This window comes from Python bivittatus, unplaced genomic scaffold (genome assembly GCF_059951505.1).
Source record: "Python bivittatus isolate LINGU-HERP-01145 unplaced genomic scaffold, Pbiv_v1 ctg000080_np1212, whole genome shotgun sequence".
In the NCBI taxonomy this organism is placed as follows: Eukaryota; Metazoa; Chordata; class Lepidosauria; order Squamata; family Pythonidae; genus Python; species Python bivittatus.
Genome location: NW_028277035.1, coordinates 3,533,325 through 3,797,400, shown reverse-complemented (window position 1 = coordinate 3,797,400; position 264,076 = coordinate 3,533,325). Strand labels below are relative to the sequence as shown.

Below are 264,076 nucleotides of genomic sequence, written 5' to 3'. Positions count from 1 at the left end.
ATACTGGACATTTTGCAGAGAGGAAAAACCAACAGGTGTTAGACTAGATGGCTATCTTCGGATAGCCAAAGGGCTATCTGAAGCCACAGAAGAGAACAGGTGCAAGAGAACTCCTGCATCTTGTCACAATGCCCTACCTCTTCCTGGATCTCAAAGAAATAATATACATAAAACAATACTTTCCCAGGAACCTGATTGTTAAAGATGGCAAACATTTGGTCATCACTGTAGGCTGTTCAGCTGCCTGAATACAATCACAGCCGGGTGACAATGGTTGTTTCAACATAAGAAAGGCTGAAACTCCTTGCTGGCTGTTTTTCTAATAACCTACATGCTCTGCCCCCGCCCCCAGCCTAAAAGAGCAGAAATAGGGAAATACCTTGACAGCTACTTTTCCTCATCACCTTGCCTTAAGCTTCTGCAAAGTCTCAGAAGGTAATTTAGGTCTTGGGCAGGCTGATACCCCCTCTTTCCTTTCAGCTTTTGCATTATTTGTCCCCAAAAGAGAGCCAGTTATAATTGACTGCCCAAAGGACAAGAATACTGGAGGAAGTGGTGGAAAACCAGGGGTTGGGGTGGTCAGGAAAGCTGTATTGTTAAAATCATGTTGCCTTTCATCCAGGTAACACAATTCCCTTATAAATTAGCAAGGTTCCAGAGGGCAGGTGCTGAGATAGAAAAGGCCTATCTTCCAAGGTCACACAAAATGACATTCTTTAATTGAAGGGACCTGGAACATGCCCTTCCTGTTGGACCTAGTGGGACAAGTAGAAACAACGAGGGAGAGGCACTCCTGCAAATCACCCTATGAAGAACAATTAAAAGAACAGGGTGGGTTTACCCTAAAGAGTAGGCTAAGGAGTAGCATGATAACAGACTTCCAATCCATGAAAGCTTGTACACAGGGAACAGGGGATGGATTTTTTCTCTCTGTAGTGCCCAAGGGTAGGACAAGAACCAATGTCCAATCCGCCAATGTATTTACAAAGAAAAATCCAAACTAACCAGTGGAACAGTCTCCCTCCTGGAGCTGAGGGTGCTCCATTACTGGAGGTTTTCAAGCAAAAGCCGGAGAGTCATCAGTCTGAGGTGGTCTGAGGATTGCCACCCTGGGCAGGCAGTGGGTCCAGAAGATCTCCAAGATCCCTTTCAACCCTATGATCACCAAAAGGACTCTGGGAGGAACAGCACAAGCTGGGTGTAAATATACTAACTTATGGCATAGGAGCAGAATGTTGGTATGGGGAAGGTGATCCTGAGTTGCGTGAGACTTCATGAGTATGACTTCATGGATGTGTTCATGAACACATCCATGCAGCTTTATCGATAACAGCCCAGACATGTTTTGCCTTTGCCTTTATAATTGGGATGCTTTCCGAATCATAGCCCTGGTATTCCCTGATGACATCTCATCCAAGGAGACCTGATTCTGCTCAGCTTCCATACCAAGAGCAGGTGCTGCCACCTGCTGAGACACAATGTTGGTCAAAGTATGATCAAATATTTAAATACCAACATTTAAGAGCTGGTGAAAAAATGGATAAAGAAAACGACTCTATTTTCTGTTTTCCTCACCCAAGCTGCTGCCCTGACTTTTCATGGCATATCTACCCTTTTTATTTACTAATTTACTGGATTTATTATTTTACTAAATTTATTTCATTTACTAATTCTGTAGTAAATTCTTAAGTATAGTTTGCCAGTTAGATGGTGAGCATGGATCATTTCCAACCAATGGTCATTCTTTGTGCCATGGCTGCATTTGCCAGGTCGAGTTCTCCAGTCCCTTCTTACTGATCCAGGAGAACCTGGCAAGATAATGAAAAGTGTTTTCTCCCTGCTTTCCCACCCTCCCATTTTCTTACTGTCTCACCTTCCATTGGAAGACGTCAGGGTTACCTGACTTCTTTCACATCCTCATCGGTCTCAGTAATCTGAAAGCTGATGTTCCCATTAGCTACAAAGCACCTCAAACTGGGGGAGGTTAAATAGCTTTCTGCTCTCGCAAAACATAAGCTTCTTCTGTGGTGATGTCCGATTGTCCATCATCTAACCAGGAAATAAATCCAGGTGATATCCTTGTGTATAGCCCTGCATGCCTTATATGTAACTGGGCAGTGGGAGGAGGGAAAGGCCAGTCCTGAACTCATCTTAATCCACACAGTTCTCAGATTTGTGGACCATCTCTTCAGTTTCTTCACAGACATCTTGAGAGGTGCTGAATGCAAGTTCTAGCCCAGATCTTTTCACAGTGCATGAAAATTGCCACCATTTGATCCCAAAGATGCACCATACTAAACAAAGAAATATCACCTTTTGGTATTACCATGCCTATCACAACTAACAGCTGCAAGTAGACACGGCTATTATTTTAAGAAAATAACTTCTAGCCCTTTAAAACAAGTCATGTAAGTAAACAGACACTGCAATATACCTTGGTGTCGCTAATTCTAAAGTACAAGGATGTTTATTACAATAGCAATATTTGCTTTTCCTTACCCTGTACATATTGCTAATAGGAAAAGAAATTATATCAACTTTCTCATCAATATCACAACATGAATAGAAAACTTATAAATATTTTTCTCTTCTTTTATAAGTATAGTATATGTCCCCTATATTATTCCAATGGGGTTTCTATCTGAATTGAGAGAGAAAGTCATAGGTTGGGAATGGTTAAGCTTTTCCTTCCCAGGGACTTGGATTCTTGAACCCCTCCCCCAGAAATAGATGTAAAACAAAAGAGGTTAATTTGAGGTCATCTTTCCTTTAAACTCAAGAGGGAGCTTGATATTTTTGGCTTAAATTCCCATTGTACCGGAAACCCTCAATATCCCTTCCCCAGACTGAGATCCTTTCCACTGTGAGATTTGCCCCGTTCGACAGAGAAACTCTCGTGACACGTGTGGTTCACAAAGAAGGTTTACTCATGCGTAACGTAGTAGTCACAAGCAAAGCCAGGACTGGCTTGGTACAATTGCATCACTTGTTATATTCCCCCCTTCCCGCGCTTTTTCCCGCCTCGTGATCGCGTTGCGGCTGTGGGCTATTAGGCCCCCCAATGTCCCCCCTGATCGTTCATGATGGCAGGGTCGGTCAGAGTCCATTGTCCTTGATTGCCAGTCCCCCTCCGGCTGGGTTGGTCCCTCCCTGCTACGTGCAGACCCGCGGGTTCTGTGCTGCGTTGCGATCTTGTTTCGCTGCCCTGCGGCCCCGTTCCTTGCTTGCTCGCGCCGTTATCAGTTCATAGTTAAAAGCTTCCGCTGCGGTTTTCCTGTTTAGCTGGCCGCAGGTGGCTCGTTAATTAGCGGCGCTTTCGGTTCCTCTTTTCCCCGCTAGCTACCGCCGGTGGATTCCGCGTGGTCTGGTTGCGAGCTTCCCTGCAACCCCGTGCTTCCCTGAAGCCTCGTGCTGACCGAACCTGACATCCACATCATCATTATTTTCACTCCCCTAGTTCTTTGCTTCTGTTTCAGTCATTCTCACTATGCATTATCTCAAAACAAAAAATCCACATGAAGCAATCAGCCCCTCCCCCCTGCAAGTCACCGATAAGATGGTGCAGAAAATGACATCTAACTAGCACCCTGCCTCCCCTGTTGACATTTAAAATATCTGAACATTTGCAATCAGGAGGGACTGCAAAGCCATCAAGGTGCCATGCCACCAAGGCATTATTTCACTGTTTAAGTTGATTCAAAGCACAGAAAAATGATAGCAATAAGCAACAGTGGCTATCCCAGGAGCTGGGAGGCAGGATGAAATAAGAATTTTTATCAATGGAGAAATTGCCTGGTCTCCCCAGTTTCCCATTGGATATTTATGGATCCAGTACATTTCCAGTTGAACTACAGCTGAGCTTCCCAATCAAAGATGCTGTTATGGGAACAATGCAAACACCATGTATGACAGTACCCCAAGAACACAAACCAGTCTGTTTTCTTAAAAAGAATCTCCAATACTTTTGTTTTCTTGGGTGAAAAATAGGTGTGTTTTTAAAAGGAGGGGAAATAAACACTGGGAAAAGGAGCAACCCCAGAATATAATCCACTTTCTCTAGCAACCGTTCCTCCAGTGGTGCTTCCCAATGCATTCTCTTCACTTCCCTTAAACCGTGCAACTGTTCAATTTCTCAAGTGATCGTAGTAAGAAAAATGACAGGTAAGTGGTGGAAACAGAGGGGAGGAATACAAGATATCTGGACACCCTATCACATTTCTATGAATGAGGGACTCTTCTTCCAAAACAAAGGCCTCATTTAGGAAATTCTGTTTCTTGCAAGATAGCAGGAACAGAAAGACATGCAAGGAATCAAACTCTGGGTGACTAGTTGCAAAAAAAAAAAAAAAAATGGCCAGTACAGTTGTTATATAACGGCAAAAAACCCTGCACCAACCAAAATTCTCTCATCTATCTATTAAAGTTATAGATCTCCCCACCCTAATCATATCTTTAGTTCTACACTAGGGCCAAACTTTGCTGGTGCTTGTTGGGGAGGAAAAACTTGATATTGGGGGAGTGGGGGGGCTCTTCTATTTACAAATTGTTTCCTTTTGAGTGATAATTTTGATTAAATATATCTCCAATTCTTACAAAATAATAATAACAACAACAAAATAACACTAGAAGAGGCAAGATGGTGGGAAGAGGGCCTGGATCAAGAACGTGATGTTTGGGAGAAGAAGGACCAAAGAGAAAACAGCAACACCTCCAAGAAAGTTGTGGTAGGAAGGCAACCAACTGCCTTGTCCTTATGTTGACACCAACAGATATAGTGTTGAAACTGCTGTTATCTCAAGGATTTGGCAAACCCCTGGCTGGATCTGGAATCACATGGGAATAAACTTTCAAAGGCAGCAAGAAGCTTGATAGAGCATTCATTGCAAGGGAAGCCAGACCTCAACATGTGCTCCTAGCTCTCTGTCTTGCTAGATTGGAGATCTGAGATTTTTTTCTTTTCTAGTACACCAACAATGATCCTATTTGCTCAGCCTGAGCAATCAGGCAGCCCATTTCTGAGCTCCAGAACATGAGCATGGCTTCTTCCTGCTTTTACTATGATTTTGGGAAGAGAAATAAGGTTTAACAATGTTAATGGGACCATAACATATACTGTATACTCAAAACTTGGAATTTATGGATTTATGAAGCACTTTGGACTTAGCCAGCTTGGGGTGCAGATAAAAAGGTAATTTTGCATTGTGGGAAAGAAATTACCACTTCAGACTTAAAATCCTGAAATGAAGAAATACGTTCATGCTCAGCCTTTGAGTTGGCACTCTGTGGGCACAATAAAAAGGCTGATCAATTAATTCTGAGCGGGCAAGGATTAATTCATTGTTTTAAAAACTAAGTCACTTTTCAGATCTATCACGTACATCTATGTTTTGCTTTGTTGGGATTTTCTTTTGTGCCTTTGCTTTTTCATTTGGGGTTTCGTGTGTGTGTGCGCGCAAGCATGCATGTTGTTTTGTATGCTGCGGTAGTTTTTATTTCTTTAGGGTATATTCCAGCAATAAAGCAATTTTAGAATGCCTTCTTCCTGCATGCCTCTCTGAATCTGAAGGAGTGAGCTCTGCGTGCCTCTGACTACAGTATTTCCATTACCACCTTTGATTACAATGTTTATCTACAACTATCTGTCAGGCAAAATTAGATTTCTCCTTTGAAGAAAGGCAGCAAGGGAAATGAACTGGCAAAGAAACTTGTGCCTGTGGTGCAATTATTTACCTAATGGTTCTGCATCGTCCCTGTTTCCTGCCTCTTTGGCCCTGCAGCCTGGTTCCGGCAGAGAACTTCCTCTGTCCGGAGGAATCAAGAAATCCAGAGAAGGAGGGGAACCCAATGACACTGTCATGTGGGTACCTCCTGGCTAAGCTTGTCACTCTTGCAAATGATGGGGAAGAGGCCCAGATGTTCCCACTGCCTCTCTTGTGTTTTTTCACCATCTCTCCCATCTCTTTTTCCAGTGAGCATTGGCAAGCCCCTTTTGTTACTGATAATGCTAGGAATAATCCAGGATTTACAACCAGTCTTGTGATGTTATGGGTGGAGAAGAACAAAATTATAAAATAGGGAAGGCAATGAAATGCTTTGGACCTGCCATGCAAAAGAGCCAAGACTGTATCAGTTGTTCCAGTCAGAACTGACGTGGCCTTTCAAGTGAAACAGCTGCCTTGCTTCTGGTGAGAGTGTTGGAAAAGCGATAGCATCAAACCGTGCACGGGCCCAGAAGGAATGCGTCAACTACAAACCAAAGCAGAACCAGTGGTGTCCCACAATACTGCATGATCAGATGCTGTTTTGAGCTATACCTGTTTTTGCTCACTGCCACAAGGCTCCACCCCTACCAGCAAACTCCTCTCTATTTAGTCAGGCACTACCAGTTCTCCCCCAGGTCATCATCTCAGAATTTCATAAAATGAGGTGCCATATCTTGCTTCTAAGATACAGTTTCATTTGGTCCCTGAACTGATACTTTGAGCAGAAGTTCTCTCTAGAAAGGCCTGCCTTTGTGGGGAAACCAGTGTTTTTTTCCCTTGCCTTTGGTCTTACAAGTAGGGCAACAGATTCCTAACAGATATTGGAACCTTAATACGTGCAGGAAGCTACTATCGGATAATGATACATAAGAAGAGATCCTCTCCCCACCTGCAACTTTGCATAATCAAAACTGTGAATAAAATTCTTAGGTTCCTGATAATTAGAGATGCTTCTTTAAATGGCACAACTGGCTACTGCAAGTGTCTACATTGCCTTTTGCTGGCTGGTACTGCAATTTTTGTCCGGGTGCTTGCCTGCTGCTCCACCCTACCCCCCACCCCAGTATTAACCATGAGGTTCCTACTGCTATCTCTGTCTTGATTAGGAAGCCTTATGCATCTTCCTTGCTCCTGCAACCAGCTCTCTCCCTATCCTGTTTTCCCCTACTCACTCACTCTCTTTTCTCTATGAAGAGTTTTCAGGCAATTCGATCAGTTACTGTGCTGAATGTAAATACTATTGTAATCTATAAGGACAAAACACAGCTGAGGGTTTGGCTGTGCACCAGAGCTGAGTAAACATCTAAACAGTCTAGGCAGGCATGGGGAACACCTTCAAAATGATTCCCTTTTCTTTGATCCTGAAAGATAATTTTCACAGCAGGCTCACTTGGGAATAAAAGGCAGCAGTCATCTCCTCTCTGCTACTTAAGCACAGTCTGCCCAAGCTGGTATTCCCCAGTGGGCCTGTTGGCAGGGAATAATGGAATTGTAATCCAGCCCACCTGTGGGCCCTGGGGTAGGGGAAATGGCCTTGTCACTGAGGCTGTGAGGTGTCTTTCCCTTGGAGCATTTCCCCCTCAAAAATGGGGACGGTGGACCAGATGGTCTATAAAGCCTTTTCAAACATCAGAGTAGGGCCTGCAGAATTAGGAGATATGAGACTCTGCCGGCTCTCTGCTTTCTCATTCATATTTATTTATAGAAAAAGTAGTATGTTTTGCCTTTCAGTCCACATAAGGATTTCAGTAAACCACCATTTTTATCCAGGAAATCAAACTTCTTTCAATTCTGGTTTTACAGCTTACTCTTCTCTCTCCTTCCCCCTTCCTCACTCTTAAATGAGCTTATTTTGTTGAAATAAAATGATCTTGAATGTAAAACCCATTTATAAAGAGGCCAGAGGTTGAATCTTTTTTTGTGTACCTCCTGAAAAGGCCCTCTCCTTTGTTATCACCAAATTACCAGATAGTAGGTCTTCCCTTCCCCAAGAGACAATCCATCTAGTTGTAAAAGCATCACTGTTGTCATCATCATCACCATCATCATCACCAAATGCTCCTTTGTATAATTCAGACACAACAGAAGGAATTCCAAGGGGATTGATCTTTGATTCATAAACATGATCACTTTGTAGGCTATAAGGTTGAGCATACTAGAAAGTGGCACGTTATTTATAACAACAAACCCTGTTGAGCTCAGAGAGACTTGATTCCTAGCAAGCATATTGCATGCACATGACCGGAGATGCAAAATCCATTTCCGGAGCCATTTCACAATTTATATGGTAGATTAGTTTCCATGATATCCATTTATGGAACACTCACATCGTTGTTGTTGCCTTTCTTTGCTGCCAACTATCAAAATTTCTAATATGACTTTGCAGAACACACTATGGAGAGTCAACAAACAAGCCTTCCTGCATATGTTTCTGGATAGACATCTCCTTTTCAAATGTTGTAATATATTGTGACAAGAGTGAAAGGCTTGTCTGGAAAATCAATCTGCCTTCTGAAATCCAGAGGGGCTTTTGGCTTGGTAGAGGGCAAGCTGTTCAGTCCTCCTTCGCACTGGGCTGTCAGGCTTTCTTTGACATGGGCACATCTCCTTGCTTTTCTGTTTAAAGTCAAATGGGCATGAATTCTCTAATTGCTCTTCCTGTCTTTTGCCATCTCCTCCTGGTCCAACCTACTGGAAAAGCTCTAAAAACTCCCAAGGCTTCAAAGCTATTTCACGCCATCCCTCTTTAACATCCTAGGGAATTTGCTTCTTCCATTTAGCACAACGGGCTGTGGGGCCTTTTAAAAATAGCCCATCTGTTTGTCCCTCCTGGGGACCATCTGCCCAAGTTCTTCTCCACTTCTCGGTGCAACCCTGATCTTGCAGAACAGGTCTCTAACTTCTGCAGTCCCTATGGGGCTTCAGGCTGCTTTCTGGGACCATACCAGAGAGCTCTATTTATAGCCATAATGTTTCACCAGGCTGACATTTATGTGGGAATAAAGATCAGCAACCCTAAACCATGATCCAGGAAAAGGGAGCTAGGGGAAATGGGTTTCTTAGCTTGGCTGGGCTGCCTCCCTGTTTAATGAAATCCTGCACTCCCAACATGCCTGGCACATGTTTATGCTTTGGGAAAGCAATAAAACAAAAATATCCCACTGGCTAGCCAAATGTAAGCAGAAATGCTTCCTTGCTGCATACTGTATACTATGGAAAGACAAATGACCGAGGGATGTTCTTCCCTGGGCTCCTCTGGTGTTGGGAGAGAAAAAGAAACAATGGCTAAATGCCAGCGGGGGGATTGTGAAGGGATCTCTCAGAGTTCAGCCTAAAGGAAGGGGTGGCCTCCCTCCCTCCTGCCTGCCTGCCTGCCTGCCCGCCCAGCTTTTAAGTTGGAGACAAGGGGAAAACAGTCCCTAAAACTTGGTTTGGATACAGAACGTCTCTAGCTGAGTCCTTGGCACATTCAGCTGAACTGTAACGGAAAAGATGCATCTCTGCCCAAGACCCCGGAGAGCTGTCGCCATGGGCCGGATGGACATATAGCCAAGGCTTGCTTGACAAGCGAAGCTAAAAAAATGAAACAGCTTGTGCTTGTCACTTTAATATACTTTTCCAAACAAGGATGCAAACATCAACAAGAGCTGCTTTTGCACCATATCATTCATCAATCCAAAGGACAAAGCCCCAGCCATAAAGTAAGGATAGCCGTGGGATCTGAACCCATGCCATTGGAATGACGGGACATCCTGTGGCTACCAGATGACAACTCTTTGGTGCCATCTGGTGGTTATCTGGAGTTTTACCACTCAAATCTGGTAGCCCTACCCAAGACTCCAGGCACTGCTGTTCTTCAGATCCCAGCAGCTGTATCCAGCATGGCTAGTGAGGAGCAAGGCTGGCTGGGATTGGTAGTTTGATAACATCAGGAGGGCCACAGATTGCTCACTGCAGTGTTACAGTCTAGTTCACACATCATACTTTGGTTAACTGAATAAAGTACATTGGCAGTTTTAGGTGGTCAGGGGCCACACTTATATTTTAAGGAAGCCTGGTGCAAACTGGGCAGGGCATACCACTGCATAAGCAGGGCAGAGATTTTTATTTCTTTCCACTGGTTTGTGGGATTTGGGGAATCAGGTTTATTTGTATCTAAACCATGTGAAACCTCTTTGTAGGGTTGATATGACAGTAATTGAATTTCCTGTCTCCAATGGCTGAAATCTTGCAGCCTTCAGCTCATGGTCAGAGGGGCTCAAGTGTAGTCCTGTGATGGAAGTTGCCCACTCCTGTACTAAATCATGACCGTGAGCTTCCAAACTTCAGTGACGAAGACCAGATACACTGAGCCAAAAGTAAACAAGCTATCTTTTTACTTAGTACAATGTCTGAACCAGATCATATGTTCCTCAACCCAAGTTTACTGGGCTGCTGAAAACCCTGCTTTGACAGCAGTGTGATAGTGCTGACTGGCAGGCGGATGAAACAATCCTGCTTCCTCTCTCTCCCTTCCCACCTCCACTGAGCTCCCCTTAGTGAACGGGCCATCTTGGGGTTGTGGAGCAACTCTTCCTGTTGAGAAAAGGTCTCGTAACAGCAGGGGGGGGGCTACTTGCATTCTAGAATTCCAGGCAAGCCATGCTACTCAACTGGGCGTTAAGTGGCTCAGATTTCCCAGAATGCCTTGGACAAGAAAAATGCCAAGGTCTGTAGATCAACATGCCCTTAGCCCACAATGGCTTTCCCCAGTTAGGTTGTGGATGATGAGTGTTCATAGTCCAACACGTCTCAAGAGAGCATCGTGGCTTATGATGATGTGTTAGTACTTCTATTCTTTTGCTGAACACAGAGAAATGAAAACTCTCTCTCTTTCACACTCTCTCTCACACACACTCTGGTATTTAGAATCTCCAGAAATCTCTTGGATTTAAGAAATAGCCACAACATACATGCACCAGGTACAGTACAGTTCTCCTGTGATGCTCTGCCTTAACTCATCTTGCTACCACATGACAACCTTCACTCTCAAAGCTCAGCCTCCCCACCATTCCCTACAAGAGATTCAAGTAAATAAAACATTTTCTCCCCTTCTAGAGCAAGTACAAAATCCACAAAATAAATCAATGCCCACCTATCTCATGCCCAAGATGCCTTCCACTTGAAGGATCAAACCTCTTTCTCCTCTGTTTTGTGGAGGGATTGGCTGGGTTTGCAAGGCACTGCAGCAACTGAGCCCTGAATTCTTCTACGTTGTCTCTGATGTGCAGTGGCACTGCTTCTTAAAGGCAGGGTAGAAGAAAGAGAGCCACAAGGAGATCAGAAATAAACAGAAGTCCGCTTTGCAAACCAAGGACTAGCTCCTATCCTCTGGGGCTAGATATTCTGCAAGCATGGACTCAAAGAAAGGCAGACTTTTTTTTCCCTTTGGAGAAACCCATCTCAGAGCCACAAAGACTGCAGGCCAGCCAATTCAATCAACGATGCAACCAGTACAACATTGTGGACATGAGTGCTCTGGCCATTGACAGCTAGCTAGCTGGAACAGAGGTTTTTTTGCCCTGGCTTAGAAAAGTCAAAATCTAGAAACCCACAAGTAGTTGGAACACTGACTGTTTCAGTTCTTAAATACAAGGGAATCAATTCCCTTTTCACATTATCCTGACTAGTTCTATATGCTTTTTAAATTGAGTGAGCAGGATGTCTTCCCTGCTCCCTCTCCCCACACAGTGTAAAAACAAATTCAGTGAGGCAAGAAGAAGTGGGGGAGGGGGGAGACATTTTGGCTGAATGCAAGATTTTGTGCCTCCCATTGGTCAGCTGCAAGGACCATTAGTGGCCTACTTGGGCATTCTCAGTATTGCAAGAATGGCAGCAGCGAGGTCCCTTGCAAGGCAGAGCCAAAATGTTTGAGAGTTTGTAAGGTGAAACTGATGGCTGTGTAGAAGTGTCCTCACAGTATTCCCGGGAAGGGAAAAAAGAAGGCTTAGACTAGTGTTTCTCAGCCTTGACAACTTTATGATGTGTGGACTTCAACTCCCAGAATTCCCCAGCCAGCCATGGTTGAGAAATGCTGGCTGAGCCCCTCATGGGAAGCAGCTGTTCTGCAGGTCCTCCCCTACCAGCTCTGCCTTCATTTTTATGGGAGTTCTGAGCAGAAGGAAGGGTGGCTGTGCTCCTCTGCCTGGTGCCCAAGGACGTTTGAGGGACGCTGCTACAAGCCCCCTCCAACACGTTGGTAACAAAAGAAGGTCACCCAATTCTCCCATTGCCCTAAGAGTTCCTCTAGAGGCCTGTTGTTGTGATACTGTAAAATTTCTATTTTTCTTATCTGGAGAGAGTTGGGTAAATGTAAATCGATCTGAGTTGGAAAGCACGCTTTCTACTAGTGAGAATGGACTTATTTAGAAAACATTTTAAGAAAATATTCTGGGAAAAGATGAGCATTCGTTTCTATATCAAACCCTGGCTAGAAAAGGTCTATCTACAGGGCATTTATGTAACATGTCATTATAGCAAGAGAAGAGAGCCTAGAAAAACAACACTCTGAGTCTCTGAAGATGGAATCACAGCAGAGTCACACTGCTCTCTACTGTTCAGAGAAGGAAGAACTGAAACGTAAGAAGATTGTATGCTGGATATGAAAATATATAGGGCATTCTGCCAGCTGGGGAAATCAGAAACAAAAATGGAAGGAACTGGGCTCCTACTCTCCAAGGAGGTGATGCAGAACCACCACTGAAACACCCTTTCCTGCATGTGCAGTGTGTTGTGAACGGACAATGAGGTTTTATTGAATGCATTGTTCTATGGCAAGCACCACAACCCTCTGATTTTTTATTTTTATTTTTGTATACATGATGCGGTTCCTGTGCCTTTCCTTCTTCGGACAGTTGAAGCAAATTGCATTTTCTCATTTTGCTTCATTCTGCTTCTTCTGTGACTACTGTGCTAAGCATATGGAGCCTTACACAATTATACAAAAAACATGGAGAGGTCTCTGTTCAAGTTTCAAGTAAACAACGAGAAAAACGTCATGAGAGGAACTTAAGAGGACAGAGGGGAAGCACCTGCAGAACAATCCTTTGCATTGGCTAGATGATCTGACTTCTCTATGCTTGCCTGGGTGCTCAGTACACCTTAACTGCAGGCTACAGAGATGGGAGGGTGGGGTGCCCACACTCTTAGGTGTTTCTTCAACCTGCCAAGAGACCCTTCCGCTCTGGTGTAGGACCTCAGGCCTGCTGTTTGGTGCTTGACCATAGAGATAGAATGATAATTCTCCTGGCATATTGTTCATCACACAACCTAGTAATCTCCTTACCTGTAAAAGGAATGCAGAGTTGATCTCAGGGAAGGTATGAGAGAGCTGTGAAGGGAGAAAGGAAGAAGTGAGCTTTTAAGGGGACTTGCAGAAAAGATTGCCCAGTCCAGAGATAGAAGAAAGCATGAGAAAGAAACTCAAAGTAACCCCACCTTGATTTTGTTTAGTATAAGATGGGATAGAGAGAAACTTTACTTTGTTTAGTATAAGATGGGATAGGGAGAGGCTTTCAAGATTCTGTTATTTTATCCTGCTACAATAAAAAGACATTTCTGGAATCCCTGCCATGCCTGTTTCTTGACCTGGCCTACCTTAAAGGGCTGATATCAATCTTGAACTGTTAGGTTCTCTACTTTGATCTTAATGCAACCTCTTTTTTTTCTTTCCCTTTTATTGTACCATTGTTGCTTTGATACTGTAGTGGTTAAGGCAAAGGAAACGCTCTTCCATTCCTAGCTCCACTGGAGATCCATGGAAACTTTGTAACAAGAAACAACGGATGATTCAGCTTCATAGAAGCAAAGTAGCAATCTGTCAATTTAAAGATTTAGAAATTTAAAAAAAAAAGGGGGGGGAAGAGAAACTTTGCAGTACTGTGGGCAGAGGTAGGAAAGCAAGGAGAGTATTCTTCACTCCGACCAAGCTGAAACTCAAATGTGCCCACTGAGAAATGTAAGGGTTGAATGCAGCAATGAGTTTCTGAGGGGATGGGAAAACATAGATGAAGACTTAATTGACTTAACAGGCCATTGTTGGCATAATCACAAGATAATTTAAAATTTGGCAGCTGCTGACCCATTATCAGCCCCAAGATGTAGATCATACAAGGAAATCAACTCCACAGAAAGACTAAACTACTTTTATTAAGACTGGCTAATCTTCCAAGTTTGATTATGCTTTACCTCCTCCCTTTCTTATACTCAGGTAAATTAGGGGGTTGTCTGTCTGAGACATTTTTACATTCCTCCTTCATTGTTTCGCTCCTCGTTGCTTTGGTAATGGATCTCTCCTCTCTCTGTCAAGGTCATTTTCTGTACTCTCTACACAAGTGGAGAAAACAGGAACCTGGCAGCCCAGGGCAGTGACCAGCTGCTGCATGGCTGGCTGGGGAATTCTGGGAGTTGAAGTCCACACATCTTCAAGTTGCCCAGGTTGAGAAACGCTGCCCTAGAGGTTCATACTGCTCCCACCCTTCTGACATTCCACAAGCTGCTTAAGACCTGGTTGTTTTCCCAGGCCCTGGGCTAGGCTGGGGGTTGAGCCCTTTTGGTTGGTTATTGGCTGCTTGCTTTTTGGGTTTTGGTCTGGTCAGTTGTCTTTTTTCTTGATATATATTCTTTTGATTATTATCTGTAAGTTGCCCAAAGTTGCTATAGAATTCAGAATTGAAGCTGAATAAATAAATAAATAAATAAATAAATAGGGTGTGCTAAGTGCTGTGGCCACTCAGAGCTAGGGCTGTTACTACCTTGGAGGGCAGTGCTGTAGACCATCACCTAGAAAGGGCTTAAGACACTTTAGGATAGAAAATAGGAGCTTCAAAACATGGGCAGAAGGCACATTTGCTATGGGCTGAGAGGAGATGGAGGGTGATGTCATCTGTTCCTGCATTCAAGAAGCAGTGAGTGGTTCATATTGGTGATAGGCAATGCAACTCTGCCTTAGAATCAATATATATGCAAACCAGTGACAAAAATAAAGGTAAAATGTGAGACCAACCCCAGACTCTTGTACTTGCATCATAGCACTGAACACAAGTACATAAGTCACATCATGATATACAGTACTGTGCAAAAGTTTTAGGCAGGTGTGAAAAAATGCTGTAAAGTAAGAATGCTTTCAAAAATATATATTGTAATTGTTTATGTTTATCAATTTACAAAATGCAAAGTGAGCGAACAGAAGAAAAATCCAAATCAAATCAATATTTGGGGTGACTACCCTTTGGCTTCAAACCAGCATCAATTCTTACACTTGCACACTTTGTACACTTGCACAAAGTCAGGGATCTTGTAGGATTAGAGTCAGGTGTATGATTAATCAATTATACCAAGTAGGTGCTAATGATCATTAATTTCATATGTAGGTTGAAACAGAGTCATTAACTGAAATAGAAACAGCTGTGTAGGGGGCTTGGTGAGGAACAGCCAAACTCTGCTCCTAAGGTGAGGTTGTGGAAGACAGTTTCATGTCACAGGTCATATACCATGGCAAGTCTGAGTACAGCAACAAGATACAAGGTAGTTCTACTGCATCAGCAAGGTCTCTCCCAAACATTTCAAAGCAGACTGGGGTTTCAAGATGTGCTGTTCAAGCTCTTTTGAAGAAGCACAAAGAAATGGGCAATGCTGAGGACTGTAGATGCAGTGGTCAGCCAAGGAAACGTAATGCAGCAGATGGAAGACACATCATGCTTACTTCCTTTTGACATCGGAAGATGTCCAGCAGCGCCAACAGCACAGAACTGGAGGAAACAAGTGGGGCCCGGGTATGCCCATCTACTGTCCGGAGAAGTCTGGCCAGAAGTGGTCTTCATGGAAGAATTGTGGCCAAAAAGCCATACCTCCGACATGGAAACAAGGCTAAGTAACTCAACTATGCACGAGAACATAGGAACTGGGGTGCAGAAAAATGGCAGCAGGTGCTCTGGACTGATGAGTCAAAATTTGAAATATTTGGCTGTAGCAGGAGGCAGTTTGTTCACCGAAGGGCTAGAGAGCGGTACAAGAATGAGTGTCTGCAGGCAACAGTGAAGCATGGTGGAGGTTCCTTGCATGTTTGGGGCTGGATTTCTGCCAATGCAGTTGAAGATTTGGTCAGGATCAATGGTGTCCTCAATGCTGAGAAATACAGGCAGATACTTATCCATCATGCCATACCATCAGGGAGGCGTGTGATTGGCCCCAAATTTATTCTGCAGCAGGACAACGACCCCAAACATACAGCCAATGTCATTAAGAATGATCTTCAGCATAAAGAAGAACAAGGAGTCCTGGAAGTGATGGTTTGGCCCCCACAGAGCCCTGATCTCAACATCATTGAGTCTGTCTGGGATTACATGAAGAGACAGAAGGATTTGAGGCAGCCTACGTCCACAGGAGAACTCTGGTTAGTTCTCCAAGATGTTTGGAACAACCTACCTGCCGAGTTCCTTCAAAAACTGTGTGCAAGTGTCCCTAGAAGAATTGATGCTGTTTTGAAGGCAAAGGGTGGTCACACCAAATATTGATTTGATTTGGGTTTTTCTTCTGTTCACTCACCTTGCATTTTGTAAATTGATAAACAATTACAATATATATCTTTGAAAGCATTCTTACTTTACAGCATTTTTTCACACCTGCCTAAAACTTTTGCAAAGTAGCGTATGTTTTATCATTTGTCTCCCTTGCTCCGTCTATGGACACAAATCTGTTATGGGGGATCTGGAAGATGTACCATCAGGACTCCAGGTCTGTTTTTTCCTTCTTTAAGGCAGCTGTAGATGTGGGTGCAGGGATGTGCACGTGTGCGCATAGAACTGGGATAGTGATGTTATTGAGAGTTCTTTTTCATTCCATGTTTTTCCCCCAATTTTAATCATGCACAGCCCCCTCCTTTCCATTTGCTATTTGCTGATTCTGGAAAACCTAAGGTGTGATAAACTCTTACATCCTGAAGGAGTTCAACAACGCCTCCTAGTGACTTTTCAGATAAATGTTTTACCCCACCAGCAGAATGCCTCATCTAATAGCAGTGTTGATGAGCTCAAAGCTAACTCAGACCCAACCTGGTATTTGTGTGTCTTTCACCTATCTTCCCCATCAAAGAAAATACATTTACCCCTTAGAAATCTGCCACATTACTACCATAATTCTAACCCAGGAAATTTCAACAGCACTCCATGTGTGCAGTCTTGCTGCAATGTTTTTTCAAAGGAGGGATTTCCTGCAAGTCCTCTATTCCTGGCTTTTCTGCATCTCTGCAGAACTTCAGCATTTCATGTTGGTCTGAAAACAGAGCCCTGCAGCATAAAGGCTTAGCTTGTCTCTCCATGTACCTGGAACTACCGCATCCTGGTATTTGTGTATGCATTGCTTATAGCTGATCTTTCATTCTTCCTCCCCAGTGCCACTCAAAATAACTTTTTGCATGCAAATTTAGCACATATGCACATTACATTTGCAGCCACTGAGAAGGCACTTGAAAAAATGCAAATGACTGAGTCCTAGGTAGTATTAACCAGAAAAAGCTTCCTGATTTTTTTTTCCCGTCAGTTCTTACTTCATTTGATGAAAGCAAATTTGCTTCTGAAATTTCCATTGAAAGATAAAGGAATGTTAGTGAAATGCTTACAGAAGAACTGTGGTGCTCTTGCACTTTTTAGTTATGAGGTCACTAAAGATTGTTTTTCCTTATGCAATTCTCTCTCTAGCTGTCTGCAGCCTCCCTGGCTTCCCTCACATCAGTTAAATCTAAGGGAAAACATCACTAAGAACTGCTCTCCTTTCTCAGGTGGGGGAAACTGGACAGCCAGGGAGGCTGCAGAATGATAGAAAGATGTCTAGCCAAAAACAGCCACCAGAATGGTAGCACCCTCCAGCACCTTCAGCAGTTAAGTAAGTGCAAAAAATATCACCCAGATAATTCAAAATAATTTATCAAGCATCCTGAGAATAAGGGAGGAAAACAGGAGAAAAATATTTCTAGGAATGTACAAGATGGATTTTGGCACAGTCTTAGTTCTACATCTATGTAAGTCTATATCTTAAAAGGAATTGGTACATTCATAAATACTTCCAGCAGATGGCAATAAAGTCAGTTCAAAGAAAAATGCAAAAAATGTGTCACACCTAACTACTGTCTTGTTTGTGGTTGCTATCACTTGGATATTCTTGTTCTCACCTCTCCTTTTGCAATTTCCCTTCCCTAAGTCTCTGCTTCTGACAACAGCTATGTGCACAGATAATGCTCCTTTCTCCATATTTCATGTTTCTGATGAGGCTGGCTGTGATCCATAAAAACTTATCCAATAATAACTGGGGTAGTCTTCAAGGAGTACAATTTCATTGTCATTTTCAGTTGAAAAGTAGGTATGTCAATTCACTTTTCCGCTTTTACCTTTTACAGAGGAAAAATAATTCAAGTACACTTTTTTTTCACAGAAATTATGTTCAATGTAGTTATTAAATTTCCTCCATTTTAAAAGATTAGTTAGTTTAGATTAGTTTTCTCCAGTTTGAACTTAGTCTTCAATATCTATAATAGACCAGTAGCTGATCTGAACAAGGAAAGGTTCTATTAAAAAAATAAATTCACATTTCTTACATATATGTAATCCCATCTGTTTCTCTAAGGGTTCACAGATACACACACACATATACATATATGATTTCCAAACCCATTTTTATCTTCAGAATAACTGTGAGATAAAATATGCTGGAAAATTATTAAAGGTAATCCTTTGTTGTTGTTGTTTAGTCGTTAAGTCGTGTCCGACTCTCCATGACCCCATGAACCATACTGCGCCAGGCCTACCGGTCCTTCACTGCCTCCCTGAGTTTGCTCACTTTCATGCTCATTGCTTCAGTGATGCTATCTAACCATCTCATCCTCTGCCGTCCTCTTCTCCTTTTGCCTTCAATCTTTCCCAGCATCAGGGTCTTTTCCAAAGAGTCCTCTCTTCGCATTAGGTGACCAAAGTATCTGAGCTTGAGCTTCATTATCGATCCTTCCAATGAGCAATCAGGGTTGATTTCCTTTAAGATTGACTGGTTTGACCTCCTAGCAGTCCAGGGGACTCTCAAGAGTCTTCTCCAGCACCACAGTTCAAAGGCATCAATTCTTCGGCGCTCCGCCTTCTTTATGGTCCAGCTCTCACAGCCATACATTACTACTGGAAAAACCATAGCTTTGACTATGCGGATCTTTGTCGGTAAGGTGACGTCTCTGCTTTTTAATATGCTATCTAGGCTTGCCATAGCTTTCCTCCCAAGGAGCAAGCGTCTTTTAATTTCATGGCTGCAGTCTCCATCTGCGGTGATCTTGGAGCCCAAATAAATGAAGTCTGTTACTGCTTCCATTTCTACCCCTTCTATTTGCCAGGAATTGATGGGTCCAGATGCCATGATCTTAGTTTTTTTAATGTTGAGTTTCAAACCAGCTTTCGCACTCTCCTCTTTCACCCTCATCAAGAGGCTCTTTAGTTCTTCTTCACTTTCTGCCATTAGGGTGGTATCATCTGCATATCTGAGGTTGTTGATGATTCTCCCTGCAATCTTAATTCCGGCTTGTGATTCTTCCAGCCTGGCATTTCTCATGATGTACTCTGCATATAGGTTAAATAAGCAGGGTGACAGTATACAGCCTTGTTGTACACCTTTCCCTATTTTGAACCAATCGGTTGTTCCGTGACTGGTTCTAACTATTGCTTCTTGGCCTGCATACAGATTTCTCAGGAGACAGGTAAGGTGGTCTGGTACTCCCATCTCTTTAAGAATTTGCCACAGTTTGTTGTGATCCACACAATCAAAGGCTTTTGCATAGTCAATGAAGCAGAAGTAGATATTTTTCTGGAACTCTCATGCTTTCTCCATGATCCAGCGAATGTTGGCGATTTGATCTCTAGTTCCTCTCCCTCTTCGAAACCCAGCTTGTACATCCGGTAGTTCTCGGTTCATGTATTGCTGAAGCCTAGCTTGTAGGATTTTGAGCATAACCTTGCTAGCATGTGAAATGAGTGCAATTGTGCGATAGTTTGAGCATTCTTTGGCATTGCCCTTCTTTGGAATTGGAACGTAAACTGACCTTTTCCAATCCCGTGGCCACTGTTGCGTTTTCCAAACTTGCTGGCATATTGAGTGCAGCACTTTAACACCATCGTCTTTTAGTATTTTAAATAACTCAGCTGGAATACTGTCATCTCCACTAGCTTTGTTGTTAGCAATGCTTCCTAAGGCCCACTTGACTTCACTCTCTAGGATGTCTGGCTCAAGGTCAGCGATCACACCAGCGTGGACATCAGGGACATTAAGATCTTTCTTGTATAGTTCTTCTGTGTATTCTTGCCACCTCTTCTTAATCTCTTCTGCTTCTGTTAGGTCCCTGCCTTTTTTGTCCTTTATCATGCCCATCTTTGCACTAAACGTTCCTTTCATATCTCCAATTTTCTTGAAGAGATCTCTAGTCTTCCCCATTCTATTGTTTTCCTCAATTTCTTTGCATTGTTCATTTAAGAAGGCTTTCTTATCTCTCCTTGCTATTCTCTGGAAATCTGCATTCAGTTGCTTATATCTTTCCCTTTCACCCTTGCTTTTCGCATTCCTTCTTTCCACAGCTATTTGTAAAGCCTCATCAGACAGCCATTTTGCTTTCTTGCATTTCTTTTTCTTTGGGATGGTTTTAGTTGCTGCCTCCTGTACAATGTTACGGACCTCCGTCCATAGTTCTTCAGGCACTCTGTCTACCAAATCTAATCCTCTAAACCCCTTCATGGATCACTGCCTTGTCGTGGCGAAGGGGCTTGCGTAACTCAGTGAAGCCATGAGCTATACCGTGCAGGGCCACCCAAGACGGACAGGTCATGACAGAGAGTTCTGACAAAATGTGGTCCACTGGAGAAGGAAATGGCAACCCACTCCAGTATCCTTGCCAAGAAAACCCCATGGACAATGTTAAAAGGTAATCCTTAACTTACAACAATTGGGACTGGAACTTCCATCACTAAGCAATGCAGTTGTTAAGTGAGTCACGCCCAATTTTACAACCGTTTTTGCTGAGGTCATTAAGCGAATCACATGGTTGTTAAGTGAATCCGGCTTCTCCCATTGACTTTGCTTGTCAGAAGCCCTCTGAGAAGGTCACAAATAGTGATCAGGTGACCCCAGGATGCTGCAACCATCATGAATACATGCTGGTCATCAAGCACCCGAATACTGATCACATGACTGTGTGGACAATGCAATGATTGTAAGTGCAAGGACCGGTCATAAGTCACTTTTTTCAGTGCTGTTGTAACTTCAAACAGTTATTAAATGAATGGTCATAAGTTGAGGACTACTTGTAACCCACAAAGCCTAATGAGCTACATAGTCAAATGGAGATTTGAACCCACCCTGCCCTAATCCAGCATTTTAATCACTATGCCATATACAGGAGCATCCAAAGCAGCAGTCACTGACTTTAAAGTGGCAGATGTGACTGGGTAATCAAACCCACGTCCCTTTCTAACATGCATCGCACACATTGCATGCACATAAAAAGGAGTAGGGCTTAGATCATCCAGTCATACCCGCCATTTTGAAGCCAGTGACTGTTGCAGTGAACATTGCTGACCACATATGTTCATAATCATAAGTGATAGGGCTGACAAATCTTCTAAATATGTCTGGCTCCTTTAATAAATAGCAGAGCGATGCTGTACTCACTAAAGGTCCACAGCATACAGAGTCTTAATAACGGTTGGATTGCTGGACTGGCACCGGATAAGGGCAACATGGGCTATATCTTACAGTGTAATGAAAGTGTGGGCCAAGGAAGAGGGCCAAATTAACAGAGAGGTTACTCTGAACCCTATATGAAAGCCTGTGATTAAAGCAGAATGATTGCATAGTAAAACCCTTCTTCTGGAGGCACCCACTAGCTGGGTTCATACAACACACACGCCTGAAAAGCTGAGTTAATGAGCAGAGTTTGTCTTGGTGACAAGTTCCAGCTTCAGGAAATCCAAAATGGAAGCTATTTGGGGTTTGGATGAGACAGTACACCACAAAGCTTTCTTCAACAGCTGCACATAATGGGAAAAACTGGTGGTGAACATGCACTCATTAATGGAGCTTTTTAAGTTTAATATGCCCAGCATACTTCACAGGGTTATTGCAAGCATGGTAGAGTAGCTGGTGGAGCCTCTTATGCATCACCATGACCTGTGTGTGAGAGAGAAGAAATACCCAGTTCTAATAAAACAAGGAAAGCTAAATCTAATCAATGGGATCTTTGTTAATCTAAAGTATTTATTTCCTAATAAGATTTATCTCTTTTTTGTAATCAATGGCCTGCCAGCCACTTGACTAGAATTCCCTCTTGCTCTCTTTGCTACAGAAGTAATCCTGAAGCTTGTGTTTCTGTAGGAAATCCATTTTTTTTTAATTGAACATTTCAATTGGGTGGCTTGAGAATGAATTATCCTGGAAATTTTTAAACAAACCTTAATATTGTAGTTATAAGAAGCAGAGTTTCAGTGGCCTCTTTTTCTGTCAACGAAATTAAATAGATTGCCTGAGAGATATGGGTTGGGTTAATATTCTGCATTAATCCAGCTTGGTTTCAACCATGATTTGAACAAGCCACAATTACCTGGGCTGATGCAACACTGTGACTTAGCATGATGTGCAAACACAGCCAGGAGTTGCATTTTCAGGTCACATTAAACCAAGGTTGGGCAACCTTTGGGTGGTTGGTAGCCACGCTTAATACTTTTTAAGACCATACAAATTGCAATGAGGAAAGAGATGATGATAAGACAACAGGCCATGTCATGCACATGGGTGGAGCCAGATCTTTTTGCTTCTCCTGGATTGTGGGGGAAGTGGGTGGCATTATCTTTTTCTCTATGATAAAGCTACAGCTTTTGCCATTCAAAACGGTGGAAACCAAAACATGCTGATTTTTAACAACTTTGATTGAAGGGGATGCTGTGAGTCACACACAGAAATAAAAAAAAATAAAAAAATTAAGGATTGCATGCAACCCTGGGGTTTTACGGTGACATCATTGCCTATATCTGTGTGAAGCCTTAAGGCTGGTTTCATGGCAAAGCACCTGCTAGCCCTGCTCACAAGTGGTAATGCCAAGGAGCCATCCATGGCATGATTCCCCAAGCTTACCCCAACACGTGTCTCTGGTTTCCTCCAGCTCAAGAAAACCACAGATCAAAGACATGGCTTGTTTTATTTGTTAACAGTGCCAGACTCTTTTCTCTCTTTTTTTGGTAGATGAAGTCAGGATCTGATGTTTGTACATCATGCTAAATTTGGCTAGCTAAGCCTAGCTTGTTCCTGACCACATTTGCAGCTATGTTTGTAAAAAGTTATTTTCCTTGTCAGTTACTTTCCTCTGAAACAATTCTCTGCTTTTAACCCAGGCTGCTGCTTAGGCACCACAAAGAAAAGAGGGCACTGTTTGGCATAAACTTGTATATTCTCATGTACATGTAAATATAACAGTGCAGACTTAGAAATAACTAATATATTTTAAAGGCATACTGTATATAATACACAGTGGCAGATGAAAGTTTCATAAGCAGATGGCAGGAGGAATCTATGCAGAAAAAAAGTAGACACTTCAAGTTGTGCTGTTTCCATGCTGTTTTCCTGGCAGTGTTATGGAAGTGGTTTGTTCAGGATGTTTTTTCCACTTTCCAGTCTAGCCAAGAGAGCCACTTTGGAGCAGTGATTATGGCTCCAGGCTAGAAACCAGGAGACTGTGAGTCCTAGGCTTGCCTTAGGCACAAAGCCACTTGGCCAGTTGCTCTCTCTCAGCCCTAGGAAGGAGGCAATGGCAAAATCCTTGCCAAGGAAACTGCAGGGGCTTGTCCAGGCAGTCACCAGAAGTCAAGACTGACTCGAAGGCGCGCGCGCACACACACACACACACACACACACACAAGTCTAGCCAATAGCCCTGGAGTTCCCAGGCAATCCCCCATCCAAATGCTAACCAGGAATAACCTTGTTTAGGTTCAGAACCCACATGAGGTTGATTGCAGAAGACAGGAATAGACCTTATTTTGCCTGGTATCACAAGTTCTGCAAAAGAGAAGAAAAAACCTTGAGCTACTTGGGTCAGAAGTTTGTTTCTGAATCAGAAGATTAGCAAAGTCTGTAACTTTTCACCAACTAGTGGAAGCATGATTTCAAAAGGAGATAAACTTCAAGGGTTTTCATTCCCCCCCCCCTACACATGATGAGTGAGACAACCCACATACAGTAAGTGCATTTTTCATTTACATAATATTTGAGGAGAAGAGAAATGCATGGTTTCTGAGAGTGCATGGTAGTGAGATGTGCTATGAAAGCAGTATCTTTAAGATGAATTGAGCTCTTTAATTTTGATTCTGCAAATGAATGGAAGACAACAATTATCCTGATTAAGCCAGGACGTCTAAGAGAAATGGCACCTCCATATGTGGCACTTGCCATCTGTAGGACCAACTCTATGCTATGGAAACACTGGAGCTCTGTGGAGCTTTGGAGCACACCATTTCTCATTTGTAGGAACATCTGCCTCACCCCCTCCTGGCTCTCCCCAGAAGTCATTTCACAGTAGTTTTAGATTGCACCTTGGCAGTACCCACCCCCAAACTGCAATGTTGAGACTTTATGTAAAGCCCCAAATGTCAAATAATATATGCTAAGGACATGGCTGGATATTTCTGGGTTCTCTTTGGTCATCTGGATGGTGAATTCATGACCTTAGGCAGCATTCAAGGTCGACAACAGTGGGACCAGTTTGAAATGGCCTCCGAAACTTTGGGGGAAGAAGGTAGCAATGGTATGGAAGAATCAGGAGTTGTCTGACTTTTAAAGATATTATGTGAGTCTGGACTGTATGACCAGACACATTTTTTTCCTCCTTGACAAGGTGGTTGGAAATGTTAAGATATCTAGTGCTGGATGAGTAGTAAGGCTACAGAAAATGGCAAATATGATTTAGTGTACGCAAGTTAAAGTGATGCATAAAAATGGTTCATCCTAAATTTATGGAAACATGGGTAGTCTAGACATACAGTGACTAAGTAGGAAGTGATTTGGGGATTGTGGTATAATCATCAGGATCACTATGAAAGGAACAGTAAATAAAACTGCCTAGTCTGTAATCTAGATTTCCTAGTTGGGGAAATCAAAGGTTTGCCTTCACATTCAGAATCCTATGTTCAGCCCTGGTCATTATACTTCAAAAGGTTTTCTCAGCTTTCCCCTATGTAGAGAGTTACAACATTTGGGGCATTTTTAAAAACTTTCTTTCTTTAAAAAATAAAATTACAATAACATTTGTAGCGAACATGTCTCTGATAAGAAACCAGCAAAAGAAATAGTGGGAGAACCCTGGGAGTTATAAGAAGGTAGACATCTAGACCCCTCTAAAATTCAGCCAGTGAAACAAATCAATTGGGCAATACAAGTCTCATCTTGAAGCACTATAGTCTACTACTACTTACACTGAAAATAAAATCTTCCCCTGCAATGAATGGGAGCAAATATACTAATAATCTAGTTTGAAGTTCATCTTGGCATGAGTGATTCACATTCAGTAGTAATGATCCAACTTGAGGGTTGCAATGTGTGTGCGCCTTTCAGTCAGTCTTGACTCCTGCGAGGCTGCAGATTACGTCCCTGCAGTTTTCTCGGCTAGATTTCAGAAGTGGTTTGCCCTTGCCTCCTTCCTGGGGCTGAGAGGGACTGGCCCAAGGTCACCCAGCTGGTTTTGTGCCTCAGGCGGAACTAGAACTCCTGGTCTCCCGGTTTCTAGGCTGGTGCCTTAACCACTACACCAAACTGGCTAATGCATGCCTCCCCAGGTTCATTCAGAAATAAAACTTATCCTATATACTGAAAGAAAGATTGCAGTCTAAATCTCTATCGCCACCATTATCCTAGGTCAACCTTTCCTAACGTGACGGTCTCCAGAGAAATATGAACTACACAGCTCGTAATTCCCAGCCCATGTCCCAACGGATGTAATGGCTTGGAATTACGGCGCAGTAGTCCCTTCGCGTCAGGAGGGCCACAGGTTGGGGAAGACTGACCTAGGTAACCCGGTTAATTGTCCGTACTGGGTCGCAGCTGTGCCGAAGCCGGCGCGCGGAAGCGCAGCGACACCCCGGAACGGCGTCCTTCGAGCAGAATCCTTTGCGTGTCTATCTAAGGAGCCCGGTCGGAGCGACTCCCTTCCGCCCAACAGCGCGCGGCCGAAGATGCCACCCGACGCCTCCGCGGTCGAGAAAAGGAAGTCACCCCCCGCGGCCGCGTGGGTCTTCCACCTGCCTTACTCCAGCGAGCGGCGCCCCGCCTTCCCTCCCTCCGCCTATGGGCGCGAGACTCCACCCCTTGTTACTTTCCCAGGTAGAGCGAAAAAAGGAAGGCGGGCTGCGCTCGCCTCTTCCTGTTTAGTTGCCGCGGTCTGGCGGCGCTTTTGGCTGCGGGTGGGAGATAAGGAAAGGAGAGGCGGGAGGGGCATTCTGGAGTCCGGAGCGGACGATGGCTCTGACCTCGTGCGTAGGTCTTCGTGACTCCTTCTTCTCTCGCTCGGTTGCTTCCTTATTTGACAGTTAATCGCTGCCGGGTTGGCTTCGTCCGATCCTGCTTCTGGGTCCTTCGCCAGCACGTTCACGCCCTCTTCTACCGGCGACACGCTGGTGCCAGGGCTGCTGCGAGCTGAGGATCTGGAGCGGGCAAGCCAGGGGTGGATCGAAGACCGCGAGCGAGGACAACTTTGCCCTGCGCCACCGTCCCGGCGTAACGTTCGCCGCCAGAAGGGAAATTCACTTCTCCCGGGCGTCGGAAAGTGTCCGTAAGTGCGGGAACTCTCTGCTCTGTGAGTGATGCCTCTCCAGTTTGGCTGTCTTCTCCCTGCCTACGATGCTGGTTACTGCATTCGCGTGCTTTCTCACACTTAGGTTCGCGAGTGAGACTCCGCTCTGCCTCGCCCACTGTCTTTCGTTTGTTCTTTTCCTTGACCCTCAAGCCTGGCACCCTCTCGCCATGTAAACTGCAACTCCCATAATCCTCACCCAGAGCGTGGGTCGAGGCTGCTCTGCGCGCCCTCCTTCCCCCTCACAAGCCTTCTGCCCATGCGTCTGGAGCTAGTTTTCGCCGCCTTTCTGGGAGAACCCGCTATTGCGTTAAGACTTACAGTATTTCAACATAGGCTTTTGCTGCCTTTCTCTTCCTTGTAACTTCAGTTCTTTCGTTTTTCTATTCCCCCACCCCGTTTTTCATCCCAGTGATTCATCCATGGATTTTGCCTACCGTTCTTTGTTTTCTTTCTTCTAAGTTCTGCTGAGAATGCAGCTGCTTCCAGTTGATGAAAATAGTTTGTAATGAGCTGTAAATGCTACAGTATCTACTCATCATTAAGTAATGTTTATTTCAATGGAGTTTAATTCTGTGCCAGAGTGCAAAGGACTGCAGACTCCTTATGGGTTCAGTTCGTTGTGTACACATTTGACCCAAAAATGTGTGAGGTGCTTTGATGGTGATTACCAAATCAGATATACTTTCCTCCTCAATATTTATCTCTAGTGAAACTGTGTGTGATTTAATATGAGGAACTATGAGTGTCTTTAGGATGATTCCCATCAAACCAAGCAAGATGGTTGTGGTATTAAAGACTAACACATTTATTTATGCATTTGATAATCTTGGGTACCACAAGTCATGCTGTTTTAGGTACAGCAGCCAACATAGTTAACTTTTGGAAGTTGCTACAAGTGAAAGAAGATACTACTCTAGGTTGTCTGGCATTTTCTTTTCAAGAGAACATGCAACAAGGTCTCCACTGTATAGAGGGAACAGTATTTTATGACTGCTATCCCATTGTTAAACTGCCTATTGTTACTTCATACAGCTGTTATGAAGTTTTTGTATTTCCAAATTTTATTTAAGTTATAGTTTAGCCCTGTCTTTCAAAGGGAAAGAATGCAAAAAAGTGTTACTGAAACTTTAACTGTAATGGAGGACCTTAGCTCAGCTAAGGTTAACCCAACCTGAAATACAGAGGACTTCTAGAATCATTTGTACGATACCATACAACAGGATTTATAAACCATAATTGTAAGGCCAAAATTACACAACCCACACGATACCTCATGAAGTCATAATATAGTCTGTTTTGTCATAGCATGCTGTGTGAAAGTACAGTGCTGGTTTGTTACCCTTGGTTTATAGTGTGTTGTACAAACACAGCTTTAGAGAAGAAAATATGGCATAGGACTATGATAAGCAGAAGCTTATGAATCATAAACAGTGTGAACTGATGCCACTTAACCACTGAAACACAAAGCCGTTTGATGAAATTATCTGTGATTTATTTAGGGCAGAGAAAAGGAAACAATTCAAGAAGATCCATATCTAAAGTAAGACTGTAATTTATTCATGATTTTAATTAGCAGGGTTCTTGTAGAAATGCTGTCTCTGTAATTACAGATGTGTTAGTTGATGGCCAGTTACAAATGTGGTAGTTGGATGTCCTGGTACAAGCAAAGGATTATATTTTTTCCTAATACCCATTTTGAGAATGTCTCCAACAGCACTTGCTCCATATGTTAAGCTACATTCTGGTTTAGCATGATGTTATAAATGGTATTGATGTTTTCCACTGATTTAAGGGACTGAGCTGAATTCAAGAAAGTGAGGCATTATTATTGTACCCTAGAGGAGTTTGAAATATAAAAGATGAGATGATAGAAGGGCTGTAACAAGAGAGGAACATATTGCCAAAATGACAGGATTCCTGTCTTCCAGTGGAAGCTTTTTGGTGTTGGAAAAACAAATACCAATAATGAACTAATAAAAAGAGGGAATGTGGATTCAGGCAGTTCAAACTTTTGGAGGAGAAAAGAGGAAAAAATAGAGTGAACTAGTTCTGTGAGAGGTTCATGGCCCAAAGAAAGTTGGTTTTTTGGTGGCTTATGAGCACCACTGCACACAGAAATTATGAACTTGCTTTGTTCATGCAGATTTCATAAATTCATTTTAAACCTGCTTCTTTGGGTATGAAGTGGATAATATGTATGGGATATGCATATAGATTTTTTTTTGATGTCACACCACTTGAAATTCCAGTACACACTTGCAGCAGTGAGACTTTAGCATCAGAGTAAGGCAGCTTTAAAGCCATACGGAAGGAACTGCTATTTGGCAGTCAAAGTCAAAATTCTCTGGTCAGTATAAGCTGCCTCCCCCCCCCTTTTTTTTTTTTTTCCTTTAGAAAGAAAAATTGTAGACAGTTGCATAGCCATGGAGAGGCCTTATTAAGAAATGAACTCCTGGAATAGAAGAAAGAGAAGAGGAAGCTACTGTGCTAAAACATAGATTGCGGGAATGAGTTGCTGATTATGATGACTTTTGAGGCGTCATGTTTCTTCTCCTCTTGTGATGCATTGCTGCTTCAAAATGGCTTGCTGGTCAGTTTAATAGCTGATTCTAATAAGTTCCAAACAGTTCTAAAATGATGGATATCGAAAGCATAATGTGACATTAGCATTCACTAACTTCTGAAATCTAGATAATATGAATTGCTGTTGTATCCTGGTATTTCCCCGAATACATATGAGGTACAGGGAGAAGCCAGGGCTGGGCTTGCTGGCCGCATTCCCTAATGCCAATGTCAGGGCATGATAAAGAGTCCCTGGTATAGAGATTGACTACTCAGCAAGAATACAGCACTGATTTTCCATTGTCTTCTGGTTTTAAATGGTCCAAAAAGTCCATGTTCTTTGGGTGTATCAGCCCAGAGTTTCCTATCATGCCCAAACTTCAGTGTTTCATTCTGACCACATCTACCGCGACAGCAATAGACTCCCACTGGATCTTGTTCTCAGGGAAGAGTAAATAATGTGTGTTTGTGCTTGAGCACTAGGAGTAATCACCCTTAATCAAATGTGTCATAATTACTTAATATTAAAATCTTATGTGAAACTAGGAAGAGATGATATAAGACTTACCTACATATCAAGTTGAATGGGTACACGATGTGTAGCCCTCCAGATATTATTAAACCACAAGTTCCAATAGTTCTAGCTACCATGGTCAATAGTAAAGAATGCTGGAGATATAGGCAAGCAACATCTAGAAGACAAAATGATGTGATCCATCAATTCCATGTGACCAAATCTGCTTCCCTTTGGGGGAATGGGGCAGCAACAGACTTATTTATTTATATATTTATCCATTTACTGGTGGGATGAGAGTCACCAGGGGTAAGGAGATAATGAAAGTAGGGGCTTCCAGGGAAGAAATGGCGAACTGAAGATGGCTCTGCAAGAAGTGGAGCATGCAGAATGAAGAGCCGGCAAGTAGACCAGCTCTTCATAATTCTTCTCTGGACAAGGAGAGGATTTCAGATTGCCCGTAAGTGCTCCAGGCAGTTGTGCTTCATGAGGAGACTGCAAGACAGTGGTCTCTGGCAGGTTTAGAGCTCTGGGAGACAAGGAAATAGCCATCTTGCTCAAACCACAGTCAGTGCCTTTAAAAGGACACTGGGTTTGCATATAAAGTTGGTTTATTTGATGAAGGCTAAAATAGATATGTTGTTATCTCTAGTAATCCTTAATGGACTTTTGCTGACATTAGGACTAAAATGAGGTTTTATGGATTTGTTTATAGATAAGAGATAGATATGGGGAGAAGAGATCATTTGCTGTATTTTAAAAGAAGGTAAGTTACTAAAATTGTTTAAACTCATTGTGATGAAGGTATATCACTTCTTTATATATTTTTCTTTACTATATTCAATTTTTTTCCCTTTCCTTTCCTCTTCCCATTTTTCTATTTTTCTATTTTTTTTAGTTTGTATTAGTTTGTATTAGTTTTTATAGTTGTAAATTGTAATTTTAAATAAAATTACTATAAAAAAGGGAGACAATGAAAAGTAGGCAGATTCATGTCATACAAACAGGCAGACCAATATTTTCTGGGAGGTTTTTTCCCCTTGCATTTTGTGGGGATCTTTTTCTTTAAATAATAAGCTGATTTTAGGTTATATACAGTAAAACTTTGATTTAATGGACTAATTGGGATGGTGGTAGAAGGGGATGTCCATTATTCATGCTTGTTCATTCAATAGGAACTTTATTCATTCATTCATTCATTCATTCATTCATTCAATTTATAAGCCGTCCATCTCAGATCAGTGGCTCTGGGCGGCTAACAACAATAAAAACAAATACATAGTTTCTTTTAAAGTCCATCATATAAATTATGCAAATACCATGATTTGCATCAATTTGTATACTGAGGTTATTAAACAAATGCTGTAACTTGCTAGGAGTGTTGTAAAATTAAAGAAAAGCTAATTTAAATGCCTCATCCAGACTACTCCAGATGCAACAGACTCATCCGTTATTTTAGGGCACAGTCAGGATGGAAATTGAGTCTGTTGTTGCATCTGAGGTTTGCAACATGGGGCTCTGCTAAACTGAGGTTTTACTCTATTACAGATGTTGCCCATTTCCCATCTCAAAGTGTCAGGAAACTGCCTTTTGGGGAATTATCGTCATGGGGATTTAGGATTGCAAACAAAAAAAAGTTGTGGGCTGGTACCTGATCTGATCCTCAAGCTGCCCAGTCCTGCTTAAAACTCTTACTACTTTTAGCAGTAATAGGTGAGAAGAAGGATACAGGTAATCCAGCTGATCAATTCTTATAGTCTTTACTGAAACAGAGTTGGCAGTTAGAAAAGACATAGCAGAAAACAGGGCTATGCATGTCATATTCAACTACACAAAACATCTTAGTTATGTAAAAAGTAGGAAGCATACAAATGGAGGCAGAGTAGGACAGCCTTTTAGTCAGAAAAGGTTCAGGAAGGAATGAACTGAAACATCCTTGTGATTTAGCAGCTCTCCACGCTAGCTGTTAAGGAAATGTTTTGTACTTCACGAGGTCCTTCTGCTAAGTCAGATCTTTTGCACCAAAGTCCATACAGTTAGCAACTGACTCCATGATGAACTCTGGTATAGTCTCCTGCCATTGCTCTTCTGAAAGAACAGCTTTGCCATTGTGTGAAAAACCTGCTGACTTTAGAATAATTGCAGCGATGATACCTAGTGAAAGCAGTTTGCTTTGGTGTGAGTCTTGTTGAGCTCTATATTTTGCCTAGGAAGAAAAGTGATTGCAGTATGCCATCTTAAAAAAAAAAAAAAACTGGAGAAAGCAGGACCCAACCCGAAGAAGGAGTTTCATCCTGGTCACTCCCTCAGTATAAAAGTCTGTATAATAAATGGCTTTTTACAACACTAAGATACCTTATTCAGAGCTAAACTCACTTTCTGTGCAGCACTTGACCTTTGCCTACTGCTCTCACAGCAGGGATTGGTGCTAGATGATGGTCATACATAGCCTATCTTCTGCAGTAATGACTTAATAACTTGTGATTGTGAATTGAAAGTCAAAAAGCTTTATGAATTCTGGATTAATAACAAATGTTTGATATCGTCTGGCACCAATTATCTAAACACATCTTTGGATCAAAACATGGAAATTTCCTGAACAGAAGGTGTTCGTTCATATATCTCTATCTCTATGATCTCTGTCTCTATCTCTCCAGTAGGTAGGGCTACCAGATCTGGGCTACCAAAATCCAGACAATCACTCTATCTCTTTGCTGTCATGTAGTGGTGGTCTGGGGTTTGGTACCCCAGATCTGGTATTGTCAGTAGAGCTCCTCCCCCCACGTATGTACCTTGGAGAAAGGGAAGGGAAAGCAACTGGTCATTCCTCCAATGTCACCTGTCAAGGTGCTTTGGAGGGTTTTTGATCTATCCAAGTGTAGTTCTCTGGCAATGTAGGGAACCCCAGGGGCAAGCCTGCTTTCCAAGGTTTTCCTTCTTACCCCCTTCTTCCAATGCTGTTTGGGAGGTACTCAGTTTGGCATGCCAAAGAATTATCATTCGCCTTGGCTGCAGATATGGGCAAGATATGTCAAGGGGACTTTTTTTTTTTTTTTGGCTACTTTTTATTTGTTTGGCAGCTGAAGAACTTTTTTTATAGCTAAAGCAAATTAGAAAAAGCTAAAGCAGTTGCTGAATTTCATCAAAGAAGTTGCTCCCAACTCTTTCTAATGAGCACATGTTTTCCACTTTCCATGTGTAAGGATTTCCTGTTTGTTTCTTTTTGTGTGCTAGGGAATCTGGTACTTTTGGTTGTTACAACCAACACAGTTGACTCAAGCTCTTTAGTGGAATGGCTGACTATTGATCAGATTAGTTTGTTTTGGTGGTAGAAAGGGTCTATCAAAGAGATGGCGTAAAAAGATGAGATCGATTTTCTTTACAATATTTTTAGCTAGCTCCTCTCAGTCTTTTAGGGAGAGTTTTACTACTGTGATGTTGAAAATCTTGTAGACAGTACCTTATATGAAACAAAGGCCATATTCTTTGCCATACTTTCCTCCCATTGCAGAGCTGGCAGGAAATCATGCTGTCCTCAAACTTGCTACTCCCACAACATTCCCTTATCTGCTGTCCATATCACTTTAATGCTCAATATTCTAAGGCACAATTTCCCAACCGTGACAATTTCCAGCTGTGTGAACTTCAAATTCCAGAATTCCACAGCCAGCATGGCTATTGATGAAAATTCTGGGAGATGAAGTCCACAAGTTGGGAAACACTGTAAGGGGTCTGACTGTTGATTCCACCTGAAATTCCCACTCCACCCAATGTCATCTACCTTGTGAAAAGCCTCCTCCAGTTGGCATTCACAATGCACTGGTTACTCTCTGTATGGCACTGTAGTTTTTTTCATTATCATAACAGGTTGATATTTGTATGTTTGGGCTGCTATTTAGTGGTTATACCGCAGAGATGCAGCCATTTCTGAGGAAATGAAATTTGCAAAAAATGTTTTACTGTAGGGTTTGGTGTGGGAGCTTTAAGCCACTCCAAGAACGTTATGGTAGGAAAGGAAATAAGGGTCCAGTGCTTCCTGGAGAGCAGCAGCCACTGGGAAGGGAGTCCTCCCATCCCTGCAGGCTATGGAAGGATACGCTCCAAGTCCTTTCAATGACATTTGCAAATACATATGATAAATTAGAGATGGGCTAGTCAGTTTCAGGTCTTCATACTCTCTGACTGGTCATCCAGTCTGTTTGAAAAAAGAAGTGGCTGTGGAAGCTGGGCTTCTGATCTCAGTGCTGTAGAACAGGTGCTCAACCCATGGACCAGATGGAAGGGGGCAGTGCCACAGCACACCTGCCAGACCAATTGAGATCAAGCGGATGACCATCCTTGACACGTCACCTCAAGTCTCCGCCTCCATATGCCATGGATTGCCCAAAAGCCCATATGGAAAATTTTGAGCCAGGATAAGAAAGAACACACCATTTGGAGCACCTGAAGTCATCTTTGTGTGGTCTTAGTGGCAGGCTGATGATGAGATACAGGAACTGGGATAAGGACATGTTGTCAGCCCTTTGAGGTAGGCCGGGCCAAGAAACAGATTCCACAAGGATTATGGAGCTATATTGTTGCAGATACAGTTATCTGCAGTAACAGAATCTTGAATGCCTGACAGAGATTCTTTGTCCCCTCTCTTACACTAAAGAGAATCAAGGCATGGCAATCTTGAGTTTCTTCCCTATTTCTTCCTCTTTCGTGGCTAAGCTGCTGTTTACCTAAAAGCTATTGAATACCTTCTTCAGGGCCATCTCTGTACTTTTCTACACTCTGTGCTCCTCAGGAAACATAGTGGCAAAGTCCTTAATCTGAGGCAAGGTAGCAGTGTAGATATGGCCAAAGGGATGTCAGGAATAAGAACAGCAGGGCTGGTTCCATCCCAGACATGTTCTTGGTAACTGATGTACGCTGGGAAGTGGATGGGGAAAGTCTGACCCTGTTGTTTTCCTGAATCTCACTGCAGCTTTCAGAGCTATTAGTTCTAGTAACCTTCTAGGTGATTTTTTTTTTCAGGGGTTGAGGCATAGTTTTACAGTGGCTTCAGTCCTATCTGGAGGAGTTCCAAAACTGAGGAATATCCATTTCATGGTTTGTTAGCATTTGAAGTCCTCTGTCTTGCCTTCTATATTTTGAGTGTCTACATGGAACCACTGAGTGAAATAATCAGAAATTTGTTATCAAGATATGGATAAAATGTTATCAGTGTGGGGATAACTTATAGCTCCTTCTCTAATTCCACAGAGGTAGTAGAAACCCTGGATAGGGATTTAGGAGCAGCTTGGGGGGGGGCGGTGGGAGGAGAGACAAACAAGCTGGAATGTAATCTGGAGAATAGGAGAGTTGATGGAAAAACCTGCTGATCTGGAGGGAGGTGTGCAGATTTCTCTGGATTGAGTAGCACTCTCTCCCAAGAGTCTGATACACCTGGAAAACTCTCACGAGCTCTGCGTTTTTTATAGAAGCCACGCGGCCAAAAATGCCTCTTAACAGCTTCATCTGATCTCTTAGCTTAAGCCTTACATAGAGAAATCTGATGCTGTACCTATAACATATGTCATAATTAAAGATTTGACTCCTATAATAAATATTACGATCGTCCAGAATTATATTTAGAGCAGAATGCTCCCACAAAGACACTTGTTGGAGACAGACATTTTTAATGTATTCTGGACCAAATATACTGGCTACCCAATTTAAGGTGCTGGTATTATCCTCCAAACTCTTAGATGATTTTGAGCTGTATATCTCAAGGATAGTCTAATCTGTAGGTCTGAGCTTTAGGATCAATATCTGAGTGCTGTAACATTTGTATACCATATCTGGTTTCCCATAATTAGGAGAAGTTTGAAGACTTGCTTATTTCAGACCACATTTGATTCGGTTTCCTGCAGGGAAAGGCTAATGTATTATTTAAAATAGAAACTGCATTTTAGCAAATAGTATAAGTCAGTCAACTTTGATTATACTTTAGTATAACCTTCACTGTAATCAGCACAACAGCTAAATTCTTGATCTTAGAATGGTCTTTGGGAATGGTTGTAAATAAGTGGCAGAGCAAATGCTTTGCATGAAGTAAATCCTGAGATTCAGGGTCCCTGCTATCTCTTAGGTGGAGATAACAAAGCTACTGTCTGAAACCCAGAGAGCTGTAGTCAATCAATATGGAATATGGAAGAAGCAGTTCAGAGCTGCTTGGATTGCTCATGGGAGGATGCCTTACACATGGAGTTTTTTGGAGTCCAGATGCCATCAGGGCTGACCTACCTGTATTCTGTATCTTTTTTTTCCTTACCAAAGAAAATCCAGTAAGGAATGGAAGCTGGCACCACTGACCACTGCTTTTGACTGGCAGCAATAGGAGCCCTCCATTTGAAAACACTGCTTCACTCACCCCCTCCGATCCCATGATGCAGTTGATTCCTATTTTCTTTTTCTTTTTCTTTTTTACTAATTTTTAATATTCCCCATAAATTAAAAACATGGTAATACTATGCGTATCTTCATAATACCTGAAAAAAAAATCTGTCCAATCCTATACCTAAAGAAATCCACCATTAGAATTTTTCCTAACATTCAGCTGGAATCTACCACCCTGAAATGTAAGACTGTAGTTCCATGTTGTTCATTCTGGGGTGATAGAGAACAATTCATGGCCACTTTCTGTGTTACATCCCTTCAAGTATTTGAATGCTGAAGTCACCTAATATACTAAATGAGTGAATACAAGTAAGCACAGGTGTGAACCCACGTTTGGGTCTATATTATGGTCTGAAGGCAGCAGAAGTCAATATTTCTCTGCCCTCACCAAGTCAGTGGAATGCCATCTGGTGGCACTGTTTCAGGTAACTCATACTCTTTTGGGGAAGGTTCAGGCAAAAGAGCTTCCTTCAGGCTGCCGTGACAGGTGTGCAAGGCATTTTGCTTATAAAAGCACTCATGTTTGCTCAGATCTGGACTCTAAGAATAGAGATGCATCATCATGCAGTCATCTGGGGTACTTTAGAGTTTGTGGATTTGGAGGATGTGGGCAGGACTCTTTGCTGTATGCGTTTGGCCATATGTGGGCTGGATTCATGCTTTGGGCAGCTAGGGGAGTGAAGTGCTGGATTCAGGAGATGGTTCATGTCTTTTGGAGGAAGGAAATAGTTCCTTTGGTTTTGAAGAAAGGGTGGTACACTTGATGTCTGATTTATAGGCAACTTCTACCCAGTCTTCAACCTGCTGTCTTAGAAAAGGTGGCTGGACAACAGCTGCAAAGGATCCTGGGATGTGAATTATCATGGTTCCTTTTAGGTGGGATTTAGACTAGGTGTGGGATATAATTTGACATTATTCATTCTTGTGGGTGACTTCCTTGGAGACTTGGATAGCAGGAATATGACGCTCCTGGTGGTTTTCAGTCTCTCATTGTCATTTGAAACCGTTGACCACCGTATCTTCCTGGACTACCTGCAAAGGCTGTGGCTTGGGGGTACTGAGTTACAGTAGTTATGCTCCTCCCTAATCAGATGGTTCCAGGCAGTAGTGATAGAGGAGGAATATTCAAGTTCTAGATAACTCCAAAATGGGGTACTGCAGAGCTCTGCTCTGTCCCCATGTTATTTAGCACCTGTATGAACCTATTGGAGGAGATAACCATTCAGTTAAGGATGAAATATCATCCATAGATTGATGAAACCTAGCAATATATCTCACCAAGGGCCAGGTATGAGATGCAGTGCAAATCCTGATCAGATGTCTGGAGGAGCCAAAAAGAATTGGATGGAATGAAACAAATTACAGCTGAGTCCCAAAAAGGTGAAATTGTTTTTCATGCAAAAATCATCAGGTTTGCTTATTGTCCCCATCCTCATTCTGGATGGAGCTGCGCTTTCCTTCTGGTCTCTGGCTCCTCTGGAGGTGCGGGCAGAGTCCATTCTTAAGGTAGCCCTTGCCTAGGTTTGGCTGTCTGTCTTTTAGCCTCTAGGTTAGATTGCTGTAACACACAATATGGTACCAAATGTTGCAGCAATCCATAAGCTGGTGGGTAAGAGCTACTTCAGGTACATTATGCCAATACTGGAGACCTTGCATTGGGTACCAGTAACTTTCTGAGTACAGTTCGAAGAGCTGATGATGATCTATCAAGTGCTTCAGGACTTGGGCCAGATTTATCTTAGGAACCATCTCCATCCAATGAAATCTTCCCATTGTTTCAATAGAAGAGAATATGCGTAGCTCAGGGTTGAACTGTGGAGTCCTTGGTGGTCTCTGAGCTTGGTGGTTTGCTTGCAGACATTTCCTTACCCAGCTAGGTAACATCATCAGCGTGAGTGAGTGTGGGGTTCTTCCAATTGTGTTAGATCACCCCGGGAAGGAATGTTGCAGGACCCTTTCTCTGAGAGTTTAGATAGATGGGAGCCCAGACACCAGGTTTTTCAGCGGCAGCCCCATTCTTATAGAATAATTTGCCTCCAGAGATTTGGGAGCTGCTAATCTTAAGAGAGCTTTTAAGACCTGGTTTTGGATTCTAAATAACTGCAGCATTTTGTTATGTTTTAACTATAGGATTTTTAAGATGGTTTTAGATTTTCCTCGTATGGTTTTAAATTTTATTGTATGTAAGCTGCCTGGCGTTTCTATAAAGCTGGTTGGATATAAATGTGGTAAAACAAATCTAAACCTGGATTAACAAAACATATTACATTCCTATAACATACTGTCTTCAGTAAATGCCCCATGTTATGAATTAACACGATGACCTTGTTAACACAACAAGCTAAGACAATGGCTGGGTTTCCCCAACATACTGAATCATACATTCTACCCACCCCCTTTTAGCCTATTCTAACACGATGTGTGAACTCAGCTGAGGAGTGTTATTGTACTCTCTCAGCTCCCGCCCCCCCCACCTCAACTTCTCGGAAAACTGAACAAACTCAGTTCACTCAATTATTCTTTATAGGATTTCCAATAAAGCAGAGAATGCCAGCTAACATAAAGAAGATTTCTGTTTAAATGATTATACTTAAGCAGTGAAGGCTTTATTGTAATGTCTCACTATCAATCCAAAACTCATACTTGGATTTTTGTTCTGCAGTTAAAAAAAGGAGGGGGGCTTTAATGAGGTTCAGCTGAGGACTGTATCTGACAATGACGCTGAAGAAGAACTTGCATTGGGAAGTCTAAATCTGTACAACTTCATAGCTTGAGGACTGTTTTACAATTACACAGTTTTAAGCACAAGGATGACACAAATGTAGCATGTATTGTAATTGTTTTTCCTTGTTTTTTCCCACTAAAAATGGTGGGCCAGGCTTGAAAAAAATAGAAAATGAAGGCTTCTGTCATACAGGGAATGCATCACAACCTCAATAGTTTTTCTCCCTTTGCATCCCCCAAGATGCTTGTTTATTGTGACCAAATTGTGGTTTCTGGAGGATGAGCAGTTTCCATTTGATCATGTAGAAATAAGGAGTTAGAATGAAAAATTAATCTCTTAGCTGTTAATTATGCTGAAGTGCCTGTGCTTAGCAAGCCTTTGACCTACTTATCAACCGAGGCTGTTTTGCCCCTCCTAGGCTGTGAAAGTAACCAAGTAATGGTTTACTGTTGGGCATTTTGTGAACATGACAGAAGAAGCATCTTTTTAGTCTTTGCCCTGAGTGTAAAATGAAGCCTATTTTATTTTTTCCCCTTTTAAGAAAAAAAGTCACCTGACTTGTAACCCACCTTTATAATATGGGTATTATTGTTCTGTTTCATATATAAATAAGATTTTCAACCAGCAAAAACTTCTAGAAAAATGTTTTGCAGAGCAATGCATTTGTTAGCCAGTAATGTGCAGCAAGAGCTTTGCATTCTGCAGACTGTTCTGGTCAGTAGGCCATGAATGAAAGGAAGATTCTAGTAAATGTTTCTGACTCCACAGCATTCACGAGGAAGAACAAACTTTCTTCTCCTTTGCTGTATATAAAGTTCCTTTGCTGTATATAAATTGTAATTTGCTTTCCCACTGGAAACACCCCAACCAACCAGAATTACCTATGGCTGCTATTTGCAGCCATTACCTTCTCTTCTTCCTCTCAACTAGGGTTATAGATGGAAGGTCAAAATAAAGAAAATGCCTTCTACTTTCTGTAATGTCAGAAACATCAGGGCACTTTAAATCCACTGTCTAGTAGTCAATCTGGAGAGGTCTAGGCCTTCCAAGACACGAATTGGCACCAAAAATATCTTTCTAAAATAATGAGTTTATTTAGAACATACAACAGTGAAAAAATATGTGAGTGAATGAATGAATGGGTTAAAGAAAATAATTAGGCTTCAAAGGAGGAAGTGTGACCAGAAAAATAATCGGTAGGCTCATCTAAAGCAGAGATTAGATGCCAGAGAAAATAAAACCAAATCATCGGTCCTAGTTGTGTCTAGCTGCTATCTACTTACGCACTACACCTAGAACGCTATGTGGGTTAGATTCCTTCCTGTGTCCTGCAAAGGAGGTGGGGTGGCTTTCTTTCCTTCACCATAGCCAATAGTTGCTTCTGGGAAAAATTCAGAGGAACAAACAGCTCCAGAAAACTCCTTCAGAATTTAACCTCTGGGTGAAAACTTCAACCAGCTTCCCTAGAGTTACTAGAAATGGAAGGATTTAGTCTATATGTCAATTACATGTACATTCCAACCTAACCTCTAGAAGTTTGTGTTGCTGGAAGTACCTGATAACTAGTACCTGAACATACTAGTTAGTGTGGGAGGGGCTTTGCTTAGTTTTAGGATTCACATGACTCCTTGTGGCAACCACGAGAAAGCTATCTGCTTGCTTGTGTATTTTCAAGAAACCAGTTTTGGTGGTGCCGTTACATCTTTTTAGTTGCTGTTGGGCTTCCTTCCCCTTCTTCAAATGACGTTTCTCATTAGCATGAGGGCTCTTATCCAGTCAGAAACCAGCTCTATTTTGGCTGTTCCAGGGCTTTCAAAGAGAGCAATTAAAATGCCAGGAGCCTGTGGAGAATTGACTATTGTCAGATGTCCATTGGCAACTTCAGTAGACCATGTTGGTAGCTAGTTGTTGCCAAATGGCATATAAATTTAATAAGTAAGTAAATAAATAAATATGCATGCAGTGGACCCAAGCTGAATAGACTTTATAATGGTGAAGTCACCTACCACAATGGGTGAACTGTGGCAATGACCTGAGGATGCCCAGTCCTAGTGCTGACCCTTTGTGGTCCCTTCCCCCCACATGAACAGAGAAGTTTAGAAATTTCTGTTCCTGATTTGCAATGTACTGAATTCTAATGGGTTCAGGTAAAACTATGATTTGCTATTAATTAGAAATGCCATCCAGCCTGGTGCTCTGTAGTTCTTCCTTTCACATTCAGAGGAAGGGAAAAACCAAATGTAAAACTCAAGGCTCTTGAGTTTGTATTTGCAGACCATGATACAACTAGTGATTTACCAAGCCTATCCTGTGATTAAGAAAAATGCACAGGGAAATCTGTTCACACCTAATGTGGATCTCTGGAGGGCCAGCAAGTCCATGTAAGAGGTTGGGGTTGGACTTTGGTGTCTGGGATCAAAAACCAGTTCATAATCTAAATGATTTGTCCATGTGTATCATGATTATTTTAAAAGAATTCAGTTACCAGTTGAGGTTCAGATTCAAAATCAAAGTTAGCCAGGAGATCAAAAAATAAATACTGTCAGCTGAATTTAAGGCTGTCCAGGTGGCCTTACTATTTGTGGCTCCTTTATTCTTTTTTCTGTTTTGAATCACTGTAAATATTACAAACTTCCTTGACGAATAGCACTTCCTGTGTGAAAATTGGCAGGTGGTCTCTGGAGAATAAGGGGATAGGACTCTTTCTCTTCTGAGGCTACTTTCCCTTGGCAGATTGCATGGCTGAATGGTGGCTAAAGTGGAAACCACAACCCCTGATAAAGATGGCCACCTTCTTGTTCTGGCCACTCCTTTTCCCCCATCAGCCTGGGCTTTGAATTTATCCTTTGCAGGGAGCTGCATGAAATTAGTCATTAGAATTGCAGGTTGGCTACACACCCCATAAGCTGTTGTTCAGCATTCTGCATGGATTCTGTATGCTTGTGGGTTCTGTATGTGACCTCTATGCCAGTTGCACACTATTTCCATAGCAATCCTGATTGTGCTTCAGTTGTTGTAGGAGATAGTAAAAAGGACATGTAAAGCAGATACAACTTGCACTCCCAAGCCTCTCCAAAGTCCCTAGAGCAAATAAATATTTAAAGTGTTAGAAAGTGTGTGTGTAGGCCTTTGAGTCAATTTTGAGTCAGTTGACTGCCTGAGCTAGTCCCTGCAGTTTTCTTGGCAAGGTTTTTTGGAAGTGGTTTGCCCCTTGCCTGCTTCCTAGGGCTGAGAGAGAGGGACTGGCCCAAGGCCACCCAGCTGGCTTTGTGCCCAAGGCAGGACTAGAACTCCAGGTCTCCCCATTTCTAGCCTTTGCCTTAACCACTACAGCAACTGGCTCTAATGTGTTAGAAAGCGGGAATTATTAAATATGTGAAGAATGAATATGTTACCTATATATTTTCATTTCAATTCAATATAGATTAAATTAATCCAGATTAAGTTTTTGTCTGGAAAGTGCAGGCCCCAGCACCAAGTGCCACCTTCCCTGAAAGACAGAGTACATGCTTCTCCTAAAGCCACAAACCAGCATTGGGGCATGCTTTTGTGATTGGTTTAGAAATAGTTATGGTTAACAAAGACTGTAAATTGAGATCATCTCAGTTTGGAAGGTTACTTACTTGAAGGGAACATCTTGGAAGAAAGGACTGTGAAGACGATGGAGTTAGCTGAGATGGCAAAATTGACAGCTTTGCTTAGAGAAAAAACATTGACTAACTAATGCCAATTGGAAGCCCCTTTTGGACTTTTTGCAGGAGGCAGAAAAAAATGAAATTATGATTTATGGATTTGATGATTAGTTAAAATAATAGATTATACAAAATATGTATGTTAAGATGTAATTTTAGAGTAAGAGGTCACTATATGATTTATCTATATCTCCTGTATAAGAAGTCGGAAGTCATTCTTGTAATTTTTCCTTTTCTCCCTTTTCTTTAATTTTTATCACTTTTGTATTCTTTATTTCTAACTCTCTTGTTTTCTACTTCTCTCTTTGTATATGAGTTCTTGTTTGCTTTTATCTGTATGCTTTTTATAACTTCTTATAAAAAAAGGGCAACATCTTGGCACGTGTGTTAAAACAGAACATTAGTATTTTTGTAAGGAAAAGGTAAGGTGGGTTTGGAAAACCATTTCGGAAGGGTTGAGTGGAACATGATTTCAAATGAAACTGTTACTTCCCAAGCGTTCTTGTCTTTGAAAGGATTCCTTTCATCCATTGGGCCTTATCGACAAAACTGCTCTTTGCTGGGTACACAGACTAGCAATCTATGCAGCCAAGAAGGGGCTCTGCTTTAGGTTTTGGAGAAAAGATGAAGAGACTGGACCTGGCCATGTTTGTCTTTTGTAGCCTTTTCATGAACCGACAGCCGCCTCTTCCTCCCTTGGCTTCTCTGTGAGCAAACAGTTCCCTAATGCTGGGTAGGGAAATGCCTGGGTGAGGCAGCCCTTAGAATGGGGGAAAAGCCTGCTCATTTTAGACCTCTCTTGCATAGCGTGCAGGACAGACGCTATTTCTTAAAGGTTTGCTGACGCATTATAATAGTGCCAGGGTTAGCCATTATTTCAGAGAAAGGTCAACGGCATATGTGCGTGTTACTTTTGATAGAGTAGTTCAAGGCCTTCGAGCTACGCAGAGGCAATTTATAGCTGCCCAGAGAAAATGCATTGTGTTAGAGTCTGTGGGCCATATGATGCTTTCAGCTTCCTGTTGTGGGGATGGGATCAATATCCGGCAGAGGAAAACTCACAGCTGGAACAAAGTTAACAAGGTTGCTATTTGTACAGTTGTTTCCTGCTCAGAGATGAGGATCGCCATTCCCTTTCTTTCCAGTGTTTGGGCAATGTGGGGCTATATTTCTCTCCCACCTATCTTCAAAGGAGCTTAAGGCAACGTGCGTGGGCTCACCCTCCTTTTTATTCTCATGGCAACCTTATCAGGTAGGTTGGTCTGAGAGATTGTAACTGACCCAGGTCATCCTTAAACTACCCCCTCCGTTTTAGTGTCAGAACTCCCTTGGGTGGAGCATTAGGGCTGAGAGATCATCCATGTGTGAAGGGGAATTTCAAACTGGGCCTCGCCCAACACCAGCAGCAGGTGCACCATGATGACTCCCTGGCCGTAGCCCATCTCTTTTGGTAAACCATAGCATGTTTAAAACAAAGTGGAAAGAACAAAGAGAACCACTGTGGCAAAATGGTGAAGGTCCTCAACCAAACAAACCATAAGCTGCCTAATGAAAGCCGGGGAGCTAGCCAAATGCAGTGGTCTGTTTCTGTGATAGGGTCAGATCTGGAAACAGTAACTAAGTGCTGGCTGGATTGTAATCCTGATTTCCAACTGGTTTTGCAGCATTACTGACAACCTGTGCTGTGCCAACACATAAGTTCCTCCCTTTCTAGTAAATGAGAACATGTGCTCGAAGCCTTCCCTTGATTAACAACAGGAAGCAGACTTGACAGAGACAGATCATTGTGCAAACTTGAATATCCTGGGAGCTGGGTCAGGCAGCATCAAATGCCTGTTGCCTGCAAGATTGTGCACATCTGCAACTCCCCAGTCCTTTCTGAAAGTATTGTTATCTACTAAAAAAAGTCAATAAACTCAGTACTGTACTTATCTGCTGATTACATCTTTAACTCTAGGGCAGCAATTCATGAGAGAGCTTCTGGGAGATAAGAGAGAAGTCTATGCCCTATGGACCAGTTTCAACCTTACCTGTTTTCCTACATGGAGAATGGCTTATAAAAACTGAAATATATAGTATACTGGTCCTTCTGAACGAAGGCAATGGCAGCAAGGATCTGCTACTCATTTCCTACAATGCACAATTCAGAGTAATGTCTTCTGTGTATATTCTTCCATGATTTTTTTTTTTTGGAAAGTCATACAAATATTGGCCAATTCATCTTGTGCATTCCTTTTGTATGCCTCCTTCATGAGTTTTTACAGTTGAGTGGCTTGCCACTCCTTTAAAAACACACACGGTCACATTTGTTTTCAATACCTGAGAGCTGAGGGGGGCATAGTAATACTGTAATGCCGTCAGAAGAAGAAAGCTGGAATTTTGCTTCATTGTTTTGCAGTTTTTAGAAATAGGGATGGGCAGGTGAATAAAATAGATGAAATCCACTGAAGGCTTTATGTTCCTATTTTTACTGCTTATTCTTTAAAAAAGAGCAGAAAATCTTTTTACTTTGTTAATGTACATACAGTGGTACCTCGGGTCACGAACTTAATTCATTCCACGACTCTGGTCGCAACCCAAATTGGTCGCAACCCGAATCAAATTTTCCCATAAGGTTCAATGTAAATATGGTTAATCCGTTCTGACCCCTACGAATTTGGTCGCCAACTGATTTTGGTCGCGACCCGAATCAAATTTTCCCATAAGGTTCAATGTAAATACGGTTAATCCGTTCTGAACCATATGTATTTTTTTTAAAAAACCACAAAAATATGAAACAAAGTAAAGTACAGTGCAGTACGAAGAGAGAGAACACTAACCTTGCTCAAGGCGACTTCTGGCATGGAGAACAAGAAGGCGGGTGGGGAGGTGGTTATTATTTGGAGGGAGAGTCCCCCTCCCTACAGGAAGCCACGACCACGTGTCACAGCAGGGAAAATGTCCGCGGATCCAGTTCATCACCTGATGCGGAGTTGGCGAACGGAAGCAAAATTTTGCGAACAGTGCTGGTCGCGAACCGAATTGTTTGTGAACAGAAGCGTTCGTGACCCAAGGTACCACTGTACTTCCAAATCTTGGTATCTCTAGGCATCTTAGAATTTTTGAGTGGGTGGTTTGGCTGCAAAAAAGGAATCTGGGGAGTAAATGCACATTGCTCACCTCTACCCAGAGAATAGGATAGGATTAATATTGCCATCCCCTCAGTCTTCAGTATCTTCTTGAATTATAGGGGAAGAAATAGGGTGATCTCTGCAAACCTGATCTGCAGTCTTCAGTTTAAGCCAGATCCTAAATATTCCCCCCCAAATGTTTTTTTTGTTTTTTTCTACTCAGTTAATAAAAACAAAGAAAAAGAATACACAAAATTATAAAAGGCTTAAAAAGGCACAAAAATATAATATATTTGTGTGTGTGTGTGTGTGTGTGTGTGTGTGTATCAATAAACTGATGCCATGATTCATTAAAGTCACCCATAGCTGATCTGTATTAATCAGTTCTGTGAAAAGTTGGAGCCATATCTTTGTGATTATAAGTCCATTTTCTTTGTCCAAAAGTCAAAAATAAAGTGTTAACTTCACTGCATCTCCAACAACATAAATGCAAGATCATTTCTAAAATATTATTTCTTGTTGAAAAGGAAACAATCTAAAATCAGCTGAAATTTTTGGGTTTTTTTAAATAATGTCTTTTTTATTGATTATATAAGACATGAAAGAAAAAAAAACTGCCAAAAAGATACATATACATATTCAAAGAATTGTTTAAAAAGTTAAAAAGCAAAACAAAAAGAATTAAAAAAAATTAAAAGGGCATTCTGGTAGTTCCCCCTTTCTCCCTCCCCCCCTTTTCTTTCCCCCCAGCTACTAATTGTTACTTGAATATTTTTATACTTTACTTTGGACATTATTCTTATCTGTTTGGATCATTGTAATTGTTGTTATTATTAAACAGTTTTTCTTCATGAAGTTTCAAGAACTTCAAGAAACCCTATTAGCTCCAAGTGTTGTTTTGTCTAATAAAACTTTGTCCGAATGGTCCACTACAACATTCTGCGAGGCCTGGGGACTTGGATCATCCTCTCGTTATACTTTAGGTCATGGGAATTTCCTTGGTGTGCATCATTGCCACTGCTTTTCAGCCTTGTAATTCTGTAAACAAGATGTTGGCTGCCCCCTCTACTTTTTCCAGAGCTTCTGCAGCAGCTGCTTGACACCCACAAGTGAGTTCCCAGCAGGCTTCTACAGCTGCCTCTCACTTTCCAAAGAGTGGGTGATGTTTCACATTCCCCTCTCAGATCAAGAACTCTTTTACTGCCCATCTCACCATCTGTGTTTTATCCCGTCAGTGTCCATGGCGTCAGTGGACCGTGGAGAACCCTCTCAACATTGTAAGCAGTGATGGAGGGGTATGGTGTGCTGACTCAATACTTCAAAAACTCTGCCGGCTTCCTCCCCTTGTCCCCATTTAGTGCTGCAGTGGAAACATTTTTAGTGGCTTCTTTACAGTGTGTGGTTGGTTTGCTTTCTCAAAAGCAAAAGATCCAAAGCACAGTCTGACACTCAAACACCGTAAGAAAAAGTATATTAGCTTTCTGGAACTGTAATTGATAGCAAAAAGAAGCAGTTCCATTGTGTGTATGTGCATGTAGGTGTGCGCATAGTGGAAATGTTCCAGCTCAGATTCTTATACAGATTCCTAATTATGGATGCTGTTGGACTCCAGTGATATGATGTAAAATACTGAATCATGCAAGAATTTCGTATCCCTCCAAATGCAGTTTCTGAGCATTACAAGCAAGGTTAAAGGCTTGTAATGAATAAGCAATTTGTTTCTTTAAGCTGAAAAGCATCCACTCATTTTTTTTTCTTTTTAAAGAAAGCCTAAAGGATACAGACTGATGAGAATTATGTTTTTAAAAAGTATGGCTTTCTGCTTTCAAAATGTTTGCCTGTTTTCCCCCTCCCCTGACCCATTTATAACATGTGTCTTTGACATATGTAGTTGTACTGTATGTCTGAGTATGAAAATCTTTGAATGGGGTGAGGGCGGGATCTTGCTTCTACCCATGCTCACACCTCTGCGTTGATCATGTGAACAAAGGCATAGGTTTCTCTGTCTTCATTGGTTCAGCAGGGAGCCCCAACTTTTAAAGGAAAACATAAAGTCCTTAGCTTGCATCTGGTAATGGCCCACAACATAACCAGTATGTGGTTGTAGGGGCTATGGGACCCCTGACATCATGTAGCATATTCTTCCATTTTTGTTTGTGGTGGGCCGGTTGTTTTCCGTCTATTGGACTGAGTCTTGAGTTTTGCTAGATTTTCTTCCACCTGCTTCAGCCAAGTTTTATTTGGAGCTGATTGCTAAACTTTCCAACCCAAGGGGTAGAATCAGTAAGAAAGTCAGCATGAGGCCACGCCGCAGATGTGTCCAAACCGCTACACTGAATCTTTCTGAATGTCAAAGAAAGCATTGATGGAGTGTGCATAGATCCATCGTGATAGAGACAGATATCTCTAGATGCAATAGACTTATTGGATGAGTGCATGACATGATCCCTGATTAAATTCTGTAGAACTTTCCTAATCGATAGAAACATGTGGAATCACATGTTTGAATCACATAATTGAATCAGTCCTAAAATGCTACATAATGGTGCCGTTGAAACTAAATTATATATTTTTGCTAGTAAAGCAGGAGATGCTTTTCAGACTCTTGATTCTGTAGCTCCAGTTCTGCAATACTGCTTTGAACCTTAGGAGGAGGATATATTTTAGATGTTTTGTAAAGTTTCCCCCTTGCTCTAACAATCCGGAGTTTGGAAAGTTTTGTTTTAACTAAAAATAGAATTGTAGCTATCAGGGCCTCACCTTGCTCTGGGTTTCTTGCCCTGGGTTTGTTTGTTTGTTTATTATTAAATTTCTATGCCGTCCATCTCCCCGCAACGGGTGACTTAGCCCCAGCAGAGGGAATGGAGAGAGCTACTTCAGGTGGCTGCATTCTAGAACATTTTAGTACCTTCTCATGGACTTTTTTTTTTCTTTTTGCAAGTGTCTAGCAAACCCTTCTCAACTGGGTGACTTCCTCTCAGACCTTCAAGGTAGGCCAGGTCAGGAAACAGACACCAAAAGAAATTCTAGAACTCTACTTTATTGGCTATAATAATAGAATATTGAAAGCCTAATAGTGTTTCCCTCTTATATCAATGGGAGTCAAAGGGGAGCAAGTTTAGATTTCTTTCTCATGCTGTCTTATTTTCCCAGACTGAGCTCATGTTTTGCTAATGATCTCTGCATATCTTCTCCAAGGTCATCTCTGTGTTCCTCTACACCTCCAGACATGTTGGACTGCAACCCCCTTAATTCCCAGCCAACAGCATAGGCTTCAGTCATACTGATCAAGAATTATGGGAGTTCTAGTCCAAAATGTCTGGAGCCCCCAGGTTGGGGAAGGTTGGGCTAGCTATCTAAAGTGGTTCAAGTGAATATACGAGATTAAAACTCAAATATTTCTGCATCAAAAATGTGTTAATTCTGTAACTTTTTCTCAGGCCACATAGCACCAAGAGGAAAAGACATGAGCAAAACGTAATTGTCAAACCACAAGGTTTGGCAGGTGGATGACAAATTAGGATAGCATTTTTAGTGGATTAGTTTTCTGCTGGAGTTCAGGTGTAGCAGGAAAACAAAGGGGTTGCTGGAGATGGACTTTGCAGTTACAAAATTTGCACAAATGTTCCGGTATTTGCTTTTCTTCTTGTTCTTTTTACTGTGCATCAGTGAAAATGTATATTTTGAAGATCAGAAGAAAGAGGCTCCAGAGATTATGTGATCCCATTGAAAAAGTAGCCAATTTGTCCATCAGGCTGGGTTGTTTAAGAATATATTGCTCAGATTGCTCCATGTCAGCATCTAGGAGAAGATGGGGGCTGTCAAGTGTCTGTTGAATCAGTAGTGTAGAGTGCTTCCAAATGAGACTCTTAAATTGTGCAATTGCCTTGCTTTGTTTATGGAATTGTTGGGGGTGAGAGCAGATGCTTCCACGCATTCCTGATGTTCTTCCATCACTACTTTTTAAGAGGAAATGTGAATTGCAGCCAATGATTGTTTTGATTGTTACTACTAAAACCCTCCATCCAAAGGTACCGTAGGACCAAGGAATTGCAGTACAGTATTTGGAAACATGGAAGAGGCTGCTGTCTGTTCCATAAAGCTGGTGAGAAGATCTCTGCCAGCTAAGGGGCCTTTGTTTTTCTGATTCTGTTTCAAGCTGTTGTATGGAAATAAAAAATTTAAAAGGGCTGCTTCCTTTTGATGTATAGCTCTGTGTATATATATATACACACACATACACAAACACGTGTGTGTGTGTGTATTTATTCATTCATTGCCTGGCATTAGGGTAGATGATGCAGTGGTGAATTTGCTGCAGCTTCGTATGTGCATGGTTAGCCCTTCTTGAACCAGAAATCCTTCACAATGGAATTGTTTCTTGATCAGGTTGCTGCCCGCCTGATGCATTTCTGATGAAGTTCTGTGCAGTACTGTAGTTAAGTATTGATGATTCTGCTGTTTTTTTCACCAGCTGAGAATCATGATGGATCAGTTATATTCTTTTGAAAGCACCTAAGGAGGAGAATGCTTCTGGAAATGTGGGCTCACTTTTTTTTTTTTTTTTAAAAGAGGCCATTTCAAGCTCTGTAGCCTTCAGGTTCCTGTAAAAGAGTTAAAAGCTACATAAATACTAGGTGGATCCTTGTGTTTTTACATGGGAGGCTTAAAGTAGTTGACTTTTTAAATGAATCTGTAACTATTTTAGGTTCCCAACCATAAATCTTATGGTTGTTAATTTTGTTTCTGTACAATCTCTTCTCTATCTTTCATGGACACACCATCAGAGTTGTTTTGGTCTCTTAGAAGTTTTAATGTTGTAGAGAAGTGGTGAGATCAGTGTTCCCTGTCCTCTGAGTAAATCTGGCACAAATCACAACCTAAAGACAGACAAAGTGGAATTCAAAAGTGAATAAATAATTTAACTCAGATTTTCCCCAGTTGGCTGGGCCATGCCACCTATGGGTGATGAGAGATGTATTCCAACACATCTGAAAGGCACTTGGGTGAACAAGGCTGGATAATGTAACTTGGTTAGAGGGACTCTGAAACTGAATGCTTTTATTGCTTGGACAGGAGAATATAGGTTACAAGTCATGACTTGCTTGTACATTGCCACTAACAGGTGGCATATGCAGGTTGCCAATTCACATTTTTGCTGCCAAAAGGATCACCATATCATTGTTTCCTGCAATTCTCATGCCAGCACTATTGGATCCTGGAGGATTTTTGTTTTGGTGAGGGAAATTCTATGTGGTGGGGAAAATAATAGGATGGGCCATGCCCAGGCGTAATCTAGCTAATTCACTCTGGGTCCTGAAAGTTGGTTGCTAGCAAAATTAGATAACATTTAACAGCAAGGGCAGAGGAAGTGAGCTGGAAAAGACAGGCCTGAGGGCATAATCAGAGAGAGGATCAGAATTTCAGGTGGAACTTGGAGAGGGAGAATAGGCAGTTCTAGATGTAAGGTCATGCAGAAAAGGATAGTGTGGGGGAGAGGTCTGGGTACCCAGACGTTAGGTGGCAGAGAAACTGAGCACCCTGTGCTTGAACAGGAATCACCTCTGGTCTGCAATTCTGCATATGTTTTCCTGGGAACACATTCTGCAGCCTCTCATGGGTCCCTTCTCCTGAGGAGACTTGTGCAGGTGTGAAGTATTGTCAGAAACAATTACTGCCTAATTTAGCTAATACCCCTGGCCATGTTCCTGTTCCAGAAAGCCTTTACATGATGAGAATTTTACAAAATGCTCTTTTTAATTATGAAAATGTGATCTCTCTCTCCTTTCTTCTCTTGTTCCAGCACATATACAGTATCTTATTTCCAGTGAAGAGCCAATTTGGTGTAGTGGTTAAGGCATCAGGCTAAAAACCAGGAGACTGTGAATTCTACTCCTGCCTTAGTCACGAAGTCAGCTGGGTGACCTTGGGCCAGTCACCCTCTCTCAGCCTTAGGAAGGAAGCAATGACAAACCACTTCTGAAATCTTGCCAAGAAAACTGCAGTGACCTGCCCAGGCAGTCGCCAGGAGTCAAGACTGACTCAAAGGCACCAAAAAAAAAAAAAAAACGGTGAAGGTAATGTGGCAATTTCAAATTAAATCAATGCATAAATAATTTAGGAAATAGGATTTCAACATTCAATTTCAAATTAAATCAATGCATAAATAATTTAGGAAACAGGATTTCAACATTCAACATTCACATATTTCTTTGTGTAATATGAACATTCCAGAAACTGCTTATTTTACAAGTGTGTCTTTCATGAGGAGATCAGCAAGTGACAAATGGTTGGCTTGCAACACTTCTCCTTCTAATATGACTTGTTCCTTCCTGTACCATTACCCTTTCCAGTAAAACTGCCTTTCTTTTCTCACTGTTACAGCTTTCATGCTCTAAGACAGAATACTCTCTGACATCCCTTTGTCTCTCCCAACTTTTCTGATTTAAGAAGTAGCACACTGGATAGTACATCTTTCTTTCTCCAGCAGTGAGGATTCACTAGGAAAATGACCGCAACATCAGACTCCAGCCAAAATGGAGATTTGATGGCTCACTAGTGGCTCCTCTTCTTCATACAAAGACATGTTGTTTCACATCCACATAGATGGCTCACCCTACTTCTTTGTTCTACTGTCCAGACCTAGGTAGTGATATTCTTGACCCTTTATAGTAAAGCTAATTGGGTGATATTTAAAAGACAGGCTTTATTTTACCCCCAGTTACACAGAGAGCATCTTGAGAATGCCATGTATTGGCTTAACATTGTAGTAGTCATTATATGTGAACCTGTGTTGATAGTCTGCTTGCTATGAAAATCAATTTCCATGTAATGAATTTCCTAGTCACCACAGACACCACCGACAGAGATTTGCTATGCCAGGGGTCCTTAATCTTTTTGAACCAGTGGGCAAATTCCAGATTTTGAGAACATATGGTCACTCTCACAACAGTTGCCCTGGATAGCATGGCTAGTCACAAAATATCCATTTAGCAGGAGACTAATGAGTGAAACTGCTTTATCCTTCAAGATCCTTTCTATCATTTCAGTTAACCTTTATATTTTCTCTGGGCAGGTAGGAATTTCCAAACAAATCATTGGTGTGCAGCCACCCTCTTCTTTTCTAACTATGCCTTTGAACCTCTTCTGGGGGTTCAGAGCTGATGCTTTGCTTTGTAATATGCGAGCTTCCCATTTCTTATTAGAATAATTAGAGTAGAAAATTAGGTGGACCCTGATGACACTAAGGGAAATATATGAAATAAACTGCCTCCCAAAGATATTCTTGTTGGAGGCTCAGTCAGTACAACATGAAAATGAATGGGAAATCCAGAAGCCGATGAACTATAATCCTAGTGCTCCTCTGCATAGGCCATGTGGAACTCAATTGTGTGGACAAGGATGAAACGTTTAGCTTCTCCTGGGTATGTGTGACATGCAGATAGTTACAAAAGGCCAGTCTTTGGGCCAATGTGCATCTACTCTGGGAATTCTCCATTCCAGGTCCTTAGCTTAAACCATGAGTAGTGATTAAGGTATTGGACTAGGGCTGAGAAGACCCAAGTTAGTGGAAACTCACTAGATGATTTTGGGGCCAGTCATTATCTGACATCCCAAGCCATTCTCATAGATACTGTTGAGGGAATAAATGGAAGAGATAGTGTAGGATATACAGTAATCAGTGAAATACATAAAGCAATAGGTTGGGATAAGGCATTGTGCAGAGAACATTTCCAGTGAATGTTAAATAAAGCACATGGGGACACAAAACTTCTTGGATCAAGGATTTGAGGAATAGGTTATGGGCCACGTCATGGCAGGGTACAAATGTGTCCAAAATAGAAAGAGACTGGCTCAGAGTGGAAGCTACATTTTCTTAAACTTTATCCATTTTTCTCCTGTGTCACTTCCCACTCTCACCCACTCTATCTTTTATCTTCCATGTTCTTCAATGTTACCAGTGGCAATTGGCAAGGTGATTACAGTGGCACTAAAAGCATTGGAGGACTCTGTGTAGTCCTTGAGCCATAGTAATGTCTCTGTGATTCAGCAGAGTCCTCATGGTTTTTGGTCTAGGAACCACAAAAGCTGGGTTTTCTTGAACTCAAGGCTTCCCCCTATCAGGAGGTATAGTTCCTGAACAGTGTAATCTTTCCTGGTTTTCTTTTTTGCATCCCATGCTCATCTCTCAATACTCCACATCAAAAGAAGTTGAAATTGGTAAGATTGTTTCCATTCCCCTTTCTACCACCAGCTGTGCTTCCCTGGAGTTAAAGCTTTCCATAGATGGAAGAAGCTGTTCTATCCACAGGAGACAGATTTTGAATCCCAGTCAATGAACTGAAGCCAATTAGCTTGCAAGTAATTATATTTATTCATGTGGCCCATGTGGAAAAATCCTTTCTTACTATTTTAGAAAAGGTTAAGTAACTCTCCTTTGAGTTAAGCTTGACTCGTGCTCACTTTGTGAACATGTCTGTGTAGTCTTCCTGGGCACAATGTGGAAGTGGTTTACCACTGGCATTTTCCAGGATGTTTTTTCAACTTCCCATTTTAAAATAATAATTATATTAAACATTACACTTAGAAAGATAAAAACTAATACAAACTTGTGGTACAGCATGTGAGGATGGGCCTGCAAATTTTGCTTTATGGTATTAAAAAATAACGTGCATTCCTAGTTTGGGTAGAGGAGCACGTAGACTAGAGGAGCGTGTGCTGGAATGCTCCCACTGACATCACCACCACTAAGCTTCACTCCGCTGGGTCTTGAAAAAGACTCTCTCTGTAGTCCCTTGAGAGGAGGAAGAAAGCTCCTTTGAACAGCCAGTCTTGCTGCCACTCGGTTATCAGGAGCGGATTTCGTAGCTGAGGCATGTGTGACAAAGGGGCCCTTGATGGCAGTAGAGACAGGGCAGCAAGCCGCTTCTGAGAGCAGCTGACAATACAAGGATGACTAATGCACTTGAGTTCACTTCCTACATCACTTCTACCAAAGTTGCTGCTGCCTGTGATATTTTTAAAAGCTTTGTTCAGATAAATGCAATTAATGGGGCTTTGCTCTGGGCAGGGAAAGGGCTTTGATGGGGCAAACTAGAGACTCTCTCAATTCAGCATCATTTTCTTCCCTTTGCAACTGCAGTGTGACAAAGCTCAAACTGCCGCAAACTTTAAATCGGCTGGCTTCCCATGGGTAATGCAGTGAAGACAAGATTGTCCTTTTGTTCCAGATAATCCCAATTAAGTTGTAAGCATGCAAATATGATGCAGTTGTAACAACTGCTACCAATACTGCTGATGCTATTCATCATACTAGAGAGACTCTTTTGATTTATATTACTTACTATTGTCATCTTAAGCCGCAAACAATGGCTGTTGATAAGCCATAAAGAAGCATCTCTGAAAACAACAAGGTTCTACATTGTTTTTAATATGTAATTGTATTTGTCGACATTTGAACAGGCACCAGTGAGTGCTTATTTAGCATAATAGAATTATATGCTTTTTTGTCTGGGTAAATCATGGGGAGCCATACTTGAATTACACTGGTATATAAAAATGATTTCAAAAATTATAAGTTTAACTCCTGTAGGCCACTTAAAAATTCATACCTTGCATGTACAGTGGGGCAAATAAATAAATAAATTCTTTAAAAATCAGACAATGTGATTTTCTGGATTTTTTCCCCCATTTTGTCTCTCATAGTTGAGGTATACCTATGATGAAAATTACAGGCCTCTCTCATCTTTTTAAGTGGGAGAACTTGCACAATTGGTGGCTGACTAAATACTTTTTTGCCCCACTGTATGTTCCTGCCTGTTCCCACATTCATGCAAACAATTGAGACAGGTACAGATTATAAGCAAAACAAATGTCAGTACAGTAACAGAAAGATTGAGGCTTTGTACATGTTTCCCTGGGACTGGGAGCAGGGGAACAAATAGTGAAGGAAGGGGGGACAATTGCCCTGGGACCTACAGGCACAGGGGACCTGGGCTCCCTGTTATCCCATGCCTCTTTTTTTCTTAAATGACCTGGTTGCATGGGGCCTGGATAGGGGCCATAGTGGCATGGAAAAAAGGGAACCCGTGCTGCTCCCGAGGCATCTGTTGTTTTGGAAACTCTAGCAGGGCTCAGCTGTGCTGCTTCAATGTTAGCACGTTTCTTACTCTAACCCTAGTTCCTGGCACTGAAACCCACTAAAAAAAAAAAAAGCCTGTGTGAATCTTGCTGCTTTGATTATGCTCTGCAGTTTAGAGGCTTGACATTTACTCTTGGCAAGTAACAGTTAAGCACATAGTACAAGTTCACATTATGACTAAAATGTTCATGGAAAAAAATAAGATTAAAGCTAACAAGATATAAATAACAAACATTCCAAACAACACAGTTTTAACATAAGTTTATAATCAGCCAACACAGAAATAACTCCTGTAATTCACGTAAGCTCTCCCAGAGAGTTCCATCTTTAAACACTTCCAGAAGGATAACCACATGGGTGCAAGTCTACAGTAATCTCTAGAGGGAGGCTGTTGCATACGTTGGGCACAAATACTGGAAAAAAAACGCCTAGGGGACTCAGGTCACTTCACCTTCCAGACATGGAGAATCAGCAGCAGTTTCACCCAGGATACATGGAACATATGGGTTTGATTCTGGTTGGAGAATACAGTCCTGAAATCAAGCCGTAATGGGCTTTCTAGGTTAACATCAGCACTTTGAAATGCACCCAGAAGCAACAGAAACACAATGCAGGTCCTTCAGCCCTGATGTATTGACCTCATGGCAATGTGTACCTCACAACTAGGCTTCTGCATGCAGTACAAACAAGCTTCTGGGTGGTTTTCAAAGGCAGCCCCATGAGGAACACATTAGAGTAGTCCAAGCAAGTCATGAAGTTGGTGTATCAGTTACCATTGCTAAGCCTTCCTGCCTAGTATGGCAATGTCATGGTGTTGCTGGGGCATGTGTGTGCTGCAGTGAGATGCAAGTGATAAAAGGCTGTCAGGAAATGTGCATTTGCTGTATAACCTTAAACAATGATGTTAGATCTTATCATAAAATGACAATTTTAAAATGTTGGACTGACACTAATCAATGTTTGATTGTGCTGCATGAAACCATGACTCTTTACTTCTCTGTGACTTTTCTAATATTTTATTCCTTGTTTAAGCAATGGTTCCCAGAGAAGTTACGTCAAATTTTGTATTTCTTTTCTTGAATATGGCTTCAGAGGAGTAACCATGTTTGTCTTGTGCAGCCAAACAAAGAGCATTATAGCGCCTTAACGACTAACAATTTTTAATTGTGTAAACTGACCTGCTTTATTATGTATAATAATAAAGGCACTGGTAGTATGTCTATTTGTAGCTTGTTGTTTCTGAATCTCTCCTACTATAAAGCCATGGTTGGCTGCCAGCTCATATGGATAGCTTGATTGATAGCTTGATAGCTAGATAGCTTAATCTGTGGCTTGATTATGTCTAAAAATAAATTAATCTCAATTTTGTTTCTTCACACTGCTCAAGGCACCCACCAAGAAGCATTCATGGGTTGAAAAATGAGAGCCAGATGTCATTCAGACAGCTCAAAGTTCATGGGAGATACTATTTCAAACATTGGAGTTATTGCTAAAATGTCATGTCATTTGAAGTTCCTCTTTGCTGGGCCTTTGTAGCAACTTGTGATGTGGTGGGTCACTGCTGTGTGCAGCCAGGGTGATGTAGCACTGAAGGTTTTGAACTTGAGTTGGGAAGCCAGCCCTCAGCCATAGAAGTCCCTTGGGTGACTTTGGGACAGTCCTTCTCTCTCAGCCCAGCAAACCTCACAGGGAATTGGAGGAGGGTGTTCCATACAGGCTGCTTTGAATTCCTGGAGAAAAGGCAGGCTATAAATCTATCAGTAAAAAATAACGGCATTGCTTTTCTTGTTTTATGGATTGAGAACGGGAAGCATTTGACCAGAGCTACTTGGTGAGCTCATGCCTAAGACAGACCCAGACCTCAGTCAGTTGGGAGGATGTTAACACACTCCTGTGGGAATATGGAGGTTGGCTGCCATTTATTCCCACTTCTAGTGTTGCATGCAGCTTTCTCATAAACATACTTAATTGAGAATTGAGGTGGCACACTCTTAAAATAGCTGGAAGTTAATCGCTTGAAACTTCCCTATCCTCTGGCTAACGTGTGAGGAATGCTTTCCCTTCATTGTCCTTAAACTTTCATTCGGCAGAATAATTCAGACAGGTGTAGCCGCTGTCGTAGGCTTCTGATGGAGCCACACTGTGGTTTGCTGAATGAAACCTCTCCGATAGGCCGAGGTTTCCACTGCATTCCCTGGTGAGATGACAATGGGCAGGCCTCCTCCTCTTTACTTCTTAAAAACAAAAACTGCTTCCTCTCTGCTCATATGACTGACCTTTGCCCTGTTTTAAATCTGAGAGTCATCTATCTTAGCTTGAGAATATTTGAAATGGGCAGAAAGTGGCTTGAAGCTGTAGTTGCAAGTCTGAAGGTTGTTGATTGAGGAGGTGGGTGGAAGTAAACCTAGGGAGAGGAAGGCAACAGCCAGAGATTTATATGGCAATAAAAAACATAGGATAAGGCAGCGTTTGCCAGTCTGACACTTGCAGATGTGTTGAGGCCACAGAAGGCCATAATTCCTGGGAACTGCAGTCCCAGTGTTGCCCTTTTATTATTTTTAGTGTTTTAATTTATGATAGATTCCTTTGTCACAGATTCCTTTATTGAATTTTTAAAATTGAAGATTAATTTATTATTATCTTTCTGTGTACTGCTCTTGGCACCATTGGGAAGAAGAGCAGAATACAAATTATTTCACCAACCAAATTAGTAATAATACATCTGGAAGGTACCAGCCTGGGAAAGTCTGGTATAGGATGAAGTGATGGAATATGATTATTCCCTTTGGAGCTGGGTGGCCAATAAATAATAATAATTAATAATAATAATAATAGGAAGTCAATTGCTGTGTTCATTCACTTATTTACTTCGGTGGAGAGAATAGTGGGCTGGTGCTTAGTCCGAGGCTCATTTTTTAAGGCCTCTTTTTCAGCAGCCATCTTCACATGATAAGCCATGACTCTTGGCTTATTTTTGAAAAAGCAACATAGCCACTTACAGTCTGGCTTTTAAGTGGGCCTGAATGTCCACAAATATTGCAGATTAGCAAATGTATAAAAAAGGGGGAGTCAGAAACCAGTAGTTATTTTTTATTATTAATATTAGCATTAGTATTAGTATTATCTTCCTTTTTCTTTCTTTTTTAAAAACTTTTTAGGTATTTTAACTTTTGTTAAATTTGCTTCGTCTTTCTTTTCTTTTTCTTTTATCAACTTATATATTTATAATACAATGGAGATTTTATTAAGTAATTAGTTTAATGAGCTAACATTATCATATAATCAGTTTGATGTGAGTTGCAGTGGTTCTTATTTTAATGTTATATTTAACGTTGGATGGAAAAGCCAAATAATTTTATGCTTATAATACTGACATCCTAAATTGTAGTTGATATTGATAGATTTTTTCTTTCTTTTCTCTATTTTTAATACAGTACTTCATTAACATTCTATTGCTTAGATACCTTAATCTCTAATCATATCCAATAAACATCACTTATTGAAACAATACAATGGATCAAGATTTATAACAATATAAATAAAAAAGAAAAGAGAAAAAGCATCATGCTGGGGACAGCAGCCCATTTGGACTTGCTGTAGGCAGAATGAGATTTGGGAAGCAACCTGCTAGCCATTTAATTGGGCAACGTTCTATTTTTACTTCATGGGAAGAGGAGAGGACCTCCCTCCGGTGTCAAAATGTCCTGGCAGCCTTGGGTGTTATGCATTTTGGCTTAGTGGGTTAAAGGGAAACAATGTACAGTACTGCTTTGCCTCAGGCACAAACATCTTGGCCAAGCCTACAAGCTTCTTCACTGTCTCTTTCGCATGAATAGAACTGCAACCCAAAATGAGGCTGATGAAAGGGATCTCCTTTGCCCTTTCTGGAGTGGATCTTCCATGCTTTTTCTCTGCTGGTCCTAAGCCACCTTAGCTATCTTTACCCCTTAGCAGGACAGGCCGCCATGAGCTGGTCCTTCTGCTGTTTGGGCCACAAAGCACTAATTGTTTTTGTTAATCAGTTGCTGCTGTACTTCCTGACTATCTTAATCAACTACCAGCCCAAGGAGTCTTCATCTTGACTGATATTGCCAGCCTGTGGCTGCAGAAGAGCTGATGGTGGCAACCAGAGGCCAGTGAGCTCCATTTGAGAAAGGAAGGAAGAGGAGCAGGACCCCTTTTGAGCATGTTCCTTTTTCAGGAGCTGGCTCGGGCAAAGACAGGGGGCTCCTCCTTCAGAAGCCTGGTCTTTCTAATAGCAGCAGGAGCATTTGAGTATGATTGTTCTTCTACCTCTCAATGTGAGCTCCAAGTATTTTCTCTGTAGATCAGCATTACAGCATCATACATCAACACCCACCCACATGAAAACAGAGCAACTTCTACCCTGTAACACAACAGTTACTTTGTGTAGAATGAGTAAGGTGACCTTGACAGAAATAGCAGGATCCATTACCTAGGCAAAAGGGTTGAAACATTTTTTAAAATCCATAACAATGAGATAACTTTAGGAAGTGGCTCAGGCAGATGCCTCCCTAATTCACTGGAGGAGGAGGAGGAGGAGGAAGTTTAGCACAACCAGACTTGCAAGATTCTGTTGTTATAGCCAATCTCAAGAAAGGTAGTTGTAGCCTTCCTGTGGAGTTGATTTCCTGGTCTGGTCTACTAGTGGGGCTGACATTTCTTAATCAGGGTTACTAACCAGCTTCAAATGATGAAGTCAGATAGAATATATACAGAATGTGACTAGTGTTATCCCTGTATTATCTGAATAGAGGCTAAGGTGTTCGGTTGTACAAATCTACCACCAGCCATGGAAACTCACTCAGTTACTTTGGGCCAATTATTCTCTTTCACCCCAATCTACTTCACAGGACTATTGTTTGGGGAATAACATTAAGGCCGACTTGATCTCCATGCAGGAAAAGTATGATATCAGTACAAAGTAGTAGGCACATTTGATTAGCAGCCTTCTCCACAGCCAGACTGGTTGGAAAATCTGGTGGTTTTAATCCCAGTGCCTCTGAGGCTACCATGCTAGGAAGGCTGGAGGGAGGGTGAGGGTTGTAAGAGTTGGTCTTGAGTCCCAATTACTTGGGAATGATTGTTAATTGCTATGCTGCCCCTGTGACAGCATGGACCTTACTTGTATTTTGGTTCCAGGCACCGCCACTGGCTGCCCTCATCTGGCTAAAAGCTTAAGTGTCATCTAGCTGAAACGGCTTTCTCTTTATTTGTTCCTTCAGCAGTCACCAGCTGGGTTGTTAAGTAAATGTTTATTTCTCTTCCATGAGCTCAGTCTTTTGATTATAGGATCCTTCTATAACTGAGGAAGTCTGAATGGATTCAGCAACAGCAGCAGCAGCAGCATACTGACTAAATAAATAAAATCAAAGCAAGCAGGATTGTTGCATTGCATTGTTAGGAAAGCCAACTGAACTATATTAGCCAGGGGGCAACATGGGGGAAAGCACTGGAGATACCTGTTCTTCTGTGAACAACCTCACTCTGGCAAACCACTACATGGTTTTGACCTTGTCTGGCTTGGAACATCTCTTTCTCTCTCCCTTCCCCTTGTGCCCCATCAAATTCTCCTGTTCCAAAGTGATAGAGATTACAGCTGGCCTATCTAGATGGTTCACTCTCTTCCTTGCTAACGGAGAGTAAGTCTCTTTTCTGGCTGTCTGCAGGGCCTTGGAAGGGAAATTTTCCACCCCGACTGAGACTCTCTTTTGTATGTTGAACCTATCCCAAGGCAGTTGTGAGGTAGTTGTTAAGCATGTGAGCAAACAGGGAAAAAAAACAACCTGTGGGTTATGTGGCTGTGTGTGTTACTGAGTGGATTATGCAACTTTGGAGAGGGCTTTTTTTCTTTTCTTTTTGGTGCTTTCAAGTCAATCTTTGACTCCTGGCGACTGTCTGGAGGTTTTCCTGGCTACATTTTTGGAAGTGATTTACCACTACTTTCTTCCTAGGGCTGAGAGTCTGAATGGCCCAAAGCCACTTAATTGGTTTTATGACTAGGGCAGGCCTAGAAGTCACAGTTTCCTGGTTTTTAGCCTGGTGCCTTAACCTCTGTCCCAGACTGGCTCTCTTTGAAGAATCAGTACCACCCAAAAATTACCAGTGAGCTAAACTTTCTGTGATGGAGCCAAATAAACTATCCTTGCTTGACTTTTACAGCTGATTGATACTCTAATGGCTACAAAACCTTGGGAATAAGCTTGAGAAATGATTATTTTTCAAAAAACATAGGACAGTTAATTCTATTCTAGAAATAACTTGAAATAAATACTGCTTCCCGAATGATTGATTGATTTGCAATGACTATGTTGCAGCATTATTTAATCTACACTAGTTTATAACTAAACTTTATTTGGGACTTTGTTTATGCATGACTGCTAAGTTCATATCCAAATGAAGCCTTCTCAATCCTGTGCACTAATGTATTTGGAACACAGTCCTCATCATGTCCAGCCAGTACCTATTGTGCGTGCTGGCAGGGGATGATGGAAGATGTCATTCATCATATATTGGATGGGAATAGCTGGCCTTCTTGGTCTGGTGTTCTCCAAGTGTGTTGGACCACAACTCCTGATGACTGAGAATAATGGGAGTTGTAGTCCAATATTTCTAAAAGGTATCAAATTGCGGAAGACTGAAATAACTGATAGGGATTAAATGTGGTCCTTTGCATACATGTATATCTAATGAGACAGTCTAATCATTATATGGTACAGTATAAAAAATAAATCCTCAAAACAGTTTGCTTTAGCAACGAAATGTAAATTGCAGCATATATTTGATTTGTAAGAGAAGATTCTCTCATCTACTGTGGCTGCAAACTGAGGCTTTGTTTATATACCCTAACTTTCTCCAGCCTAGTGCCCCACAAATGAATTAGATTTTCAACCTCCATAACTCCCCAGCTAACATGGCCTCCAAGATGATTTCACTGCCTTCTGGTAGTTCATTCCTGTGGAGATAAACATTTGTTTTCCTGTTAAGAGAAGAGTTTCTGTTTCTGCTATGCCAGTTCATTTATTCAATATGTGTTGAAGAATTACTTCGATGGTCCAAGATGGGCTGATTCTCATAATGTGGCAAGTCTTGCGTTTAAGCCCACTTGGACACAATAGCTCTTGTTTTGGTTGCAGTCACCCTCGTGAAGAATGGAGGTTAAAGAAGCTAAGTGTAATGGTATGTGGGAAAGACCTTGGGAGACTGGGCAAAGAGATGCTGCCAAGGGAGCAGTCAGATAAGAGACAAGAAAACCTGCAATTAGATAATGGGTGGGGCAAGAGGCTCAGAAGAGACCCTCCCTAGTTTCTTAAGCTATAAAGGAGACTGGGGCGGGGGGGAGAATTGTACTTTCAGACTTGCACATTTTTGTCAATATAGCTTTACAATAAAGTAGAATTAGCTCAACTGGTTGTGATTCTTATCTGGTTTACCCTGGGAGGCTGACATCAATCTTGCAAGTCTGAAAGTACAATCCTCTCCTTACCCCCAGTCTCCTTTACAGCCCAAGAAACCAGGGAGGATCTCTTCTGAGCCTCTTGCCCCGCCCACTATCCAGTTGTGGGCTATGCTGTCTCTTATCTGATCATTCCCTTGGCAGCATCTCTTTGCCCAGTCTCCCAAGGTCTTTCCCACATACCATCACACTAAGCCACAACTTCTAATGGTCCTCCTTTCATTCTATAAGTATGGTAAACCACTCATTGTTAAATGCTCCTCCTTGGCAAGTTGCCTGTCATGGAAAAACAAGTCATCTAGGGCCCAGATATGACTTTCTGCCAACTGATGAGGCATGTTATTATGCTGGTGGAGTGAGAGCTCCTGCTCTTTGCTGTAGTGCTAGCTAGATGATTAAATTAAAAAAACAAACCAACTCTTAAGGGCAGTGCTGGCAGCTGGGTTTGGTGGCCATTCTTGTATAATTAGTCATTCTCTCTATGAATGGGGTACTCTCTTGCCAAAGGAACATAATCCCTGTTTTCTCTTCAAACAGATGATTTATTTGTTAGAAGTTTATTCTGCTTTTTATACAGGAGCTTAAGGTAGCGTACATAGCGCTCTCTCTTCCTATTTTGCCTTACAATAACAACCTGGTTGGGCGGTGTGGGCTGAGAGAGAGTAACTGGTTCAAAGTCATGCATGGAACATTTATGGCTGAGAGTAGACTAGAACCTGGAACTTTCCAGACCTATTCCAACACCTTAACTGTATTATGCATATAGTTCAAGCCTGATCTTCATGTGTAAGATAAGTTGAAAAGAACTTCCCCAGCTACAGCCTGAGCAAAGTGCTATATAGGAAAATGGGGATGGGGGACTTCTATTTTGGGCTTCCAAAGTAGATGATGGCCCCTTGATAAAGCTTCCAATTTGTTTGATAGCATAGAGATTTCAGGCAGGCTAAATAATCTTACCAATGCATAACTTCCCACTGGAAACAGAACAGTACTTTACTTTTAGGCCAGATTTGGCGTAGGAAGTTGCATGTTCTTTGTGGTGCATTTAGTATGTCAAGCACTCCAAATGGAGAAGTTCAAGGCCCTACTTGGTTATGAAATGATTTGTTTCAGGCAACCAGCTGTAGGATCCCCAAGAGCAAGAAACATCCATAGGAAATGCGGGAGTCAATATGGGACCTCTCAGTAATCACAGGAATCTAATCAGATATATGGATGAGTCCTTCAATCCACTGTATCTGCCAAGGAGGTGCAGATGAAGAAACACAGTACAGGAGTTTGTCCAGTCCTCAAAAATACCAGTCCCTGAAGAAGTGGCTGTTTTGGGGTCACCAGAAACACCCTTGCCCGGTTGTATTTCTGCACTATTATTCCTGCTTAACCTGCTGGTGTTGCTTTCCTATTTGTGGGTTGTATTGACCTGTATAAATATTTCCCCCCCTCAACATTCAGATGGCAATGGTCCTAAAATGTATAATGGATGAGACAAACTACTAATGCACCAGCCCCTCATTCTCTGTTGACATGAGCTCTATTTTCTTGCCCGCTCAAGCACTTTGAGAATTGCTGTATAAGATGCTTGTTCTCCTGAGATGCTTGAGAGCCTGGATTATTTATTACATTGCTCCCTTCCTGACAGAGGCCTCTGAAACATTTATGGCTTCCTTTCCCATGCACTATATTCTTGCTGGGATGCTGGACTAAAGCCTGCTGCTCTTCTCCAAAAGAGGGGATCTCACTTTAAGGTTGCTATAAAGCTAGTACAGTAGCAAGAGCCGGCTCATCTGCTGGGCACAATGGACACAGGTGCTCTCAACTTTTAGTGCATGTACACACACAGACACAAACATGGTATCTCATATGTCTCAGAAATGACAAAACTACTAAACCAACTATAATAATATGCTTTAATTGAATTATGTTATATAGTTGTTTTATCCTAATAATATCTCTATAAATGTTGAAGTGTATACAGTGAAAATATGTGTCTACTAATCTAGTTTAGGGATGTCTCAGCAGATAGCTGCTCTTGTCTGACCACTGAAGCTAAGCAGGATCAGACCTGGTTAGTCCTTGCAAGGGAGATTTCCAGGGCTGTTGTAGATAAGACTAGGAAACTGAAAAAGAATTTCAAAGGGCCAGGGCATCCACTTCCACAGGATACATGGATATCTCCTTAAAGTATCCATGAGTCAAGCTTATCTTGAAGGAGACTTTTCTATTTTAGTCCCCTACAATTATGAGAGTGTCCAGAGCCTACCCCATGTTACCTTTTTTAAATCTGTGTAGTTCTTTAAGTGTATATTCAATACCTTTGAATATATTATGGGGCAGCTTACAATAATATATCTAAAACACCATGTTTTATATGAAAGTTAATGTAGCCTTCCCCAAGGCATGGCTCTCCTATATTGGACCACAGCTCATGCTGGCTGGGATTTCTGATTATTTTACCTGGAGAGCGGCAGATTGGTAAGGACGGAATATGTTAAAGCAAGCTAAATTTGACACTCTTTAACAGCAGCATCCATCTGCAAAACAGATCAGCAGGTGATTAAAAGTTAGAAAGCTGAAAAAACTAGTAAAAAAAGAGGCCTTGGCAAGCGCTAGGAAGGATCAGAGTGGGTGCAAGGCAGGACTCTTGGGAAGAACATGGCAAAGCAAAAGAGCCACTGCTGGAAAGGCCCTTTCCTGAAAACCACGTGCCCCCTGGGATGTAGGTGACTGAATCTGCAGAGCCTTAGCAGGAGCTTCTGAAGGAAAGTGTAAATTGCAAGTATAAATTACAAACACATGAAATGCAAGAGGGGTTGTCCTGGCTCCTACATGGAGTTCGGCGCTGTACAATATATGCTCAATGGGTATTCCTAACAAAAGGAATTCTTAACAGTCCCTCTGCTTATCTTGAATGCACTTGAACCTGCCTAATAAAAACATTGCAGTCTGTTGGGCCTCCTTGTTTACCATTTTTCTCCTCTAAACCCTCACAGTAAGACTTGGAGGTGCCACAGTAAGGCTCTTGTTTATATGAGGCTAGCGGAGAAAGCTTGAACAGCGTGGGGCTGCTGCCTTCTGATGGCCATTTGTGTCATTACAGTGAGTTTTTAAAAATGCATTTGCAGGAACTTTGTATGTCTGAAGAATAGGAAAAGACACACTTTTGCCGGGGAGTATGGAAAAACATTTCCAACTGCATTTTGTTATTGCTTAAGCCTCTCCTGCAACAGTAAAACAGGAGGGACGTGTTTTACCACAATGGCACATCCACATTGCTAACAGAAAAGACTACCTCATGCTGGGAATGAAATATCCTTTAAAAGAAGCATCACTCTATCCATATTCTTCTATATTGCAGAAATGGGTGGGGCCAGTCTGAAAGCTTATGGGATCTGCTTCGGTTTTTACTAGATCCCAAGATTCAGACAAAACCACGCACAATACAGGGATATGTTTGAGTGAGAAGACACACTTAGAACTAAGGAATAGTTGTCTCTAAACACATCTTTAGACCAAAACTTGTTTTACTCTATGAATTTAACTTGATCTGTTCACACAAAACCCCATACCTATTTCTTGCTCTCAAGCTTGCTTTGTCTCAGGAGCCTAATTTAGGACACATCCCCCTCCCCCGCAGAAAATATTTCCTGGTTTTGCTGCTGTTAACAGAAAGAAAACTGGAGGACCTTGGCTGACTTATCTTTTTTTTCTTATTTCTGGAATTTGTAGCTCATTGTTCTATCAGTCAGTGTTCCTCAAGGTGGAGAAACAAAAAAATAACAGTTTAAGACAATTCAAATCATACATCATAATGTTACATCATAAAGCCTACATAAGAACTAGGGGGATCCCAATTTCAGAAGCCCCAACCTGCTTACAGGTCAAAATATTTCTTAAAGTAAGAAGGTTTTGCTTGTGTGTATGGTAACAGAAGTAGGCTAGCCTAACTTCCTTATTGGAAAGTTCCAAAGTCCGGGCAAAGAAAATATCCCCTGTTTATATGTAATGGATTGTTCTGGGGTTTGCTGGGAATCCTCAGTCTGTTTGCTGCCCATCCCTGCAGCGAGCTCTTCCTTCCTTGTAGGAGACATTTGAAACTGCTGAATCTGTCACCTTTGAAGTAGGTGAGATTGATACTCTTATCAAGCATTTGGACTGAACTGTGGTTTTATAGTCAAGAGTTGTTTGTTCGTTTGTTGGACTTATATGGCCACCTATCTCATATCACTCTAGGTGGCTCACAACAATCCATAAAAAACATAGTTAAAAACAAAAGTACTCTTCCCCCCAGGGGCCAAACCAATCATCCTTGCAGCTCAACCCCCATTCTAGCCCAGTGCTCGGGGGAGGAACCAAGTCTTTACAGCCCTCCAGAAGGCTAAAAGGGTAGGGATCGCTTGGATCACAGGTGGGAGGTTGTTCCAAAGGGCTAGGGTGGCCACCGAGAAGGCATGCCTCCGAGGTCCCATCAGATGACAATATTTAAGGGAGGGGACCTGGAGTGAGCCCACCCTATCTAGCCTAGTAGGATGGCAGATACCTTCAGGGAGAGGTGGTCCTGCAGGTAACCTGGCCCTGTGCCACATAGGGCTTTAAAGGTGATAACCAGCACCTTGAATTGCATCCGGAAAGCAACTGGAAGCCAGTGTAGCTCACGCAGCAGTGGTATTACCTGGGTGAGCCACAGGGCACCCATAACTGCATGCCACTGCATTCCAAACTAGTTGCAACTTCTGGATAGTCTTCAAGGGCAGCCCCATGTAGAGCCCCATGTAGAGTTACTTGGGTTATTGCAATCGATCTTAGGATTCAGCACAAGTTGGCATTGGACTATTTTCTGAACATTAGCACAGCATTGGTTAAGCACCTTATGAACCTTCTAGCACCTTCTAACATGTAGGCTTTCCCAGCTGCTAGAACTGAATGGAGAAGCTGTTTCAAACTGGCGTCCTCCAAGTATGCTGGAACTGCAGGTTTCTTGATCGCCAGCCAACAGAGCTGCACTGGGAATTCTGAGCATTGCAATCCCAACTTACTGCAGGTCCCTTTAAAGAAGGCTGGAGTAGGGAGATCCCCATTTCATTTCTGATGGTTTGACCACAGTTTAAAATATGGAAATAAAATATGTTTTATTTGGAGGAAAGGAATGGAGGAAAGGAAATAAAGTCTGTGGGAAAGAGTTAAGGTTTTATGTGAGGATGGGAACAAACTTCCATGTTTTTGTTTTGTGGCTGCGGGACTGAGTTTTCCATTCTTAGAGTTTATTAGATTAGGTCCAGCATCCAGGTTTCTGTGAAAGTCAGTTGGATTTCTGTGAATTCCCCAAGCAGGGCATAATTGCAAGGTCTTGCTTCCTCTTCATGTTCTGGAATGCTTGGTCTTCTGATGCTTCTGATGTAGAGAGAGTATATGTTGACCTTCATGATTGTCAACTCTTTTAAATTTATGGCCATCATTATACCTTCCGGAAGTGGATTCCATAGTTGATTTATGACGGGTACCCATATTCCTTTGATGTAAAAACCCTGAATGATTATTGAGACACTGTACTTTCTCAAAAGACAGACTTGTTTAAATGATCATTTTATCTTTAATAATGCTTTCCAGTAAATTACCTAGAATAGATGTTAAACAAATTATGCAATTTACTAGATCTTTCCAAGTCCCTTTTTAAAAATTGTTGTTACAGAGGACACTTTGAAACCTCTAGTATAGAAGGCAGTTTTGGTGACCTTTTGCATATCTTTTTCTGAAGACCAGCAATTTCATATGAGAGATCTTTAAGACTCCTCAGATGAATGCCATCTGGTGATTGGTTAACTATCAATTTGTTGTCAGTAAGGCCCAGTAAGGCTCACCACTATTTGTCTCAGCTTTTCAGAATCTTAATTAATTATTTTTTAAAAACTTAAGAATGAATTCAGAATTTCTGCAGATTCATTCATTCATTCATTCATTCATTCATTCATTCATTGATCTATCAAACTTGTATGCTGCCCAAATTCTGACAACTCTGGGGGGTTCACAACAATCAAAACAAGGAAATTACGAAGTTATTTAACTAATTACGAAGAAGGAAAAAAGAAGACACAATATGGCAAGAATGACAGACTGGATAGATAATCTTCATGGCTCTTCCAAACAAAAGCAGAGTGGGGGCCATCCAGATCTCAGGGGAACCTCATTCCAGAAGGCAGGTGCTGCTACAGAGAAGACACACTTCCAGGCTCCTGATAGATGACATTAATAGAAGGAACCCAGAGCATGCCAACCCTGCAAGATCGAATTGGCTGGGTAGATTCTTCTTTTCTATTAGTTCCACTGTCATCCTTTGTCTCTTTAGCAGATTGGTGCTGTGCTGTTCATATGAATCATAGCAACTTGACCTCAGCCACTGGCTGACCTTTGTTGGGCTTGGAAAATGAGCAGGGTTGAGCTGGTTAGTACTTGAATGGGAGACCTTTAGCAAATCCCAGAGGTGTAAATGAGATTAGGAAATTTAAAAAAAAAAACATCCTGGAACAAGGCAGTCACAAACTATTTCCATAACATTGCCCAGGAATGTAACACCTTGAAGAAAGTTGCATGAAGGTGTCTGTGAGGTCACCAGTGAAGCTTGTCTTGAAGGAGACCTTTTATTTTTATCCCAACTTGCTGAAATATAATTATTATTGCCACTGCAACTCTGGTAAGCACATGGCTCTTTAATGCTGTTAATGGCATTGGTGCACCAGTATCTTTCTTAGAGCTCTTGTAACATATAATTTTTATCATATTAGAATGTGAGTAGTTGGTTGTAAAGATAAGGTGGGGAATCTTCTTTCCTCTGGATATAAAGTACAGCATTGTCCACATTAAGGACTGAGTGAACAAAAGTAGGTATGATTTTTAGTGGAGCCTTTGAGACTCCTGTTGTGATCTGATGTATATAATAACTGGTCACCATCTGCATGCTACATATGTATAAGATATTATTTGACCATTGTGTAAGCTGTTAGGAGCAGTTAGCTTTTCCCATGCTAGTATTAATAGGTCACAAGGCTTAGACAGCCTAACCTAAATAGCTTCAGTAGTAGAGCTGGTGAGGTCACTTAAGTGGCACTATAAACCCTAGCTGACCCAATCAGTAATTGCAAATCCCATCCAGAGCCTTTCCATCCTGTTCCTTATAGCATGGCTCTTATTCTCCGAAGGTTCCTTCTTCCTGCAGAGAATAATACAACTACTGGTCAACGTGAATAAGCCAGGATTATTAATTTTCATTCTTGAAGGTCCCTTGTGTAAACAGGTTAGGATGACTGAAGGAAAGTTTCAATTCTGAAATAAGTGCAAATTCTGGTAAGGTGTATAAACTAACCACTGATCCTGCTTTGGCAGGTTGAAAGAAGCCTACTTGGGGGATGTACTGTTTCAGAAGCCACCAGCTTTGATTCAAACCTGAATCCAAATCTCACTATAGAAAAACTGCAACTTCATTTCTGTGACTCCTTCTGGAAATCAGTGAACAACTGAAGTGTTTTTTTTTTAAACTTTGTAAAAGGATTGGTATAGATATGTAGGATGAATGGCATAGTCCCTTGAGGGGATGGTGTTTGCCAGGCTTCAAGCAAACATGGGATTTCTGTACAAGAACACCCTTAGAAAGGGAGAGGCTTTACACTCCCTTGGGGATGTGTGTGTGTGTGCGTGTGTGTGTGTGGGTGTAGGGGCAATTTATATAAAAAGAAACAGGACTGCGGGGTCCCTGGGGAAAAAACTTGCAGATTTAAGGAGAGTAATGCCTTAAAGTTACTTAAATTTAAAGTTGATTTGAAGAAATGTAAAAAAAGACATTGTTTTTATTGAAATCCTCTTTACAGGCTTAGTAAACTTAGGAAGGCAGGATACAAATGAATTAAACAGAAATAAATATTGACTAGACAACCCGTGACCTGTTGGGTCATCGTTTCAGAGATATTTCCTTACCTAAACAGAGAAACAGAATGACCAGGGGCAAAAAAGCAGTGGGAATGTGAGTGACTTGTGACTTGCTGCTGGCTTCCCTATTGACTTTGCTTGTGGGAAGCTGGCAGAAATCTCCCTCCCTCCTTCCTTCCTTCCCTCCCTCCCTCCCTCCTTTCCACATTATAGGTTCGCGCCATTTGCCCTCCCCTCACAACGCTCAGGAGAGCCCCTGTGAAGCCGCCTCCTCCTCGACTGCCCTGTGGAACTGCCTGCCAGTTTGCTGGGGGGAGGTGGAACAAAGGGAGCTGCGGATCGTGAGGAAAACTGCATCCCCCACTTCCACCATGTTCCCAAGGGCCCCTTCCCTCGAGGGAGTAGGAGGGCTCACCCATTGACCACTGGCACCCCCCAGCCAACCCTACCTCGCCAGCAGGCATCCAAGTTGCTCCCTCATCCTTCCCTGTTAAGAGATTTCAAGTTTCAGCCTCGTTTCCAAAGCAGTCAATCACCGCTCACCCATCAGGCCTTGCCGCCAGCCAGTTGGGCACAGGGTCCAGAGGAAGGTGGGAAAGAAGTCAGGGATCCCTCCCTCCCTCTTCCTTCCTTCCACCCTCCCTCCCTTCATTTCCACATCTAATATAGTCTTGCACCATTTGCCCTCCCTTGATGACCCTCAGAAGAGCCCAGTGAAGCCGCCGCCGCCGCCTTCTCCTCCTCCTCCTCAACTGACCAGCGGAACTGCCTGCCACTTTGTTGGGGGGAGGTGGAACAAAAGGAGCTGTGGACTCTGAGGAAAACTGCACCCCCACTCCCCATTCCAGCATGTCCCCAAGGGCTCCCTCCCTTGAGGGAGGAAGAGGGCTCACCCGTCTATCACCAGTGCCCCCCAGCCAGCCCTACCTCGCCAGCAGGCACCCAAGTCACTCCCTCATCCTTCCCTCAATGCCCACTGCTGTTAAGAGATTTCAAATTTCTGCCTTGTTTCCAAAGCAGCCAATCGCCACTCGCCCATCAGGCCTTGCCACCAGCTGATTGGGTGCCCAGGACAGAGGGAGGCAGGAAAGAGATTGGGGATACACCCATGATGATCACATGACCTGGGCTGACCGCAATGGCGTGGCAGCACAGGAGTGCTGAAGCAGCCACAAATTCCCCAAATTTCAATCCCACAGGAGTCATGGGTCCTGAATTTTGGACGCATTGTGTAAGTTAGTCCATTTGAGGTACCTTGGTTCAAAAATTGTTGCCCTGTGATGCACTGTTTTGCCCAGTTGAAGGTTACAGACATGAGAGTTTTAGTAGTATATAGATATGCCAATTAGCTAAAGCCTTCTGGTTCATGCATGTCTAAATTGTGTGTTCCTGAGCTGGGGGCTGAATAGTTAGTTGAAATCCATTTAGTTGTGGTTTTGCATTATTGTTAATCGGTTTTTTTACCTGAGCTATCCTTAGGATTTTTATGTTGTTTCAATGCTGTTTTATCTATTGTTAGCCACCTAGAGTTGCTGTGGTAAGAAACGCAGCCCTGCAAATCAAAACTAATTAATTAAACTAATTAATTAATCCTTTGCACATGCTGCTCTGCCTCTCTGAAAACAGCTATAGTTGTTGCCCAAAGGATGTCTAGTATGTTATTCTACTGATCCATCACACTCCCTAAGTCACCTTTCTCCAATCTGGAGCTTTCCAAGTATGTTGGACCTGCCACTCCTCTGCTGGCTGGGGCAGGGGGAGTTAGACGTTACAAGCTTAACATCTGGAGGATGCCTTTAAATGCGGGGAAGGTTGTCTTTAATAAATGAACATGAGGGAGTGCTCAGTTGTAAATTCTTTGTTTCTTTCCTCATTACAGGTAGGCTAATACTAATAATCCAAGATGGCAGACAGCAACAAGAATGGAAGCAGCCGTTCTAGCACCAGCGGTAGTCGACTTCAGAGCAAGAAGCCCCCCAACCTTTCTATCACAATCCCACCAGTGAAGACAGAAGAGGAAAGTAGCCAAAAGGTGGTATGAATTACTGAGATTCTTAAATGTCTATTAACTGTGAGATTTCCAGTGTTACTTGCTGTGTGGAAAAATGACTCTTATTATTGTGCATTAAAGTGGTGCAAAAACTGTTTCAAAATCAAAACATCCTGTTTCAAGTGTGAGTCAGGCTGTTTCAAGCACAAAGCAGTGTTTTGTCCTTCAAAGCAAGTTGCTCTAAGTTAAAACACTTCCCAAATATTCCATATAATGTTTCACTCTTGAAAGTGATCTGATATTAGGCTATGGTTTGTGACTCTCCAAGAATTGGCTTTCACACCCCATGTGGGAGTGACCGTGGGCTGAACTGTTCAATCCCACCATCATAGACTGGTGTTAACATATTGGCACTTAAAAGGGAGTAGAACCACTCTAATTCAGTGCTCCTAACTCCCAGTCCTTGTGCAGAAGGATACAATGCTCCATAGCGTCAAACATTGCTAAGAGATCTAATAGGAAAACAGGAGCTGCACACCCATCAATCAAGTTTCAATCCTGGTCATCCACAAGAATGATGGTGCAATTTCCATCCAATGTCCTGGACCCAGACTGAAAGGATTCTAGTAATCTGCTTCAGTCAGGATCTTTTGCATCTACCACCTTCTCCAGAATCTTCCCTGATATTGCTACAGTTAATTACCTGGGTCCTGTTCAATGTGGCGTCCAGCTCCAAGCCAATACAAGTGACTTGGTCAGCAAAATGTCTAGCAATTCTGTCAAGACGGCAACCCAAAGGAAGATCTGCCAACTTACCTTGCCCGGACCAGGTGTGTGTTACCTTAAACAGAACTGCCACATGATATTCTGCTGACTCAGCAAGGATGAAGAACATTGATAATTCACTCTTTATAGGGTGGTTGTCAGAGGCTGAAGCTAAATTGGATCCCAGTGATCAGAATTAAGCATTATGTTTCATTAAACCGTCCCTGGATGCAGGCAATCTGTCCTGAGATAGAACTTCTTCCAAAAAGTCACTATAATAATCTTTCAAAGATAATCAGCCAATTAGGTTACCTTAGCTTTTATTGCATTGACTTGCTGTCTTGCACCATTTAAAAGTGTTGTGTGTTCTACTGTGCATACTGTGTGAGTGCTCACTAGCTAGTGACCAGGGAGAAGGGATAATATAAATGCAGTACAAGGTAAAATCTTTTGTACGCTCCAGCCAGTTCTTTGGTATTCTACAGAGCCTTTTTCTGAATGTCACCCAGTAGTAGAATGTCGCACAGTAGTAGAAAATTCCATCCCACCCCATCCCTTATTCCATTACATTTTTTGCCTTCTTCACTGGTCCCTAAGGTTATAAACTGCTTCAGAGGCAAGGGTGTAATTTGATCTAGGTACCATTTTGCCCTCACAAATATCTATGTCTGTCCAATTAGCTTGTCCAGCTTATCTAGCCAAGAACTGGAGAAAGGTCCTGATTCCTCCTTGATCAGGGAGCATGACTTCTTGAGTATTCATAATTTGTGTGGTTAGTTGAGTGGTCTCTGGATCAGTCCTTCTTCCCCGTCTTTCTTGCTAATGACCTCAATGTCTCTTTTTAGCTTCTGAAAAAAACCCCAGCTCTTCAAAAGAGTGTGAGCCTCCAAGAGTCGAGACTGAAGAGGCAGGACAGCAGCTCTGACAGACCCCCTGCCTTGCATAGGCAAACCTCATTGTCCCAGAGTATTCGCAAGTAAGGAGAACGTTATCCTACCATGTTAGTTTATTTTTATTTGATTGATTGATTTCTTCGATTTATACAGCTGCCCATCTTCTAATAGTGACTCTGGGCAGCTTATGACATTTAAAAGCAAATAACAGCATAATATGAAACATAAACAACAGCTGAGGATAATTTGTGTTTCTCTGTGTGTTTGATTTTTTGTGGTTGCTGTGCTGTTAGTAGCGTTAAAAAGACTTGCTTGTTATTTTTGAAACCCACTTTCTGGGCCTTGTAGATGGACTCAGACTCACTGAATTCATTTGTACACTTTCGCACCTTAAAAGCACCCTTTGCTTGTTGAGAATGAACAGGCTCCAAGTTTTACTGATAGTCATTATGTTGGCAATCAGTGCTTTAAAAGATTAGCAACTGCTTGAGCCTAGACTTGCTCCAAACTGAGAGCTGTGTCAAACAAGGGGAAAGAAAGCAGATACATATCAGCTATTTATTGTGAGCTGTTTAACACTATGTGAGATAGTTGTGTCATTGATCCCTCTCCATCTCAGCTGCTAAGCCTGGCCATGGCTTTCCATAGAACAGAGCCATAGTCATTTACAGAGCTTCAGATGATGCAGAAAAGGGAGATAAAGGAAGAAAGTACAGTGGTACCTCGGTTCGCGAACTTAATTTGTTCCACGACTCTGGTCGCGAACCGAATCAAATTTTCCCATAAGGTTCAATGTAAATATGGTTAATCCGTTCTGACCCCTACAAATTTGGTTGCCAACCGATTTTGGTCGCCAACTGAATCAAATTTTCCCATAAGGTTCAATGTAAATACGGTTAATCCGTTCTGAACCATATGTATTTTTTTTTAAACCACAAAAATATGAAAGAAGTACAGTACAGTACAGTATGAAGAGAGAGAACACTAACCTTGCTTGAGGCGACTTCTGGCGTGGAGGACAGGAAGGCGGGTGGAGAGGCGGTTATTGTTTGGAGGGAGAGTCCCCCTCCCTACGGGAAGCCACGACCGTGTGTCACAGCAGGGAAAATGGCCGCGGGTCATGTTCGTCACCTGATGCGGAGTTCATGAGTGGAAACAAAATTTTGCGAACGGTACTGTTCGTGAACCGAATTGTTCGTGAACAGAAGCGTTCGTGAACCGAGGTATTACTGTATTATCCATAAAAAGTGGCTCACTCCCACCATCAAATTGCTATGTTTTCATCCTTGCTCATACCACAGGCCAGATACACTTTTTTCCCCCCTTAAACACATTTTGAAGCCTTAATGAGAAATTGAATATTTATGTCCATGATCATGTTTATTCTGTCAGCTTTAAAGGTGTCCCCTACACCCACCCTTCTACCTGTGGAAGCACATCCACAGATCAGTCATTCCTGGAAGCAAAGCTGGATATATGTTCAGGCCTGGGTGGATTAGATGCCCCCAGTTAATTTCCTAAAATCCTGAAGTTGCTTGTGAGGCCACAGATGTCTTATGACTTTTGTCTCCCGCTTACTACGCTCAGAGGGACTGCTCAGTGGTTTGGCATCAGCAATGACTGGGACGGAAAGCAGCAGAACTGGCAGCGCAAGAGCCTTCAGCACTGCAGCCTGCGGTATGGAAAACTCAAACCTGCCTACCGGGAAGTAGAATTAACCAGCCAGGAGGTGCCTTCTTTCCAAGGTACAGAATCTCCAAAGCCAACAAAAATGCCCAAGGTAGGTGTCATTGCACAAGAGAGTCTGTGAGGCAGAGAAACAGCCATGCTGGATATGGCTATAGAGAAGAGGTTGGAGTCCCTCTTAGATGTAAAGGTTGTTGGAAAAGGGCTGTCAGGAAGTCAGGGCTTCATCTCCTGAAGGTCTCCAAGTTCAGCTCACTGCCACGTGAAAAGGTCTAGGATCAGGCAACAGGAAAGTCCCATTTCCACCTCAAGATCTGGGAAGCCACAGTCAGCCAGAGGAAATCCTACCAGATTGGGCTGGCCCAAAACATTTTGTTAGCTGAGGTGAAGAACAAGATGGCACCCCTCCATGCACAGAAATCATCTAGCTGTCCGGAGGCTAGCTTATGGCTGTGAAGGAAACTATCTGACATTCTCCCACCTCATTTGCCACTGAGGTGATGGCCTCCCTCTGCTTAATGAAAGGGCTGATCCTAATTCTCCCTTCCTGTAAGGAAATGTAAAGGGTAGTGGGTGGCCACAGTCTCAGGGAGAAACCTAACATCACCTGCTTAATAGGACTGTATATCATCAGGCGATGGGAAAAATCATGGTTAAAGGGCTCAAGGAGATGTCGGTCAGAAGAGATCATATGAGGGGAGGTGAACCAATCGTTCACCTTAGTCTAAGGCACCATCCTAGGTCTATATTATTATCATTTAAAGCAACATTCCTGTTCCATTTCACCAGGCTAGGTGTGTGACTAATTGCTTCAGTTGTCTTATCCTTTCAGATTGTAGATCCTTTGGCCCGAGGCCGTCCCTTCAGGCACCCAGATGAACTGGATCGTCCACGCACCCCACATCCTGTCCTTCCCCCTCTGACTCCTGGCGTTGTGTCCTTGGCATCATTAGGTAGTGTACGGTCTGGCTACACCCGCCTGCCCCGCAGGAAGAGGGAATCCGTGGCCCACATGAGCTTTAAGGCAGCTGCAGCAATTATCAGAGTGAGTTCTTCTAGTTTTATGGTAAAGCTCTGAGCTTCAATTCCTTACTTCTTTCGATGATGGTGTCAAGTATGCACTGCTTCCTTATCTTTCTGTTCAACAACAGCACAACCAAAACTCTGGAGAGAAAACAAAGTTGTGGATATATAGGGATTCAGTTTAAATTTCAACTGGAATACAGGTTAAATCCCAGTCTGCAATTAGTTCTCCATGTAGTTTACCTCTTTCTGAGATGGTCATGTGTGTCTGCGGTCATATTGGATGGAGGGTATTTAGGTATTTTGCTGCAACATAATGTTTGATAGTTAAGGAATATATATCTATGCAGACCTTCCAAACACACATGTGCCTTTTTCATGGCTGAATAATATCACTGTAGTAGCTGTAATAGAAATGTGTTTTGTAAGAATGAACCAGATATTTGAAGCACTCAGAGTCATTGAGAGGTGGGCAGCACACAAGTTTAATATATTATTATTATTATTATTATTATTATTATTATTATTATTCTACTTCACAGTTTTTGTGAATGACTTTTCTAAAACTTCACATTAAATCCTAATTTCAATGAGATTAGAGAATCAGTTATTTGATTTTTGGAAAAAAAACTGTTATATTTTGTTATGCTGTTATTTCTAAGCTCGTATCTGAACTTTGGAATGTAATTAATCCATGAACGTATAGTTTGTTTGTTTGTTTATTCAATTTATATAGCCCCCCCCCCCCCCGCCAATCTCAGACCAGTTAGTTGCCTTAACAGATTTTGATGATTTTCGTATTCCAAGCTTCCTAATGCTAAGGGCTATGAAGTGGGTTGTCCTAAGAAAGATCAATCTCAAAAGGAAACAGTGTTTGGTGGGAACACAAATAGGCATACAATGACAGCATAGTCCCCATATATGACGGGAACCCGAATAGGTGCAGAATTGAGGTAAAAGCATATTCTTAACTCAGAACGTCTGAATAGAAGTATCACCAGAGGGAGCTGTTGTATGGCACAAAAAAAAGGGTGGAGAAGTAGACTTAGCAACATTTGGCTGGAAGGTGGATACTATGTAAAACTATCTACCTCATAGCTGGAACCAGTATTAATATTATTGGCTTATATCCAACAGACCATGCTGCAAAGCAGATTTACTGAAGAGAACACTGTAACTATCTTGGCTTAAAGTCACTGTACCTCAAACCTGCTTGGATATAGCTCCAGAGTGTTCAATCATGTGCAGAGCCCCACGCCCTCCTCTTTTTCAGACATCTTCCTTTTTGGAAGGCAACTTCAGCGCTGATCATATCCCCATAACTCCAGCTGGAGTTGAAGCTGTTGATAATAGGTTGAACCACTGATGGTGCACTTTTTGAACCTGACCATTTACTATTCCATTTTGTTTCTTACAATAGGGACGTTCAGTTCTGGATCCTTCAGTGCCAAAGCGCAGGGGCAACAAACGGAGTTTTATCTATCCTAGCTTCATGGACGATGACGTGGTGGATGGCATGGATACATTTGACTCTTCCTTCTTCAGTAAGGCAAGCATGGTTCCATGGCCTCTCTGTTCCATTCTCTTCCTCTGCTCTGACAGCTCTGTTTCATGCTTCCATGACTGCTTCCATGACCCGTGTTATATTTGCAAAGGGAAGGAATTGCAACAGCGCAGCAAATCGCTTTATTCACTTTGAGAGATTTCTCATTTCTTCTTTACTGAATCTCCCTTCTTTCCCTCCTTTCCAGTTTGTGATGCTGCACTATTATAATTAAAAAACTTGGTGCCATTTCAAAGCAAGCCTTTGTTTCAAGCAAGTGATCGTGCTTTTGAAAAATCTGGTCATTACACGGTGTCTTCTGATCATCCTGGGAGAGTCTGCACCTCCAGCCCTGTGACGTGGAACAGGCTGCCCAGCCTCCTTGCTTAGATTGGTCAGATTTGGTCTGCAAAAAAGCAGATAACCATCAGATGACAACAAAGAGATATAGAAAGTTCCTAAGTCTTTGATGCCACTTTGTGGCCACCTAGATCTTTGCAGTCCAGATCTGGCAGTTCTGCCCTTGCTTATATATTTTTAAGGTGGATATGCTAGCATGATTATTAAACTTCAGCCATTCATGAGAATCCAGCCCCAAGGACTGCCCTTCTAGAAAAGGATTGGGATGTTTTCAGAGATTCCTTTTTTTCATGTAAGAAGTAAGTAGGCGCATATACCCAGCAGTCTCACATGTGGGTAAGATCCTTCCTGAGGCTAGGCAAAAAGACTAATTCAGCTCCAGTTCCCAATTCAATACAATTATTAAAGAAGTCAGGAGAAAGGAATCAGTAAAGATCAGTTACATTTCAGAATAAAGTAAAGCATAGACTCTGCTAATTAAAACATATCATACTTAGCTACATAAACTTTTTAGGAATGTTAGTATTTTATTATTATTAAAATGTTCTATATAAACTTTTAAGGAACATTAATGTTTTATTATTTTTTAAATATCCCTAACTGTAAGATATGGCCTTTTCACCATCATTTTAAAGAAGGCAAAAAAGGCTCACCAACAGGGTTCTTCTAGGTAGGTGGGAGTAGCTTCCAAGGCGGGTAATTCAAACTGACCCATGCTTGCCTTGAATTCCTGTTGATTTGTACTTGATCTGTACTGTATCTGTAGCATAAGGACAAGTCATAAGGAAAACAGCTGGGATATAAATATTTGGGTTGCTTTTGATCTAGGCATGCCTGGGCATGTCCTTTGCCCAGAGGAAGGTCTAGCAAGTGGGGAGGGGAGACTGGATCCATCATATCCTGCAACTAGCATTGTCCCACTTTTAAGAACTGATCACAATCTGATGTTTCTGATACTACATGAATGGTGCAGGAAAGGGCTATCCTGCAGAGTCTCTCACCATGTGAAGGTAAGGCACCTTCAACGCATTGGATGAGGGGACTAGTTTTGCCTGGCCTTGTTCCTAATAATTGCACTCTCTCTGGTTTGAAATGTTGTTTGTTTGACAAGGATACTATTGATGTGTAATATTTCTTGCTCAGAAAATATTACAACTGACTACTGTGCTACTGTCTGATTGATTTTTACATGTTCCTTTTATATTGCACCATTCACACACCTTGCTAAACTTCATTAAAGCTTAATGGTGAACATGCATGATCACATCTGCTGGTTCTTCCTGTAAATGAGCGTGGCTAGCAATTTATGGATGGTGCTGCGGGGAACAAGCCAGAGCCCTGGTTCAAACAAAATGCTAAATGATGGGTTCACGGCCTTTTAAGTTGAGGGTTGCATGTGGGTCTTGTGGAGTGTGTGCATGTGGGGCAAAGGGAAGAGTGGGTGTGGATGAAGGAAGATACATACATGTCCATGGTATAAAATACATTTTGCTTAATCATGAATTTGAATTTTAACTTACATTTTTGCAAACTAAGCTTCTACAGATTGTCAGTGATACTTAACCTGGGAGTAGCTAGTGAGTGCAGTTTGCTTATTGGTAGCTGAGCAATATGATGGCTTGATGTGTCAGGCAAACATAAGCATGACATTGATTGTGTATTTAAGTGCAAAGTAAATTGTCTACATTAAACTCCTTGTTTGATGATGTGAATTTTCGGTATTTTATTTGATTAAAAACTCAACCTGCCATTATAAAAAAAAACAAGCTAACCCTTCTCCTTTATTGGTATCTCTGGTTAGCCTTTGGCTGTAATGATAAAATGTCTTTGTTCCTTGCTATCTTAATTTGTCATATGTGTATCTAGATACTGGTTTTTGAGCTAAATTAGTTCTCCCCAGGTTTCTGCCCTCCTGATGTGTCTGAACTGGGACTCAGAGACTTCCTTGCATGATTCATAGGTTGTCTGATTAAAATCCATCTGCCTGGGAATATCTGGAGGGCACTGGGTTAGGGAAGGCTGAGCTGAGCAACATTTATTCCTTCATAAAATAAGATATTGGGCAGTAATTCGTAATCCAGAAACCTCTTTGTGTTTGCTGGTTTTTCCATCAGATGTTACGAAGGTGTGTATTAGATACATAGATAACAGTGATATTTGCCAGAATGACTGGACTCTGGACCCCTCACTGAACAAGGTATACAGTTCTCATCTTAAATGGGGCCATGATGAACAATTTCCCTTTCTTACAGGTTGACGCACATGAGGAGATGTGCTCCATGCCAGATGATGTATTTGAATCCCCACCCCTCTCTGCCACTTACTACCGTGGACTTCCTCAGCAAGGAGACAGCAAGTCACCTGAAGCTGACCAGCCTTTCCAGTGAGTCTTGGAGACCCCTTTGAACTGGTGCAACAGGGAGATGGCACCCGGCATCCTGTTTGTAGGAAATGTATCCAGATTCATGTTACCAAATCTGAGCTATTGTTGCCACAATTACCTGGAAACAAAGCTAGATGTTTGTCTTTCCTATTCAAGAAGCAGTGGGTGGCTACTGAGAAAAAGCCTTTTCAACTGTGGCATTCCTGTTTTGGAATCTTCTTTCTGAAAAGGCTACTTTGTCACTGCAGCAGCAAGACTTAAGGAAAAAAAAAATCTTAAAACAAAGAGCTTCCATTTGTCAATGGGATTTTATCTGCCAATGAACTGTAAATTCTACTCATGGTTTTTGCTGCTTTTGGACTGGGTTTTAGATACATTTCTTGCACTTTTAACATTTATATACAATAAGTCATCCTGAGAAGTATTTGAAGGATGGAGAAGACATTATGAGTATAAGTATTACGTTCCCTGCATAGACAATTTTAAGTAGCTTTCCAGTAATGGGGTATCAACGTCTCTTCTCTCAGAAAATGGAAGCTTCCACTGAGTAGGGCATTGGAGCAGGGGGACTGGATGCAAGACAGGGCATATAGAAGAGAAGAAGCAAGGAAGCCTTTGAAACAAGAATGGCCACTTGAAGACAGTTACATCTAAAAGTTGTAAGGAAGGGGACTGATGCAAATACACACATAGTGGAGGAGATGAATGATTATAACAAAAATCAGGCAAGATTTTTAGTAACATTGATGCACTGAAGAATCAAACAAGTAAGACACTTGACTGAAATAGAATTTTGGTCATCTGATCTATTCCCAGAAAGAATTATCTGTTCAAGAATGCAACATAATTCAAACAACTCCTATTAATCTTATTATCTTTCTCTGCATAAAGTAGTAATTGCAAAAGAAAATGTGTTGGGATGGGAGCAGCCAAAAAGAGAACCAGTCGTTGCATGTGCTCATGATACTTCAAAGAAATACACATTTAGTGGGGGTAAATAACATTTGCAGAACACAATTAATTCTTAGAATCCTGGAATAATTCCCTATGCATCTCTGCTGCTGTCGTGCTGAGTTTTCAAATATGTCCTTTCTCATTCTGCAGGCGTGTAGGACCTGTTGCCTTCAGAAGCCTCCAACAAACAGCTTCCGCTCCTAAGAGGGGCACTCGGATTGCTTCCAGGGTGAAGCACTTTGCCTTTGACCGCAAGAAGCGCTACTATGGGTTGGGAGTGGTGGGCAACTGGCTGAATAGAACATATCGTCGGAGCATCAGCAGTGTGGTACGGTCACAGCTGGAGATCACAGACAGCCACAGGTAGCATCAGAACACCAAACTTCCTGGGTGACTCTGGGTCAGTCATTTTCTTGCAGCCCAACTGGATTGTTACAAGGATGAAATTAAAGAAGCCCCCTATAAATACCTCTTTGAACTCAGGAAAGAGTAGGATAGAAATGTAATGAATAAGTAATTAAATAACTCTAAGGTGCTGTTCACCCTACACCAGAAACAAATGATCTGTTTGTGGGTGGGCAAGGGAGAGGTATTTCAAATAGTTTGGAAAGCTGCAATGGTTCCAAAATTGGGGAAGGGGATACTTTGGTCTGCAAAAGAAGTTATCTGCCATTTTGTGTTCTGTTCCATGTTATGTCCCAGCTGCTGCACATCCATTCCGTTTTGTGCATCAAATAGTTACTGAATTAGCCATGCTTTCTAAATGTCTAGGCATAGAGTCTTTCCTAACAAAAGATACCAGACTGAGATTTATCTACAAAATCCCTTCTGATCTCTGACACTTTCCTCCACTCCTTCTTTCTTCCTTGTCTGAAACAGGCCTTACTTTACTTACTGGATCACATTTGTCCACATCATCGTCACTCTACTTATCATTTGCACTTACGGATTTGCTCCAATTGGCTTTGCTCAGCATGTGAAGACAGAATTAGTGAGTCTAATTATATTCCAGTACTGTTTACTTTGTGTATTTCCATGAAATATGAAAACATGAACGTCCTTTCCACCCCATCTTTTAAAAAACCTCTGGGTGGCCAGCTACAGTTTAAAAAGATATGTTTGTATATGTGCTTGTTTAGTGACTGCCTCGTTTAGCAACTGTTTGCAGTTACGACAGTGATGAAAAAGTAACTTGGTGACCAGTGCCCACATTTACGACCTTCGCAGGTCTGTAAAGCAAAGGAAAGCTGAAGTAAGATCATAAGCACAGTTGTGGTTTCACTTAGCAACCGCTTTGCTTAATGACTGAGTTGCTGGTCCCAATTGTGATTGCTAAAGAAGGACTACCTGTACAATGCAAACCATTAAAAATGAACCCTGCTTAACTAAGAATTAAAGATTAATTACAAATGGAGATTTCTGAAGTAAAATTCAATCTTTCTCCAAATGTTCAGTGGAACAATATGGTTCTTAACTAATATTTTAAGAATTAAAAATAATCAAATCTACTGAACTAGCCATGCACTGATCTTTGTATCAACCAGTTGAGTTTAGGCAATGCTGACACTGGAAGCGGGATTCTGTCTGCTGTTCTAAACCAGCCTTTCTTAATCAGTTGCCCTGCAAATATGTTGGAACTATTACTCTCAGAATTCTCAGCCAGAATGGACAACAGCTGGATCAGCTGGGAATTTTAGCCCCAGTAGATCCAGAGGGCTCCAACTTGGGGAGGCTGGCCTGAGCATCTGAGGACATACCCTGGATTTAAACTCTTTTGAAAGTTTGAAAGTTCAAAATGGCAGGTCAAACTGGACCTGGAAACTAACTCCCTCCCAATGTAGATCTTACGAGAAATCTTCCATACATCTAGTAGACCCAAACAGATATGGTACAACATTCTGTGGCAGCTGGAACTTCCAGAAAATCTTCAGAGTCCTTCAGAGTCCACAGATAATATTCTGTGTTGAATGATACTAGTTGGCCTAGTGCCAAAATCTAAAATCTGCAGCCAGAGAAACTAAGATTTGCATACCTTTCTTCTAGCAATATAAAAAAGGCAATAATTGAGCTAAGATTATTTGATGCAATCTATCCAGAAGGAATGCAAGATTATAGATTCAAATACAGATTAGCAAGAACAAATTGAGTTGAAATAGTTTCTCTCGAGTAAGTCTTCTTCAGTTTGCTATGAAACCTTGTCTATCTTTTTGTGAGAGATTTTGAAATTGTGACACACTTAGAAAGTCACTCCCTCTGGCATCTAACATTTGCAGCTGTGGGGGGAAAGTCCTATCTAATCTGTCTGTGCTTTAGAGTACTTATCATTTCTCTTATTTTGGAACTTTACCATTACTTTGCAGATACTACGAAACAAAGGCGTGTATGAGAGTGTGAAGTATATCCAGCAGGAGAACTTCTGGATTGGCCCAAGTTCGGTAAAGGCTGTCCTTCCTTTTTTCATTGCTTTCTTCTTCTTAAAGGAAATTTGTGCCATATGTTACTCCAAGTGACTTGTGGCATAAGAAGTCTGTAACTTCCTGGTCTGAATTGATTGTACCAGCTATAACAGAGGTAGAGAACCTATCACTCTTCAAATGTTGCTAAATTACAATTAAGCAGCTTCCCTCATCATCAACCAAGCTGTACAAGTAGTCCTCGACTTATGACCACAATAGGGACCAGAAAATTCATTGTAAAGTGGTATGGTCATTAAATGAGATATCATGTGACTGCACCCAATTTTATCACAATTTTTGCAACAGTCATTAAGCAAATCACTGAGATTGTTAAGTGAACCACGTGGTCATTAAGTAAATCATATGGTTCCCCATTTATTTTGCTTGTTGGAAGCCGGCTGGGATGGTCGCAAATGGTGATCATGTGACCCCGGGACACTGCAACCATTGTAAATATATGCTGGTTGCCAAGGTCCCGAATTTTGATCTGTGACCATGGGAATGCTGCAACCGTCATAAGTGCAAGGACAATCGCAAGTCACTTTTTCAGCACCATCGTAACTTCAAACAGTTGCTAAATGAATGGTCATAAGTCAAGGACTACCTGTAATTCAGTAGCTTGTCATCAGATTTCAGTAGCATGATTTCGCAGGCTCTGCAGATTCAAAAAATGGATGAGAGCGACATGGTGCTCACAGGTTGCCTATTCTTGCCATTGGAGACGCATACTCCAGTTTCTCATATGATCGCCAGCTACACCACATGAAAATTAAACTGCTCCCCATCAATGGGTATGTTCTCCATCTCCATTTCTCTCATATTTTTTTCAACCCTAATTGGAAAAATATGCCAGGAAAAGAAGTATTTGGATGCCAACTGAGAATTTTAACTCTTCCATGGAATTACCAAGAAGAGTGAATTATTTTACATTTACATGTAAGAGTTGAAAAGAAGGGACATATGCAAATTCTTCTGGAATGCACAACACATATTTCTACTTAATCCAGCCTTTCCATGAGAACCAGAAGAGGAAGAATCTGTTAGTTGCGCTTTTATGTTTATTACTGTTATGGAACATGCATAGCAATCTATCCACCCTCCATAACAGTAACAAAAGGGAAAATGCAGCTTAGCACTTTTAGTCACCTCAATGTGCATAGCTTTTGCTAAAGTCCTCCACTACTCACTGCAATGTAACCTGGGGAGAGGTTACATTGGCATAAATCCTTGTTTGTTCAGTGCTTTTTACACTATCACTTTCTATTTCAGATTGACTTGATCCATCTGGGAGCCAAGTTCTCCCCCTGTATCCGGCAGGACCAACAGATTGAGAAGCTGATCCAGAAAGAAAGGGAACAAGAGCGCCATTCTGGCTGCTGTGTCCAGAATGATAACTCTGGTTGTGTTCAGACTCTGCGTGCAGATTGCTCAGTAAGAGCAGTATTCTGACAGTTGTTCTTTGGTGATAGCTAACTCCTTTGAAATTGGATAATGACCTCCTTCAAATTGGGATTTGAAATGAGTTGGGACTGCAACTCCCAGAATTCCCAGCCAGCAGGTTTCAAGTTAAAGAAGGCTTTCATATGACTTTCATGAACTTTAAGAATCATGGTTTAATTCTGCCATTTTTGCTGTGAGGTTAGTGGTCACAGTTTTCTGGAAATAAGGCAGAGAAAACTACTAAAATGAGCACTTAAATTTTATTGAAGCAATCTCCTTTCAAATATTGTAAACATTTGCATAATTCTCAATTTTTTATGGGCTACGCCTGGCATATAATTAATATAATTACTGTAAATTTTAGTAATAATTGAAGCCCCCCAAACTCCTAGATCTTTTTCTTTTTTTAGTTTTCTTGTACTATACTTAGTACTTTGTACCAGGGTAGTCTCCTTAAATAACAGATTCTTAGTGGTGATGACAATAATCATAAGAGAGATCACATATGTGGGAGAAAAATTTATGATCAGGCTTCTGGTGGGATGTTTATTCCTTTAAAAAAATGTGAATATATATTACAGAAATATTACTTGTGGATGCTGTGATATGTCCTTTACAAAGTCATTGTTTCTCTATAGGAAACATTGGCCACATTTGTAAAGTGGCCAGATTGTAATCCTCCAGCTGTTGACCCCAGCAGTTCAAGTCTGAGAAGGATATCAGGAGCAGTGTGTTCTCAGGACCCCAGGTGAACTTATGGCATGCACATCTCCCCCTCAACAAAGGTCTTGTGCATTCTGAATAAGACAAGAGTGGGAGGCATGGAATGTAAGAATAAGAGCATTTCTAACTCTTCACTGCTGTCTGTCTGTCTTCCAACAGGACCTGTGAGGAACCAGCTTCAAATCCACCTCACATCTGGCCAGATGACATCACCAAGTGGCCAGTAAAGATTCCTTCCTTTCTACCTATCTTCCTTCCTTCCTTCCTTTGAAAGAACTGAGTCTCCCTGAAATTAACAGGGCTTAAATGAGTCATCATTGTCAATTGTCTCACTAATTTCTGCATTGACTGAAAACCATCTTTATGTGCAGATAAGAAAGAAGGAAGCTGTTTGAGCTGCTTGCTTGCCTGGTTACCTGGTGCAGCACAGGCTGCTTCATAAGACAAGTCTGTCTTATGAGGGAAGGAACTGGGATTTCCTGCATGCATGCATGCATGGTTTTTCTGAGTAATACCCATTTACCAAGTTCAAACAGGGAAGACTAACACCCTGGCTTCTTACATGGAATGAAAGATTGAATCGTGGCAAAAGGGTTTCTAGAACCACATAAATTAGGATAAAATGGAAGGAAAGCTGCAGCTGTGTAGAGGAAAAAATTGCAGTGTAGGAACTGTGGAGTCCTTGGGGCTCTCTGAGCTTGGTTGTTCGCTTGTAGATGTTTCATTACCCAACTACATAATGTCATCAGTGCTAGTGAATGTGGGTTTTGCTTCCTGTTTATATATAGCAGCTTGTCCTGCTAATGTTGGTGGGGGTGTGATTTTCTCCTTGGTAGTTCCTTGATTAGGGTATTGCTTTCTGCTTGATTTGGTGTTAATCCCTGCTTATCTGGGTGTTGGCTGCTGAAGAGGATGTGCTCTGGTCTTTTTGTTTCCTTACCTTTTTTTTATTGTCTCTATTGAAAGGTGTATAAATATGGTTTATCACTATGTGTTTATTGATGGCTGATTTGTCTGAATGCCAAGCTTCCAGGAATTCCCTAGTGTTTTTGGATTTAGCTTGGTCTAGGATGCTCACAGGTTCCTAGTTGAAACTATGGTTGAATCTGTCCATGTGTTGTGAGATTAAGGAGTTTTCATCATGTCTTCTGACTGCTAGTTGGTGTTCATGGATGTGCTCTGCTAGTCTTCTGCCTGTCTTTCCTACATAGTGGCTGTTACAGTCCTTACACTGTATGTTGTAAATGACTCCTGTTTTTTCTTTTTGGGCTACTGGGTCTTTTGGTTTGCTTAAGATGTTTTGGAGGGCTTTAGTTGGTTTGTGTGCTACAGTGATGCCATGTGTTTGTAATAGTCTGTTGGTTGTTTCTGAGATGTTTTTGATGTATGGCAGTGTTATCCTTTTTGTAGCTTGTATTGGTTGTGTTGTAGCGGATTGAGTGGTCAGGGACTTTTTGATGAAGTTGCACGGGTATCCATTTTGTTGGAAGATGTTGTATAGGCAGTCTGTTTCTTTTTTCTGGTGTTCTGGGTTGCTGCAGTGTGTTTGTACTCTGAATAATGTTCTTACACAGCTCCTCTTGTGGGAGGTTAGGTTGTTACTCTGGTAATGGAGCAGTTGGTTAGTGTGGGTTGTTTTTCGATAGACTTGCGTTTCTAATTTGCCAGGATTAACACCAAACAATCAAGCAGAAAACAATACCCTAATCAAGGAACTACCAAGGAGAAAACCACACCCCCACCTACACTGGCAGGGCAAGCTACTGCACATAGACAGGGAGCAAACCCCACACTCACTAGCACCGATGATGTTACCTAGTCAGGTAATGAAACATCTACAAGCAAACGACCAAGCTCAGAGAGCACCAAGGACTCCACAGTTCAACCCTGAGCTATAGAAATTCTGTTCTGTTGGAATGTAGGAACTTCAGATGTATGCTTCTATATAGCAGGTACATTCAGAAGTATCCACACATATAGCCACACCCTAGTCTCTTTTCTATGCGGACAAACCATAAAGATACAAGTTAGGAATCTTTGATTTCTGAGCCGAAGTTTCAACAAGAGGTGCAAATTGTCTGCTATCTTGGGATGTTGTCTTGGTGGTGATGTTCCTACCTCTCCGTAGCCTAGAATGTAACTGTTTACAGTAGCAGCTGTGCAAAATTAATGTGACGTTGGGTATATTTCCCCCATCCCTTTTTCCTGCTTAATTGTATACTTCTTTTATATACAGATATGTACTTATCAGCCCAAAAATAATCGCACTGGTCTCCCCCATATGGACTGTGACATTAAAGGAAGGCCATGCTGTATTGGAACCAAAGGCAGGTAAATGCTTGTGATTATGAGATGTCAGGGGAAAACCTCGTCGAGCACGAGAGACATACACACCAAAACACTGATCACTTCAAGATTCCAAGGGTTTTATTAAATTTTAGCCCAATAACCAAGGACATAACATACTTACATAAATTCCCATTGCAATGAGGACCAGCACGGACAAGCGGTCGAATGGACAGCTTGAGGCCGAGTGGCCCTGACCCCCTCTCAGCAATCCCTTTTATTCCTTAAAACCGCAAACCACAAACATGACTCCCAGGATTTGCAACCGTTTTTCGTACTAATTTTACAACACTTCCCTGTTCTTTTCTCTTGCCACATTCCTTCCATCAGCATTTTACTTGTCCCATCTGTTTTCCGACTTCCTGTTCAATATAACTGCTAATAAGCAAAAACTTCAGTTCACATAGTAATTTTACTTATTGCTCTGTAAGCCAATTTTATTATAGCATTAACATTTATTGCTCTAAAGGTTAGTTTCATTAATATATTTCAATTAGTCAAAAAAGCCTTAAGGATCATTAGTCATATTCTCCTCACAGGGAGCATCCCAGAGATGTTTTTAGCAACTGTGAAAATGTTTCTGTTCCATTTTGGGATACATTTTAAAGCCTGCCCATATAGAAAAGTTTAGATCTTATAAATTCTCTAAGCAATGCTATTGAGATAAAGTATTCTTGATTAGCATGCGGATTTAAAGCCAAGAAACACAGCTTAGTATTTTTCAAGTTTTGTTATTCAGAACTGCTGTTTAATGCAGCCTTTGAGCCTGTTACTATTGTTTTAAACTATATTGTTCATTAGAAACATCACTGAAATCATTGAGACAATCATCAAGCTACTTTAAGCTCCATTAATTTCAATGACACTTTGTTGTATCTAACTCAATCTGTATGCTACCCATGAATTCTAAAAACAATAGAAATGCAGAAAATAAATATGTAAGTAAATTTATTAAAATCTGGTATATTCTAATAAAGCGCTGCTCATTAAACAAATGTGATTATGTCATTTTATTAAAATCTCACAAAAGGCTCCTTATGTAGCAGCTCTTCAACTAACAGTTCACTCTGTGTGATCTTAATGCATCTGATTAAGAGAGTTTATGCCCTAATAAATTTGTTAGTCTTTAAAGTGCTTAGATCACTCTGACAAATTCTGGAGCAGAATTCATCTGCAGGCAGTTAAGAAGCTATCTGAGAATTCAGTCAGATTCATTGAACTTGGAATAAAGTCATGTCGTATGAAGTATAATTTAGGCTTAATGAACATAAGGCAAGGACAAACAATGGAGTTTCCTATATTTGGCCAAGATGTTTGAAGTGGGTTATGGGTTTTGTTTTTGTTGGCTTATTTTCAGTGTCCAGTACTTAGCAGAAATGTACTTGAGAGATGTCACTGCTATGTTATGTGAAGTTCTGTGAATATGATGATGGGACCGTCTTTCTTAGATAGGTGGAGGAATCTTCAGTCCTTCAGATGTTGCACTCACATGCCATCAGGCTTTAACAACATGGACAATAGCTATTTTGTGATCATCAATACAAATCTTGATTGTGCAAGGCAAGAGCTTAATGGAGAATTGAAATTTAGTTAGACGAATTATTATTAAGCAGTGAAGTGCAAAATGATTTGAAATTGAATTGTTCCTGGCTCAAGCATGAAACTAAATGCTTTGACCACCTTGGAAGCCTTTCAAGTTCAAAACAACCTTTTGTGTGCTTTCAAGCTAAAAGGATTTCCAAAATGTTTAAAACTGCTGTTTTGAATTTGAATGAGTGTTTTGAATTCAAAACATTTTGCACATTGCTATTTTTAAATGTGTCTTCCTGCTTATATAAGCAACCAAAGTGGCTTACAAGAATGAAATTAAATACAACTATAAAATGCAATAGTAAAGTCAGTGCAATTAAAATCAATAAAATCAAGATGAAGGAAGGGATGATGAATTAGACTGACTCTATCACTTTCTTTATATTAGCTGTGAGATCACAACTCGGGAGTACTGTGAATTCATGCATGGCTACTTCCATGAAGAAGCAACTCTTTGTTCACAGGCAAGTAATATCCTGAGGCAGCTTTCCTTACTTTGATACCTTCAAGATGAGTTGAAATTCAGGTCCCAGCAACTGGGTCATTCAGTGGGAGCCAGATTTGAGAAAAGCTATCCCAAGATGTGTTGGTGTCAAATGTTTGCCCTATACTTATAGATTAAGACTAGGAGAATATTAGTTCATTTTGGGGGAAAGGGCTAAAGGGCTTCAGAGTAGGGACAGCATCAGAAGTTGGCATTTAGGCAGTTGCCAGGCCCCACTGTCTCAGCAAGGTTCACAGATGCTGCCTTGGCTTCCTGTTAATAAAATATCCATAAGTCAACATAAGCCAAGTGTGCAAGTAGTTCAGTGCAGGTTTTGAAAAATGCCTTGGGACCACACTGCTAGAAAGCATTTGGTGAATTGAAAAGAGGGCTAGGGTACTCACCAATAACCCTCAGGAATCCTTAAGTCTTACTGGGTCAAGAAGCGAGATCAGTTGTTTTTCCTTTTTTTCAGTATCTGCTTATCTATACCACATTCCTCTAGAACCTAGTGTGGTCATCATATACAGCTTTTGCCATTTCCTGCCATGATCGCTGGGGATTCTGGAAGCTGTAGTCCATGACTGGGCAGCAGCAGATTGGAGAAGAGCTTATCTACATACTTTAAAGCCTTTTTTTTTTTTTCCCTGTTCCCAGGTTCATTGCATGGGGGAGGTGTGTGGCCTTTTACCATTTCTCAACCCAGAGATTCCAGATCAGTTCTACAGGCTCTGGTTGTCCTTATTCCTTCATGCAGGGTAAGAAGAAGAAAAAGATGTGAGGGGCAATGCCTTGACATTGTCTTTTGTGTTTTTCATTGCCCTATGGCTATCCCATGCTTCCTCCAAGGAACTCAGAACAGTCAGTGTGGTTGTTCCCACCTTTATGCTTCTGTAGCTGCAACAACTATGTGAGATTAGTTAGCAAGCACCCAGAGGTGGCAGCTGGCCAAAGGAAACCTTGTGAGTGGAGATGGATTTTATTCCTGGTCTGACACTCTAATCACAATTTTCAGCCTTCCTTCCACAATCCTGTTCTCTCTGAATAGGTAGGACTTCAATTCCTGCAATTTCTAGCTAGCATTGTACAATATTGCCTCCCTGTTAGTATTTTCAGCCCTGTCTCTTAATCTTTTGGGGTCCATAAACACTGTCTCTGGATTTCCTGTACTTTTGCACTGGGAATCTCAGCATCTCATCTCTTGTTGTTTGTTCAGTTTTCCTTCTGCCTGTTGCCTGCTTGTCTGATTTTCTGACTGGGGTGGGGGGTTCTGTTGGTCAGACCCCAAAAGCTAGAATGAAGCCTAACTGATTCAGGCCTGGTCTTTGCTGGGATGCCCAGGGCTTTGTCCTGCAAGCACTCTTAAGTTACTTCCAGAAAGAAGTTCTTCAGCATCAGCAGTCAAAAGACACTTTGCAACTATTCTGCACTTTAATACATTGGGGGGGGGGGAGGATTAATGGAAAGAGGAAAAGATAGAGGAAGCAATAGAAATGGGATAGTCCCAGCCAGGAGATGACACCCAGCCGCCATCTAAAATATCATTAATGAAGTAGAGTGATTATACAATTAAACATTTTTTTAAATAAAATACCTTAGAATTTAGCCCTTGATCCTCTCTGATAATTGGCTTGAGCAAATGTAGTCCTTGAAACATGTCTTGATTGTTTCTTCTGAATGAATTAAATGGAGCTCATGGTCCTTCCGCACACCAATTGATTCTCATTTCTCAATTTTTCCTCCCATTTCAGCTGTACGAATGATGGGAATGGTTGTGCAGGTTCATGTTGTGCTGTTCCTATTAAGTAGTGGGAGTCAAAAATTCATCCCAAAGTGCTTCAGATCAAACAAGTATCTGAAGAGACCACAATCTATCTTCTAGCTGCTTCTGTTTTAATTGATTTCAGGATCCCTTTTACCAATCCAGGCTATTTATCAAATTTGCAAATGTTTAACACAACAGTTGTAACCTGTAAAATTGTCCAGGCTGGTATTGTGTGCAGAAGTGAAGGAGACAGACTATTTTTTGAGGTAGTGAGGAACTTAGATCTGATTTAGTTGTCTATCTCCCATAGGATTATCCACTGTATGGTGTCTGTGATCTTCCAGATGACAGTGCTCAGAGATTTGGAAAAGCTGGCAGGCTGGCTTCGTATCACTATCATTTTCATCCTCAGTGGCATCACAGGCAATCTGGCTAGTGCCATCTTCCTACCTTACAGGGCAGAGGTAAGGGCATTGCTTGGCTTTTCTGTTGAAGGAGAGTCTTCTTACAGTTGTATGAATTAGCTTAAATTCAATGCTCTTCAGGTGTGTTTGAAGCTGATCGTGTTCTGCAGCCCCAACATTTGAAAATGCTGCTAAATCTTCAAAAACAGTGGCAAAAGGAGAGCTTGATCACTGTCAATAACCAACAAGAATGCTTTACATCCAGTACTAAATTCTTATAGCAAAGGAATATAGAAATACAATTAGTAGTGAAGAACATATTGGCATGACCCAAGGTGTTGTCTCCTGGGTAGCTGGCAGCATGTAGCTGACCTAGGCTGATCTCAAATAGCTAAACCAGATCAGTCCAGGCTACTACAAGTATGGGAGACCAGAAAATGTGAAGGCTGTAAGCTAGATTGGGAATGCAGACCACTTCGGCATCTGCCAGTAAAACTGCATATATGTGCCATGATGTCACTTGGAGTTGATCTCCTTTTGCCACTGTGATGTCAATACAAGATTTTCAGATTCTGAAATATTTGAGGTTGAAAAGGAGAGTCCTGTTTTGTTTACACCCCACTGATATAAAGACTAGGAGCAACATTCACTCTACTTGGGCAAAAGGCAGCATATGAACAATAAGAAGGAAGGGCTTTTAAAATCTTCCTGCACTGCTGAGTTTTTTTCTTCTTCTCATACTTATCCCCTTCTTTCTCTGTTTCCATGCTGGCTTTGTTCAGACAATCATATGTTACCCTAATCTGAGATATGAACAAGTGTTCAGGTTTGGTATGCAGTCACTTCACGTAAGCTAACAAACAAATCAGCAAACTTCAGTTAGCTATAGCTTTCCCTTACTTCCAAAGTGTGATATAATGGTTAAAGACTTTTGATCACATCTGAAAGTGAAGTCATGGTTTTGAAGTGAGTGTCACATACCGAAATCATTAATAATAGTTTTCCTGTTTGGACATAAAGGGAAAGTATTCTTAACCCAAAACTTCCTGTCTTGTTAGCATGCAGAAAGGAGTGGATGAGCTTTGGCAGGGCCATAACTGTTGCTGGCATCTCAGTTTAGTAAACAGAGATAAATGACTGCTTGAATATGAGATTTCTTTAATATTTCTTGCCATCTAGCACCCGCAGTGCCAAAGAAACTGGTTACCTATTGGAATCATTGAGAAGCTTGTGGTGGTCCTCACTTCCGGGAGGTCAGGGGGCCAAAGCCCGGAAGTGTTGTCTTTCAGCCATGGGGCCAGCCCTCTGGAATGTTCTCCTGTTGGAGATTTATCTGCCTCCAACGTTTTCTGTCTTCCAGAAAAAAGCTGAACCAGAGCTTATCCAGAGGACTTTTGAGGCCTAATGCCATACACTGTGTTTGGGCTTTATTTCTCTTATACTTGTGTTTTTATATTTTATTGTACTTTCTGACTTTGTGAGCCACTAAGAATCCTGTGGTTGTGGCAGGATACAAATACGCTTAATAAATAAACTGTAAAGTATGTTGTGTTGTTGGAAGACTGGATCTGATTGTGTTATTGAGTAGGGTGTGTGTCTTTGTTTCCAGCTTTCAGGTTGTCATGACTTCAGGAATGAGAGGACTTGTCTACCATATAGGTTGGTGTTCTTCACAAAACTGGCCCAAATCTAGCTTATTAAAGATGGATTATTCTAAAATCTAATGTTTATTTGAATACTGCTTCTTAAAATTGCAAATCCACTTGTAAAACTAGTGGTGCCTACTTGATTTGACCTTGCAGCTGATGGTGCATCCTCCCACCCCCACTCCCCAATTCTTTTCCTTTAGCTTCATGTATGTTTGCCTTTTGTCATAATCTAACATAGGATTTAGTAACTCCAACGCTAAATGTTGTTGCTTCATAGTACTAGCATGAAAAATCTAGGGCAACAGTTCCCCTGGTGGTCAGAAATCATGGAATAGGAATGCTACCTGTGAATCACATACATAGCAAGTTCTAATAGGTTCAGAAAGTTAATTTGACACATGAAGTCTAAGATAATATTATTTCAGTCTTCAAGAAGGCCCAAATGTTTGAGTTCTCCTTGATGCAAATCTGCATATGGAAAGCTAGCATACCAAGGAGAACGGTATAATCTGCTAGTTTTCTGTGGGCAGGGATCTGTTTGCACTTAAAACTTGAGGATCATTCAGATGTGATCCCCAGTTGCAGTTCTGGGGGAGCAGTATCATTTGTCAGTGACACTGTATTTTAATAAGCCTCCAGAACCCAAATTGCCCTATTGATACTTTTGATGCTTTTGCCTTTCTTTTCTGTCAGTTGGAATCCCTTTGGTTTTCTGTTCTAAAAATATCTGGACCTCTTTGAAAGCGTTATGGAGAAATAAATGGATTAAGGGAGGTTTCCAAAAGGAGCACTGAGCAGTTTTTGGCCCACCAGTTCTATGCGAAACTCTCTTGCCCAGGAGCAGTTTTCCCTTTGCCTCATCCCCCTGCTTCTTACGTTTTCTTGGCACGTGGCTGGTGAGCAAGCTGGCCTGACCAGCTGCCACCTGATTTCTGGCCCAGCGCAAGACTGGGAAGCTGGAGGGCATTTGATGAGGTCACTGTTGACGTGTGGCAGCTTCTTTGACTGCTGATTTGAAAGGGGGTGGAAAAGACTGGAAGGTTTGCTGAAGGGCTGCACCAGCAGATGGAAACAACCTCTCCCTTGGGTTTTCCATTTCCCTTCCTAGCAACCTAGGCAATCAAGCAATATACAATATGAGGTACGTAGCTGCTCTGGACCACTTACATACTAGTTGTAAGCCTGTAATTGGAGCGATCTGTCTTTATGGACTGTAGTTAAAACAGCAGCCTCCACGGAAATGAGGGAGACTGCAGCAGCCTTTCCAACCCAATGCAATGTTGGCCTAGGAGTCTGCCGGCCTGCAAGATAAACAGAATGGAACAGGACCAAATTTCCTGGGCAGAAGAAAGATCAAGTCAAAAAATGGACTGACTCTGGCTGGAGAAAAAAATCCAGAAAAATCCCCAGTGCATCCTTCTGGGAGAAGCAGTTTGGGGTGCCACAAACTACTCCATTCTAAGTAGCTCCTTCCTGACCAGGAATGGGCAATGTGCAGCCCAGAGCACACAGGGGTAGCAGAAACACACAGAGCAGCACCTGCTCTGATTAGGCTCCCTCATGCGTGCGCACACACAGGGAATCCGAAGGGAGAGCAAACACAGACACACACACAGAGGCAGCACATATGCGCATACCCTGGGGAGAAAGCACACATACATTTCTGCACACACACACGCACCACATGATAATTAGTTACACAGAAAAATATGTCTCTTATGGCCACTGCTGCTAAAGCAGTTGAAAAGAATTCCAGAAGAATTGTGAATTTCAGCATTCTGCACATGCTTTCTCTATCTTGTCTTTCAAGCAGAATTGTTAGAATTGGTTTAAAATGAAAACTCTAGCATAGCAAAGGATGGAGTGTAATTCAGATAAAAGACAGTAGTGTAGGTAAAGTGCTAAATGATTTTGTTGTCGGGAGACAAAGGGTGATAGACTCTGTAGTGTTAGTATCTGGTGTGCTAGAGTGGCACCTGGACACCTCCATTTCATCTGTTCTTAACTTAAAAATGAAAAATTGCTTTGCCAAATTCCAGTCAGAATCATTAGAAGGGTTTTGTGTTAAGGAAAGGACTGTCATAAGGAATTACGATGCCTGTTCATAACTGGGAAGCATATAAGGGCTTGAAGCAGAAGTATAAGGGATCAGTGATGTTCTCTATTAAATAAATCAAATTCTGGGGCTGTGCAATGCTTTAGATTTGTCTTTGAAAAAGTGCTTTAGAGTAAGAAGGTGGCACCTGTTGGCAACTCGTTGAAGTAGCCATCTTTGTTTCTAGAATCATGGCAACTCGCTAACATAGCTGCCTGTGTTTTCTGATCCTGAAAAAGGTGCAGTTGTTTCAGCGAGAAGAGAGTGACAAATACTTTGTGTATATAGTTAGATTTCCTCTTACTGATCTATGTACATGGGTGGTCTGCCTTACTTTATACCTGAGGCAGAATTGAGACAAGACAATGTTCTCCTAAAAGTAGTTTTCTAGCCTCCATGTGCCAGGCCAGCACATGTTGGGTCTGTCTTTGTCCTCACATGACAGTACCCATGCCTTTTGATTGATGTAAGAGATTATTGGCTAATCTGAAGTTCTAACAGGCTGTAAAGGAGATCACTTCTCTAATCCCTTCAACAGTATCAGCAGTTTCTCAACATGCTGCTTTGTTGGGAACATGCTGTGGCAAAGTGCAAGTCATGGATAACCCCTGCATATCCTTTCTCCAGCAATACTTTAGCATTATGACTACGTCCCCATCCTTTAAAGCAGCGTTTCTCAACCTTGGCATCTTTAAGATGTGTGGACTTCAATTCCCATGGCTGGCTGGGGAATTCTGGGAGTTGAAGTCCTCACATCTTAAAGTTGTCAAGGTTGAGAAACGCTGCTTTAAACTTATGAATTTGGATGTCCTACCTTGATTTACTTGGAAACTGGCATAAATTAAGGTAGAATTCCTTCAGCTGTCACTCTGTCTCCTATGCAATGAGGGTACAGCTTTCATCTTTTAGTTATCTAATTCATTGGGGCATGACAATGTATTGCATTCTATAATACCCGTAGAATCATATAATACTCCTAGAATCATAAAGGTTGGAAGGTCACTTGGAGCTCAACCCCCTGCCCACTGCAGAAATATAGTACCACAGCATTAGTGACAGGTGGCCTCTGTTTAAACCTGCAGCAAAGAACAAGCTAAACATACCCAACTGCTCCTCATGAGTTTTTTCCTCCAGGCCCCTTGGTCACTTTATTCTGGACATGCTGTAGGTTAATGCCCTTTCTAAAATGTGCTGCTCGGAGCTGGACTCAGTAGACTAGGTATAATCTGACCAACACAGAATAGAGAGGAACCGTGACTCATCTTGATCTGGATAGTTTACTTCTGTTAATGCAGGCCAGGATTTTTTGGGGGGGGGCAGTTGCATCACATGTTGATTCATGTTCAGTTTATGATCTGCCAAGATACCCATATCCTTTCACATGAATTGCTGTTTCATGGTCCTTTCGTCCTATACTCTGGCGTTTGATTTTTCTTTTGCAAATGTAGGAATTTAGGACGGGAGTATAATACCTTCCCACTACAATAGTTGCAGTGATGCTTGTGTCCTCCAAACTTGCAGCAAGAGCCTATAAGCCTCTTTACTCAACCTTTCCCTTAAATCAAGTAAAATTTCATAATCGCAATCAGTGTGCAATATGACTGGGATTTCTGGTACAGATTTAAGAACTAAACTTTTTCTTGAAAGGAAAGTGCCCCATGGGTCAAATTCAACTCCAGATGACTACATGTCCATTTTGTTTTCTTGTCAGTAACATGGAAGTGGTTATTTCCCATCCATTTAAATGTTAACCAGGGTCATCTCTGCTTAGGTTTTTTTTTTTTTTTTTTTTTTTTGTAGATCAGCCAATGTAATAGGAGGTTGGCTTATGCAGATGAGCAAAACATGTTTGGGAATGTATGAGTGAAAATTCTTTTGTTTATTAACTGGTTCTTTTATCCTGTTCAGTGAATGTCCTTTTCTGGAACTTTAAATGCTGCAAAAACTCACAGGCAAAGGAAACATTTATACTGAACAAACATGTTCCATGCCTTTAAAACATGATAAGGAAAACCTGCAGAGCATGGCTTCTGGAATTCTTTCCAAAGCTTTTACTGCAGTGGCCATAAGAGGCATCTGTATATTGTACTATAATATCTTGTACCTCTTTGTGTATACATGTGTACTAATCAGAATGCATGCATGCATTGCTGTTTGTCTGTGTGGGTCTAATCAAGGTGGATGCAGATCTGTGTCCTGTGGATGTGTGTGAGAAAGAGGTTCTAATCAGAGCAAGTGACTATGCATTGTTTCTTTGGGTTTCTACTCTCCCCTTGTATCATTTGTGTATATTTGCATGTGTGCACTGGGAAGCACAGGATAGGTTACATATGCTTTGCTCTTGGTCATGTGACCAAGAGGGGTTCTTAGAGTGGAAGAGTTGGCAACATTCTGAGCCACTGACTCTCCCATGCTAAGTACTGGGGAAATCTTTTTGGGATTTATTTTCTGTACAATCCCCAGGTATATCTGACCCATTTCAAACTCAGATTTTCTTTTGTCCTGTGGATGGACAAAGTCCTGAGCCCCTTTACATAATTTCTTTCTAATATGTTTTATTTAGAAGTGTGTGTGTGTGTATTTCCCTTGACTTTGTATGATGTTTTGATCTTTTAAATGGTTGTGGGCCTTTTTTTAGTTTCTTTTTTTGGAATGTAGTTCCTTGTTTTGAAACTATTATTCTTTTTCATGCATTTTGTAAGCCACCCAGAACTGTGACAGATTAGGGCAGCCCATAAATTCCATAAATAAATAGAGCCAAGCATCCTTTACAAGACCTAGACAAAGCCTACAATCCTACATTCATTTAATGAAGAATATATCCACATGGACTTAGAGACTTAATTCTGAGTATTGCTTTATTCTGTTTGTTTGAATGTGAATGTCACCCAGTTTGCACTACACAAAACAGAAACAGTTATTCACAAGAATATAATTTTTTTCATATTAAGCAATACACATTTCAGTGTAAAAACTGTACAAAAATCCAGAATGCAAGAGAAGCTTGCTTGCAAGTAGCAGGTACCTTAGAAGTACTGTAAATAAAGAAGTTAATATTTATAGAAACATGTAAAAATGTCTATGAATTCATATGGCCTTTAAAATTGCAAACTAGTGTGGGAATGGAATGAACTGAAGACTGAAAAAATGAACTGAAGACACAAAATAGAACTCAGCTTGACCATTTCATTCATCTCTGTTTATGATTAAACATATTTAGACTTTGCATGGATGAAATGAAATTTAAAAAAAGCAAAATTATATGCTTCCCAGCCTCCTTATTTTTTTCCACAATTGCATTTTAAAACTCTTTTTATTTTGAATCAACCCATTAATTCATTTATCCTGTTTCCTGACTGGTATAATGTATGTTATATCTACTCCTACTTCCCAAAGAGTGAAATCCATAACTGGCTCTCAGCACTGTGGATGGAAGATTTGAACTTACCATTTCAGAGGTATATTGTTATTAAAAACTGCCTGCCTTGTTGACCTCTTCTAGATCAGAGAGATTTATTTCAGGAAAAAGTTGGTTGTTCAAGATTTGAATCATGCTCATGCCCCTTAATTAACAAACTATTTGTTATGGTTCTGACGGAAGCAATAGTAGGATAAGAATTTTCAGCATTTTTCTGGTGAATACTATCCAAATTGTCAAAATTTCAGAGCTACAATGCTTGGTAGCTTGAGGGGAGGGGAGTGTCTCTTTGTGGTAGTGGTAGAATGTATCCTGCTATAATTAACTTTTTTTTTTCTCCTTCTCCCCTAGGTGGGCCCAGCAGGATCCCAGTTCGGCTTGTTAGCCTGCCTTTTTGTGGAGCTCTTCCAGAGCTGGCAGGTCCTAGAGAATCCCTGGAAGGCTTTTTTTAATCTTTCTGGAATTGTCCTTTTTCTCTTTGCCTGTGGCCTCCTGCCATGGATCGACAATATTGCACACATATTTGGTTTCCTCAGTGGTCTATTACTTTCTTTTGCCTTCCTGCCCTATATCACTTTTGGTACCGCAGACAAATATCGCAAGCGGGTGATGATCATTGTCTCACTACTGATCTTCGTTGGTTTGTTTGCATCTCTTGTGATCTGGCTGTACGTGTATCCCATTAATTGGCACTGGACTGAGTATTTAACCTGCTTGCCTTTCACGACCAAGTTTTGTGAGAAGTATGATTTGGACCAGACCTTGCATTGATGAAGCATTTAAGTGGGTTTAGTAGAAAGGATTTTGAGGAACAAGGGAAGGACACAGGTAGCTGTGGCTGTATAGAGCAGAGCCTCTTCATTTCCAGTTTCTATGTGGAATTCCCAGGTACCCTTCATGAAACAGCATGCACCAAGTGCTAAAGCAGAGCAAGTGGGTAGCCCCTGCCAACTTTTGTAAGGTGTTTACTCTTCTGGATATACAGAGTAAAATATAACCAGGTATAACTCTGTGGCAATCCTAAACCTCAATTAATCATTACTAGGAGAGTTATGAGTATCTTCAACCCAAATAAACCAGAGGTTGTGTTATCAGAACAATTCCCACTCAGGTGCCTTGCATCAGAAGTCAGTCTCTGTAAAGCTTTGACCCTGAAATCCTTCTCAGACATGAGCTCAGCCTTCGAGGTCAAGTTTCTTTTTGATGAACTGGCAAAGAATCCAGACATCCTTCATCTGTGGGACTGATTGGTCATTTGTGAGATGGAGGTCAGGCAGACAATGACTTTCAAAGACTGTATGAGTGATTAGACATCCTGTTGAACTGCTTCCATTGACTATCTGCCTGTCTCTGTGTTCTCCTACTTGAAGTCCCTGCTTTTTATGCAAATTATGGTTTGGGGGTTCCTTTCCAATGCCTTTTGGCACAATATGGTGCTTGGACCTTGTGGCAGTCCTCCCTGCCTTAGTGCCTTTTTGTGGTACTAGGAAGTGTACTGTGAAAAGAAACCCCATCTTTTTGTACAAGGGGCATTTTTATATGCAAATTCTTGTTTTATGTTCACAATCTCTATATGTCACTAGAGTCAAATACTTTCTGGCCAAGAATATTGCTTTTAAAGGCAGCTTGTCCTCAGTAAGAAATGCGGGTAGTTTTTCCAATATTTACATTGGGTTGATAATGCAGCAACCTGGAATTTCTTTAAAAGTACACTTGAAGTATAATTCCCTTCTAAAAAGGAGGGAAGGCAAGCAGACTCTCTAGTGACAACATGAGAAGTGTAAAAAATATATATTTTTGGTCTAAATAAATGAGTTTAAATTCTATGAGGGGTATGTGTGTATTTCTAACTTTTTCCAAATTAGAAGTATTGAAGTTGGAGGCACATCATCCCAGGGAACATGATGTAGCTACATAGCAGTGTTAATTTAGGATTCTGACTCACCATTTTGCCTAGAGCAACAAAGCATTCTAAAATCTTCCTGTACTATTACTGGTAATTTATTAGAACCTTTGGCTGAGAAAGTTTTTTTCTATAACTTTGTCACTAATGTGTAAATATTAGACTGTTCCTTTGATGAAAGTGAACAATGTGTCCCAATTAACACCCTTTATCCACTTTTCATTAGAGATGGGTTTGATAATCATTTCTTCACGCCCAAAGAATATTAATGGTTAATTCCTGTATTCCACTTGGTCTCAAAACTGGTTAAAGCTTGTCATTTCCCTCTGAATTCATTAAACTGCATTGCACTATTGTTCCTTGCAAATCTTAGACTGACAATTATGTTCACAAAAGTGCCATTATGATACAATACATGCATTTTCACAAAGCTCTGTGGCTGTCATTCAGGTGTCTAGTGTATCTACTGTCTCACTAGTAATTTTTTCAAGCATTCCTGTTCCTTGCTCTTGGAACTTTGTTAATTATCGGTACCATGTACCTGTGGAGTGACTGAGTAATGGAAGTTAATTGTTACCATCACCTCCACAATCTCAACCTGCCTGTACTGTATAAAATAACTTCCCAATAAATGTCATGGTCTGATTTGATTACATCATGATATAAGGAGGGGGAAAAAAAGCAAGAACACATTAGGAAAAAAAGACATTTATTTGCTGACCTGGCAAGTGGTAAATGGCACACACAATAGCATTTGGGGAATGCTTCCTTGTTCAATGGCAAGAACCTTATTTTCCTATGCACAAGACTGACCAAGTAATGTATTCAAACATGCAACTACTTTATAATTAGTCATTAATTATAGACGATGTGTTATAAATTTGAACTGCTACACGTTTTCCTTGGAGCGAATCTCATTGAATTTAGCAGTGCTTGTTTGAGTAGATATGTTTATACTGCGTTAATAAGGAGCCTCTTCCTAGTCCCACACTATTAAAAGAAAAATAGGCATCTGCTCTGTTCATAAGGAAGGCAGAATGTATAGCTTCCTCCTTGGTTCAGCTTTTATTTCTACTGCAGTTGTAACCAGTAGATCAGCTTGCACCAGAAAATACCCATACCTACATCTGATTATAGTGAAAACTGAAAATTAAAAATTCGAACAATGGTACAAAGCAATCTGACTTGTTTTGAATTCAAAATATGGCTACTTCAAGTTTGGAACCCTCCCTTTTGAACTCAAAATGTTTTGCAAACCTCTGATTGACTAGTTTTTGCTACATTTCTAAAAGAATACTTTTCCAATACTTTTCCAGCTTTCTATCATTGTGGAGGCCGTCATGTACTATGACTTATATCATGCAAATTAAAAGTATTACGGCTGAATAGATGGCATAACACACTGGCCCTTGCTTTACTCCACTGCCTGATCTCTGGACCTCAGGTTCATTATCAACCTCATTTTTAGAGACAGAAAATTACTACTGGTTTTCTAAAGTCAACAGAATGGCGGGCAAGTAGATGACCTGGCTTTAAATGAAAAAGTTATACACACAAGCGTGTCCTTTTACTCACAACTAATGGTCTGAACAATGAGGTATATACACACACACATACTGTATAACTATTTTCTCTTCTATCCAGTGTCATAGGGATGTTCACAGGTAGAACTCAGTGCACATCAAAGCATATGCAATAAGGGACAATTAAATGATGAAGTATTGGCAGGAATTCTGCTAAGAAGGAAGTCTCATGGCTTTATCACTGAGGCAGCATATATTTATAAAATATATGAAATCACATACCTTTAATTACATAAAACCAATCAGCATAACAAAGCATAGAATTGCTCTCCAATGAACAAAAAACAGTAACTTACAGTAATATTTGTGTAAATACACTTAGTTGATTGAATACTATAAAAGTGAAGGTAACCAATGAGATCACACTGCAATTGAACCCCTCTTGTAAATAGAGCTGTTATTTATGAATGAAACATGAATTGCAAAATGCATAATTTATAATGAATCTCTCCAGTACTCATGACTATTAGTACTAAATCTTAGTAGCTAGAACTACAAGCAGCTACCATGTTTTGCTGCTTTCATAGTTTAAATTTTGAGAAAAATAGATGGATTAGGGCATTATTCCTTATTGCATTTACAGTCATTATATTCACACAGTGCTAACCTAAGACCTTTTTCCCATGGTTTGCTGAATGCAGTGCACAATGGCCTAGTTCTCACATCAAGCTAAGGCACAAAACACCAAACTCCATTACCCTTATGTGAGAACCAGACCAACAGTGCTTCACACAAGTAAGAGAAATGTCTGAGGCTTAGCGATAATTTTTAAAGGCAGCCTTGCTGGTAATCTTAACATTTTTGTTATAATGCAATGATTGCAGTAATGATAGCAGCCTACAGTGCATGATCAGTTGTAGATCTCTTAATCGTCATAGAGTAATTATGGTGAAAGTTCCAAAGGGTGGGATCTATCAGTTCCTCCTTTTCAGTCTGTGTAGGTTCACTTGCTTGATACTGCTGAATTAGAAGGCTCTTATATTCATGTACAACCAGGGCCTTACCTTTCAGGACTTCCTTGATTCACTAGACTTCAGCCCCATCTGAAGGGCTAAGAATCTCAGGAAATATTTTGTTTTCTAGCCAGATTGCTGGAAATGAATAGGAAGGGGAGATGTCATTTCAGCAGCCACTATTTCTGCGCATGAAGGCATGAGCCTGAATAGCATAGTTCATCTCAATGAAATTTAGTGAACCAACAGTGATCTCGCAGGGACCTAGCACTTTAAAGCCACACTTAGAATAAAAGGAAATGAGAAAATCCTCGCACATCAGTGTGGCTCGACGCACATAGGGCAGGGAGCATAGGTACTGTAGGTAGCGCCACATCAAGATGGACCCTTTGCCTTGCTGGCGGAAAGTGCAGTGTACTGCCAGAACATGTATGTGGACTGTAGTGCCATGGGGCTTGTGTAGGGTCAGCGCATCCTGTCATGGGAGAAGAGAGAAGAAACCGCTTTTTAGAAATTGGTTTTTGAATCTCCTCCTGTTGACCACTCTATGCAAGCATACGTTTGCCTAACAGCTAAGCTTACCATCACTCTAAGCTGTAGTGTGTTTTAATCATGATTTGTTAAATATGGAACAGTCTAGTTTGTGCTAAGCCATTAATCCATGATTAACAAACCATGAAGGCTAGTTTCATACAAAACGTTAAAAGCAAACAAACCCCATTATGACTTCATGTGACATATAAACCTAGCCAAAGAGTCAGTTTGTAGACAGCATAAGTCTCAAGAGTCACCTGTATGCATCTTAAGTAATGAGACTCAGAAGAAAAGAGATGGAATGCCAGTATTTAGAACACTATGCAATCCTTCCAGTATCTTTATAATATTAATAAACAAGATATTTGACATAATACATCCTATATCCATCTCAAAACAGTTTCCTTACCAGATTCTTGGACCATAAGTCTCTCAAGTAAGAATTGTACCTTTATTTATGCACACAATGTATTTTTCTTCTGCAGACATGAGCCATGACTTTAAGGAATCCAATAATGTCAGAATAGGAATTCTGCATTCTCATTCTATCTTGTTCAATTTCTATAAACTTACTGAGCAAATTAAAGCTTCATTGCAGATGACCTTGACATCTTGTGATTTCCTTGACAGCAATAGGCCAGTAGTTTGCCACTGTCTTCTTCCAACTTCTCATTCTAGTCTATAGCTCTGGGAGTCCCTGATTCCACCCAAGTACTAATCCTGCTTACCTTTTTGAACCCAGAAAAAGTTGGCCAGAAGCTGGCCCTGATGAAATATAACTCTATTGCATTTCAAAAAATCTAATTATTCTTCCATAGGCCATTCTGGATAATTTGAAATTATGTCCAAATTCTGCAAAACTCTTTTGACTGCTAATTTCTAAGTAAATGTGATCTAACCCAATGTGATTACTGTGTTGCAACTTTATGAAAACAAGCCACCTTATTAGCTTCATATGTGCATTAATATATATTTGGGAAGGGGAGGTATGCAAGGAATGAGCAGTTCTACAGTTTGCTTATAAGCGCAAAAGTGTGAAGTACTGTTCTTCAGATTAAATGAGGTGATTTTGCTTATTTAACAACAAAATAGTGCCTGGAACTTTACAAAAATGGAATTTTATATAAATAGAAGCATAATTTCTAAGTGTTTGGTGCATAGATGGCTGTGTACATATGTGTGTATGCATCTATCTACCTACCTACCATTCCTCCCCCATTAGTAGTGACAGGTACTGAAGATTTTTTTTTTTTTAACTGGGTTCAGTTCTCATTCATCCTAATATAAAATAACAAAGACATATTTGGCTTACCTGGCTGAGTCTTTCCTGGTCCCAGAGGGAGCCAATAATGAAAGCAACTAGTTGGCCTTCTTCAAACCAGCCAAGTGACAACTCAGGACACAGGTTAAGAAAATGGTGAATCTCATCCAGATGGAGGGGGCAGTCTCCCGACACTGAAGTAAAGGCTTGAGAGAACAAGAGAGAGAGGCATTAATCTTGTCCTGCTGATTACAGTAAGACTCAACTTCCAGGAAGCTAGGAAGATATTGGCTCTACCCAAGAACAAAATTAAACTAGGTGAGAGGATGAACCTGACAAATTCTTGAGTCTTGTAAACTGAGGTTTTCAGGATTCCAGTCTGGTTTCTTCTTATTACTGGTTTTCTATGAGGGAATTTAACTCATGCTTTTCATTGCAATGGGTTTTCTTTTATCAGCTATGTCAGGATTCAGTTACCAGGCAAAGCTAGCAGATAAGCATTCAAATCATAAAATAATACATTTGGGGGAACAAATTACAGTAGTTAATATTTAGCCTAATTACAATTACTGAAATTATTACATTTCAGATGCAAATGTGCACCACATTTATGCTGGAGCATAGTCTAAAACACACAGTAATATTCAAGTTTAGCTGAAAATCTCAGACTCTGGAAAAATCAGTTTCATCATACATCTCTCTCTGTGTGTATATAGGAAATACAAGCAGGTGGGGGGGTTGTTGGTAAAATATGGAACATACATGGATGAATGGCAGAGCTGTTGCCATCTGCAGAGATTAGAAATGGGAAAATGAATGCTCTCTTTGTAGTTAGCCAGCAGAATTCTTCCATCCTGTCCCCAACCCAACTGCAACTTCTAGTTGAAAGAGATACTGTTCTAATATTTTTTATAATTTGGTTATTGTTTAGGGATGAGAAAGGGGATGAAGAGGGTTTTTTTTAGTATTATTAGAGAAGGTGTTAAATTACTGTTAATACATATATTTGTTTGGAGGGAGGGGAAAGTCATCTTTCTTTCTCTTCTCTTTCTTTTCTTTTTGTTTGTAGGTTTTTTAGTTTTGTATTAGTATATATATATATATATATCTTCAATAAAAATATTTAAAAAGAGATTTTGTTCTCTTCAGTTGCTGCTTACTATTTAGACAATAAACAATTTGATTTTAATCTTTTTGCATAGAATGATATTTAATTATGTCAAATAAACCTTATACATAAGGCATGACACAATTTGTATTGGTGCACTGCCAATTTAACTGTCAATATCAGATCTTATGTCTGAAATTCTGATGAAAATCTGAACATACAGTACATGTTACCTGCGTTAAAGCTTTACAAACCTTGGCTTTTCTAATGCTTCAGATTAATCTTTAGAGTGGTATTGTTTTTCTAGTTCCCCATTAGTTCCCTATTTATTATTCTTTCTTTACCTGATTTTTGGGGGGAGGGGGTACCTTCAAATCTGTTTTGACTCCTGGCGACTGACTGGGCAAGTCCCTGCAGTTTTCTTGGTAAGATTTCAGAACTGGTTTGCCATTGCCTCCTTGCTATGGCTAAGAGTGAGTGACTGGCCCAAAGCCACCCAACTGGCTTCATGCCTAAGGCAGGACTAATCTCACAGTTTCTAGCCTGGTACCTTTAACCACTACACCAAACTAGTTCTATTTTTTAATTTAGGCATACTGTATATTATTTTGTCTTCCCTACTAACTAGACTTCTCAGCATTTGGGACCATGGGAGATATCTATAAAATGTTCATAACGTGTCATGCTTGAAATATTTGGAGAAAAGGTGCAAGAAAGATGAAATTCTGCTTTTTAATTATACTGACTGCAGTTTACGATATACAATATGATACTGCTGCTTTCTTTCTTTACTTCATACCATACACTCACTCATACATCAACATGTATCCATCCTATTCTGTACTCCATAAAAAAAAAAAAAAAAGTAAAAAAGGTATGGTTCTTCCATACCATGAAGATGTCTTTCTTAAGATTAAACACAGGAAATGAATTTTACCTTCTCTCTCAATTTCAAACACCCCAATGGCATCTTCAGGTGTGAGGCACCTGAATTCACTTGCAGGAAGAGTGTGTCGGCGCTGGCGCCCAAGGGAGTTCTGTGGAGGTCTGAGATAAAGGGTTTTGAAAAATGGCAAGGCATTGATCATAGACATCCTCCAAGTATTTCTGCCTCTTCTGTAAATGTTTTTCCTCCTCCTTTTGGGATAGCTACTTCATTCAGTTGCCTCACACACAATTAGCCAGCAGATGAAGATACCTGCAGAGAAGATAAATATTACTTGCAATTTCTTTATAGACATATGTCAAGAAACTGGCATGATTGCTACCTTTTTATCATTGCTATCATCTCCACTGTGAAACAAAATGTCCATCAAGTTCTTTATTCCTGTCCAGCTCACAAAATCAAAGCCTATCAAATATTCCAATGGTTGCCCTGCAACAGTAATGTTAAGAAACAATTTCATAGCTTTAACAGCCTGAAATTTGCTTATAGGGTTGAGTGAAAACAGAGACAAAGTTAATCCACTAATGTGAACTGTGAAGGACTGGTTATGCCAAGATCACCCAAAAGCTGACTCAGATAACTCTAAAGCAATTTAGGACCGAATTCTTACAGATATGGGTCTATCTGGGTAGCAATGTGCTTGGACCCCAAAGAGAATCAGATTCTTAATACTGTTAGCTAAGCTGAAAAGTATCAGAGACATTTTCATTTGTAAAAGGTAAGAAGAGACAAATGTGATCAAAGATAACTTCCAATAAACTCTTGATGATCTTCATTAAAGAGGATGCCCATTTTGAAAAGGTAAATTAATTAATTAAGCTGCAGAAATAATGCTTTAGCAAGAAACTATCTTTCTTAAAACCAACTACTCCTGCAGGAAAAACAGCCAGTTCAAAGTTCAGGTCTCCCTCACTATTACTATCCAAACTTCATCATTCTTTTGTGAATGCCCTCAATTTCTTTATACATGCACACAAAATACCTTCATTTTGGGTTGGTCTCATACTGATATTATAAACTGCTTGGTGCAAGCTCAGTTAATATGCTAGAAATCAACCACACAGCAAGACACATCCAAATAAAGTATATGAAGAAAGCTACAAAGAATTTCCCTAAGTCAAAATGAGCTATATATGAGAGCTTTATTATAATTTACAAATATACAGCTCATTTATCAGTTGCTATATTTCCAACCTTACCTCATCATTTTAGAGAAGTTTAGGGCTGTTTGAAGGACTAATAAACCATTGCATGTATAACAGAAATAAAAGGTCTTGTTCTGCAGAAGCTGTAACTGATGACCACTGAACCCCTCCACGTAAGAACAGGATATAAATATAATAAATGCTCTGAACATGTGTGAACTAGGTTACCACCACTTACTACCTTGGAAAAACACCACTTACTATTATAACATCATTATTAAATTGTATAAATGCCAGCCTTCTCTCATTAAGCTTTATTTATGATATTTCCATTTATTTCTTTACAATCCAACTGATTAGTGGAGGTCACTGGCAAAATAAACAAAGTGCATACACATTTTAAGCAAGGGAGTAGACATACTCCTAGTTCCAAAGGACACTACAAATAATTATCCAAAGTAAACCCAACCAACTAACTTTGAACTTGAGATGGTGAGGAAATTGATAATTGCACATATGGATCTTCCAAATGAACTGCCAACTCTAATGCTTTAGATTTTTCAAAAAACATAGAAAGATCTGAGGCAGATGGGGGAAAAAAACTTAGTATGGGATACTGGACATCCTATGTGGCTCTTCATAATTTATAAATCAGATATTTTCAAGCACACGTGTTGAGTTTCCTTCAGTCACAAGCAAGTCAGACCTTCACATATACATGGAAACCAGAGAAACATAATTATTCTAATGAGACTTAATTGTTATCAATGGCAGAATCATCATATATTGTTCTGGCATGCTGTATGCCTTCAGTTTCATAATGAAGCACAGAGTTTATGCAAATTATAGGTTCTTCTCCCAAGTCGACATTTTACCTCCTGGCATACTTATAGGAAAGGAGGTTTAAGACTGAACAGTTAACTAACTCTCTACAAGTTAATTCTGCCTCATCACCAGAATGATCCAAACATTTAAACTTTCTTCCTCATAATGCATGGAACTAGACACATTCTTAAACAGGGCTTTTAAAAATATATATTATTATCCTTATTTTAGCCCGTTGTCTTATTTTCTTTTAAGCATGACATTGCTACAAATAATTTGCAGCACCCCTTATTTCACTACAGCCCAAAGAAGTCCTATGTCTCTAACACTTTCATCTAGTAAGCCTATGCCTTTCCTAAACTTGAATCTTGGGACCTTACAATATAGACTTACATCTTGTTTCATCTTCTGAGCAATTAAATTAATAACTGGTCTTAGACATATTAGCATACATTTTCATACATATATCTATATTTTCCATGTAGGATGGTCTATGTGGGGTTTGAGCAGATGTCTGTTGAACTATTCAATCTACAAAAAAGTAACAGCCAAACCAGACTTTGAGTTTTGATTTATTCATATTGTCTATTTTGGGCAATCATTACAGACTCGATGTTTCTTGAGCAGTCAACTGAGTTGAATTATTCACAATCAGTCTATTTTGGGCCAAAGCTATTAGATTTTGGGCTGCAGTTTGAAAATGATACAGACCCAGCTCAAGTTCCTTCATGGAATTTTGTATAAATGTGGATATGCATACCAAAATCTGAATCTTGTGAATAACCATCAGAAGCAAAATCAGAGATAATGAAAAAAAGAGAAAGCCAAAAACACTGCATCAATGTTATTACTGATGCTTGTTTAGCTGGTACATGGTCTACTAAGTATAGGCTAGCTCTGGTTAATGGGAACCAAAGAACAAGACAAGCAAAATACTCATAAATGCAATACTATGTTAGAAAAAGTGGGTTGTATCATTTGATTACCAAAATTACAGATTACTGTAACTGCAAGGGTTTGTGCTGTTTAATCCATGTGAATATCCATATAAGACTGATCTGAATGGGATTTTATGCAATCACCTTCTAAACATTGTGAGAACAGGGGGGATATAATAAACATGCATATGCTCTAAGTATCATTTCTAACTATGCTGTTTCTCAATGGGGTTTCTGGTGTGAAAAGGAACTGAAGGACAAATCAGGTGAGGGAAATTAGTAAATCTGCTATAAAGTTAGCGGTTAAACTTGACAAGTGATCATTACATGGATTTCTTAGGTGGCATCATCCCAACTGCATTTCTAGGAGCTTGCCATTTTATTTCTATTACTCATGTGCATCATTGTGTGTCTTAGCATAGGATCTAAAAAGGTGGTCAATAGGAATTAACAGCAGAGATAGAGGTGGCATCAAGTCTGCTTATATCTATGGCTCAAGCCTGCTCAATTTGGGCATGTGTCAGATTTTCCCTACAATACATGCAGCTTTATTGTACACTCCATGAGTTGTCTAGTTTTTGATCTGTGAACTGATTTGGAGCAGGGAATATCATGGCACATGTATTCTCAGCAGCTACTCAGTTTTCCTCAAAGCTGCTATGCTTGTGGCTTGCAACAGAAAATAATAGAATAGGCAGACTATGTTTATATATTATAGATTCATTTTAGTTTCCACAAAACATTTTGCACAATCTTGAATTTAGGTAGCACGTTAAAGTTTGAGAAAAAGGCTTAAAACACAAAAGTTCAATGGGGATTTATTTTATCACTAATTACAGTATTTCTGAACTTCTAAAATTTCCAAAACTAAATAAAAGAATAAAGGGTTTACATTTAGCAATAATTTATAAACAATCTGAATGGATTGTCTTCTATGTTGATGTTTGTACAACTATGTCAGTGAAATTGTTACCCAGCTTACTGATCTATGGTAGGATCTATCAATCATATTCCCGGAGATTAATTACTATGCAGTCCCCCCTGCCCCACCCCCACAATAAAGGATGTGCTACTGGGTACAAAATTCTTTATGCAGCATTCATAAGAAGAAATAAATGGTAATAGAAGGACTGACTGCTACAGTACAGATTCCAGGATACCATATTCCCTAGCCAATGGGCCTAAATATTTTTTTATGTCCAAAGGTTTTGGTTTTTCTGGGAAATGCAAGGATATTTCTGACTGTAGGCCACAATTTGGGTTCCAGAAAATTGTTCATATTTTCTTTTCTACAAAGCTGAAAGCATTAAAAATTATTCAATATAATTCATTTATTAATCACTGTTTAAAGACACAGAATTTAATCAGACCAATTGGTGCATAAGATTCTTATTGTTAATTACACAATTCTGAAAAAAATTCTCTTGGACCAGAAACTAGATTGCCTATCACATTACTTGTCTGTGTTAGAAAAACTATAGCTTTAACTCTTACCTATTTTTGTTTTGTATTTATGTAATATATGTATTAATTAACCTGACAATAAATAATTTAAAAATAAGTTATTTAAATCATATTCCAATCCTGAATCTACTTTCTTAGAAGTGCCATTTTTCCCCCCAGAGCTTATTCTCTAAGAATTATGCTTAGGATTGTAAGCTTTAATTCTCTGCATAGTTAACTGTCAAGCTGCTCTCACATTAGCTTTAATTTTCTTGTATACTGAATGTGTAACTACAAAAAAGTATTGTGTAGTTACATACAAGCACTATATGTAAAGTGTGATTGCATTTAATGTTTAACAAATTGATGTTACAATTAAAATAAACAGAAAATTAGGATGGAAGATACTACTATTTTCTAGATTAGCAATATAAGCAAGGTGTGGAATGAGGAATGAATCTTACCTTCAAATTATTATAATTTTCTGCTCAGATGATCTGATTATTTAACATATTACAATTTAACATTTTGTAATGAACAAACACCCTCTGCTATAAGAGAAAGAGTTCAAATTAATTTCTTAATGAAGCTTTTTTTGACCTTGGAAAACAACTTCAAAATGCAGAGTCTTTCTTACCTGTGTGTTGAGTTTTCTTTTAGTAGTCTGACTGTTAATCTCTCCAGAATAACACTCTGCAGAATTACTGCTAGAGAGAAGGACAAAGCATACTGGAGTGAATGCTGATGGGGTCCCAGCTTTTATTTTCCAGAGACTTAGGGAACTCCAGCTTATACATTTGTTATTTATGTAGCACGTGATGATTCTCTTACGACATTTTTAAACCCTCTGGAGACAGAGAATTGTGAAAGGGCTTCAAGGATAAATGTCAACAAAAAGACCATAGCAGGCTTTACTTTCCTGGCATGATTTTCTCCAGAGGGATAAAGTATTTTAGCTTATTACTAAATACAAAGGGCATCTTACAAGCCACAAGTGAATAGCTAAGCAGAGTGCATTGGCAGAGTACTGGTGGAGCAAAAGCACATTGCATACACTCTTCCTGGAACTATAAATTCTCAAAGAACATCCTGCTTGAAAGTGAATGTAGTTCAATCAATATTACTGCAAATATAATTGCTTTCCTTGAATTGTCTTTGATCCATTAATTGCACCAACTAAACTCTTCATCATTACCACATCAACAAATAGGTTAATAATCTCTTTTCTAAATATTTTGCTTAGAGTATGGAATTGTATTCACATATCTTTAGTAAGTTCAGTTAACAGTGATACATGCACAGAATGTAAACAAGTAGCAGGAAGAGAAGGGATGAAATTAGACTGAGAATGGAGTCCACCAGAAATTAATTCATGGTATATACTAAGCAGAACATATAATGATGCACTCTGACAATTCCTATGCCCTACTGGCTGAACAAGCTATGTTCTGTCTCTAATGAGGTTCCTTCTTTAGGGGAAAAAAAATCCTTCTCATTGTGGTAGGATCTTCAACCTTCATTGCTCTGCCCTGTTCACATGTACTTTCCATGATCAGAGATTCTCAACTTCAAAAACAGGAAGCCTTGGGGAGAAAGCAGGAACTGTAATATTCCTCTTACCTTAGAATAACTCATAACATATGCTATGGTCCTTGGGATGATGTTCCAGGGTTCAGAGGATCATCACCTTAGAGTGTGAGGATTTTATAAATTGAATAGGCTTTTTCCACCCAAAGGAGCCATGTTAGCTATTTAAAACACACATACACACGCGCACCTGAAATACAAGCTGTATGGATTCTACAGGGATTACAAAATCTTATATTTCAGAATTAAAAATAAAGATGATTAAAAACATCCCAATTCTAATACTCATAGGTTCACTTTGTGCAAAATGTGCATTTATAGCACCTTTTAAAAGCGATTTACGCATAATTGAAAGCTGTATTAAATATTCCACAATATTCCTTTCATCAATTATTGTAATGCTCCTTTGACAAAGATATACTAGAAAACCATAACTGTCTTATCATACCATACGCTATCAGCAGTTCAAAATAATATCCCAGTGGGTAATGTGTGTGAAATAGCAGACCAGTCCTCTATAGTATTTTAGTCTTAATGTACATTATGCAAGATGTATACTAGAAATAAGGGAAACTTGGGGACCTGAAGCCCAATACACAATAAAGTAATTCCCACAACATGTAATAGTACTTGCTTACATTTAAGTGTTCATATGGGATTTAAGCCTAAGAGATTTAACTTTTAGAGACTTCTGAATGGGAAGAAAACTCTGAAGATCAACAAGACTAACTAGCCCATGACTGAACAGTGACAATTTTCCCAAGACAGATACCAGAGGCACTTAGAATACAATAACTACATAAAGAAGTCACTGGCCATCACAATGTTCTCATTACAACAGTAATGAGCTACAATGAGCTTTGGAGCCATCAGTTTTATCTCCTATTATTTGATTTATATTCTGCTTTTCTACTCTGGTTGAGCACACAAGGTGGCTCTCAAACTCTTGATAGCTGATTACACCCCAAAACAGGATTCTTGTGGAGGCTTTTTAACCAGATTCATTGATTGGAAAAAGGGACTAGATAGCAAAAATCTCAATAACTGGTTTGTGTTCATTGTCAGAACCCACTTTATCACCTAGCATACCAAGGCAGGAATTGTACTGCCTGTGTGTGCTGGCAAAGAAGCTGTTCTTTTAAGTGATAAGACAGAAATATCCAAGTGTCCAGAATGGGAATCTCTTTCAGACTTTGAACATACTATTACAGTGGCTAACATATTTTATAAATAAATAAACAAACAAATAAAATAAAATAAAGCTAAAATACAGATTAAAATTAACAGTGATTGATTAGGAGAAACTCAGAAACATTTTTTAGTGATTTTATTTTGTAAACGTTTTATATCATTTAGAAACTCAATTAGAATTACACCAATTGTGACAAATTTCAAATAAGTAAATTTTAAGCAATGGGGCATGATGCTAGCTTGCTCCAAGAGGGAGACACGAGTATACAAAGAAGCCCTGTTCCTATGTTGCTGATTACAGGGGTATTTTTAAAAAATCTTCATGCATTTTTTTTACAAATTTATATGGCCATTCATTTGCCAGAGTGATTCCAGGCAGCTAAGAAGACATTAAAAATAATGAACAAAAATAAAAATAAAAACAGACATACAATCCAGCCATCAACCCTATCATGCCATGTGGTTGCTAAATCTAACATCCTGGCCCAAATGCCTGGAGTGAAAACCAGGCTTTTAATGCTTTATGAAAGGCTATCAATGTCAGGCCAACTGAATCTTGGAGGGAGGGAGGGTTGAGGGAGATCATTCAAGAGGACTGGCGCTGCCACAGATAAGGTGTGCTCCCTAGGTACAACCAGATGACATTGGTGTAGAGAAGGGACATGGAGCATGCCCAACCTGGAAAAGCATGTGGGATGGGATGATAGAACCTGAGTTAGGCAGTACTGCAAATAATTCAGTCCTGTGCCACGTGGGGCTTTAATTTAATATCAAGATCTGCAAAGCTATACTTACACAACTATTATTAGGAACCTTAAGATTTGAAAAACCCTAACATTCCAATAACAGCATGCCTGGGGGTGTGGAGTGGGGATTATGTGAGCAGGGGGTAGCCTATGAAATGCTAAGTGTTAATCACAGTTACTACTTTAACACAGAAATGTGCAGGTAACTAAAATGGGAAATGAACAACTCGCCAAAATCTGGCACGTATGAGTGTAGTTACAGCAGACTATGGCACACAATGCATGCACAAATTGTTGCTGTATGATAATTGTCTCTCAATTCAGCCCAAACACAGAAACATGTAGTGTGTGCTGTTACTTGGAACATTTTAAAATACAGTACTCTATTTTTCTAAATGAAGTTGCAATAGTGAAACAGCAAAGTGACAGTAATGTAGGCCTATCTGTACACCATACTTAGATTTGTTGAGCAGGCATAACATATCCCTTGATAACGTACTACAGTTTGTATGCCCATGTCTTAGAAGATAAGCTCTTAGATTTGGGGAGGATTCACTGTTTTCATAGCAACACCACCATATGTGGAGATTTTCTGGAAAAATAGCAGGCTAATTCCTTACAAAAGATCCTCTGGGTTTAGATATAGCTTCAAGCTACCCGCATGATAGAAAGTTCCAGAGCAACCTTCCATGGCCAGATTCCTTTGAAAGATAGAATACCAGAAATATTTCCACGTTTTGTAATAATATTTAGGTATACATATATTTAGCTGACTAGTCTTCTGAGAAGTAGAAACAGGCCCACAACAAACGAAACAATACTGAATCACAGCACTGTTGGACTTTGAAAATATTGCCAGCCACAAAAATCTTTGCAAAGTTTAAAAATAGCCTTTCCCCCAACTTCCTGTCTGGGATGGCACTCGGATTACATGTCTCTCACCTCTCTCCTGATTAAAGTGTTTTCAAACTTCTGACTCATTGGACTATGTGGATAAGGACTTTCATTATCAGGTAAATAAAACTTTTCATTACATATTATTTTGTTTTTAATGAGCTATTGGGATGGCAACTAGACCTAAACATTCAACAGTTGGCTTAATTTCAACTGCACCACTATCTGCCGAGCCAGGCAAGATGGAGGAAGAAGATTCTTCTACCAATTTGTTAAAAGAGATCCTGGCTCAGGTAAAAGTCTTGAAGTCAATCCCACACGATCTGGCAGAGCTTAAATTTAATTTTAATTTAAAACAGATGCAAGAAAAAATGGCTCTCTATGAGGATTGATGGCTGCCCACCAGACAATTACTCAAGCCAGTCATATTTTGGTTAAACAAATTACTTAGATTTTTCCTGCGCAGTTGTGACTCTATGGGTGATTGGCATTGAAAACCCTCCGAGTCAATCAAATCTGGCTGAATTTATGGAGGATTTTTTCAGAAAGCTCCTTCCTTTGGGAACGGATTTTCCAGTTGAGATTGATCATGTGATTAAAATTCCTTTAATGAGAAGGAAGACTGGAACTAATTCCAATATCATTATTGTGCAATTCCTCTGTGTTACCACAAGAGATGGGATTTTACATATATTTTGCCAGGAATCAGTAAAGTCCCAGTTGAAGTGGGGTTCTAGCCAAAATAAGATATCAATTTATCCTGATTTTATTCAGGAAGTCTCTCAAAAGAGAAGGCTGTTCATAAAAGCATGAAGTCTTGCCAGATCAATAGAACTTCAATATTTCATGTGTTTTCCAGCTACATTCTGCATTAATCATCAAGATCAGATTCATAAATTTGATAATCCTTTGAATGCAGAGGCCTTTATTTTATCCTTGAAATCTGCTGATGGATAAGCCTGATTGTGTTTCATTCCACGGAATCTGTCGAGGGAGAAGTTGAGTTTGCCTGGAGACGTGCAGCAAAAGCCTTATTTTAAAAAGTTCTATGCTTTCATTTGTTTTCTGTACTCCTCTCTTTGTTTTATGGTTAATTTAAAGATAAAAAGTATTTCTAAATAATATTAACCTACCACACTTAGATACACAAAAACAACTTTTATTTGCTCTACTATCTGAGGTAGAGATTAAACAAATAATTTTAAAAATTGCAGGTGGTAAACCACCAGGATTGGATGGATTTCCTTTAGTGATATAACGCATTTATAGATCTTTTGGTGCCAAAACTTTGTCAACTGTATGATGAGTTATTTGATAAGGGAATATTGTTAGAGCCATTTAATCAGGCCTATATTATAGTTATACCAAAATCAGAAACGATCATACTCAATGTGCTAATTATCGTCCAATCTCTTGATTAATGTTGATACAAAGATCTTAGCAGTGCTAGCAAATAGACTATAGCAAGTGATTTCGTTCATTATTAAGAATGATCAAGCAGGGTTTATTAAAAACTAGGCAAGCAGCAGACATTTGGTTAGATCTCCGTAGATCTCCCTGTTGTTTTATAGCACAAGCCAAAGGTTCCACACAGATATTAAAAAGCAAGGGTGAAAGTGGACATCCTTTTCTAGATCCTCTAAGTAGTGAGAAAGTAGCAGAAAACGTGCCATTAACCGTTACTTTAGATGTGAGCAACTCATATCATGATCCATTTTATGAATTTCAAAGGAAATTCAAACCTGTTTAGTACAGCAAACATGTACTGTCTATATATTTTCTCCAAGGGTTTTTTAGCATCTAATGATAAAATTACAAATTGGTCTTTGTTTTTATTCAGTCTACAATATTTGCATTAGATAAGCATATAGAGAACTGAAACTGTATACTGTTATAACAATATATTATACTTTGTTTCTTTTTTCTTTTTTCCATTGGTTTTTTTACTTTTTTAAAAGCACTTGCTATGTATTTTTTTTCCTTTAACAATGTATGTATTTCTATCATGATTATCTTTGTGTTTTGTTTTGTTTTTCTTTGTCTGTTATTATTTTAAAAGCAATAAAAAAAATTAAAAAATAGCTTTTTCCCCAGGATCAAATTTCATCTTGAAAATAGTAACGTGCAGCTATCTTTGCTTTTGCCAAATTGTTTTTAGTTCCCAGCGCTGGCTTCTGCCTTGCTCTCTATGCATGCTTTGTGAAGATTTTGTGCTATACCCTTGGAGTAATTTTGAGAGGATTCAGTACTGCCCCATAAGACTATGAATCTAACTGTGGGACCTTTTAAATGGTTTTGTAATCTCTTCCAGACTGATGGCATCAGTGGCTTTTAACAGAGATTCTCAGAAATTTCTCTTGAGCAAGGCATGATGTGCTACTAGAATCTGTGTGATGAGTACTTCACTATAATAAAGAAAAACAAAGTTTGTGAGATTTATATAAATCAGATCCAAATCAGCCCTGATTGTTTAATGAAACACTCATAACTAATTATGAGTAATTCATTGTGCGTTTAGTTAAATTAATTGAACTGGGGGGTGATAACTTTTTCAAACTGGCACATGTTGGATGGCTTTCTCTATGAAATAAATAAAACAAATATCAAATGTTGTTGTTTTATGTTTGCTCAAGTTCCTTTTATATTTCAGTAAAGCTTATGTGACCCTGAGCCAGTCATTCTCTCAGTCCTAGGAAGGAGGCAATGGCAAACCACTTCCAATCTTGCCAAGAAAACTGCAGGGACTTGTCCAGGCAGTTGTCAGGAGTCAAAAACTGACTTGAAGGCACCCCCCCCCCCCAAAAAAGGCTTATATGAAGCTTTGCTAACATTCAATGACAAGTGTGTGTGTGTGTGTGTGTGTGTGTAAGAAAATCCAAAAGGAGACAAATACTTTTTTACAGAACTGTATGTTAGACTGTAGTCTTAAAGAACAATATTAACCATTGTAAGGATCAAGCCATACCACAGCTATATATATATATCAAACAGTGCTGTATGTAACAATTCAATGTCACCCATGATGAAGACTCCCCAAATTGGCTCCACAGGACAGGAGGCTATGATAACTAGGTCAGATCCATTACTATTGAAAAGGAATTAGTATGTTCCTTGAGGAGACTCAAGTACCATCTCTCAAATAGCAGATTCAATTCTTTCTCAATAAATTATGTCTAGCTTGATATTACTGTATTGCCTCTATCATGTATCACCTTGGTGCTATTCTCTACCTCTTAAGCAAGAGAACTGAGTGATAAAGATAATTCTCAAAACTTTTTACTTTTCCATGTCTCTTTTCAGTCACTTTGTTTGCCCTTATTAGAAACTGAAGATTGCACAAGTTTGGTCTGTAGATCTTTTCCAAATATAGACAAGAACAAAGCATCCATGCTGCTTTAATATGTCCACAGTACTGTAGTGTCTTCTGTCTCTTACTTATATTTTAATGGATAGTTCTTGTTCAATATACAGTACTGTGCAAAAGTTTTAGGCAGGTGTGAAAAAATGCTGTACTGTAAGATTGCTTTCAAAAATATATATTGTAATTGTTTATCAATTTACAAAATGCAAAGTGAGCAAACAGAAGAAAAACCCAAATCAAATCAATATTTGGGGTGACTACCCTTTGGCTTCAAACCAGCATCAATTCTTACACTTGCACTTTGTACACTTGCACAAAGTCAGGGATCTTGTAGGATTAGAGTCAGGTGTATGATTAACCAATTATACCAAGCAGGTGCTAATGATCATCAATTTCATATGTAGGTTGAAACACAGTCATTAACTGAAACAGAAACAGCTGTGTAGGAGGCTTAAAACTGGGTGAGGAACAGCCAAACTCTGCTCCTAAGGTGAGGTTGTGGAAGCAGTTCCATGTCACAGGTCATACACCCTGGCAAGACTGAGTACAGCAACAAGACACAAGGTAGTTAGACTGCATCAGAGGTCTCTCCCAGGCAAACATTTCAAAGCAGACTGGGGTTTCAAAGTCAAAGTAATCTTTATTGTCATTGTACTTCTTGTACAATGAAATTAAATGCCACCCCAGTGCAGCTTTAAAAATATAAAAACTATAGAACATGTAAAACACAACCTTCACATTCCATTCACCATTGCACAGCCCCTGATGCTGCATTAATACTGCACTATATGGTAGAGTTCAGTATAGTTACAGCTCTAAGATAAAAGCCTATTTGTCCTTGTTTTCATTATCCTGTACCGTCTGCCAGATGGTAATAGTTCAAAAAAAAGAATGTCCCGGGTGGGATGGATCCTTAAGAATGTTTTGAGCTTTCTTAAGGCAGCGGGAACTATAAAGTTCTTCCAAAGAGGGGAGAGGGCAACCAATGATCCTCTGGGCAGTGGTGGTAACCCTCTGGAGCACTTTCCTATCTGCCACTGTGCAGTTAGCAAACCATACACAGGTGCAGTAGGTTAAAATGCTCTCTATAGTACAGCAGTAGAAGGTCACCAGCAATTTTTCATTCAGTTGTTGTTTCCTGAGAAGTCTCAGGTAGTATAATCTCTGCTGGGCCCTCTTAACCAAGGCTGCAATATGAGCACCCCAGGTCAGGTCCTCCTTTATGGTAACACCCAGAAACCTAAAACTGGCCACCCGCTCCACTCGGTCTCCATTGATAACCAGGGGCTGGACATCTAATCTATTCCTTCTTTAGTCCACTATAAGCTCCTTGGTCTTATTGATATTAAGAGCCAAATTATTGTCTCCGCACCATGAAAGCAGCCAGTCCACCTCATCCCAGTAGGCAGACTCATCTCCTTCGGAGATAAGCCCCACCATTGTTGTATCATCTGCAAATTTAATGATAATATTGCTGAAGTGAGTGGGGGTACAGTCATATGTATAAAGAGTATAAAGTAAGGGGCTCAGCACGCAGCCCTGTGGTGAACCAGTGTTGAGAGTAAGAGCGGAGGAGATATAATTGCCTAATCTAACCCTCTGGGAGGGGCCAGACAGAAAGTCCAAAATCCAAGAACAGATTGAATATGGAAGCTCAAGATCCATAAGTTTAGACACCAGTCTATGTGGAAGGATTGTATTGAATGCAGAACTAAAGTCTACAAAAAGCATCCTCACATAGGTCCCCCGCTGTTCCAGATGAGTCAGAGCAGTGTGGAGAGTGAGGGCTATAGCGTCCTCTGTGGATCTATTAGTTCTATATGCAAACTGATGTTTATCAAATGTATGCAGAAGGCAGGAAATGATGTGCCTGCACATCAATTTTTCAAAGCACTTCATGATGATAGGCGTGAGTGCCACTGGTCTGTAGTCGCTGAGGTTGTTAATAGGGAACTTCTTTGGCAGCGGAACAATGATGTGCTGTTCAAGCTCTTTTGAAGACACACAAAGAAACAGACAACTTTGAGGACCATAGATGCAGTGGTTGGCCAAGGAAGCTTAATGCAGCAGATGGAAGACACATTATGCTTATTTCCCTTTGACATTGGAAGATGTCCAGCAGTGCCATCAGCACAGAACTAGTGGAAACCAGTGGGACCCAACTGCATCCATCTACTGTCTGGAGAAGTCTGGCCAGAAGTGGTTTTCATGGAAGAATTGCAGCCAAAAAGCCATACCTCCGACATGGAAACAAGGCTAAGCGACTCAACTATGCACAAAAACATAGGAACTGGGGTGCAGAAAAATGGCAGCAGGTGCTCTGGACTGATAAGTCAAAATATGAAATATTTGGCTGTAGCAGGAGGCAGTTTGTTTGCTGAAGGGCTGGAGAGCAGTACAATAATGAGTGTCTGCAGGCAACAGTGAAGCATGGTGGAGGTTCCTTGCAAGTTTGGGGCTGCATTTCTGCCAATGTCAGGCTCAATGGTGTCCTCAATGCTGAGAAATACAGGCAGATACTTATCCATCATACCATACCATCAGGGAGGCATGTGATTGGCCCCAAATTTATTCTGCAGCAAGACAATGACCACAAACATACAGCCAATGTCATTAAGAACTATCTTCAACATAAAGAAGAACAAGGAGTCCTGGAAGTGATGATTTGGCCCCCACAGAGCCCTGATCTCAACATCGAGTCTGTCTGGGATTACATGAAGAGACAGAAGGATTTGAGGCAGCCTACATCCACAGGAGATCTCTGGTTAGTTCTCCAAGATGTTTGGAACAACCTACCTGCCAAGTTCCTTCAGAAACTATGTGCAAGTGTACCTAGAAGAATTGATGCTGGTTTGAAGGCAAAGGGTGGTCACACCAAATTTTGATTTGGGTTTTTCTTCTGTTTGCTCACTTTGCATTTTGTAAATTGATAAATGTAAACAATTACAATATATATTTTTGAAAGCATTCTTACTTTACAGCATTTTTCACACCTGCCTAAAACTTTTGCACAGTACTGTATAACAATAATATATTACATTTACATGCTACCCAACTCCCAGCAACTCTGGGAGGTATAAAATCAAAAGGTTTCAAAGAAATAGTAGGATGTCTTGAGTGCCATGTTTTGTGGGGTGCTTTGATTTATTATACTAGATTGTTTACATTAAATTTATTGTAATAAAATTTGGATCTTAATCACAAAATTGCTGAAGTAGTATTAATATATGACATGAATAGATTTTATTTAGTGTTATATTAAATTGTTTAAGAGCGCCATCTATTGGGAAAATGACATTTATCAAATTGAAGAAGAAAAATTAAGATGCTGTCAAAGGAGGCTTTTATTTTGCAACTGTCTGCCTCACTCACTGGATGGGGGGGCAGAGAAGGGAGACCCAAATCATTGATGAGACATGGGGGTAGGGAGGTCATATTTACAACTTCAATATAATCTCCCAACATTGATTCCATTTTTTCTTACAAGAAATATAATTTAAATAAAAATGACACAACAACTGCATAATGCCTGATAATGCTGCAAGGCCTCTCTCTTAAAGCACTCCAAATTTCTAAAGTAGATCAGTGAAAAAGGGACATATAGTACTTTATAGTTACTAACATAGGCAGATCTGTCTACACATTCACCTTCCTAAATCTGTTTACATATTAACACAATATTAGCAGAAGCAGAATCCAGGGATACAAATAGTTCAAAATCTTTCAGCCAGGTTAAAGAAACCTGTTTTCTATTCTTTTCTGCAACTTAAGGGCTTGCCACTATACCCAGAATCAAACCATGGATGGACGATGTTTTTTATTTGTTGGTTTGGTATTTAGCACAAACACATTAAGACATGATGAGGATGCTGACATGGCAACAAACTCCATCTGGGAGAGCAGAGAACCTTGGGGATAGCTTGACACTCCCTAACCTCTTTTCCATCCCCTGGTTTATCTACCTTTCATTGTCATATCTCCTGCACTGTCGTATCATGCAGACTACATCACCCCTATCTTCAGCCCTCTCAACTACCTGTTTGCTCATCTATTTACCTATTGTAGCAACAAAATAGATGTCACCAGAGTCTGCATACCAGAATACATAATCATATATATTCCTGTGGATCCTATCACATTTCCATAGTGCCCTTAATCTCAAAACAATCTAATTTTCTCATCTAAAAGTCTCAGCCGCCAAGCAAGGAACAGCTTTCTTTCATAACAGGTCTAGGCAAGAGATTGCCTGTATGATATTGGGATGGCCTTCAACCTTGTCTAATTCCTTTCTGATGTTGATCCACTTGGGAGGCAGCCTCAAGGAACTGCAAAGTCTGTACCACAGTCTAAGGTGCTCGGCAGATGGGGTTATAGGAAAAGAAATATTCAGAGGGCAGGTTCACAGTCTACCTTTCAGTTTTGCCAGTTTTCTAGCAATTCATTTAAGTTACTACTGTTCCTACTCATTTGTCCTCCTAGAAAGAAGCACCCGATCCTTATACTATGACAGTAAGAATGCTTTCTTACCCAGACTGATTGCATAGACCAAGAGTAACATCCACCAGATTCCTTGCCCAACCTGACACTTTAAAGATACATTTAATTTTTTTAAAATTAACAAATAGGAAAATGGCATATTGCAAAGCACCAGCTTCTAAATTTCCCCTAGGTTCACCTGGAAAATAAAAAGAGTGGATCCCTGTAATTCAATGCTTGATTTGGAAATGTGTCCACCTATAAGAAGAGGGAAGACCACAGCAACTTCAGGTGGGAAGCAGCAAACTTCAGCAGTTTGGCTTCAGTTAAATTGCTGTTTCATAACTGTCCTTGTCCCCCATCCAGCTATTCTGGGAGAGCACCAATAAAGTTCCTAAAGTTCCAAAATGCGCCCAAGATGTCTATTCCTTCTCTAGGTACTAAGCAGGTATGCTATTCAACAAATATAGATCATACAGTTTAAACAAAATGGAATAGAGGAAATCAATAAAAGCTTCCTTTAAAAAAAAGTTAGTAACTACTAAAATAGTAACTACTAAAAGAGACCTGGAGGAAGGTAGGGGAGAACAGGTTTAAGTTTTAATAATGGTGGGATAATATATTATCCATTTCCTTTTTTAAAGCTTTCTTAGTCATAATGACTAAACCATAAACTACAATTTGTCTCACAAAGGAAGAACTCCATATAGCTTTGTAATAAATATGTCAATAATTCAATTTTATAAATAAAAAGCTGAAAGATACCATGCTGTTTCTTTTGCATGGCATACCTTTTAATAGGTTATGACAATTTTATTTATTTATTTATTTAGAAAATTTACATGGATGCCCTTCTTACATATGAACTCTGGGTGGCTAATAACAAACAATGAGAACAATATAACCTCTGTAAATCAACATCTCCTTCCAAAAAAACCAGAATTAAAAGAATCACAGTACAATTACCAAGGCCGTATAACAAACTTAATCACACAAACCACACCCATATTGGACACATCTAACATCCTGGTCCAGTATCGGAGGGAAAAGCAAAGTCTTCACAGCCTTCTGGAAGGGGCCATTTAGATCTCGGGAGGAGATTGTTCCATAGGCCAGGCATTGAGACAGAGAAGGCTTGACTCCTTTGACTCACAAGATGACACTGTTTAATAGTGGGGACCTGGAAAGTACTTGCCCTGTTGGAACTGGTGGGATAGGCAGAAACGTCAGAGATAGGCAGTCCTGCAAGTAACTTGGCCCTGTGCCATGTAAGGCTTAAAGACAATAACCAGTACGTTGAATTGTAACTGGAAGCATAATTGGAGCCAGTGCAGCTTGTGCAATGGCAGTGTAACCCAGGGAAACCTCAGCGCACCCAAAACTGCACACACCACTGGGTTCTGGACCAGATGAAGCTTCCAAGTATTTTTTTAAGGACAGTCCCATATAGATCACATTGCAGTGATTCAATCGAGAAGTGACTAAGGCATAAGCAAATGTGAGCAGGGCCTCCCAGTCCAGGAATGGGAGGATCTGGCACACAAAACTGATTTGTGCCAAAGACCACGCCCCGCCCCCCCTGGTCACAGCTGCCCCTAGCTTTTCAAACAGGAACCATGAGTCTAGGAAGACTCCCAAATTGCGTACCAGGCACTGGGTAAGCACCTCAACAGCACCACTTGTCCAATTGGGGTGGAGATGTATAACTGAGTATCATCAGCACGCTCCATAACAATGGTGCCAATGGATAACCTCACCCAGCAGTTTCATGTAAATATTAAATAGGAGTGGAAAGACAGCCAAACTCTGAGGAACCCCACTAGAACAGGCATAGGGCTAGACCCCCTCCCAGCATCAAATGGAACTGGCCCTGAAAGAAGCAGGAGAACCACTGCAAAACACTCCGTCACTTCTAATCCCTTAAGCCAGTCCAGAAATATACCACGATTGATGGTACTGAAAGCCACTGAGAGATCCATGAGGTCAAGAATGGATGCACCACCCCAACCTGAGCCACAAGCGCAACCAGTGCCATCTCAATACTATAATCCAACCTGAACCCCAATTGAAAAGGGTCCACTTCCCCCAGGGCCCTTTGAAGCTGAGTGCCCATAACCATCTCAACACTGGACTAAAGTTATCCAACATTGTTGGATCCAAGGATTGCCTCTTGAGGAGGCGATGGACCCCCATCTCCTTAAGCAGGTGGAATCACTCCTTCCCGCAAAGAGGCATTTACCACTGCTTGGACCTAAACACACACCACCTCCCTAGAGGTCTTGACCAACCAGGAAATACATGGATCCAGAATATAGGTAGTAGAGCTCAGAGTGCCAAAGACCCTGTCCAGTTGCTTAGGACTAACCACCTGAAACTTCCCAGATAACAGGAAAGATCACACATCAGTCACTTCAATAGGATTTGCCCAGCCAGAGACATCTCAGAGCAGGTCTGAGGAAATATATCCAACAGATGCTTAGAATATTTATCACAGCAACCCAACAAGGGTTCTCCAAGCTCTTTCTAACCCAGAAGGGACCTGGTCACCTGAGACAGGGCAGTCAACTGGCTATCTATGGACACAATAGAGGTGAATATGTGTAGCTCAGGGTTGAACTGTGGAGTCCTTGGGGTTCTCTGAGCTTGGTTCTTTTCTTGCAAATATTTCATTATCCGGCTAGGTATGTAGGTATCTATGGACACAATAAGTAGTAGGACCACTCTTATTAATTTTCACAGAACATACTGTAGTTAAGAATACTGATGTGCTCCCATTAGTATTTCTTTACTATTTATTTGTATGTATGTTAAGGGTATCTTTATAAGATTAGCTTTGGGAACACTGCTTGAGATAACTCTAGAATTTTAATAGCATAGCAATACAGAGAAATAAACATGCCTATCTGAGACATCAAGTTCATCCATTAATAATACAGTTACATCCCTTTAGCAAAGCAGGTATTCCCTACCTCTATAGGATAGGAAGTATTCCCCATCCATATAGCTGATTATTCTGTGTGTTCTTTTCCCTTCTATAAACATGAATGATTTCAGCTCATAATATGAGATAATAATTAGGCTAGAACTCCTTATGAGATGTTTCCAGTCAGAAAATAAATGACCACAAGATGGAGCAAGAATGTTTTCCAAGAGAAGAATTTTAAGAATAAGGCTTGCCTGAATTTTATTTGGAAACATATTGTTTCAAAAATTCCAAATTTTGGGGTGAGGTGAAAGTATTTTGCTCCTAACAATTTCTCTCCTGGGTGTTTTAAAGAAGGAGAAATGTAGATGAAATTTTAAATAAATATTGAAAAACTGAATAATTATTTTTCATTTTGCATCAAACTTCCAATAATGAGATGCACAACTAGGCCAGATGGAAATGAAAGAGAGAATTACATGTGTAGCCCTGACAAAAAAATAAGTAAGTCTTGATATTGAGTTATATCAGTGGTTCCCTAGGCCCATACTCTGAATTATGACAAGTAATAATTCTAAACCATAGGAACAAACCTGCTGCCAAGCTATTGAAAAACCATATAGATTAAACAGTAATGGGCTCTCCCTCATGGTAGCTATGTTGTGATGTCAACTGTTATAAAATATTACAATAAATATTGAATATAAATTAAATCTTTAATCAAATCATTTTCTGAACTTCATGTAGCCTAGCACTGAGAAATCCTATATTTCTTCCACAAGTGTAGTTATAGACTTGAGGATGGTATCATAATAGAAAACACATGAGATTTTCGAAATACGAATGTGAATTACTTGAAAATTACCTTCAATACCTGCTATTTATATTGTATTTTTGTTTCATCTATGTCTATCTAAACCATATAATCATAACACTCAATGTCAGTGTTAAGTACATATCGTTATTTATTAAAATACTTTAACTATCTTGTTTGGTAAGAACTCTACAGATACCAACTATTTTCACACATCACACTAAGCCCACAAAAGCTTATGCCTTTTAATAGAATGTGTTTGTCTGAAAATCAGAGTCCTTCCAATTTTGGACTACCACAGACCAACATGGCTCTTCTACTATGTATGATTTGTTTGGTATTGCTGTACATATTGTGCATGTAAGCATATTTATGTCATTATGTGGCTTACGAACTTAATCTCATACTATGTTTAAGCAAACTATTATTACAATGTACTGATACAGTCACATAGTAGGATTTGCTTTTTATAAAAACAAAGAACCTAATGATAAATGTCATTGAACTGAACACAATATATTCTCTTTGATTACTTCTTTCCACTTTCTGGAAGTAATGGAACCATTTCATGATGCAATTTATTTAATTCTGTAACAATCAGACTTTACTTTCAACAGCTCTTATCACTATCATTTCTTTTGGTGAGAAGCACTGCTTTCAGCAAGAACCTTGTTGACTTTCCACCTCCTTCATTTCCACGCTACTCCTGTACTAAACTCTCTTGCCTTGTTGTCATTTATAAATCTAGAACTGGGATATCAACCTGCTGCCCTCCAGATATTTTGGGTGACAACTTCCAGAATCACTGCGGACGCTAGTTAGGATTTATGGGAACTGCAGGCCAAAACATCCTGAGGCACCAGGCATCCTTCCCCGACCTACATTAGCAGTGATCCATGTCCAGGAAAGTTAATATGGGACACCATGTTTATTTAGAATGTGAGCCATATCAAGTTCTTCATTAGTGCAGAATACCGCTTTGAGCTGCCTCGGTTATAGAGCAGAAATTAAATGCATACCACCACGTCTCTAATCAGCGTCTTCCTACTGTGCTCCTTTTGTTTTTTCTTCTATCCGTTCAAATTCTCCCTCTCTTTCCACCTTCATTCTCCTGTCACAGCTCCCTCTTCCATTACTGCCTCCTCCTGCCCCTTCACCAACAGAAGGCGAGGAGAAACAAGATCAGCAATCCTGCAGTCAGTCTAAAACCGCCTAGAGTCTCTATGTGAGATGGGCGGCTGTACAAATGTGATAAATAAAATAAAAATACATACATACATACATAAAATCCAAGACATCTCCCGCTCCCTTCTTTTTTCCATCTTGTCCTCCGGAAAGGTTTCTTCTCGGCGCCCCCCGTCCCACCTGCCAGTCTCCTTCGGGGCAGGCACGCAGGCAGGCTGAATGGCTTCTTGGCGGGGCCCCGGCTGCGCCCTTCTTTCCTCCGCGGCAGCTCCCCGAGCTTTCTTGCCCCGCTTCGTTTCTCCCGCCCTTCGGCTGAGAGACCTCTCTCGCCGTCTTCCCCTTCCCGGCCCTCCCCCAGCTCGCCCTTCGGCCGTTTCAGCTGGCTCGGGAGGCCCGCCCCCGCAGCGCGCGCCACCTTTGCCCCGCCCCCCCAGCGGCCGGGGCCGCTATTTCAGGGAGGCGGGGCCAGATGTGTTAGCCCCGCCCCTCGCCGGGTGGTGACTGCGTTGTGTGGGCCCGGCGGCCGCAGCCGCTCTTTCTCCTGCTCCTCCGCCTCTTCCTCCCTCCCTCCCTCAGTCATCGCCGGTGTGCGCGCCATGGCGGAGCTGCCTGCTTCTCCCGCCTCGCCAGCAGCTCTGCCGCCGGCCGCTGCAACCCCTGCCGCCGGGTTTCAGCGGCTGCTCTTCACTCACGACCTGGTGTCTGGCCGGTACCGGGGTTCGGTGCGCTTCGGCCTAGTCCGTGTCATGCACGGCGAGGATTCCGACTCCGAGGAGGAGGATGGCGGAAGAGGGCCCGGCGGCGGCGGTGGCGGCGGCAGCGGCAGCGGCGGGGGAGGCGGCCCCGGGGGAGGCGGAGGAGGAGCTGGCAGCTCCGGCGGCTCCGAGTCTGGGGGCCCGGGCGGAGGCGAGGAGAACCGCGGGAGCCCTCTCCGCCGCGGGTACGTGCGAGTCCAGTGGTACCCGGAGGGCATCAAGCAACACGTCAAAGAGACCAAGGTAACGAAGCTTCGATGCCGCTGCCGCCCGAGCCTCATTTGCATCTCATCTGCACACGCGGCTCGGTGGGTTGAGTGGGTGGGGTGTCCGCAGTGGGGCTGAGAAGGCGGCAGCTGAGAAGAGGGTGGGGAAGGGAGATGTGCGTAGGCTAAGAGGGTCTCCCGGGGTGTCAGGTGGGAGTGAACGCCCAGGTATTGGGGAGCATAGAGGGTAGCATTTGGGGTCCTAGAAGAAGTTGGCCTGGAAGAGCCTCGTGAGGGCAGGCAGAAGCTGATCTCTGGTCAAGGGGATTTGAAAACTCTCCCTTGCACCACTGGGTTGTCTGGTCTGCGGTGTTTTCTACGCAAAATAGACTGACTCTTCATTAGCCGAGGCACTTCTCCTGGTTTCTGCACCAAAATTGAAATAAAGTTCCAGGTTGTGTGTTTCTAGATGAGGTTTTATTGCTCTGGCTCAGGCATGGGATTTTATGATGTGTCAATATGACATTGGCTTCCATTTGACTTTCTCCAATCTTTGGCCACGATTGCTGTCATTTTTCTTTACAGATAATATGGGTTGAACAGAAAAGCTGCATAGTGCCTTTTGAGAAATAGCACTAGAAACCCTCCATTGGGAAGCACTTGATTCTTGCATCTTTATCTCATTGTTCCCAAAATCACTTTTAATATTTTAAGAGGAAATACATTCTTTTCAGCATCCACAGTAGCCTGGGCCTCACCTAATAATTCTGTGTGGTGTAGGGGTCTTAGTAGTGTATTGGAAATGTTTGTTATTAGCTTAACTGAGGTATTTTACCTCTCTTGCAGTTATATTTTTGTGTTATTATTTTTAATATCATACATTAGAATTCATGCACATTTTTATGAGATATCCTTACAATTATATTGAGTGTATTTTGTTTTACCCTGTCTGAAATTGTGTTGGAGTCTAAAGAAATTAGTTTGTATTAATATGAGGTCATATTGTTTTCACTTACCAAGCTATAGTAAATTGTGCTTTCTGGAATAAAGGAAATGAATATAACGAAATAATTTTGAAATGAAAAATATTGGAGATTGAAAATTCTTGATTGGGGCGCAATCTTCCAGCGTGTATTGAGAAAGAAAAGAAATTATTGTCCCACTATGATATGTGTGGATGGATGGATGGATGGATGGATGGATGGATGGATGGATGGATGGATAGATAGATAGATATTAACAGAAGAATCCATGAGATGTAGTCCTGAATGAATTTGTCATTTTAATTTTCTCTGGTGAAGTGATTATCAGTGTATGTAAACTAAGTAATTTACATCAAGATTAAGATTTCAGAAAGAGTGTGAAGTTTGAAGACTAAGTTCTAAGTCTCACTAAAAAAAAGATGGGGAAGGATGGACAATAAGATAATCTAAGAAAACAGATGAATGTCTGGATCTGGAAGCTTGTGAGACAGATACTGAAAAATTATGTGCTGTGAGAAGTAAGTTCTATATATGTTATTGCAGACATAATCTTTTGATCTGGAATTTATGTATACTTTCCTATAAAGAAAACGCTGCATTCATTTTAAATTAGAATATGTAAGTTCTATTCTAACCCCCAGGGGGTTCCCTGTTGTTGCATTCGTTAAGTTTAAGAAGAATAGGAAAATGGTGCCACTGGTGAAACAAAAACTTTCAAAGCTTGTGCCTGAAAGATTCAACATATGAATGGCTATTGGGTCCAAAGCTATATGGACATAAAAATATATTTATAAATTTTGTATAAACTTTCAGTGCTTTCCTTTAATCCTTTGTGAGAATAATCCAGGAAATTTATTCCGTGAAGTATGAGGTCTGATTAAAATTTATTGGGAGGTGAACTTGAAAATAATTGGATTTGACAAAACACGGATTCCATTCAGAGACTATAAAAGCCAGCCCATTCAACACCCCCCACTACCATTTTTGCTTTACAAAAAATGTTATGTATAATGATTAGAGTTGGAGTAGAAGGTTGGAGTAAATAGAGCTATCATTCACATCTTAGTGCAATCTTCATTCCAGAGGATATATTTAATATTCCCAAATGATCGATCTTTATGCTGTTTCTTATCTAAAGGTTTATATCCAAAGTATTATGGCAAATACTTTATTTTTTCCTAGATGAGATGTTTTAATCTTGGCACACTCTTCCTCAGATTCGGATTATGAATTCATTCATTCTTCTAAGGAGGGAAATTAAAATCCTCTATCATAGCCTTTAGTATATTATAAACATACAATATTTTCTTTGGTTTCCTGTCTTTATCATAACAAACCTGTATCTCAGGAAGTCTTTCTAGATTTGTACTACTGCATGTAGGCCAGGTAATTTTATAAACTGTTATTATTCAATACATCTTATTCTCTTCTTCCTTTCCCTCGGGGAATTAGGTGGTGTCATATATGGAAACAATTTCTGAAATAATTATGGTGTTATTTATATTCCATGCCATTGCTTTGTTGAGAATACTGAGGAATTGGATTGATCCCTGATAAATCCTCTCTTTGCCACTTCAAATAGTATAAAGAGCCAATCTGATTCTTTTGGATTTTCTGCAATTCTGTTAGATTGGAAGATGCAGACAGCTATACAATAGTGGTTGTACTAACTAGAGGGAAGAAGTAGTTCTTCTTGTGCCTTTAAAATAGGACTGTAACACTTTGGAAGAATTATAAAGAAATTATTTGGATATCATGTAAGCACAGGACCTCTCTCATTTTGATTAAAGCCTTTTTAGGCTTCTGTGTGAACCTGAAAAAAAAAGATAGTTTCTTTAAATGTTACATAAGTTGACTTCTTAAGCAGCTTTTTTTTTAAACTTGTATGGAAGCCTGAAAAAAATATAGGCCATCTTAATATATAGCACATAATTGCTATGCTGGTAGACGTTCTGAAGCATTTCTTCTGAATCATTTTTTGAAGTATATTCACCTCTCCTTGGCAACAAAGATAAGCTTTCGAATGTTCTGCCCAGGATAGTAGTCATGTTTAAAACTTGAAATTTTTCAGCAATTTGGTCTGAAAACAAGAAAGATGACAGCTACAGTAAAACTTTATTGCAGGGAGAGGTTCCATTATTTATGAAAGTCCATTAAATTGGAGAGAACTCCTCTGCAGGAATTTTTTAATATTTGCATAAAGATGCCATTACTAATGATGTTGTTGGGGCAGAACATTCATTGCAACAAGGTCTGGTTAATCAGAGTTTCACTATACTGCAATAGCTGGTATAGATTAAATTTCTTCAGTTATTACTTTTACATTATTTCTCAGTATGAAAATTCTGCATATTGCCTAGTATTAATTTTTAGCTATCTTCAGAAAGTCAAGTTTTGTTAATAGTTGTATTCACATTCTTCTGTATCCTATAGCCCTCTTAGATTTATTAATCTGCATGATAAACCATGAATGAGGTTAATAGAAAGCATGTGAAAATCTTTTTCATCTTTTTTGGAATTGGTTCCCTTTATTTAGGCTTTTATGAGTCTATTGTTATTATCTAATTCTGAAATGGAATTGATTCTAAGCTTTTCTTCATTCGGTTGTAGAGAAAAAAATGTTATCTTCCAAACTTAATTCAAGGAGCTAGTACTTTTCTTTAAAATTCTAAATGGCTTTAGACCCACATACTTAAATGAAAACATATTTCCATGTCAACCTGACCATGCATTAAAATTGTCAAATATTCTAAGTGCTGCTAGTTGGGGAATGCAGGGCATACATATACCCCATGCACATGAGAGGGTCTTTTCTCTCATGCTCCCTCTATACTGAAAGGTGTTATGTATGTAAGGAAGGCATAGACACTATGATCATTTCCATTTTAAGACAGCACGCTTGTTTCTGCAGCCCAGGAATTTAAATTATTGCTTCATTTCTTTGAGATAGTTGTATGCTTTTGCATCCTGACAGTCGAAATGTTCCAAAGTATCCTCTATTGCAAGAGCAAATGTAATTTGGGAGGCTGTTGATACAGCAACAACGTAGGTGTATAATTTTGTTTTTATATTTAAGGGTGATGGTGGGGAGAGAGGTCTCCCATTGTGTGGAGAAGGTCTAAAACAAAGAATTGTAGCTTTTGCTACATTTATTTATTATGAAAAATTGGGAGTTTTGATGCAATATATGGTCTTTAATGCTCTGAACTATTGGCCTGTTATCCACCTAAAAATCCTAATATAACAGACCTCTTGCTTCTAACATTTTATCCAGTCTCTTGGGAGATTACCTAAGAAGCATCTGATACTTATAGTGGTTTGAGAGATCATGAAAACAAAAGGCTTCCTGCAACTGGTCTAAGATTTATACAGTTGAACTGTTAACCTGACCAGTCTTCTTGTATATCCATTATAAGGTTATATATTCTTTACTTCAATTTGTCTGCAAGTTAAAAATCATGCATTAATTTTATCCAGTGTGGTGATTGTGCTGCTGAGATTTTTTTTTAATAGAATGGAAACATTTGTAACTGATTATATGAAGTGAGAGTGTTAACTTGAATGGCATTCCTCCTCCTGAAACAGTTGTTTGATAGCATGACTTGAGTTTACCAGAGCCAAAGTTAGTAGTAACTTTGTGTTCACTTGTTCCCTGGAAATATAAGCATCTTTCTTTTCTGAGATATGAGTTTAAAAAGGAGTAAGAGACATAAGGCTTCATTTAAATCTTTAAGACTGGTATTTCACTAAACCTAAGGCTCATCTCAAAACCTCATTCTGTTTGACTTGCTCCTTCAACTTTGGATGTATTGGCTGTTGTGTGTTACTGGATTGTACAGGAAATGGTATCCTCTTACTCCTCCCACTCCCCAAGCATTGCAATTTCAAGTGGGTGATGACATAAAAGCCAGCATGAACAACCAAAGACAAATTTGCTCCATTATTTTATATTTCAAATCATATAAAACAGCTTAAATCTCTAATATTGTAGTTTCATCTCCAGCTAAACATGTTTAATTCCTTCAGTCTTCTTTCCATAGGACTCAGTAGGCCATTGCCTATTTCTCATTGTTCTTCTGGGCACTTTTGAAGAGTTAAACCACAGTGTCTAGAACTGGACATATATTCTTATCAGATCTGACCAAAGGAGAATAATTATTACTTAGAATCTGGGCCCTGTACTTCAGTTAAAGTAGCCTAGAATTGTGTTAGCCACCTCATCATTTTCCTGAGTCACATTTGTCTTGTGAACTTTTGAAAACAGATTTTTAGTCTTTTGTACTGCTATACAACCAGATATCACCCATCTTGTATTAGGCCTTTGATTCTTCATATTACAATACAAAAGTTACTTCAGAAATTGATTTTGTTAGTTTTAGTCCTTTTCTCTATTTTCTCAATTTAATCTTGCATCTAAGGAAACTGTGTAGTTTAATGTCATCTGCAGATTTAATGTGCAATTCCTTTACTCTTTCATCTGAGTTATTTATAGAAATATCAGACAATACTGTGCCAAATTAATACTGCAGCATTCTACCCGTCAATTATTTCCAGGTTTACAAGGAGACATTGATGGGAATGTTGGGATTTGGGCTACAGACTCATTTTCTGATGAATTTCACACCAGATTTCCAATAAGAATATCAGATTTATTGAACTCACAGTATGTATCAGCAGCATTCAAAAATACTAGGTGAGTAAATCTCCCTAAAAAAAGAGAGAGAGAAGGTAATCTAGCATGTTTTGTTCTTCAGAAATCTATGCTGTTACAAATCACAGCATTCCCCTCTCCTTTCAGACAGACTGCTTAATGATAAATTCTATCTAAATGTTCACATTAAGTTGACTGGATGTGTAATGACTGCTTGAATATTCCCCTCCTCCATCTTTAGATTTGGGAGGAAAGTTCACCTACCTCTATTCTTACTAGAGTTTTCAAAAATTATACACAGACGATATCTGCAACATTTCTTTAGTATGTAGGACAGTTAATCTTTTCCTGAAGACTTGGTAGTTAGATGCTGCCATACCATTTCTCTGTGTATCAGTTTAAGGACTGAATTAATTCTGTATTGAAACTAAATGGATATTATATGGATCTATCTATCTATTTATGCTTAACTTACTTTAATCACCACCAATGTATGTTCATTCTTTCCTCACAATATAATCACTATTATATTTTTTTATATTGGTATTGTAGTTTTTATTCCATTATTATTTTTTCAATGCCACTTCTTTGTCTACCATATAAAAAAAGAATTGAAAATACCCACTATTGAGAATGATAGGGTTGTTTGTTTGTTTGTTTTTACCTTTCACCTTTCCCCTGTAGAATGGCCAAAATATGCTCCTTGCTCTCCTAATGCCTATACCAGTTTTCTTTCAGTAGGAAGCTATAAAATACAAATTACACATTCTAATCTGTTACAGTGTTATAAGTCAGAAGACCATCAAATCTTTTGGTGTTAAAGTTCCTACTTCGGAGAAGTTAACTGAGCATTCTTCATAGTACAATTGTAAATTATTTTAAAAAACAAGTTGATTTTATATGTATATTCTTGCTTCCTCTTTTGTAAACTATCATGGGAAATTTTAGGTAACTGGATTCAAACTATGATAATGTCACTGAATCTCTTTACTGCTAGTTTTATTCTGCATAAATCTTTATTTCTAATATGCAGACCAGAGCTTGGAATTTATTATACAAAGCAATTTTAAATATCAGGAGGCATATTTTATGTCTTGAAAATATGAATTTACCCTTAACCTTTACTCAGAAATTCTTGAGCAAATGACTAATTTTTATTTTTGTGGATCTCTTTTACTATTATTTTTAAAGTATTTCTTACATTGAAGGAAAGGCATTATTTTGAATGCCTGTAGTTCTGGACTGATTTACAAAGCGACACTTCATATCTCTAAATACAATAGTAATGGTAGTAAGTGATATTTGGAAAGAGAAGGAGCCATTCCCTTTCCCTATTTAATTAGATTAAGGGAATTTTCAGGCTTTGAAGACGGACAGCGCCCAGATTGGCAAAAACTCCCTTGGTCTTTGCCCTCTTGTAATCTGTCTTGCTCCTTTCTTGTTGAGCAGTCTTGTACCTCAAGACACAAATTATTACTTTATGTTAATGGTGTTCTAAAGATTAAGTGGATGCATACAACAATGTAAGTACAACGAAAAAAGGCATTGTCATCAGTATGAAGCCTTACCTGTTTTTTTATTTAAATTATTTACATTAAAAATTACTGGCATGGAGGGTTCTGCTCTCGATTCTTTATTCTTTTATGCTTTCACCTTATAAAAAACTTAGCAGAGGTGTGTACTGTGCCAGATACTTTGATATTTTACATTGTCATTGCAGTATGTAGATCATATAATTATGATGATGTATTTACAATGTTTGAAAATATATTTAATTATAGTTTTGATTATACATTGAAAGATATTTATCCCCTTCCTTTAACAATGGTCTTTGAGGATACTTTCAGATATATGCTATTTCATATTCATGAACCATCAAAATTATCCAAGACAGACAAACATGTTTTAAGCTATTGAACTGTCTGCTCAAATAACATTTCCAATCATGAAGTACCCTTTGTTGCCAATTGCATATGTTAGGAATAAATTAATAAGACACATGAAGGATAACATTCAGTAGTTGGATTTTTGAAGTGACTTTGATTGTCTTTTACCATCTTAGTATCCTCCTGATTTTACTTGCTGTATATGTAGATCTGTTGTTCAAAATCAATCAATTATAACTGTTACTTTGAAAGAATGTGATATGCAGGAATGAGAAAAATAGAGGGTTTCATTTAATTCTGTTAGCTTTATTGTCTGCTTTTAAATTGTTTTGTTTTGAGATTATTTTTATTTATTATTAGATTTATTTCCCACCTTTATTTATGCAGCTCAAGGCAATGTATATAATGCCCCTGCCTCCTATTTTCCCCATAACAATAACCTTGTGTAGTGGGTTGAGCTGAGAGAGAATGACTGGGCCAAAGTCATCCAACTGGCTTTTTATGCCTAAGAGAGGACTAGAACACGGTCTCCCGATTTCTGGTCCAGCACTTTAGCCACTACATCAAACTGGCTCTCAAAGTAATACTGTTCTCAGTGATTCTAAGAATTCAAGTTGAAAACTGCAAGTCAAGGCATATTCCAACCCCAACTGAAAATCAGAACTTCAGACAACTCTGACTCTGCTGGAATATTGTCTTAAAATTTTTGGTATCTTGCCTTAATTTCTGTAAGCCCCCAAGACAAGGAAGTCAAATAATTTCAGATTAGTGCAGTTTAGTTACAAGTCTGAAAGAGTCTGTGAAGGCCACATCAAAAAGTTCTGACAGCTACTTACAGGCTTGGGGCCTCAGAGTGTGTACCCTGCTGAAAGGCCTTTGCTCTTAACTATTTAATTTTGTATTGATGTTGTTAGCACAAAATAAATAAGAATCTTAAAATGTTAGGGTAAGACAATTTGGCTTCCTAAAAAGTATTAAAATAAAAACAGTAAAATGCTGAACTATAAACATAAGTGTGTGGGCGGTCCAAGGTGTATAATGAACATTTACTTTTTAACCTATTAGGGATTTCTGTATGTAGAGAAATTTAGAGCTGACCTTGAGGAAGATATGAGAGAGCCATTAAGAGGGGAAAGAAGGAGCAAGCCATGGGGACGGGGGAGGTGGGATTTAGAGAAGAGATTACGCAGCCCTGAAAATAAAAGAAAGCATGAAAAAGAAATTCAAAATAACCACACCTTGATTTTGTTTAGTATAAGATGGGACAGAGAGAAAATTAGACAGGCTATATAAGATTTTAGATATATAGAATTTAGAAAATTCTGTATAATCAATTGTGATCTTCTATGCAGTATCAGAAGTAATTTTTGTAACAAACATTGCTGAAAAAGGCCAGGTTCTTGGGAAGGAAGAAAAGATTAATCCCCTCCCTTGTATGTTGTCTCCTCCAAATCACTCCTTCATGCAGCAAGTGGACTTAGAAAAGTAATGTCATTGCACACTGGGAAGAGAGATGGTAGAAGGAGGAAGGTCCATCAATACAGTAGCTCTCTGAAAACTAAACAGAGCAGGACCAACTTTGGTGAGGAGGGAGAAGCAAGCAAAAAGAAAGCTCAGATAGGACTGGATCAGGCTGGGGCTGCTGAGAAAATTTTAAAAATCTCCAGCATATCCCTGTAGAACAAGCTTTTGTGCTGTGGCTCAGAATACTACTGAGTTATTTTGAAAGGGTTGGAAAGAAATCCATACCTTGCATGAGAGAACCTTTTTTTCCAAGAGCAATCCTTTTTAATGCTTAAAATCCCTGAGCCTTCAAGAATGGATAGCATACAAATAACATATATAAATAAATAATGTGTCAGTGGATATATATTAGACTATCAGACACCACTTGTGCTTTCGGAACACCTTTTGCTTCATCTCCTGATTAAATCTAGTGATGACTGCCTTTTTTAAAATGCTATTTCCTTCTAGGGTGAAGATTGTCATATACTTACAACCTGTCAGTTAAATAAAGAGTCCAGAAGAGGGTCAAACCTAACCAAGTACAGTGAAACTGATTACATAGTCTTCAGAAACCATCCTAGATGTTTGGAGTTCACGCTTGATTAATTATGTATGCTAAACTTTGCTTTTGTGGTGATGTTAAAATGCAAAAGCAATAAAACACATAACTATAACATTTTCTATTTTTACCTTCAATCTATCATTTGAACTGTAACCTTCAGAAGTAGGATTTATGCAATAATATACCACATAATTTTAAAAACATAACAATCAATTTTTTAAAAAAATAGCAGAACAACTCCACAATCCCCCCATTCCCCATGTCATCTGTTCTGAGCTTTGAACTATAGATGGGGCAATTCACATTTAAAATAGTTTGAATTCAAAATATTTTGCACATCAGTATGGCAGAAATACTTACATAATAATGGATTCCTATTTCTCAAGTCAGCCAAAGATTTAGGACTCCCCATAATCAAGGAAAACAAGTACAGTCAATATTGAAAACAGTTCACTCTCAGAGGCATTTGAACAGGGTACATTACTAATGAGACATCATGTAAAAAATCTGACTTTCTCTCCTCTGTCCTTCTCAGGTTTACTACCTTTATTTACTAGTTATTTCCAGGTTTTTGCCTTCCTAATCTCAGCCTATCACTTTTACCTCTGCAGCTTCCTAGGTGAGGTACAAAAGCCATTTGCTGTTTATGAGAGAAGCTCTGTTCCCTGAGGTGCTGGAGAATTGAAGCCTTTACAAAACATTTTCTGCAGGGTTTTTTTTTTTTTTAGTGTAACACCAATTGATGTGATAATCTGATGTTTTTATATTAAGGATATTCTACATTTTGTTTAATTGTGTATATTTGTGCAAAGTAGCGAGCAACTGGTCTGTGGTTTTTTGGGACCTGGTAGAAATTCAGTGTGAGACATCAGTTTTTTTCCTTTTTAATAAGGAGCATATTAAGGTGAGAAGTTTGAGCAATTTAAGCTCATTTGACAAGTGACCTAATTGCATTGCATTCTATTCCAAATTCCTCCCTTCTCCCAAGCCTTGATAATACAGCTAAGCCATTTGCCTTTCAAATTGCAAAGTGAGATTTTTTTTCTGTATGCAAGATTTCAGCTCAAAGCACCTCTGAGCAAATGTACTTGTATGTGAATTTATGCACTACTCTATTTCTAACTCTGCTGACTTCCTAATTTTAGAGTTAAGGAGTAGCTTATACAGATTAGTGGCAGTTTTATTTCTCTCAGGCATTCTGGTGCTGCCTTTTCTCTGACTTGTGAAACCTTTGATCTGCTTTCCTTCTATCATCTTCAGCTCCTCTGAGAGCCTTCAGGATTGGCATACACATCTGTATGGCACCCTCTCACCTTTTGGTTTTCAGCATACTTCCCCAGATCACACCCAACAAACGTCTTGAGCAAATTTCTCTAGAATTGCCCACCAATGAACAACCCATCAGCAGTGCAAACACTACCCAATCCATTATAGGTTTACTAGCCCATATTGTTCTTTATTAAAACCATAGAGCTGTCTAATCCATTTTAATTGCTAGCCATCACTTCCATTTCAGTTCTCTTCGCTCCTTCTTCCCAGAGTCCTCTCTGATTATTAAGACCACTTCTGTTGCCAGCCTGTCTGCACTGTCCTTTTCTGTGAGAACTAAATGACCTCTGTTGTCTTCATCAGCAAAGCTATAATAAATTAACACAAACCATATGTTTGGATATCAACCTGGACATATATAATAGAATAGATAAGATTTGTTTTTCTTACAAATCACTTGTCTGTCACGTAATCATCAATTGTTGGCTGCTTTGATGGTTTAGGTAGAGTTTGAGAGCCCGGACTTACTTTGTTACAATTTTTTCTTTTCTCTATTCCGTCATCTTTTCCTGAGAGGTTTGGGTTAAATTTCAAAATACTCAAGATGCTAAGACTATTTAATTATCTTCAGAGAACAATAAAAGATAGTCAAAGATGGCTGGCAAAGTAAAATAAAATAAATACAAATAAAACAAAGTTGAATAAAAAGAGACACAGAGCAAGTAGATTATCCTGTCAGCTCATCAGCACCATCCTCCTTCTTCCAGCCTAAAAATATGGATACGAGATGAGCCAGCAAAAAGCCATGGTCCTCATTAAGCATTCTTTTAAGATTTGAGAGATTATCTGTAATGGTGAAATATGTTTTGTAAATCACATCACACTTATATTTAAAAATAAGACTACAGACTTATTTTTCTCAGTTAATGACCATAATTGGGACTGGGAACTCCATTGTTAAATGATGCAGTTGTTAAGTGAAAAATCATGCAACTGCACTGACTTACTCTGGCAGTTCCAGTTGTGGTCATGACCACAACTTGCAACTTCCTGCTAGTTTCCCCATTGATATTGCTTGTTGGAAGCTGGCAGTGAAGGTCACAAATGGTGATCACATAATTGTGGGATGCTGCAACTGTCATAATTGCGCACCAGTTGTCAAGTACCCAAATTGCGATCGTGTGATTGCAGGGATGCTGCGATGACTGCAACTTCAAGGACCAGCCATAAATCTCCTTGTTCAGCACCATTGTAACTTCAAACAGTCGCTAAGCGAGGACTACCTGTACTACCTTTTCAGCTTTGTCATTGGATCTGACAGTTTGTGACACTGAATTATTGTCCCCCAGAAATACATGTTCTCCTTAAGTGTTTGTACTATGTATTTACCAAGTGTTGGAGGTAGAATTTTACCCTCACCTGTCTTTCCATTGTCCTGCTTGAAATTGCAAAACAGCAGCTCGCAACAGAAGAATTTTAACTGGTTGTATATTTAAAATATACAGTAATAATTACTGGACTGAATATTGAGTACTTGTGTTTTCACATAATTCCTCTTCATCTGAGCAGCTCTGACACAGCAGTGCTGACAAGCATGCCATATTTTAGAGGAACTATTCCAATATTAGATTCAGCATGCTCGTGCCAAACTGAACGTCATACCCTTGGTACATGTTGGCCTGCAATTTCCAGAATTCTTACTTAGCATGGCTGGGATTTCTGGCAGCAGTAAGCTAATGCATCTGAACAGTTTCAGGTTGGGAAAAAAAATAGCCTTATGTCATAAAACCTCTGATGTGCTTATCTCCCAAAAGTTTATAGGTTTTAAAACTTAAAACTCATTTGAGTTAAGCTCAGACATGTTGATGGCTACATCTATGTAGTTCTCTTGACAAGAATATGGCAGTGGTTTGTCTTCTGGGACATTTTCAGTTTGCTATTCTCTTTTGTTCTTAGTCCTAGATAAAAGTGATTGTTTACTGCATGACTGCCTATACAATTAACTGAAATAAAAACTAGTGTGGAAATTTTAAAACAGTTTTCCAAATATATTTTTATATTTATGGAACCCTTTGTGGGTATATGTCCTAGTTGTGAAATCCCAGCTAAGTTTCTGGTGATAATTAAGTTTAAGACTTAGCTGCACCCAATCATTTTTCTGGCCTCTATGCGTAAATAAATAGTTGAAGCTTGTAATAAATGAAGCGTTCTACAAAAACTTCTATCTGCCTCTCTCTGTTGACACTATCAGAATTTGAGTTAAAAACACCTTTGCCCCTATTTTATTTTCAAGGAAATATATTGATATTATGCAGTACTTTAGAATCTGTGGATGCAGTTGAAGACTGATGGAGAGCCCTAATGAGAAGTGGCATTTGCTGCTGCTGTTTTAGTTGGAAGCTGTTTGTTAACTTCAACAGAAAATTTGAATATGTACGCAACCTCTTGAATTATAATCATGGCTTTGCAAATACATATTTGCTAAATGTGTAATTGACCCTCAGGCCAGTTCACTTAAAGGTTTTTGGTACAATCCAAACATGTAAGCTTGATGTATGATGCATATTGCATGATAAAATTGGAGGGATATCTTGTTGCACATGGGTTTTGCTATATAGTAGGTAGATAATGTAGCTAGACTAACTGGAAACCTTTTTTGTCCTACTGTACCTTCAGTGTACATGTATTTCCAAACAGTAAAAAAGACTATGAAAGCTAAATGTCAAGGAGCAACCTTTTTGAAAATCAAGAAGTGCTCAGTTTTATTGTATTTTTATTTACGTACGTGATCTGCTGAGTCTTTTTTATTGCAGCGGCCACACTTTTAGGTAGACAGACAGACAGAGTTGCTATTTGAAATGATTTAGCCTATTCAGATTTATTACCTCATTATGGGCCAAGCTAGAGAAGAGATTAGGGGATCTATGGTTCATGATTTTATTAAAATTGTAAATATATTTAGGGAAAACAATCAGAGCTATATTAGGCAGAGTGAATATAACCCTTTCTCTGCGTGCCGTTTCCACAGTCTTTAAAATTAAAAATGTCATTCTCCGAAGGTGATGTTTGTCCAACAACAGAATACACACACACATTCACACCCCACCCTCACATAGTAAGAGGGATTGAGAATATCATGCAAGGAGATTTTTTTTTAATGTACCTGTAAAAATTGGAGAAAATTGGACCATAGGTTTTCTAGTTGCTGTCTGCTTTCCTCCAATGATGTAGCTAGAGGGATTCTTATCCAATTGTGTCTTTTTGAAAGAGGCTTTTAAAGTGTTAAATTAAAACAATCTTTCAGGCCAGATTTTGAGTATAACCGTAATATAGCCAGAAAAATAAAGCTTAAATAAATACATCTAAAAAAAGGACATATACAAGGATATCATTCAAATACAGCTTTTAAAAATAAAACAACTATTTCAAAATCTAAAACACAGATCCTGATTTTTATGAGCCTTCTTGTGAAACTGTATGCACTAGGTGCTGAAGTACATAACATTGACTGTTCTAGAGGAGTTTTTAAAATCTTGCAGGTGTCTAATCTAAATGCCATTTCACTGTTTTTAATGGCTTTGAGTTATGATGACTGTTTGCCAGATTTTGCTGATGGCTTGCAATCAATAGGCATAGCCAATACAGATAAGGATCAGGCAACTAATGCATGACCTCAGAGTAAAGAAGTCGAAATTGAATGAAATCTGATAATGCAGAGCATAATGTGACGTAGATGGGGACTAGTAAGAAGTACTTCTGCTGTCCCTTGTGGGCTTACCAGCTGGAAGAAGAAGAGACCAAAAGTCTGGGGAAGGGTGAGAGGGCATCTCAGTTGATAGAATAATGGCCAACTAGCCAACATGAAGCAGCAGCAGAATGCGCTACTCTAGTCATGCTGGGCAAGAATTTTTAAATAAGATTAGTAAGTATTAAAACAGTGTTGTGACTAATTTATAGAACATATAATTTGCTCCCCCCCACCCGTTCAAGGAAATAATGCAGAGAAGGGCAACCAAAATTATCAAGGAGCTATAGCCTTTCACCCATGAGAAAAGTCTGCAAAGTTTTGGGCAGGTACCAGGTACTAGAAAGAAGAGGCAAGTACCAGGTAGGGGGAGGGGAATTATGTGTTATAATATAGGATAATTAAATTCTGCATAGTGTGGAGAAGTATTTAACAGGGTTATACAAATCACTTGCAAGGGGTACTTCATAAAGCAATGAAGCAGCCATGTCAGGCAGTACTGTACACTTGTGAAAGTATCAAGAGCTGGCCCTGGTTGACACCAGTTACATGTGCATACAGACACGCACAGGCAATCATGGTCAGCTTTCAAACCTGTTCTGCAAACCTGACCAGAGGTCACAGCTGCTTTAAAAAGGTGTTTTATTCACCTAAATGTGCTTTGTGAAGCACCTTATTAAAATGTTTCATATAGCCCTAGTATTTTGCTCAAACTGTTAGAATGGAGGATAATCCAGAGAAGCCAAAGGATTGATAAGGAAGTTTCACACAGCACATAATTAGACTGCAAAGTGGTTACTAATTTGGCCAAACCTCAAAAGGGAATTCTTCAAAATCATTAATGTTTAAAATGTATGTATTACTTAATTGCTTAATATATATCATGAAAAAATAAGTGGTTATAACAAATTTACTCTATGTACTCATCATTCCACAGGATCTTCATAGTAAATTATATCATTTACCACTTTTCTTGATATATGTATGTGTCATGACTATCAGCCCTCCACTATGCATGCAATTAGGGATATATTGATCTGACTCAGACCAGAGTATCAGTCTTTGCTAAATCTCAATCTTCTTTGAGTCTCAGTCTTTGCTTAGTCTCAATCTTCTTTGCTGAGCAAAGAAAAGAAATCAAATTCTAGGACATTATTTGAAGGGATTAAAGATTAAGATTGTTAAAAGTAAAAGGAAGGAATATAAAGTTGGTTTATTTGATCAAGGTAAAAGATATGTTGTTATCTCTGGTAACCCTAATGGACTTTTGCTGACTAGGACTGAACAACAAAGTTTTAAGGATTGGTTTATAGATAAGAGATGGGATATGGGAAGAATAGATCATTTGATATATTTAAGAGAAGTCATAAGTTATTAAAATTGTTTATACTTGTGATGAAGGGGAAAGTCATTTCTTTATATATATTTTTTTCCTTACTATATTCTTATTTTTTTCTACTTTTCTATTTTTTTTATTTTTCTTAGTTTGTATTAGTTTTTATCTTTTTAATTGTAACGTTTAATACAATTACTATTTTAAAAATGTAATGTCTTTCTAATATAAAAACAAATTAGCCCAGGAAGCCATGTTTGAATGCCTGAGCCACCCTCTTTATTGTCTTTCCTTCTCCATTCACTAACCATTGTTTGCTATGACATAAGCTACAGGTCTTATTCAGAAAGCTTAGCTCAGTTTTGTTGGAGATTTTCTCCATTTTTTTTTAAATTTTGCACTAGCATGCAGTCATTTTTCTTGTTGCAAGTCAAGGGAACTTCCGTACAATAAGGTAATAGAAAATTAAATACCAATAGAAGAGAAAATTAAGAAAAAGAAAGAAAATTAAATACCTGTAGAAGAGAAAATTAAGTTGCATAGACACTCATCACAATGAGCCCCACCACTTTGAATCCCTGGAATACAAAAAATAAAATCAAAGTTTATGTAGCTTGTTGTGCAGAATCATCTCACTTTCATGCAAGTGAGTGAATAAGAAGATACAGATTCTTCTTCCCTCTTTATTTCTAAAGAGCCCATGGTGGATGACATGGTGGGTGGTATGGTGTCTGCTGTTTGTTGTAGAAGTGCACCCACATGGCCATGCTGAGATACTTGCCACAACATTTCTACCCTATATTCTCCATTCATTTGCATCAGGAAAACAAAAGAGTTAGCTAGAGATAAATGGATTTTTTCGCCTGTTCCACGTGGTCTACGGCCATTTTCCGCCCGTTCCACGTGGTCCGCAGCCGTTTTCCACCCATTCCACGTGGTCTGCAACCATTTTTTCCGCCCTGCCGCGTGGTCAGCGGCCATTTTTCCGCCCCTGACGCATGGTCCGCGGATGCCGGAACGGATTATTGGTAATTACATTGAACCTTATGGGAAAATTTACTTCGACTTGTGACCAACTCGACTTGCGATCAGACTCACGGAATGGATTAAGTTCGTAAGTAGAGGTACCACTGTAGTTTATAAAGCTTCCTCTAAATGTATGTTTCTCTTCCTTTGTTCAGCTTATTTGAGAAGCTACTTTACCCGTCTGCAGAGATGATAAGCTTATTTGGGGATTGGGTAGAGAAGGGATAAACAATGTTTCGAGACATTGTAGTTCCTGCTGTGGAAAAAAAATATATTTCTGCCTCCTCACTCCTCATACCACCCATACTCCATCCTACAGCTCACTGTTTTTCTAAAAGTTTGTCTTTTTAGGGAATCTTCTTCAACTGTTGGCTATGATGGCTAGGAATTCTTCAAGTTCCAGTCTCAAAAGTTCTGGAGAACATCAAGTAGAGAAAGACTGCTGTTAGAGTTTAGTCAGTGACTGTTGGGGTCTGAGTCTAGAAAACTATCCAAGTGAATCAGTGCTGGAAAAAAAAGTTAACATTTACTGTTCCAATGAAACATACTAACAACTGAAAACACAGCTTAAAAAAATCTGCCAGAACTAACTCTCAACTTCTTTAGCATTAGCCATCTTGGCTAGGGCTGTTAAAATTTTTGATTCAGCAACATATGGAGAGCTACAGATTCCCCTCTTCCATTATGAACTCATTTGAATGTAATGTAGCCCTGTTTTTAGAACTGTGGACATCTGGAGATATTTTACATTGGACCCTTCCATCCTAAAGTGTGAGGGTATATATGTATGTGAAAGATTTGCTATGGGAAAATAATTCTCAAATCAGCTGCAACCATTTCTCAAGAAATGGTTAGCCATTTGTCTGGGAATAAACATGATTAAATTCCATTGGGGCTTTTATTTATTTGCAATACCTATTTGGGGCAGTATCCAAGTAAAAAGAGCAATTAAAACCAGTATAACATTACATGAAAAAAGCTAGTGGTCATTCAAAAGCTTCATCCTGGGCTAAAGGCTACTGATAAAAAAAATAGTCATAAGTGCCTTCCAGAATGTCAGAAGAATAGGAGTCATGCATACCCTGGGGCAGCATATTTTACAGCATGGTGGCTATCAATGAAAAGGCACACTTTCTGATCCACACCCCTCTTCCCTTTAAGGTTGAACTTGTAGCAAGCACTTACTAGATACCTGGACCAGATGAGTAGAATCATATTTAGCAAAGTGGTCCCTGATATAAATCATCACCAACCCATGTGTGGCTTTATAGGTAATAATCAGTACTTCGAATTCAGTCCAGGGAAGCCTTCTGCCAACCAGTGCAGCGACCATAAGGTGGGTGTCACTCTACTATAATTGGCTTCCCTAAGTATGAAGCTGGCTACCACATTCTCTCTTCAAAGGCAATCCTACTACAGCATGTTGTGATGAAGACATGAATATTGTCAAAGCTTCTCAGATGAATAGGGCCATAAATGGTACATTAGCTGAAGCTGGGCAAAGCTTTCCCCCTCTCTTACCCACCCCCAGCTTCCACCTAATGTTCCAGCAGCCATGAGTCTATGAGGGCTGCCAAGTAATAAATCAGCTCTTTTGGGGGAGTATGACCCCACCTAGGACAACCACCAAGACCAATATTTCTGGATAGCCTAGATGTTTCTGGATTAACACTATCATCACCTAGCTAGGGATCAGTCTGAGCTTGTTTCTCCCCATATGTATCCTTACAGTCTCCAGATAACCATTCAACTCTTCCACAAAATCATGGCCCTGGGATGGTGATATACAGTTGAGTATGATCAGTTTATGCCTAAGGCACATTTTATGCTATGACTTCTATATTGATCTTTTTTTCTATTCCAGATCTTGTACTAGAATCTAAATACAGCATCAGAGACAATTACTGAATGTTTGTTTTCTTTTGTTATTTTATTTTATTTTATTTTATTTTAGTCTTCTTAAAAATAATGTTGCTGTCTTGGTAGGAAATCTTATAGCTGTTTTTCGTTGCATATACTCTAAGTACATTTTTCTTGATCAAGTTTCCTAATTACTAAATGTGGAAAAGAAGAACTGTGATTGAAAAAAACTTAACCAACGTTTGTTGTTAAACTTCAAAGTAGTGATGCAGGTAAAATCAACTTAGGGGCCATGTCTAAACCTTAATCAGACCTAGCAGTTTCTGGAATATCCTGAATCATGCTTGGCCACATTGTACAAGCTTCAGAACATTGTGGCAGTTCAGTGACCTAATCAGTCAGTTTGTCCTAGAATAATCATTCTGAAATGCAGCAGATTCTTGGTCTAGTCTGGAAATGTGGTGTTGCCCATTATTGATATCTAATATTGTAGAACAAAGTCAAGTATCCATTTCCTAATGGAGAGACAATTATCAAACATCGGACGTGCTTGTGTGAAAGGTAAACCCTCCTCCCAAGTAACAAGCCCTTTAGAGAAACAACAGAACACTTGGTACAGTGGCTGTGGATTGTTTTCCAGGCTGGGTTCATTAATTTGGGGAGGAGAATGATATTTAGATTTGAGGCAATGTTGGCTTCAGTGCCTGATTGATTTGTATCTAAGCTGTTGTTTTCCTAATACTAAGATGCCTGTTTTTAGATAATGCTTAAAAGTAGATAAAATTGTACATGTCGCTGTGCAGATATCTAAAAAAATAAACTAAACCTACATAGTTTTCTTTTACTGTATGAATCTGCCTCTGCCTCCATTGCCAGGAAGGGTTTTTTCCCCTTGTTACTGCCACATAGATTTATAAAACATAATATTGTGCGTGTAATACATCCAAAAATTAAAAAAAAAAAAAACTATTCCAGCATGGAAATCTTTGGGACTTAAAATCATTATGCATGTATGTAAGAAATTAAACATTGAGTATAGAGCAAGTTAGATTAAATGAATAAATACATTAGAAAGAAGTATTAATATCCCAGATTGATAAAATAATAACTATCTTAAGAGTGGATATTGGTGAAATTGTGAATGCAACTCTAGAAATACCCACCATATTGGTCTGAAGGTCATTTCCACATGACACCCCATGTTTTGCTATAGAATAGCACTTTTATAATTTGATGTCTTCCAGATATTTGAACTTCAACGTCTAGAATTCTTGGCAATGACCATGCTAGCTCGGAATTTCTAGGAATAGCATACTAACTTTCTAAAGATATTACTTATTACTAGGATGATAGTGACAGTGATTATTATGATTATGTTTTAGTATAATAATTTATTACCATGGACATTTTATTCTTGATGATTAGTTCCCAAAGTTTTGATTGTTTTTGGATTTTTGCTATAAACCATCAGGAGTCTCTGGCAGATTTGGCAATATACAAATGCAATAAATAAATAAATTTTAAATTCCAGGCTTCTGGAGGATATGTAGTTTGGGAAAGGTTGAGGTGGAAATACTAAAGATGAAAAAAACCACTAAGATGTGAAATTCCATTTTTCACTTCTTCTTTTTTTTGAATTTGAGACTCTTTAATATGAATACCAGTAACTCTGCTGTGTAAAAGAGATGAGCAGAGAATGTTGAGCACAAAGTGTCATTTTCCATCCTCTGCCAGTTCCAGGTGGTGAAATACATCTTCAGAATATAAAGCATTTTGGCTGCTGAATTGATATACTCAGTGTGCTGCCATACACTTTTATGGCTGTACAATTCAGTCTGGTTTATGCATCCTTTCCTTATAAAACATCTACCACCATCTCTTAACTACAGTTCATACATTACTGCAAGAGGGAGGAAACCGAAATGGTTTTGCTGAACAAAAAATGAAGCTGAGATTGTTCCAGTAGCTTTCATACTCTTCTGCAGTCTGAACTACAGGAATGACTCTGCTTTTTATCAGGGAAACTTAATTCATGCCATTAGTTTGATTTCAGGGAAAATGCCATCTTCAGAGCTGGACATTAAACTGGACATCTATAACATTCATCTCAAATTACCTATATTGAGATATCACTATCCTTTCCATACAAATCTGTAAAATATTCCTTTTTTGCCTTCCCTTACTTCAATTCTATCCCAAATAATTTCATTGCTTTTATTTTTAACCTCTGTTCGTTTTGATAGAGCCTCTATGTTTATCCCTTTTCACCTACTTCCAAAACAATTCCATCAAAATCACCCTACATTTTTTCTGCTGCTTTTAATCTTAACCATTGCTTGCTCTCTTTGACTACATTTTTGCAACTATATTTTTCCTCTGTATCTACATCATACAATATCCTTCTCTCATTCACCTTTTTGCCACAGACATTCTCTTATGTATATTTTTTCTCATCCATGGCCTCTTTCACTTCATGATCCCACCAAGCATCCTTTTTCATTCTTATCATTAGCATAACTGCACACACTTTTTTAATACTTTTCCAAATAGCTTCCACATACTCTTTCCTTACGTCAACTTTTCATTCATTCTGTGGCAGATTAGTCTATTTTCTAATACATGTTAAATACAGGACTTGTATTTTCACTTTTTTCAGCCATTCTGTTGTCACTCTAGTTCTTTTCACAACCTTCCTTTTCTTCTATTTCCATTCTTCCCAATGTCCAGACTTGACATGATTAAATAATGGTATGTCCCACATTCAGAACCTTTAATTGCTGTTTGTATCCTTCACTAATTCTCTCAGGCTTTCATCATAAATAATTCAGATCAAGCACACTTCTAGATTTACATTCTGAGATTCAAAAGTTAATTCTACAAAAACGTAATAAAAGTTCCTGGCAAATATCCAATTCCATGTGAATATTTAAAGTTAAGTCCAACATGGGACATCAGTGTTAGCTCCTCCTTTCTCTGTCATAAATAAATAAATATTCAGAACAGGTATTTTCCTAAATGAATACATAGTTTCTGTCTTCACTCAATTTTTAGTGTAATGGTTAGTTGATTGAAATTCAGGAAATGGTTATGTAAACATCCACCTGCAAGCTTTTCCATTCTCAGACCCACTTCCCCACTGGAAGTCTTCACCATAATGTATTTGGGGATAAATTGATTCTAAATTAGAGATAGTACAGTTTCTAAAATTCTTGTAATCCCTTTCCTTTCATCTCAGTACATTTTGCTAAAGAAGACTTTGTGAATCCCCCTTGGAAAGAGTTGCTTTTTGTTTGAGGCAGCTAGATCTCTAAATGGCACAATCAGTTATTCTTTATATCTCATCTTGCTCCCATCCATCCATTCATGTCACCTACCAGAATAATTTTTCCCTTGGATCACATTCATTCAGTTTACCAAATATCATTCTTGGTTTTTTTTTCCATTGTCACCATTCATTGGATAATATGCAGCTATTACCAATTTATGGATTCCTACTTTCATTTGCATTCACAATAATCTAGATTACATCAATTCATACTTTCTGATATACATTGTAGCCCTTTCTTTCATAATTAAACCTTCACCTTAACTTACTTACTTACTTACTTTATTTATTTATTATTTACAGGAACAAAGAAAGATAGAAAATAAGAAATAGAAAAGAATAAAGAAAAAGAAAAAACATACAATTATGCCTTCAACCTTTCTTTCTGTCGAGTAATTATCATCTTAAACTTTTCCCCAACTTCTTTGTTCCTTTTTAATCCCAAAATCCCAAAATCATCAATCCAACTTTTTCTTTCAACAAAAAGTCCATATAAGGTACACAGTCTTTCGAAAAAATATTTATTTTTTCTCTGACCAAACTGGTCAGCTTCTCCATTTCAGCAATTTTATTAATTTTATAATCCAGTCTTCCACTGTAGATATTTCATTGGTTTTCCAACTTTTGCATACAATAATTTTGCCACAGTTACTATATACAGTATTAATTTCCCATATTTCTTTTCTAACCCCTTTCCATCTAATCCTTCTTCTCCCAATCTCTTTTTTTGTGTAAGCAGCCAATCCTCACACAATGGAGTGACAAAGAAACCACTTTCCCACAGCGTATTTAACTCTTTCATTGCCTTTTTAAATTTCTCCAAAAACTCAGTATCAACTTATTGCCTTATTCCATTTAAATCTTTCGTAGTTTACTCTTAATTATTCCTTTTGCTCTCTTTTCTTCTTCTTTTTTTTTAATCACCATTCAGTCTTTCTCAGGGTTATATTTTTTACTTAATTGCCGATCTTGTATTCCCTCGATAGAAATGAAGGTCCCAGTTCATAGAATTCAAAACTTTAAAACTTGAGTCTTTAAGAAAAAGGAATGACAGGCTTTAATGGCTAGAAGTTTCCCTTTAGAGCGCAAAGCTTGATGTTTTCCATGCTTCCTAGAGGGCTCAACTCTAAGAATATCAGGAAGATCCCTTAGGATGCCCCCAATAGTCTGAGGAGCCTCCCTTTGTGGAATCAAATGGGTGATCTCCAGGTTTCCTCCCGATCCAAGGAAACTCTAATTGCTCAGGGGTCAAATCTGCCCACCCACCCCCGCTGTCAGTTAATGCTTCCAAGTCATGTCTGTGCTTCATAGACACATCTTCAGTTTGCCATGTCCTCTCCTGAAAGTCAAACCTCCACTTTCACTTCCATACATCCTTCCCCTTTCACAGAAATACAGCATGCCTAGTTTTTAAAATTTCATTTCATGTATTTAATTCATATTCTTTACCATTTTCTTCTCTTTCATTCCTAATTGTAATCTTGCCATCTGCAGCATTTCCTGCTAATGATAAGGACAGTTCCAGTCAGTTTGGTACATTTTAATAAGCTCAACCAAAGTCCAGTTTCACTCCCAGGGTGCTCACACAGTCCCATGCAAACTCTCCAATCTAGAGACTACCTTGCCTACATCCCACCAAGTAGGAGGCACATGCAGTGTGTTGATAGTCAGGATATTCAGAAACAAACCTGAAATGTTGTACATAAGAATGTTCAGATCTCTAAAAGTATCTGTTATAATAAAGTAATATTTAACATGTCTTGAGATTCTCGTTTTTAATACTTATTTCATGCTTTAGTTCCCAGAGCTTTCTGGAAGCAAAAATCTCTTGATATGAGGATATCTGACATTTCTGTGGAAAACATTGTGCTGTCAATTCTGTGTTTGCGAGCATTACAGAATATTAAATGTTGCTGCTTTTATTATGGCTTTTTCCAACCCTGTTTATAGCCTTTTTCTTTATCTTCATAAATGATAACATATAATATTCTTTCTTATGAGTAATGAGTAATGCAGTTTGAACCTGCAAAAATACATAAAGCAATTTTTTGAAAAGTTTTTAAAAATAAAATTGATAGAATATTCAACCTGTCAGCAGTGATTAAAAGCATGTAACAATATTAGGAATTTCTAATTAGCTAGTACAAAATTGTTTGTCTCACTATAGAAAATGTAATTGTTCCATTATGAATCTTTGCAACTGTTGAAAACTATGTCAATGTCCAAGTATACGTTACATATTTATTTACAAAGGAGTAGGAAATCTGTGACTTCCGAACTCTTTCCTTCAACCCTCTGGAGTCCCTTCTAACCACTGTTGCTGAAAAGGGACACTATAGTTTTCCACAGTTTTGAAGCGGAGAATAAATTTATTTATTTTTTTTAAAGTTAATAAAATAAGCTTAACGTAGCTTTAAAAACCAAGAATTCCACAGTCCAGGAAAACAGAAAATATTGGCCCTACCCACCTACATGATACACTTCTATCATACCTATCCTACTGCAATCCTCATCTTTATCCTTCCTCCCCCCCCCCACTTTTTTTTGTTTCAACTTGGGTATCTTTTACTGTTTACAGGTAGTCCTCTTTTAGTGACTCCCTCATTTAGCAACTGTTCGCAGCTAAGACAGTGATGAACAAGTAACTTTATGATCAATCCTTGCATTTACAACCTTTGCAGGTCTGTAAAACAAAAGAAAATTGAAGATAATAAACACAGTCACGGTTTCACTTAGCAACCGTTTTGCTTAACTCCGAGTTGCTGGTCTCAATTGTAGTTGCTAAATGAGGACTACCTGTAGTCTGATGGTGTATGTGTGTGTGTGTACATTGTGTGTTGCCTTGTTGTGACATTTACTTATTTATTAAATTTAGAGGGCACCCAACTCCAAATGACTCTGAGCGGCTTACACTTTAAAAGGTGAAGAACAATAAGATTTTTTTTTTTAAAGGATCATACACATCTGGAAGAAACACACACGACACACCAAAGAAAAATCAACAGGTGCTCATCAGCCATCCTATCCCCAGACCTGGGATAAAAGCCAGGTTTCAAAGACTTTTGGAAATCTGACTGTTCTCTCTGTTTAACATTTCAGAAGAATTGATACATGTATAAGGACTCTTACATGACATTTATGTACACCTTGAATAATTTTACTGTTCCTCAGTGTCAAATGTCTATTAATCAATGTAGTTTTATATCATTCCTATCTTAAAAGACCTCAGAATAGAAAGATCAGTAGCCCCTGAGCCTCATTCATCAGGATTGCAATGGCAAATACTGTTCATGTCACCTGTGGATTGAAAGATCTCTATAGTATATGATTCCCCCCCCCCCCCCCTTACAAGGTGGCCTATTACAAGGGAGAAGATGGTAGAATAAGTTCCTGTGTTCCCATCCACCTTCTATTCCTGTTCAGTTTTTACTGCTCTGTTACATTTAATGTAGGCATGTCCTTACTCCAACTTATCTCAACTCCTGGATGTCAGTCAGATGCAGAATCCTGTGTAAATTTTCCTGCTAGGTAACAGTGCCACCTAGTGCTAGAATTGCTATTTTTGTTGTTTAAATTTTCCAGAAGGTAAGCCTGCTTTGTTTTATATAAATTTTCTTAATTGGCAGAACATGCTACTTAAAATGAAAAATCATAGGTGTGGGACATACTCATTTATTCTAGTGGGTGAGAGTAGTTAATATACTATTGAATTGTCTTATCGAAAAGCCACTATGCAGATAAATATTATAAACTTTTATTGATTTTGTTGGCAAACAGAAATTGAAATAAAAATCATTACTTCCTGTATTATCTATGTACCATAAAAGCATGTCACTTTTTTTTCAAGTGATACAGTAGTTGCTTCATAACGTGCAGTAGTTATTTGTTTAATTAGGGCAACCTTGCAATGCCAGTGATTCTCAAGTTCAGATTTCAAACGTCAGGGTTTCTAGACTGCTATGAAGCATCTAGTTTTTACTGACTTAAAGCTAAGACCATATTTCTGCAGATGAACTTTAAACTATAATTTGACAAGTTAAAGATGAATACAATATTAGACACTCAGTAGATGTGTTTTTAGTGTCCATCTGAGGAACAGTAAGAAAGTGTGAAATATTGGTAAAGCAATCTTGAGAGCAAGTAATATAGCCACTAGTTCTTGTTATGGAAGAGTACTATCTTGTTCAATGGATCATTGCTTGTCTGATATTTTTTACTGTGGAAATAGTTTCCATGGCAACCTTGACATGCAACCTCATTTAGACTCCTTACGGAATAATAATTTATAAAACTTAGAATTCTGATTTTGCCTTGTTTAAACAGATACATTTATGCTGATTTGTGAAATACCTAACTAGATGTATTCATAGACATACTTTCCAACAGACCAGAGTTGGATTATCTTATTATTATTTCCATGCAGTGAAACAGTGGGATGATAGCAAAATGTCACCATTACAGCATAGAAATGATATTCGTCTCTTTGTTTTGCTTCTACTGTATGTGTTTTTGTAATATTGCCAAGGGATTTCCCCCAAAATCCCAAGATAAAAAACATTCAAATCTGGAACATAAGTTCTCAATCTCCCAGTGAAGCATGCAGTGATGAGGAATTCACTGAGGCAGCTTCCCAGATAAATAATATTGAGCTCTTTGTAGTCCTTAGTTGCCCATTGCTCACTTCCGGTCTGACGTGGATGGTGTATTGAATGTAGTCTAGATACTGTATCTATCTAAGAATTCCAGCAGCTTCCTTTTTATTTAGATTCAGTGTCAGTTAAAGTACAGGAGAGTTGCTTGGAGAGATGCAGCCTATCCATCTTGTTTTAGACTATTGCCTCAGAAGTTAGCCAAAAGAAACCTAAAGGGTCTGGGAGGGTTATGAATGGTTTTGGGTTTTTGGGTTTTTTGTGTTGTTTATTTTTTTAATTCAGAGGATTGTGCCTACTGCCCTGAAGGTAGCATTGAGATTATCTCTTTAAAAAACTACTTTTATTTGGTCTGATTATCACTCATGTTGTGAATGAGGAAATGTTCAAGTAGTCCTGGCTGCTCATTTTCAGATATTTCTAAATGATATACATCCTTAAATCCATGTCAGTCTAGTTTCTAGCTCAGTTTGAGAATGACACTGGTCCAGAATGAAGGAGGTATAACTTTATGGCTGTCAGTACTATCCACAGTGTGCATTGCTAGCCTGCCTTGCATATTGGAGAACTAAATCAGGGTATATGATTCTTTCTATAGATAGGTTTCATAGCTGGGGATGAGGTTTACAGGTGAAACTGGAAAAATTAGAATATCATGCAAATGTTCATTTATGTCAGTAAGGCAACTCAAAAGGTGAAACCAATATATGAGATAGACACATTACATGCAAAGCGAGATATGTCAAGCCTTACTTTGGTATAATTGTGATGATTATGGCGTACAGCTTATGAAAACCCCAAATTCACAATCTCAGAAAATTAGAATATTACATGACACCAATAACACAAGGATTGGAAATAGAACAATATCGGACCTCTGCAAAGTATAAGCATGCATATGTACTCAGTACTTGGTTTGGGCCCCTTTTGCAGCAATGACTGCCGCAGTGCGGCGTGGCATGGATGCTATCAGCCTGTGGCACTGCTGAGGTGTTATGGAAGACCAGGATGCTTCAATAGCGGCCTTCAGCTCCGCTGCATTGTTCGGTCTCATGTCCCTCATCTTTCTCTTGGCAATCCCCCATAGATTCTCTATGGGGTTCAGGTCAGGCGAGTTTGCTGGCCAATCAAGCACAGTAATCTCATGCTCATTGAACCAGGTTTTGGTACTTTTGGCAGTGTGGGCAGATGCCAAGTCCTGCTGGAAAATGAAGTCAGCATCCCCATAAACCTCGTCTGCGGAAGGAAGCATGAAGTGCTCCAAAATCTCCCAGTAGACGGCTGCATTGACCTTGGACTTAATGAAGCACAGTGGACCAACACCAGCAGATGACATGGCTCCCCAAATCAACACAGACTGTGGAAACTTCACACTGGACTTCAAGCATCGTGCATTGTGTGCCTCTCCATTCTTCCTCCAGACTCTGGGTCCTTGGTTCCCAAATGAGATGCAAAAGTTGCTCTCATCAGAAAAGAGGACTTTGGACCACTGGTCAACAGACCAGTTCTTTTTTTCTGTAGCCCAGGTAAGACACTTCTGACGTTGTAAGTCAGGAGCGGCTTGACAAGAGGAATACAACATTTGAAGCCCATGTCCAGGATCCGTCTGTATGTGGTGGCTCTTGATGCACTAACTCCAGCCTCAGTCCACTCCTTGTGAAAATCCCCAACACTTTTGAATGGCCTTTTCCTGACAATCCTCTCCAGGCTGTGGTCATCCCTGCTGCTTGTGCACCTTTTTCTACCACACTTCTCCCTTCCACATAACCTTCTATTGATGTGCTTTGATACAGCACTTTGGGAACATCCAACTTCTTTTGCAATTACCTTTTGGGGCTTTCCCTCCTTATGGAGGGCATCAGTGATGGTTTTCTGCACAACTGTCAGGTCAGTCTTTCCCATGCTTGTGATTCCTACTGAACCAGCTCAGGAACCCTTTGCAGGTGTTATGGATTCATTAGCTGATTAGAGTGGGACACTTTGAGCCTAGAATATTGAACCTTTTCACACTATTCTAATTTTCTGAGATTGTGAATTTGGGGTTTTCATAAGCTGTACGCCATAATCATCACAATTATACCAAAGTAAGGCTTGACATATCTCGCTTTGCATGTAATGCGTCTATCTCATATATTGGTTTCACCTTTAGAGTTGCCATACTGACATAAATGAACATTTGCACGATATTCTAATTTTTCGAGTTTCACCTGTATATGTCAGAAACTAACTTATAAAAAATTTGCAAGGATTGCCTTTTATCTCCATGTTGCTCAATATCTACATGAGATCATTGAGTAAAATCTTCTCCTGGGCCTTCTAGATGTGAAGCAGTTTAAAGATACATGTTTTTAACTTGGCAAACCACTTCTAAAAATGTTGCCCAAAAGCCTTCATGCGCTTGCCCATGTAATCTCCAGGACTGACTCAGTGGTGCATGCACACACACACAGACAGACACATACAACCTAAACAGTCTGAGACTCAGGATTTTTGAAGGACCATCTTTTGCTATGTGACTCTGTGGTGTCCTTGCTACCTGGAATGAGGCAGGTAGCTATCAGGATGAGAACCTATTTCCATTGTGGCATTCAAATATTTATAATTAATTGATTTAGAAAGTTAATCTGGAACCTTCACTAAGTTTTATTTGATGTATCATTTTCAGGTTATTTTACTATTGGCTTTATTTCATGCTGCTGTTTTATATTACATTGCTCCTTCTCTCTGCTATTGCCAGATTGGTTTTGGGGAAAAAACTCTGCATCATAGGTGTGCAGAGACAAAGCATTATAGGGTCTTCAAGACTGTTGTTTGCCTTTGTTGTATAATCTTTATAGATTCTTGTTTTACTTCATATAGGACACCTACTTACAGTAGTCCATCTGAAGAGTGGCATATAAATATCAAAAAAGTAAAAACTCCTTTGAGTCCTGGTATCTGTATAGACATGCCAATATAGTTCTCTTGGCAGTACTGTAGTATGGAAATGTTTTGCCATTGCCCTAATTCTAATCTGGGATTTACTTATTTATTTTCACTTTCTACTCTCGCCTAAAGCTCTGGGTGTTCCATTCAAGTACTAACCATATCCAGTCCTGTTTGCCTTTTTGGGTCAACCAGGTTTAGCTAAGTATTGCCATCAACCCTCAGTTTTTAAAAAAAATATGAACCAATTTATGGTCTAGTGAGTGGTAAACTGGCATAGAAATAATCTGAAATTATTCATTTTTATTAAAACAATGACAGAAGATACTATTAAAATATAATGTTGAGCAGGGTGACTGGGCTGTGTCTTCTCACATTGTTAGCAAAGAGATTCTTGTATATCACTTGCTAGATCTACCTATTCCGTGACTCATTCTGCTTTTGTTCATGGAGCTGGTCACTGACTGAAATAAATATTATCTATCTATCTCTTCATGGAATGAATGCATATATGAAAGTGATAGTCACTTAATGTATAAATAAAACAAATCTTTACCCATAGGCATCAATTCCAACTTAAATCAGTTATAATGGAATATCTTAGAAGTTGTCCAGAGGTGTTAATCAGATGCATGAAAGCCAGAATCTGTCAGGCCTAGCCCAAGGAACTCCAAGAGACCATGTAAATTCAGTCCAGCAATGTTTATTAGCTACAACCTCTAGCAAGAATCTTCCCAGACTGAAACCCCAGCTCCCAAGTAATGCCAGCCACAACATTGTGAATTCCTCAGGGAGGTGCCAGTCTCATCCTCTTATCTTTCCCTCATGCCTCAGGAGATGAAAGAAAACGTTTTTCTCCCTGAGTCTGGCCTTCACAGAATCAAAGCATGAGGTCTAGAGATAAACAATAAAATATTATTAGCATATAATACAAATGTATATTCTAATGAATTATTTAAAAATTCATGGACATTATGATCTTGTCTAATAGTACGAGCTAAGGGTTCTGAACAAAGATTAAAGGGAAAAGTGGACATCCTTGTCTAGTACCTTTACAAAGTGGAAGTGAATGAAAAAATATCATTAACTTTCACTTTGGATTTGGGAATTTCATAGAGAATTTAGCCCCAGTTTATAAATCCTCTAGGAAATCCACATTTTGTTAAGGTAATACACATGTATTTTCTGTAAATTTTATCAAACGCTTTTTCTACATTTATTAATCAAATTGCAGCTTTCTTATTTTTATTCAGATCAATCAAATCTACTAGCCAAATATTATCTGATGTGTGCTCAGTTTTGATAAAACCCACTTGATCATTCTTGCCTGATTGCTGGGCACAACACTGACAGTTTAAAGTTCAGCCCAGAGTCCAGCTATAGTCAACAAACAGAGCACAGGCTCAGAGGAACAGGACATTGCAATAGCAGAGAGGCTCCACAACAGTTCCTGAATCAAGCATCAAGGAGCTTAGTCAGCCAGTCTGAGTCGAAAAGCCAAGTCAAGGAGCAGAGCAAGAAGCAAGGAACACAGAAATGTAGATCTGAGGGTGATGAGTTGTTTCCAACTGAGGGGCCATCATTATTCTTAAGTCAGACAGATGCAGGATTCAGTTTTCTGAATATGGAGCTATATCATCAAGCTTACCTATTGTCAAGTATTAAATAGTGGAAGGCAACAATTGGTGTTAATTTTACAATTTGGGGAATGTTGGAATATACATATATCACACCTTTGGTTGGATGGACAGTATTGGGATCTAAATGCAGTAGAACTCTGATATCTCTGGAAACAATTATGTCAGAAAGCTATGGAATGTAATGTCTAATTAAAAAAAGATTTGACCTCTTTTCCCATGCTAAATTGACTTTATGGGGAAACCCAACATTAAAAATTGGGGGAAAGGTGGTGATATGGAAAAATTGGATGAAAGCAGAGATATTGACTTTGAACCAATTGATAGATGATGAAGATGAATTTTTAAGAGATATAATGTGTTAACAGATAAATTTTATCTGTCAAATGTAACCCAATGGCAATATTTATAGCTACAACATTTGTTAACAACATTGTTTGGACCAATAGCATTTTCAGCTTTCGAGACACCTGCGTTGCTAGAACAGTTTGTTAAATCTTTTAGAACTAAAAAACCTACTATTAGCTTTTATACATATTTGTTATCAATGAATCAATTTGATATACAGATGTTAAGGGATGAGTGGAATAAAAAATTAGAGGTTTCTATATTGCCTAGACAATTAGAGAGTGTTTTAATTTCTATAGCAAGAATGTCAATGGACCTTAAACTACGACTTATACAACAAAAAATAGTATTTAGCAGTTATTGGACTCCATTATGTTTGTATAGAAAAGGGTTGTCAAAAACAGCGTTTTGTTGGAGATGTAATAAGGACAGTGTCTCTTTAAAGCATATGTTTTTACAGTGTCCTATACTTACTAAGTTTTGGGAGAAAGTAGCGGACTATCTATCTATATATGCTGTATATATTTCAAATTTGGACACTGCCCATCTCACTAGGAAGTGACTCTGGGTGGTTTACAATAAATACAAAAAATGAATATTAATACATTAAAAATAGTATAAAAATACAATAAAAACCATATGATTATGCATGATATATGATTATATGATTGTGCAACAAAAGCTAAAATTTTCAGAGGATAATATTCTTTTGAACTATATGTCTAATACATGGAATTTGACATCTGGACAACATAAATGGATTCTCTGTGCCCTTATTATGGCCAAAAGACTGATACTGCAGCGTTTGAAAGATAAATGCATGGGCCCATTTATTCAATCGATTGAACACCTGATTGCACTTGCCACTTATGAGTGGATTGCCTATAGACATAGACTTTGTATGGACAAATATAATGAAATATGGGACTCATTTATACAAAATACAGTAGGTTAAAAAAACGATAGTCACATAAATGTATTGGAAATGGATATGCATCTGAATAATTTTTGCATGAGATAAATATATATAAATTTGTAACTATTTACTGTTATAATGATACACTATGCTAAGTTTTTATTTCCTTTGTTGTATTTTTGTTACTTTTTTGTAATAGCACTTTTTAATGTTTTTTTCTTCTTGATAGTGTATTATCATTTTTGTGTTTTGTTTCTCTTCTTTTTGTTGTTAATTAAAAAGCAAAAAGCAGCCAGATGCAAGAGCGGCTCCATTACAGACTTTTTGCTTGTTGAGGAGTTAAGTGGAGCTCCTTTGTTTGATTCTCCAAATCTGCTGACATATCCTGCAGCTGGGTACCTGGTCAGGTGCTAGCCTATTGTCACTTGACTCCTCCCACATCTGCTCCTGCTGATTATCTGTTGAGTCAGCCTCAAGTGGTTGATTAATTGCAGATTAATGAGGCTGACAACTTGCTGGATCAGGCCCCTCAATTTCTGAGTTAGAGAAGTCCATGACATAGCAATGTGATGAAATATTGTTCCAGTAGTGCACGTCTTCCTGTGTTTAAAAGCTTCTGCTGGACTGGGTGAGGCTAGCTGGAATATGTTACTTTGGTTCTTTGTGTCCTCATTGGTGATTTTACTGGCAAAATTCAAATCTTGAACGCCTGCGCTACCTTTTCTGACTGAGGACTGCACTTAGCAGGGCAAGAGGTGTGTAGCATTCCAACAAATGCCAAAACAAAGACATGGATGGGCCAAAACAATTTGTTATCAATTTTTGGAGGAAATTAGGGGATGCAGCCAAAGTTTTTAGAGCCTCATGCATATTATAACGGTAGTTTGCTCCTACTAGAGTGTTTAAAAATCCTGAACCTGTTAGAACATTTTCAGTTGTAACTTGAACATAATGTAATGATTATCCAAGTAGCCACATTTGGGCTCTTCATTGTCACACTTTCATCAGTATAACAACAGAGTTTTGATGTAGGCTGATAATACTGCATTATCTGAGTTGCTGTACCAGGATTATTTTGGCAGTCCTTTGGAAACTGTTTATCAGATTTATTTATTTTATATTAGTCACTTTGGTTGGTCTTGGAAAGAGAAGCAATATAATTTTTAATAGATATTAGCTATATAAGAAGAGCTGTTTTCCTGCAAATAAAGTAAACCCTTGGTTTAATGAACCATTCAGGGAAGGTTAAACTGTTAAGCATGTTAAACTGGAATGTCTGTTAAGTCCATGAACAATGTAACTTTACATCTTTTGCATCAATTTATGCCATTCATGATATTTGTAATGACATCATTATACAAATGATATAAACTGACACAAAGTTGTTAGTTTACCTAAACTATCTGGACTTTTTTGAATACAGTAGATTTTATTGTTTTTTGTGGTGGGGTCTGGAATTAAATTTTGCCTGTGGTATCTGAGGCCCCCTAAATTGAGGGTTTACTTCAGATCACTAGCTCATAGTATGTTGTCTGAAGAATAGCTCTATAAGATATAAATTGTCCATTCCCAATTTAGAGAATATTTCTGATACTTAATGTTACAGGTTTCTTTCTCATCAGCATACCTTCACAATACATTGTATAAATTAATACTAGTATATTCTAAGATACTTGAAAGTTTGCACTTATACTTACACATTATTTAAAATCGGGCAGTAGAATATCTCGAAATTGCCAGGAGGCTGTTTAGTGTAATAAGATAGTTCTATTTCTCTCACAATAAACAATTGCTGGCCTTAGTTGCAGACAAGTATTGCTCTGCCAAGGTAAAATTGGACCTTTCTAAATAAAGATTTTTAGTGAAGTGAAAAAGAGTATACAAAAGTGTCAGAAGAGATGCAAAGCAAACTTGTTGCCTGTCTAGGACCAGAAAATTAGCATAGTAGTACAGAATGCTTGTATGCCAACAATGCTCAAGTTTGGGAGGTGAAACAGCAATTTCACATTCCTGCATGTGTTCATCAGAGTATGTAGAAACGGAATGTAGAATTGTATCGTAATACTGATTTTCACAGAACGCAATTTTGTGGGGAAGATAACTGTCTAAAAATGCTTTTTAGTGCTATCACAGCTGCTTTATTTGATTATGAACCTTTATTCAGACACAATACTGGGAAGCATATACAGTATAAGTTACTGGGTATAAATAAATGGCATTTGTAAACTATGTTCTCAGATCTATTTTCCGGTATGACAGGTTATTAATAATGTAAGTACTTGCCTTTTACTTCTTCTTCTTTTTCCATTCTGGAAATGTCTTGCCATTTATATTTTAATATTGGTACCAGAGGATGGAGAGATAGTACTGTTCCAGAGACCACCCAAAAACAGAGGCATTACATACCCTATCAAGGAGGTATACACATATTTATATGCAAAAGTCCCCATTTCGTTATCACTGTCAGATACTGCTGGCTATGTGACTGCACTCTTTTGTGCACCAAAGCCCTTGCAGATGTAAGAATACTTACCCTTCCATTACAGTAATCCGGATAGCACATGCTATTCTGAAGGAAGGTAAGTTTGTATGGCATCTCCACTGCAGTGATTATATGGTATTGTAACAGCTATTAATGATGATACTCGGGCTACTGATGAAAGAACAGTTTAAGCACATGTTGTGTAGTCTGATTCTGGCAGTAAGCAAGATAGGTCTTCTTAAGTATCTCAGTGGAAGATACTCCAGGAACCTATTGGAGTAAGCCTGAGCTCCTTTGAGGAATGACAAAGTACAAATATAATAGAATAATTATATTCTTGTTGGATTCCAAGTAGAGATGCAAAAATTGTACTGTATGATTGTAAACTTCATTATGTATTCATTGCTGTTACATCTAATGATAAGATTTTGAAGGAATGTGTTATCTGTATATAATTTTTTTTTTTAAATCACTAATCTTCATTATTGATACTAGCTGTTCATGTAGTCAAGCATGGTTAGAATTAATACTGATTACCTTCCCTTTCTTTTTCTCACCGTAGTTGAAGCTCGAAGACAGATCAGTGGTGCCTCGAGATGTCGTCAGGCACATGGGCTCACGTGTAAGTCTTGCTGTGTATAGGACAAAGAAACAAAACAATATCATGTGTCATTACTATTAAATTTTGCTGCAACTGATATATTTTACAAGGGCCAGATAATTTATCTCCATAGAAGTAATGGTGTTTTTTAATACACATGTGAAAATAGTGCTCAAAGGTAAGCATGATAGCATGTGATGTGTGGGGCTAGATCAGCAGTATCAGCACTGAGGGTGAATTGCTGTTCACAGATTATCTTCTGGCTAGGGTACTGATTTCTGAAGAGAACAATTTGTACTTATTCAGATTTGAATAAATATTATTAAAGATACAAGTAAAAAGCTAGATATTTGCCAGTCAGCAGTTTTCTTCAGGATTCAGTAAACATTTTTCTTAGTGACAAAGAAATCAAGTGGTTGAGAAAGAAGAAAAGTATAAATCATCATCTGTAAATGCACAAATAGGAGTTAGAGTCACACAATGGGAAAATAATTAGAAAAACATTAAAAGTATTAGATTCCATAAGTATCAGCCAGAGCTAATTTATAAAATCTTATTTTATTTTATTTTGTTTTTATCAATTTATGTGCTGCCCACGCATACTTATTCACATATATTCACATACAGAAAATCCTCTAAAGGTTCTGGGTCAAAACATAAATGTTAAGTCTGTACCTAGAAAAGTATCAGATTAGAAAGATATCCAATACTACTTTGTTTCACAACAAAGAAATTACAGCAAATATATACCAGAAGTCCTCTAATATTCTTTGCATAGTGGAAGACTTTTAACGTACCAGCATTCAGATTTATAAAATTTTTTGTTTACACTCAGTAATATAAACACATGCTGCATAGTTTTGAATGAAAGGGGGAAATGCGTATGCTGCAGTGTTTGGAATTTCCTGCACTCAGTGATCATGGAAATTTTTGAAGCTTTACTTGATTTGAAAATTAGGAATCCATTGTTGGAAGTGTTTTAAGCTTGTGTGTGTGAATTGACCATATTCCATTTTTAAAAAGGATATATAAGACCCTTGAACAATGAGATAAGGAATAGAGTGGAATATATATATTTTAAGAAATCTTGAGTCCTTCTGAATCACTGTTCTTGTACACCTGCATTGTAAGGAGTAACCTCTTAGTGTACATTACAGTTGTAACCTATATCCAATCATGGGACCTTAGCATTTCTGTTTGACATACTACTGTGCATGGATATCATGTTCAGAATTTTAAAGTTACCCTTGATAATAAAGGGTTTGGTATCTCTTTGGAAATCCCTCCTGCTGTATGTTGATAAGACCCATGTACTTACCAGTTGTTTGTTTTTTGGAGAGAGAAACTTACGTGGGTAATGTCCAAAAAAAGATACATGCTATGCCTGGCTATCGGTCCAGCGTTCCATTCCTGCTGGTGTGCAGATGCCTGTGAGAAGCCCACAGGCAGAACAGATTATAATAGTACTATCAGCTTGTGATCCGTAGCAACTGATATTAAGAGGCAGGTTGCTGATATATTCGTCAATGTCTGGTCATCATGACTAGAGCCATTAATAGCCTTATCTTCCCTGAAGTACTGTAATTCATTTATTTTATATTGACAGATCTCTTCAGTGTAAATGTGTCCTTTAATAAATCCTGATGTTTGAGAATAGCTGTGGAAGTCAGCTGTTGGCTCCATTTTTAAGTGGATGCCACTCATTAATAAATAAATCAAATGTTATTCTAGCAGTTGCCAGATTACGAAAAGATAATGATGTATCTAGATTTGTAACTACTTTCTCAGCAAGCAAGTAGTATATGTAGGCACAAGGGGCATCAAAAATAGTATTTCATCCACTTGGTAATTAATTATTTTAATTAAATAATGCTTTAATTCTGAAGAACCAGAGGGAGAAAAAGGACATCCGCAATTGTTAGGATACATGACAGTACAGTGGTACCTCGGGATACGAACTTAATCCGTTCCGTGACTCTGGTTGCAACTCGAGTTGGTCTCAAGTCGAGGTAAAGTTTCCCATAAGGTTCAATGTAAATCCGGTTAATCCGTTCCGCCCTCCGAATTTGGTCGCAACCCGAGGCAAATTTCCCCATAGGGTTCAATGTAAATCCGGTTAATCCGTGCGACCCGAATTTGGTCGCAACCCGAGGCAATTTTCTCTTCAGAGCCTTACTCCTGCCAAGCCTGCTCTGCATTTTCTTTGGAGCCATGCTAACACACACACCAAAAACCTTCGCAAAACACCACAAAACACACCACAAACCTCACCGAACGTCTCCTTGCTACCGTGACCTCACCCACAGGAAGCCGCGACCACGTGGCAGCAGGGAAAATGGCCGCGGATCCGGTTCGTAAGTTGAGGCGAGTTTGTAACCCGAGGTAAATTTTTCCTGCCGAAGCTGGTCGTAACCCGAAATGTTCGTTAGTAGAGGCGTTCATAACCCGAGGTACCACTGATACTGTGTACTGATATTTGTTCTACAGATAGGAATAAAGTATTTGGCACATTTCTAAATGTTCAAAGAATACAAGCTCAATAATCATTGACACTTGAATGCATGAAATAGTATTTGGGAAATACTGGTTTTCTGTAGAATTCTTTTGACACTAATCTGAATTGACTTGTATATAAAGACTATCCTCCTTGTTCTGAAATCTCAGATACTGGGCAGATGCTATCTAGTCTGAGAAATAGTTTATCTGATATAGGAGTTCCACACTTACAAAGAAATTTCAGATAAGAGTGATGGATGTGGAAACATGAAAGGAGTGTGGAGGCAGCAGTTTTCTTGCCCAGTGAATAGGGAAAAAAACATTAAAGCTCTTTATTCACCTTGTTAGGCTGTATTTCATGGGTCTTGAATTCTCTTTCTATGGTAAGCAGTGGGTGAAGCCTTCAAGATTCTTGGGTTCTGCTTCAGCAAAATTTGAAACTATGTTGAAGTTTAAGGAAATATTTGTTTTCCTTTCCAGGACAGCCAGTGTGGGACGGTTGTTGATGTCAATATAGAGTGTGCAGTAAAACTGGTGGGAACCAACTGTATCTTGTATCCTGTCAACAGCAAAGATCTTCAGAATATCTGGGTGAGAATGCTTTAAACTACTTAGCCTGACACAGCAAGAACTCTTCTAGGTCACAAATTTAACTTGAAATCAACAGGAATAATAAGCAATGTCAGTTAATAAAGCTCACATTTGATCTAGAGAGAGTAATTCCTTTAAATCTTAGAAGATTTGGGATTCCACATCAATCTGCCTCTATATTAAGGTAGTCATCTAAGGCCTTTCTGTAGATGGTTTGTTACTTGTGGCTATATACAAAACATTTCTAGAAATGTTGAAGTAATAAAAAAGAGCCTTTTTTTTCTAGGGCTTTGAAGGGAAATGGTTATTTGGGGAAGAAAAGTAACTGTATGTAAAACTTAATTTTAGCACCCTGTAGAGATACAAATACTGTAAATGTTTCCTGCATTCTGAGTGCTTTGAAGCCTTGGGGAGAATAAGAACAGATTGACTGACCTCTAGATCAGAAACCAACAGGAGAAGATCAATAAACAAAGAATGCTTTCCTGTCCTATAAAAATAAATGTCAGAGCCCTTTAAGGAAGAAATGCATTCTTGTCCAGTACACAGAGTTGTATCAAATAGCTTGTCCTCTCTGTACAGGAATTGTATTGACTTGATACTGTAAATATTCTTACATAAAACTCTTCCCATATGTAGTTTTTAGAAATCATTTTGGGGAGTAAAGGCTGACTAACAATTCATGAACACTTTTCTTAGCCATGTTATGCATCATTTAAAAGTACACTATTAGAAGATATTTCATAATATATTTTTTCAGTTATTCCAGATTTTTTTCTGTGCCTTTGCATCTCTAGTTTTGATATCCAGTTTGTAAGCTCTTGCCCTTATTATAACACAGAGCATGTCCTTCTATTCTTTCAGAATAAAATCAAATTCTGGATTTAATCTCCACTAGAATATTATTTTTCCTTCCTCCTCTGTCTTACTATTAAATTGTTTCAACAAATTATTAATAGTGGCTAAGGTGCTGGCCTAGAAACTGGAAGCCTGTGAGTTCTAGGCCTTCCTTAGGTGTGAATGCTGGCTGGTGACTTTGAGGCAATCACTCTCTCTCAGCCCAGCCTACCTCACAGAGTTGTTGTTATGGGGAAAATAGGTGGCAGGAGCATTATGCATGCTATTTGCATTGTACAAAATAAAGGCAGGATATAAAAATAATAAAAGCAACAAGAACAACCCCTGTAAGCTGCTTTCCTGCAAACATTACTGTGTGGAATATGAAACAGATAATGCAATACTGTTTCCTATATTAGGAATGTATAAGAACTTGCTAATTTCTAACTGCATTTGTTTGTTTTCCTAGCTGTTTACAGTATATTATCTTTTTTTAATTAACTTTTTAACTCTTTTTCTACTTAAATGCTTTGATCGTGCTCTAAAATCCTTCTTAAAAAGATGAGAAGTGTTACACTTCCATCAACCACAGTTTGTTTATTTGTTAGATTTATATCCCTTCTTTCATACAGGAGTTTAAGGTGATATGCATAGTCCCCCATTCTATTTATTCCTGTAACAAAAACTCTGTCAGATAAATTGGACTGAGAGAGAGTGACTGGCCGAAAATCACACAGTGAGCTTCCATTGCTGAGGGTGTAGAATCTGGGGCTTGCCAGTGCCAGACCAGTACTTTAACCACTATATCACACTGGGTGTCACACAGTTCTTACAAGGCTGAGGAAACTACCTCTCAATTTATTGTCACACAAAACATTCTGTCTTTTCTTGGAACACTTTATATGTAAGATTGGTCCGGGATGTTTCCAGCTATTTTTATATTTGATTGTTCAGCTTCACTATGACATTGGTCATCAAATACAGACATTAATACATATCTGCATACTGGATTTATAAAGGAGGGAAAATTCCTTATCTGGAAGATGTTCAATTGATCATGTTCATTTGCACTTGAGGTAGTTCCTTCTTTGAGTTAGTTTACCCTATTACAATTTTATGAATTTAATTGAGTTAAAATAATCTCTGATAAAATAAACTAAGAAATCAGGTATTCTAACTCTCTCCTTCCCCCTCAGCCCTTTATGTATGGTGACTGCATAGCCTATGACTGGTGGCTTGGAAAGGTGTATGATTTAAAGAACCAAATCATTCTGAAGCTCTCCAATGGCGCCAGGTATTTCTGTTGCTTCTGCTATGGAGCATGTGATTAGCTATTGAATAAATATAGGTTCTTAAGGGCTGTCTTCTACACATGCTTATCAAGGAGTAAGTCCTATTAAACTTACTCCCAGATAATTAAGTTCTGAATTAAAGTCTCATAACACTGATTTGTTAGGATTTGTTAGTTGTACTCTTATTCTTCAGATAAGATTTATGTTGATAAATCTATTGCAGTATAGAATCCTTAATAAGAAGTTGGGGATTATTTCAAAGTTACCTGCATAACCTGAGTGAAAACTGGCAATTTGGGATGATTGCTTGGCTCTTGCATTCCTAACATTACTATTTGTATGTTAACTCGTCTATCTGTCTTGCCTGCAAAAGCTCCATTGGCCAGCCCATGTAGTTGCATAATGTCAGTTTTAGGAGGCTTTTATGTTATAGTGGGAGGCTGTGGGGTACCTGGATTATACAGCAAGCACATAAGAACTTTGTTGAAGCAGCTAGTTAAGTAAAAAAGTAAATTTCCAATTAATAAACTCTTCTGATATTTGCTTATCTGAATCATGCTCTCCAGATATTTTGGACTACAACTCTCATCAGTTCCAGTTAACATGGCTACTGTCAGATACAGTACAGAGAAAGTTGTAGCCAAAACGTATAGAGGACACCCTTTTTGAGAAGGCTGGAGAATTGGACGCTAACTCTGGAAATACTGTTATTGTTAGATATAATTGATAGTCTATAATTACTATTTCTGAACTACATGTTATATAAGTGAATTAATCTCAGTATTTACCAGTAGTACTTTACTATCTCATTGTTTGAGCAGATCATCTGCCCTGATGGTAGTATCCTCATTTCATTGTATTGAACAAGGATGACAACTCTGTTTGAATTCAGCACCTTGAGTACATTTTTCTGGCCCCATATGTCTCTCCTAAAATCTGTAGAATGTAAGACATTTTTGTCTGTATTAAAGCTATATTTCTTATAATGTCATGGGTAATATATAAATATATCCATCTATTCCCAAGTATCTTACTCAACCATAACAATAACAGGCTTTATTAAAGGCCTTCATATTGGTCTTAACATTAGGGCTTCATACAGTAGGGCCCTCTTAGGCTGTATGTGTCAGGACACTTCAGCCTTTTTTGGGCCGGTGGGCAGACTAGAATTTTGTGACCATGTTATAAGCACTTTCACAAAATTGTTGTGCATGGCTGATGTAGCCAATTGTAGAACATCCATTTACCAGATGGCAAAAAGAACAGAGTCTCATTTTATTTACTAGGAGTGCCCCAGGGTGTCTGGGGAATCTGAGGGCATTGTTGAGTATATGGTTATGTTTGATGTTATTGATTTGTTTGCTGCATGCTAACTAATTAAAATAAACTTTAAAAAATAAAATCAGATAGTGTAGAAAGCTTGGTGAACATGAAAGGATATTGCCCCAGATGCCATGCTGGGGATCCATACAGTTTGGTTATATCTGCATTTTTTCCCCCATGTGTGTATAGCCTAGTTACTAACAACAATTAATATAGATAAATCTTGGAGGTGGGGGGAGCTCAATAAAAAAAAAAAATGGCTTGCATGCAAAAACGTCCAGGTTCAGTTCTTAGCATCTCCAGTTAGGACTGGCTAAGAAAGACTTCTGCCTGAAATTCTGGAGAGTTCTCAACAGTCAAAGTGAAATATATACTGAGTTTAATGGACAATGATTTGATTCAGTATATAAAGGCAATTTACTACACTCCTGTGTCTAACTTTCCTCTCTAGATAATCGTTTGTATCATTTCCTGATTCAGTTGCTTAGTTTTATTATGACGTAAGATAAAAAATTAACTTGGAAAAAAAACATGAACCCTCTTTTCCTTTTTCTCCTGAGATCAGTTCTGTTTCTTTTTACCACTGCCTATAACATGCCAGCATATAACTTGTGCCCCATACCTATCTAATTTAGTGAGGAAAGTGGGAAGTGGAGAATTTGAAAGAATTGCTATCATAATTATTTGGAGTTGCCTGAGAATTGCAGGATCACACCTTCCCTTAAAATTACTAATTATGCTACTTTCTCAACTCAACCAATATTGATATTTATCACTTCCAAACTGATGGATAGGAGCTCAATATTTTCCCCAAAACGTATTAATTTTTTGCAGCAGTCCCTTTTCTATTCAGTTATCACATACTGAATCATTTTTCAAAATGGGTTGATAATGACCTGTATATAGGATACAGTATCATGTACTACATTTTACTACATTTACTACATTGGTTAAATTTGTTAAGTTTTAGTATAAGAGCATGTAAACTAAAATATGCTGTTAAGAAGGTTCTGCTAACTCTTATGCAGTCTGTTTCCCAATGATTTTGTGTTTCTTCAGATGTTCCATGAGCACAGAAGATGCAGCAAAACTCTATGATGTCTGCCCACATGTCAGTGATTCAGTAAGTTTTTTTCATCATTTTTAATAATTCTTAATTTGTAGATATACATTTCAGCATATTCTTGAGGACTTGCTAGAACATAGCCTAGCTGAAACATTATTCAGTGTTAGGGATTTGGGAAAGGAGTGGGGAGAGAGTTAGATTTGCTATTATCATGTAATGTAATGAAATAGTTAAACATTTTTCTGACTGCAAATAGCAGCTTAGGGCATAACTGTTATGTGTGGGTATTTGAAGCTAAAAATCATTCAGATGGAGACAATCCACTTTGTTCCATATACTTCAAAAACATCACCAGAGTTTTGATCCTATCCAAATGTTTTTAATACAGTGTTTTCTCCTGCCAAAAAGTAAATGGCTGACAATAATTTTTGCTTGGAAAAAAATAAATGCAGCAAGACCTGGCCCTTCTCAACAAATAGACATCTCCCCATTGTTGCTTATAGAAACAAGTAAGCTATTGCTCTCAGGTACTATTCATATAGGCTAATAGTCTTCTCTTTGCCTGCCTAATAGTTGGACAATTCATGCATAAGTAACAGTTGTTACCAGCTTTATAAGTAAGGAAGCACACTCAGAGAATGCAGTTTATTGCCAAAGGCTCAAGATGTTAATTAGCACAGGTTAATAGTAGGTTTTTCTATTATTGTGGTCAGTTGAAATTATGTGTTTGTTTCCTTGTACCTCTGAATTCCTTGTACTTTAGCCAGTCATAATTCTATATGAGATTTCTGTCGTCATTTAGAAATGGCTAGAAACTAATTGACTAGAACAGAAAAAAGCACTTTAGGAGGAGCAGGAAGACTAGCCCCAAGTTCTTAAGTATTTCCTTAATGATAAAAATAAGGGTAAAATGCAGGAATTGCATTCCACTGGGACAAATCATGATTTCATAATATCTGACTCGTGCTTCTCATTTTGTTTCATTTTTTCAGGGCCTCTTTTTTGATGATTCATATGGCTTTTATCCTGGGCAAGTTCTCATTGGTCCTTCAAAAGTCTTCTCAAATGTGCAGTGGCTTTCAGGAGTGAAACCTGTACTCAGTACGAAGAGCAAATTCAGAGTTGTGGTAGAAGAGGTATGTTTCAGTGAGCTAACCCTATTATGAGATCATCATTTGGATTTTCCCCAAAACAAAGCCTGGTGTGCAGTCTTCAGATGACTGTGTAAACTCAGAGGGGGACTAGCCTGCTGTTTGAGAAACAATCCCATTTCAGCATTTTTTTTTCTTGCTCAGTTCATAGTCTGAGTTCCTAATAGAAAAAGTCTATAATATGGAAGTTACCTCCATGTAGATATTAGATTTTTAGTATTTGAACAGAGGAATCCTTAGTAAAGGATGCCTCTTGACAGGTAAATGCAGAGGAATGTAGAGATAACCTTGAAGAAGGTACAGTGGGGCAAAAAAGTATTTAGTCAGCCACCAATTGTGCAAGTTCTCCCACTTAAAAAGATGAGAGAGGCCTGTAATTTTCATCATAGGTATACCTCAACTATGAGAGACAAAATGGGGGAAAAAAATCCAGAAAATCACATTGTCTGATTTTTAAAGAATTTATTTGCAAATCATGGTGGAAAATAAGTATTTGGTCAATATCAAAAGTTCATCTCAATACTTTGTTATATATCCTTTGTTGGCAATGACAGAGGTCAAACGTTTTCTGTAAGTCTTCACAAGGTTTTCACACACTGTTGCTGGTATTTTGGCCCATTCCTCCATGCGGATCTCCTCTAGAGCAGTGATGTTTTGGGGCTGTCGCTGGGCAACACGGACTTTCAACTCCCTCCAAAGGTTTTCCATGGGGTTGAGATCTGGAGACTGGCTAGGCCACTCCAGGACCTTGAAATGCTTCTTACGAAGCCACTCCTTTGTTGCCTGGGCGGTGTGTTTGGCATCGTCATGCTGAAAGACCCAGCCACGTTTCATCTTCAATGCCCTTGCTGATGGAAGGAGGTGTTCACTCAAAATCTCATGATACATGGCCCCATTCATTCTTCCCTTTACACGGATCAGTCGTCTTGGTCCCTTTGCAGAAAAACAGCCCCAAAGCATGATGTTTCCACCCCCATGCTTCACAGTAGGTATGGTGTTCTTTGGATGCAACTCAGCATTCTCTCTCCTCCAAACACAACAAGTTGAGTTTAGACCAAAACGTTCTACTTTGGTTTCATCTGACTATATGACATTCTCCCAATCCTCTTCTGGATCATCCAAATGCTCTCTAGCAAACTTCAGATGGGCCCGGACATGTACTGGCTTAAGCAGGGGGACACATCTGGCACTGCAGGATTTGAGTCCCTGGCGGCGTAGTGTGTTACTGATGGTAGCCTTTGTTACTTTGGTCCCAGCTCTCTGCAGGTCATTCACTAGGTCCCCCCATGTGGTTCTGGGATTTTTGCTCACCATTCTTGTGATCATTTTGACCCCACAGGGTGAGATCTTGCATGGAGCCCCAGATCGAGGGAGATTATCAGTGGTCTTGTATGTCTTCCATTTTCTAATTATTGCTCCCACAGTTGATTTCTTCACACCAAGCTGCTTGCCTATTGCAGATTCAATCTTCCCAGCCTGGTGCAGGTCTACAGTTTTGTTTCTGGTGTCCTTCGACAGCTCTTTGGTCTTGGCCATAGTGGAGTTTGGAGTGTGACTGTTTGAGGTTGTGGACAGGTGTCTTTTATACTGATAACAAGGTCAAACAGGTGCCATTACTACAGGTAACAAGTGGAGGACAGAGGAGCCTCTTAAAGAAGTAGTTACAGGTCTGTGAGAGCCAGACATCTTGCTTGTTTGTAGGTGACCAAATACTTATTTTCCACCATGATTTGCAAATAAATTCTTTAAAAATCAGACAATGTGATTTTCTGGATTTTTTTTCTCATTTTGTCTCTCATAGTTGAGGTGTACCTATGATGAAAATTACAGGCCTCTGTCATCTTTTTAAGTGGGAGAACTTGCACAATTGGTGGCTGACTAAATACTTTTTTGCCCCACTGTATGCAGGAACAAATAAGGGAAAATAAGAGACAGTTCAGCCCTAGGAAAGGTGGAGGCATGAGAAAGAAATTCATAATAAACCTGCCCTTGATTCTGTTTGGTTTAAAAGGAGGCAGGGGGGGAAAACCAGTCAGACTTTCAAGATTTTGTTGTTATACCTACAATAATAAAGTGGCAGTCCTGTACTACAATCTTTGTGCTATCTGTTTCCTGACCTGGCCTATGCTGAAGGGCTAGCAGAAAATAAAAAAATATATATTTGTCTAATATGTTGTGCATCTCTTTAAGATGCATTATTAATATTAGGATTATATCCCAGAAAGAGATGGAAATCAAAAGGAAATTCAGAATGTAAGACAAAAGACCCTGGAGGGTGGCTCAAAAAAGTAAACACTATCAGAAATTGTATTTTAATTTTGCAAATGGCTTTAGTTACAAAGTACAAGGACATTCTAATGAAATACTTTTCTTAAAATCCACCTTTTTGTTCCCTAGGTACAGGTAGTAGAACTGAAAGTTACTTGGATCACTAAAAGCTTCTGTCCTGGGGGAACTGATAGTATAAGCCCACCACCATCTTTAATCACACAAGAGAATTTATCTAGGTAAGAAGTAGTTCATACCAGCTTTCTCAAAGGCCTGCTCTCAATAAATTGCTTAATGTCTTTAAATTGATAAAAGTAGAATAACAACTTGCTTTCTTACAATGCATTGTTTTATAGCTACCCCTCAGATCTTACTGGGGGGAAACTCAACATAGTTAATCTGGATGTTCACAGTGAATGGATCAGTTCTGCTTGAAACAGGCAATCTTGAAAGTATGTAAGTGTATCACACCATGTAGGGTTCAGTAGGCAATGACAGCATTATTGGCAACCAATGCAATGCCCATAACACCAGGATTATATGATTATGACAGCTGTTGCAACCAGTAAATAGGCTGCTGCACTTGGTATGAACTGCAAGTTCCACGTAGTCTTCAAAGGGAGTCCCATGTAGAGTACATTGCAGTAGTCTCAACTAGAGATAATAAGAGTATGGGTAATTGTTGTCAGGGCCTCCTGTTCCAGGTAGGGCTATAATTGGCATACTAGCTAAAGCTGGATAAAATTCCACCTAACCACAGCTTCCACTTACCTACCCAGTAGTAGTCATGAATCTAGGAGGATCTGAAAGTTGTAGACCTGCTCCTTCAGAAGGAGTGCTATCCATCCAGAGTGATCAGCAGGTAAAGAGCCAGATGGTTTCTGGACAAACATCATATTTATCTTGCTTAGTTTCAACTTCAGTTTCTTCCTTCCCATCCAGTTCTTCTTGGCTTCCATGCACACACAAGGTCAAGACCTCCACAACATTTCTGTCCAGACCTGAGTTAGAGATGTATATTTATTATTTGTTTGTGCATTTGGTAGACTTATATCCTGCTTTTTGCTCAGGAATTCAGAGTAGTGTGCAGAGTGCTCCCTTGTCCCATTTTCCTCCATAATAACAACTCTGGGAAGTAAGTTGGACTAGGAGAATGTGAGTGGTCCAGAGTCACATATCTGAGTATCAATGTATTGATGATACTGTACCCTGAGCCTACTGATGACCTTTCTCAGTGGTTTTGTGTAGATATTAAAAAACCCAAGAGAGCAACTGTTGGGTTGATATCTCCTCTCCACTTACCCCTAGGCTAAAGCTACCCACTTAAGCAGAACCATTGAAGAAGCATGCTCCCAATTCCTGTCCTTGTAGGCAGTCCACAAGAATAACACAGTCAGTGGTACTGAAAACTCCTAACAGGTCCAGAAGAACCAGAACAACATACTTCCCCCTCTTTCACTGTCATCCTTTTCCCCAATGAGATGTTGCCTGCTTCCTGGATCACCCCTTGCCCCCCTCATGAAGAAGTCAGATTGAGCATGAATCAAGCCCTCAAGTGGTAGAGTTCATCCCACTGAAATTGGGATGATCCTCAGAATTGATGGACAAATGAATCCCAGGTAACCTTTCAAGCCATTATCCGACTCATCTCCTCCGAACTTGCTTATGTAGAATTTGAATGAGGTCATCAGTGCAGTATTGCACAAACTTTTCTTAGTTCTTCCTCTGTTTCACCAACCCAAAGGGAGTGGATCACTCTAAATGTGGTTATTGGGCCATCCTCTACTGATGCAGACAAGGTAGAGAAGTAAGAACACTTTGCTACTGTTGTCATCACAGTGTAGGTTCAAACATGAACTGTTACCCATGTTCAAAGTTTACAACCAGTTTTATTCCACTGATACTCCAGACATCTCTCCAGCTGCTTCATCTCCTAGAGTTTTTCATCTCAGCCCTTGAGCTTTAGGAGGAAGAATACAGTATAAATCTAACAAATGAAATAAAATGTAATTACAGAATTCAAGGCGTAGACATGCTCTGAATTTTGTTGGAGAGCTAGTTTGGTTTACTGGCTAAGGCATTGAACTAGGAGAAGGGAGACCTGAGTTCTAATCCTGCCTCAGGCACAAAGCCAGTTTAGTGACTTTGGGCCAGCCACTCTCAACCCCAGGAAGAAGGCAATAGCAAACCACGTCCGAAAATGTTGCCAGAAAGCTTCCAGGTGAGGACAGCTGACTTCCAGGTGAGGACAATGGCAGACTAAGACCTTTCCAAGGGACAGACCCGGGTCAATGGAGCCTCTCCAGAGGAGAGGCCAAGAGATCGCCCACTTGAGCTCTGGACACCTGCTCCTCACGAGGAGACTGCAGGATTGCAGTCAACTCATCAGTCAAAGCACCAGGAGTTGTGGGAAAGACATCAAGTTCACAGCCGCAGTGGAGCCTGTAAAGACACTGCATTCACTAAAACCTCACTTTTTTAAGCACATTTGAATTAAAATTACTTCAAAGCTAAAAGAGATCAGTTTAAGAAAAGTAGTTTTTAAAAAACCTTCCAGTGAATGACACTTCATTCCAGGTCAAAGAAAAGAATAAAATAACAATTTAAAGAATTCAAGATTAATGGCAAAAGGCTTAACAAGAACTTAACCTAAGAAAGTTTAAAATGGATTAAAGGGCCAGTTAAATTTGAAATATTAGGATTTTTATTAAAATGTTTTTAACATAAATAAAATAATACCCTCATGGGAACACAGATTGTTTAGAGTTCTAGTGGAAAGACAATTGGTGGACTTTGCAAAACAAAGAGATAAAAGAAATTTGAGACAAACTATGTGACCGTAGAATTATAGAGTGTCAGAAGGGATCAAAGATTTAGAGACTAGAGAATGGCGAAAAAGAAAAAAAAGTCTCCCCTTTACTTCTACTTTTGTACCTGATAAAACGGCTGTTTTTAGAAAAGCAGTGAAACCTACAGAAATGACAGAAAAAGGTATCACACTTGAGACATTTCAAAAGTTCTTTGAGGAATTGGGAAAGAAGGTTGCAGCTACAGTAACAGGATCATTAACTGCCTATTGGAATGTATCATTTAAAAGAAATCTGAAAGAGGACTTAAAAGCACAGGTAGTCCTCTAGTTACGACCATTTGTTCAGCAACCATTTGAAGTTATGACGGTGCTGGAAAAAATGGACTTACGACTGGTCCCTGAAGTTATGGCTGTTGCAGAGCCCCCACGATTACGTGATCATGATCTGGGCACTTTGTAACCCATTTGCACTTATGACTAGTTGCCAAGCACCCTGTGATCACCTGATCGCCATTTGCAACCTTCCCTGCTGGCTTCCTACAAGCAAAGTCAATAGGGAAGCCAGCAGGGGAGGTCACAAGTTGCTCAGGTAAGCCTCCCCCACCCAGTACCACAACCTCCTTCTCCCTCCGCTCACATGCACTGCGCCCTCCACTCCCTCACATGCACCAGCTCCCTCCTTCCCCTTCATTCATGTGCACCATGCCCTCCTTCACTCGCTCACACACACCAGCACCCTCCTTCCCCCTTCGCTCACTTGCATGCATACACTGTGTTCTCCTTCCCTCCGCTTCTTCCCATGCACCACGCCCTCCGCTTGCTCACATGCACCAGCGCCCTACTTCCACCTTCACTCACACACACGCATCATGCCCTCCTTCCCTTTTTGGCTTGCTCACACACACTATGCCTCCTTTATGCTGTGCTGTGGTTCTGGGGCTTTGCAGGAGGAAGGAGAAAGCCTCATAAATGGCCAGCAGCTTCCAATGTGAGCTGCAGAGTGCGTGTCAGAAGCGCCCCTGGAGAGTCCTTCCGTGCCCAGAAGCACCCCTGAAGCTCTTCTCCAGCACCAGAATCACCCCTGGAGAGTCCTCGAGTGAGGGAAGGAGGGTGCATTGCATGTGTGTGTGTAAACAAAGGGGGAAAGAGGATGCAGTGCGTGTGAGCAAGCAAAGAGGGAAGGAAGGCACTGGTGCATGCGAGGGAAGGAGGGTGCTGGTGCATGGAGTGAAGGGGAAAGAGCACACTGGTTTGTTTGAGTGAGCAAAGGGGGAAGGAGGGCCAAGGAGCCCCTGAGCCACAGAGTGGCAAGGAGCCTCAGAGCTGCACAGTTCTGGGGCTGGTTGCCACCCCGCAAGACAAGGTGCAGGGAGGCCAAAAGGGAAGAGATGGGGGGAGATAGGTGGGGGGAGTTGGAGGTAGTCCCTTAGCTTACTGAGGCTCAAGGCTGGGAGGGACCAAGCCTGGAATGCCTTGGATTGGGGTGGGGCTTTGGCTAATGATCCGTGGTTTTCACTTAACAAGGGCAATGGGAAGTGCTGGGAGTGCCATGGTTAAGTGCTGTGGTCATGTGATGTCTCATTTTACAACCACATTGCTTAGCAACAGATATTTTGGTCCTAGTTGTGGTCGTCTCTACCTGTAGAGACAAAAAATAATCTTAAAGAATTTACAGGACAACTAAGTGGAGAGTTAATTCAAAGTGAAGTCAAGGTGGAAATTTTGGAAAATAAAACAAATTTTGGAAAACAAAACAGAGATGATAATCAGAGGGGAGATACAAACATTAAGTCAAGAGATGAAAAATGATGTGGATAATGGACTATTACTAGATTTACAAGGGAAAGGAGGACTTACACCACAGCTTGGTGAAAATAGTAAGGAGAGGGTTGTTGAAGCCTCAAAAAAAATTTTAGGGTGGGCAAAAGAAGATATGGATGAAGACCAAGTCCTACAAAATATTTTAAGGTCAAGTTAAGGATTAACAATGTCAGAATACTATGCAAGAGCAAAGAATATAAAATTAACTTGTTTGATCAGGGATAAAGGTAAGTACTTTTATAAAATACAGGAAATGCTTCATGGACTTTTTGCGGAAACCAGACAGAACTGTCACTGATTTTTGGATTTGTGGATTGAAATAGGTTGGGATACGGGAAGAAGTGATATATGTAACGTAATTTCAAAAGGAGAGGAAAGATATAAAGTTGCTAGTACCTACTGTGAAGAAGATCGGAAGTAATTTCTTTAAATATCTTTTTTTCCTTTTCCTTTTTTATTTTCTGCACTCTCTATTTTCTGTTTATATTTCTTTTTCCTCTATTTCTCTTTCTCTCTTTAATTTCGTTTTGTATTAGCTTTTATTACTGTTAAAAATCTTCAATAATTTTTTTTTTTTTTTAAAAGAAACAAAAACGTTGCCAAGAAAACTGCAGGGACTTGTCCAGGTAGTCACCAATCTGACTCAAACCAAAAAAAAAAAAAAATTGAGCTTCCTCTGTTTTATCCTAAAAACATTATGTTTGTTTGGGTTGGGGGGGAGGGATTATCCACTGTGGTTTGTAAATCATGGTTTCTTTCTTGGCATGGATTTTACATCAACTAAACCAAAACAAATGCACCATATGATGGATTAATATACGTGAAAATGATATTAAGACATGCATACATGTGAGTTGCTGGGCATGCAGATTTTGAAAATCTGCTTAATTCTCTCTACAACAAAAGCTTATATGTATTGTATGATATTATATGACTCCTCAGCTTGCATCCAGCCTTCTGTTTGCCTGCCCTACCCAGAGTCATTTTTAAGATGGGCGGCTATACAAATGTTTTAAATAAATAAATAAATTTCTGGAAAGAATTGATCTGGAAGGCCCAGTAAATGTGGAGTTTGCTTAGTATAAAAGTTTCAGCGTCAGCAGTTCTGTACTGAGGGGCTCTAGGATAACTGGGTTCTGAAGGAATAAAGCTTTTGAGCCATGTACATGTGCATACGTGTGTGCACGCCTGTGCATCTCATGACCTGTTTCTGTATATGGCTTGAAACCCAATCCCTCCTACTAAAGGAGTATGTTTTCCATTAGTAAATCTTTTTTATTATTGAGTTTAGTCTAATTTGTTTGTAAAATTAAGTGGTTATCTTTTTAAATCCTGTGATTTCCCAAATAGCGTATCACTGTGCATATACTTGAAAACACGTTTAGACCTTTCAGCCAACACTAAAGAATCAGGAAGAAGATACCATCCAGCAATAAGGTGATACTGCTTTTGTTTTGCTTTTAATAGGGTAAAGCGTCTGGGCTGTTTTGACCATGCTGAGCGGCAACTTGGGGAAAGGTGTCTCTATGTATTTCCAGAGAAAGTGGAACCAGCAAAAATCACGTGTGAATGCCCAGAGAGAAACTGTGTTCTGGGAGAAGGATCTGTTTCCAAGAAGGTATGTGCCCTGGTATAACTTGACTGACAATATCAAACTATTTACTTCTGACAAGTCCGCTTTATTCATTACTTCTTGTTCAGCTCTGTATATCCCCACTATTGCTGATTTCTGCTATGGTTAAGAAGATGGAATGGTCTCCAGGAGCTGCATTCCCTTTCTTCACTCTGTCTCCCAGGCCCTCGTATTTTAAGAAACACCTGAGCACAATATTAATTGAATGCTTAACCACGTTCGGACATCACTTAGGCTTGTAGGTTGTGCAGACATGGGTTAGCATAAACTGTGCTTAATTATTAGTATTATATTCCCAATCTACACATCAGCAAAGGATTAGGGAGAGATGAATGTTAAGTGCTCCCAGAATTTTGAACTGAATTCCTCTAGTGTTGGAGGGAAATACACATAATAGTTGATCATTCAGAGAAAATGCATAGTGTTCTGTTCTTTGGATTAATTGATAAATAGTGGAAGTTGCCTGAGCCCCTGAATACTGATTTATAACAAATTTTTCACATGAGAAATGCTTGTTATTTACGCATAGTAACCTGGGTCTAGTTTTGATGCATTTCAACACCTTTGTGTACTGTTTCAGATAAAATCTGGATTAAAATCCAAATCTGAGATGCAGATTAATTCAGAATTTATATTGTAGAGGGCTGTTTAAGCATTTCACAAATTGCAAGCAATCTATCCCACATGTTTAACATTTTTTATATTGCAATCTATATTTAGTATAATACATGGTATCTTACTGTTTTACAATCATAATAATATCTGACAAATGTATGCCCTTGACACTTCATAGCCAATATTTCCAACCATACACCCATTATTTTTATAAGCAGCTTTGGGACTAATGTAAAATGTTAATATAGTGAGATTTCAGTTACACATTCTTTAAGCTAGGCCTGTTAAATCTCATTCACGAAAGAATACATAGCACATGCCAAGTATGGTGGCTCAGCCAAGCCTTGCTTTTTTTTCTTATTTTAAAATAGTGAAATACAAAAATACCTACATCACCAACAGAGTAAAAAGATAGTGAAAAAATAAAACCTAGATATATCAAACTGATTAAAATAAACTAAATATGGTATGACAAAAGAAATTAACCAAAAAAAGATCCATATGGTAACTATAGATAACAGTATACAGTTAATTCAATCCTTTAGCTCATCATTAAATCTAGACCATATATCAACGTTGTACGCTGCCCAGAGTCACCTTGTGTGAGATGGGCAGCTATATAAATATGATAAATAAATAAATAAAAATAAGCATATTATGCCATCTTATTTTTAGAACACACAGTCTTTTAAAAAAGAATTAGCAAGCTCATATCTTGGAAACATTCCTTAAAATCAGGAGAGTAACTTTCTTTCCAGTGATGTAAAATTATCTTCTTTGCCATGCCCCAGGCTTGATGAGATAAGAAATTCCACTTTTCAGGAATATAGTTCAACAGCATATTGAGATCCTTAAATACATTATTTCTTCCCCAAATTGTATTGACCTATGTAGTAATCTGAAACCAAAGCAAGGCTGTAGCTAGAGAAGACCAAATTGTGTGAGTTAAAGAATATTCAAATTTCTTAGAGTGTCAGCATAAGAAATCCAGCGTCTTTTCCCTTTTAAACAATCTTTGAGGAGTCCAATAAACACAAAATAATATTGTCTGGTGAATTTCATTTTGAGATCATAAGTATAAATTAAAGTATATTTCACATTTCTTAGCTAAGGCTAAATCTTCCCATGCTTGCTTAGAGGTCGAAAAAAATAAAATGTGGAAGACCTTGTCAGGCTTCAAAACATGGCTGACCATCTGTACAAGGATTGCAGGTAAAGCAGTGTGCCTCAGTGGTTTCAAGTTAGAGTATAATATTTTTTTTCTTTCAAACCAGCATATTCTTCCAAGAAAAACATAACTTTAAAATCTATTTCTTAGTCTTTTTTAGGGGTTACAATACAAATGAAAATGTGAATAAAATGTTTCCAAAACTGTGGAATATTTTTCTAAATGTATTTTACCTCTGTTACAATCCTTTGCATTCAACAGTAATACCAAAATTATGGTGTTTAATATTGCAGGTGGCCTGTCCTTGTTTCGTATCCAACGTAAAGCCTGAAAAGGTACTGTAATATACACTTGTTCTCTGTCTGAAAACACCTGAATCTTCAATATATTTCTTGCTAAAATCCAGTTATTTTACACTCATTTTCTGATATAAAAGTCAGCAGCAGATTTTGCCATTTATTCGTAACATTCTATATGAATCTCAGTATTTCTGGAGAATTTATTAGTGCAACTTTTTAAAGCAGCTAGCAGATTATGTATTTTAACCATTTTTAATAATTTTCTGCATACCTACCCATCATGCTATTTCCTTGCAGGGTAAGCAACATTATGATAATATATATGTATAAGAGTGTGTGCGTGTGCGCATGTGCGTGCGCGTTTGTGATTAAGTCATGAGATAAGAGAAGGAAATACAACACTATGTAATTTGCACTGGTGCCATCCATTGTGTCTCTCCATAATTTTCTGTCCTTGCAAATCCACCGTATAAATACACTGAGTCATAGACTACCTTTGCTTGCTTCAACCATATAAATATACTGAGTCATGCTCTACATTTTGTTCTTTATAGCAATTTTCTGTTTCAATATCACACACATCAGTATGATGTAAGTGAAGAGTTGGTATCTTACAGGACCTTTAAGGAAAGAGAAGGATGCATGCTTCTAATGCAGACATTTACTACCTATTCAGAATAATTCTTTCTTACATTTGAGATAGAATACTTATGGTGGGTATAGAACCTGAACAATAATGTTTGTTAGGGAAGCCCATTGGTTGTACTTTTACAACTGGACCTTGTCACGGCCCTCCTCTTCCCTATAATCCTGCCAGCAGATTATTTGTTTGAGTCTGGAAAAAGAAGTGTATTTCTCCCTTAACAGCATTTATGATAGAAAGAGACAGAACAGTTGTACTATTGTATATTCTTTCTGTTTTTGTTTGCGGGGGGGGTAGATTGGGGCGGTGTTAGAAGAACATTCTCCCTCCTTCCCTTGGGCCAGGACTCCGGGCTGGCACCAACATTGTCTGTTTCCTAGAATAAAAGCAAAAATAAACAATCTGCTGTGACATAGCCAAGGGGGGGCGGGGTGATGAGGATAGATGCACTGGCACTCTGATGAGACACTGCCCTGTTTCGTCATTTAGGGGTGAATTACTTAGCACTAAGAGCGGATAGTGGATTTTCTCCTTTGTTTTGATTTTCCTGCGGAGATGGAGAGTACTTCAGTTACCTGGAAGAAAACTTTTTTAAAAAATATAAAATAAGATTGTGCTAGGCTACAGTTTAGAATGCAGATTTTCTTCTGCTTGGAGACTACCCCATATTATATTATTCCATCATTTAATCATTGAGGAAATCTAAAAGCCTTTTTCTACATAACCACATGATGGGCTACATTTCATTTCATTTTCACCAGGAAGATAATATTGTGAATCAGACTTTGTATCAAAATTGACTAGTAAAATTTCCACCATGGGGTAACATGGGTAACATCTGAAAGAGTATTGCAAGGCAGCATGTTTAATCTGTATTTGCTCTTTTGGCTTTGAAGGATAAGTAAGCATTTATAATCAGGGTTAAAGTTTTGTATTCAATTTATGATTTAGACATACTTTCTTTTAGTTGCAATAGCCAGATTTTCAGTTAATGATAGAAAATTGTTTAAGTTGGCTTTCTCCTAACTTTCTAACAAAAAACAAGGAGATGTGCCCTTGCATTGTGTATGCACATAACTATACATAAATGCAAGTAAGTATATCAACAAACCTACACTGAAAACTTCCTTCTTCCCAAAGTCTTTACATTTTTCCTACTTCTTTCCGTTTAGCAGTTTACATTTGGTGGGTTTTGTCTTGAGTCCTGTATATTCTTCACATTTTTTTCTATTTGCCCTTATACTGGCATCTTAAGGAGGGGTGTGTGTGTGTGTGTGTTTAAGATTTCATTTGATTTTGTATATTTGTGATTTCATCCCCATCGCTCAAAGGTTCCTGGAAGTGATGCTCTGCTGCTGTGTTGATTTCGTTCTTCACTGCTGCTAGTGAAATGAGCCTGCTTAATCACATTCTGAACTGCCACATTCTGGGTATTTCTTGTATCAGTAATGTGCAAAGTAGCCATTTGACTCATAGCCATTAATATATCAAAGGTCTCTTAAACAACTAGGATAAAGCAGAGGTTGGACCTTTTTTTGAAAGAAATGTAGATGTATTGCAAAGGTATGTCAAAGTGAACATACGTCATATGTCAAAGTGAACACTTTCCGTTCAGATAGTTTTTTGTGAATGACATGGTATCCACAGTTCAGGTACGTGGGCAACTTATGGTTTTCAAGATATTGCTGAATTGCAACTCCCAGCATTCTTTCATACCAGCCATACTGGCTGGTCTGCTGGGAATTGTACTTCAGAAACATATATCTAAAGCCTGTAGATCCTTTCGTAAGCATTTGAGCTGGAGCTATAAAGGCCTTTATGAAGGAACAGTGGGTTAAAATTAAGGAGAAGAAAAGCCATATAAGCCAAATCCTTAAATTGATCTGAGAGCTGCCATTCCAAAAGCAATGAATAACATTTTGCTTTAAAAAAAAAAAAATTCCCAATATCTTTTTTTCTGCATGTCCATATCTGTGAAGCTATATTGGAATTGCCTGTGCAAATTGCTAGGATGTACTTCCTTTTCAAACCATTCCAAATTCATAATGTTGCTTACCCTAGAAGAGAATAGCTTGATAGTTATCTTTGTTTGTATGTAATCTTGAATTTTGCTGATAATTTAGAGTCTAAACAGAAGAAGGAATCATGGTGGTCACAATTGCTTTATTTCTGTCTTGGAGCAAGCATGAAAGCATCAGGATAAAAATTAAGTAATACACAGAAGTTAGTGAAATCATTCCACTGAAGACCTTTGTGTAATCTTTCAGAGCACAAAAACATGCTTTTTAAAAAAACACAGAAGGGCTGTTGGGGATACGTTCTTTAGTCTTTCCCCTCCTGTTCATGGAGGACTATATGGAAATGTAACCCATGAAAAACACCATTTTTGCATGGACAGGAAGGGATTCAGCCCCTTCCCTTCCCTTCCCTTCCCTTCCCTTCCCTTCCCTTCCCTTCCCTTCCCTTCCCTTCCCTTCCCTTCCCTTCCCTGTTTTGTCAGAGGGGCTTTTGCCCCAAATGTTGGTGACGACTACTACTACTACTACTACTACTACTACTACTATTATTATTATTATTATTATTATTATTATTATTATTATTCAAATTTGTCACTGCCCATCTTGTTGAAACAATTCTGGGCAGTTTACAGCAGAGATAAAATTAATTAAAATGCAATATAAAAACAGTCCTAATAATAAATAGTTTCTAAGAAAGATGGAGAGTTGGCGAATAATTCAAGGGAGCGTCGTCAGGGCACTAAGCACCCTCAGGGACGGTTAGAGCCCATATCACCCCATGCACACTGGCAGAGCCAGGTCTTTAAACCTTTTTGGAAAGCCAGGAGGGTAGGGGCCCGCCATACCTCTGGGGGAGAATATTCCAAAGGGCAGGGGCAACATCAGAGAAGGCTCTCCTTCTGGGCCCCGCCAGCTGACATTCTCTCACTGATGGGGTCCGCAACATGCCCTCTGCCTGACCAGGTGGGACGGGTTGATGTAATGGGGATGAGATGGTCCTTCAAGTAACTGAACCCATGCCATGTAGGGCTTTAAAGGTGATAACCAACACCTTGAATTGGACCCGAAAGCAGACTGGCACCCAGTGCAGCTCCCGCAGCAAGGGTGTTACATGTGCCCTCCTAGGGGCACCTGATATCAGCATGGCTGCATTTTGAACCAGCTGTAGCTTCCGGATACTCTTCAAGAGTAGCCCCATGTAGATAGTCCCATTTCAGTAGTCTAACCAAGAGATGACCAGGACATGAGTGACTGACCGAAGAGCCTCCTGATCCAAGAAGGGGCATAACTGGCACATCACATGAAGCTGGGCAAAGGCTCTCCTGGCCACAACTGCCACCTGCTCCTTGAGCAGGAGTCGCAAGTCCAGGAGGACCCGCAGATTATGCACCAGGTCTGCTTGTGGCAGCGCAACCCTGTCCAAAACCAAAGATGGTTCTTGGATAGAGAGGGCCCTCCAATCCACAGCTACTTTGTCTTACCAGGGTTCAGCTGAAGCCTCCAGACCCCCACAGCCTCCAGGCACCACAAAAGGGTGGTTACGGCATCACTCAAGTCACCTGGGATGGAGATGTATAACTGGGTATCATCTGCATGTTGATGATACCTCATCCCATGGTGGCGGATGATCTCATTCAGTGGTTTCATGTAGATGTTAAAAAGGAGCAGAGAGAGTACCAAACCCTGCAGCACTCCACAATAGAGGGGCCATGGGGTGGATCTCTCGCTCCCAATCAACACCCGTTGGGATCAACCTTGGAGGAAGGAAGAAAACCAGCGCAGAACTGCGCCGCCCACTCCCAACTCCCTAAGTCAACCCAAAAGGATACCATGGTTGATGGTATTGAAAGCCTCTGAGAGGTCAAGAAGAGCGAGGATGGATGCACTACCCCCATCCCGCTCCTGCCAGAGATCATCCATGAGTGCGACCGATGCTGTTTCCATCCTGAATGCAGACCTGAAACCTGACTGGAAGGGGTCCAGATAATCTGTTTCCTCCAGGATCCTCTAGAGTTGCAACTCCACCACCTTCTCAACCACCTTCCCTAAAAAGGGGAGATTGGAGATTGGATGAAAATTGTCCAGTATGGTGGGATCCAGTGATGGCTTCCTGAGGAGGGGCTGCACCAGTGCCTCTTTAAAGGCCATTGGAAACATTCCCTCCCTCAAGGATGAATTCACCATTGCCTGGACCCACCCACATGTCACCTCCCAAGTAGCCTTAACCAACCAGGAGGGACATGGATCTAGTTAGCAAGTGGTGGCATTGACCATTCGGAGAACCCTGTCCACTTCCTCGGGTTCAACAGGATCAAACCATTCCCAGATAACAGGGTAAGTCCATATCCTGAGCATCTCTATAGACCATGCTGCATGCTTGGTATCCAACTGGGACTGGATACGAGCGATTTTATCCTTCAGATGCCCAGAAAACTCCTCTGCGCAGCCCTGTAAATGGGCCACTGGGCCCCTCTTTCCCAAAAGGGATTGGGTGATGTTAAACGGGTGCTGGGCAGCATTCTGCAGATGCAATAAGAGCGGGAAAATGTTGGCGTTTCACTGCTCTTACCACCATAAGGTAGGCCTTAATTGCGGCTCTAGTTCGGTCATGTTCGGTCCTCGTTTTCCTCCAGCGGCGCTCTAGACATCTCTTAATCCTTTTCAACACCCTCAACTCCTCCATGAACTGCGGGGAGTATCAGGCTCGATGGGTTAGGGCACGGGTGCAATCTTGTCCAAGGTATCGGCCACTTTCCTATTCCAGGCGGCGACCGAGGCCTCCACTGGACCATGCAGCAGACCCTCAGGCATAACCCCCAGCTCCCTTTGGAACTCAGTTGGGTCCATCAGTTGCCATGGGTGGACCAGTTGAATAGGTCCCGCCTCCCTGTGGAGGGGGATAGCGTAGGAGAACCTCAGGGCCACCAGGGCATGATCTGACCATGACAAGTGGGACAGATGTAATTCCTCCTTCAGGTCACATTGCTACTGCTCTGAAAAAACCAAGTCCAGTGTGAGACCACTGTCCAGAGTCGGGTCACAAATAATCTGGGACAGGCCCATTGCCGCCATGGTGGCTGTGAACTCCCAAACCACCTCTGAGGCACCATAAGTCCAGGGAACTCCACCGCCAGCCCCGCAACAGCCTCCAGCAGCTCAGGCAGGGAGGAGGCTGGTACAGCAACAACAATCCTAACCGTTCTTGCGAGCCCAACTTCAGGAGCAGGGTCTCACAATTGGCCACTTGTGGAGCAGCGCCCCTGAAGGCCAACAGAGCTTCTCAGATGACAACCGCTACCCCTCCTCCCCTGCCCTGGGATCTCAGCTGATGCTAGACCATGAACCCAGCTTGGCACATTTCCGAAAGGGACACCCCTCCCTTCAGGGCCCAGCTCGGTGATACACGCCAGGTCGGCCCGCTCCTCAGTGATCAGATCACATATAAAGGGGGCCTTGTTAACTGACCTGGCATTGAGAAGCAGCAGCCAAAAACCAGGGCCTCCATGGGTCCGCTGTCCAGGGCCTGGGTCTGAATCCAGAGGGCTGGAACACGCCATTGGTAACAAACACCAGGGGCGCCTTCCCTGAGAGTGGCCCACCCTCTGACTCCTGTCATAATGTTGTCTCCCCTTCACCACCTGAATGGTATAACCCACCCTAAACCCCCCAGGCACTTCAGTTCCCCCAAATACCAAACCCCCAGTTTCCCTAGTGAGGGGACCCTCCATCCAATCATACAACAGGCACCCAGTCAATCAATTATAGCTACTCTTTTACTGTTCCTAGTTTAGTTCCCTAAACTATTCTCCATGCACTTGCCCATAATGGTAGATTATTTTCAGATAGAAAATAATACAATAAAACCTTACTAAAAAATTATAAAAACCTTTTCTTCTTTGTGTATTTTCTAAAAGTCTTTGGGTAGGTAATGCAGAGACCTGATATTTATAAACATTCATCAGTTGTGGCAGCAGCAAAAGATATAGTTAGAAGCACAGTACAGAAATAAGGTGTGCCAAGGAGTAAAGAAATAAGAAATAAAAGTCATTTAGATTCCTTAAGCAATGAGCATCATGTGCTTTAGGTGACAGATAACAGTTCTAGGTAAGCAAGTAATTTTTAGCTCCCAAGTAGGCAGCACATCTTTTTTTATTGGCTCAATTCCTTAAGCGGTGGGAAATTTTATTCCAGAAATTGCATTCTGATGAAACATTAGGCTATGGATAATATATAGCACCTTTTTTAGCAAAATATTAAACGAAATAGTATGACTAGCTCTGATGAAACTTTTCTCCAAGTGTGTATTCATCTTGAACTGTGTTTCTTGACCTGCACTGATTCTCTGTAGGTAAGGAGACTACTGAAGAAACAAATAGTGAAGATCATGTCATGTTCCCCAGACAGTCAGAGTACCCTTGATCTCCCCGAAGGAGAATCTGCTGCAGCAGGTGATCAACAATCTGAACATCTTAAAGCAAACTTGAAATGTGGAGCAGAGGACTCTGGCAGTGATACTGTAAGCTTGCAGGAGGTAAAGAGAGAGCACATTAATGAAACAAGGAAAAGCTTGTCTTGTGAAGCAGCTGGCCTGCAGTTGCAACCACCGTTTGTACTGAAACGGGATGATGGCTCCTCAGACTACAATCTGCAGTCTATAGAACAGGATGCTGATGATGAAGCAGCCGATGACACAGATGACACGAGCTCTGTAACATCTTCTGCCAGCTCCACAGCTTCTTCTCAAAGTGGCAGTGGTACAGGACGCAAAAAAAGTATCCCGCTTTCTATTAAAAACCTCAAGAGGAAACATAAGAAAAAGAAAACCAAGGTTTCCCGGGAATTTAAACCAGGTGACAGGTAAGATCAGACCTCATATCATCCCACCCATACATATCATTAAGTTCTACCTGTTCTGATTTCTTGCTAAAACTCTGTACTTAATTCAATAACATATAAATAATAAAATATCTCTTAATGAGAGTGTAAGAAGACTTGTGTTGCCCACAAACTACAGATATAGTTTTCAAGCTATATCTATTTAAAATCTAGCTTAATATATCTTAAATAGATATCCAATTAAAATTTATACCTTCCTTAGGCAAGAAAAGAGTTAAGCAAAGCATAAAAGCTTTTTCCAAAAATAATCAGCTGACTCAGTGTTCTTTTTGCACTAATCAAACCCCAATATATTGACACTTACCCCACTGTTAATAATTATTAAAATAATAACCTCTTTGGAAAACCAAGTGAGTTTCTGGCAGGACAATTCTGCCTTGATGGCTAACAAAAGATTTTCCTTGGTATTGAATTGTATCTTTGTATTTTTTTGTATTTTTTTAAAGAAGCAGTCTCCCATTAAAAGAATGGTCAACAAATTGCACATTATCTCTCCAGCAGGTTGGAGGGTAGGTAGAGATTTTTGGTTGCCAACAAAGACTTGATGAATATTGTATCTGTAATGCAAACAGTATTACTTCCAGTAGTACATAAGCTTCATTTAAGTTGAGCTTTTACCAGAGTTACTATGTCTTGGCTGCAAAAATCAGATGACTCAATGGCAGTAAAGAAATAAAGAAGATTCTGACTCTTTACTGGAAATCAATTTGCCAAATCAGCCTTTGCTGCTTAGAACCAGTAGCCCTAACATTTATCCTTGAATAATTGTTTTGTAGAAATTACTTAGGAAACAAGGACATATGTAATATATATCATATGCTTTCATTTCTGAAGATGTTAATTCAATCTTCAGTGCTGTCATTAAAAATAAAGGAAAAAAAGTTAAAGATCTGAGGTAATGTGCATGCAGTTGCATCATCCTTTCAATCTAAAAATCAATCAGTAGTTAATATAAAAACAGCTAAAAGCAAGTAAAACTATCACACAGAGGGGAAAATACTGACAACCCAATATTCATTAATACTTGCATGGGAAATTAAAAGGAGAGTCAGTTTGGTCTAGTGGTTAAGGCACCAGGCTAGAAATCAGGAGACGGTGAGTTCTAGTCCCACCTTAGACATGAAGGCCGGCTGGGTGACTTTGGGCCGGTCACTCTTTTTCAGCCCAACTCATCTCACAGGGCTGCTGTTGTGGGGAAAACAGGAGGAGGAAGGAGTATTAGGTATGTTCGCTGCCTTGAGTTATTTATAAAAATAATAAAGGTGGGATAAAAAAAAATCTAAAAAAAAAATTGCAGGGTTATATGCTAGATGAGGAAACCACCTCCATATTGCTGCCAAGAAAATTACAAGGACATGCCCATGAAATCCCCAGGAGTCAATCACAAAGAAGGCTACCTTTTATTCATCACTTTCAAATTTTCATGCACATGTACAATGAAAAAAATGTACAAGTTTTGAACAACAAAGCAACCAAAACAAGTGATTTTTTGCAGAAGTTGGCCAGGATTAATCTAAAATGTTTAAATCTCTTCTTCATCCTTGGAGAAATAGAGCAATGAATGACGTTTGGTAAGAATAGAAGCTGCTGAAGTGCAGCTGAAGAAAGCTAGTGAAGTGGTTTGGTTTGATGAATAATAGTACGCTTCTTATAATATTATAAAATGTGTATTTATTATATCATACTAATACATATTTTGAATAAAAAAATTAGAGCATGAGGAATTCATCTTAATATTTCCTTTAGTTTCTTAATTGTGGGCAAAATGTATGCAGCATTTATATCTGTTAGGTAGTGGGGAAACAGCTACAGAAATCTAGAGGAAATGGATTATTTGGATCCTTTCAGTCAATATTAGTTATGGGACAGAAATGGCATTGATTATTCTGTGAATGATCTTCGTTAGGACCTAAATGGGGGACATATATACTACTTGGTACAGTTAGACTTCTCAGCAGCATTTGATATCATCGATTATGGTATCTTTCTGGACTGACTGCAAGGGTTGGGAGCACCATTTTCTGCTGGTTCTGCTCCTACCTGAATGAGTATTTCTGGTGGGATTGCTGTGGGGAAGAAGTGCTCAGAACCAGTGCAAGGTTCTACAGGGCTTAGTACTCTTTTCTGTGTCATTCAGCATCTACATGAAATTGCTAGAAAAAGTCATCTGTCATTCATAGTGAAGTGTCATCAATATGTTGATGACACAGGAATATGTCACTACCAGAGGCTGAGCTGGAAATGCTGTGGAAGCCCTGAATTGCAACCTGGATGCTGTGAGGGAAAGAAATCCTTCCAGGACAGAGTTACTGTTCACCAGTAAACAGTGGGGTACCTTAACACCAGTGGTCACTCAGGACCCAGTTGTTCTCCACCAAAGGAGTTGGGCTGTAATTTGGGAGTCCTCCTGGACTCTTGGCTTCCACTCAAGCAGCAGATGGAAAGTGTAGCTGTGGGGACTCTGCCCAGGTTTGGATGGTACACTAATTATAACTCTGCCTAGACCACAATGTTTGGCAATGGTAACTCATGACCAGATCACCACTTGGTTAGACTACTGCACTGTACTCTTCATGGAGCTGCCTTTGGAGAGAACCTGGAAGCTGCATCTGGTACATTATACAGTGACTAGGCCACTGGCAGGGTGACCAGGTCACTGTGGAGTAGCACCTGTTTTAAAGTTGCTCCACTGGTGACCAGTTGATGCCTGGCCCAATTCAAAATGTTGATAATTTCTTTTAAAGCGTTATACACTGAAGCACCAAAATATATCAGGCAATGCCTTATCAGCTTTGAATCTGCCTGTCCAGACTAGAAATCTGGAGAGCCTGTTGACAGTCTCTGTCCCTTGTGAGGTACAGACAGCATGGACCAGTGTTCGCTATAGTAACCCCCGTTTTGTGGAATTCTCTCTCCAAAAGTACATGCAACCCCAACTCTCCTTGCATTTTGAGAGCAAGTGAGTCTTATTCTACTGGGGCTTGGCCTAAGCTGACTGTGAGCACCAGGACAGAATATTAAAACACCATGTATCAGTTTTTTTGGGATATTATTGCTTTGTAATTTTTATATTTCCTGTTCACCATCTAGTCTGGGGTGAGACGGAAATGAGATGATTGATTGATTGATTGATTATTTCAGAAAAATGGTGGCTCTGTAGTACAAACTTCCCAAATAAAGGCTAGGCTTTTTGCTCTGTTGTAGCATAATCTGCATCAGTGGTCTTCTGGGAGCTCATTTAATCCCTACCATTATGTTCAATTGATCAGCTTTTTCAGCAGAAAGGTTTTTCTCTCAAAATCTACTTTTTGTATTAGATCCAGCATTAAAGTCAATTCTTTATGATGTTTTAAAATGCCATGTTTTTTTTTTTTAATCTTTACCCTGACTTATTGTGAGAATTTTCTTCAGTAACTTTCTATCCTTGTTGGTAACAGGGTTGCTGTCGAAGTGGTGACCACGATGACATCAGCAGATGTGATGTGGCAGGATGGCACGGTGGAGAAAAACATTCGTTCCAATGAGCTATTTCCTGTCCATCACTTGGACAATAATGAGTTTTGCCCTGGGGACTTTGTAGTAGATAAAAGAGGTAATTGGTGAAATGTGCTCCCTCTGGATAATGTGTTTATTATTAACAATTTATATATGAATTTTTCAGTCTGGATTTTCAAATTGCCAATAATGTCTCGTGCATCTTTTCTTAGCTTGCTGAAGCCTGGATGTGTTGGCATTATAGCTTCAAAATATCAGTCAGTCTGGATAATGTTGACTAGGAATTCTTGAAGTTGTAGCCCTAGCTTACAATGATCTAGAGATCATCAACATTGTATACTATGACAACAGCAACTGTACTCTTCATCATATCTACTTCTATAATCAAAACAATATGGACTTTTTCCTTAGAATTTTGGGTAAATAGGATCTCTCTTTAAGTAGCTGCTGTTTTGTGTCTCAAAATTTCTCTTCAAATATATAAACAAAAAGGCAAAAAAAAAATTGAACATGCTGTTTGCTTTCAGCCCAGAAAAGTTGTATAGCCTATGTTCTCTTGTAGTACTCTTCTGAGTTACTGGTGAATCAAATTTTTAGCAAAATAAATTTTGGAGAGCTGCCAGTTAACAGTTCACCACATTAAAAGTGAACAAGAAAGTCCACAATCTGAATCTTCTAAAAATCTTTCTAGAAATTACAATGCTCCCAGAAGGCAGAAATGTCTATTTCTTTTGTAGGTATCACTTACCTTTTCAGCAAAGTTTCAATGATTTCTTGCATAGTTTTTAGAGATTATTTTGGATGTCAGAAGTTTCATTTCCTTCCTTCTGAAAGTATTGGATAGTAAAATACTGGATTTAAATCATTTAAGGACTATATTATTTTAGTGTGTGAAATACCTTGGTTAGAAAAATGGTTACATGAGCATCCATCCATTCACCAAACATTAGATAGATACCACTTCTTTACAGTTATGGCCTTTACTTGTAAAGTTCTGCAAAAGCTCTTAGTACATTAGGCCAAAAGCCTATAAGTTGTTACTGTGTAAGTCATAAGACCCCTATGTTAGCCTCCGAAAAATATGGGATTTTTTCTTTATCGTGAATTTCTTTTTTCATAGCTTATCCTTCTCTCACCCATCCTGTAGGGACCAGCATTTAGTCTTCTCATTTGGGAAAAGATAGTCGTTATTTAAATTGTACTAATGCCACATAATTAGAATGGTACATAAACATTCCAAAGATTAATTCCTTACCATCTCATTGTCAATAAAGGCATCATGTGTTCTGCTTACCACTAATTTGTATAGTTCATCCTTTATATGCTAGTTTGCATAATTCCATTTTCTTAAGTTTTAGAGTTGGGATAAGGGGACACTTTAATCTATCAGCCTTAAGTAGCAGGACCCCATGCTTCCTCCCTTTAAAGAATTAATAGGTTCTTCTGCCATTGTGGGCCAGAGGAAGGTACCATCCCAAGATGCTGTCCAGGAGATTCTGAGAACAGTGGTTTTATATAACTACCTAATTTAATTTTGGCATATGATAAAATTATATATTTTCTTTTATATTAAACATATATATTCTTCCCTTCAGAATCAATTTTCCTAGAGTGAGTTACAATTTATCAAATTAGACCAGTTCTAAAGTAATAAGTGAGGTACAATAATGGAAATACAGTGGTACCTCGGGTCACAAACTTAATTTGTTCCGCAACTCTGGTCGCGACCCAAATCAAATTTTCCCATAAGGTTCAATGTAAATACCATTAATCCGTTCTGACCCCTCCGAATTTGGTCACCAACCAATTTTGGTTGCGTCCCGAATCAGATTTTCCCATAAGGTTCAATGTAATTACGGTTAATCCGTTCTGAACCATATGTTTTTTTTTTTAAAACCACAAAAATATGAAACAAAATACAGTACAGTGCAGTATGAAGAGAGACAATGCTAACCTTGCTCGAGGCGACTTCTGGCGTGGAGGACAGGAAGGCAGGTGGGGAGGCGGATATTGCTTGGAGGGAGAGTCCCCCTCCCTACAGGAAGCCATGACCACGTGTCACGGCAGGGAAAATGGCCGCGGATCCTGTTCGTCACCCGATGCGGAGTTCACAGACGGAAGCAAAATTTTGTGAACAGTGCTGTTCGTGACCTGAATTGTTTGTGAACAGAAGCATTCGTGACCCGAGGTACCACTGTATATAGTGTTAAAATAATAGGTTAATAAAAGCAGCAGCCCACATAAAAAACAAAAAAAAATGAATAACAACATGTTAAAAACAAGTACATTGATTCAAATAATTGTGTCTGAGGTGAGTTCACATTTTTTCCAGGCCTGGAGAAATGCAAAAGGATTGTCTTTGGTGCCTCCATTATTTTAAAAGCATTGTTAGCAGATGGCTGCAAACAATACCTTGGAGGAACTTGGAGAACTGCGAAATCCCATGCTGTTTTCTGCTCATGTGCACAGTGGAAATGAGAACCCATCCCTCTCTGTAGCTCTGGGGGTTAGGCAGGGGCTCTCCCCACAGTGGCCCTGGGTCTCAGATTCAGTATAATGGAGCCATCAAGGGCAGGCAACATTATGACAAGAATAAATTGTGTTAGCTGTCAAAGCCAACAAAGGTTTTTTTCTATTCTTTTAGTTTGTCACCAAAGAAGGATTAATTGTACAGCAATAAAGTGCAAATCTATTGAAAGGCTGCAGCAATTACCTTGTACATTACAAGACATTACTTCAGTCTCACAGTCTTTAATAAATAGCTGATCAGAAGCATTTCCCATAGCCTTTCATTAGGGCTTAAGAGGTAGCAAGCCTCTGCTGACGTTTGGTGCCTCTCTGCAAGGTGGCATAGTTATCTAGCTTTGATCTCTCTCAGATAAATTACCGGGAATAGGAGGGAAATTTGAACAAGGCATAAGGTGATTTCAGGAAAAAACAAACACTGGATACTTCTCAAAGCAAAATTATAGTGTATTGTTTTCTCTTACTAGAATATGCTTCTTTCTTCAATCCTAAATAGCTCAGAGTTCTCAGGATCCTGGTATGTATGGAGTGGTGCAGTCAGGTGACCATGTTGGTCGCACCTGTGTGGTGAAATGGTTCAAGCTGAGACCTAGTGGAGATGATGTGGAGGTAAGGAGCAAAGTCTCTGTGATTTTTTGTTTTGTTCTCTTGGCCTCTGGGATAAAGTTTTGCTTTGCTAAAAGGGTGTTAAATTTATTTCTTCTAAGCCACTCTGAGCTTCTGGAAAAAAAAAAACAATGTGTTCATAAATGTGCCTAATACTCTACTAGCTCTTTCGATATTCAGTCCCTTTCCTAAGAGAACGTAATAATGAAGTTTGGTTCTTTCACTGCTAAGTTAAGATTTAGCTACAACAGCTAAACAAAAACTCTATCCAGATGCCAAAGCATTGGGGGAACAGTATTTTTATTTTCAATTCCTCTTATGTACATACTTTTGGGTTAAATAATAGCATGAGGGTGGTGGTGGTAGCTGGCCTTGAATTCTGCTGGATTTAAATGGACTCTGAGGATATGCTGGTATAAGATAGATTTTTGTGAACTTGGGTAGATTTAGGAAGTATTAAACTTTGTATTTCAGAGCAGTTTGGTATAGTGGTTAAGGCACCAGGCTAGAAGAGTTGTAGTCCTGCCTTAGACACAAAACCAGCTGGATGAGTTTGGGCCAGTCATTCTCTCTTAGCCCTAGAAAGGAGGCAATGGCAAACCACTTCTGAAGAATCTTGCCCAAAAAACTGCAGGGACTAGTCCAGGCAGTCACTAGGAGTCAAGACTGACTCAAAGGCACAATCATCATCATCATCATCATCATCATCATCATCATCATCATCATCATCATCAAACTTTGTATTTAAATAATCCTCAAATTTTCATGAAGTTCAGTCTGGAAGAGAATACAGCTCTGAATTAATGTATGCAGGTGCTTAGATCATAGAACACTTTTGTAGGTTCTTACACAGTACAGATTCCCTACAGAGAGCCTTACCATAGCAGGACATCTTCAGAATCTCTACTGAACAGTAATATGCTAGGCACAAGGCTAGGTAACTATGTCACACATGTCTGTGTTTACCTGTTGAGTCCTGTGAGGTGAAAAGCTTCCTCTTCATTTTCTGATAGCTCAGTATAAATTATATATAAACTTTATGTCCTTTTTCTGGGATACCTTTTGGCAACAGGGATACTCTCAAATGAGCTCTTTTCAATGCCAGCCACATTCTGAGGTGGTAGATTTAGGAGCAGTTACCTATTCTTCAAAGGACTCTTTAAGTATTATGGAAGTCACTATGTAGCAACAGCACATGAAAAAGGAACACAAGGTTGAGTCATGAGATTTTGAACTTTGAGACTTTTGAACTTTTCCAGCTGGTTGGGGAGGAGGAGGATGTCAGCGTGTATGACATTGCTGATCACCCAGACTTCCGCTTCCGCACAACTGATTTTGTAATCCGCATTGGCAATGCTGAGGATGGTGCTTCAATTGGTGAAAATGAGGTGAGTGATAAGGTATGTCCTTGGTGCAACTGGTAAGAATCATGACCTGAAAAAAGTGAGATGCTGGGCCAGCTATCTCTGTGTCCAGTCTTCTGGTTTGAACTGAAAGGCATTTGGGCTTGCATTGAATGGTTCTTTTAATGGAAATAGATGCCATGTGCCATTCAAGGGAATCTCTTCACATACACCCCTAAAAGAGAGTTCCTACTTTTGTAGCAGAACCCACTGCTGATTAGAACCAAGGGCTTTAGAATCAGTCAAATAGCTGCAAAATGTTAAAACATGCATAGTTTGAGCAATAAGCCCAACCCACCAGCTTTTTTTTTTTTTTTGTAATTACTTTCTTCAGTAATGAAATTATATTGAAGATTTCAGATTAAAACTAATGAATGGCTTCAGGTATAATTTTCTTTGGAATAATTACTTTTTAAAGTCTGATTTCTGGTTGAATTTGTAGCCCTACTAGGATTATACACAAAATAGTAAATGTGTTTAATTTTGAATTTGAAACAATTATGTTGAGTTTTGGAAGTTTTGCTGAACTGGTCCAGGTGGCCTGTAGTTCAGCAGCTTTCCAGATTTTGGCTGACACAGCATTCAGAGGGGTCCTGCAGGGCCAGTAGGGAAAGGTTGGTACACATAATTCGTTCTCTCCTCTTCTACATGGCCATTCTGTGCCATCAGTCTTCCCACGCCTTTCTTCCCCTGCTGCCTCTTAGCTGCCAGTGTTGTTGGCTTCAGGCATGGTATTTCCAACCAGATCTTTGTCTCTCCAATATTCCCAGCCATTTCCTTTCTTGTTAGCCAGTCTACACATGCCAGATGTCTTTGACTTTCTCCCACTCTCCTCTTCCCCAAACTATTTCTGGCCAGAATGCATGTTTGGTCCAGGCATGGATCATCTGAAACTTACTGTTTCATGCATGGAACAGTTTGTTCACATTCCTGCTGAACACAACAGTAAGTCAATCAAATGCGAATTGGGCAGATTCTATGTAGGCTTTCTCTGCAAAGCTGGAAACAGTCTTAAGTACTCTAAGGCTCAAATCTCAATTCCTAAACCCCCACTAGGTGGCATGCTTTTCAAATACAATAGTTGAAATTAACTTTCTTCCAAAGGGAGGCATGATTGTGTCAGTGGAAAGGATTTTTAAAAGCATGCTGTATTGCCTTTGAGATTAATTTAGAAAACATGCTGTATATGTTTTCTATATATCTCCCTTAATAGTAATGGTTCTGGTTGCTGTTGCAATCCTAATTCCTCTGGTTATACTACTTTCTTGGTCCTGTTTATCATTTACCCGGAGAAGGCGATAATTATTATTCCAGAACTTGGGCACAAGGTTCCTGCCTGGTCTGGGTTCTTATCTGCCTGTCTAGATTTTCTGTTTAGGGCACCATCTTCCTCTTGAGTAGCTGTGCTGCTCACATCCTCAGTTTCCCATCAGAGAGACTTTTTCTTAAATGCCTCTGTGAGAATGGCTTGGTTTTTTTTCCATCTGGCTGGCCTTCATTGGTACATTGCACAGCTGAGCTATAAAAAAGAGCTATAAAAAGGGGACGATCTCCTTAGGAGGATTCAGCCTAGAGGCTTGAGATGCTTTATACTGGTTTCCCCACCCCACCCAATCATGTACAAATATTTAGAGAGGGGGTGAGCCTCATGGCAGTAACTTTATTGCTATTTTTAATTGGGGACTGGTGTTGAGAGATAAAATTGAATGTAAAGACTGGAAATGATTTGAAAGCAACTACAAAGGAGAGAAGATATGGGGGTATGGGAGAATTCAGAAGTATAGGGAAGACTAATTACCCTTGTCAATAATCACTTTTTTGGTGTGGCATAATCACACTACAAAGGTAAACCTCCATCCCAAAGATCCTGCTTCCTTAATGCCAGATCAGTGCTGGGAAAGCATATGTCATGCAGTGCTTGATTCAGATTAACAGTGCTGACCCTGTCTGTTTCTTTCTCTTTGCTCTGTCTACCAGTTTACCCTGTGGTAAAGCTGGGAAGGGGTACAGGTAACATCCTGTCAGAATTTGCCTTGGTAAATATAATTTGCCTCTCAATTGTTCTGTGCTCTTGTGCTCAAATTCTGGTGGACTTCTGTAAAGATACGGCAGCCCTGGGAGACATAACATTGGAGTAGACAGGCTTTGGACCTGATTTAGCAAAGCTTTTTTATTCTTAAAATAGGCCTGTTTAATCTGGCCATTTGAACTGATGTAAGAATTATTTTAACATTTGTATTTGTGCTTTTGTTAAATTTATGACATAGCTTTAAACATTATATTTTTATTGTGTGCTCAGCTACCTTGATTATCTTGCTTGGATGGTCATAAAAAGTAGGCTCTAGACCATAAAAATAAATAATGGTTGCTTTTGTTTCTTCAGCCCTCTGTAGGGCAGGTGGCCCGAGTGGATTTCAGCAGTAAAGTAGAAGTTGTATGGGCAGATAACTCCAGGACAATTGTTCTACCACAGGTAAATACTAAGCTACCTCCAGTTGGTTTAGGATGCTAGTTATTTCCTTTTTACTAAGTGGCTTGCGTATATTGGAGCTTTCTAGAATGTACAGGAAGATTGCTCTGTTAGTTCAGTAAACTAGTCTTGCTGGCATCTCAGTAACACTGTATAGTAAAAACAGAGTTTGCTGCCGTGATTTTTTTTAGTATTCAAGTCTTACCTTCCCAGGAGACCATCAGTGTGTTGTTATATAGTTGCTTTATTCTTGGAATGTAAATATGGTCTGCTATTCTGAAAGATGATTAATGCTCTCTTTAAGGCCTGTTACCCTAATAAATATTTCTGTCTGTTAAGAAACTCCTATATTTGTCCCAAAAACAAAATTAGCAGCCATTATCATATTTCAAATATTTTAGTTGGCCCTGTCTCTTTGTTTCTGTATAGCACAGGAGCTACTGAAGCACAAATAAAGGGCCCGCTCTTGTTTCAGAAGCCTATTCATGTAAATAAATACTTGGCATTCAAGGCTTTTGTTTTCTTAAATAAAACAGTTCCCCCTTAATGGTAGTAAAATAGTCCAGTGCTGGAACTGTGGCTGTGTGATACAAAGTCCTCTAGTGTATCCCATCCTGCTCTTGTCACATAGGATCATATCACAGGGAGAATCCTTCTGTGAAGGCAAGCTGTCTCTCTACAGTTCTGCATTACAGTGTGTATTGTTTTAAATAAAAATGTTTCCCCTGTTTCCATGGTCTAAATCTTTTTTTTTTAATTATAGAATAAATTTCATGATGATTCTGTATAAACTTATGTGCTGAAGGATATGTGAACATTTTATAAAAATATATAGACTTGCATTTTATCAAAATCCATTGAGCCTTGAGGGTGGGAGAATGGGTGCATGATAGCCTGAAGGACAGTACACAGAAAATGCAGAAAAATGTCAGAAAGATCACTCATTCCTTAAAAGACCAAGGATACTAGCTCCTTTTGAGCTGTACCAGTGAAGTAAGGCAACTAAAGATTATCCAGATCAACCATTACTGACAGAGCAATGTCTGAGAAAAAGATAACAGGCATTTTGGAATAATTCAAGGATTTTCATGTCTTATTGTCTTATAAAATGTACAGCTTAGCAGAAATAGTAAGGGTGAAGTTAAATAACATAAAGGTAAGTAAGATAACTTGTTATAGCAATGCACTATCTTAGGGGCTTCAGTATAGAAAGATAATGCATATTGCTCTCTGATCTGTGGCAAGCTCTTAGCACTAGTTAGCCTCTTTTCAAACAGCTCCAACTAACGCAGGATGCCCTTGATTCCAGAGATAATGTACTGGTTCAGCATTCCATATTTATGACTTGTGTAGGGTCTGCCTCCCAGTGGGAGTTCAGTCTTTGAAGTATTCCGTGAATGGAGAAATGTTAATGTGGCTGATCCCTTTTTAATAAAAGAAAGCCAGAATATATTATCATGGAATAAAATTAAAATGGCATTGCAGTGTTTTCCCATGTGTTGAGGCTCTTCCTCTTTTTCATTCTGCCTTCTAGCACTTGTACAATATAGAATCTGAAATGGATGAAGAGACAGACCTTGATTCCATAGATGGTAGCACTAGTGGTGCTTCTTCAGATGAATGGGAAGACGAGAGTGATAGCTGGGAGACAGATAATGGCCTCATGGAAGATGACCACACAAAAATTGAGGAAGTTGAACCTGAGGAACTACCTGTGGAAGAGGTGAAAAGGGTAGAGGAACAAGTACAAGGTGCTGTGGCAATGGCTGTGGCTGATCTAGCAGCAGATAAGTCAGGCAAGGAAGGAACCCCAAAGAGTTTCCGAGAGTTGAAGGAAGCCATCAAGATCTTGGAGAGCCTGAAGAATATGACAGTTGAACAACTGCTGACAGGCTACCCAACCTCTCCCACAGTCGAACCAGAAAAGCCTACTCGGGAGAAGAAGTTTCTAGATGATATAAAGAAACTGCAGGAGAATCTGAAGAAGACCCTGGACAATGTAGCTATTGTGGAAGAAGAAAAGATGGAGGCAATGGCAGAGGCAGAGAAGAAAGAAGAAAGAGAAGCCCAGACACAGACACCAGTGGCATCAGAATGGCCCAGTGAAACCCCAGTGCTTTGCCAGCAGAGCGGAGGCAAGCCTGGTGTTACCTTCACCAGTGCCAAGGGGGAAGTCTTTTCTGTGTTAGAGTGTGCTCCAGGTCAGTTATAGAAGTGGGGCTAGGGATAGACCTCAGGGCATTCTAGCAATGCTGCAGTCCATTAGCTCCACACAGCATGGCCCATGTCAGGGAAATTAAAGTCCAGCAATTTCTGGAATGCCCTAAATTTGTCATTCTGTTTTATTGGAGCCAGTGTTTGAAAGTAAGTTATAGTGGCCCCCTTTCTCTCTAAATATATGATCCAGTGTGTAAAATATAAGATTAGGTTTGTGTCTGGACCCTTACTCTTGACCTCTCTCTGGAATTTTTCTCTGTGTATCTCTCTTCTCGTAACTTTCATCTTGTCTTATATGGAGCCTTAGTGACTTGCATTCAGTTCAACGATCTTTGATAAAGTACTGATCCCCGATCAGGCTAGACAGTGTATCATTTGACAATCCAAGGGTATGTAAATATATACCAGTCTGAAGATACCTTATTTGTAAATAACCTTAGTGTTGGTTTCCAATTACAGGGGTAGCATATCAGAGTCATTTTTGTCTATTTTAATAACCCTATTATATAAATTAAGTTTCTGGCAAATGTTAGGAGCAAAGGAAAGTGAGAAAAGTTCTGTAATCTCTTACCTCAATTTTTTTTTTGCCCCATTAGATAGCCATGCCTTTAAGAAAATGGAATTTCAGCCTCCAGAAGCCAAGAAGTTTTTCAGCACAGTGAGGAAAGAAATGGCTCTGTTAGCAACTTCATTGCCAGATGGAATCATGGTCAAAACATTTGAAGACAGAATGGTAAGTCATATAAACCTATGTGAACTTCACTATCCATCAAGAAAGGTGTATCCTATGTTTTTAAAATTGTTTCTGGGTAGGATCCTAAAAATAATGATGGCTCTGTGCATCTAAGGTATTTCTTAATGGAAAAAAATCTGTGTTTTTTGTTACACCAATAAGAAAAAAATAATTCATTTTATTTACTAGCAGGCAATTAAAACTAACAGCTACATTTGTTCTGTAAAGACAGTAAACAAGCACCTGAATTTGTGTATATGAGGGGAAGGAGTTAAATTCAGTAACTTTGCCAATACAATGTTGTTAATATAGCTTGGCCGATAGCTATTGAATGTAGTGGAACTATGTCATTTGTTGAATTAATTAATATGGCTGTCCCAAGGTATTCATTTCTGTATTTTTTTCTGGAAAGGTGCCAAATATTAGCAGCTTGTCCAGTGTGATTTGTTACATTTTGTATATCCTTCCTTCTTTCCATGATGGAACTAAAGGAGATGTAGATATAAGATATCTCTATCTCATATAGATTTTGTGCAGGTCTCTTACCTGCTTAGTCTCAGCAAGATAGTATGTATTCTCAGTTATCCTAGTAGTAGTATTTTTATTCGGTATGGGCTAATATTTCTGTGTTACTCAGCAACTGCGGAACAGGCCCAGCTTAGTAGAACAGAAGTTTTCTTTGAAGGCTTTTCTTGGACTTTCAGTCAAAGTTCAGCCTGGCATGAATTATTGGGATGTATACGAAGCATATTGATGCCTGGTGGAAGCCAAACAGGATGCTTATGTGCATTTTCCTAATAGGGTTGGATATAGCATTTCTTAGTTAGCTCTGGTTCATCTTTGTGGATTATTGCATGGGCTTACACATAGCCTCTTCACAGGATCTCTTCTCAGCACTAGTCAAAGGACCTACGCGCACACCGTATGAAGATGGCCTCTTTTTATTTGACATCCAGCTCCCCAATATCTATCCAGCTGTGCCCCCACTCTTCCGTTACCTCTCCCAGTGCAGTGGCAGACTGAATCCCAATTTGTATGACAATGGAAAGGTTTGCGTAAGCCTTCTGGGCACATGGATAGGCAAGGTAAAACTGCTGCTGATTTTTTCTATATTACTCTTGACCTGGGTCATTCAATATCCCATTATAAATTTCATGCGATTGCAGTGCTTTCTTCAGTGGTTTAGCTCAAACAGCAAGTCTGGTTTACTGTGTCTGCTGTTCAAAGGTACTGTTCTAATCCACAATGTTGTCCAACTATATGGTGTCCGTAGCTATCTACAGTTAAATGTACAGGGCCTGCAGTAGGTTATTTTTATCTAGCAATCTGCTTCTCATAATGGTCACTACGTTGGCTCATACAAAAGATAAACAGAATGTAGCAAATGAAACCAACATCTGTTGTCAGAAAGAATTTCTTCACAACTCATTTCAGAGTTCTTTCTCCATAAATGCCCTTTCCTCCACCCACCCGCTCATAAGAGTTGTATGAATGCTTACCACTGAACTCTTCCGATAATAGAAAATTGTACTAATATAAACTTAATGTGTGTGTTCCTTACAGCACCTTCATTATTATTATTATTTCTCCAGTTAGATTAACCTTCTTTTGTCTTTCAATGGGCATCATGTATATATTGGAACTCTATCTTACAGTAATTAATTTTTGGATTAGAGATGTGAAGAAAGATAGATTGGCCACCCTTGCCCCAGTAGTACTTCACGGTTATTTGTTTTACCCAGAATCTCCAGACACAAGAGCATTCACATCATTCATATGAACAGTAATTTTGTAGTAGGAATGGAAGTCAGCAGAGCATGGATCAGTTCAAATGCCTTGTTCTTAAAAATTGTTGTGACTCAGTTACTGCTGTGTTGTAATGCTATGTAGTCCTTGCTGTTGAATTAACTGCTTGCTGTTATTTGTCTATTCCAGGGCACAGAGAGATGGACCAGTAAATCTAGCCTTCTCCAGGTGCTCATCTCAATCCAAGGTAAATTCCAGTAAGATGGTAGAGGGAAAGGTTGGGTCAAAACCTACTGCAATAGACAGAAGAAGGTTGTTTTCTGGCTGGCCAAGCTGCAGCTTGGTTTTCCTTGCCCAAGAACAGTGATGTCCATGCTTTTATTTCATGCCCTGAAAGGTAAGCCACTGTCACTAGTTGGACACCTGCCAGTGTGGAGAATTAACTGCAGGTAGCTCCCTGAGCTTGTGGTTAAAAGCAAAGCAACACCTGGCTGATGCGCATGGTGCTTCCTTTGCTACTCATGGATGCTCCATCACTGCCATTCTTGGCAGGTATCCAGTCCGCTTTGGTAAAAAGCAGTGCAGCAATTAGATGTAATTAAGAACCCCAGACTTTCATTGCAGGGAGCAGACTGGAACACCTTTATGTGTATGCTCTAAATCCTCAGAGATTCTTGTATGTCTAGAGAACAGTAGGCATATTTTTCATGAAGAACTGTGTAGTGATTTGTCCATGTATATAATATGCCTCCTCCTTGTGGAGTGACATTCTATGCTAGTAATAATAATAGTAATAGTATCTCCAAAGAGGTTAGGGGGAGTTTAATTTAAAAAATAAGGTAATTTCTAATATTAAGAGGGTGTCCACATTGTCTAGTTGTTTTTCTTAACAATGGGAGGCAGGAAAAACCTGAACATTTGACTTGCTATTATAATATAAAGAGGCCCCAGAAGAAAAAGCTGCAGTAGGGCTTTTTCTTAGAAGTACTTTGAAAAAGTAAAAGCAAGAAGGCATTAGTCCAAAACTTAATGACCTTCATGTTAAAATAACATTTTCAAAAAGCATTTGGAATTTTCTCCTTTTGTATTTCTTTTGGTAGAGTTTTTTATTCCTCAAACTTCTCCAGAAAGTGAACATGTTGTTGTTTTCCAAAATCTTGGAGAAATTGTGTTGTAATGGCATTTCATCAAATGTTTGCATGGTTGGAGAGTTCAACTTCACAAAATAATAGAACCCAGTGATTTGAGGTTAATAATTCAAACTTGGGGCAATTCTACTTTAAATGCAGATTATTTTGACTTCCAAGCCCTAAACAATTTTTAGAAAAATAGTCTGAAAAAATATGGCTTTCCAAAATAGAGATTATTCTCTATTCTCTATTCTTAGAGGTGAGAAATTCCAGTACAGTATGTTCATTGTCCTGATGCATTTGTATATTCTGTTTCTTTTCCAGCTGTGTATTATAGTTTGAACTAAAACGTGCCCCATCATCATGCATGTACATTTCCAAATTATACATGTTCTAAATATCTTATTTCTCCCACTATTTTCTACCTTCCCTTCCCCGCTCCCACTTTTTTTTTTTTTTTACTACTAGGGCTTATCCTAGTCAATGAGCCTTATTACAATGAGGCTGGTTTTGACAGTGACCGGGGCTTACAAGAGGGCTATGAAAACAGCCGATGCTACAATGAGATGGCTTTGATCCGTGTGGTGCAGTCAATGATGCAACTGCTGCGCAAGCCCGTAGAAGTCTTTGAGCAGGAGATCTATGAGCATTTCTGCTGTAATGGTTGGCGCCTGGTCCACCGTATTGAGTCCTGGGTGGAGACAAATGAACTGGTGGAAAGGAGTCATGATCACGCCGGTCTGGCAGAGTCTTCCTTTGTGCATTCAGCAGGAGACATTCTGGCTGAGAGTCCTGTAGACAGTATGGGGCCATTGGGAGAGCAAGAGTTAGGGGCTGCGGCAGCAGCTGGCCAACTCTCTGATGGCAAGGAGGAGCTGGAAGACTCTGGTTGTGGAATGTCAACACTGGCTGCTAGTGACACCCATCAGTGTTCAGACTCTGAGAGTATGGGCCAGGCCAGAGAAGCGCATTCTGTCAGAGACGTAACAGATGAGGGTAAAGCCGCTCAGGACTCTGCTGTTCAGCCAAGTGTGAAACCAAAGAAAAGGAGAAAGAGCTACAGGAGCTTTCTCCCTGAGAGGAGCGGCTACCCTGATATTGGGTTCCCCCTCTTTCCATTGTCTAAAGGGTTCATAAAGAGCATCCGTGGTGTCTTGCAGCAGTACCGGGCTGCCTTAGTAGAGGCCAGTATCCCAGAGTGGACAGAAGATAAATAAAAAATCAGGTTAGGGACAGACAGGCACACAGAAAAAAGGGGGAAACAGGGAGGAAGAACCTAGCAAAAGTTGTTAACAATAAATAGACTGTCTCACTGCACCCCTTCCTCCTTGGCTTGGTTTGTTATAGAGAAGCAGAATGCCATAACTCATTTTAGGCTGTCTTTTTCTTCACATTCCAGATGCACAGGATGATTGAGCACATGCACACTCACTCCCCCCACCCCCACCCCTCTACACACAAATGATGTTCCCCCCTGGGGCTTGATTCTGTGAAGAGAGGTGCTGTGATCTTTCCATTTCAGGACTTAAGTGAAGTTGGGATTGGATCTTCTCAGCTTCTACTCAGTGAAGTGACTCCTCCTTCCCTGTTTGAGTTCTTGGGTGCTGTGGATATTGCTGACAGTGGGGACTGCTTTTGATTGAATCCTGGAAGATCCTTATTCAGTATCTAGTGGGAAAATGTAATACTGTAGTGTTCTTCTACCTTCTGATCTAACTTCACTAAAGTCTAGAAGGAAATGAATAGCCCACGTTTCTGCTCTGCACCATTCTTAGTTGTTTTCACTGTTGACTATGTCTGTTAGAGCTAAGGGGACTTGCTGTACGAAAGCCACCAAGTGATAAATGTAAGCAGTTTGCTTAATCTCTTGATTGCTTAACCTCTTAACCATGAGGCAGCAAGTAAGCGCTAGGCAAGCTGTCCTTGATGAAGTGAGTGCTTGGAACCTTCAGCCTGTCTTAAGTGTACAATTTTTTTTCTGAATAGCATATCTTGTTCCACTTTGCCTTGAAGGGGAATAGTGCATATAGCATAGTCCACTGTTCCCTGAGATACATGAACATTCTACTATTAACTCAACTATGAACACTAAGGTACCTCAGGATGCTACTCGAAAAATCGCATGGTGCAAACCATATTTCTGAATTTCCACTTTCACCTATGTGCTTGCAAAGTGGCAACTCTGCCTGACTCTTTATCTCCATGGATTCATATCAACTCTGCAGCAACAAAGTCTACATTCTGGTAGACAGTGGGTCTAGCATCTTAAATAAAATCATATCCTTTTCATTAATGTTATTCATGGTTCCCAAATTATGTATAATTTGCTTTAGCTGTTTCCAGGAATGGCATTGTGACAAAGCAGTGGTTGCAGAGAGTGAAACTGCATTCTTCCAACAAATTTCAGTTGGTTAGTTGTCCACATTCCTGCATTCAGAACAGAATTATAGTCTATTTTGCGTTTGGCGTTTCCTCCATCTTTGCATGGCTTCACACATATTTACCCTTATTATTCCTACTCTGATAATGACCTAGATATCCCTCTCAGTCATCCTTCCAGGAGAAAAATCTACTTGGAGAATATTGAGGAAGATGACGCGAGTCTTGTGTTGACTTGGAATGTAGTGAATGAGTTATTTTAGTATTGCAGATTAAGATTGGAGAAATAGTGGTTTCTGTTTTAAGAACTTGCAGCATGCAAGCTATTGTGGCCCAGGCAATTATGGGTCAGAAGAGAGGCCAGCTTAATAAAAATGCAGAATAGTTAAATTGATAGTCATTGTATGAGGTCAACAATAGTGGCAAGAGAGGAATTTGGCAAGAGGGCCTGTTGCCTGCATTAGCAGGCTCTCTGTTAATTGTGTAGAAGGGCAAACGGTGAGTGTTCTCTGTTCTGATGTGTTGTCACATTTCTTATGCAGATAAGGTAATGATACCTCATCTCCCCCAGAGAGAATTAACCAGCCGCCTATCCTAATGTGATGACCCATTTAAAAAGTCTGCCTTTTTCCAAGTTGTAATAATGTAACTGCCCAGCTGGTTTTGAGAGATGTTTTAATAAGGCGAGAGTCATGAAAAAGTAATTACGCAAGCTACAGGAGAGCCACCTTTCTCGAAATACAATGAAGAACTTTGCCTGAAATCCTAGCTTTCTAACATGAGAAGATTTTGCTTATTCTTTCCTCCTTGGAACCTGCTGACACCTTTTGCATTATCAAGCACTGTCCCTTTACCCTTGCTGTTCTTCGCCCTTACCAGAGGCATGCACAGAAGTTTACATCCCGTCTCTCCCCCTTAGCTATTGGATAATGTGAAGCTCTAGATTATGCAGTTGCCACTGGGCGTATTGCAACCGTGTAACTTTTTTGGGTGTATGTCTGTAATCAAGAGTGAAGAGACTGTCCAAGAGACAGATGCTTATACATACACACCAAGAAGCCAAAGCATGAGGCATATTGTTAGTCTTGAGATGGGCCACATGATTGTGATGTATAAATTAAAATCTCTATCTGTTAAGTGCTGGGGAGGGAAGGGGAAAGAAATATTACAAAAATAAATGTATAGACTTGATTCTGTACAGTATTTAAAACCAATGGAGCTGTCATATTGGAGCAATGCTTAGGAGTATGTTACTTTTGCAGCTGTGAATGCTTGGTTGCTTACAATATATGTATAAAGTACTGTGTGATGAATCTTTTTTTACTGGCAAATTTTGTTTGGCTAATTAAGATGCAGTAATAAAGGAGAGAAAGTAGCTTGCCGTTACATTTGCCACTGTTCATAGGTTTGGCTGTTCATGCTGTGTGTCATTTCAGCTTGAAGTGTCAGATTTATGTATCCCTGAAGCTCTGAAAGGGATGTCGGCATGCCAAAAGACCTTGAGTGACGTGTCTTTCCCGGGAGCACCATCCATGTCTTGTGAAAACTACAATACGTTCACTTGGAGGGTTTCTCTGGAACCCTGCTTCTTGCCTTTAAACCTTCGAGGTGCTAAACTCTGCCATCTCCTCTGTTTCGCTGTCAGCTTCCTTTATCACAGCTGAGGCTTCGACAATAATTGTGCTGATTGTCATTGGATCTGTTAAATGATCCCACTTCTCTTGGTTGCCGTATTAATTTGCATATTGTATCATATTCCTTTTTGTGTATTTTGCAGTCAGAAGAGCCTTTTTCTCCCTCTACACTTACCCCTGGTCAGTTTTGCTTCAGAGAGGCACATTTATGCCTCTCAGAGCATACATAAACTTATGCAGCACAATAATCATGCTTCTTTAAATTTGCACGTAATTCCTTTTTTAGCAGTAGCAGCAAGAGAATGTGAGAATACCATGATTTGATGCAAAGGCACCCCCTAATGACTGATTTGTCACAACCTTCACCTCTGCTGTAGAACACAACATACATTATTACTGAAGATACAATAACTGGACAAATCCATTAACTATTAAAAAAACAGAATCTGAAGTGATGCACACTGTCTTCAAACTGGAATAAATAATGGCCTCATAAAACAAATATTTCGGAGGATACACATACACACACCCTTTGGGACTGTCTAGTTTCTGTCCTCTTAAAGGCCTGGGAAGCAAAGAAGCCAACAGAGGCTTCTTACCTGAAAGAGTCAATCCACTGTAGCACTTTTAAAAGCTGCTCCAAGCTTTTCTTTTTTCTTTTAACCACCAAAACCTCCTTGCAATGGTACAAGCCAGGCACAGACTTGCCATGTCAGCTGTATGATATGAAAACTAGGTTTCGTCAGTGAGAACACAAGTCAGCTGCTTTGCCCTTTTCCTCTTGCGACTCAGTATGCCAGTATGAATCATTTCTGAGTTTTAGTCTGCACTGGATAATGGTTCACTGTTTTGAATTACAGATGTTTCTCCTACAGCTGATGCTTTTGTCAAAGTCATCAAAGCAGCAACTATTTGACTCCAAGGTTTTAAAAGGGGGGGCAGGTAGAAGTCTCCCCATTGCTACCCCCCTTATGTTTAGCATGATTTTGCACTGGAAATTGGTTCTCTTTTCTCTGTGCCTATATGTCCCAGTGACCATTACATGTGCCCTGTGGTCTGTCTACTTTTCCTAATAGATTGTTTAAGTAGCAATTGCTTGTACTGATGTATTTATCTGGCCTCCACATCCTGTTTTATGCTTTAAATACTTTACGCTATGCGTTTGTCTTGATTTTTGGAAATTACATTGTAGTAACCAGCCTGGTAACTTAGCTATTTCAGCAAAGCCAATGTTTATCAAATACAAGATGTGTATGCCTCATCTTAAGGGTACAGTCTCCACTACGTTGTAATACATGCCAAATATGGAAGCCAACTCAACCTGCATATGCTATGTATTGCTTTTAAAATGTGTAAGAAGCCAGCCGAATATTAAACTGTTGAAGCCCAAGTAGATGCTACACACAGACTTCAAGATTCTAGCAAATCCTCTTGAAGAGTTGTTATATCTGTACATAGTGATCTCAGGGGAAATGCTATTCATAAGAAAGCTCAGTAAAAAGGCATTCACATATGTGTAAAACTTAATCTCTAGCCATTCAAAGCCAATGTAGTATTTTCTACCCTTATAAAGTTAGCACTAGAATAAAAACCTACTTGGCAGGTGGCAACACCAGGCCAACCTTGTCTGGGCTGAGAAGCTAAGCAGGGTTGGACTTGCCTGGGAGATCCCCAGGGAGTACCTGGGCTGTCCACTAGACTTGGAAGTTGAATAAACATCCCCAAAGGAAGCAATGACAAAGCAATTTTATATTCTTGCCAATAAAATTACATGAATGTGTTTATGAAGTCCCCAGGACTTGAGCTTGACTCTATTTAAAGATACTTTATATAACCTCAGATCTGATGTTTTTCTATGACAGCAATCAATGCTATCCATCTGATACACAAGTATAGGGATTTTTTTTTCCTCACAGAGTGGTTTGTGGGAACAGGATCACTCCACATTTGTCTACTTCTCTTTCATTATCTACACTACTACAATTTGGATCATAAGAGCTGCACTCATCTTGTCACAACAGAATTGGGTAAACTACAGCCCTAAGTTCCTCTGGGACTCAGAGACTTCTGATCTGTTTACCAGAGTCTGACTCTACCTTTTGGGGGGCACACAGGTGCCAACTGATAATTCTTCAGAGAATTACATTAGTGTGGATGAGTGGAAACTCTCATTTCTGCTTTAAAGGCACTTTCAGCCTACTTACTATATTGTATTTTAAACTCAGTCCAACTATCAAGGACCTGAGTTTAAGTAGAAAGCAACTGTACAGTTAGAGCATTCATTCTCCAAACTCTTATTATGACTTTTACACTGCACAGTCCTGAGATTCTGGGAAGTGCAAGTCCTTTCTGTCCATTTTTTGCATTTTTAGATCAGTGATAATAGCAGTTTGGGCTCCAATTTTAGTTGTAGATAGCCCTGACACCACCACCTCCTCCCCAAAATGCCTTGTCTTTAGCTAGCAGTTGTTTGCATTAGAAGATATTTTAACAGGAAACAGCAGGCTATGGAAAAAAGCTGGCCGCATATCCCTCCATTTTTGGCAACCGTCTATAATCTAACAGTCTAATTAGTTTGTCAGATGGAATGTGTACTATAAATGTTAATCAGGAATATATGCAAGGAAGATGACCACATAAAGGTGCCACTTTGGACTTTTATGCAAATAAACTATGAATTGGTAATCGAAGATGCATCTGATTGAAGGAGAAGTGTACTGTACTGGAGAAAGTTGGAGGGCTGTTTCAATTATCTATCTGCAGTTGAATGATAAAGTTGGCTAAATGTTACATTAAGTACTTTGCCTTCCAATAAAAGTGATCCAAAATCACAGCATCAAGATTACAAACATCTAGTTTTACTTTTTTTTCTTTTTCAAAATAAATCTTTATTTCATTTCTCCATAGGAATATAAATGATCACACAACTTTAGGCATGTATGTGTTTTATACTCCTTACAAAATTTTAAAATTGGTCCTCAAAGTGGCATAGGATTGAGCCATTTTTATCCAAACAGCCACTACATCAGGATGATAGGTTTTCTGCTATGGCAGGGTTTGATTTTGAAAGAAGGGTGCGGGAACTGGCTTTGGTTTAGTTTGAAGGAATACTTTCCTTCTGCTAGAGCAATGCAGAGCAAGGGGACTCTAAAACTGCCTCTTTCACTGCACAGCAGCTGAGGGAGAATGTCGTCTACTACCAGAAGACAAGCTCCCCCGCTGTTTGCATTGCAATTAGAAGTTGCACAGAAAGACAAGCTCTCCCTGAGAATTATCACTGTCAACAGTGTTGATGGTGTTTTGAATAGGTGCAGTATTTGGAGATCCCATCACTTTCCATAGTGTCACAAAACCCTCTCCAACACTCACCGCTTCTTCCTGATCCTTACTCAGGAACCACTAATAATACGGGCTAGTCGGTTGTGAATTTGTCCTTGCACTGGCTCACATGTCAACACTTCACCATCTACTGTCATAAAGCCCTTGGGCTCTAGGGGCTCCAGCCGAAAGGCTTTCACAGGCACATAGTGGAGATGAGGGCTGTTAAGAGCCAAGTGGTTCCCTTTGTCCATGGCCATGAAGAACTTGACCATTCCCATCCGGGAAACTCCAGCACTTACGTAGAAGAGATGGATGGCGTCATCAAACAGCTTGGCTGTGGGAGCCAAAACAAGGTCTGCTCCCAGGTGGGACTGATGGATGCCAATTATAGAGACAAACTCCTCGTCAGGGGCAACAGTCCAGTGCTTGGGAACTGGTTGCTCAAAGGGTACCAACAAGGAGTCTTCCAGCACAGAGTCCTCCTTTGGGAGGGAAGATGCAGGCGGAGGGAGGATGTGGACTGGTGATTTCCCATTAGCAGTGGAGACCTGGTGAGGATGCTGAGCTGAAGGGCAGGTATTGGCCCCTGTAGGAGGCAAGGAACTTGAGGCAGGGCTTTGTGCTTCGGCTGGCAGGTAGGAGAGACGGCCCTTGTAAACTTGGAGTGAGGTAAGGAGTTGGAATGTGCCCACTGTAAAGCGAGCATTACCCAATTTGCGGTACCTCTCACTGGTAATGTCCACATCAGAGACAAAACCCCAGCCAAAGCTAAGAAAGGAGAACAGACGCTTGCCTGAGGCCGTGCAGAGGGAGACGAGGTCCATGGGAGCATGCAGGCCTTTGCATAAGAAGTACGTGCAGTTCATCAACAGGTCTTCCTTTGTGAAATGACCCTTGCTGTAAGGGGGAGGGGAAGAGAGGGAATGACAGCCCAGGTTAAACCATGATTTCTTGAACAAGCCATTCCACATGCCCTGGTAACTCTTTGGGCATAACATTGAACTATAAACCCCAATCTACAATTGCAAGTTTGGGTTCACACATCATGCTAAGTTTTAACCAAGCCATTTCATTGCTGAGTGGGATGTGCAAGCCCACCCATGGGGAGAAGTATAAATAAAGTGGCACAGAAAACTAGCACAGGACTACTGTTCCAATGTATTTAGGATAAGCATATTCTAAGAAACATAAGCTGCCATTTGAGCAGCCTCCTCTCCTATATATCCCAGGTCCTCCCCTGCTCTTTGATGCCAAGGTTGCACCTCGTGCACTCTCAGTCGCTCCAAACATCACCACCAAGATAAAACGTTTTAATGTGACAAAAGTCATCTGGCATAATCGCATTCACAGTGAGATTGTAAATGTGTCATTCACATGCCAAAGGCAGCCCACAGCCTGAGAGAACTGTGTCTCTTTCTATAGGCTGGTGCTACTACAGAATTGTTCTCCTTTGCTTGACTTCTCCCATCAGAAACATGCAAGAATATTGAACTTGGAAGAACATCTGATCTCACTGCAGCACCTACTGGATTAAAGATACTCTGTGAATGACATGTGATGCTACTTTCATATGGTAAGGTTATACAATGAGAGTTCTACAATGAGGGAGTGAGTAGCAACCCTAGTACACAGATAATAGAAATTCTAGTCCAATCTCGCTTAACACTTCAGGGGTTCTTGATATATGCCCTCTTACAAATTGCCTTCAGCAAAAAGGCCCTTCTAGCAACCCAAATAAGATTCAAGATGCCATTGCCACAGCAGTAGCAGACCAGGCTAGGGGTGAAGGTTGTCAATAACTCTCCCTTGAATATTAGTGATGGACATGCTCCACAGTGCTTAGAGCACTCTGCTGGTAATGATGCTGTTCAACTTCAAGGAGCTGATAGGTGTCCAATACTTTCCTCTTTTAACCTGAAGAAACGAGTATCTAATTTTTCAACAATAAAAGAAAGAAGAAATGCAGAGAGCATCATCTTCACACAAGCAGCAGACTTCCATGCCACCATAACAAAAATCCAAAAGAGGGCATTGCTGTCATGAATTGTCTCTGTTTATGCCACATTTGAAAGCAAAGTTTTCACTGAATGCTCACTGGTAACTTTAACCTTCCTTCTAATAAATATAACCAGAGTTCAGAGAGTCTCGGTAGTTGCACTTGACTTAAGGGAGGCATTATCGCCGCCATTCTAGAACCTTTATATTGATTCTGAACAGGTTTGAGAAGGAAGCTCCAATATGTGAAAATGAAGGTCAAGGCGGAGCCCTGGCACCAACTAAGCTCTAAAAGACCAAGTCAGCCCCCAATTGCCGGCTTAGTCTTATAGCCACATTAAGGCAACACCCTTCTTAGGCCTACTGATGGCTTTAAAAAGAGTTTGCTATGTTGTAAGCATTCAGTGAGAGCCAGTCTGGTGTAGCAGCTAAAGCAGCAGGCTAGAACCTGGAAGACCATGAGTTCTAGTACTGCTTTGGCAGGAAGCTGGCTGGGTGACTTTGGGCCAGTTACCCTCTCAGCCCCAGGAAACAGGCAATGGCAAACCACTTCCGAAAATCTTGCCAAGAAAACCACAGGGACTTGTCCAGGCAATTGCTGGGATCAAGACTGACTCAAAGGCATGCGCCTGCGCACACAAAGAAAGCATTCAGGAGGCTCAGTAAAAGAATTGCCTTAAAATGGATGTTCAGCATGACTGGTTTTTCAGTTTAAATGTAACATTGGAATGAGAACAAGTGTTCGTATGTGTCAAAATGGTAGGGGGTGGCAATGGTGGTACTGTATGCGGATGATTGGTGGGAGGCTCTGACACATGAGGGTAGTTTTGTAGCACCCTTCTTGAAGACACCATCACAGGATTTTTCAGTGATGGGAGGGATTACAGGTGGAAGTTTGAGGGAATGAGAGAGGGAAATGATTCAACAGGAATGCATATGAATCAGGAAGTGTGTGGGTAGGTTAGAACAATGGAAGTAGAAGTATGGGGTGATTGTGCAACAGCTATAACCTGAGCATATGCTTCTTCCTTAATGTAGTTAAAAGAGTATGAGAGAAAAATAGAATATTTGGACTTGCTTACAGCAAGGATCGTCACAGAGAGCAAAGGAGCTAGGAGGCAAGTGGGGCATAAGGAGATCAAATAAATTAAACACTTTCAGTTTCTTTCTAGTAAAGCCCTCTGCTGGGACAGAAGGAGTCTCCTTCTTGGGGCCCAGTAGAGAGTAGAGATCAGAGCAGTGATGAGCAGCGTTTGAGGGCGTGGGGAAGGCAATTCAGCTTGTAACCTTCCAAAGACCCACCGGAGACCCATTTCTTCTCCAGTATTTGAGACGCTTAAAGGGATAGGAACAGAAGCCTTCCTTTTCAAACCTACACCCACCCATAATTGTGAATAAAAATTTAAAGAAATCATACTACTAAATTTGGCCATTTTGTGTCTGGTTGTTTGCCTTGAATTAGTGTATCCAGTTTGACTCAGGCCACGTGGAATGACCTTAAGACAGTCACCCTTTCTCGGCTTAATGGGGCAGAGTTGCCATAAAATGAAGGGTGGGGAGGCCCATGTTCCTGATGACCCTGATTTCTTTGAAGGAAGATAAAAATAAAACCTTGATAGGAGGGCTTATACATTTCATGCCTACCCGGGAGCAAGGCCATTGAGCATAACAGGAGTACTGCCATTAAAAAGTGCACCATCAGCAATGGAGTTTCGCGATAGAAAACAAAGGAAGTATATTTCACTAGCCTGGGCAATGCCAGGTGTTGGGGGTGGTAGCTGAGATCCAACTCATGTAAAAAGAACATCGCTGTTGGAGAAATCTAGCTTAAAACTAAATAACCAAGATCAAGTAACTGATTCCATTCTATTCATATATGTACATATCTTAAAATAATTGCTGCAGCACAGTCATCAATAACAAATAATTTCCTTCAAGAATAATTTGGAGAATTACCATTCACCATAATTCTGAAAGTAATTTCTGCGTAACTAAGATATGTTAGGCATCAGTTTGCATTCCACCCTTCCTCCAGTGAAGGTGATCCCATTTTGACCTCAGAGCATTACCAGATGCCAATGGCAACAGGAAGATCTTAAGATTTCACTGCTTTGCACTTTTAACTAACTTCCTAAAATGGCTGGTCAGCCTTTCTTAGAGACAATGTGGTTGGATTAAAGAACTCCTTTGAGATATCCTAGCTCATTTATCAAACTCCAGACATTCAATGAACTGATTAGGGCAGGGGAAAGCAACCAGATGCCTTCTAAATTTCAACTCCTGTCAGCCTTGGCAAGTAGTGTTAACCATCATGAAGACCCCCAGTGTCCTTTTTCCTGGAGGGATTTCCTGGAGGTGTTAGGATTCAGAGGTACAGCTCTACTAATAGCACCCAGATGCAGGTGCAGAGGGAGAAGACTGAAACACAGCCCTCAAAGAGCAGAAAGGGGTGAGGAAAAGGGATGGGAAAATGATCAGAGGAGTGAATAATTAGAACAGCTTTCTCTACCTGATGGTCTCCCAACCTGAGTCGAAAGCTTCTGAATGTACCATACTGGGGAAGGCTGGGTTGAAATATATCCAAAGCTTAAGAGTGACTCACTTTCCCCCCTGAGGTTCAGTTTGACTGGACTCAGACCTGTCCCCCAGCCTTGTTTCTCTGCCATGATGATGCCAGAGCATTTATCTTAGAGAATGCCAGGTGGCTGTGCCAGCTCAACAGAGAGGAAAATAGTCCATTCAGAAAGTCTCAGCGCACCTCATTCACCCTCCCTCCTCAAAGTGAAGCCCAGGGGGGAGGTGGGGATTAGCCACAGAGCAGATGGAAGAGGGGGCCTGCTGCTCAAAGGGCAGAGGCCAGCATGGAGGGACATGGGAGGGGTAATCTTTGCCATAGTTCCTGGAAGACTACTGAAAGCTGAGCCAAGGACTAGTAATTAAGGGGGCTTTGCAAGGGAACAACCTCCCCCACCTCTCTTTAGGTTGACATATGATAGCAACCCAAGGAGATACTATGCACTATGTCTGTCATGGGAAGGTTCAGTGTGAAACTCCTCTACCAATGGCTGCCTCACAAAGCAGAAATAGGGATGACTCTTTCTCCAATCAGAAAGGCTCACAGACTCTCAGGCACCAATGGAAGAAGATCAGACAGGGTTGCCATCTGGCAGTGGCCAGATCATAGACCTCAGGTTGCTACTGTGCCCTTTCTTTATGGTGAGCAGAGTAAAAGGATGCTGTCTACATCTTGCCACAGAGTTCTCACTACAGGATTTGAGGTGCAGAATCTGTCTAAGTATATTTCTACTTAAAGGCAGCTTAAGCAGGGGCAGTACCTAGCCAATCTTGGCTAATCTCAAGAATCTAATCAAGGTCAGTCCAATAAATGGATGGGAAACTATCAAGAAAGCCCAGGTTGTAGATCAAGTTGGAAATTTAAAAACGTCCAGAAGATGCAATCCCTTTCATTGCTAGAAAAACCACAGGGATGTGTCCATGAAGTCACCAAAAGTCAAGGCCAACTCAAGAGAGACCATATTGCCTGGAGGACAGAGTGACTCTCCTTCCATTTCCTTTCTTGCCACCCACTCATCTGTGCTGCCTAAAGCAATTGCCTTATTCTGCCTAACAGTAGGGATGGCCCCGGGTAATAGTACAAGCAGTACAAGAAATCTTTGGGAGATGCCTTACCTAGCATAGTGATTAAGTGAAGCAGCTAAAGCATTCCCAGAGCCTCCTGGGAGAATGCAGAGCGGCTTCTGGATAGCACTCTTCCAGTCAGGACGCTCCATCAGGCCATTGATCACCTGCAAGACACAGATGACAGCTGGTCAGAGGAAAAGCCCAAGAAAGTCTCTTTTTGCATCTGACCTGGGCTTCAGCTGCAACGAAGGGAGGTCGCTACCAAAACGTCCAGTCACTTTCAGCATACATATTGGGGCAAAGTGTCTTTGCAGGAGCAAGAAAGAGAGGTGCAGACTCAGGAGCTGTGATTCAAACTTGGGTCAGCCTTTACAGTATACTCAAGTTGCAAGGCTGGAAATAAGTCTCACTGAACTGAAGGCACTGGGACTTCTAAGCCAGGGCTTTTCAAACTTTTTCAGGCTACAAAAACTGTTAGTTAAAAAAAAATCCTGGAACCCCTAATCAGGAGGCAAATAGGTGCATCTGAGCAAGCTTTTCTCTTTGTTTTGCCCTTACAGAACCTCATCAAGTTGTTGCAAAACTCTGGGGTTCTGCAGAACACAATTTGAAAGACCCTGTTCTCAGCAACCAGCATTCAGCACTGTAAGATGTAGTTTAAGCACACATGACAGATAGAAACTATGTGTGTGTGTGTGTGTGTGCGCGCGTGTGTGTATAAACTGTGTGTGTGTGTGTGTGTGTGTATAAAATATATATGTAAAAAATATATATATAAACAGTTTCTATCTGTCAAAAAAAAATCCCCTCACCCCCTTATGGTCTTCCTCAATCTCAGGTCCTCTACCAGAGGCCTGGGAGTTTGAGGGTTCTGTGCAGTATCTTAGCTGTTCCTAGCACTGCGCTCTTCTGGACAGAGAGCTCTGTTATTGTTCCTGGGATCTGTTGGAACCACTCTCCCAGCTTAGGAGTCACAGCCCCAAGTGCTCCTACCACCACTGGCCTTTACTTTCCACATCCTCTCTAGTCACTCCTTCAGGCCCTGGTACTTCTCCAGCTTCTCATACTCCTCCCTGGTGTTGCTGTCACTTGGCACTGCTACATCTATCACTACCACTGTCTTCTGGTCCTTGTCTACTACCACTATGTCTGGTTGATTGGCCAGTACCTGTCTATCCATCTGGATCTGGAAGTCCCACAGGATCTTAACCCTGTTATTCTCCATGACTTTCTGTGGAATCTCCCATCTGGACTTGGGAGGGGCTAGCCCATACACTGTGCAGATGTCCCTGTACACAATGCCAGCTTTTTGGTTGTACCACTCAGTGTATGTTGTTCCTGCCTGCATCTTACACCCTGCCACTATGTGTTGGGCTGTCTCTGAGGCTTTTTTGCACAATCTGCACCTTGGGTCCTGTCTAGTGTGGTAGATCTCTGCTTCTATGGATCTGGTACTTAGTGCCTGTTCTTGTGCTGCTATGATCAGTGCCTCAGTGCTGTCTTTTAGTCCAGCCCTTTCCAGTCACTGGTAAGATTTCCCAATGTCAGCCACCTCAGCTATCTGTCGATGATACATTCCATGCAGGAGCTTGTCTTGCCATGGCACTTCCACCACTTGAACTTCCTCCCATGTCTGCTGCTGCCTCAGGCATTCCCTCAGCAGCTCATCTTTGGGTGCCATCTTACTGATGTACTCCTGGATGCTCTGGGTTTCATCCAGGACAGTGATTTTGACACTCACCAGACCCCACCTGCCCTCTTTCCAGCTGGTGTACAGTCTCTGGGTGTTGGACTTGGGGTAGAAACCTCCGTACATTGTGAGGAGCTTCCGGGTCTTCACATCAGCAGCCTCCATGTCCTCCTTTGGTCAGCTCACTATACCAGCAGGGTATCTGATGACTGGCAGGGTGTATGTGTTGATGGCGTGGATCTTGTTCTTCCCATTGAGCTGGCTCTTCAGGACCTGTCTTATCCTTTGGTGGTACTTGGATGTTACTGTCTTCTTTGCCTCCTCCTCATGGTTCCCATGTGACTGTGGGACACCAAGGTACTTGTAGCTGGTCTATATGTCTGCTATATGGCCTGCTGGTAGTTCCACCTCATTAGTCTTAACTACCTTCCCTCTCTTTACTACCATCCAGCCACACTTCTGCAGTCCGAATGACATCCCAATGTCCTCACTGTTGATCCGTATCAGGTGGATCAGTGAGTTGATGTCTCATTCACTCCTAGCATACAGCTTGATGTCATCCATGTAGAGGAGGTGGCTGATGGTAGTTCCACTCTTGAACTTGCACCCATATCCAGTCCTTGTGATTATCTGGTTGAGGGGGTTCAAGCCTATGCAGAACAGCAGCAGGGACAGTGCATCACTTTGGTATATGCCACACTTGATAGCCACTTGTGTGAGCTATCTTGAGTTGACTTCCAGTGTTGTCTTCCACAGTCCCATTGAGTTCTTGAGGAAGGTCCTTAGTGTCCTGTTGACTTGTATAATGCCAGGCATTCACAGATCCATGTGTGTGGCACTGAGTCGTAGGCTTTCCTGTAATCAGTCCAGGCTGTGCTCAGATTGGTCTGCCTAGACCTTGAGTCTTGGGCAACTGCTCTATCTATGAACAACTGGTGTTCTGAGCCTCTGGTGTTGTTCCCAATGCACTTCTGAGCTGTGCTCATGTACTGGCCCATATGGTCCTGTAGCTTGGCGGCTATGATGCCTGATAGGACTTTCCATGTTGTGGGGAGGCAAGTTATTGGTCACTAGTTGGACAATGCTGTTCCCTTGTGAGGGTCTTTCATGATCAGCACTGTCCTTCCTTGTGTTAGCCAGTCTGGGTGGGAGCCTGCTGCTAGCAGTTGGTTCATCTGTGCTGCTAGGTGTTCATGCACTGCTGTTAGTTTCTTTAGCCAGTAGGTGTGGATCATGTCCGGGCCAGGTGCTGTCCAGCTCTTCATGTTCTTGACCCGCCATTGGATGTCTGCTACTGTGATGGTGACTGGTTCCTGTTCTGGGAGATTGCTGTGGTCTTCTTTCAGGTCCTGCAGCCACTTTGTACTGGTGTTATGTGTCTTCTCTTTCTCCCATATGTTTTTCCAGTACATATTCATATACATATACATACATACATATATACATACACACACACACACATACACACACACACATACACACACAGTAATGACAAGCTTCTTCTTGCTATCCCCACATTCTCGTCAGTAGTGCTTATGACAAAGCTACAAGAGGGCTTTGACATTTGCCAATCCAATTAATCTGACTTAACTTAAAATTCACTGTATTCTACTTCTTGGATTCAGCATTGCCATTGAAATTGTACAATTGTTTAATCTTCTGTTCCTAAAGTGGGGAATCTTGACTGAGGAATCTTGATTGAGGATTAGAGTATGTTGTTCAGAAACACTGAGAGGAGTTCTAGTAAGGTGTGGCAAAAATTCTGTCCTAAAGCCCTGGGGAGGAGTGATTTTTTCTCCCCCCCCCACCTCCATTCCCCTCCCACTACTCCTTTTGCTCCCACTGAAGTCAATAAAAGGGAATTAACCCTATCAGATCCAGAGCCAAGATAATTTAGGGTGGGGGGATTTGTTCCAAAACCATGGGAACTTACAATCATCTGGACTCATGGCTTCCTCTTTGAAATGTTTCAAGGAACTCTCCCCAACTGTGAAGATGAGGGAAATTCTTTTCTTTTAGAAAAGCAAAAGGACAAGCCCAAGTAGCTTCTCGATTCTGCTCTCTGCAGCATCTCTACAAATACGTTCAGTCCATCTTTGTAAAGGTGAAAATGAAAACTATTTATTCCCAGTTTAACTTTTGTGTCATTAGTTAGGAGATCAAATCTTATTGGTCCAATATCATAGTTATGAACATAGTAGAAAAGTGGAAGAGAAAGAAAATCTCCACCCCAAATGTAACCAATTCATTTGAAGTTTCAACATGTAAACATTACTTAGCTAAATGTAGTTGAGCAGTATATTAAAATGGTAGCTTAAAAAACAAAGGCCTTTGTGCCGCAGTTCTGTTGTTGCTACCCCTGATTAAGCATTGCAACTTCTCTAAGGCACCTAAATAATAGAATATTAAGGGTCTAAGTATATTATATACTTAATGAGATGGGCGGTGACAAACTTGATGTATAAACAAAAAATAATTAAAATAAAATATCGTTGCATTGAAATAACCTATTGTACTGAAACTGAGAAGATGGAGCAATAGATGGTCTATATGGTTAGATTTAATAACATGTTAAAGAATTGAGCTAGTTCTATATTAACACTTTATGGATATATTTTTAGTTTCTTCAAATGTCTCTCGTTTAATCACTATTCTGTATACTCTTTTCTGATTTTATTAGCATTGTTATATTTATGGTTGTACTTCATCATATCTTCTGGTTGTTTTATTTCACCAGTAAAATATTTTTTTAAAAGCATTGCAACTTCTACTTGTTGCAGAGGAGGGGCGGCAGCAGCAGCAGCAGCAGCAGCAGCAGCAGCAGCAGCAGCAGCAGCAACAGCTAATATCTTATACAAGAAGGGGAAACTCAGAGTAGCATGGAGGAATTAATCTGAGAGCGAGGCCTTCTGCTAAGAAAAGGAGGCTAAAGTCTGAAAGCAGGTTAGGAGTTTTTATTATTTAAAAAGAAAAGTTTAGTCATTGAACAAAAGTCTCTGGCTATTTTATAAAGAACAAACGATACCTACCCTTCTAAATATAGTCCAGCCACTATTTGTAGTGACCGAGGTCAAGATGTGCAGAAGGGGAAATCTTAGTGCAATCTGCAGGTACTAATTGTTTACCTTCTGTTCAGTTATGAATGACAGAAGATTCTGGCCCAATGTTAAAATTTTCAATCCATACTAATTCAGCCAGTCCGACTCCCTTCTGTTTCAAAATGGTAGGCTGACATTAAACCAGGACAGTGACTTCCTGTAAGAATACTAACACACCTATCCATTTCTCTTCTGGTGTACCTGGCTGGAGCAGTTAGACCTAGCTGGTTCTGTATGGTAGGGAAGGTGGTGGTAAGGACGCTGGGGCCAGGGCACCACAAAGTCCCTTCGATCATCTGCCCTGTTCCTTACCTCATGAAGCAAGCCATCTCCAGACATAAGGACCACAGCATCCCATTTGGACATGTCCTCCTCCCTTACCAGATGCCAAGCATGGTTGTGCTTCTCTGGGGAGAAAGACAAAAACTTGTATGTCTTGTAGACTATGTTAATTTGGATGGACTATGGGTTCTAGGCGAGTCCACCGACACACAGCTAAGCCATCTCTCCCTCTTACATTGGTTCTGGCACTCACTCTTTCTCTTTCTCTTTCTCTTTCTCTTTCTCTCTCTCTCACACACACACACACATCTACTTCAACCCCCTACTTGAAGCACAAGGAGCTGTTTCACTGATATATAACAAAATTCTTCCCTTCTATTTGGCCACCATTATTGTCAAATGTTTGTTGGGTTGATTTAATTAACTCCCTTGTTTGTTTGCTAAAAGCATTTGTTCTCAAACAAATTTATAGAAAGTTACACCTGGGCAGTTTAGAAAAGAAAAGAAACCAGCAAATCTAATCCAGTATAAAGACAAGGACAAAAAATGCCAAACTAGCTTATTACACTTGCTGAACAAATCTGGAAAGATTTTAAGACTTGGGGAGGCATCTACACAACAAGGTGGTGGTCCTTTAGATAACCTGGTTCCAAGCTATTGGGAGTTATAATAATTAAACCACTGCTTTAAAGCGAGCCCAGAAACAGACTGGGTGCCAGAGAGGCTGACAAAGTTGAGGCATAAGGTAGTCAAACAGTTGGAGTGCCTAAATGAGTGGCCTTCTGCTAATGCAGTTTTCAAACAAGCCTTGTTCTCCAAACCCAGTACCCTCTCACTATCTTGGTCTTTATTTCCCATAAGCTTGATTGGGGTGATAGGTTTTAATTTATTCATACATTTTATTTTTTTATAGTTTATTGTTACTATAATCCTCCGCATATGAGAACTGGAAAAGGCTGAATTAACTACCTATTTTCATACACTGAAACTACGAAGAGCTCTACAACATAGAGTAGCCAATGATGTCACTTTACCCAAGCTTGGCTGGAGAGAACATTTCTGGCCAAAGGCAAAATGAGTGAACAGAACTGGAAATGCAAGTTCAAGCCACATCTACTAAACCAGTTTCCTAAGTTGCTCTGAGCTGGCCACAAGACTCACCAGTGACAAACATATGGAATTCTATGTTGGCTTCTCTCAGCATTGGCTGAACTTGAGACTTGAATAGATGCAGAGCCCGTCCTACTCCACTCCGTGGGTTCAGCAGCACCATCACCCGACACGGCTGAGGAAGTAACCCATATATTCCTCCTAGGCAGAAAAACAAAAAAGTGGGAGAATTATGAATTAATATCATGGAAATGTAAAGTTAGGACCTAGAATCCAAAGAATGAGAAGGTTCGGGGGCAGCATGACATGCTGCGTAAGTCCAGGAATTGGAGCCCCACCATCTTGGAAGAGCAATAGGTTGGGGAAGAGGGTTCAAAGTCATGTCAAAGCAACTAAGGTGACTTTTGTTGCAACTCAGGGAAGTCCATTTACTTAATCAGTTCTTATTGACATAGCATGTAAAGCATTTTTTACACTAAAAATAATGAGCAAAGTTACTTGACCTGAGCCCCAATTCTCTGATTCTCCCCAGTTGCTTTGCCTTGATTTTGCTTTAATTTCAATTGTTTGTATTGCTGTGAGCTGACTTGACGTTTTTCTTTTTTTTAAAAAAAAAAAGCAGAATAAGGATAATTTTGTTTTGTCTTGTCTTTACAAAGAAACACAATGTACTGTTATCAATGTAAGGAAATACCTTCAATCTTTCCTTTCCCTTGCACTGGGCCATTTGCCAGGCTTTCTAACCTCACAGTTTGCCATAGCTCCATGGCCAGCAAGACCATGAGTCTCTCCCCTCAGTGTTCCTCTCTATTTGCTCTGCTGCAAGACGTGACAAAGAGGCAGCCCCCAGAAGTGACTCACTTCACACAGCCCATCACAGAGTCAGGAGACAGCCTAGCACAAGGGTGCAACATTCCCCTTCCCAGTCACACTCTTCTCTCTTTCCTACAGTAGCTCTCACATGAACAGGAAAGGAAGGAACACAATAAATGTCTGTTTTCTGTTGGTACATAAGTGGGGGAATGTTGGGGTAAAGTTAGAAGTGGCTGAGGTCATGGTAGTTACAAAAATATTTAAAATAAAACTTAACCAGCCATCCCTCTGAACATCTAGGTCAGCTCTCAGGAAGATGGAAGTCAGAGATACTGTTAGTGGAGGTCAGAATAACTGAGGCCACAAGACGGGCTGCTATAGAAACTCTGAAGCATTCTCTGCATAAGACATTTGTCCAGCTCCTGGTTTTGTTCTGCTACTGGATAGTTGCCACTGGGCATCCAATTAATCTCTGACCTAGAAAGGGTGCAGGAAGAATAACCAGTAACATATTTCTGGAATGTAGAGGTAGAAACTCTTGTCTCTTTCTCCTCAGTTCTCCTTCCTTCCACTGGTGCCTGCCAACAGGTCTTCTTCAAGTTTTGCAAATCCCTTTTTGAAATGGGACAACAACACATACAATGTAAAGTTACAATGACAACCAGCTGGATGCCCATTTTTGCACTCCCCTGTTAGTCAACTGGAGGGGAGCACTTGTCACACACAGGCAGCCCATGGCTTTGCAAGGTTAGGTGGGGAGAGTGGGCGGAAGAGTGGCCCCTGGAATCCACGTTAAAAGTGCCATGCCACAATTCTTGCAAAAAAATCATTGAAACGCATGTTCCAAAATAGGCTGTGCATGTTTTCAGAGCCGTACTTCTATTAGATTAATATCTTTATTGTGGGCAATAAATCTCTTGACCAGCCTCAGGCAGTGCACAGTGTGAGCTGAACAACAGGCAATACTGCACTTAAGTCAAAGCCATCTTCCATTTTTCTAACTCATCATCCTGAGCCAGATTTATGAGACTGCAGGATTCCCTAGGGAAAAGCAGTATCAACCCTATCATCTTTTTTTCCCATCTGGAGCTAAGAAAGAAGCCATTTTACCGAGAATTCATCGTCAGATCCTATTTGCTATATGTACCAATTATTTCTGAGCACACTGGCTGCTATTAACTGCAGTTCCCAGCTACAATACAAAATGGGGGGGGGGGCTCCTGTATTTGCAAAGACACAAGCACATGTCGCGCAATCCACAGAAACAGAGTGGCATAAGTGAAGGAGTGGAATGCTGAGGCTTGCAGCTTTGAGCACCACCAATCCCATCAAAAGATCACTGGCCTTGTGAAGAAAAGAAATCCTTCCCTTTAGATGTGCCTGCTTAGCCCAGTTCAAAAATCCCTCTCCTTTACAGGCTTACTGATCTCCTGTGAAGCACGAAGGCAGAGAGTGGCAATCTATGAGAAACGTTGATTTGCTTAGCACCCCATCCTACCCTTCTGCAGCCTCCTGAGCATCCCTAGTGTAGCACAGCAAAAAAAAAAAAAAAAAGTGAGGGGAAGGTTTGGGAGGCAGCTTGGGGAGGTTGACAAGCGCTAGAAGCATGGTTTAAAAGTTAGCATAGAGATCTGTTTTACTGATGTCACTAGATCTGATGCCATACAGTAACATTACCTCCTGCATAATACATTGGGATTCCAAGCACCCAAACGCTTCAGTCTTAATGCTGAACAATCTACCAGCAGGAGGATCAGAAGTAAGCTGCTCTTAACCCAGGTCTCCCTCAGCCATAAGTTTTGCATCATGTCTATTCAGAAATAAGCCCCTTTAAGTTCAGTGGAGTTTCCAAATTGAGCACATCCAAGACTGCACCCATTCATGACAATGTTCTTCAAGCTGTGCTTCCCAAAGCAGATGAAAACTTGCTCTTACTTTTAAAGGAAAAGCGCCACCAGGGTTGTTTTCTTCAATCCCTTTCTGCCCCATAGACTAGTAGATCAGGTTCCAGGTATCACAGAGCTGGGCAAAGGATAATTTGCTTGGACCCCCAAATAGAGTTCACCAAGCAGAGAGATGCTTACCTCTCCCAAAGTGATAAAGGAAGGCACTGTAGAACCCTGCTGATGGCAAGGCAGGTTCATTCAGGAAAATGAAAGAAAAGTTCCTCTGTGCCTGCAGGGTGCCAACTTACCATAGTCTCCAGAGAAGCTACCTGGAGAGAGCATACTAGGTTGCCCCAAACACAGCAAGAATGAAGCCATTTCTTCAGTTAAAGGCCTGCGGCTTTGCATTTAGAGGAACAGGAAATTGGCTGCAAATAATTGAAAACATACACCCAGACGGATGACAGCTGAGATCAGAGATTTTGGCAAAGAGTGTGAAGAAGCACTTGTCTTGATCAGAATGCTGTGGACGGTTTTTGGTTTTGTTTGGGGTTGGTTTTTTGTTGTTTGCTTTGTACTGCAGCCATTTCCCTTGTCTTGGGTGTCGTGTGGTCTCATCCATTCCAGAAGTCCAGTGCATTTAAAAAGCTATTTTAAGGCCAAACTGTTATTTTAAGTATGCTAAAAGCATAATGCCAGGAAAACATGGGACCTTTCCATGATCCTTCTCAATCTGGCTTCTGATCTCCTCATGGTACACAGAGGACACCATACAACGACTCTGAGCCCATTTCAAGCTGACATAAGACTTTTGATTCCAGGTTGTTGGTCACTGGCTCATTTGGGGAGCCGACTCAGCATTTTGGTAGGATTGGCGGGGGGTGGGGAGGGTTGGTGTTCTGAAAGCTAAGCGAGAGTGGATTTTTCCCCCTGCAACACTGACTGAATGGTGTTGGTGGTTTTTGTTCTCATCCCAACTTCAGGGCTTAGAGTTCCCCCTTCTAGAGCCTGAGTTATGTACTGTATTTCTCTTCCCCTCTCTCCCAGCACAGCCATCTATTGTATAACCATGGTTACAAGTATTGGGAAAATGTGCAGCTGCAAAAGTGCTGATAGACTGTTCTCCTTTCCACCTTTAGAAGCTTTTTAATATTACAAAGGAATGTTAGGAATGTTTTCAAAGCTTTGTTTTGCTTTGCAAAATACCTCCCCCACAGAACTTCCTATCACAGTGGGAAGTGGGGGACGAGGGGTTTTTTGGCTTGGCTTGGCTTGGCTTGGTTTTTCTTTTTTGGCATGAAATGGAGAAGAGGGACAGAGCATTGGCCCTGTGATGTTTTTTCACTCTCCTATGGGGCGGATAGAGAGAGTACTGATTGGCTCATAGTGACCCTTGTGTTCCTCAGCGCTCTGAGGTTGGCAAGAGTGAGGACAATTGCATGACAGCTTCAAAGTATGTTGGAGAGATTGGGGAATGGAATTGGTGGAGAAGGCCAGAGATGGCATTGGCTGGTCCAATCAAACAATTTCTCTCCCACTTGAGGCCTTCTAGTCCCTCCCCTTTGCTGGATGATGGCATTTCATAGAATCATGTTGTTGATGATTCCTCTGGTTCATCTGATCTGGTGAAGTGTTTATTTGCATTTCAATAGATTCCATTAAGTACTTGATGTGCCAGTGCTGAAACTGCACTGGCTTTGTTCCAGATTGTCAGAGTGATTCCAGAAGGTGGCAATTAGGGAGGCTTCCTCTATCTACTTGGCAAGCCGGGTAGGATTATACAAGGGTCAGTCTTATCACTTGCATATATATAAAATTGACATCATGAAGCAACTGGGAGACAGTTTGATCATTCTGGCAAAGCATTTCAGAAGGGCACCACAGCTGATGACACTGAATACCACTAAGAGATCCAAAAAGACAGAGTCATAATGCAATACATGTACACATACAAACACATGTCATTCATCAGGCAACTCAGGCAGCAACAGTCACAAATGCAGGATATTATGCTGGGGCAAACAAGCCCCAGTGGATCACTGGAGCTTCTACTTGTTGCAGCCCAGAGTGTGATTGAATTCACACATCATACTAAGTCAGGGGTTTATTTTAACTATGGGTTGTTGTATAAACCACTATTGACATGGTTAAATATATTTCTCTTAGCCACCAACTACGTGTGGCTTACAAACTATAATGGCTATTCCATGTTCTTCCACTGCTTCTTCTGCCCAGAGAAAAGATTCTTTATCAATCTGGCCATGCCTACCTCGCATTTTAAACTGAAGTCATGACTACCAGAACAGAACAGAGCTGGCTCCTACTGCTCAGATGCTAAACTCATTTACTTCAAAGTAAATCTCATTGTGTTTTAGAAAAAGATAACATACTTTGAAAACGCAGTAGGATAAAAGGAGCATTTGTAACTCTCTACCTGCCTGGCCATTTGCCCTGAGCTCTCCACTTTGTTTTCTTTTAATAAGAGGAAAGAAAGGAACTTTCATCAAATGGATGGTGCTGCCACTCCATGAAGATATGCATCAGATTGCCATCCCTTGTGTTCATGCTAGTCCACCTGCGTTTGCCAGGCCTTCTTTGCCAACGTCCCCATCACCTGCAGCTTTGGAATGGTCATTTGGAGCATTGCTGCATCCCTGAATTGAGAGCACTGCTGTGTGCAGTTGGAGGAATTTCGTCCCTCTGCTTTCATTTAGGCAGGGTGTTTACCTAAATTAAGCAAGGGCTAGTTCTGTCCTTCTTCCTCCTCCTCCTCCTCCTCCTCCAGCTTGATTGGGCTCTCCAATCCAGATTGGGATCTTGCCTAGTGGAGAACCAGACTAGCCTTATTCCTGAGCCACAGCAGCACGTACCCTAATTGGACAGACAACCTGGAAGCCCTGAGTTGCAGGAGATGATGAGCTCTCCATTCATTCTGAGCCTGCTGCCTCTGTCTCTTCCTTGAATAAAGGAGGATTTAACAAGGCTATTAAATTGGACCAAACCAGCTAGGTAAGATCCCTGTGACAAAGCCTCAGGATAAGAGCAATAAACACCTTTTTCTCTTCAATTATTTGTCATTCATAGACTGTGTGTGTTGACATGTCAGGGAGAATTTCTTAGCCCAGTGGAGGTAGAGCACTCCATACTGATTCTTTTAACAGGTCATAAAGTCCATCACTGCTATCTTCCCCTGCCCCTGCCCCCAAATACTCTCCTGCCATTGCCACCCTGGGTTCTCCTCAACAAGTATCACCTGTGGCCAAAGCCAAACCAACCTATCTACTTGCCCTCTTTCCTACACCATTATAAAGCAAAGGAAGAAATTCAGCACAAACAGTGGTCAGGAAGTTTGCTTAACCAAAGCACATGGCCCAGGACTTACTGACTTACTGACCTACTTACTTACTTATTTATTTTTATCAAATTTGTCACCACCTATCTCGTTGAAACAATTCTGGGCAGTTTACAGCAGAGATAAAATTCATTAAAATGCAATATAAAAACAGTCCTAATAATAAATAGCTTCCAAGAAGTTGGTGAGTTGGCGAATAATTCAAGGAAGTGTTGTCAGAGCGCTAACCACCCCCAAGGATGGTTAAAGCCCATGTCACCCCATGCACGCTGGCAGAGCCAGGTCTTTAAACCTTTTTGGAAAGCTGGGAGGGTAGGGGCCCGCCACACTTCTGGGGGGAGAATATTCCAAAGGGCAGGGGCAACGGCAGAGAAGGCTCTCCTCCTGGGCCCCACCAACCAACATTGTCTTGCTGATAGGGTCCGCAACATGCCCTCTCTGCCTGATCAGGTGGGACGGGTTGATGTAGTAGGGATGAGACGGTCCCTCAGGTAACTGAACCCATTGCCATGTAGGCTTTAAAGGTAATAACCAACATCTTGAATTGGACCTGGAAATAAACTGGCACCCAATGCAGCTCCCACAGCAAAGGTGTTACATGTGCCATCCCAGGGGCACTTAATATCATCCACACGGCTGCATTTTGAACCACCTGTAGCTTCCAAATACTCTTCAAGGGTAGCCCCATGTAGAGTGCATTGCAATAGTCTAACCAAGAGATGACCAGGGCATGAGTGACTGACTGGAGAGCCTCCTGATTCAAGAAGTGGCATAACTGGCACACCACACGAAGCTGGGCAAAGGCCCTCCTGGCCACAACTGCCACCTGCTTCTCGAGCAGGAGTGCCCCAGATTGCACACCGGGTCTGTCTGGGGCAGCACCACCCCATCCTAAACCAAAGATGGTAAAATCTCGGATACAGAGGGCCTTCCAATCCACAGCCACTTCTTACCAGCCTGTTACCAGACCCCCACAGCCTCCAGGCACTGCGAAAGGGTAGTTATGGCATCACTCAAGTCACCTGGGATGGAGATGTATAAATGTGTATCATTGGCACATTGATGAAAGCTCATCCCATGGTGGCAGATGAACTCACCCAGTGGTTTCATGTAGATGTTAAAAAGGAGCAGAGAGAGTACCAAACCCTGCGGCACCCCACAATGGAGGGGCCGTGGGCTGGATCTCTCACTCCCAATCAACACTGATTGGGATTGACCCTGGAGGAAGGAAGAGAACCAGCACAAAACTGTGCTGCCCACTCCCAATTCCTTAAGTCGACCCAAAAGGATACCATGGTCGATGGTATTGAAAACTGCTGAGAGGTCAAGAAGAGCGAGGATGGATGCACTACCCCCATCCCACTCCTGCCAGAGATCACCCATGAGTGCGACCAATGCCGTTTCCATCCCGAATCCAGACCTGAAACCTGACTGGAAGGGGTCCAGATAGTCTGTTTCCTCCGGGATCCTCTGGAGCTGCAACGCCACCACCTTTTCAACTACCTTCCCTAAAAAGGGGAGATGGGAGATTGGATGAAAATTGTCCAGTATGGTGGGATCCAGTGATGGCTTCTTGAGGAGGGGCTGCACCAGTACCTCTTTAAAGGCAGCTGGAAACACTCCCTCCCTCAAGGATGAATTCACCATCGCCTGGACCCACCCACATTTCACATCCTGAGCAGCCTTAACCAGCCAGGAGGGTCATGGATCTAGTTAGCAAGTGGTGGCATTGACCATTTGGAGAACCCTGTCCACTTCCTCGGGTTCAACAGGATCAAACCATTCCCAGATAACAGGGTAAGTCTGTACCCTGGGCATCTCTATAGACCATGCTGCACGCTTGGTATCCAACTGGGACTGGATACGAGCGATTTTATCCTCCAGATGCCCAGAAAACTCCTCTGCGCAGCCCTGTAAATCGGCCAATGGGCCCCTTTCCCAAAAGGGATTGGGTGATCTTAAACAGGGCCGCCAGGCAGCATTCTGCAGATGCAATAAGAGCGGAGAAATTCTCCTCACCTGACAAATCAAAGCCGGTTCTACCTCCTTCTCATCTGTTGCTTTAAAACACAATGTGCTTTTTCACCAAGTAGACTGTCCTGGTCAGCAAGCTGAATTCTATACTCATTACTATATTTGGGTTCTTTTCTTCCCCAAACTGCAACATGGACCCCATCCTAGGAAAACCCCAGAGAATGCTACTCAGTGCAGGATTTAGATTCTCAGCTGAAAGCCTCAGCTTTCAATGTGACAAGGGCAATGTTAAGAACCAAGCACTTCAGGCCAAGGACAGTCCTAGTCCAGCCATCCAAGTGCCTTTGAGGTCAAGCAGACATGGAGGCTTCAGTGTTTCAGCTGGGCTGGGGGCAACATGACTACAAATGCCAGTTGCAGGGGGAAAAGGTAGAGGGCTACCACTTGGTCCCTTGCTTGTGAGCATCCCAGAGGCATCTGTTTGGCCCACGAGAATCAAGAGGGTAAACTAGGGTGGCCCTTGGCCTGATCCCACAGGGCTATTCTTGCATTCTAGCCCTTTTGGCTGCAAGAAGAGTATGTGAAAGTAAGGTGGCAAGATCTGCTAAAATCTCAGCACCACAAAGAAGTTTCTGAATAAGATTTCAAATACCTGGCTAGGATGGGGATTCCCTTTGCTATCAGAAAGGAAAGTTATAAAAATTTAAACGTCACAGCAGATGCACATTTGGGTAACTGAGAGAAGCTACAGAATTCAGAGCTTATTTTGAGCAGAAATTTATTTCTTTAAGGCCTGGGGACGTATAGTCCTGGTCATACACTGTTGGCCCTGTGAGGTGGTCCAGACAAGAAGCACACCCAGGAGTACTAGCTCTATCTTTATTGTAAGGTTACATTAACAGAATCTTGCAACACTGAAAGTATTTCTCGCCTCCTTTCCTTTTACTCTCTGGAAAACTAAGGAGGGTCCCTTCTGAAACCCTTTCTCATGCCATCCTTCCTTCCTGGGCTGAGATACCTTTTACATGTCAATTGTCCCGCTTGTGGCTCTCCCTCCTGTCTCCCAAGGTCATTCCCACATACCATTACATTCATGCTCTACAGGTCAAAAGCAAAAGTCAGGGGAGGGAGACAAAGAGGCAATCGTTCTATTGAGAGAGCAAGAGCATGCCCAGTTTCAGAAATACATAAAATCCACTCAAAACAGAATACAAAAAAAGAAAGGTGTCCAACTTTGCAAATATCCAGAACTATCATCCAGCAGACCTGCAGTGCACTGCAAGGAAAGCTTCATCACTGTGATGCAGCAAGGGCTGGACCACTGGGCTGAGATCCAGGGTCCCAACATCCAGGAGGGCTCAATATCCACCCCACGAGCAGCAAATGATAGGGCTGGAATTGGTAGCCCACACTTACAGAGGGTGTAGAGCTTCCTGCCACATTCCTGCAACCATTTCATTTGGAAAGTGGGAATTCCCAGGCATGTACATGGTTATGGGTATTCATTCTCTTATTTATTTATTTTCCTCTGAAGAAAAGATGCTCCAAGGACATGTGTTAGAACAAAGAAAGCCAGCTCCACTCTATTCTTGTAGCCATGATGTACATGAGTTCAAAGGGGAAACAGCTCAGAGTATCTCTCCTTTGAGCAGGGTTTTATGTTGCTTCATTTTTTGCACAAGTGTACCAGGAAAGTAGAAGTAATAATAAAGCATGGAAGAGCCCTGGGAAATGGGAGAGACCCAGACAAGCTAGTTTTATGCAGCTTGTCAGCTTAAGAAGGGGGCCCTGGTAAACCATTAAGCGGAGAGTCTAAAATTACCTCTCTGCGTGAGGGCTGCCTCATGTGATTCACAACCTGCTGTATAGACACTTTCCTTCATAACAACCAATAGCACCCCTCAAGAGAGACGGCCAGGCAGAAGGCCGCCCTTCCAACTGAACTCACCCATGCTCCAGATGCTGAAAAGGCAGCTCTTCTTTGGTCTCACTTCCTCCACCCTGTTCAGAGGGTACTTTCCAGACGGCTGGCCCACATCCTACTAGATCTCTCTAAATCAAAAGCAGATTTGGCTGACTATCCCAAGCAGTAGAAAATGCAACCCTGCTAGAATTATTTGCTTGGTCATGTTTACGGGGGAAGCATGCTGAGGTCACAATGGAAGCCAATTATGGCCTACAACAGAGAAAATGATGAGCCAAAATCCCATTGCCTCCCTTCTGGAGGCATTTTGTACCCCTGGGAAGGATGGCTGAGGTGCTTCCTCTCTCTGAAACAACATGCATAGACTAAAAAGACTAGTTGAAATTAAAGCACTCACTTTTAAGCACTTTTCCAAAATTGTGTGTCCCCCATCCAAAAGTGTTTTGCCTATGAAAAACCTAGAGATACCATCAATATGGGTAAAGGGGCAGCTCTTGCCTTTGTGGCCATAAATCTGGTAGGCACACATTTTATTCTCATTTCAGTTGCACTATCTTTGAACTTCACAATCTGCTAAGGAATTCAGTGGGATTTCCTAAAAGCCACTGGCTTAAGAACAGCCATTTGTATTTCTTGCTCAATAAAACATGTGAATTCGGCCCTTTTCAAAGAGCTGCTATCATCTCTGCCTTCTTCGCATATCTCCCGTCCATTTCCATTCTGCAGTATTGCTAATCAGCCTTACTCTCATGGGTGGCCATAAAATCCACAGTTGTGTTACGCCTATGTACTTGTGGTTATTATAAGTCTTTTCTGAGTTGATGGCTATCTTCAGAATTCTGATACCATCTGGGGAGTATTTTACCAAAATGGCTCCTGCAGGAAGGCTTCCTAATCACAAAATGGCTGTCATAATGAAGAAAGCCAGTGTCACCCATTCGAGATAGGCCAGGACAGACACCACAACATTTACAGCTCAACTCTATTGATATTGGCTATAGTAACAGGACCTTGAAAGCCTGACAGCGTTTCCTCTTCCCTCCCTCTTACACCAAAGAGAGTCAAGGCGGGGCTGTATTAAGTTTCTTTCTCACACTTTCCTATTTTCCTGGACTGAGCTCATGTTTTGCTAACAGTCTCCACATACTATCTCAAAGGTCATCTCTGTGCTCCTCTACAGTCAGTCACAAGCCTCTCATTTACCACTAGACACACTTTCTGGAAATGTGGTCCAAAACTTCTAGAGGTCCCTGAGCTGGGGGATGCTGTTTTAATTAAGGTTGACTGTGAATTCTCTTTATTGTTAGACTTTGCCACTTGGTGGGCAGTCTTTCAGCCCCAAGAATTTGGTGTCTGAGAGGAATAGTGGGGGGCATACTTTGATAGCAGATGGGACTAGAATCTCAGGGAAAGGCAAAAAAATGAGGAGCACCAGGTCAAGGTTTTCAATAACAAACTAGGCTGTAGCTCCTTCACATCCTGTGCATTATTATTCTAAAAACTCCAGGAAACCACTGAATTCCAGTGGCAAGCCACCATGCTAAATTTTGGCAACACAATTACACCACTAGAGTTTGCCAGCTACTCCAAAGAGAATTTCAGGAGTCACCAGGACCGTGGGTGGATATACACAAGGTAAACAAGCTCCATTGAAGTCTCCAAATTTTGTCAGCTGGGAAGTTGGCAATAATAATGCAAAACAGAGACTAGGTCATCATATGAATTGACTAAGCAAAAGAGGTTTGGTCTAGAGCCAAGTACAAATGATCCCATTAGAGACCTGGTTCAATGGGCAAAGTCCTTACTCTCAACTGAAAGTATTTTGTGGAAAGGATGATAGCAGCCTGTGTTTTGCAAGCACTTCCCAGAAGCAGCAGGTTATTCTTTTCTATCTTGCTCTTCAGGTTTCAGCTCATGATTCAGAACTTGATAATTCTGCCCTTTGAAATGGGTTACTGTTAAAATATCCTTTCTAAAGAGGATATCAGATATCAAAGTGTCCTGTGCATTGAGGCCTAACTGTAGTAGTACTGACTGGCTCACAGGTCAACTATGCCCAAACTGGTACCCTCCACGCAGATTAAACTATAGTTCCCATCAACCCAAACTAGCATAGTAGAGCTCCACCTTGAAAGAAACAGCAGTTCTCTAAGTGTGCCCCACCTTACTTCCTGTTTTGTGCTATTGTACTTCTCATCAGTTTGAACTTTATAGGGCAGAGTTAACTTCACAGTCTTCACTGCAAATTCCAGTACTATTTACCATTTAGTTTACTGCAAGTACAATACAATTAATTTCTTCATATTATTCAGTTATTTCTTAAATTATATTAGGAACAATATCATGTAACCCATTCCTTTTGTGTATGTTCCCCCATATATAACTCAAGCCTTCCCTGACACTATGTTCCTTCAGATATGTTGGATTTCAACCTTCATCATTCCATCCCCCCCCCCCCCCGTTCTACTGCTTATTTCTGAAACATAAGAAAATATCTAGAGAATAATCTTGGCTTATTTTTGCTAGATGATTTTGTGGTGGCCAGACAGCTATGATTCAGCACTGCATGATGAAAAAAAAAACAGAGTAAAGAAAATTTGTCATTTCTCTGAAAGTAGAGACCTGCTGATTTGCAAGAAGTCAAAACTTCTGCTGAGTCACTTCTACCATATTGCATTCCTCACAGTTACTGAGATACGGTTCCAAGAGGGGCTCCGGGAGAGGAAGCCATTGATCCTGCTGTTATTTGCAGCAATATAGAGATGGCTGATATTTAAAATAGGGCCTTAGCCGCATTTGGACATTCTTTCATAAACAGGAGAAAAATGTGACTTTGAGGGAAAATCAACTATGTGTTTGAGAAAGTCTAACTGCACAACATGCTCATCCCTTACATCAGCATAACCTTGTCAGGGAAATGATTATTGAACCACTAATCCCCCATATGGCTCCTATGGATCATTTCAAAGAAGTCTTACTAACTGGGCTCACATCTGCACTAAGCCTTGATCTGTATGATCATGGTTCACTGAATAAGCCACAATTGGCTGGATTCACAGCAATAACTAAGCCATATCCAACTCACCATACCCTGGCTTATGGCTAGTGTGAACCAGGCCAGGCTCTCTGTGGCAAGCCTCTTCTGCTGAGAGGAAGGGTATCAGAGAAAAGATGCATTCTTGCTCCTTTTTTTCCTCCCAGGCATGCAGCCCCCCCAAGGGTGCAAAAGATTCTGGGCAGGCTCCTTTGGAACCTCTTTTCCACAAAACACCAGTGAGCCAATTCATGCAAGGCAGTCAGAACCACCATCCATGGGGTTCACAGGCCACCTCCAGCAAGGAGCCAGCCTGGCCTGCAAGCCTTCTATCTCGCTTCCCATATTATGGACTGCAGTCAGCGGAGGTGTGGCAGCCTCTCCACCCAGAAAACAAGGTCAGGAAACAGATGGGCAAGCGTGCATTCCTCCTGCAGCAGAGCACGAGAGGATCACAACCTCTTTCTCAGCATTAGTTGAGCCGCTGGCTTCTGATGCTCCACCAAGAGATTACTGATAATGTTGTAAGGATGTCCCCCCCAGGTTGCCCGCTCATCTTCTTCTACAGATGAACGCAAATTACAACACACAGATAATCGAATCTTTAACCCAAATGATTCTGGATCTAGATATCCACAAATTCTGATTCATTCTGGAACTTAAAAGTGAATACCTGAATTTGTGTACATAAAAGACTGCTGGGTTTGGGTGGGAGGAAATGACTGCCTAGACTGGTAGTTATTTTCAGTATTGAACAAAGCATCATTTTCACTGCTGAAATAGTTTAAATAGCCTCTTGAGGTCTGAGGTGATCATATTTAGAAAGTTGTCCTCCAGAGCCTGTCCATTTTGTTTTTCTAGCTGGAAGCATAATTCAATTTTGATTCTTTTTTTTTTTTTAAAGTGCATGCTCGCAGTGAAACTCTGACATGTCCTTATCTCTGAACACACTAAAGGTGCAAACCTCTGATATATACAGTGTGTGCAAGTGACAGACGTCACATTGAATTAAGTATGCAAAGCACACCAAGAAGGCAACGCTGTAAGGAAGTTGTTATTTCAGATGTCAGTTGGTTTTTTTATGCAAATGAAATTGTGAAGCGTTTCCTTCCTATATACTCCTTGTTTGTAACAGGGAAATAATCACTTTTCTACAGACCCATACCCCACACCAGGCATACAAAGAACTGCCAAGATCTGTTTCTGATTGTTTATAGAGTGCTCAGCATGGAACTTGAATATACTGATCCTCACAAGAAACATCACACTCCATATTCTGTTCATAATGGTTTCCTCTGTTCTGAAGTCAGTGCTCATGCATAATTTCTCCTTAGGCTCAATTCACATGTGCTGGCAATACCCTGGATACCTTTTTGAAAGATGGTTATTGGAACTGGTCACACCAAGCAAAGAGTTCATGCAAATTATTTCCCCATTCATATAATTTGAATTAACTTCATGACAAGCCTCCATCTTTGTGGCTAGCTATCACACTAGCCATGGGGTTGCTTATATGTGTGAATGTGCTTTAGTTTAATGTCCAGTGCATCTCAAATGCTAGTTTTATAGATTATTAATGCTGGTGCAATAGGTGCAAATTCCGAGACAGTTACAAAGGAACATTTGGAGAGAGTCTAACTGAAATTAAGTTGGCTACTGTCCAAAGGACTTCTGCTTTAGATTTATTCCTCAATGGCACAAAAGAGGAAGGTGTAACCTAATCATACCAATGCACCACCAGCTTAACCCTGTTTTTACTCTTTACTCCCCATCTTCTTTTCCCAACTTCTTCTATTGGGTTGGTTAGCATTCAGCCTAGAAAAAGGTTCTAGATAACCCGAAGGCTGGCTCCTAAAGTTATGATCTTTCAGTAATTAAAGTAACATCTTACAGATTTATTTCATTTATATCCTCCCATTAGAGTCATACAGCCCTGAGCAGCTAAGACCCCCCCAAAAAAACCAGCAATTCAAGGTATGATAAAATCAGATCAAGTCAAACTACAAATACTACAAATCATTACAAATACAAAAAGCAAAGTACTCATGTGATTTTTTTAAAAAAATAGACTCTTGTACCTAAACACCAATTAAAGAAAAGAACATCTCTGTGCTCATAAGCCCAGGCTTCATACATGCAAGCCACTTCCATGCTGCCAGGAAAGCTACTTGTCCATGACCAGGCAGTCCTGGTGAGTTGTTTGATTCAAGAGAGCCTTTACCTTCATCATGGCTAAATTGGTTCATAAATTAGATTGGCCTTTGGGTAAGATGGTCGAAGAGCTCTGGAGCCCCATAAAGTAAGGTTCAGACCAATGCAATTTCTTTGGCTATAACAAGTAGGAATGAAACCTTCATTAAGGGTGTGAAGACCTAGCCTCTTCTTAGGGTCTACTTTTACTCCCTCATGTAGACATATACCACACTGTAAACATGAGCCAATAGACGCTTGTTCAGTAATTCTCTTCTCAGCTAAATATTAACACTGCATCAGAAAATGATATTGATGCACCACATCAGTGCATGCTAGGATCCTGTCCCAGACCTTAGCAGAGTAGGAATCACCTAGCTTAGTTTTAAAAGCAGAAAGAATGCTGGGTGATCTACAAATTTCCAAGGGAATGGAATGCTTCAAAAGAATGGAGATCCTATTTGTAGGAAGTTTACAGATGGCCTGCAATATCCTTTTCTTTGATTTTTAAAGACATTTAAGCCGTTCAGTTTTGTGGGCATGGAGGGGGAGGGTGTCACTCTACCTTTGACACTACGTATCAATTTGATTTCCACACAAGTGTAAATGGGGTTATTGACCTTACTTTTTCCACAGCAACTCATCTCTTCCTGAGATCCACCCAGACTTTTTGCAGATCAGATCAAGCCCAGAAAAGTTGTAAAAAAAAAAAAAATGCCAGCCACTTGTGGAAGGAGAATAGCATATGCTGCCAAAGATAGCATGGTCTCTTCCAAAGGTGTCCACAGGGAGAAGATCAAAAACATCAGATGAAGGCCACAAACATGATCAAAGCCCTGTCCCCTACATGCAGCATGACGTGATTGCCATCTTGACTTTTCTGACCTTCTTGCAGGCCCTGGTCTCTTCTCTCTAGGACACAAAGACATCAAGAGGCCTTCGAAGGACAAGCCACCACGAGGGCATGCATAGCAACAGAGTGTGCTACTACAAACTAAAGCTTGTCTATCCACAATGGCCAGCCAAGCAGAAGCCGCTTCTAGCAGTTCCCAAACTGGATTACAAAGCAAAATTCTGAGCAGAGAGTCAGCAACTGTCTTACCTCCCCCCCCGCCCCAGTTTCCCATCTGAAAGCGCTCCCGCCCTCCCAGTGACCTCTTGTAGAGGGGAAAGCAGCAGGATTCCTTCTTCATGGAAAACACTTAAAATGAAAAAAGGTTGGCTAAGAGCAGTGCTTTTCATTTTTCAATTAGCAACCCCAAATCCTTTTTTTGTTTTTTTGCCTTGTCTGTCTGTGAACTTCATGGTAACAGCTAAAAAAAATGTTGACTCACTACACTGGCAATCCATCTAGGCAGCCACCACGAGGTTTTGAAATCCCTCTGGTTCTGGAGTATGTTTCTTTACATCACAGGGCAGCTCCATGGATCACTGGCATGCACACATGACTGGAAGCTGGAGAGGAAGGACTCTGACTAAGGCATTCATCACAGACTGAAGCGAGTCCATATGTCAGCCCTGAATGGAGGAGCCAGTCCTGAGCATCCATCAGACTCCAAGTTCACTTGGTTTACACAAGCAAACCCAAGCAGACCACCAGCGTGAACAGAAAGCGGTTTCCTACATTTCTACTTAATGAGAACGAAGCCTTGCAAAAGTGACAATCATCAGCATTTATGTGCAAGACGGTTAACAGAAAGATGATTGCAGGAGAACATAGGAAGGCAAACAATCCTAGTTTCAAGGGATGTGCACGGTTTGAAAACAATTCAGAAAAAGTGCTCCAGACGTCCTGCGAGTGCAGCTCCTCTCCACTATTTTCAGTGCAGCTGACCTTTTCAGATTCCCACATTTGCCTGTGGAAAAAAAATAATGAATGGTGCCACCGCTTTGAAAATCACATTCATTTCTAGGGGTGGATTCTTTCTTAAAGCAGCAGCAGCTTTTTAAAAGTCACAGCTTTTTAAAAATCACAAGGAATGATTTTTTGAAAGCAATGGCACCAGTCAGTCAGTGTGCTGAAAAAGCTAATCTCAGAAGGCCGAGCTCATCACTCAGTCACAGAGCCCTCCAATCCTTGAAAATGTGCACCACTCTCAAAAGATACTCAAACTCCAAAGCTGGCCAGGTACGTCACACAGTTCTATAATGGAGCATGGTTTAGTGGCAGTGAAGGAGCACATCACTACAGCCATTGTGAAACCCACCTGGCAGAGCTCTTCATTTTAACTTTACTCTGCCTAACCCTCGCCAGTTTTTGTGGTGTGTGTAGCACAACTCCCCAAGGAGACGTTTTGAAAAGAGCTAGTAAAAGGATTTGCAGAAAGGGCTGGAATAAAGAACTTTATTGTTATAACCTCCAGAGCAATAAAGATCTTGGAAAAGAATTTGATCTTTCACTGCTTTCGGGGGTGACTCAAACCACATACGAGTCTCCTTGTTATTATCCAAATGGCTAGACAGTGATGCACGTAAGAGCAAACTATTCTGGGTTAACCTAAGAATGAAACTGTAATAATAGCTCTAAAAAACTTGAAAGAGAATTTTGCTTCCCACTGTGTGTTCATCCATTTCTCTTATCCCATTGTTACTCCTGATCAAACAGATTCTTCGAGTAACACAAAAATCAGCAGAATCTATTTAAACCTTGCCAAAGATACATCTCCTAAATCTAAATAAATGAATATACAGCTTTTTACAAAGCCCTGAATGCTTTTATTTACCCAACACCATATTTCAATGCTTGCTTTGGCTTTGAGCTGACTGCATCCCATGCTATACATTGTATGGAAGTGGTTTCACCTATCCCAAAAGAAAATTGTACTCACAGCTTGGATTGCAGAGTTACTGAAGTACAATACCTATTGACAGAGGCCTGTATGACCTTTCTAAAGGCAACTGGAACCACACAAGCTTCTCAAGGTTGCCATGCCAAACAGGTTTGCATTTGGGAGTCAGGGCAACCTATGATTCAGGCAGAAATGAATGTCAGTTTTGTTCAGCTGCTCAATTACCAGGACTACCAAATGTGAGCTGCAAAATTCCAGATGACCATTGGATGGCTGCAAAGAGTTTAAGGTTTCTGAATTTCTCTGCTGACATCTAGTGATAATTCAGATTTTTTCAGGTCAGATGTGGTAGCTCTAACAATTACAGCACTTTTTCTGAGCAAAGATTGCACTTGACATTTTATTGGTATGCCAGGCCCACCCCTTCTATAAAGGACAGTGATTTGATTTTACTTAAAAATAATTGGAATAAAATTAAACTAATTAGAGTTGTGGTTGCTAACTCCCCATGTATGGGGTTAATATCAAGTTAAGAATTACAGTCTGGTGCAATTTTGGGGGGAACTCTGTTAGCCCGCATAAGGCCTTCAAGTATGGCCCTAAATCTTAATTTTTCACCTTCAGCTACTCCAAAGGCAGGGAAACTGTGGCTGTTGAGATGCTGCTAAACTATAGATCCCAAGATCCCTAAGATGATGATCAATGGGGTTCAGTACCATCAGGAATGATACAGGTTGCCTACCTTAATTTGATGCTAACCCCAAACCAACACTGGACATGGTAGGATCTATACAGTACTCCTTTTGGACAAATTCCTTATTTAAGGGAAGCATCTAAATATCTGCATATCTGGGAAAGGCCCTTCCCCCCCCTTATTGCTCTTCTAGCTCCCCCTACTGAGCATCCTCCAGGCCTGGAAACTCTTACACTAAATTGATAAAGCCTTGGTGAACACAATAGACTGGGGAGGGTTCTCTTATTCAGGCATCATTCACTGTTTCATGACAGCTCTTTCAATAAACTATGCCAAAGATCTCCTGGTTATTATTTACCCTGCCTTACTGCATAGAGGATTCCATCTAACAAACAACTCAGCTAATAAACATTCAGGGAGGAGAAGAGAACAAATGCCACTCAGGTAGGAAGCAATGAGAAAAGTCATGGGCAAGTTGAAAATCCACAGTGCATCTACCTACTGCAGAGGAAGGGACTTTGGCTCAGCTACCAAGGCAGTTCTGAAGTTGTTCTTTAAGGAACTTTAAAAACTATTTCTCCACTTATGATTGCAGTCATATGTTCTTTCCAGAGCAATCCTGAACAAGTTCCACAGAGTCTGTGGGAGGTTATAATTGATATGCAAAGACCATTGGTCATAGAGATCCAGCAGTAGATGCAGGGAGGGTTGCTTGTCTCCTTCTCCCTTTGATGCTATAACATCTCTGTGATACTTCCTTAGAGCAGTATTTCTCAACCTTAGGAACTTTAAGAGGTATGGACCAGCTCCCAGAATTCCTCAGCCAGTCATGCTGGCTGGGGAATTCTGGGAACTGGTCCATACCATTTAAAGTTCCCAAGGTTGAGAAACGCTGCCTTAGAATATTGTTCGTCTTTTTTGATTGGTGAGTTGAGAACTAACCTTTTAAAACTTTTAACTAATTGGCTGACCTGTTGGGAAATAAAGCACATCTGGAACCCAGACAAAGTCCTGCACTCAAGTATTTGGACTCCAGCAAGTGGAAGCTTGCATTCTGGAGCTGTACAGCAGCCAAGGATATGATATGAGGCTTAATACCAGCTTCACCTGTGATTGCGTATCTGTACTTGAATTACCCTTCTGGTTCTCCTGCAAATCTAGGAGCTTCATCACACTCATCCATTAAGTGAAATGAGATTTAAAGTGTTATCCTACAGAGTTTAGTTAAAAGTGAGTCCAACTGATCTTGAGTCAACAGATCTTACTTCAACTGAAACACAGTCCTCCTAAATGCACGTGCTTGGGAGTAAGACAGCACTCCTATATTTATTTATTTATTCATATGATCTATATAGCTGCCCATCTCACACAAGTGACTCTGGGCAGCTTACAAAGTTAAAACAAACAAACCTACCAAACGTACCCCCCACACACCCCAGGATAAACTGTTAACCTCACTCACCATCAATAGCAGCAGAGTTCATCTACCCCTTGAGCCAAATGCCTGGGGAAACAGCCAGGACTTCAATGCCTTGCCAAAAAAAAGCTAGCAGGGTTATATATGGGAACTCATTTGTAATTTGGGATTTACTTCAAGTACACAAGGGTTAATATATCAGATGATCAGTGGGATTTACTTCTAATACACATGAGGCCATGCTACACAGACCCCTTCCCAAGTTCTAAAACTCTGGAATGCGGTTAAGTGATGCCTAGGAATTTATTCAGAGTATGTACATATGACTATATGTATGTATGTATACATGCTGCTCCATGCACATTTATCCTGTGTTCACACACAGAAACTTGCACAGGTTATATCATTGGCACACTCACTAATTTGCATATTGATTGTATTATTAACTTCCATATTGGAAGACCTTTCCAAATAGAGATGCTTCTAAACAAATGGCTGCTAATGTCCACCTTAAAGGATATTTTTGGGGGGAAAGTTAAAAAAAACTGAATAAAAGTTAGGAACACATGAGACGACTGCAAATACAAAAAAGTATATCTGCTCCTGCCTTAAATCCCATATGTACTAAGTAGTACACACACAAACTTTTCTCTGGAAGCCTCCTTAGTACTTGACAATACATATGCAAAATGTACCAACTTAGCTAAGAAAGTTAATTAAAAATAAATTTGTTTCAGACTTCCTTGGCTAAAATAGTACCTGTGTGTTGGGCCTGCCTCCTCCCCCAGCCCCCATGAATGGGAGAGTTTTCAAATTCAATTAACACTTTTCTTATTTTTAAACATTTTATATCAGACTTTTTTTTTTTTTATGTAGATAGCGCTATATCCATCCGGATAAAAATTAAGGCATCATCATGTCCCTTTTACCCAGGGGCGAGCCAAGACATTTATCCCACGTCCTGCGCTGGGGCTGCAGTCCTAGGCACTCGAGGGAGCAAACCCGACCGAGTACAATCAGATAACCATGCTAAGGTGGCATTCCCGCAACCCTTGAAATCATAGCTTGTTTAGCCATAATTGAGTACCTATCCCGCGGCTTAATGGCTTCGCACAATACACCAAGCTTGCTTTACAGATCAGGCTGGCTGGGGTCCCCCAACACGCGACGTCGCAAACGAGCAAACCACCCCCTTTAGGATTCGCCCGTTACGTGAATCCAACCGACTTGCCGGCAGGCGCTACGGGAAAGCGAGCGAGGAGAGCCGCCGTCTAACCATCCGCGGTCGGGAGACGTCCCTCCTGTCTGCCTGCCTGGCTCACCTTCCAGGTGGGGGGCCGAGAGCTCCCGGATCGCCCTCGCCCAGGTCTCGGCAACGCGCCGGTTCTCTTCGGCGTCCTGCGACGCCAAGACGCAAAAGGTCTTCGCTACCCGCTGCCGGGACTCCCCGGGCTGCCACCAGCCCTTCTTGAAAGGGTAGCAGAAGACGGTGAAGTAGGCGGCTGCCGGCTGCGGGGCGCTCTTGCTCTGGGAAGCGTAGCAGCCCACGCAAGTGGAAAGGCTCAGCGCGCTGCCCGCGTTGCTGCTCCGGGCAGCCGAGTCCAGCCGGCGCACTAGCAGCTCCGCGCCGCTGGTGAGGCTCAGGGCACACTTCACCTTCAGGGAGGGAGCGAGGCGAAAGACGCCCGAGAGCAAAACTTCCTCGGAAGCCCCCTCGCCCGAGCCTCCTTCCATCGCCTCAGCCGCATGGAGCGGAGCGGGCGACCCGGCGCGGAGCGAGGACTCAGCCCAATGAGCCGAGCGCGGGCAGCGCTGCTCCGGGACTTTCTCCTCAATGAGCGGCGGAGGGCTGGCTTTTGAGATTGGCGCTTTGCTCTCTGGGGCCATCAGCAGGCCGCTCCGAGGAACGGCGGGAGGCGGGATTCATTCAGGACGGACTCCCGGCACTTCACAAGCCGCTCGTTCTTCAGAACGGGTTTATTTTAAGAGTTACCCTGCTGGGCCGCGACTCGGACAAACTGAAAATCCGGCCAGTCCTCAATGTGGTTGTTCAGAAGACTCCAGTAAGATCCATGGGGATTTGGGCAGATGTTTCTAGTTGACCTTGACTGATCTTGACAGGGTTGGATTTGGGTTGCCCGTGAATGGGGAATTCCCAGGGCTATAAGCCGGACCAGAAAGTAAAGTAAACACATCCCAGAAGAAAGCAATAGAAAGCCTACTTGGTACTGATGCCATGAAAGCAAAATGGCCCAATCTGTGGGGACTTTACTTTTCCTTTTCTTTCCTTCATCCCTGTCATGCACTCAGCAAAAGTGTTTTCTCAGAGCTTCAAGATGCAAGATGATTCTCTTCTTTGCTACTCAGCAGGCAAGCGTAGGCTGATAGCAGTGGTTTCTAAGGACACCAACAGGCTGAAATGTGTGCAAAAGAGACCTCCCTCCCATTATGAAATATTTTAAAGAACATCCTGCCATGCGTAAAATAGACTTTGCCTCCATTTTCAGTGAAAGCTTAAAAGTGTGACAGATCATGGTAATTAGGCTAGATGTTATGCAAGGCTTTTCATGGAGTTAGAGATGGCACCAGTGATGTAACTATTGTGAAAGCAGGGGAGTGTGCAGATACCAACCACTGACATTTGCATAGCAACTCCATCCAGAGGGAAAGGTAAGTATGTTACCATATTCCAAAAGGAAAAGAAAACCCTAGTAAAGTGACTTGAAACATCTTAAAAGAGAAGATATTTGTTATAGCATAAACTGTTTGGTTCCATTTAAAAAAAGAAAGAAAACCAAGCCATGTGGGGTGGGGGAGGTGTCCAAATCTGTCCAAACTCTTCTACAAAATATTATGCTATGGTAAATCTTAATCTTGACAGTGCTACTAGACACCTCCTTGTTTCTATTATCACCCATTACTCATTAAACAGCTAGTAAAGGCACAAAGTTTGCTTAAAAAAAAAAAAAGAACCCCAAGGTCGCAAGGCCTAAACATAGGAATGAAACATGCTAGGAAAAGTTTTAGCTGCTGAACTTCTGCCTGGGAGGCTCTGTAAGAGCAGATTACTAGAAACAGTAGCAGTCCAAGCAAATAATGCACAAAAACATGGAACAGCCAGCAATTTATTTCCGTCCTGATTCCAGAAGCACTGATGTTTTCAAATAATTACCATTTTCATAACTCCCTATGCAGGGTAATGTTATTTTGCTTTGATCCAGTGATTCTAAAGTAATTGATTAGCCACCAGCAATTTCACAGCAAGCCTCAATAAGGCCTGATAAGAGTTGATATGCGATTACACTTTCTGGTGTATATTGCTGTTCACAGAGTTACCTCTAAAGGCAGGGCTAACTCCAAAGATAGCAAGGTTAGGCAGCTATCAGAACCCCCACACCGACAGAAAACTGCCACCCTAATAGCGCTTCTGCTCCCATTTTGCACAAATGTTCCAAAACGTCAATTGCAGCCTGAACCAATTCTAAATCTGCATGCCCAAAAGTATAGTGACTGAGGACCAAATGAAAGTATAGTGACTAAGGGCCAAATCCTACAAGCTGTATTGCTTAAGGGCTCTTTTTCTTCACCTGCCATTTATTTTGCACATTACATTTTGCCTCTTTATAAATAGCAGTCCATCTGCCTCTCTTGTTAGGCAAGGGACTGGTTCTTCAGATTTCCTGCACCCACATACCAGTAACACGGTGCTCCTTGTTCTAAGCACTGTAGTGCCTTAATGGGGCTTTGCTTGGGACATGTACTTTTCTCTACCATGTTATAGCTACTCTACCATGTACTCACAGCACAGTCTACACAGTGCTTATGATAACGATAGATATCACAAAGGCAAACAGATTACAGATCAGTAATAATAAAAAAGGAAATAAGTCAGAGTACTCAATTGCTTTCTGGTAAAAGTTCAAAGGTGGAGAGGTGGAATCAGCAATTCTCCTTGATCCAGCTGGTTATGCTACTTTGGAATGCATTTTGAAGAGAGGATAAAGCTTGATCTCTCCTGAGCCTTAAGTCTAGGGCTGTAAGCTCTTCGAAAAACTCCTGAATGTTCTTGCTTTTCTTATTCAAACAATTGACTTCATGTTATTTATACCCTGAACATGGCATGATGTTCCACACCTCCTCCTCCTCCTCCTTCTTCTTCCTCTTCCTCCTCCCCCTCTTTTAAAATGTCATTGCTTTTTTAACACAGGAAACTCTCATCCCTTTTATCCTTTTTAAGCAGGAGTTGCCCATTGTTAAGGTGTTGCCTGTTTCATTTCAGTTTGTTTGTTTAAAGCCAGTGGAATCATGCTGCCCTTTCTTGCTTGGCAGAAACTGTGTACAGCCACAAACTTCCAGTGCATAATCAGAAAGTTGAATCATTGTTCAAGCTGTGGCCTAGGAGATGAAGAAGGCGTGTCTCCTTATTTTGCAATCAAGAAGGCTTTTCTGAAATTGAGCATTGGGCGAAACCAAATAAGTGTCGCAAACAATTATACAGCCTCTTTACCTATTTACGTATCAAGTAACAGAATAAAGGTCACAGACCTTAAAATGCCTCACCCCTTCGGCCCAGGGTTACTGTTGCACCTGGGCTCTTTGGCTATCTTTGGAATATGCTAACTGTCGTAAGTGAGGCAGGGGCCAACTGAGAACTGCAACTTAGGGACTTCCTGCTGATGGAGGCTTTTTCACGTCTTACCACCAGTGAGCAAACAAGCTACTCACAAGCTCTGTAGCGCTGCAACATCGCCCAGGAGAATAATGGCTTTGCTCTGATTGCCGATATACTGGTGCAGAACTAGGGGAAAAAGGCGAAGCTCTCAAATTGAAATGCCTTTTTAAATGTGGTTAAATTAACTGAATTAATTATAGTTAATGTACTACCCACATACATTAACTTCTAAAGTTATACTGAAATTATCAATTCCACGGTGATTGCATTTTAGCATACCAGACTAATAAAAGCATTGACAGCTCCATATGCTCCTTATGCAGGTCAATGCAGCATGCGTACCTGAAACTAGATGGGGCTAAGTTCTTTACATGTGAAGCTTCTTTGATACTTTTTTTCAGCCAGAAATGTTGAACTATATGCTCCTGTCTTCTCCAAGTAGCAGGTCAGCAAGGTGACAAATAACTTTTAATTCTTGGTAAAAATGCTCAGCAGTGGTGCAGTAGTTGACTTCAGCAGAGCTTGAAAAAGCTAAGCAGGGAGGGATCTGGGTAATACTGGGATGGGAATCTACCAGGAAACCCCAAAACTATGTTGGGAAGTTAAAAAGCATAGAAGGCAATGGTAATTATATTTCACCAAAAAGACTGCACGGACACTTTTGTGACATTACCAGGTGACAGGCTTTAACCTTTAATCTTATAACCTGAAAATTTGCAGTCATATATCAGAAGTCCTATGCAGGGAGTAAGTAAACATGCATAGAACTGGACTTGAGGTCATGCGGTATTCTGTTTAATTTCTCCTGCTACTTGCCTCATGCAAGAGGACCTGGCTACAGTAACTCATACCCTCATTACCACCCATTTAGATTACCCCGATGTATTTCAGAGCTTCCGTCGCCAGTGCTATGCTGTAAGATTGTGCATTATTTTTGTGCACTGAAACACTGATGGAGGTCTTACCAGTGTTCTTTTTGTCAGGTTCGGTCAGCACGAGGTTTCAGGGAAGCACGGGGCTTCAGGGAAGCTCGCAGCCAGACCACGCGGAATCCACCGGCGGTAGCTAGCGGGGAAAAGAGGAACCGAAAGCGCCGCTAATTAACGAGCCACCTGCGGCCAGCTAAACAGGAAAACCGCAGCGGAAGCTTTTAATTACGAACTGATAACGGCGCGAGCAAGCAAGGAACGGGGCCGCAGGGCAGCGAAACAAGATCGTAACGCAGCACAGAACCCGCGGGTCTGCACGTAGCAGGGAGGGGCCAACCCAGCCGGAGGGGGACTGGCAATCAAGGACAATGGACTCTGACCGACCCTGCCATCATGAACGATCGGGGGGACATTGGGGGGCCTAATAGCCCACAGCCGCAACGCGATCACGAGGCGGGAAAAAGCGCGGGAAGGGGGAATATAACAAGTGATGCAATTGTACCAAGCCAGTCCTGGCTTTGCTTGTGACTACTACGTTACGCATGAGTAAACCTTCTTTGTGAACCACACGTGTCACGAGAGTTTCTCTGTCGAACGGGGCAAATCTCACATAAAGCCAGGACTCACCGTCAGCGCTACCCGGTACCACCGAGGAGCGTTTTCTTTCTCAATACAGGCATGACCAGCGACGAGGAATCCGTGGGTCAGCTGGAGCGCGAGGGATCCAGGCTCGCGGAAGGGCGGTCGGAGCCGCCCGGGAGCGACGGGGCAGCGGCCAGGGCCGGGCGCACTCCATCCGAGCGGTGGTCGATGGGCGTGAATCAAGGACCAGACGATTCGGGCGTTACGATGACCCGGGGTTCGGGGTTCCGGAACCGTGAGTGGAGCAAGAAATTCGCCCGACTAGAGGAGAGAGTCGAGCGACGCCTAGACGCCGTGGAGGCGATGCTCCAGACCCTACTACAGAGAGTGGGGCCACCGGCGGTGAACGAGGAGGCGAGCGACAGGGGGCGGTCCGACACCCCCGCCGGCACCACCCACGGCGCCCCGGTCGGAGGACCAACGGGCGGCAGACGCCCTGAGACTTCGAGGTATCACTGGGAAGTTCTCAGGGGACCCCGAACAGCTGCCGCACTTTCTGACGCACGTCAGGGGGTTCATGCAGAGGGGTGGTCACCTATTCGCCAGAGACGAGGACAGGGTATCCTACGTGGCCGAGCTGCTAGATGGCCAAGCCGCCAGCTGGGTGATCGGGCTGTACGATGCCAACGCGGCGGAACTACGGAGTTTCCCGGACTTCATGCAGGCGCTCCGGGACAGATTCGAGGACACATTGAGCGCCAAGCGGGCGGAGGACGACATCCTACAATTCAGGCAGCGGGGCAAATCGGTATCGGAATATGCCCTGGAGTTCCGGAGGTTGGCCGAGAAGCTCGCGGACTGGCCGGAGTCCCTGAAGGTGAAGTATTTTAAGAGGGGACTCAACCCAGAGATCCTGGAACGGGCACTGGGGCGGGGCGACCCGGCCACAGTGAAGGATTGGATCTGGCTGGCCGGAACGGCGGAATCGGCGTGGCGGCAGATCCAACAGAGCACAAGACGACGGGACCAGACGAGGGACCGGCCGAGGGAGAGGACCCCGGAGGAGAGACGGAGCGGTCGACGGCAGTCCACCGGGAGGCGAGAGGCGACCAGAGCCCCGAATCTGTGCTTCCGATGCGGAGGTAGAGGCCACCGAGTGGCGCAGTGCCCGACGGAGCGGGAAGGCGCCCCACCACGGCCCGAAGTCAAAACCCCGCGTGCGAACGGGAAAAGGACCGGTGACCGACCGCGGAAGGGGGCAGTGGCGGCGGTGACCGAGAAAGGACGCGGGGGGTGGTCGACCCCGGAGACAGCATCCTCCGGAGAGGACTCGGGGCCGGCGGGAAACGAGGCGCGCTCGCACTGAACGGCGTCCCAGTGCGAGCAGGGGAGTCGAGGCGCGCGGACCCAATAGGAGACGAGGACTGCCCACCGTTCCGGGTGAGGATACACGTCCGGGGGGTGAGATCCGGAGGGGAGGCGCAGCTACGGGCGCTACTGGACTCGGGCTGCACCCACTGCTTGATGCACCCAGCGGTGGTCTCGGGGCTCGGGCTACAGCTGAGGCGCCTCCGGGAGCCCATTTCATTCAGCCAGTTAGATGGCACGCTGGCAGGGGGGGGGCCAGCTCAGTATTACACCGAGCCGGTCCAGATGACGATCGGGAGTCACCGGGAAGAACTGAGGTTCGTGGTGGTCCCGGTGGCCGACTACGCGGTGGTACTCGGCTTGGCGTGGCTGCGGCGGCGGAACCCACGAGTCGATTGGACGGCGGAGGCAGTGCGGTTCGGGGTCGACAGACCGGCGAGGGGCGAGAGCAGAGGGGACCGAGCCGTGGAGACGGAGGCAGCCGCAACCACCGGCGGACAAGCGGAGGGTCCGGGACACCGGGAGACGGGGCGAGAGCAGATGGGGCCCGAGACCCGGGCGGCAACAGCAACAGCAGCAGCAGCAGCGCCGGGACCCCGGAGAACCGCCACGATCCCGAGGCGAGGGGAGGCAGCGGCGACTGGCGAGGCAACCGCAAAGCGAGGGGCCGGACCCGGGGAACCCCCGACGGGCGGCGGAATCCCGAGGCAGTATCGAGACCTGGCGGCAGCGTTCGGGGAGAAGGAGTCTGACCAGCTCCCACCACACCGGCCCAGTGATTGCGCCATCGAGCTAGAGCCAGGAGCGACCCTGCCTAAGCCAAAAATGTACTCCCTGTCGAGGAGGGAGATGGGAGCCCTGCGCGAGTTCATAGACAAGAACCTAGCACGGGGATTCATCCAACCCGCGAAGTCACCATTAGCGGCCCCGGTGTTATTCCGGGAGAAGAAGGACGGCTCGCTCCGTATGTGCGTAGACTACCGGGGGCTGAACGCAATCAGCACGGAGTACAAATACCCCCTCCCCCTGATGAAGGACTTGATGTCGCATCTGTCGAAGGGGAGGGTGTTCACAAAACTGGACTTGCGCGAAGCCTACTTCAGAGTTAGGATCCGCGCAAAAGATGAGTGGAAGACGGCGTTCAACACCCCGCTCGGAAGCTACCAGTTTTCCGTGATGCCGTTCGGATTAAAAGGGGCCCCGGGGGTATTTATGCAGCTAATTAATGAGGTGCTGCACGACCTACTCTACCGGGGCGTCCTGGTCTACCTGGACGACATCCTCATCTACACCGAGACCCTGGCGGAGCACGTGAGCCTGGTGCGCACGGTGCTCCAGAGACTGCTGAAGGCACAGCTGTACGCAAAGCTCTCGAAATGCGAGTTCCATCGAGAGCAACTAGACTACCTCGGCTACCGAATATCCAGCCGGGGAATTGAGATGGACCCGGCGAAAGTAAGGGATGTCCTGGGCTGGGAAGCGCCGCGAACCCGGAGGCAACTCCAAAGCTTCCTAGGGTTTGCGAACTTCTATCGTCAGTTCATCCCGAACTTCGCCCAAATCGCCCTTCCCCTAACCGACCTGCTAAAAACCAAGGGCACTGGGAACCCCCCAAGCCCAACATGGCACTCGCGTGGACTGCAGAATGCCAGGGGGCGTTTGAGGAACTAAAACAGCGGTTCACCGCGGAGCCGATCCTGCGCCATCCCGACCCAGACCGGCGGTTTATAATCCAAGTGGATGCATCAGACGTGGCAACGGGAGCAGTCCTGCTCCAACCCAGCCCGGAGAGGGCCATCCACCCGTGCGCCTACGCCTCCCGCAAATTCACCGAGACGGAGAGGAGGTGGATGGTGTGGGAGAAAGAGGCGTACGCGGTCAAGTGGGCGCTGGCCACGTGGAGGCATCTACTGGAGGGGGCAACTGAACCGTTCGAGGTGTGGACGGACCATAAGAACCTCGAGGCCCTGAAGACCCCGCGTAAGCTATCCCCCAAACAGGCACGGTGGTCCCAATACTTCGGGAGGTTCAGGTTCACACTGAAACACATCCCCGGGAAGCGCAACTTCTTAGCGGATGGACTGTCTCGCATGCCCCAACACGCCAGCCTACGGGAGGAGATCGTGGACTCCGTCATCCCCGCCAGCAGGCTGGCTGCAAAGGCGGTGACCCGAAGCCAGACCAAGGGGGAGCGACGGGACGCGGCGTCTGAAGTAAGGCAAGGGTTCACGGAGGCAGCGGAGCGGGACGGTTGGCTCAAGCAGAACCGAGAGGCGCTAACCGGCCAAGAGGGGTTGTGGTGGCACGAAGGAAAGCTGTACGTGCCCGAGGGTTGCCGACGGGAGGTCATGGAGAGAGCCCACGACAGCCAGAGCGCGGGGCATTACGGCTTCGTAAAGACACTCCACTTAATCCGGCGGCAGTTTTGGTGGCCCACGCTCCGGAAGGACGTGGAGGCGTACTCGGGGGTTGCCCGGTGTGCGCAACAGCGAAAGGAGCCAAAGGCAAACCTAGAGGCCTACTCCAGCCGGTAGCGGAACCCGACGGCCCTTGGCAAGAGGTCGCCATGGACTTCATAGTGGAGCTCCCGGAGAGTAAGGGGAAGACCGCCATTTGGGTGGTCACGGACTTATTCTCCAAACAAGCGCACTTTGTAGCGTGCCGGCGAGTCCCCACGGCCGAGGGGCTGGCGAAACTGTTCGTGCAACATGTCTACCGACTCCACGGCGCACCTCGACGTATCGTCAGCGATCGGGGCGGCAACTTCATCGCGCGGTTCTGGCGGGAGTTCCTGAAGCGGGTGGGGACGAAACAAGCCCTATCCTCCGCGGCGCACCCGCAGACGGACGGAGCCACGGAACGCCTGAACGGGGGCTCGAACAGTACCTGCGCTGCTACGTGGGGCACCAACAGGACGATTGGGCGGAGCTACTACCATTCGCGGAGGTGGCATACAACAACGCCGTCCACAAGAGCACCGGGTTCTCTCCGTTCAAAGTAGCCACCGGGAGAGAATTCGTCCCCATGCCGGAGCTGCCTCAGCCGGAATCCCAGATCAACTCCCTGGACGCCTGGTTCGCCCAAATCGACGAGACCCGGCGAGCGGCGCACGCGGCATTGCAAAGAGCCAAAGCCGACTACAAGAAGCACGCGGACCGCAAGAGGCTCCCCGAGGAAAAGTGGAAAGTGGGGGACCAGGTGTATCTGTCAACCAAAAACCTAAAGACGCACCAGGCATCGAAAAACTCAGCCCGAGGTTTGTGGGGCCGTTCCCCATTTCGGAGATCATCAATCCGGTGACCGTCAGGCTGACGCTCCCGAAAAGCCTCGGGAAGATCCACCCGGTGTTCCATTGCAGCCTGCTAAAGTTGCACCAGCCGGGGAACGCCTGGCACAAGGCGGAGGGAGTACCACCACCCATCATGGTCGGGGGGGAGCAGCATTTCGAAATCAACCGGATACTGGACGCCCGGAGGCACAAGGGGCAGACCCAGCTCCTAGTGCAATGGAAACATTTCCCCAAGTCCCACAGCGAATGGGTGAGTAAAACCCACATAAGGGCGCCGGACCTAGTGCGGGACTTTTACAGTAAATACCCCGGGAAGCCGAAATAGGACCGAGGGGGGGAGTTGTCGTCAGGGGGGCGGCATGTCAGGTTCGGTCAGCACGAGGTTTCAGGGAAGCACGGGGCTGCAGGGAAGCTCGCAACCAGACCACGCGGAATCCACCGGCGGTAGCTAGCGGGGAAAAGAGGAACCGAAAGCGCCGCTAATTAACGAGCCACCTGCGGCCAGCTAAACAGGAAAACCGCAGCGGAAGCTTTTAATTACGAACTGATAACGGCGCGAGCAAGCAAGGAACGGGGCCGCAGGGCAGCGAAACAAGATCGTAACGCAGCACAGAACCCGCGGGTCTGCACGTAGCAGGGAGGGGCCAACCCAGCCGGAGGGGGACTGGCAATCAAGGACAATGGACTCTGACCGACCCTGCCATCATGAACGATCAGGGGGGACATTGGGGGGCCTAATAGCCCACAGCCGCAACGCGATCACGAGGCGGGAAAAAGCGCGGGAAGGGGGGAATATAACAAGTGATGCAATTGTACCAAGCCAGTCCTGGCTTTGCTTGTGACTACTACGTTACGCATGAGTAAACCTTCTTTGTGAACCACACGTGTCACGAGAGTTTCTCTGTCGAACGGGGCAAATCTCACACTTTTATGGAATTGTCCTCCAGCCAGGCTAGACTTGGGAGGTGACATGTTGACATTAGAGACAGACCGTTCTATTTTCCTAGGCCTTTCCATTTTTGAGTATCTCCCTCTTCAAAGAAACCAGAACAGACTCATTTTAGTTTTTTTTTCTGTGGAACCTTTGTTTTATTTTACTTGTTCAATTTGTGAGGACTTCTGGATTGATCACCAATTGCTGTATATAGATCTCTTCCTTTCCTATCTGTAGCAAGGGTTTCAACCTTAAGCAAGCTGGAAATATTTTTAAAAATCTGTTATTTTACCTTTCATATTCATTTGCTGTTTCAAGATTTCATTTTCGTGCTTTATTTTATTTCAATAGAAGAGAATATATACCTGTAGCTCAGAGTTGAACTGCGGAGTTCTTGGTGTTCTCTGAGCTTGGTTGTTTGCTTGCAGACATTTCCTTACCCGACTAGGTAACATCATCAGTGCTAGAAGGGAGTGGGGTTTGCTCTCTGTTTATATACAGTGGCTTGCCCTGTCAGCTTCAGTGGGAGTGTGGTTTCCTCCTTAGTGGTTTCTTGATTACAGCATTATTTTCTACCTGTTTGTCTGGTGCTAAACCGCTCATCTGAATTTGGGCTGCTGGAGGGAATATGTTGTAAGTCTTTTGTTTGCTTCTTAGTTTTTTTATTGTCTCTTTTGAATGGGGTATAAATGTGGTTTATCTTTATGTGTCTATTGATGGCTGATTTGTCTGAATGCCAAGCTTCCAGGAATTCTCTAGCATTTTTGGATTTGGTCGGTCATCTTCCTGGTCTGTCCTAGAGTAGCAAAGCACATCCACAAACACCAACTAGCTGTCAGAAAACACGATGAAAACTCCTTAATCTCACAATACACGAAAAGACTCAACCACAGTTTCAGTTGGGAAAGTGTTAGCATCTTAGACCAAACCAAGCCAAAAAATACTTTCCCTATCTTAAAACATAAAATGTAACATTTATAGATTGATGTAAAGTGTTGAAGAACAAATAGAAGAAAGAAACACTAGTGAAAATAAAAACAGGTGAAGCAACAAAAATAAGATGACGATATCCAGGACAAATACTAAAAAGTATAAGAACTATTTTGGAACTGAAAAAGAAACAAGGTGTTAGAGAATAAATTGAAAGGGTTAAACAGATTACATGAGTGAAAAATGAAGACCAGCATTTTCAGTGATTCTGAAAATACAATAGACAATATAAACAATAAGTGGTTTATCCACACTGAATGAGAGAGAAACAACTACCACCAGATCAACAGGATAGATTAGACCAATGTTTCTCAACCTTGGGAACTTTAAGATGTGTGGACTTCAACTCCCTGAATTCCCCAGCCAGCCATGAGAAAAACTGGATTAGACCAGCAGAATTCCCGAAACTTTAAACAGGCTGGTCTCAGGGCTGCTCAATATATAGCATTTGCACCAATCTTGAATTGGCTTGAAATTTGTAGTCCCACACCATCACAGGCATCGGCAGGGAGGGTGAAAAAAGTCAAGATGGGATGCACGACCATGCAGTTGAAGCCCCACCCCTTTTTATGTGTGTTGCAGATGTGGCGCATATAGAATGGGATGGGGCTTCAGCTGCATAGTTGTGGCGCCATCTTGACATTTTGGAATCTCCTGCGGGCCCCTGATTTCCAGGGATCAGCAGACCCAATGGATTTCCAGATCAGCAGCAGAGCAGGAGGCATCACTACAAATTCAGTTCTGCAGAGTCTGGATTTGGGGGGGGATTCTCAGCCCCTCCCAACTCTCCAGTTCTTATGCACATTGGGGTTAAGGTACTGTGGTACCAGGGTATCCTTCCACTGGTCCTTTTAAAGTGAGCAGTCCTAACAGGCAATCATTTTTTAAAATTGCTATGCAGATCCAAAGTTGGGAAAGGAGTGGGGTAGGACATAAGCTGGCTGCTGAATTTTGCACTCCCCTGTTGGTTACGAGCAGTTCCAGAATCTCGCAAGAACAGCAGTGTAGACAATCAGTGTATTTTGAACCAGCTTGGAATTGGGATGTGTGAGTGAAAACACTGGCTACATGGAAGCGCCTGCACGTTGCATCAAAGATCCAAAGACAACTGTCTGGCACCAGAAATTTTAATTCTAAAAACTAGACAGGAAATCTTTCGGCTTCCCAGGATATTC

The 264,076-nt window shown here is 40.9% G+C and overlaps 4 protein-coding genes across 19 annotated transcripts; 2 read left to right on the top strand and 2 right to left on the bottom strand.

Annotated features, from left to right (window-relative positions):
* The first annotated feature begins 26,082 nt into the window (after positions 1-26,082).
* Positions 26,083-103,006, top strand: RHBDF2 (rhomboid 5 homolog 2). 9 transcript variants are annotated; one of them, XM_088133405.1, is made up of 21 exons: positions 26,086-26,631; positions 28,155-28,195; positions 30,447-30,497; positions 51,485-51,758; positions 73,093-73,245; positions 74,814-74,944; positions 76,449-76,641; positions 77,380-77,592; positions 78,991-79,119; positions 81,726-81,856; positions 82,961-83,173; positions 83,690-83,801; positions 85,171-85,245; positions 86,536-86,697; positions 87,345-87,454; positions 87,589-87,652; positions 89,666-89,760; positions 91,754-91,829; positions 92,507-92,607; positions 93,925-94,078; positions 101,532-103,006. In XM_088133405.1, the coding sequence occupies exons 5-21, from the start codon at positions 73,117-73,119 to the stop codon at positions 101,949-101,951; spliced, it is 2,508 nt and encodes an 835-aa protein (XP_087989531.1). In that variant the 5' UTR covers positions 26,086-26,631; positions 28,155-28,195; positions 30,447-30,497; positions 51,485-51,758; positions 73,093-73,116; the 3' UTR covers positions 101,952-103,006. The 9 variants fall into 9 exon arrangements, with proteins under 9 accessions (XP_025024725.2, XP_087989531.1, XP_087989525.1 ...); XM_088133399.1 differs by lacking the exon at positions 51,485-51,758 and adding an exon at positions 29,050-29,245; XM_088133403.1 differs by lacking the exon at positions 28,155-28,195.
* Positions 103,007-103,781: 775 nt separating this feature from the next.
* AANAT (aralkylamine N-acetyltransferase) lies at positions 103,782-131,362 on the bottom strand. 7 transcript variants are annotated; one of them, XM_025168958.2, is made up of 5 exons: positions 131,086-131,362; positions 114,457-114,523; positions 109,460-109,720; positions 107,466-107,620; positions 103,782-106,094 (listed from the first exon to the last, which is right to left on the bottom strand). In XM_025168958.2, exons 3-5 carry the CDS (start codon positions 109,614-109,616, stop codon positions 105,789-105,791), a joined length of 618 nt encoding a protein of 205 aa, XP_025024726.1. In that variant the 5' UTR covers positions 109,617-109,720; positions 114,457-114,523; positions 131,086-131,362; the 3' UTR covers positions 103,782-105,788. The 7 variants fall into 7 exon arrangements, with proteins under 7 accessions (XP_025024726.1, XP_087989533.1, XP_025024727.1 ...); XM_088133407.1 differs by having other exon boundaries at positions 114,457-114,526; positions 131,090-131,362; XM_025168959.2 differs by having other exon boundaries at positions 114,457-114,526; positions 131,094-131,362.
* A 127-nt stretch (positions 131,363-131,489) lies between these two features.
* Positions 131,490-217,722, top strand: UBE2O (ubiquitin conjugating enzyme E2 O). Of its 2 annotated transcripts, none has more exons than XM_088133398.1 (19): positions 131,490-131,994; positions 167,623-167,682; positions 170,638-170,748; positions 172,782-172,879; positions 175,260-175,323; positions 176,259-176,402; positions 178,815-178,924; positions 184,783-184,933; positions 187,025-187,066; positions 194,040-194,548; positions 198,025-198,179; positions 201,105-201,217; positions 202,474-202,614; positions 205,001-205,090; positions 206,622-207,288; positions 207,901-208,037; positions 208,919-209,122; positions 209,973-210,030; positions 211,382-217,722. In XM_088133398.1, exons 1-19 carry the CDS (start codon positions 131,593-131,595, stop codon positions 212,128-212,130), a joined length of 4,005 nt encoding a protein of 1,334 aa, XP_087989524.1. In that variant the 5' UTR covers positions 131,490-131,592; the 3' UTR covers positions 212,131-217,722. The 2 variants fall into 2 exon arrangements, with proteins under 2 accessions (XP_087989524.1, XP_007431908.2); XM_007431846.3 differs by having other exon boundaries at positions 131,491-131,994; positions 202,474-202,602; positions 211,382-217,720.
* Positions 217,723-217,843: 121 nt separating this feature from the next.
* Positions 217,844-251,998, bottom strand: SPHK1 (sphingosine kinase 1). The gene is made up of 5 exons (XM_088133406.1): positions 251,460-251,998; positions 230,116-230,265; positions 228,985-229,079; positions 223,933-224,048; positions 217,844-219,144 (listed from the first exon to the last, which is right to left on the bottom strand). Exons 1-5 carry the CDS (start codon positions 251,869-251,871, stop codon positions 218,316-218,318), a joined length of 1,602 nt encoding a protein of 533 aa, XP_087989532.1. The 5' UTR covers positions 251,872-251,998; the 3' UTR covers positions 217,844-218,315.
* Between the last annotated feature and the right edge of the window lie 12,078 nt (positions 251,999-264,076).

Bases quoted from the DNA above. Each gene is read 5' to 3' on its own strand.
- RHBDF2 (XM_007431843.4), top strand. From the start codon at position 73,117: ATGGCAGACAGCAACAAGAATGGAAGCAGCCGTTCTAGCACCAGCGGT. The intron at 87,455-87,588 runs GTGAACTTATGG...GTCTTCCAACAG, and splicing joins GTGTGTTCTCAGGACCCCAG to GACCTGTGAGGAACCAGCTT. The intron at 89,761-91,753 runs GTAAATGCTTGT...TCTTTATATTAG, and splicing joins TGTATTGGAACCAAAGGCAG to CTGTGAGATCACAACTCGGG.
- AANAT (XM_025168958.2), bottom strand. From the start codon at position 109,616: ATGTCTATGATCAATGCCTTGCCATTTTTCAAAACCCTTTATCTCAGA. The intron at 107,621-109,459 runs GTAAAATTCATT...TGTTCTCTCAAG, and splicing joins GTTTGAAATTGAGAGAGAAG to CCTTTACTTCAGTGTCGGGA. The intron at 106,095-107,465 runs GTAAGCCAAATA...CTCCCATGACAG, and splicing joins ACCAGGAAAGACTCAGCCAG to GATGCGCTGACCCTACACAA.
- UBE2O (XM_088133398.1), top strand. From the start codon at position 131,593: ATGGCGGAGCTGCCTGCTTCTCCCGCCTCGCCAGCAGCTCTGCCGCCG. The intron at 167,683-170,637 runs GTAAGTCTTGCT...TTTCCTTTCCAG, and splicing joins TCAGGCACATGGGCTCACGT to GACAGCCAGTGTGGGACGGT. The intron at 210,031-211,381 runs GTAAATTCCAGT...TTTTACTACTAG, and splicing joins GGTGCTCATCTCAATCCAAG to GGCTTATCCTAGTCAATGAG.
- SPHK1 (XM_088133406.1), bottom strand. From the start codon at position 251,871: ATGGAAGGAGGCTCGGGCGAGGGGGCTTCCGAGGAAGTTTTGCTCTCG. The intron at 230,266-251,459 runs GTGAGCCAGGCA...TTTTCTGCCTAG, and splicing joins CTCGGCCCCCCACCTGGAAG to GAGGAATATATGGGTTACTT. The intron at 219,145-223,932 runs GTAAGGCATCTC...TCCCCCTTACAG, and splicing joins TCACTTAATCACTATGCTAG to CAAGGGTCATTTCACAAAGG.